This window comes from Phyllostomus hastatus, unplaced genomic scaffold (assembly GCF_019186645.2).
Source record: "Phyllostomus hastatus isolate PE091 unplaced genomic scaffold, TTU_PhHast_1.1 phas_contig_137, whole genome shotgun sequence".
Taxonomy (NCBI): domain Eukaryota; kingdom Metazoa; phylum Chordata; class Mammalia; order Chiroptera; family Phyllostomidae; genus Phyllostomus; species Phyllostomus hastatus.
In genome coordinates this window covers 7,761,611-8,032,891 of record NW_025333583.1, presented here as the reverse complement: position 1 = coordinate 8,032,891, position 271,281 = coordinate 7,761,611, and the positions used below count along the sequence as shown (strand labels likewise).

Here is a 271,281-nt window from a genome sequence, read left to right as displayed (position 1 = left end):
GACAGGATTTTTGGCTTATCTTTGTACCATTGTGCTTTTTGTTGGCTTACTTTTTAAAACTGATTCATTTTTTTTTAATTCAAGTAAAATTATTTTAAAAGGAAGCGTTGCCACTGTAAGTGGAAAATCGTTATCTCTATAGCCACAATAGGCAGCAGCAATTATAAAAATTAAAGAAAATTTTAGAGGGGGGAGAAAGCCGCATCCCTCCCCGGCACCCTACAGTGGGGGGAAGGGCTTGGCGGGGCGGGGGCGGGGGGAGCCCCTGGGGTTCGAGGCAGCGACCCCAGCACCACTGACAGGTAAGGGGACCGACCCTGGGCCCGCCCCAGCTCTCACCAGTCCTGAAACCCTGGGCCGACTGTGGCCGGGAGGTGGCCCCCAAAGAGGGCCAGGCGGTGCAGGCGAAGGGGCACAGGCACCCCCATAGGGCCTGGCTCCCCTCGCCCCCACCCAACACTCTGTGAGCCCCAGCGCCGCGGGACGTCCTGCGCGTTGGTGTCCAAGCCCAACCCCCGCGGAGGAACCGTGGAGGGCAAGGAGAGCGAGCGCGGGGAAGGGTGGGAGCCCTCGGTGTCCTCTGTCCGGTGCTCCCGCGGCCGCCCTCCCATCCGAGGTCGCGTTACCCCAGCGCGTCTCCCCAGGCTGCAGGGGAAGCCCTGGCGCGTGGCTGGGCCCGGTCCTCTTCCCGAGGTCTGGGTGCCCGCAGCCCGGCCCCTCGCGCCTCCTGCCGACTCCTCAGCTCCGGACGTCTCTGTCCTGGCCCTTGGGCGCCTGCTGTTTCTTCCCCAGTCTCGCGGCCTAGTTCCCTTGGCCCACTCGGAGGTCCCCTCCGTTCCCGCTGCGGAGCCCTCTATCTCCCACTACCACCAAGCCCTCTCCTTTTTGTCCCACCCCCATCCTATGATCGTTAACCCCGGTCTCCGAGATGCCCTCGAACTGCCCCCCCCACCGTCCTCCTCCCCAGAGTTCCCGAGCTCTGTGCACCCCTCCTCCCGGGTTTTCCTCCACACCCTGGGGACTAACGGTGTCAACAGCAGGAAGCAAAGAATCCGAGGCATCCCCGCGGGGCCCCGGGGACCCCGGCCCACCGGCCCCTGCCTCGGCCGCTGCTGGTTTCCCCGGACCCCAGCGGCAGCCCTGCCGGCCCCGCCTCCCCCCACCCCCCACCCCGGCAGCACAGCCCCCTTCGCGGCGGGTGGCGACAAGGCCCCCCACCCCGGCTCTTCTCTGTCTTGGCGTCAGTCAGGCCTTTGAGAGCGGGCTGCCCCTGATATAGCTGACCCCCTCTCTAGAATCCGCACAGGACCACCCCCACCCCCACCCCACCCCCACCGCACGCACAGGGGCTTCGCCCGCATCCCAGCTCTGATCTCCAAGGAGTGAAGAACCCAGAGGAGAGGGGTCGAGTTCCCTCCTTGCGCATCGGTAAACGGCACCTGGGTTGCAGTTCTCGGAGAAACAGGGCCCCTACTTGGGCCGCCCCCCCCCCCGCCCCCGCCCTGCTCAGGGTGAGATCGCCTGGGGTCAATCCCCGCACCTGCGCGCAGCTCTTGCGCCCAGTGCCTCATCTCTAATCTCCTGGGAGGACGGTAAGTGTCCAGCTGACGGTGTTCTCAGAAGGACCCTTTCATTTCATACCCAAGAAGCATTTAGAAACAGGACCCGACCGGCCCATCGTAAGCACTCAGTTACGCTTAGCCGCTACTGGGCTCTGACCCTGCCTTCCGCTTAGTGGCGCCCCCTACCCGCCCCAGGCAGATACGGTTTCTTCCCCCACATTTTCTCCTGTGGTTCGTATCTTCTCCGGACCCCAAGCCACCGCCCTGTTCAAACCACCATCACCTTTTACCTGCTACTGGGACTGCGTCTCGCCTGGTTGTTGGGAAGACTGGTAGCCGTGCTCCAGCAGCCTGCAGTGGTGTCTAGCGCGTTGTAGGTGCTCGATAAGTATTTGTTGACTGTTTGTTGTTCCACCCTTGCCTCCCTGTAATCTCTTCACACGCACCGGGGGAACGTCCTAAAATACAGACTGAAGCATGTAACTCCCTTGCTCAACATTCCTCCACAGCTTTCCTCCACACTTGGGAGCCTCTGCCCCCCACTTACAAGTCCAGCAATGACCCAGCCTTGCCTTCCTCTCCAGCCTGGCTTCCTCCTCTTACCTTCCTCTCTGTTGCAGCCCCGCCAGCCTCCTTCCCGTGAGTCCCGCAGGAGACTGCAGCCAGGATGTCAGCCAGGGCTGTCTCCATCTGAAGGCAAACCTCCAGTGTGGCTCACTCAGCCTTCTGACAGTTTGGCGCTGGCTGTTGGCAGGGGCCTCAGTTCCTTGCCAGGTCAGCCTCTCCATATGGTTACTTGAGTGTCCTTACGACACAGAGAAAACAAGGCAGAAGCCACCGTATTTTTGTAACCTAGCCTCGGAACGCACATACCGTCGTTTCCACCACGTTCTATCGGCCACACAGACCAATGCTGCGATGCTGTGAGGCAGGGCTGCACAGAAGCATGAACAACAGGAGGCAAGAACCGCTGGAGGCCATCTTGGAAGATGGGTACCATGTGCAGTGTGCACACGCGGGGTTACGTGTGGGGTAGTGTGTTTGTGCATGTGTGAGGTGGTATGTGCATGGGTGGGCAGTGTGTTTGTGCATGTGTGGAATAGTGTGTGCATGTATGGGATAGTATGGGAGTAGTGTGTGCATGTGTGGGGCAGTGCATGTGTGTACAGGGTAGTGTGTTTGTGCATGTTTGCACACACAGTTTGTGTGCATGTGTGGGTGTGTCTACATACTGTGTGTGGGGGTGAATGTGTTTAAATGTGTGTTATGTTGCATGTACTTATTTGTGTGGGTGTATGTATGCGCCTATGTTATGTATTTGTACATGTGTGTTTGTGTAGGTGCATTGTGTGTGTATGTGAGTATATGCCCGTGCACACATGCGTGTTATGTTTATACATGTTTATGAGGCATGTGGGGGTATATGAATATGAGTGTGTACACACTGTGTTTGTGAGTAAATGTGTGCTGGCACACACATGTAAGCTAAGAAATGTCCCCAGCCATGTGGCGGAACCCAGAATATGTAGCTTCATGGTCCTCTCTGCATTTGGCTGTCCTTTGTCAAGGCTTCCTCCTCCGTTCATTCTGCCTGAACATTTCAGTCTTCCTGAGCTGTGCGTTAAGCAAAAGGCTGACTCTAGCCCCTGGAAGCTGAATTCAGTGGAGAGCAGCGCCCTCTGGGGGAACAAAGGGAGATGAGCCAGGGGAAGGGGATTTTCCTGGAGCGCCCAACTGACCCTCTCATCTATTCTCTGGCCAGGGCCGAACCTGCAGCTCCTGGGTTTACTAGGCAAGAAGTGGGCATTCCCTCACTTCTAATAATCCAACCATCATAGAAGCAACTGCTCTTCCTACTTAGAATGTTTCTGAAGCCAACTTTTATGTTTGGAGGCCTTTATGCTTTTTTCTTTTTTCCTTTTCTAAAAAGTATTTCTACATTGTGATTGTGAAAAGTAGTGCAGATAAACAAGTGGATAACGTGGAAAGGTGAAGCTCAACAGATGATTCCTGTGAACAACTGTGTGATGTGGCCAGGCAGCAGAACGCCGCCAGCACCCCAAACACCGCCAGTACCCCAAACACCGCCTTGCCTCTTCCTGATGACAACCTTCCCTCCCTTCTCCTTCCTCCCAGAGTTGACCCCTCTCCTGACTTTGTGGGCAAAACGTCCTTCCTTGCCTGGTCATCACACGGCAGAAGAAAGTACACATTTGTAAGGAGCAGTGTTTGGAAATGCAATTATACAGATTGTTAGCTTCCTAGGGCTGCCACCACAAATTACCACAAGCTTGGCGGCTTAAGACAGTGGAAGTTGATTCTCAGCTCTGGAGCCAGAGTCTGGAACCAGCGTGTTGGCAGGGCCGAGCTCCTTCCAAAGGTTCTGCAAGGGGTCCTTCTGCACCTCACCCGGCTCCCGGTAGCCCTTGGGTCGGGGCAGCACACTCCAGTCGCTGCCTCCGTCTTCACACGGCCTCCTCCCCTGCATCTCTGTGTGTCCAAGTCTCCTTTCCTTTCTCTTATAAAAAAATGCTAATCATTGGGTCTAGGGTCCACCCTCAACCCAGCATGATTTCATCTCAAGATGCTTAACTAATGACCTCTGTAAGACCCTGTTTCCAAATTAGGGCACAGTCTAAGGTTCCAGGTAGACGTGAATTTTTAGGAGACACTATTTCACTCACTCAATACAATATGTATTATGTTGTGTTTGACTTCTTTTGTTCAACGTTATATTGTTATTGATTAATTTTTAGAGATAGTGGAAGGGAGGGAGGGGTGGAGGGGAGGGGAAGAGAGGGAGAGAGAGAGAGAGATTGAGATTGATTTGTTGCTACACCAATTTATTGGTTGATTCCTGTATTTGCCCTGACCTGGCATCAAACCCACAATCTTGGTGTTTGGGGTTCCAAACAAACTGGGCTACCTGGCAAGGTTCTCAACATTGCATGTAAAAGACTCACCCATACTGTTGAATGTAGCTGTATCGTATTCCTTTTCATGGCCGTGTAGTCTTCCATTGTGTGGTGACATCACAGTGCAGTTCAGACGAGGAGGTACTACTGTGAAGCTGACCTTTAGGTTCAAGGGCTCTCAGACAGACCTCTCCACAGACCTCTTCCAAGGCTCTGGGAGGAGCCCTAGCCCTGGGTGCCCATGGTCAAATTGTTTTCACATGATTTGCAAAAGTAACTGATCACATTTTCTTGTGTCAGTTACATGTTTCCCAGGTCATTGCCCTGGACAGAAGCTCCGGGCGAATGCTAACTGGCAGTGGCCAGAGCAGACGCCCTCGTCCTGTGTCTGAGCCCGGGCGGGGGCTGCCAGTCCTCCATCCTGAGTGTGATGGTGTCTGTGGGTCTCCACGGGGGCCCTGTATCAGGCTGAGGAAGTCCCTTCTACTTCTGGTTGTCCAACCTTTTGATCACAAAACGAGGCTGGACTTTGTCAAATGCTTCTTCTGCATCTATGGAGACAATCACGTGGTTTTTGTCCTTTATTGTATTAATATGGTGTATGGTTTGAGACTCCTAAGTTGAACCAAGATTGAATTCCTGGGATATATCCTCTTTGTCAAGGTGTATATACTTCATTTTACTTGTTGCCGAATTCACTTCGCTCTTTGGCCGACCATTTTTGCATCTATATTCAAGCAGGATGAAGTTCTCTTTTCACGTGATGTCTCTGGTTTGGGCTTCGGGGTAATATTGGTGTTTTCGCCTCTTTTCCTTTTTGGAAGAGTTTGTGAAGAACTGGTGTGAATTCCTCCTTAAATGTTTGTCCTCGTGACAATCCAGTGTTTGCTTTCATAATGAATTTATTTGTAAGTCTGTATTCTTCTACTTAAGGAGGGTCCCCAAACTGTGTATGTTTCAGCGCCCACAAAACTGGGGTCTCCCCATGCCCTTTGTATATTGTTTGTGGGCCCTCGGGCTGTTTCCCTCTTGGGATGCTCAGGAACGATGTTGCTGTGAATGTTCTTGCTCACGTCTGCTGGTTCACATGCGAATCCAACCGTGTGCACCTGGAGCAGAACGGCTGGGTCAGCGAGGATAATACATGCCTCAGCTGTCGCCACTTCACGCTCCTGCTAACGTCGTGTGGGAGTTCCCTCACAGATGTCAGCGTGGGAGTCGGCGGGTCGCTCGCATCCTCACCCACACGCGGTATTGCCCGACTTCAACACGTTTGCTGTTCTAACGTGTGCGGCAGTGTCTGTCCTATCATGATTAATTCGTATTGGGTCAGACCCCGTGAAATCGCCAGTGTGTGGGTACCAATGGTCAAATACAGGCCATCTCACGAGTCAACTGAATATTTCTCTGATGACGAACGAAGTAGAGCAGGTCTTCATGTGGTTAATGACCATTCGGACTGACTTCTAAGCCTGTTCGAGTGTTTTGCCCATAAGAATGTCCCTGGGAGCTTTGGCATCCCAGCCAGACACCGGAGCAGCAGAATGGGTTTTAAAGAGCCGTGGGGTACTCAGAGAAGGGAATATTATTAGTCAGCAGCAAAAAGAGAATGACCTCCACACGCAACAACACAAATAAACCTCAAAAATGCTATATCAATAAAAGGAAAGCCTGACATGTTTGGGGAAAATCTGCCAAAAAAAAAAAAAAAGGAAAAGAAAGAAAAAGAGCGTATGCGCTTCCGTGGATGAAATTTGTGAAATCCAGAGCGTCACATCCATAGCGATGTCTCGTCCACCTCTGCGTCTTCTTGTTTTCGGTGTGTCACTTGGAGATGACGATTTCTATGTGGAGTTTCATAGTCTTTGTGTCTTAACTGAACTATGTAGTTCACTTATTTTTTAAAAATAAGAAGGATCCCCACCTCACGGAGACGGCAGTCTGCTGATTCGGAACGTTGTGTGTGACTGGACGCGTCTGGGTGTAGTCTGCTGGCTCAGTCAGTGCTTTGTATCGCTTCACCTTTTTTCTCATGTCTCCCCTTCTTCTGGACTGAATTTTTAAAATCCCCACACCTTTAGTATGAAAATGTTCAAACATAGAAAAAACGTGTAAGAAGAGCACGATGGACACCCGTCACCTCTCCACCTGGAGGCGATCCTTTCTGACCTAGAACCGACCCATTTCACTGCTACTCACACACACACACACACGTGCATAATATGGTTTTGCAGGACCCTTTGAAGCAAAGTTGCAGAATGGACCCATTATTTTTTATTATCCCATTTTCCCCACTCAATTAGTTCGACGTTGTATTAGTTTCCCAGGGCTACTGTAACAAAGTACCAAAAATTAGGTGATTTAAAACCATACACATTCATTGTCTTAAGAGTTCCGGGAGCTGGAATCTCGGAAGTCAGGTTTTGGCAGGGTCGGGTTTCTCTGAATCCTGTGGGGAACCCTCCCCGCCTCTCCCTAGCTCTTTGCCAGCAAACCTCGGCATCTCTCCAGGCCCCCACGGCCACACAGCGTCCCCGGTGTCCTCATGTCATCTTCTCTGTGCCCACACTTGTCCTTTCTGCGTGGGGACAGTCACGCTGGATCAGGGCCCACCCTGATGACCGTGTCTGGATCATCTGCAAACACCTATTTCCAACTACGATCACATGGGCAGGCACCAGGGTTAGGGTTTTAGCATCTTTTGGGGGGAAGGCAATTCAACCCGTAACAGAAGCAACAGCCTTTTAATATTCTTTGGGTGGTTTTCCTAAAAATCACCATAGGTGTCCTTGACTTCAAAGTGTTGTACGAATCGGTCCCATCGCTTCTCCTCCCGGACGGCTCAAGAACCTGAGTGCACTGGAGCCTGTCGCTCTCCCGCGTCTCATGCCACGGTAGTAATATTCCTCAGTTACAGATATTCTAAACCCTACTAGCATGATTATTGTTTTATGATCATTATTTAAAACAAAATTGGTCGTATTCCTATAGCATTTTTTAAATTGGTATCCAAAGAATTGAAAAAACTTCAGTTAGAACAATTATTCCGATGAAAAGATTTTATAAGAAGTCTGTGACTTTTTCCTATTTTGATTTTTTCAGCGGTAATCATTTTCCCCGGCAATACAGGGTGGGCAAAAGTAGGTTTACAGTTGAAATAGCAAAACATCTTAATAATGCAAGAATAAACTGTTGTCACAAACTCACAACTGTAGACCTACTTTTGCCCACCCTGTGTATCAGCAATCAAGTCCTGCCAGTGGATGCTGGGAAGTGAACTGGGTGATGAGGGGCGATGCTGGAGCCCAGCCTGTGCCCTTTTCCCTGTGGTGCCTGGGAGGTGTCGGGAGGGGTGGTGGAGGGCAGGAAACAGCCTGGGCTGCCCAGGGCGGCTGCTGGGCAGGAGGAGGGGCAGTGAGGGGCCAGTGCTGAGCCCTGAGACCTCAGAGGGCCGAGCTGGGCTTCAGGACAACTCGGGGAAGGGAAGGAAGTGAGGAAGAGCACTGAGGCCGCGTCCTGGGGGCGGGGGGGCGGGGGGGGGGACCGAGGATGGGAGAAATAGCCTTCCCACGGTGGCTCCACCCACCCGCTGCCCACTTCAGGTATGAGCTTAAGGAAAAGAGACTGGAAACCAGGCCTCCACCAGCTCCCGGGAGCGACGCTCTCCCCTCCCTGCACCCCAACCTCCTCGTTGTTCCGGCCCCAGAGGTTTGAGCCAAGCTGAGCCTCCACCCTCCCAGGTGCCCAATAAACACAACAGAAAGTTTGAGTGAAAAACCCACTTTAATAATCTAGCTTCAGCTCAGCTGAGAGAACTTGCCCTCTCAAGGGAAAGAGAAGTTTTTCCAGGAGGCCTCAATCCACCAGGAGGTTTCGGCTCACAGAAGGGTACAGCTCAAAAAAGCCCTAAAACGGGAGGCAAATGGGATCTGGAGTCAGTGGAGGCCAGCAGGGGTGGCCCCCCAGCCACTCGCCTCCCGCCAACAGAGGCCCCAGCAAGAGAAGCGCAGCTGTTTCTCCCATGCGTGACCATGGCCCCAGTCGTCCTGCCCCCGGCCCCTCCTCTGTCCCCGCATTATCCTCTGGGGGTTGATCCGGCCCCTGAGCCTTGAGAAAAATTGGAGACCCTTCTTTTTCTACATGGTAGCACCAAGACGACCGGTCCCATCACTGAGGCCAGCCACTTCATGGTGGTGGTGTTGCCCGGGCAACCAACCCCAGCACCATAGAAGGAGGGAGCCTAGCCCGAGGGTGGTGGGGCGGGGGGAGTCACCTTGAAGAGGGTGATGGTCTGGAGGACTCCGGTGGTGCAGGCCGTCTCCCGGATGGAGTGCATGGCCAGCTGTGGGCTGCCTAAATCCACGACACGCAGCCCCAGCCTGGAGGCTAAGATAGGTCCAATGGTGGTCCCGCAGGGGGAATCATTCCGGACCATGAGATCCTGGGGACAGGCGAAGGGGTTTATGAGCAACAGGCAGTCTGCGCCATTTAAGCCCAAGAAGGGAGTCACCTTACAGCTGCAGGGCTGAAGGGGCCGGGCAGGTGGTCTCCTTCTGCCCCCTCGGAAAGCAGACGCAACCAGCATAGAATCACAAAACCAGCATTAAATGGCAGGCCCAAGCACAGTATATTCTGACCTGGTCCTCTTCTCCCCACCTACACTACCACTACCTTAGCTCCAGCTACCACCACCTTGCTTCCCATACAGAATCCACTTTCGCCCCGGCTGGTGTGGCTCAGGTGGTTGGAGTGTTGCCCCGCAGACGGCAGGGCTGCGGGTTCGATACCTGGGCAGGGCACATGCCTAGGTTGTGGGTTCTATCTCTGGTGGAGGTGTGTGCGAGAAGGCAACCAATCCACGTTACCACCTTACATCAATATCTCCTTCTCTCCCTCCTCTCTCTCTCTAAAAAAGCAATGAAATAAGATGTCCTTGGGTGAGAATGAAAACCAACCAACAACAATAACAAAAAGAAAACCCAACCGCACGGTTTAAAAACCACCGGGAGTGTCCACCCTGCACCCTGCCTTCCTGCCACTCTCCCACACGGGCTACGTTACGCGTTCCTTGCTAGGTGTTTACGTATCTTTTTCCTTTTTATTCAAGTAGAGAGATGGGAAGGGAGGAAGAGAGGGAGGGAAACATCAATGTGTAGTTGTCTCTCACGCGCCCAGCTGGGGACCTGGCCCGCAACCCAGGCAAGTGCCCCGACCGGGAATGAATCAGCGACCTTTGCGTTCGCAGGCCGGCACCCAACCCACCGAGCCACTCCAGCCAGGGCTGGTTGTTTACATGTCATAAAGCATCTGTTGCATTTGACTCGATCCCAAAGCCAGAACCATGCTGGATTCTCAAAATGTTGTCTCCAAACAGTATTTTTCGGGGGGAGATGGCATGTGCAATGATCAGCTAACTTCCTATCTGGCGACCTCATAATGTGGGTCTTGGTTGTCATCGACTCCCAGGACCTGAAGGCCATGGATCACGGGGCCGAGGCGGGGCCCCTGGGGACCGGGGCAACAGGCTGGAGCAGCGGAGGCAGCAAACCACGAGACCCCTGCCTCCACGTGGCACAGCCTCTCAGCTTTGGAGCCGTTACCAGGCCTGGCCACACCCGCCCCCAAAATATTACTCCTATTGCACCTGGTCACCCAAGAGACCTAGCATAGATTACTGTTTTCACTCCTGTTTACAAAACATCCACTCTGGAGCCCATGGATCAGGGAGTACTTTTGACTTTCAAGTCTTATTATTTAAGAAATACATTTTGGCCCTGGCTGTTGTGGTTCAGTGGATTGAGCACTGGCCTGAGAACCAGAGGGTCACCAGTTCAGTCCCAGTCAGGGCACATGCCTGGGTTGCAGGCCGGGTCCCCACTTGGGTGCATGCAAGGGGCAACCACACAATGATATTTCTTTCTCTTTCCTCTCTCTTCTCTCTAAAATAAATAAATAAAATCTTTTTAAATCATTTTTCTTTTTTTTTAAGATTTTATTTATTTGGGGGGGGGGCCCTGGATTGGGAGTAAAAGAGAGAAAATTGTATTTGAACAATGATTAAAATAAAATTTAAAAAAAGATTTTATTTATTATTTATTTTTAGAGAGGGAAGGGAGGGAGCAAGAGAGAGACAGAGACAGAGAGAGAAACATCAATGTGCGGTTGCTGGGGGCCATGGCCTGCAACACAGGCATGTGCCTTGACTGGGAATCGAACCTGCAATGCCTGGTTCGCAGCCTGCGCTCAATCCACTGAGCTATGCCAGCCAGGGCAAAATAAATAAATAAAATCTTAAAAAAAGAAAGAAAAAAAATGGACACTCGGAGCTCCAAGCTCCTCGGTCCTGGAGTTCCCTTATGGAGGTCCCCAGGGTGTGTATGAGAGACACAGAGGAGCCGGGGGTGCTGGCTGGGAAAAGGGCAGGACTAACTCACCACGTGCCTTTCATCATCAGAGAAATCCAGCAGAACAGCCACTGTTATCAGCCCCCCATTTCACAGGTGCACAAACTGATACTCCGAGAAATTAGGAGACTAGTCCAAGGTCACAGGGCTGGCTAGCACCATGTCTGACTCAGTGCCCATCCCAGCTCTGCCTGCAGTCAAAACCCCTGTTCTCCTCACTCCACTGCAACCCCCTCCACTGAAGGTGGTCTACCATGCTCCCCGCTCACTGGGGAGGCCCGCCTGCCTGTGCCCCCAGCACCCATCAGGTGGGACCCGCCCTCACCTGCAGGGGCACCCCGACGTTGTTGGCCACCTTGCGGATCAGGGCCTCTGAGACCGCGTTGGAGGCGTAGCGCTGCTTGCTGTTCACCTTGATCACGGGACCCTGGGGAGAGGGGGCCGGGGATCGAGAGTGAGGCCCAGACGAGGCCTGGACCTGGCCAGGCCAGTGGGTCCCTGGAAAGGCAACGGGAGCACCTCACCTTGTGGAATAAGGGCCGGTGGTTCTCCTCATGCTTGTCCCTGTGGGAGACAGTTTAAGGGCAGGGGATGGCAAATGGGAGCTGGGCCTGTGGCCGCCCACCAGCTCTCCCACCCACGGCAGGCATCACTAGTGGGTCGCAGCGCACTTTCCCACCAGGCCGGCAGGACGCCGCAGCTACGCCAGTGACCCAGGCAGCCTCTAGCAGCAGGTGGAGATGAGTTTGCAGAGAGGGAGCCCGTTCAACACGCCTGGCTTAGGGCTTCAGTGACTTGCTCAAGCTCAGCCCGGGAGCCGTGGAAAGGAAGTCCCCAGCGAACCTCCCAGTGGATGAGGCAGGGGGAGGGGGAGGAGCCCAGGCCCTGGGTCTCCGGCCATGTGAGGATGGTGTGATTGCCGGCCCGGCCCAGCACTCACACGTAGTTGGGGTGCACTGCGTGGGCCATGTCTGCGCTGATCATGTAGGACTTGGGGATGGCTTCCTCGAAGGCCGTCAGGTGCTGGGACGAGGCCGAGATCCGCCGCAGCACCAGCTCCGTCAGCAGGGACTGGGCCCCCTGGGCACTCTCAGACCCCACCTGGCAACGGCAGAGACCTGGCTCCAGGGGTCTGCGCTGAGGGCCTGAGTCAGAGGCCCGGGGGAGGGGCCCGGCGCCCACACTGGCCCAGGACTCCAGTGAGCCAGCAGGGTCCTATCTGCAACCTCCCCAACCCTCTGTCACCAGAACCCTGACGGTGGGCTGGGTCAGACTAAACCTCAGTCCTCTCGGGGGCAGACACCGCACTTCCTGGTGGGGCCCCTTCCTCCTCCCCTGGCGCTTGTGACCAGGGCTCAGCACGCGTGCCCCGCCACCAGGATGAGTCTTCTCTCACGCGTGTGACGGAGACTCCGACCGTCCGTGATACCGCCCATAACACAACACCAAAGCTACCGCTAAGCGCGTGACTCCTAGTAAAGGATGACGCTCCTGGCTCCCCCTGAAGCTGCGTGTGGCCACGCTAAGCTCTGGGCAATCAGGGTAGGCAGTGGTGAGTGCCACCTTTGGGACGGGCCCGTGGGAGGATGGGCATGCACGCCCCACGCGCCCTTTTCTCCCCTGCTACTGACTCAAAACAGACGTGACGGCATGGGCTGGAACAGCCACCCTGGATCCGGACACAGAAGCTCTGTGTCCAGGAGGGCAAAGACCCATCCTGAGCAGCTAACTCTGACCTGTGCGGCCCCATGAGAGAGAGCTAGCCAGCTGTTCCCGTTCTGTTACAGCACCCGGGAGTGCCCCCAACACAAGCAGGCACAACGCGCTGAGCCCTGGGGCTCTGAGGCTGGAAGGGCACCATCCACGTGGCACAGGGAAACGGGAGAGGGATGGTAACACTAGAGGCAGATAAATGCTGAGCCACGGCGGACCGGTGCTGAGCCACAGCAGACCGGTGCTACGGGAGTACAGGCAGTGTCTCGCCGTGGGTGCCTGGCGCAGGCTGGCCGTGCAAGGCCCCCCACCCGGAGCCCCCCACATACCTCTTCATTGTCATAGAGAGCAATCATGCGCACGTGTGGATCCGAGGCCAGGGAGGCAGGGGCTGCGCAGGAGTCGATCAAGGCCTGGTTTGGGGAGGGATCCAGAGCATCGTCCTCACCCCTCATGCTTCCGTAACAGCCCACCAGCACCTCAGAGGGGCCACCCCAACTTTCCTGCTGTCGCCAAGGCCAGCGGGAAGCAGGCATGGGCTTTTATGGGCCTGCCCCTCCGAAGGCGCTACCTGGGGGGGGCAGGTTCCTCTGGGATGAGAAAAGCACCCTTGGGGTGCCCTTCTCCCACATTTCCCCATGCAGAAGACAGGCGGGTGTGTAAGGTGAAGGGGGAGGACTAGGAGTCCCATAAAGTCAAAGAGTCACACAGATCATGCAAATTGAGGGGCCTCAGTGAAAAGATCGGGGTCCAAGAGCATTTGACAGGAGCTCCATCAAGGTGGTATGACTGGCTGGCTGGGGGTAGAAGTGGGTCCAGTTCCCAGGTCTGGCTTTGGTCTCAACTACGGCCCAGAGCCTGTCTCTGAGAACAGGACGGGAAGGGAAGAAGAGGCGTGAAAAGGGCAGGGGGAGGGGTGAGTGAAGGAGGAGAGAAAGTGGGAATGTCAAGGTGGCTGGGAGGAAGAGAGGCCATGCCCTGAGACCCCAAGGCACAGAGAAGGCCGGTGGGCTTAAGTCTGGGGGGTAGGGGTAGGCAGGAGCAGAGGGAGGTGAGTGATACGGCCTGATGGGCTACGGCACAGGTGGCAAACACAAGGCCCGCCGGCCGAATCTGGCCCTCCACCTTGTTTTATCTGGCCCGGCACCTTGTTTCTACCTGGCGGCAGCGCCCAGCTCTCGCTTAACTGTTAAGGAGCAGTTACATTTATACAGCCCTAAAATTACACTCGGCCCTTTGAAGGCAGCTGCGAGGCTGATGTGGCCCCTGTGAAAATGAGTTTGACACCCCTGGGCTAACTTAAAAGGCAGGCAGCAGGAGCAGGGTGAGGACGAGACACTGTGGTGCCTGAAACAAGCTCTCAGCCTTCCCCCCTGCAGCCCCAGTGCCCAGCCCAGTGCAGGGATGGAGCCGAGAGGAGCGGCGCTCAGGCTGCAGCATTCAGGCCCCTGCCCGAGGTCCGCCAGCGCCAGCAGGCTGCAGGGCTGGCCGGCGGCTGTCTCATGGCTCGCTGGGGCTGAAGGCAGTCCCCGCACCCCAACACCCCACCTCTTCTGGTGCTGTGTGCTGCCTGTGGGTGTCCCAGCCCCTCACCTGCAGGGCACAGAAGCAGCTATGCAGGTTGTCCAGGCGAGGGGCAAAGATGAACTCCTCATAGGCACCACCCAAGACCTAGAAAGACAGGATAGTCAGCCTGACCTTTAAACCCTCATCCCAACTTACCAGCTTTCCCCTGCTCTCAAGGGCTGGAGCTGGAGCTGCCTCTTTGGCTCCTTGTGCAACCCCTCCCTGACCTCTGGCTTAGGGCTGCGAAGCTGCTGTGTGGGGCTGAGTGGGGAATGGGGTGGGGCTGCGGCTGAGGGACAGGAGTTGCAGGCCTGTGGTTCCTGACCAGTTCCTACGGGACAGGAAGAGGTTGGGACCGAATGGTCACAACAGTTAAGGACATGAGCAAAGGAGACTAGTACCCAGGCACGGGCACTCAGTGCACGTCCAAACAGGATGGAACGTCCAGAGCCTTAGCCATCTCCTGCGGTCGGGACCTGGGAGGGACGTGAGGGCAGACTCCAGGAACAGGCCACCTCGAGGCCTCTGGCCCTCAGAGGTCAGAGCCAGCGTGAGTCACAGTGGACAGGGCCGCCTGGAGTAGAAGCTTCCAGGGAATCTGTGGAAAACCTGATTCCCAGGCCCCACGCCAGAGTCGGAGGAGGCCGGTCTGGAGCGGGAAGCAGCCCTTTTCTGAGAACCACTGCCCTGCAGGCAGAGGTGGGCGGGGCCTGCTGGGAAGAACAGGAAGGAGCGTATCTGGGGGACTGGCAGAGCTGCTGAGTGCTTCAGGGGACACACTGAGACCCCCGAGGTCTCCCCACAACCGAGTTCCTGGAGCCGACCCTCACCGCAGGCTGGGTGTCGGCCAGGCAGAGCTCCATCTCCAAGATGTCCTCGGGGCTCAGCCCCAGGTGTCCACACAGCAGGGAAATGAGGACTGAGTGGTGCCGGTCATCCTGCAGGGCAGAAGGATGCTGGTGGGAGGGTCTGCTCTCCCCCTCCCCTCCCCTCCCCTCCCCTCCCCAGGGGACAGGTCCCCTCCCCACCTGCTCACCCTTCCCTGTGAGCAGGGGACTGTCTTACTGTAGCACTGAGAGGCCCTGGCTCGGGAGTCCCTTTCTCCAGCTCCTCCTGGATGGCTGTGGCAAGAATGGGGACTCTGTGGGGAGACACAGGAGGAGGGGTTGCGGGGAGGGCTGGAGGGCACCGCAGCGCAGGGCACCCCTGAGCTCAGGCATCCCCTGCTGGGGCCCTTGGACATCAATTGGGTCCCAAGAGGAGCACCTGGCTGTGGCCACCACCAGGCAGCATCCTCCCAGGTGCCACCAGGGCCATCTATCACCTGGTGCCATGCCCGCCCCTCCCGTTCACCACAGCCCGTGCCCAGTCTCACAAGTGCATTTCCATGTTGGGCCCAAAGTTCTCGTTGACATTTCGCTGCAGATGGATGGCCAGGTGCGGGATGCGAAGGATGGGCCGGTCCACGTGCACCAGCCGCTGCTCCAGTCGGCCTGAGGTAGGGCACTGTGGCCAGGCGGGCCTGGTCAGCCCAGGGGGCCTCTCAAGCACAGCTGGTTAAAGCCCCCACCTCACACAAACTAAACCAGGTGGTCCTGGACTGCCCCTCCCCCCGCCTCCCCAGGGCAGGTCTCCACAGGCACCCTGAAGGAAGGTGACAGTCGATCTTCAGGCAGCAGAAACTGAGAACCTCCCAGGTTCAACCTGTTACTACCTTGACAATGACGCGTCCAGCCAAGGTCAGGTCACGGTCAAACCAGGTGCTCCAGATCCCACCGCCATAGGTCTCCACACCAACCTGCTGGAAGCCCACCTGGCTGCGCCGGGACCGCCGTTTCACCTGAGGGTGAAGGTGGGGAATGAGAAGTCAGAGGCCGAGGAGGGACGTGGTTTGGAGATGAGACAGGCTGTTCACAAGCTAAGTAACACAGAACGAACACCAGGGACACAGAAGGGCCCAAAGTATGGAGGAAGAGGGCGAAAAGCCTTAGTCCCTGCTCCTTGGAATGGTGTCCCCAAGATGTACCTCCCGTCACCCCCCGGCCATTACAACACAGCCCAAGTTCCTTACCCGAAGGCAGGGGCTGTCCGTGTGAGCACCAATGAGACTAAAACCATTGCCGGGAACATACTGGCCTCCCACAGCAAAAGCGATGATAGTGGAGGAGTTCCTGGTCAGGAAGTACTGGTCGTGGGGGAAGGGGGAGAGGGTTGTTGAATTGGATTAACCAGCGCACTGGCACACAGGACTTTGAGCCCCAGCCTAGGGACCTGCCTTTTGGTCCCCACCCCACCCCTAGTACCTTGCTCTCCGGCTTGATATCCCAGGTGTCTGTCTCCTTGAGTTCACGGAAGCCAGCCTGGATAAGGCGGCTGCGACACTCGGCCACGACTGTAGGTAAAGAACCCATTTTTAGCGCAATGGAAGCCGGTAGGGGGCATCCTACCCTCCTCTGCTGCCTGGGCCACTTACCATGGAAAGGAGAGGGACTCCGGTTCACAAACTTGAGGAGCTCCCGGGCCGCAGCCTGCACCGCCTCTTTTCGGGCCCTGCCGCTCATGGCCACCTAGGGGAGAAGGGTGCTCAGGGTCTCCGGGGACTTCCACTCAAAGCCCCAAAGTGACCGCTCCAAGGCTCAGACCTCTACTTCCTCCCCTTGCGGGACGGAGACACGCCCCTGCCGAGCGGAGCTTACCACTCTGCGGAAAGCTTCGACCCTCCAGCAGAAGTATCACAGCCCCAGCAGCGATCTCCGCCCACTCCGCCAAGACGCCGCGCCCCCTAGACCTTAGCACCGCCCCCTAAGTCCCAACCCCTAGGGGCCGACCCGCTGAGAAATCCGGGTCGGGTCCCAAACTCGTGAACTCCCAAGCCGGTCCCTAACTCTGAACCCGCCAGCACTACATGCGCGGTCCGTTTTCTAAATCCAAGTCCTGTTCTCCAGGGAATACCCTATCTCCCCTCCACCCCTCTCTCCGGTCCACCAGTCTCTCGCAGTCCCCCGCTTTCCAACCCCAGGAAGGTCAGGCCATCCGGGGCCGAACTTTCGGTTTCGTCTTGGGACCGGCTCGGCCCCCACCCTAGAGCGCTGCTGAGCTTGGGCCCGATCCAGCGCCGGGCTGGATCTGAGTTAGAAATTCGAGCGGGACCGGCGGTGGCCACCTACCTGCATCGGCCCCACTCGTGGGCTGGACTTGACTGGTCCAGGCCCAGTGCTTGGCCAGCCCCACCTCCCGCTACCAGGTCCGTCCCGCCCCGCGCCGGCCTCGCTGTCCGCCCCGCCCCCGCCGTCCGCCCCGCCCCCGCTGCGCACTCCGCGGCGACCGCGGGGGCCCTCTGCCGCACGGGAGGTGGTAGGACAGCCACCAACCATCTCCCAGAGGTCGCAAAGTCAGAAAAAATTCGACCCCGCCTGCTCACCTGGTCGGACGGGCACTGTACAAAGTGCTCTCTCTCGCCACAGGCACCCTGTGATGGTAAAAACACATGGTTAATGGTCGTGGAGCGCTCACCACGACCTTCAGCTTCATGATAAAGCTTCATGTGCCCTATCTTTAATCTTCACACCTGCCCTGTCAACTTTGTACTTTTTACTGCCATCATTTTATACGTGAACAAACCTACGTAGAAAGACCAGTAACCTCTGAAAGGGCAGAGGTGGGGTTTGGATTCAATTTCAGAGGCCTGGGACAACCCATTCTCAGGTCTTTCCTAGGCCTTTCTTTTTCTTGGTAAATCTTATGTTACATGGGAGGCCCCTGAGGGGTAGAGAAGTTAATGACTTGCCCAAGATCACACAGCTGTTTGGAGGCATCTGGGGTTTGACTCTGATGTATGTACTCTTTCCACATCTTACGACAGGAAAAAAACAAGCTCCATATGTCCTCGTAGGCATTTGTAATATTCCTATGTCAAGGTGGGTGAGTAACAATATAAAAAAACTGTTCAGCTGCCTAGCCATGGATTGTGGTCAGGGCTCTTGGTGGTCCCTAGGTCCTGCTGCCAGGGGTGTAATCACCACTGCAGGGGTGACAGGTGGATGGAGCCGCCTCATTTGTGTACTGGGGTGGGAATGTCCAGGGAGTGGGGAGCATTTGGAAAGGTCCTGCGACCCTCACTTCAAAGGAGTAGATACTGCAAGGCAGTGTTCAAGAATATACACAGCAGATGATAGGTTCAGTTCATGGCATTCCCTAGCCATTTACTGAAGTGACATTATGGCCTTGGCTGGCATGGCTCAGGGGATTGAGCACTGGTCTTTGAACCAGAAGGTCACCAGTTCTTCCCAGTCAGGCCATAACATTGCATGCCTGGGTTGTGGGCCTGGTTCCCAGGTGGGGGCGTGTGAGAGCCAACTTATCAATGTTTCCTTCTCTGCCTCCTTTCCTGCAGGTAAAGAATCACAGATCAGCGAATCTATTAGCATGCAATCAGAGTGTATTAGTGATTTGTTCCCATGGAAGAGAACGGGCCTAGTTAAGTGGGGGCAGGGGAGGTATGAAAGGCAAAGGTTCAGGGCAAAGTGGGGTGGCGAAAGTAAGGGTGGCTGAAGGCCATGGTGGCAAGCCCTGGGGTGACCAGAGGCCAGGAGGCCACAGAGCCAAGAGCCAAAAAAACAAGTCCTTTGTTCTGAGGACTTACATAGCTGGCGGGATGGGAGTAAAAGCAACATATTGATTGATGCGTAAATGTGCTGCCAGCTTTCCCAGGGGGAACATGACTACTCAAACTTAGGTATGTGTGGGGGTCTGCTAGCCAGAATCCTTATCTTGCTCCAGACTCCATTTGCTCATCTTGTTATAAGATAGATACATTACAGGAGGCAGTTAATTAAAGTTGGAGCGGTTACCCAAAGTTACTTTATGGACCATTTCTTTGGATACCGTGGACCCTCTCCCACATCCCACGCCCTGGGATGAAAGCAACGTTTCACAAGGTTTTCTTTCCCAGAGAGTGGAAACGCTACTAAGACTTTCAAGGACTTCCCTCCTCCCGCGCTAACATAGTGTCTCTTGTGATGTTGGAACACCTGGCAATATTATGGGACCAGGCTCAGGCCTGCTGAGTTAGCGGGTAAGACCTGTCTCCCCCCCCTCCCTGCCTTGGTTTGCGATGCATCTACCTAAGTGCTAAAAGGCGTTTCCTGGAAACCAGGATGCCAGGCGCTGGCCAGTGACAGCCTTGCAGTCTCCGAGTTCTTCCTGTGCCGTTTCCTGCCTCAGAATGGGTCATGAAGAGAACATTGTTGGGCAAGGGACACGTTCAAGATCAGTGAAAGCAGCTGAACCAGGGGTACAATGTATAAGGGAAGGACACTTAAAGAAAAATCTCTCATGTTCTTCTGATCACAAAAGAAAGAGAGTGCATGTAAATGTGAGAAATTCAAATATCACAGAACACGTCAGTTAGAACATGAAACATAAACTGAACATCCATTCTTGATAAGAACCGAAGCAAAATCTTCTTAAGAAACCAGGAAGAGAAAAGATAAACACATAAACTCAAGAGCATAGATTTACGGTAAGATAGTTAGGGAAGTGGTGATTTTTGAGTATTATTCTTTCTGTTTGTAATATCATTTTTTAACAGATTTTTTATTTTTTAAGATTTTATTTATTTATATTTAGAGAGGGAAGGGAGAGAGAAAGAGAGAGAGAGAGAAACATCCATGTGCGGTTGCTGGGGGCCTTGGCCTGCAACCCAGGCATGTGCCCTGACTGGGAATTGAACCTGTGACACTTTGGTTCGCAGCCCGCACTCAATCCACTGAGCTATGCCAGCCAGGGCTGTTTGTAATATAATTTATTTTAAGTTTATGTAACTTAATTTTCTTAACGCTTGCTGTGTTTAACAACGGGATGGCACATTTCTGGAAACTGGACAGTCAGTTCCTGTGAGCTGGTTCAAGTCTGCCCCAGCACATGGCTCCGCCCACACTCCAGCTACATCTTTGTCCCTCCGATTGTGATTTGTGCCCCTGGGAACATTTTAGAAATGCAGAGCAAGATCCCTAGCTGATTTGTCTGAATACCACGTGTAGTAAAATATGAGGTCAGACTTTATGTATTATAGAAACAATTCCAAGCGTATTGTTGAGTGAAAAAAAGAATTTGCAGAATAATATTTACAGGGCAATTAGGTAAAACTCACACCACGAGCTTATTTCTAGATTTTTCTAAAAATATACATGGCAATGCGTGGAAACACTTGGAAGGAGGGGTCATCTCCGGACAAGGGGATGGTATGGGATATGAAGTGGGAGGAGGGTCAAGCGGGGATCGTAGCCACTCCTAGAGTTTCTGAGAACCATCCGTGCCCTCGGCCTCCTGAGGACACCTCCCCCACCAGGTCCTTAGCGGGCGTTTACCACGCTGCCATGCGTTCATCGTCTGGGGTTAGCGCACACCTGTGTGTTAGCATCTTGGCCGGTGTCACACACTTCATTGTGGGTTGCTGTGGTACGCGTGTCTCTTCCGATCCCTCAGTTTATTTATTTTCTTACAAAGACTGTATTCTTTTTAGAGAGAGGAGAAGGGAGGGAGAAAAACATCGTGGTGAGAGAGAAGCATCAATCGGTTGCCTCTCCTATGTGCCCCGACCGGGGACCAAACCCACAACCCAGGCATGTGCCCTGATGGGGAATCGAACTGGCGATCCTTTGCTTTGTGGGGAGATGCCCACCCAATGGAGCCACATGGGTCAGGCTGATCCACCAGTTTATGAGAGAACTTTCCGAGTAGTAATTTGTCACATCATTGTTCAGGGCGATTGGGATACAGAAGACCAAAGCACCACTGTGAGAAAGAGAAGGCGGGGTGCGTGTGTGCCCTGTCTGCTGCAATGGGTGCAGCGCCGGGGCTGAATCAGGTGATCTTGATTTCCTGATGCCCAGACAGCTCTGGGTATCTCGTTGCAGGGAGATATCTTGGTGGCTTAAATGAATAAATAATTTGCTTTTGGGTGTAAGGCTAGGAACTTGCACAGCACGGTACAATTTGTCCTCTGGCAGTGCTGTGGGAAGGGCACTTTAGTTTCCAACACGTGTCTTCTGCCGAAGGTCTGTTTTCCAAGCAAGACTAAATTGACCAAGAACTACATCTCCCAGGGTGCCTTGAGGTGAGTCGCTCAGGCAAGATGATAATTTCCAACCAATTATGTTCTAGGAGGGAGGTTTACAGAGTAATTTATATAGTTCCGAAGAATGAAGCACCTGTATAGATACTAATAAGGAACAATTTCCAAGATATACTATTAAGTGAAAAAAAACCCAGGTACAGAATAGCAGTTATGAGATGCTGCCATTTGTGTGTGTGAACACACAGACACATATGTGTTCTTATATGTTTAAAATATGTCATAAGAATGGTAACTGACTCTGGGAAGGAGAAATGGAGGGACTGAGGGGCTGGGCAGGAAGAGACACTTTTCTTTCCTATAAACCCTTTTGCACTTTTAATTTTTTTGTACATGTACAAATTACATGTTTTTAATTTTTTGTCATTCTCACACGAGCATGTTTTTATTGATCTTCAGAGAGAGAGGGAAAGGAGGTGCGAGAGAGAAACATTGATGTGACGGAGAAACATCCATCATCGCCTCCTGTACGCGCCTTGACCAGGGGTCGAATTGGAAACCTAGGTATGTGCCTTGATCGAGGATGGAACCCACAACTTTTTAGGGTACAGGACGACACTCCAACCAACTGAGCCATCCAGACAGGGCTGCTTTTAAAATCTAGATAAAGAAAATTTCAAAGTAACAGGTAGAAACCTGATTTTTTAGTGTGTTTTATGACTATGATTTCTGTTTTCTCCTGTCCCCTGATTAGGTTTACTGAGCATGTGTTAGCTAGCCTCTAGCGTTAGGTCCTGGAGTTTAAAATGCCCGTGGAAAGCTGCGTTTCCTTCCGGTGTGGAAAGCGTGTCCGCGAGAGGGAGGGAGAGCGGATGGAACGTTCCTTTCGATGTTGGCATTTTAAAGGAAGCGACCTGGGGACGAGGTGGGGGGACCTCCAGAAAGAGGTGCTGGGCTGCCTTAGTGCTTCAGCGGGACAGGAACTACCAACCCTGCTTGTCCCTGCTCCTCTCTCCTCTGGTCGCCACGCCCCGCCCACCCAGTGTCCATCTCACGCCCCATCATCGTCACCACCCCGTGGCACACCCCCCCAAGGCCCTTGCCCACGCCGGGCTTGCTGACACGTCGGGCGAAAACCCTCGCCCCGACTGCACTCTGCTCCCCGCCCGCGCCATGCCTGCGCCTGGCCCGTGGTCTCTGTACCGTAACTATTTCTTGAATGAATGGAATTTTTAAAAATAAGGGTTCTTTGTGAAAAATGGCCCTTGCAGAATGTTCCTCAGTGATAAAAATGAGCACAAACTGTTGATACCTGCTGTAACAACTTGGATGGATCTCACAGGCATTGTGCCGAGTGAAAAAAAAAATGACCAAATTGCAGTGATAGAAAACAGGCGGGTTGGTTGCCAAGGGTTAGGAAGGGTGGGGGAAGGGGGTGGGTGTGACTCTGAAGGCCAGGTACTTCTGGGTCTGGATGATGGTGGTGGTTGCCCGACCACACATGTGCTAAAGTTAGGGTTGCCAGGTAACATACAGGGCACCCAGTTAAATTTCAGATAAAGGAAGAATAATTTCTCAGTATTAGCATGTCCCAAATATTGCATGGGATATACTTACACACACAAAAAAATCCACACAATATAATTGCGTGTCCTGTATTTGTATTCATTAAACCTGGCAATCCTAGGAAAAAAATGATGTAGAACTAACGATGTGCACACGGATGTCACTTGCCCGGTTGTGAGATTGGACAGTGTTATGTCAAAGGCAGCCGCTGGGGGGACTGGGTGGAGGGCACACAGAGCCTCTCTGTGCTGTTTCCGCAACCGCCTGGGAGTGTGTAATTCTTTCAAAATGAAAAAGGTGTTTTGGATGGCCCACAAAAGAAACCCCAGTGCTCCTGTTGGTGATAAAAAACAAAGAGATATGGGGAAGTGCTGACTCTTCACCTTGGAAGTTTTGTAGAGCATTGTAAAACTGGCATTTCTCAAAGGCCTTCAGGTGTGCCCCTCTTGAATGCCAATGATCTCGCAGAGTTATTGACGGTAAAACGAAGTGGCTAGGTGGTGGGCTCTGGGTCATCAGAGAGACGTGGGTTCAAAGCTTGGCTCCTCTAGTGATGAGCTGTGGGTCCTATTTGCGGTGGCACGCTGGAGCCACCAGGGGCAGCCAGCTGGCGGCTTGGAACCGGCCTGGCAGAGCGTACACGATCGAGACTGGCAAACACAGCAAATCAGCGCTTTTATTTTGTTTTCATCAAGAGAGAGCTAGTTGTTAAGCCATCTTACCACAGACGTGGTAAGTTTTACCACGTCTTACCCTCAGTTTCCTCATCTGTCAAGTGGGGAAAGACAACAGTAATAACCTCATAGTGTTCTGAGGATTAAATGAGATCATGCCTGCAGGGTGCTCATCATGAAGTCTGTGGAATAGCAATAGATGTTGGCCATTACTCTCTCACGTTCGCATCTCTCGTAGTAAACCGTGCGCAACGTGCAGCCAAGTGCATGCCCACCTCATCCCGATTTATCTGTAGTGACCGGCACAGGGCCTGAAACACGGCAGGGGCTAAACCAATGCCCGCTCCATTGATGAACCCGGGGCAAATAATTGTGACTTGAGGTACTCAACCTCCAGGGAATGTTCACTTTATCAGAGGCCTTTTAAGGCACACTGGGATGTTTTGTCATGAGATTTTCAGGCCCCGTGGCAGGCTGCTGGGGAGGTCTGGGAGGGCACTCATGTGGCCCACCCTCAGAGGGAAAGGGAGCCCTTGCAGGCGGGCCCTGGCCCCCCTCCGCGGCACCCTGGGAGCACAGCCCTCGGTGTGGGGGATGGGTCCCCACCTCCCCTTCCTCAGGAAGCCAAGACGGGGCGTTTCTGGCTCTGAGCTTGTCTGACTAGAGGTCATGTAATCCTTGCTGGATTTGTCCTGTTTGTTTTAGTGGACAGGGCTATTTACTTTCAGTTCGTATTTCTCGGGGTGCTTGCTCATTTTGCTTCCCTTTTATTTACTTTTTGCAAGCACTTGGGTTTGAGTAAATATATCTATAAAGTTCCAGGGACTAGTTTATTCTGTGTCTGGGATTTTAATGGCCTTTAAACAGTGTCTGCTCAGGTAAGCATTTTATAGGTGGCTTAAAAATATAGAGGATTCTGTACTCAGTGGCCTCTGCTTCCTTCCAGGCCGACAGCTGGTCACCAGCAGCCTATGAATTGTGGCTTTTCATCCGTCATAAAAACACGAAAAGCTCATTCCCATCCGGACAGAGGAACGGGCCCACTTTGGTCAGCCAGACGTGGCAGTCGGGTACCGTGGGGGGTGTTTCAGCTCTAGGGCAGTGGTTCAGGTGAGGATGACCTAGGGGTGATTTTTAAAATGCACATTCATGAGACCCACACTGGAAAATTCTGATTTGGAAGGTTTGGGCTGAGGCCCAGGGACGTGCATTTTTAACCTGCGCCATGCTGCAAACAATTCTCCTATCCTGAGAAATATTCATCTGCAATCTCAGAGACACCGTTGCGTGGAACAGCGGTGCATGGGTGTCCTGCCCGTGGGCTCACCTGCTATGCTGTGGGGCAGTGTGGAGAGAAGCTCAGGCCCCAGATACGGCTGGGTGGAGGGGCTTCGTCATGCTCCTCTGGAGCTGGCCAAGGGGGTGACAAGTGTTGTTCTGGTAACCCCCTTGCTCAGGGCCTAATCTGTCATAACCGGAGGGCAGGGACCTCAGGTCTTGTCACCCCCCCCCAACACACACAATCCCTAAGACAGTGCCGGCTCACAGGTTGGTGCTCTGCACTGGCGGGGACACTCCCACGGGGACAGCCCTAGACACGGCCCGGTTACCTCAGGGTGGCCCGGGAGCCAGTTGTTGGGGACAGACGTGTCGGAGAGGCTGAGCGCCATGGTCAGCAGCTGCTCGAGTCTTCCGGAGCTGGGCCGGGTTTTCCAGAGGCTGAAGGGACAACACCTGGACCCACGGCATTTCTGTTCTTTTGCCGGCCCCTCCCCTCTGTCCCGACACCTGTGCTCCAACTCGCAGGACCCATTATGACATCATCAATGCAGCTGGATGCAGTAGTGTCCTCGCTGCACCCAGGCCTCAGGTCAGTCCACTGTGGCCAGTGTCCCAGTGATGGCCCCTGAGCTGGCGGGCTACAGATGGAGACTTTCTTCTTTTTTATTTTTATTATATATTTTTATATCTTCTTTTTCAAAAAAACATATTTTTAATCCTCTCCGGAGAATGGAGAGGATATATATATATATATCCATATATATATTTTTTATTATTTATTTATTTATTTATTTATTTTAAGGGTGAGAAAGAGAAACAAAATGAAAGGGAGAAACATCAATCAGCTGCCTCTCGCAGGCACCCATGCACCATGCACCCTGACCGGGAACCAAACCAGCAGCCCCTTGGTGTACAGCACGATGCTCCAACCAAACAAGCCACCCGGCCAGGGTTAGACTTTCTTCTTTACATATATTTTTACTTAGTTTTAGAGAGAGGGGAAGGGAGGGAGGAAGGGAGGGAGAGAAACATCAATCAGTTGCTTCTCCCACGCCCCCTGCTGGGGATCTGGCCCACAACCCAGGCATGTGACCTGATAGGGAATCGAACTAGCAACCCTTTGGTTCACAGGCAGGCACTCAATCCACTGAGCCACACCAGCCAGGGCTAGACTTACTTCTTTGTTTGGAGACCTCCACCCTCAGCCCCTTTGTTCCCTGCCTCAGTCAATGTGCTACTTATTTCACTTGTGTGTTTTCTTGTGCATTGTCTGTTTCCCCACCAGAAGGTGAGCTCCAGGGGGGCACAACCCACAGCTGCCTTGTTCACGGCGGAGTCCCCAGTGCTTGGCGCAGTGCCTGACACGTAGTAAGTGCTCAATAAAGATTTTGGGGGGTGATGCACAAACACATGAATGAGAGGCTTCACTGGCTCCAGCCATCCATTCATTTATTCATTTGACAAGCAGATTTTGCACATCTGTTGTGGGTCAGGCTCTTGTCAACCTGAATAACTCCTTTCCTGCCCCGAGGAGCTCCCAGCCCGGCGGTGGAACGCTGGAGACACATCCTTTGTGTAATGCACCCTGACAAGGGCCATATATCCGAGGTTTAACGGAGATGGGGTTGCAGGGAGGAGCACAGGGTGGCAATGACAGGCTCTTAAACCAGAGAAATGGCATGTGGCCTGGCAGGGTTTCCCGCGCTCGATTCAGGGAGCCTCATCTGCCCCAAGGCCTCTGCCGCTGCTGACAACCACGGCGGCTTGTTTCTGCTAATATCGCAGCAGGGCACTCCTATAGAGGCAATCCATAAAACACCATTTACAGCCATAGCTAAACCGCAGAAATCAATCCCCAGCGCTCGCTCCCGTCAACACATGCGTGCGGGGGTCCTTCTGAGTGTGGTGGACAGTTTAAGGCGCTGGGGGAGATACGGGGCTGAGTGAAGGGAGGACTCTGAGCCAGGGGCTTCTGATCATCCTGGGGAGGCAGGACAGGCCGGGGTGAGACCGTGTGTGCCCAGGCGTGAAGGAAGGCAGGCTAGGATGGTGCCACCGAAGGCAGGAGCCAGCGGCCACATGCGGCTGATGCAGACTGAGAGGGGCCAGACATAGAAACTAACGCACCCAAAATACGTGCAACGTACCTCAGCTGCACAGCATTGATTACATGTTGAGACGACAATATTTTGGGTAAAATGCATTAAATACCTGTCTCTTTTACTTTTTTGGAAATGTGGCTATTAAAACATTTAAAATGGCCTATGTGTACGGTTCTATAATATATCATCCGTATACTGTGTTGCGGGTTCACCACCCCAAGTCAAGTCTCCTTCCGTCACCATTTGTCCCCCCTTTACCCTGACCAATATCATCCCTTTACCCAACCGATGTCACCAAAACAAAACAAAACAAAACACAAACTAGCTAAGACAGTAACACTTCAAGAACTTGCAGTTTGTCATTTTATTTAAAAGTTATTTACACCTTAGGGAAACACGGCTTGCCTCAGCCATATCAAAATTACAACTAACATATGGAACAACCATCACTCAGAATTGTCAGAAATCGAGGTGAACGGAAGTGTGACAATGGAATTCGAGAAACCACATCCCTCCGGAGATGTGGAGCGGGCTGGTCCCACATCCACGTGTGGTGGTGAAAATTCGGGAGGGGTATCTTCTCAGGAGCGAGGAGTCCCAGCTCCACACCAGGGCCCCCAGCCCAGGGTTCCGGTGCCAAGAGGCTAAGTCCCCACAACTTCTGGCTGCAAAAACCAGTGTGGGCTGAGCTGGTGGAAGGAACTGCTGGAGTCCCAAGCAGTTCTCCTTAAAGAACCCACACACGGACTTACACAAACTCACTCCCTCTGAGCTCCACATGGGGTAGCAGCTTGAAAGGCACCAGCGGCACATGCACAGGGAGGAACTGAAGTGTCTGGCATCAAGGTGGGAGCTGGGGGACAGCTTTCTCCCAGACGAAAAGGCAGGCGGAGGCCATTGTCCCTTTTCTGGGCCCTCCCCCCACAGAGCCACAGAGCCAGCAGGTCGGTGCCATACCCGAGACGCCATCAACCTGGCTCACACTGCTTGCCCAGGCCTGGAGACCGCCAGAGACTGTGTCCCACCCACCTCCCGCTGAAGCTGCTTTTCTTAGGAATGGCTGGTCTTGGCTCCTGCTTCACAACTTCCTAAACCCTCTCCAATAAGCCACAGCCAGCCGCAGTGAGCCTCCAGCTCCGGAACCTCTTGTTAAGTGGACTCAGGTGGTCTGATGGTTGCCAGATGACAGGGGGGTGTGGGGGAAAGGGTGAAGAGGTGAGGGGATTAAGAAGTACAAACAGGTAGTTACAGAATAGCCACGGGGATGTGAAGTACAGCACAGGAAATGGAATTGCCAAAGAACTTATACACGTGACCCCTGGACATGAACAGTGGTGTGGGGACTGCCTGAGGGAGTGAGGGGTGCTGGGTGAAGGGGGCAAAGGGTGAAAAATTGGGACAACTGTAATTGCATAATCAATAAAATACAATTAAAAATAAAATTATTTACACCTGAAACTAATATAAAACCCTGAATGTTGACTGTAATTTAAAAATAAAATAAAATAAAAAAATTATGAAAATAAACAAATACATCGTATATACATGAACTGGTGATGTGGCTTCCACTCTATTTCTGTTGGACAGCATCGGTCTGGGAGCTGGGGGACCCGGTGAGGGACCGGTGCCGCTGCAGCTGCACAAAATTCCGAGGGAACCGGGATTAGGAGCAGCCAGGGGCTCCTGAGGAAGAGGTGGACACAATTGAGAAGCTTGGTCCTGAGGGGAAGTGGGGAGGATGGCAGCCAGAGCGGCCACGGAGTCCCAGGGACAATGCACATTTGTAAGACACACACCCAGCTTCTTCCTCCCCCCTCAGGCCATCTTCCGGAAAGTGTCCAGCCGCCCTCCCACCCACAGACTCCAGAGAAGGCTCCTTCTCCTCCACCCTGGACGGTGGGGAGTTGGCCAGTGAGCTGCCAGGTTTGGAGACTAAGTACTGAGGAAGTTAATCCCTGCTCAGGCCATTCATTGCAAGGTGGGTTAACAAACACGCCTGCCCCCTTTGACTCCCACCCCTGTCCCCTGGGCAAAGGGCAGGGGCAGGAAGGCGAGGGGAGACTGGGGAACCCCAGTGCAGGTGGAGCTGGGAGTTTGGTGGATGTTGGAGGTGGGGAACACTTCTCAGAGGAGCAGGGTGGCCCAGGAGGGGAAAGTCAGCCCCCAGACCTGACCAGAGGAAGCTTCCTTCCACTGTGGGCGTGTGTCCTCAGGGGCAAACAGGCACCCTGGGTCTGATGTTCCGGCTTCCGTCCTCCCTCTGAGCCACACAGAGAAGCTGTAAACACTCAAATGCAAGGATTAACTCTGCGTGTGGTGTCTGGGACATTGTTAACAGCCCTTGGCAGCAGTGTCTGTGTCTGTATTAGACTGATCTCTTTAACCCCCAGCACCTAGGACCTGAGGCTTGGGACCTAGCCAGTGTTGCATAAGCCAGATGGAGGAAGGAGGGAAGGGAGGGTGGGAGGGAGGGCGAACAAATGACAAATCTGTTGAAGCCAAGAAGCTGATGCCTGAAATGGGCTACACTTGTTCTACGCTAGATATTTGGGTGTGGGCAGCACGAGGGGCCCCTCGCCGGCCGGACAGCACAGCACCCAGGTCAGAGGAGAACTAATGCCCAGCACCCAGCATTCCACCATCCTTCCGCCCTGCCCTGCTGCAGGCACTCAGCCCACAGCTTTGAGAGACAGTTTATGTTCGGGATGAGTCCTTCCTGGGCTAAAGCTCTGCCCCTCGTCTCTTATCCTATTAAGTACTTTTAAAAGCCCCTTAAGTCTTCTGTAAAAGGAAAGAAAGTGAAGAATTCCAGCTGGGTTAGGTAAGCCTGGCATGGGAGGTGGGGGAGCTGAGTTAGTGTAGTTCCCGGACCAGCAAAGGGACTCCCCAAGCACATTAGGAGGCCTGCAGTTTCCCAGTATGGCCACTGGAGGGCACTTCGAGCATGAAATACCAGATCTTCATCTCCCCCGTGTTTGGAGAGCTGTGATTCAACTCAACAAACATTTTAAAATCATCACAATATTGATAGCTCTCCAGTGTTGAAGACCCAATACAGGCTCAGTGCCTTAAACATATGTTGTTTAAATTCACTACAATTGCCGTGAGCTATCTTGGCTATTGAGAAAAAACTGAGGCTTCAAGAAGCCGAGGAATTTACCTAAGGTGGCTCAGCTAAGTACAATTTGGGAATAAGGACTTGAACCCAAGCCGCTGGGCCCCAGCCTTCAACAATGAATGCACAGAAGCCGAAAAGGGACTGGGTAGAGGAAGGGATGAGTATGCTACACGAAAAATGGTCACTGAACAATTCACACATATGTGAAGCTTACAATTTGTGCATTTCACATGATAATGTTTCTCTTCCCCCTGAAATGGTGTTATTAAATAAATGAAGTGTTTCACAATTCACGCTGTCTTCACTTGGAGCAAATAAAGTCATTGCCATACAAGGCAGGAAAAAAGAATTTTTTGTTTAACTGTTAAAAAGCACTTAGGGCCTCCCTGGCTGGTGTGGCTTGGTGGATTGAAGGCCAGCCTGCATACTGAAAGGTCTCAGGTTCGATTCCCAGCCAGGGCACATGCCTGGGTTGCAGGCCCGCTCCCCAGTGGGGGCATCATTCAAGAGGCAACAGATGAATGTTCCTATCACACCTTGATGTTTCTCTCATCTTTCTTTCTCCCTTCCTCTCTCTCTAAGAAATAAATAAAAATAAAACCTTGGTGTGGGGGGACACTTACTTTGTACCTAGAAGTGTTCCAAGCACTTCACATAAAGTAACTCAATGAACTCTCACAACCACGTCTGACATCCTCCCTGATGGGATCCCCATTACGGGTCAGACACAGAGACCAGGAGAGGGAAGCAACCTGCCTGAGGAACCCAGGCAGTCCGTCTGGTTCCAGACGCCCGCCTCTGGGATGTGGGGGTCCTTGCCTGGAGGAAAACAGGAGGTGAGGAGGCAGGACTGTCTCAGGCCTGGGCTCCGTGAAGCCTGCGCAGCCAGAGACCCCGGGCCTCCCAGGGGTGGGGAGGAGAGGAGGGGTACGGCAGCAGGAGGGCCCAGGCAGGGGAGGGGCCTGTTCCAGTCTAGGGGAGAGTGGAGGCCACCCTGCCCCGCCTCTCTCCGGGGACCGGCAGTTTGGGAAGTGCAGTGTGCGGGAGGAAATGGCCAGATTGGATTACAGGGAAGATTAAAGGAGCTAAATTGGGCCTGGGGCTGGGGGAGGTGTTGGAGCAGGGAGCTGCGGAGGGCCGGCAGCTGGAAGGCCTGGAGAGGCAGCCCGAGCTGAGAGTGGGGGCAGGGACCTCACTGGAGGCCGGAAGCCCTTGTGACCCCTGCAAGGATGGAATGTGGGGTCATCAGGCCAGGGCATCCCCTTAGAAGGAGCTGGGGGTGGGGTGGGGTCAGAGACCGTGACACCAGAGGCGGGTAGTGGTGGGGACTGGCACCACAGGGGAGGTGGAGGCAGAGCTAGAGCTGGAGGTGTCCTGGGGGGAGAGGGGAAGACCCCAGACCTGGAGAGGGAGGGAGGAGGCAGAGACCAGAGAAAGGGGAGAAGCTGGGGCAGAGACGCAGCCCGAGCCCCATCCTAAGAGAGCGTCTGGAACTTCAGGAGTGTCCTGGCTGGGTGGCAGGGACACTGTTGTTTGTAGGGTGTTGGCAGGGAGATGCACAACACAGAGTGGCAGCTGGAAACTTCCCTGGAGTGCCCTCCCTTGGTGCCTCCCCTCTCCTCTCTTCCCAACCCCTCCTGGGGCCTGAGTGGCAGCACCGGCTGTGGCCCCTCCCAGTCCCGGGGGCAGGTGGTCAGTGGTCTATTCTGGTGTGCAGTGTAGCCAGGGAGCCTGGGGAAAGACAGAGGGGGTGAGCCTGGTACATGTCTTTGAGGCTGGATTGGGAGCGGAGTGGGGTGGGGGGTGGTAGGTGGCTCTTTGGAATGGTCGGGGGATAAGATCTGGCTGCCGTGGGTGGAGAGAAAAACCTTCAGCACTCCATTTTCAACCCATTGTTTCTCAAGATCTTTACAACCGGGGAGGAGAGTGTGTCTGGGACGTCCTAAGGGGCTTTGGGGCCTAGGAGCTAGGGCCATGGAAGGCCACAGGAGCTGACTGACAGTGGAGTCCCCAGCTGCTTTTGAACCCTAAGGCTGCAAGAGCAAGCCTGGCCCCCAGCCCCAGTCCTCCAGGCGGCCTCCCTGGGACAGAATTGCTGCCGAGGTCCTCCCAGAGGCCAGCTGAGGGCAGTCTGGGACCAGGGTGCACTGCGGGGAGCCTCTCCAGCCTGCTGGAGAGTCCCAGTGTCTGGCTGGCCTGAGGGCAAAGCGACCCCCGCTGGCCTCTCTATTTCCCACATAGGAGATCTTCAGTGCCCCCCACGTCCTGTGAGAAAGGCCATGCTCCTCCACCAATGGGGCCTAGCAGCGTACCACCCACGCTCTGCAAGCACACGCCCCTCTCTGGAGAGCGGTGGGACTGGGAAGAGGACCGGGGCGGAGCGCTGGGAGGGACTTTCCCACTGCCGGGCACTGGGCCTTGCTCTGGAGATCCCCGATAAGGCCGAGTTTGAGAGGGCAGGACCTGGAGCTGAGCCTGCCAGGCCCACCCGTGGCAAGGCCTGAGAGACCACGAGGGAAACGAGCGGGGCTTCTGCCAGCCACGATCCGAGCAGGGGTGTCCAAGCTGCGGCCCGCGGGCCATGTGCCGCCCAGGAGGACTGTGAGTGTGGCCCAACACAACATCGTCCATTTACTTAAAACACTATGAGATTTTTTGTGTGTGCGATTACATGTCACAGTGTATTTAATGTGTGGCCTGAAACAACTCTGCTTCCAGTGTGGCGCAGAGATGCCAAAAGGTTGGACACCTCCGTAGTCACAAATCCAGACTGCGCATTTACTTGCTGTGCAACCTTAGGGAAGTTACCTAGCCTCTCTGAGCCTAGTATCCATAATTGTAAAGTGAGGATAGTTGTTATTTCCCAATATTGTGAGGATTAGAGATACAGTGATTGTTGTTGTTGTTATTATTTCTGTATTTATTATTTTTAAAATATTTTATTTATTTATTTTTAGAGAGATTGAAGGGAGGGAGAAAAAGAGGGAGAGAAACACCAATGTGAGAGAGAAACATTGATCGGCTGCCTCTCGTACGCACTGTGATCAGGGACTGAACCCACAACCCAGGCACGTGCCCCGACCGGGATTCAAACCGGCAGCTCTGCTTTGCGGGATGATGCGCAAGCAACTGAGCCACACTGGTCAGGGCTGAGATCCAGTCAGTGATTTCTCCATGGCAGGTATCGTGCCATGTATAGAGTAGGCGCTCAATAAGTGCTGTAACTGTTATTTTCAGAGGTAGCATAGCCTGTGATAAAAAGCTCGGGACTGAGAGCTTCGGAGTCAGGCAGCCGTGGCCATGAATCGCGGCCCTGCCCCTGCTGACCTGAAGCAAGGACTCAAGCCGGTCCCCGGACACCCATGAACCGGTTTCTTTCTCAGGCGAAGGAGATGCAGTTTCTGCAACGGCGGCGCTCACTGCCTGCTCACCGTGTGCCAGGCACTGTGCTCGGTGCTTTGCAGACGGTTTCTCGTGCAGTCTTCCCAGGACACCTCTGCTGTTGCTGCCGTTTTACAGACAAGGAGACTGAGGCTCCAAGGGGTAAAGTGACTCACCCCAGAGTGGCAGGTCCGGGATTTAAACCCAGCGAGGGACCCAGCAGCTGCTCCCCAGCTTTCTCGCTTTGCCTGCACCTCTGCGGAGTCAGGCGGGGCTTAGGTCGCTGGCTGGCTATCTGCACAGGTGAGAGAACACAGAGGGGTGGAGGACTGGAGCTATAAAAACTCTGAGGGCCTAAGACGGGGTGTCTTATGGACCCCAAACTCACTTTCGCTGCTCAGAGTGCTGTGATGGACAGTGGCCTGGAGTGGCAGAGAAGGCCCTGGGGTCTGAGTGGACTCAGCTGGTTGGAGGAAGAAGAGGATGATCCCATAAGGCTATATATAGCGGCTGTGCATAGTGACCCTGTGAGGTCATTGTCAGCCTGCTCCGGCCCTGTTTAAAGAACCCCGCAGCCTCGAAGGGATGTAGGAAACCTGGAAGGGGTCCAGGACAGCAGGGAGATGACCAAACTGGAGGGGCTGAAACCAAAAAAGCCTGTGAGGGAAGATGAAAGGAATGAGTGAATCAGGGAGAAGAGAGGCTGGATGACGGCACTAAGGACCTGGCAGAGAATTCCAGGGAAGAGCGGGCTGCTCTGCTCCATCTGGGCTACCGTCCGAGAGAGAGAGAGAGAGAGAGAGAGAGAGAGAGAGAGAGAGAGAGAGAGAGAGAGGGAAGGGGCTCCCAGCGCCGCAGGGGGATCCGAGTTGGGCCTTGAGAGGCCGTCGAGGGTGCCGGTTCGTGCTTGGGTGAAAGAGCCTGTGAAATCTCCCTGACGTGCCATCCTGCACGTCTCAGCTGTTTCTGACTCACCCCGACACCCTTCACCCCAGTTCTCACACACCCCGACCCCCTTCAGCCCAGGTGTCCCTGAGTCAGGTTGGTCAAAGGGCATTTTCTCCCGGTCTCCCTGGGGGTTTCAATGTGGGGGAGGGTGCACTTCTGTGCTGGGAAAAGGGGGCCCCTCTGCCTCTGGCCTCTGTCTCCTCAGGGGATGGATCAGGGCCCGGTGGCGTTTGGAGAAGCTCAGGGGCATCCCCTGCAGACTTCGGGGAATTGTGGGAGGTGAGTGGGTGTGATGAGGGGACAGCTGAGACTCTGAGAGCTGCATTTGTTGCGGTGGGCAGGACCTAGAGCTCACACAGCGAAGGAGAAAACCTAGGGAGAGGATGGGAGGAGGGCCTGGCAGGATCAAGGGACCTGGGAGCAGGGAGAGCATGGTCTGAGGAAGGTGACGCCACTTCTGCTGGCAGGTGTAGCCCCGTCTCATCAACGATTGGTGGATTGGTGGGATTCGGGCTGTTCTGGGGATGTGCCGATGGCCCGGGCCCCACCTGAGGGTGCGTCTCCAGGGAGGCAATACAGTTTGGATTAGAAAAGGGCCTCTCTCACTCCTTTCCTTGGGTTCACAATAGAGAGGGATATTTCACTTTAAGCAAGAGAAACCGAGGCCCAGAGAGGGCCCTTGGCCAGTCCAAGGTCACACAGCTTACCCGGACTCCCAGCCAGATGCTGCTCCCAACACACCAGGATGCCTTCCAGGGGACCTGCCCTGGATGCTGCCCAAGTCCCCTCCCTTTCCCTCACCTGGATCTCTGTCCTCATCCTCCCCATCCCCCCATCTCTTACTGATGCAAATGACACCTGGGACATACAGGATGCTCCGAGTCCATGGGGCACTCTCACCTCTGCCTTTCTCATTAGCGCCTCCCCCTGGAGGCTCAGCTTCAGCACCCACTCCCTTCCCTCCTCCTCCCCCCCCCCCCCCCCACCACCACCACTGCCTCCCCGCAGCCTGCCAGACGGGCCTGTTTGGTAGGAGAGATGGGGGGGGGGCTGGGAAGGAGGTGCCATTAGCTTCAGACTTCTCCTACTTTGGCAGAAAACCCGCAGCGCTCCATGTCTGTAAAAGGAGTGTGGGGAAGGAGGGGGTTGCAGCCCGGAGAAGGAGCTAGGTCAGGGGTGTGGGGGTGATGGGAGGGGGGTGGAGGAAGGGTTTGTGAGAGCTGGAGTGGGGGTGCCAGTGAAAGAGAGGGCCCAGGAGTGGGTCAGGGGTCTGGCGGAGAAAGTGGGGAGAGGCAGGCTATGGCCTGAAGGTCTTACACTAATGAGATGTGGAGGGTGGCAGAGGAGAGCGGGCAGGCCGCAGCCTGAGCCTGGGGAAGGGGGAGGGGGCACCACAGGGAGAGATGAGCTATAGGGAGAGTCCTGCCTCCACCCTCCTCTGGCTGGGCCCCCCAACTCAACCTCCCCCCAGTGATATCAGGAAGAAACAATTGCCTCTGGACATTCCTTCCCTTTTACAGTCACTCCGGCTCCTCAGCAGCCTGCGGAGGTCAAGCAGCCCTACAGCTGAGGAAGGGTGGGCAGAGGGGACAGCACAGGAGGGGGCTGTTCAGGGGAGGGGGCTGTTCAGGGGAGGGGGCTCTGGGAGCACTGAGGCAGGGAGCACTCACTGCCCCATCCGGAGGCTGGGCCCAGAGACTCAGGGTGTCGGATGCTAAAAGGACTTCAGAGATGACCTGGCCTGGGCCCCTTTCACACTTGGACCTGATGGGGGTGGGGGGATAGGACTTGCCCAGGTGGCACAGATAGTGAGTCGGTGAAACCCCAGGGAGAGTGCCTTGTCTTAGCCTCCCTGCCCCCGCCCCCCCCCATCCTCAGGCTTGGGCCTTCTGCCTGCCCACCAGGTGCAAGAGCTGAGGCAAGAGCCGGACTCCCCAAGTTCACACCTGCCACACCGTCCCCAAGGCTCTCATGCAATGGTGGCCTCCGAGCCCCACATGGCCCCGGAAGCATGAGGTCCCTGGCTGGGAAACAGAAAGAAGAGGAGGAGGATAAGCCCCGGAGAAAGGGGCAAAGGGTGTGAGTTGGTGGAGGGAGGCATCAGCGCTGTCTCACACCGGGGATCCTGGGGTGGGCCTGGGGTAGGTCGGGGAGGCGCTCCCAGACGGGGCAGGGTGGAGGAGTCCCCTCTGTGTCTCTCCCTTTGGACCTCCTTCCGTTGTTCTCAATCCAAGTGCTCTGTGCTGTCCTGGTCAGCATCCCCGTCCCAGCCGTCCACTCACACCAGCCACCTGCCCTCTATTCATGCCATACGTGGGATCTGGGAGGTCCTATGGGCGGGCAGGCCCCTTGTCTTCCGGGGAGCCCTCGGTGAGGTTCGGAGATCTGCCTGGGCATCCGTAAGCCCTGAGGACACTGAGCACAGGGGAAGGCAGGGAACAGCCCATGCAAAGAAGCCTGGAGGCCAGAAAGAGCTCAGCTGTGTTGCTCAACAGAACAGGGGACAGTGTGCCCAAGGTGAGGTGAGTACAGAGGAGATTGGCAAGGTGGGCTGGGTCAGTCCTCTGGGGGTTTGGGGGCCACCCTGAGTTTGGGTTTTGCTGGTTCCGTAGCTCCAGGAAGGGGGAGAAACTGGCAGTGGTGAAATAGGGAACCTCCAAAAGGCATGAGTGCTCCCCCAGAAATAACTGAGGGGCAGCGCTGTTGAAAGGGGCGTTCTTGCTCTGTTTGGCTCCCGGGTTAAAATAAGTAGCACAGCAGACACGCATCACCTGGGTTCAAAAATAAGGAAACGTTTTCTAGCGGCAGAGCCGTCCACTGTGCCGCGGCAGAGATGGGCTAGGTACCCAATGCCTCTTTATGGAATGGAATGGGCTGCCTGCGGATGCCAAGTTCCCAGGCAGCGGAGGGATGCAAGCTGGAACCGCAGCAGAGAAGATTTAAGTCTTAACTGAGAAGTGGGGGCCTGGGACTGGTGAACCTCGTGATTCATGCAGTTACCTCCTGCCTGAAGTTTCCAAGACTCTCCAAGGTCAAAGTGACCTGGAAGATGTCAGGCAAGCTCCAGGACTGGCTTTCTTCTCTAACTGACTCAACTAAGTGTACTGAGAGCACCCACTGTACAACCCACCGTCTCACGTGCACAAATGTGCACATTGTCCTCTGAACGTTGAATAAACTGGTGTTTTGATGGATCTTCCCGTTCCTAATATCGATTAGCTTAAGGCAGAGGGGTGACCATAAAACAATGTGACCGGCGAATTTGTGTATTGTAAGTGTGTCCTGAGGATATTCATCGCCGCGTTGTTTATAATAACAAAATACTGAAAGCAATATAAATATCTATCAATAAAAATTGTCCAAATAATCTATGGCGAATTCATATAGTAAAAATACAAATAAGGATATGAAGAAGAATGACTGAAAACCTCCCATCGGAGGAAAAAACTGGACCCGATGGCTTTACCGGTGAATCCTACCAAACATTTCAGAATTTATACCAATTCTCTCAAACTTTCTTTTTTTAAAAAAAGATTTTATTTATTTATTGTTAGAAAGAGGGGAAGGGAGGGAGGAAGAAGGAGAGAAACCTCAATGTGTGGTTGCCTCTTACACGTTCCCCACTGGGGACCCAGCCAGCAGCCCAGGCATGTGCCCTGGGAATCGAACCGGCGACCCTTTGGTTCACAGGCTGGCACTGAATCCACTGAGACACACCAGCCAGAGCTCAAACCCTTTCAATTATTTGAAAAGGAAGGAATTCTTCCTAACTCATTCTGTGAGGCCACCATTACCCTGGTGTCAAAGCCAGACAAAGACACGCAGATGCTAAACCTACCAGCCTCAAGGATATTGATGTAAAACTTCTCAATGAAATGGAGCACACCGGCCCTGGCCCAGTGGCTCGTTCAGCTGGGGCATTGTCTCGTACACCAAAAGGCTGCGAGTTCAGTCCGCAGTCAGGGCACATACCTAGGTTTCCCATCCAACCAGTCCTGCCCCGGTCGGGGCTCCGCTGGGGGCTCCGCTGGGGGCTCCGCTGGGGCATGCTCGGAAGGCAGCCCAGGGGCGTTCCCCTCTCACACCATGTTTCTCTCTCTCTCTCTCTCTCTCTCTCTCTCTCTCTCGCTGTCTCGCTCTCTCCCGCTTCCTCTCTCTCTCTAAAATCAATAAACATACTCTTGAGTGAGGATTAAAAAAGAAATACTAAAAAACTAAATTCAGCAGCATATTTTAAAAAATAAGGCACTTTATTTTAAAATTTTTATTGATTTAATTTTTTTCCAGAAAGAGAGAGGAAGGAAACAGAGACATAAAAACATCAACTTGTTCCACTTATTTTTGCATCCGTCGGTTGTTTCTTGTGTGTGCCCTGGCTGGGGATCAAGCCCCCGACTTTGGTGTATCAGAGCAGTGTTCTCACCAACTGAACTACCCAGCCTGGGCCAGCAGCATTTTAAAAGAATTATATACCATGATCAAGTTGGATTTATTCCTACAATGCAGGGATGGTTTAAGATATGAAAAATCAATGACTATAATACACCACAATAGCAGAATGCAGGAGAACCCCCACATGATCCATTTTATTTACAGCAGCATCAAAAAGAATAAAATACTTTGGAATAAATATAACCAAGGAGGCATTAGACTCACACGCTGTGACTATAAAACGCTGCTGAAACATATTGCAGAAGACAGAAGTACATGGAAAGACACCTGTGTTCATTGATGGACGGATTCAACATTGTTCCGCTGTCAGAACGACGCAGGTGATCTGCAGGGTCAGTGTGATCTCTGTCAAATGCCCACCAATGGTTTTTGAAGACATAGGAAAACCCACCCTAAATCTCATACAGAATTTCAGGGAACCCTGAAGAGCCAAACCATCATGAGAAAGAAGAACAAAGTTGGAGGACTCACACTTCCTGATTCCAACTCACTGGAACTATGCACAGCCATCTAAACAGCATGGTGGTCCTGTCATAAGGACAGATACATAGGCCAGTGGGACAGAATAGAGAGCCCTGAAGTAACTCGTCACATATCGGGCTACATGGTTTTCAACGGGGGGGGGGGGGCCCAGACCCTTCAATGGGGAAAGGACAGGCTCTCCCCAGGCTCTCAGTCCCAAAGAATGAAGTTGGACCCTTCCCTTTACACCACCTACAAAAGTCAACTCAAAATGAATCAAAGACATAAAACTGTAAAACTCTTAGAAGAAAACACTGGGGTGAAGTTCATGACATCGGATTTAGCAATGATTTCTTGCCTATGACACCAAAAGCACAGGCAATAAAAGAAAAAACTAGGTAAATTGGACTTCATCAAAATTAAAAACTTTTCCCTGGCTGGCGTAGCTCAGTGGATTGAGTGTGGGCTGTGAACCAAAGTGTCACAGGTTCGATTCCCAGTCAGGGCACATTGGCTGCAGGCCACGGCCCCCAGCAACCGCACATTGATGTTTCTCTCTCTCTCTCTTTCTCCCTCCCTTCCCTCTCTAAAAATGAATAAAATCTTTTAAAAAAATTTAAAAACTTTTGCTCATCAAAGGGTAGTATCGGCAGAATGAAAAGGCAGCCCACAGAGCAGGACCTCCTGCGTTCTGTGCTGAGTGCAGTGACCACCCAGAGGAACTGTGATTGTCTGTAGAGTGCCCAAGTCTAGGTGGTCTCCCGGGGAGGCCACACTCTTGCTCTGGCGGCGCGGCCGCTGACACAGAGCATGTTTGGGGGTGCTCCGTGCTCACTGTCTTCCATACCTTGGGCTGTTGTTTTGCTGCCCTCCATGGTAGCAAATCCTAAGGGGTGAAAGTGAAGTTTGAAAACAGACCCAAGTGGTTCCGAGCCAAGTCTGCCAGAGATGTGGATTTTGACTAGAGAATAGATGGGTTTGTTTGTTTGTGTGTTTTCTGCCTCATGCTGGTCAGAAGGGTCATTTCCTCTTGGGGGGGGCATGGTGTGTGTGGTGTGCTGTTTGAAAACTCTTTTCTTTTTAAAGGTTTTAATTGTTTATTTTTAGAGAGAGGGGAAGGGAGGGAGAAAGAGAGGGAGAGAAATAGCAGTGTGTAGTTGCCTCTCACGCGCCCCACACTGGGGACTTGGCCCGAAACCAGGCATGTGCCCTGACTGGGAATCGAACCAGCGACCCTTTGGTTCACAGGCTGGTGCTCAATCCACTGAGCCACATCAGCCAGGGCTCTTGATTGTTTTACAAAGTGCCATGCACATGGAAGCAAAGAGCACTATAGAGTGAATCAGAAGGCTGCTGGTAACAAGAGTGGCAAACACCTAAAGCAAAGTATCAGCTTCAGGTTAGGGTGTATCACCTGGCCAATGCCCATGAGGGAAAGCAGGGTTGGAATATTTCCATCAGAGAAATCGGTATCGAAGTCCAAGGCCTTTCAAAGACACGGGGTATCATGTAAGCCCCTTTGGCCCCTTGGGACACATGGGGCCTGTACATCTCTTGGCAGCCAACGAAAACCACTCGTTTTCTCCTTTATCCTTAGCTCCTCCTGAGCCCTTGACCCAACTCTACACTCTCTCATCATCTCCTCACTTACTGGAAAGGCCCAAATGCCTACATGCCTTTCCTGTAAGTCCTCCTGCTGGTCCTCGAGGGAATCGTCTGTCCCCCCAGTCCATTTTTTGGTTGCTTTCTGGGGCACGGAATCTTCAGCTGGGCACTTCTCGGCAGCCCGTGGCCGGCTCCCTGGCTTGGCCTGGGGTTCTGGCTGGCCCTCACCACCTACTTTCCCTTCACCTTCGAACTCGTTCTGCTTTTCTTGTTTCCCCTTATCTGGTAGTCCCTTGCCCCGGTGCTTTTCCTCATGCCCTGTCTTCTCCTCCACTTCTGGCTTTCTTCCTTAACTGACTTTCCTTCATCTTCTCTATCTACTTCATCTTCATCTTCTGGCTTTCCCTCACTTCCCAGCTTTCCTTCATTTTCATTGTAGAGTTTTTCCAGGTTGAGATGTCTCCTCCTTTTCCTGTCCTGCAGGGACTCTGGGAAGGTTCCTCTTCCTTTTCTAGCCTTGCAGGGTGCTTGGGACAGACCTGTGGACCTGGGTGGGGTCGGCTCTCCCCAAGCCTGCAGCTGCTCACCCTGAGCAGCTCAGGGAGCTTGCACCGCATGGGGCAACGGGAGGGAGTGGACAGTGCTGGGAAGAAGGGCCATTTCCTTATGTGGTCTGGAGACTGTTTACAGAGAAGAGTTCCACAAATGTTCTGTTCTGTCCAGCATCATGGAAATAGGTGCAGAGTTTACTACAGCAGATTAGTCAGTATTGTTTTGACTATAAGGGACAGAAACCAACACCAAGTTCCTTAAGCAAAAAATAAAAGGAAAAGTTTATTGACGTCAAAGCCAGGCAGGACACTGAGAAAGCTCACCAAATCAAGGAAGAGCTGCATGCAGAACCAGGGCCCCAGGGGCTGGAATTTAGGATTACCTGCCTGGCATTGTCCCCATCTCCAGGTTTCTCTCCTCCTTGCATGTTGACTGATCTTTCCTCCTACTCCAGAAAGACCTCCCCAGTGGGCAGGAAACCTGGTTGTCACAGGCTCCAGTTCAGAAATCCCAATTTCATCTATAAATCCCAGGGAAGATCTCTGATTGGCCCTGCTCAGATCCAGCCCCACCCCTTGAGCCAATCACTGCAGTGACAGAGATGCAGTTCTAAGAATGACTGGGAGCTAAGTCACCTATCCCCTCCTGGTATGTGTGTGTATGTCATTTGTTACCAAAATAAGGGGATGGAAAGAAAGCTCACGGGCCACTTTTAACTACAACAAGGACAGTGCTGCCTTAGATGAGCTAGGAACCCACATGGTCTCCAAAATTCTCCAGGAGCCTAGAATCTAGTTTGGGAGATGAGACACAAAAATAACCAGAACGCAACAGCTTGCAGTGACTCGAAGCCTGGATATGAATAGCTGGAACTCCCCACCCACCTCATAAGCTTGTCTCTTGGGTAAAAATTAGACACTTAATGTGAAAGGGCTTTGAAAAGGCAGCAGTAACAAAGCCCTTCACAGGTCACCTGGCACACTCACACCCACCCCGGGGGTACAGCAGGGGTGCTGGAGTCAGACCCATTTTGTAGCTTCCTGAGCTACAAAATGGGCCTGATATTAGTCCCTACCTCATAGGGTTCTTGCAGAACTGGGGGACATGGGTGTCGAGTGCTCCATAGAGTGGTATACAATAGGTGCTCAGTACATGTAAGGTGTTATTATTATATCTGTCACCTGAGCCTCTTCAAACAGCTATCGGTTCAACATGGCGAGGCTGACATTCTCACTTTATAAGGAGGACACAGAGAAGTCAAGGAGTCGTCTGCTAGTAATTAGTCCTGCTGGTGACGGAAGAGCTAGGGGAGCACCTGCGCTTTATTTCCCAGGTTGGGCTCCCAAAAGGGCAGGCCTAAGTGAGGCCTGCAGAGGGCTGGGTGGAGGTGGAGGGACAACCAGTGTTCACGGAGAAGTGGGCACGTCCTTTGGGGTCATTGGCCAGGGCCTTGCTCCAAGGAGCAGGGCTGTGGGGGGATGAGCAAGCCCTCTGAGCATTATGGAGGTGGGAAGTGAAGGCAGCTTATCACCCCCAGCCTCCCTCTGACGACTCTCACGCTTGCTCCTCAGGTACGGCCACCACCTCCCCCCCACCCCCCCCAGCGTCTCTCCTGCGTGCTTGTTTACCGGACCCATGCATTCTCCTCTATAAATACCAGCTCTGGTATTTCGGGTTGGCAGCTGTTGTTGCCAGAGTGATGGCTGGGTTGACATGGGGCTCCTGACAAAACACAAGCCCCTGGAGTGTGTAGGTGTGGGGTGTGGGCGTGGGTGGTGTGTGTGGGCGGGGGGTGATTCACAGAGGGGTGGAGTGGACACGGGGCAGAAGCCAGGTGAAGTTGGTGGTGGTGTGGGGGTGAGAGAGTGTTCTCCGTGACTAGAAACTGAAAGAACATTAGGCTCTTGCTGGAAATCACCCTCTTGTTTATAAACTTGAGGCCCTGCCCTCATCAGCAGGAGGGGGGCCGAAAGGGCCTCTACTCGACTAAGGGGAAGTTGAGGCTGGGAGCCAGAACCCAGGTGCCAGTGGACACACCTGAGCAGGCCAGCTCTGGCCAATGTTGCCCTCTGCCCTTAGGGCCTGCCCGCTCATACCATCAGGCCTGCCTGGAGACCCTCCTCCTCCTCTAGGTCTGACTGGTGGACTCCTGTTCTGGGAGCCCTCCCCAACCTCTGCTGCTACCAGAGAATCTTCAGAAGAAAGGTGACTTGGAGGCTTTCTTGGGAGCAGGCCTTGTCTATCAGGAGATGACCCAAAGTCTCACCTTGGAGCGAAAAAGGAGACCCACCAACTAAATGGAAGCTGCAGCCCGGCTCTCCCCGACCACCCCTCGGGAGGGAGCAGGCACCCAAAGGCTGAGGGGGGCCTGCCAGGGGCTCCGGACGTGCTTGCTGCCCTGGTGAAGTTACCGGCAGCCCTGTCCATCTTCTGGACCTCCTAGGTTGGCCGGCCCCTCTCCCACACCTCTCACGAGCCCCCCGCCAGCCTGCGGAGGAGCGCGAAGGCCTCTTGCGGGGGAGCTGGCCTCCCCGCCCCCACGCCAGCGGCCGCCCTTTCCTGGCAGGACAGCCGGATCCTGCAGCTGTCAGGGGAGGGGCCGAGGGGGCTGATGTCAGGAGGGATACAAATAGTGCCGACGGCTGGGGGCCCTGTGTCCCCTGCTGCATCCACTTTCCAGCCGGCCGGCCGCCTGCCCGCCGCCTCCTCTGCGCCGCTCAGCCTCGCCCGCCCCGCCACGATGAGCCAGGCCTACTCTTCCAGCCAGCGCGTGTCCTCCTACCGCCGCACCTTCGGCGGGTCCCCGGCCTTCACGTTCGGCTCCCCGCTGAGCTCGCCGGTGTTCCCTCGCGCTGGCTTCGGCACCAAGGGCTCCTCGAGCTCCATGACGTCCCGCGTGTACCAGGTGTCGCGCACGTCGGGCGGGGCAGGGGGCCTGGGGTCGCTGCGGGCCAGCCGGCTGGGATCAGCCCGCGCGCCCTCCTCCTACGGCGCGGGCGAGCTGCTGGACTTCTCGCTGGCGGACGCCGTGAACCAGGAGTTCCTGACCACACGCACCAACGAGAAGGTGGAGCTGCAGGAGCTCAACGACCGCTTCGCCAACTACATCGAGAAGGTGCGCTTCCTCGAGCAGCAGAACGCGGCGCTTGCCGCCGAGGTGAACCGGCTCAAGGGCCGCGAGCCCACCCGCGTCGCCGAGATCTACGAGGAGGAGCTGCGCGAGCTGCGGCGCCAGGTGGAGGTGCTCACCAACCAGCGCTCCCGCGTCGAGCTCGAGCGCGACAACCTGATAGACGACCTGCAGCGGCTCAAGGCCAAGTGAGAACCTAGTGCTCCCAGAAACCCCTTTCCACGGGCCAAGGGCCCTCTCCTGTCCCTCGCAGGGAGAAGGCCGTCTACCTGTGTCCCCTGAGCCGAGGCGGACTCCAGGTCTCTCTCCTGTGCCCGCCCCCCACCCTCTGCAACAGAGGCGTTTCCTTGGGGACACTATGGGGCGGGAATGGGAGACCTGCGGACAGCCCTCTTTAAAAGCATCTGAAGATGATGGGGTGATGTTGGTGGCTGTCAGGCAGGCAGATGGGTGGAGGAAGGAGGCCCAGGTGCAGTTGAGGGGGACGGCGAGGTGGACAGGAGATGAGGAAACTGGGGCCAGCTTGGAAGGGCAGGGCGTGGGGAACCCAAGCAGTGGCTCTCGGCTCACCTGTGGTGAGACCCTGGGGAGGGGGTAGAGTGGGGGTCTTGGCCCCTGGGCCTGGCTGAGGCTGTGCCGCTCCACAGGGGGACCGACCGTCTTAGAGGAAAAGGGGAGAGAGAGAGGGGGCTGCAGCCCTCGGGAAGCTGAGCGGGCGGAGGGAGGGCTCCACCGGGCCCCCAGTACCAGAGGGCGGCACGTGTAGAGCGGGAGCTCTCGGGCCCTGCTTCGGACCGCCCAAGCGAGCAGGGGCACGGCCCTGCCACCCAGGTCACGAACATGGATTGAGCACCTACACAGGCCAAGCTGGGGCTGGGAACCAGGAACACAGAGGTAGATAAAATGGACAGGGTTCCTAATCCTAGGGAGGTCACAATCTGATGGGGACATAGACTTCCAGGGTGTGGCTCCAGGGCAGAGACGGGGCCACTTCCGGTCCCCTCCCTGGTTGGGCGGGGCCTCCTTTCCCCGTTCTCAGCCCACTCTCTGGGTGGCGCCCCGCCCCCAGGAGTCGGCTCCAGGGCCAGGTTCATCCCCACCAACTGTCTGTCGGTCCTCACCAGGCTGCAAGAGGAGATTCAACTGAAAGAAGAAGCAGAGAACAACCTGGCTGCCTTCCGATCGGTGAGCCCTGTTTGAACCCCCGGCAGCCTTACCCCTTCTGTCCCTTTGTGTGGCCCCTGGTCTCCCTTGGCCCCCCCCAGTGATCAGTCACCCTCTTCCTCTTGCTCGACCATCCCCAGGATGTGGATGCAGCCACTCTAGCTCGAATTGACCTGGAGCGCAGGATCGAATCTCTCAACGAGGAAATCGCCTTCCTTAAGAAAGTGCACGAAGAGGTATGCTCCGGGCCTCCTCCTCCGCGGGGTCCTTGGACGCTGGTGAAAGCCAGCGGAGAGGGAGAAAGGCGGTGCCGGGCTCTAGCTGGGTGCGGGGGTGTGAGGGTGCTTGCTGTGTGGGGCCTGGTCCGAGACTGAAGCGCAGATGCCACCCCACCCTGCAGGAGATCCGAGAGCTCCAGGCCCAGCTCCAGGAGCAGCAGGTCCACGTGGAGATGGACATGACCAAGCCAGACCTCACTGCCGCCCTCAGGGACATCCGGGCCCAGTACGAGTCCATTGCGGCTAAGAACATCTCCGAAGCCGAGGAGTGGTACAAGTCCAAGGTGGGCGGCCTGGCCCCTAGCCCGGTTTGGAAGCGCTCCCAGGGGCTCCGTCCTTGGGGAGGAGGGTGAGCCTGGGTCTCCACGCTTCCTTGCCCACCCCGACCTGCGTCCTGCATCCTCCTTACCTCGGGGCCCCTGTCCGCCCCTAGGTGTCCGACCTGACCCAGGCAGCCAACAAGAACAACGATGCGCTGCGCCAGGCCAAGCAGGAGATGATGGAGTACCGACACCAGATCCAGTCCTACACCTGCGAGATCGACGCCCTCAAGGGCACGGTGAGCCCCTGTCTGCCTCTGCCTCTGCCTCTGCCTCTGCCTCTGCCTCGCCCTGCCCAGCCCTTCCTGCCCGCAGCTCACACCCTCACTCTGTGACCTCGGGCCCAGCGCACGCCCTCTCTGGGCCTCTGTCTCCTCAGGTCCACCACGGGGGTAAAAACAGGTGGGCTGCCAGCTGGGCTCTCAGGACGTCATGAGGCACCCACGTGGGGGCTGAACAGCAGTGCTGGCTTTTATCGGTCCCACTCTCCGAGCCACCACACCACACTTGGTTTGAGGTCAGGGTTCCACAGCTCCCGGACCTACCTGACCATCTGGGCTTGCCCCCAGCCCTGAGGCTGTCTTTCCCCCATCCTGGACCCCCAGTTTCCACCCCCCCCAACTTCCCATAGCCTGACCTTGACCGGTGGGTGTCCCTCCCCTGCAGAACGACTCCCTGATGAGGCAGATGCGGGAGCTGGAGGACCGCTACGCTAGTGAGGCCAGCGGCTACCAGGACAACATCGCTCGCCTAGAGGAGGAGATCCGCCACCTCAAGGATGAGATGGCCCGCCACCTGCGCGAGTACCAGGACCTGCTCAACGTCAAGATGGCCCTGGATGTGGAGATCGCCACCTACCGGAAGCTGCTGGAGGGCGAGGAGAGCCGGTGAGGGCCAAGGCGGGGCTGGCTGGCGGTGGGGTTCTGAGGGGCGCTGGGGGGCCCTCCCGTTCCTACCCTGGGCGGGGGGCACTCAGCATCACCTCAACAAGATCTGGAAACAGTTTTATACAAGAAGTCGCCACTCCACTAATTGCAGGGAATTAACCAAGGCCACCTGGGTAACATTCGTGATTTAATTAATAGCTTTTACAAAAAGAGAAATATAACTATTCCCTCATCTACCTTCAGGATTAAGAAACAGCAGCATAAAACCATGTTCAGCAAACGGTAATAAAACATTACTGCCAGTCGAGGGAGAGATGAGAGCAAAGTGGGAAATGACAAGGCAGGAAAGGGAGGGGCAGACGGAGACAGCGACAGCGGGAGTGACGGAGAGCCTTGGATACAGGCCAAGAGTGAGGGTGCAGGCGTGTGCACCGAGGCCGCACATGCGTGCACACACGCACACACACCGGTGCCGATCACAGAAGTCTCAGAACGACACGCTCAGACATGTCGACTCACCTCCAGACACTGAAAACGGCATGCGACTGGTAGGGGACACGGGGTCACCTGCTGGGGTGGAGGAGCTGCTCTGTGTCCCGATTTGGACTCCTGGTCACACGGGGTAGACAGCGGTCAAACCCCACCGGACTGCACACTGAAGGTCCCTGCACTTCACTGTTTGTGAACTTAACCTCAATTTAAGACGGGTCATGAACTCAAAGTACATGATGCTCGTGGATACTCATACAAACGATAATACCACAGGTTTTCAAAAATCAGCAGACATGTGTGGATGCAGACTTACACACAGAATTCGGGTTTCATAGAATAACACCCATATGGAATGACCTTCGAGGTGATTCAATGGCAGTGCCTGGAACGTGGCCTTGGGTGGGTGGGCCAGGGGCTCCCAGCCCCGCTGGAGGGTGGGTGTCCCCCAGAGCTGCTGTCCACTCTCCTGCGTTGTCAGGAGCGAGAAGGACACCCCAGAGAACTGGAGAGTGCAGCGGGGTTGGGGGTGTGGGGGTCGCATCAGAAGGTGAGAGGTGGAACGGGTGATCCTGCCAGAGGGACAGACCCTGGGACAGCTGAATGTGGCCCCAGACCCCATGTCCTGAGCAATGTGACAGTGAGGGTGCTGGGACCGCTGAGGACAGTGTTTAGGCAGGACCAGGGCCAGTTTCGGTAGGTGGTCACAGGGAGAGATGGGGGTCCTAACCCTGTGGGGATTCGATCTCTCCCCTTGCAGGATCAACCTCCCTATCCAGACCTTCTCTGCCCTCAACTTCCGAGGTGAGTCTGGGGGCAGGGACCTGGCATGGGCACTGCCGGGAGGGGAGGACGGAACTGTGAGGACAGGACTGGGGTCTGGGGAGAGAAGGGGGCTGCTGCGGGGCTGGGGGGAGTTTAGGTAGAGGCGTCTTCTGACAAAGAGGTCGTTTTATTTCATTATCTCATCGTATTGTGGTGACCATGTGCCCCGCACCTTCTGGAAGTGTGGAACATCAGCAAACAGCTTCTGTCTCTCTTTTTAAAATGGATTTGAGAGAGAGAGATCAATTTGCTATTCCACTTATTTATGCATTCGTTGGTTGATTCTCATTGGTGCCCTGAGTGGGGATCGAACCCACAACCTTAGTGTATCAGGACAATGCTCTGACCAACTGACCTACCTGGCCAGGGCCAACTTCTGTTTCTTGATATACCCAAACTCGGAGGGAGCCAGGGGTGTCCTTGGGGGCCTGGCAGCAGAAGCATCTAGAACCATACCCCCTGGGCTATAGAGCACCCACCACCCACTGTCTTTTTTGTAAGTTGCCAAATGCCACCCCACGCCGCTACCCCTACCCCTTGCAGCTGCTTGTGGAACACCTCCCATGTGCTGGAGCGAGCTGCTGGATGCCCCTTTAGAACAATGAAGCCAAACCCTAGTGAAGCCAAACAATTAGGAGAAGGAGCTCCCAGGGCACGCTGCCATTCTGCCATTAGTAACATCGAGGTTGTGTGGCTTTCCAACCCTGGAGAACAGAGAAACACGCTGTAATGATACATTAGGAAAGGAAGTTGCAGTTCTTGGCAGCTTTGCCTTTCCTAGATCGAACCATTTGCATCTTCGATGTTCGTTTCCATCAGGAAAAGAGGAAAAGAACACGTGCTGGCTCCGCGGAGCTTCAGCGCTTGCCACGGGCTGGTGGCGCGCTGGGGAGATCCATGAACAGACACTCTTAACACCAGGGACCTGAGTGTGACCCCTCCTATAAAACCCAGAACCTCTCTTTTTAGTTAGGAGTTTATGCAGGCACCGAGGGTGAGCCTTGCTTTGAAAACTGCTTCAGGCTTTTTTTGAGATCGATGGTCCCATGACCATGACAGGACGAGTATCATTGTCACCATCTCACAGTGAAGAAACGGAGTCACAGCCGGGCATGCCTCTGGCTGCCAGCACACTGAGTCGATTGATGACTCCTGCCCATCTCTCTCTTGCTGAGACATCAAGTTGCTCATCCAGAGTCTTCAAGGGGCTGGGCTCCATGGGGCACTCTAAGACAGGGTCCTGGGACTGGGCTTTGGAGTTCTCACTGTCAGAGTAGGAATTCACGCAGGGCTCTCCTGCAGCCCAGAGGGGGAGGGGGAGCAAGGAGATGTGTGGGGGATGGGAGTGCTGCGTGGCCTGGGCCTTCAGGGTCCTTCCCCCCTGGACCACCCATCCGCTGGTTCCCAGTCCTGTCTCAGCCGTGGGGCTAAGCCTGGGGGCTGCAGGGCCACCCCCTGGGCTCACGGACAGGTGGTAAAGGCCTGCTGAAAAGGCACCCGGTCCATCTGGAGGGGAAGTCTTCCAGGCTCCGCCCTATGGGGGACCAGGGCTGGACTCCCAGCCCCGGGAGCAGCCTGGGCCTGGACTGGTTGGGCTGAGCGTGTGGATGGGTCTGTTCCAGAAACAAGCCCCGAGCAAAGGAGTTCTGAGGTCCACACCAAGAAGACAGTGATGATCAAGACGATTGAGACCCGGGATGGGGAGGTGAGCCGTCTCCCCGGTCCCTTAGGCTTGGCGGGGGCCGTGGGGTGTGTCTGGGGGGCTGTCAGCCAGGTGTTTCCCACCAGCTGTGCTTGTGTGAGTCCGTGTCTGAAGGAGAGGGGGGTCCTGCTGTTCTGGGAGCGGGGGTGGCCGGCTGTGTCTCTGTTCTCCTGCTTGCACTGGATTGCACTGGGTTTCTCTTCCTCCCTAGGTCGTCAGTGAGGCCACGCAGCAGCAGCACGAGGTGCTCTAAAGCCAGAGACCCCCCTGCCACCAGAGACCGTCCTTGCCCCTAGACTCACCGCCCCCTGAAGCCAGCCTCCTCCCACCCCAGCACAGTGCTCCCTCACAGCCTCTGACCCCCGCTCACCAGCCACCGCTCCTGGTCCCCACAGGGCGCATGGCCCATCCCTGCCCCACAGGGAGCCCCCAGCAGTGCGAGTCCTGGATGATGGAAGTGAGCCGGCCTGGCTCTTGGCCAGAGCTAGGGTGAGCTGGGCAGGGCCCGGGTGGAGCCTCGGCAGGGCAGTGACCCTGCCCCTCCACCTCCGTGACCTCAGGCCTCGGCCTCTGGCTTTGGAGAGGGACCCCCATCCCAGCAGGGCGTTGGGACCCACGGGGTGGACCTCCCCACTCCCCAGCCTGGGTCAGAAAACAGAAAGGGCCTCCTCAGCAAGCTGGGTGGGTAACTGGGGGACTAGTCCCCTATGGAGACTAGGGGACATCAGATTCACCCCGTAGTCCCTGTGGAGACTGGGGGCACTACAGTCACCCCAGAGTCCCTTCCACTCCCAAGGTAAGCTTAGAAAGCAGGGGCTGCAAGACGGAACCCCCGAAGGTGCCAGATGTGGGAGCATGCAGTTCAGAAGGAGAGAGGGTGGGCGAGATGCTGAGAGGAGAGGAGAGGAGAGAGGCAAGAGTGGTCTCGGGCAGGTGGCAGGGGCGCCCACCTCCCTGTCCTGCCCCTCCCCCGCTGCGGGGGCTCGGCAGAAACAATAAACAGATAAGCACAAGCCTAGCATGGCCCCCGTTGTGGTGACTGCGGGGTCTCCTCTAGCAGCTCCCTGGGGCCCTGTCAAACCGAGTGATGGACCATGATGGACCGTGTGCTGCCCTCCTGCCCACACAGACTGTCCCTCAGGGCCCGTCACCTCTTCTGTCCCCAGAGCCTCCCAGCCGTGCTGTGTGTGTGTAGCTTATGGGGGAGGGAGCTGGACAAGGGGTGTGTGCTGGGGGACCGCAAATACCTCCTACTGGGCCCCAATTCTGGGACTGCCTCCCCTGGGCCTCCATCCCCTTTGGATCATCAAAGCCCGGGGGCGCCCCCTGCGACTCTTTTTGAAGGTCGCCACCACCGCTCCCTGCAGACGGGCTGTGAAGTAGGGCTCCTCCCGCGTTCCTTCCGCAGAGAAGAAGCATACAGCCTTCCCATTAAACCTGCCCGAGCGCCTTTTGTGCGTGCACAAGGGCCAATTCAGGAAAAACAACCATGTTAAGAAAAATGAAAAGCTTTATCCTGTTCTTGGAGAAGAAGACCCAATACTCTAAAGATATTCATTCATCCTTCATTGATTTATCATTTTGTTTAAAGATTGTATTTATTTGCTTTTAGAGAAGGTCAAGGAGGGAGAAAAGGAGGGAGGGAAACATCAATGTGTGGTTGCCTCTGGTGCGCCACGTACTGGAGACCTGGCCTGCAATGCAGGCATGTGCCCTAAGTGGGAACTGAACTGGTGACCCTTTGGTTCTCAGGCTGGCGTTCAATCCACTGAGCCACACCAGAGAGGGCTAATTTATCATTTTAATGCAATGCTGTCTCAGTTAAAATACTGAAGGGAAACTGGGGGAGAATTGGGGGAGCGGGGAGGGAAACATAGGACAGATGAAAAGAAAATGAGAAGCTGTGGAACAGAACATTCACACCAATATGTCAGGGTTTCTGTGGGAAACCTTCATTATTCAGCACAGAGCCTGGGGCAGGTGGGTAGCTGTGGGGGATGGGATGAAGGCTGTCTCTCTCCACTCCGTCCAGAAGTACATTCCAGGTGGGTCAATGGTTCGGGAAGCTTGATGACTCTGAGGAGGTGTCAGGCTTCCTGCCACGCCCCACAGATTTAGGGACTTCCCTTTAGAGGTGGGAAGAGAGCAGAGATCACAAACAATAAATTCGGACTGTCTGTAAGTGAAATAAATGTAATGGGGTCTTAGATCAAAGTGCTTAGTCTGATGTTCCTAAGTTGCTTTTTAAAAAAGATTTAATTAATTTATTTACTTAGTAGAGAAGGGAAAGGAGGGAGAAATAGAGGAAAATCCCTGTGTGGTTGTGTCATGTGCGCCCCCTACTGGGGGCCTGGCCTGCAACCCAGGCATGTGCCCTCACTGGGAATCAAATCAGCAATCCTTTGATTCACAGACCAGCACTCAATCCACTGAGCCACACCAGCTAGGATTGATGTTCCTAAGTTTTTTCCCCCAAGAAACTTCAAAAAGCCTTGGTGGTATCTGTCTTTCTCCCTTCCTTGGATGCATTCCTCACTCGCAAGTTGCCCCTTCCTCTCTGGGCTATGGAGTCCCTCTCTCTAAGAAGGCCCCCTTCTCCTGGGTATTTCTTCCCCTTTGCCCTGGGAACATCTGGGGCTACACCCCTGGTCCCCGCCCTCAGCCACTGTTGACTCGTGGTCATCAATTCCCCGCAGCGTTCTGATGGGGTGAGCCCTGCAGGCCCCGAACTGCCCTGATCGACCTGGAGCAGGGCTCCAAGTGAAACGAGAAGGGGCATTTATTTCTAGGGTCTTCACGCTGGGGTAGAGGAGGAGGGATGGGTGAGGGGCCCTGTGCCCTTGAACTTGCCGGGGTCCCTGCAATCTGAGCTGGTCTCTAAGGAAAGCACCTGGAGAAGGCGGGGCCCTGGTGGATAAGAGGCGGTATGTGTACCTGTGAGTGATTTCTGGAGCCTCTCCGCTCCTTCTTTCCCCGGAATGAGGTCTGTGCACTCAACTACCCCACAGAGGGCAAAGGGACACGTGGGTCAGGGAAGGTCTGAGAGGCAGCCCCCATCCTCCAAAGAAAAGCTTAGATGCAGACTAGTTGCCGCCAAGGTGGAGGGAGTGTAAGAATCTTACACTCGGAGTCAGAACTCAAAGGCACCGATCCCCACAATGCCAAAGTCCCTTCCCCAGCCTTGCCCCGACACCTTGATGAGCAGTCATCGGGCTCTGCTTGAATGTCTCTGGTGGCAGGGAACTCACTACCTCCAGGGTGGCCCCTTCCAGCTGAGCACTGCTCTGAAAGTCAGAAAGCCCTCCCTTCTCAGCACGCATCTGCGTCCCGTGACGACAAAACACATGTCTTCAGAGGAGAGAGGAGGCCCAGACCCGCCCAGGCCCCATAGGAGGGAAGCATTCTCTGAGCAGGGCCCTCCTGGGCCTCGAAACTCTGGTTCCGAGTCCTCGGCTTTGTCTCTCTCCTTGGGAGCTGGACAGTGACCCAAGGAAGCCAGGGTGGAGGGACAGGTGCAGTGCTCCTAGAGAACAGACAGAAATAACCAGAGACCTGGGTCTCCTGTGGTCACACACACACACACACACACACACACACCCGCATCATCGCCATGGCAAAGCATCTCCTGCTGCAGGGGGCACTTGGCATCTTCTCCTTCAGGGCTCCGAGCGCTGAGAAATGAGAGGGCTCCCAGAGGATCGACAGGCTTCCCACAGGAGCCATGGGGCCAGGTCCAGACCAACCCAGACCCCACCTGAGGGCGCGGAGGACTAGGAAGGGCTGTGGAGGCAAATATGGCCCTACGTCAGGAGCTAAGGCCTCGGTGGGCACTTTCCGACCCTGTCTGTCTGTCTGTCCACCCAGTCTACCTTCCCCCCACTAGCCCCTCGAGACAATACAGGACATCCATGTACCACTTCCTCGTCCTTCTCTCTCCATGAGCTTGCCCAGGACACATATGCAAATACAAATAGATCAGCGACCTTCGGTCCCACACCTAAAATGCCAGCTACCCAAGGGCCAGGTTTTTATTGGTTTTATTCACTCCGGTATTCCTGGTGCCCAGAAGAGTGCCTGGTCCAGAGAAGGTGCTCATTAAATATTTAAATACCTGTTGAATGAATACCCACTGAGTGCTTGTATTTGCTTTTCTCTAAATTAAATATTTATCAGAAAAGTCGATGGCCCCCACTTCATTCACTCATTCAACCAACCTTTACTGAGCTTTTACCATGTTCTGGGCACATGGTGTGACATTGTGAGGAGGAGGAAGCTCTCCACTGCCCAGAGAGGTGGGGAGACCTGCCAAGGTCACACAGCCTGTCTGTGGCAGAGGAGGACTGGGCCCCAGGCTCCTTGGCCTCCGCGGCCCAGATCTCTTTCCATGACACCATAGGCTTGTGATCGCTAGTCAGCGCAGACTGGCAGCACCCGCCCAGCCCGGCGCCAGGCCGCGGGGCACTGTGGGGCCCATTCTGAGGGACAGATGAGCGCCTTGCAGACAGCTGCCCTGGGCGGCAGGCGGGGGCCAGTCGAATAGCTTCCTGCTGTCACATCAGCTGGTGCGGGCTCCTCCAGGAGAGGGCGCCAGTGACTGGAGCAGGTCAGCGCCTTCCCTTCCCAGGCCCACAGGCTGCTGCGTGCCCAGTGAAGAATGCCCTGTCGCAAATACTGGGCGGAAACCCACAAGCCATGTTCCAGGCCCTGGGCCGGGCCCTTTGTAAATAGTTAATATTTATTTTAATATTTAATATAATAATTTAAAGCCATTACAAAAACCCAAGTCAGGTCATGTAATTCCTCGGCTCCAAACCCTCTGCGACTACTCTCGGGGTCACTAGGGTTAGAAGTGCCTCGGTGGACAAGGCCTGCGCGAGGCTAGGCTGCTGACCTCACACCCCTCCACTGTCCCTGCCACTCCGTCTCGCCCTGCTGGCCTCCTGGCTCCGCTTGGCACCCCCTCTGCCTGGAGCAGTCCTGCCCAGACCTCTGCGCCAGTCGTCCCCTCACCCAGTGGGGCTCTAACCACCCTATTCGTAAACGCAACCCCCAGCACATCCCTGTCCCTTACCGCCAGCACCCCCTTTTGTCTTTCCCACAGTGCTCATCTCCTCCTAAATATCGTTTTTGAAAAGATTTTATTTATTTCTTTTTAGAGAGAGGGCAAAGGAGGGAGAAAGAGAGGAAAAGAAGCATCGATTGGTTGCCTCTCATGTGCGCCCCAACGGGAGACTGGACCCACAACCTGGGCATGTGCCCTGACCAGGATTCGAACCAACAAATTTCTGCTTTGCGGGACAAGGCCCAACCAGCTGGGCCACACTCGTCAGGGCCTAAATATCTGCATAATTTCTTTATTTCTTTATACTTGTTTGTCTCCTTCCTCAAATATAAGCAACACAAGGGCAGGAATCCTTGACTGTTTTGTTCACTGCTGTACCTCTAGTGCCTAGAACAGCACCAGGCACATAGTAGGTACTCAGAAACATTTGTGGAATGGCCCTGGCTGGGTGGTTCAGCAGGCTAATGCATCATCCTAATACACTAAAGTTCTGGGCTTGGTCCCCTGCCAGGCCACCTACAAGCAACATTTTTTTAAAATTAAAAAAAAATGTTGTTTAATGAATGAATAAATCTTGAGTTGGGTCACCTCCAATTTATAGATGGGGAAACTGAGGCTTAGAGATGTCAAGATCACACAGGTTTTTGGTTCAACCAACCAACCCGCCAACCCGCCAACATGTACAGACCACCTACTGCATCCTATGCAAATTGTAGGTGGCTCTGGGTTGTTCGTTTTTAAAAACAGTCTCTGGTCCTCTGCTCCTGATGCCCCATCTGCTTGCAATGTCTTGCCCCTACATTTTAACCTATTTTTTTTAGAATTCAATTTATGGTTAAGAATTCAATCCACCATCAGTGGTTGCCTGCAAAGGGGGATGCACAGGCAACTATTTAGGATGATCAGGCTGTTGTGTATGGTCCTGGGGCAGCAGACACACGATACAGGATTCTTTGCATATTTCAAAGCTGGAGAACGAGAACGGCGCAGCACAAAGAGGAAGCTCTGATGTATGCAAACGACAACAAAGGATGCCATTCCACAAGGCTCTACTCCCTGTGGACACAACTCCGTGTGTAAACAGTTTCTTCTCCGCCCTCTCCACGGACACACACAAGCACGTGCCGGCTCCGGTCTCCCAGGATGAAGGCGGGGGTAACAGGTAATGGCCACCTTGAGAGTCCTCATCTCCATCTCCAAGGGACCCAAGGCTCCTCCTGTGGCTCCTGTCTGCCTTCCCAGGCTTTATCTCTCAGGGTTCAAGGTCATACCTGGATCTCTCATCTGGGCTTAAAAAAAAACAAAACAACTTTTCATTTTGAGATAATCGTAGATTCACGTGTGGTTACAATACGGAGATACAGAGAACAATACCCTCTTCACCTGGTTTTCCCCAGTGGTAACATCTTGCATAAATATAATACAATATCAAGCCCTGGCTGCTGTGGCTCAGCGCATTGAGCACTGGCCTGTGAACCAGAGGGTTGCAGGCTCAGTCCCAGTCAGGGCACATGCCTGGGTTGTGGGCCAGGTCCCCAGTTGGGGTGTGCAAGGGGCAACCACACATTGATGTTTCTCTCCCTCTCTCCCTCCTTTCCCCTCTCTCTAAAAGTAAAGAAATAAGATCTTTAAAATATATATATATATATAATACAACATCACAACTAGGAAATTGCCATTGATACAGTTCACCCACTTTCTTCAGACTTTACCAGGTTTATATGCACTCATTTGTGCGTGTGTGTGTGTGTGCGTGCACTCACTTGCACACATGTGCATGCATTTAGTTCTGTGCAGTTTTATCACACGCACATCCATGTGACCACAGCCACAGTCAAGATACAGAACAGTCCCGTCAGGAATTCTCACTAGGACTTCAAAAGTGGTTTTGCCCTGTCTTTATGTTCCTCAATTGCAACCCTTCAACACACCAGCCCCCTGGGACGCTCGTTAGACAGGCAGCCTCCTGGACCTTCCCAACACCCCCGCTGCACCTACATCTCCGGGGGTGAGGCTCGGTGATCTGTATTCTTTACAGGCACCTATGCTGAGATCCACCGCTCTAACTGACCTCCAGCTACCCCATCTGCAACCCACCCTCCACGCTGTGGCTGCCAGAAGGATCCTTCTAAAACACAGCTCTGGCCATGGTGTCCTGCCGCTTAACACTCTGCAGTGGCACCCAACTGTCATCAGGATGCGACTTTAGCAAGAAAAGCTCCCAGGGTCAGGCCCCATTTCCCACCTCCACTCACCCCTCCTCCGCACTGCAGCTCAATCCCTCCAAACTCCTCTGGTTCCTAGAACACATCGCCTGCTTTATCATGTTTCAGTTTCGGTCCTGCTGTTCCTTCTGCCTAGAACGTCCTTCCCCCTCTTCTCTAGGGCAGAGCTGCAACCCTATTCAACTCTGCATTTTTACAGATGACTTGGTTGAGAGAGGCTTGATGTCACCCAGCAAGTACAGGCAGGAGCAGCTGGGAGCCAGAATCCACCTGACTCCTGCTCCTGGTCTTACTGTTTACCACACAGTCATGGAGGCTGCGGGAGGCCGCTGGCCTCTCCTCTCGGGCTGTCTGCTCACCCCCACTGGGCCTTCCTTCCCATCTGTCTCTCAGACATCTCACCCAAGACCTTCTGTCCCTCTCCCTAGCTGAGTGGACCTGGGACTCAGGGGCCTGAGGGGAGGGAGGAAAGGAAATGGGACCGAGCGGGAGGGTAACCCGACTCCTCCACGAGTGGGCTTGGGTGCAGACACACCACGAGGGAGGGGGCCGGGAATCCGTTAAGCTTGAGGGGGTGCAGGGGGGCTCCTGGAGGGAGGGAAGGAGCAGAGTGGAGTCCAAGTCCCCTCCTCTGCCGCCCCCTCCCTCCACAGCTCCCTCGAAACTGGAGCCGGGGGGCCTAAAAATAGCCCCCGAGGAGCAATTGCCAGCAGGCCGCCCTGGTGACCTTCTGGGTAGCACAGGCTGAAGGCGGGCGGGCAGCAGAAAGGCAGGGCGCCGGCCCCCCGGACTCATCTTCCAGGGCACCAGCCCCCGGTGCCGCTGTGGCCGTCCGTTCCAGCGTCCCCCAGCCATGCAGAAATCCCGGGGCACGCGAGCCGAGGAGGCGGGCACGAGGGCGCCCCCCAGCCCCGGGGTGCCCCCGAAGAGGGCCAAGGTGGGGGCCAGCGGAGGGGCCGCGGCGGGGGCGCCCATCTTCCTTCGGCCCCTGAAGGACGCCGCCGTGTTCGTGGGCGGCGACGTGCGGCTGCGGGTGGTGGTGAGCGGGACGCCCCAGCCCAGCCTCAGCTGGTTCCGAGATGGGCAGCTCCTGCCTCCGCCGGCCCCTGAGCCCAGCTGTCTGTGGCTGCGGAGCTGCGGGATGCAGGACGCCGGCACGTACAGCTGCAGGGCCCAGAATGAGCGGGGCCAGGCCTGCTGTGAGGCCGTTCTCACAGTGCTGGAGGTCGGAGGTAATGGGAAGGTGGGGGCTGGGAGGGGTGGTCAGGGGTAGAGAAGGGCTGCCCAGCCCACGAGGATTCATCCAGGCTTCTTCCCAGGAGCTTTGGCTTCTCCGCTGCGCTGACCCAGAAGTGCCCATGGAGAGGAAAGGGCAGGGAAAGGGGTGTCTGGGTAGAGAAGCTCCCCACGGGAAGGTCAGAGGTCAAGGGTCAGCATTGGTTAAGCAAAGCCTGAGCCCCACCTGGATCTCTCTGGGAATTTTACGGTGGACACCCTCCTAGTTTCCCTGTAACAAGAGGCCACCAGTGGAAAATCATCTTTATCAGCTCCAGTAACAGACTTGAAGCTCCTGATCAGCCCCCGACAGGTGTGTGCGTATTGGAAGGACAGAGCCAGCCCCCCGGTCTCACCGCACTGTTGAGGGGATAGGGCAGAGCTCCTCCCACTCTGCTGCTGGGGCAGGCTGGGATGGTCAGCACCAGGCTGGCTGGAAGAGGCCAGTGGGTGGACAAGTATGAATAAACAGGGTTCAGGGCATCAGGATGTAGCCTGGAGCAAGGGCTCCCAGGTGTGTAAGGAGGCGTGTGATTGTTCATGTGTGTGCGTGTGTGTGGGCTGTGGAGGGGTCGGGAGGTATAAGCAGATGAGGGACAGGAGTGGGTGGAGGGGTGTGGAAAGCCCATGGGCCGGCCACCTCTAGCTAAGGTTTGTAGAGTGTGGAAAGGGGATGCTCTGGGGGGATGTGCCTGGGGCCCTGCCTATCTAGGTGTGGAGGGCTAGTCTCCTGTGTGAAGGGAAGGGTCAGGGTCTGAGGCAGAAGGAGAGGGGTCTGAGGCTGGGCGTAGTGCTCAGGGTCTGCGTGTGCCTGGCCAGGCCCTTTCTCCTTGGGTCCACGTTTGGGCTTCCTTTCGGACCTCCTCTGGGCCAAAGGCAGAAGGCCTCAGGCCGACTGAGCCTTGAGAAACATAATTCTGAGGAAATAGGCTACAGTTCAGGGAGACGGTAAAGAGCTTGGGGGTCACTGAGAGTGTCCTGGGCATTTTCAAGAGGGATTTCTCACTCTAGCTGGGTGGTGTCCTGTAGGGATACCTCCTTGGGAGCTGAGGAGGAGACACAGGAATGAAGCACCTCAGTAGCTGGAGGGGAAGGAGGGTGCTAAGGTGCAGCCACAGCAGGAGACGGAGCAGGGGCTCAGCCTCCTTCTGTCCGACCTCTCTCCCTAGCACCACCCTGCCCTCCCTCCTACAGCCTTCGACAACTCGTTCCTGGGAGTTCCTGTGGCCAGGCCTGGGACAGAGGGGAGGGAACAAGGCTGGCTTCTCTTGGTTGGCCTTGCACTTGGCCAGGCACAGGCTTTCCCAGCCTGGAGTGAGAGGGTGGGGCCCATCTGGGAGAGCTCTGAGCTGGGGAAGGATCGGATGGATGCTTTGGAGATCATAGCTCTGGTCTCCTAAGGGGACTGAACACAGAACAGAAATCAAAGGGCACGAGAGACCGAGTGATGCGACTGCGGCTTGGGGGAGAGAGATATCGGGGAAGGGAAAGGAAGTACTGAGGAACATGGGGGTCCCAAGGTTTGCGTAGAGTTGGAAAGGACCTCAGCCAATGAAGCTCCAGATGCTTCCAGATGCTCCAGATGTGACTCTGTGGTCTGCAGCAGAGGAAGATCTGCCCACAGACATACAGCCAGTTATAGCCACCCCAGAACTAAGAACCCTGCCCTCTTGGTTTTGTCTTTGGAAGCTTTCTAACTGTTCACCGAGCTCTGGAGAAGGGAGGGAGGAAGGGTGGGGGAGCTGTCCATTGTATGGAGGACAGCCCAGGCCTGGCCTTTCTGAAGAGCCTCCTAGTCCCCCAAAGTGGGCAGAGTCACAGGGTGCTAGAGCCCCCCTCCCGGGCAGGGCTGTCCCCTCAGCCCCTTTGTCACCTGGGTGGCATGGCCGATGGAGTGAGTGAGCCCTGGCTGGCCTGCCTAGATGGAGGCCTGGGCAATGGTCTCCAGGCTATTTGGCTGGAACAGCATGTGGGAAAGGAGAGGACGCTGGGGGCCGTGGTATTGGAGTTGGGGGCTCGTGACAGTCATGTTGAACAGGTAGAGGTTCAGGCTGCAGCAAGTCACATTTAAGAACATTTTCCTACCTGTGAAATCCTTACCCGAAGAACAGCCTTATAATTATTATTAACTGGTAACAATTCTTGGGAGTAACTTATAATAGCATGACTAGCTACTGTGCAGCGGTGTGGTAGGCAATATGCTGTCATACCCTTTGGCATATCCTTTAAGTCCCACGGCAGCCCTGGGGAAACTGAGGGGCAGAGGGATTAAGTGACACGTCCCGTTGGACAGCTAGGAGGTGACAGAGCAGGGACGGAAGCCTCTGTTTGTTCCATTGCAACGAACCATGTGATTGACTACTACACCCCTCCCACAGGACTGGGGGAAGGAGGGAGGGACTTTGCTGTGGTGATGTTGGGGACTGACTGGGTGAGTCTGGCTTCTTCCTCTTCCTGTTGCTCGCCCCGCCCCCATCAGTTCCTGCCCAATGACAGGTTCTGGTCAGGGGCAGCTGGGCCAGCAGCTCAGCACCACTCAGACTTACTCATAGAAAACTTTCTTGGTCGGGATCACCAGGGAGAGGACTTCAGGGTTCTCGAGGAAGCCCAGCCAGGCCCTGGCTGCAGAGGGAGGGAGGCAGTCTCCTGGCGGGGACTGCCGTCTGGCTCAGCAGGATGGAGTTGACGCTGAGGTTCCTGGCACTCTCGAAGCCTGAGATGTCAGCTCCAGAATGGAGGAATATCGGCATGGCTTGGGGAGGCCGGGCCCTGGGGAAGACAGGTGGGCTGCAAGCTGGAAAGTTTGAAAGATAAGAAGCAGGAGGGTGGGATTTGGGGCGTAGAAATGAGGAAAGAATAGGGACAGTGAAGACGGCAGAAATACAGGAGCCTTAACATGTATAAAGCACCTTATCTCATTTCATTACTTAATTGACTAAGCCCCAGGTTACTGTTATGATATGTGCGTGTATATGTATGTGTGTGTGTGTGTGTGTGTGTGTGTGTGTATATATATATATATATATATATATATATATATATATATATATATGAATGAAAATTAGGGTTCACAGAGGGCATTTACCCAAGGTCACCTGGCTAGTTGGCTAGTGAGGGGGCAGAGCCAGATCTGAAAGCTGGGTCTCTGGGTCTAGGTGCACAATGCCTGTCCTCAGAGAGGAAAATGTGGGAAGTCTGAGGCACAGACCTGTCATCATAAACACCCTTCTTCAACATCCCCAGAGTCATCTTCTGGCCCAGTCTCCGAAATAGGCAGTCATTCTCTTCTTCCCAAACACCAGGCTTCCGCCTGCACAGGCTGAGGAGCCCTGTGCAAACCAAGTGACCAGAGTCAGTGCCGCCCTCAGAGCTCGGGGCACGTGGCTGGAAGGGGAGGCCCGCACTGAAGGACAGGGGGTAAGGAGGAGCTGACGGTGCTCACCGTTTAGCTGGAAGTTTCCTAGCCAGGGTCTGGAAGTATCTGGCGTCAATCAGAAGGGTCAAAGGTCAGCAGATGGTAGGGAACCATGTGGGGGTGGGGGCACTTGAAAGCATGGAAAGGAGAGGTTAGGGGTGGGGGGACAGGGCCAGTTTAGGAGAGGCAGGGAATCCAGGAGAACTGCGCTGAGGTCTAGTCTGCAGGCGTCCTATTCTCACCTGGAGTTGGATGAAAAGCCAGAAGGGAACTGGTATGGCGTTGCGAATGGGTATGGAGAGAGTCCCCATCCATTCCTACCAGGTCCTAATCAGAGGAAGAGGAGGAGGGGCCAGAGAGGGAGCAGTGAGGTGCTCTGGGAGGAAGGACAGTGAGGAGCAGAGAGGCCCTGAAATTGGCCTGAAGCTTTCCTGAAGCAAGGCAGGTCCTCCGGGGCAAATCCGGAGTGGAATGCAAGATGGTGACTTCCCGGGCTGTTTCTTGGAAAAGGTCTGGGTCAGGACAGAGAGGGGAGGAAGGCTGGATGAATGAGCTGCTCCTGAAAGATTGACTATCCCCAGCCCCACAACCCTCGTCCTCTCCACTCCCAGTGCTACCATCCCCCGAGCGTGTTTATCACGTGCCTACTGTGTGTCGGCGGTGCTCTCGGTGCTTGGGACACATAGTGTGTGTGTTGGGGGTGAGGACCAAACTCTCTGTCCTTCTGGAGATCACACACCAGTGGAGGGAGACAGACGACATTCAATGCACAGGATAAATAAGCAAAAATCACATCGCGTGTCAGAAATAGAGAGCTCGTGAAGACTTCACACTCAGGGTGAGTGAAAGGAGGCAAGGCATAAACGGAGCCTCGGCGTGAAAGAGTGCCGGCGAAGAGGGGAGGAGTGGGTGCACCTGGTTCAGAGGAGCGTGTGAGTGGGAGACCAGGCAGGGCACGGCGACCTGGGTTTTCTTTGGAAGGGGAAATGCTGGCCGTGCAGAAATTAGAAGTCTGGGTTTGGGGAAATGACAGGGGGGCCCCCGCAGTTCAGCCAGGGAGGAAGGACGGGCAGTGACCTGCACGCATGCTCAGGTCAGCCTTGCGTGGGCGAGCAGAGCAGGCCCAGAGCGGGAACACTGAATCCCACTGGCCTCTCCCCGGCCCAGCTGTCCCGTCACTCACGCCCGCTGCTCATTGGTTATTTTTGCTGTGGAATGTGCCAGCCCCTCGGATTCTCCTGGAGATCAGGGGCTCAAGTTACCCCCTCTCCTCACTCAGCTCCCCCATCTGTGAGTGGGTGTGTTTGGGGGTGGGCAGGGAAAGCACCTGTGGGTGTTTGGGGTCCTCTGGCTGGAAGTGATATGGACACTCGTGCACCCTCTGCACACACGTCCCCATGCACGTGTCTGTATGTGCAATATTTGTCCCCCGGGAGTCTGGGAAACGGGACCACCTGCATGTATGTAGAACATATAAGACATGACTTTAAACTTGAAAATAAAGGGGCCACAAACTCAAATAACTTCAGGAGCCAAGTAGAAACTGATAATGAGCAAGGTGCTGTTGTCAGTGGCTGAACTTGAGCATGAACTTGACCACCTAAAATATGTGTTGTGCAGGCTGAACAACACTCATCAGTTGGCTCTATATTTATTTTGGACCCATACTTTCGAGAAATAGAGTTAGGGAACCTACTGACCCATCGGCACGTGAGGCTTCATGGCACAGTGGTCACTCACCCGGCCACAGTGCCCGAGTTAGGAGCCTGGCTCTACCGATTGGTGGCTGTGTGACCTTAGACAAGAATCTCTCTGTGCCTCAGTCTCCGTCCTTGTTTCGAGGGTTAAATGAGTTTATTCATGCAAAGCTCTTCCCATGATGCTAGGTGCGTACTAAGCATGCAACAGTGTTAATGATAACGACTCTGTAGTGGCATCTCGGAAACCAGGCTTGGCATTACTTACAGACCCTGGGATGGAAATTTGGATCTGGGGGACACGTGGAGACACACAACTCGTGTGGCTTTAGCTAAGTGATAGGACTTTTCTGAGCTTTCATCTTGTAGGTTAAATGGAGCCAGTTAATGCTCATAAAGGTTTCAGGCTCACGGAGTTGTCATGAATGAGGTAGCATTTATAAAGTTCTTCGCGCTTAGTACATGATTAAGAAACAGCTGCAGTGCTTAGGTGGGAAGTAGAGTTTTCGGCAGGCAAAGTGTGCGTGACGCTGAATGGGAGAACAAAGAAAGTTTAGCGCGTATGCTCACCGGTGAGAAGGTAGATCCTATTTGTGAATAATAGGGGAACCTCTTGGCACCTTAGCTTGTGTGTGTTCGTGCGCATGCGCCAGGGTGCAGGGATAGAGTAACTACTCTCAAGAAACTCAAGAGCCCTCTTTGGCTTTCCTGAGGGGCCTGGGGCCATGTCACAGGTGCCCCCACCAAAAGGAAGCTTGCCTTGTCAATGACCTAGGTGCCCCCACCCGGTGCTGTGGCCTAAGGCGTACTAGGGCCACAGACGAGTTGGGTACCGCCTGGCCCAGGGTCCATGTGAGCATGTTTGTAGTGTGAGCAAGTCGACATGCGCTGACCTTCCAGAGCGGTCCGACGAGAGGCGGAAGGGGGTGGCTTGGAGGTCGCATAGGGCTGCCAATGAGAGAGTGGCCCGATCTTTCATGGGGGCCATTGAACCGCTTTCTGTGCCTCAGTTTCCCCATGCGTCCAGGGCCTAGGGCAGATGCAAGGGTAGGGGTGCAGGGAAGCAAGTGATAGCCGCCCCAGGGAACGCAGGGAAGGGGCGCCAGGTGGGGTACGGGCCGGCGGGGGAGGGGCGGGCTCTGGGCGCGGCCGCCGCCGCCTTCCCTACCCCCACAACCCCGCCAGGGTTCCCGCTGCCCCGAGGCTCCTTCCTCCACCAGCGCTGGCTCGCGTCCGCACCCCCGCTCGCCCCCGGCCCCGCCTCCGACTCCGGCTCCGCCCCGCCCCCGCCCGTCCCCTCCTCGCCCGGCCGCCCGCCTGGCCCCCTCCCCCGCCATGAAGAAGCTGTGGGTGAAGAAGCGTTTCCAGGTGAGGGCTCCGGGGGCGGGCGGCGCCGGGAGGGGGCAGGAAGAGCTGGGCGACCTGGAGGGAGGGCGGGTCACCGCAGCTGGGCCCTGGGGAAGGGGCGCTGGAGTCGCGCCTGCCCCGCCCCGGCCGCCGAGGCTGCCGGCCTGGCGAGGTCCGGGGGGGCTCCTGGCTCTGGGTTCTGAGCACGCAGCCCCCCTCCCCTCCCCTCCCCTCCCGGTGCGGAAGGGCACCCTCCCCATCGCCTGCATTACCCGCGACCACCCGGGGAGGTCTCCGAGCCGCCTTTGGCGTGGAGTGCCCACTGGCCTCTTGGCCACCCTGTCTCCTCTAGCCTCTCGCCAACCTGGGCGCTGGGCCCTGGCCCCTGCCCGGCTTGCCCCAGCCCCCCACTCTGGAGCCTTCCATCTTCCAGAGCTCCTGGAAGCCAGGCACAGGGATCCGCGCTGAGCTCAATAAATTCCCCAAGCCCTGCCCCGTCCTCGCGGACTCGGGCCTCCTTCCTGCATTCATGAGGCCCCGGCCCTCTGGGGAACCTTGCCCTCTGTCCCCCATCACCCTCCCCACCCTCTTGACACCCATCCCAAGGATCTGTCTTCTTATCGGCAGTAATCGGTGTCCTTCTCCCTCCGTCTCCCAGTCATCCAAGCAACCCCCCGCATCTCTTCCCTCATGTTAGTCAGTCCCCTATCCTGTCTCCTGGCCTCTGTCTCCCTGGGGTGGGGGCGGGGGGGGTGTCGCTCAGGTCCCCACTCTTGGGAGTCTCTCCATTTTGAGCCCCAGCATTTGACCTGCAGCCTTGCTGTCCTCTCTCTCTCCTTCCTCCCCTGCTCTTCCCCAGAGCCAAGCTGAGCCCCAGCTGGGAGGGCCGGCAGGCAAGGGAGAGTGGGGACAGTCACCATGGGGGCGGGGGAGGGGGGGAGGGCCACCTTGAGTTTTGGTCCATCCTCCCCCTCACACACACACTCTGGGCCCTGGGATGAATTTCTGTTTGATGTAGATGTCTGGACAGGAGGCATAGGGCTGTCGGGGGCGAGCCTGGCCCTCAACAAGTCATTCTGGCTTTTCTCTTTCAGAAAACCGGCCACTCCCGCCGGGCCTTTAGCCGCCTTACCCATGGTGCGTGGACTGTGGGCTTCCTGCTCTAACCCGTGCCCTGTCCTGCCCTTGGTCCATGTGCCTTCGTGAGGCGTCCAGGCCCTGAAGACAGCTCATGAGATGGGGGACCTCCCAACACACACGCACCCATACTCACCTGCCCACCCAAGAAGGCCCCCGTACCCTGCAGCTGAGAGAGGACCTAGCAAAGCAGGGGTGGGGGGGTCATACACACCCCACCGTGGGTTCACTTTTCTCCATCCATGGGGCCAAGTGGGGAGGAGCTCATAGCCGTGCTATGGCCACCAGCACGTGGCTCCTGCCTCATGGCACTCATAGAGAAACTGAGGCTCAGAAGCTGATCGAGTCTGGCAAAGTTAAATATATGCCCAGGAAACTTTGCTCCTGGCCTACCCACTGGGCATTTGTGAGGACCAATCAGCAGAAGAGAGAGGTGGGGGGGGAGGGCGCCTGTCCTACCATGACGCAGAGCAGAGGAGAGAGGGTGGTTTGGAAGAAGGGGCCAAAGCACAATGCCAATGTACTGGCAGGTGAGCCTGGCCCCTCATGGGGGGTGGCTGGGCTGAGCACAAGCAGGCATGTGTGTGCATATGTGTGCGTGTGTGTGACCAGCGAGTACACCAGTGAAAGTGCTGAGCGTACAGAATAACTGGGGTAGTGGGAATACCCAGGCAGAGCCCACGGGCTCCCAAGCCCTGGACTCCTTGGGAGCTTGCAGGCAGTCGAGGACTAGAGATGCTTTGCCCATCCCAGGGGCCCTCCTCCCCGGCCCCGGCCCCACAGGGCACCTCCGGGCACTGGGTACCCTGGTGCCCTCAGTGCCGCCCGCCCGCTGTGCCCTGCCCCACAAACGCTCTGATAACAGTCTGTCCCTGTCTCTCTTCTGCTGCTCCTATGGAAGCGAAGTTTTCCGCTCCTGCAGAAAGCAAAGTTACGGTAGGAAACTGGCTCCCGCCCTAGCCCTCCACTGCCCCTTCCTCCCCGCCCGACCCGGCCTCTCCTCACCCTGCCTCAGCTGCGCCCCGCCGTGTTCCGGCTGGCTCGGGGTGGAGGACAGGCTGGTCCTGCGGCTGGCCGAGTGCCCTGACAGGACGACTCTGAGGTGACTCCCTTTGCTCCTGGGGTGCAGGAACCCAGGATGCAGAGCCTTGGAACCTAGGGTCTTGTTATTTGGGGGGCTTCGTGGGAACTGAAGCTACCACTGACAGGGGAGGAGGGACAGGGGCTGAGGGTCATTCACGAAGTGGTCGGGAGGGCGGTGGCAGGTAGTTGAGGGCACTACCAGGGAGGCAGGGATGAGCAGCCAGGGGCCCGGAGATGGAGCCAGGGAGTTGGCATGAAGGGGTCACCCTGAGCAGCTCAGGATGGGCAGGGGGTGTGGGCAGCAAAAGAGAGGGGAAGGGAGGCGCCAGAGGCCCCGAGGTGGTGAGACGGAGCCTGCCGTGGGGGCGGCAGGAGCGACATGGGGAAGAGTTGGAGCGAGAGGGAGGAGGGCCCCGCCCACACAGACCCCTGTTTCCCCAGACTCGGAGACAGGTGAGGATGACATCAGCGATGTGCAGGGGACCCAGCGCCTGGAGCTTCGGGATGACAGGACCTTCAGCACCCCCACAGGTGAGCTCTTTGGGTGCTCACAGAGCAGGTGCAGGTGGGTGGGCCTCCCACGGGAGACGCCCGGGCTTCACCATGCTCCTTTCTCTAGGGGGCTCCGATACCCTGGTGGGCACCTCCCTGGACACGCCCCCGACCTCCGTGACAGGCACCTCCGAGGAGCAAGTGAGCTGGTGGGGCAGCGGGCAGACGGTCCTGGAGCAGGAAGTGGGCAGCAGGGGTGGCACCCGCCGCCCCCCGGGCAGCCCAAGGCAAGCACAGGCAGCCGGGGCCGGGCCACGGCACCTGGGGGTGGAGCCGCTGGTACGGGCGTCTCGAGCTAATCTGGTGGGCGCAAGCTGGGGGTCAGAGGATAGCCTTTCAGTGGCCAGTGACCTGTATGACAGCGCGTTCAGTCTGTACAGAGGACGGGCGCTCTCGATCCACGTGTAAGTAACGCTCCCCGTGGGCCTGTACGGTCCTCCCTCACCGTGCTGTCCTGTGCTGTCCCTCACGCTCCGTCAACGCCACCCCCCCCCCCCACCCGCCAGCACCATCCACCCTCCGTGCACTTCTCCACCCCTCATCGCTTCCAGCCCTGGCCACGGCTCTTCACTCCGTCTTCCCACACTGCTCCATCCGTCTCCTGTGCCATCACTACCCACGTCCTCCCACACCTCCTGTTCTGGCTCACCGTGCCACGTCCGTGGTCTCGGACCCCTCTGTGCCTTCCTCGTCTCCTCCAGTATCTCCACCTTCCCAGGGGCCCTCTCCTGCCTCGCCCATTCAGGCTCCAGTTGTCCCCAGGATCCCCCCCCCTCGGGGCCCCCTCCGTGCCTGCTGTCTCAGCAGCTGCTGCCTTTTCATCTCTCTGCACATTCCTGTTCCCATGTGGGCCTTTTTCTGGGAGGAACGGAACCACGGCAGCTCCCGGGAGAGCAGGAGAGAGCCAGGGAGCGAGAGCACAGCCAGGAGAGAGAAGAGAGCGAGGTGGTCAGGGGGCAGATGGGGCCAGGGGCCTGGGACAGCAGGAGGATGTGGGGTGTGGGGGAGGCAGGGGCCGGGGCAGGGAGGGATGGAGACAGGCGGCTGGGGTGGAGGCAGAGGGCTTGGAGTGCTGGAGGGGGGTGCCTGTGATGATGGAGTGGGAGACGCCGGCGGGTGGGGTTGAAGGTTGTTCTGGTAGGGGTGTTGAGGAGCAGAGGTGTTGCAGTGAGGCAGTAGAGCCATTTTTGGAGATTTGGGGATTGCCACGTACAGGAGGGAGTGCTGTGGTAGAAGAGGGGAGTGGCTGATCATGGAGGTTTTGGGGGGCACCTGGGGGGCCGGCAGGGGGCCTGATTTGTGATGGGTGTAAGTGTGTTGTGGGGGAGGTACCATCATGGAGAAGGAAGGGGCCTGGTGTGGAGAAGGTGGTGGGAGTAGCTGCCGGTGGGCAGAGGAGAGGCCTGGGCAGGGGCCAGGGAGGCTCCCTTGCTTTTTCTGATTGGCATTAACCAGGTGCTCCTGTGCCCTGGGCTTGCCTTTTCCTTTCCTGCCTCTCTTTGCCAGGCCCCAGCCGGAGCCTGGAGTTGCTATGGCAACTTCAGAGGAACCCATTTCCTTAGTGATGTCTGTGGTACAGAGGCTGGCCCGGAGCTCGAAACTGCTGGCAAGAGGCTTCCCCTTGCTGTCCCAGTTTCTCTCTATGCCTCACCCAGTTCCCAGAGGCCATTCCTCAGGGACTCTGCTGTCCCTCCCCCAGAGTCCGCTCTGCCTCTCTGCAGGTGGCTGGCTGAGGTCCCTCTCCCTCAGGGTACTGCGGGTCACCGTCCCCACCCTCTCACGCCCCCCACCCTCTCACGCCTGTCAGAGGTGGGCTCTGCAGTGGAGGTGGCTGGCCCAGCCTGAAACAGCCTCACAGTCAGGCACCCTTAGAATTTCTGCGTGTGGCCGGCACCCTATTCCCCCTCCCTTCTGTGCCGCCGGGGTCCCAGACGTTGTGGAGGGAATCAGGGCTCAGGAGTCAGACTCCCTGGGTTTTGGTCCCAGTGCCGACCATTTCCTGGCCCCTCCGCCTTGCTAAGGCCCTTGACCTCTTGAAGCCTCAGTCTCTTCGGCTGTAAATGGACCTACTGACAGTTCCTACCTCCGAGGATTGTAGGGAGGATTAAATGACTCAGTGATTTAAAGCACTTAGCACATGCCCGGCATACAGTAAGTCCTCAGTGAGCCATTTCATAACTTTTTATTAAGCCGTCTCTCGTGCGTCAGGTGTGCTGCTGACATCTCAGGTTCCTTTTCTTGCGAATCTTTGTTTGACGTGCTCCCCACGGTGGCCCAGGTGGGGGTGACTGAGGCCCAGCCCTTGGACCTCAGAGCTCTGTAGGTGAGCGGGCTACTCCGGGCTGACCAGCTCCTTCCGTCTCCGCTTCTCCCGCACTCCCGACTCGGGCCCACGCAGTAGTTATTTCTGAGCTGAGTTATTTCTGAGCATACCCCTTTGGGGAGCTTCTGTGCTTCTCCAGGGAATTCCAAGGACTCAGGTAACTTTCCCAGGGGCAGGACAAAGTTAAAGGCCTGTGCCGGGGGCAGTCTGCTGACCCGGAATGGGAACCGGGGTGTCCTGGTCTCCTACCCTAGGGACCCCAGCTACCACCTGCTGTGTCCTGTGGGTGCTGGACTCAGGTCTGAGCTGGCGTTAGGCCACCCGAGGGATGGGGCGTTGCTCTGGAGGGAAGGCTCAGGTTTGTGCCCGCCCTTCTGCTGTGAAGGGGGTCACGTCCTGCGGAGGACGGGCAGGGGGCAGGGCCCGGGCGGCCGCTGGGGGCAGGAATGAGTGGGAGGCTGCATTCCTGAGGGGGCCCCTCCCCCACCCTGCCCTTCTGCCCGCCATCACCACCTCATCCGTTGGGTCCGAAGCCTCATTCTTTTCTCTCCCACCGCTCCGTTTTGTTTCTGCTGTTTCCCAGCTTCCGGGGCTGGGGAGAGGGGGCTGGTCAGAGCCCCTGGGGCTGAGTCTGTACCTGGACCCAGTTCCTAGACCAGTCTTCTGGTGCCAGAGCCGCCGCCTCTCCCCAGCACAGCACCTGCTCTGGCTGCGGCTTCCTCTTTGGGGGGAGGGGGCGGAGGTCTGGCCCATGTCACCCCCAAGCCTTCCTAGCATGCCCCACTGCCAACTCCTGTCACGAGCTGAGGGTCTAGGAGAGGTGGCCCCCTGAATTCTCTGCCCTTCTTCGTCTCCGTTCCGCAGCAGCGTCCCTCAAAGCGGATTGCACAGGGAGGAGCCCGACCTTCAGCCTCCGCCGGCCAGCGAAGCCCCGCGTCGCCCCGCCCTACCGCCTCCCTCCAAATCCGCGCTGCTGCCCCCACCGTCCCCTCGGGTGGGTAAGCGGCCCCCACCGGGACCCAGCGCCCAGCCCCCGGCTACCCCCACGCCGCCCCGCCGGCGCACTAAGGAGCCGGCGCTGCCCGAAGACACCACCGCCGAAGAGAAGCGAGGGAAGAAGGCCAAGTCGTCGGGGCCCTCGCCAGCGGGCACCGCCGAGTCTCGGCCCCAGACACCTCTGAGCGAGGCGTCGGGCCGCCTGTCGGCGCTGGGCCGCTCGCCGCGGCTGGTGCGCGCCGGGTCCCGAATCCTGGACAAGCTGCAGTTCTTCGAGGAGCGACGGCGCAGCCTGGAGCGCAGCGATTCGCCGCCAGCGCCCCTGCGGCCCTGGGTGCCCCTGCGCAAGGCCCGCTCGCTGGAGCAGCCCAAGTCCCAGGATGGCGCCGCGTGGGGCTCGCCCGGGGCCTCTCAAGAGGAGCTGCGGGCGCCATCGGGCAGCGTGGCCGAACGGCGCCGCCTGTTCCAGCAGAAGGCTGCCTCGCTGGACGAGCGCACGCGGCAGCGCAGCCCGGCCTCCGAACTGGAGCTGCGCTTCGCGCAAGAGCTGGGCCGCATCCGCCGCTCCACGTCACGGGAGGAGCTGGTGCGCTCGCACGAGTCCCTGCTCGCCACGCTGCAGCGCGCCCCGTCCCCTCGAGAGCCCGGCGAGCCCCCGCTTTTCTCCCAGCCCTCCACCCCCAAGACCTCACGGGCAGTGAGCCCCGCCGCCACCCAGCCGACCCCTTCAAGCGCCGCGGGGAGGCCCGGGGACGAGCCGGGGAGGCCCCGGAGCCGCGGGCCGACAGGCAGGACAGAGCTGGGGGAAGGCCCGCAGCAGGAGGTTAGGCGCCGGGACCAGTTCCCACTAACCCGGGGCAGAACCATCCAGGAGAGCCGGAGCCCCGTGCCGCCCGCCGCCCCAGCCGATACCCCCGAAGCCAGGACGAAAGCCCCACCGGGTCGGAAGAGGGAGCCCCCGGCTCAAGCCGTGCGCTTCCTGCCTTGGGCCACGCCGGGCCCGGAGGGCGCTGCTGTGCCCCAGATCTTGGAGAAGAACCGGGCGGGGCCTGAGGCGGAGAAGAGGCTGCGCAGAGGGCCGGAGGAGGATGGTCCCTGGGGGCCCTGGGACCGCCGAGGGACTCGTAGCCAGGGCAGAGGTCGTAGGGCCCGGCCCACCTCGCCTGAGCTCGGTAAGGCCTCCACAAGCACCAGGAAGGTGCTGGGACCTGGGTGGGAGGGCTTTTGGGGAGCGCCAGGCTGCTAGGCAGTTGCAAGGGTGTGGTTTCCCAGGGAAAGCATGGACCCAAGCTCAAGCTGAGTGAAGGGTGATGTGCTAAAACCTGCCTGCTGGTGAGGCAGAGTGTGTGTGTGTGTGTTTTAGGGAGGTGGGGTGGAGCCCGGGAGTGAGCAGAAACCTGGAGCCCAGACGTCTGATGTAGGCAACCCCCACCCCCACCCCGCCACCACCACCATGGGTCCAGCGGCCTGCTGGTTTGCTGGGCCAGGTACCTAATGGTGATGGAAGGCACTGGTGGAAATCAAAGGAGCCCCTCAGTGGGGGAAGAGATGGAAGCCTACCTCACTAAATAATGTGTTAGGTCCCTGTTACAGGCAAGCTTCGGACCAGCCAACTCTCATTTCTGCCCTCGCCATCCTGGTACCCTCCCCTGACCCATCTGTGGCCCCTAAGATCCGACCCAGCCTTCCTTTCTAGCCACCTCGCTCCCATCCTCAAGCCCCTGCATTGCTGAGCTGACCGCGGTCCCAGGCCAGCCTGTGTGTGGTCTCCCAGTCTTCCTGTGGGTACTGGGCACAGCTGGACTGCCCCTGCCTTTAACTCTGCTTGTCCTGAGCACCAGCTTGGGCCCCACTCCTGGCCAGAGGCAGAGGAAGCCATCCGTCTCTCGCTCCCACCCCTTGCTGCTCCCTCAGGCCAGAGGCCCCTACTGGCTGCTCTCCGGAGACCCTGTGCATGCCTTTTTCATTGCACTTACTACCCTGCATTTTTTTTTCAGCAGAATTACTTTATTTTTCGTGTAAGTGTTATAGCCTCAAGGCCCTGCTCTACATTCTACCAGCCACCATCGTTGCATACTCACAGCCCTGTCCGAGGCATTGTGTTAGCTGGGCACTTAGGGCTGTTATTTTAACTGAATCTGTGAGCTCCCTTTGCAAGATACTGGGTATTGTTTATCAGCTCCATCTCACAGATAACGAAACTGAGGTGCAGAGAGGTTATCTCGTTTGCCGAAGTTCACGCGGCTGGAAGACAGCATGACTGAGATTCTCACTGCTCGTTTGGCACTGCGCGTTATCTAGCGTGCAGACGGCCGGAGTTGGAGATACCCAGAGGGGTCTCTTTGTGTGGTCAAGTGTCCTGTAAGCAGGGACCACACCTTATTTCCTGTTGTATCCCTGGTGCCAAACAGAGCTTAGTTTGCAGTCGGGGCAGCATTCTTGTCTGATGAATGGACCAAATCCAAGCTGATTTCCATGAGACCTCACAGGGGCTGGCTGGCGGCCCCACCTGCCACTCCCTCTTGTGAATCGGCGGCGTCACTAGCGTGACACTAGACCACGCGCTGCCCTGTGATTCCACTGTCATTGTTTACGTCTCAGGTTGCTCTCAGCTTGTCTTCTGTGTGGAAGCCTGTCCCCTCTTGTGCCCCCACCATGCCTCGCACGGGCCTGGCCTACCATCCCCGCCTGCTGGGTGGTGTAAAGACCCAGCGCAGCGCCTGCCTTCCTCCAGAAACAACGCTGCGGCTGAGGCTGAAGAGCAGCCAAACTGACGTGGGGTCTCAGCTGCCCTGTCCCGCTTGAGAACCCCCCTTCTGTCTTCCTTTCTGCCCTGTCTCAGCACATTCAGGAGCAAGACCTTTTGCTCCCCACCCCCCACCTTCTAGAAGCCCCTCTTTCTGGGCTTGGATGTCCAAGATTTGGGGCTGCCATCACACACTCTCCCCCGGAGTCCCCCCCCCCCCCCGTAGGGACCATGTCCCTTTACCCTGCCTGCTGTGTCTCTGGCAGAGTCTTCGGATGACTCGTACGTGTCTGCTGGAGAGGAGCCCCTGGAAGCCCCCGTGTTTGAGATCCCCCTGCAGGACGCGGTGGTGGCCCCAGGCGGGGACGTGCTGCTCAAGTGTATCATCACCGCCAACCCCCCTCCCCAAGGTGAGCTCCAGGGTTGGGGCCTGGCTATGAAGGTCGAGACAGGGAGGGGTGGGGGGGGAGAGGGGAGATCCTCCACTGCCCGGGGCTGGCCTGACTCCTGTGCGTGTGTCAGAGCTTTCCCAGAATTCCCTGAGAGCGGGGCGGGCAGGCCTGGGCTCCTGTGAGGGAGGGGAGTCCTCCGAATTCCCCAGGGTGGGGAGAGGAGTGGTTTGGTTTCTGTGTGGGGTGGGGGGAGATCTGTCCCAGCGGGCCCCTGTGGGCCATGGCCACGCGGTCACCCTGCTGCTTTCCCACAGTGTCCTGGCAGAAGGATGGGTCCCCACTGCGCAGTGATGGCCACCTCCTCGTCCGGGCCGAGGGCGAGCGGCACACCCTGCTGCTCCGGGAGGCGCGGACAGCCGATGCCGGGAACTACACGGCGACCGCTACCAACGAGCTGGGCCAGGCCAGCTGTGCGGCCACGCTGGCCGTGAGACCCGGTAGGCAGGCTGCGGGCCCCAGGGCCGGGCGGGGCGCGCAGGGACCCTTCCCTGTGGGGCCAGCCTCCCTTCCCGCTCCCAGCCGGAGCTCGACTTGCAGCCCGTGTGCACAGCCTGTCCTGTCCTGTCCTGGCCGCTGCTGTGGCGGAAGCATTTTAAATGGCCTTGGCTTCAGGGCAAAGGCCAGATTCCTAAGGCATACACCAGGGCGGCCAAGTCCTGAAGTCACTGAAATTTGTCTTCAGACATCATGTCAATGCCGTCCGTTCGGGGCATTTTCCCGAACAGGGTCCTGTGGGGAAAGCAAATTATCTGTGAGCCTCTGAGAAAAAGACTCTCCCAGCTCAAAGGGCTTAGAAGCCATCAGGAACCTCCCGAGGATGTTTTTTATTCTCTAGAACAGTCCCCGTGCCCCCCTTAAAAGAGAAGCTTTTAAGTGCTCCCCTCCCTCCCCTGCTCCTTCTGAGGAACCCAGAGTTCCAAAGAGGGGGCCACTGAGACCACTTCGTGAGAGCTGGTGGTGGCTGAGGCCGCCGTGTTTTCTATTTTTGTGCAAGTCCTCTCTGGGGGTTGGACGACTTCCTTTGGGTTTAAGCCCAGTTTCTTTCAGGTTCAGGGTAGGACTGGACCGGTGTCCACGTACATGGCCAGTTCCACTCATTCAGGTCTCTGGGCCTGACCGTGTGCTGACCCTAGGCCGTGGGGGTGGGGGAAGAGGAGACCGGGGAAGGGGCATGCAAGGAAAAGATGCAGGTCCAACCCCGGAGGAGATTCCCGCTAGTGATGACCCTGGGTCAGAGGGCTGAGGTGGGAGGAAAGTGCAGGGCAGATGAGTCCCGTACCGAGGACAGCCAGACAGCCAGACAGCCAGACGGCTGGTCAGTGTGGTGGGGTGTTGGGCTGGGAGGCACCAGGGCCCCGAAGGAGGCTGGGGCTCGGACCAGCAGTGGGAGGGGCGGGGCACGCCAGGAGTGGGAAGGGCAGACGCTGTCCTGGCCCTTCCTTTCGCCCAGCCCTGCCTGCAGGTGACAAGACAACAGAGCCTGTCCTGCTGTGGTCCCAGGGCCTGAGCACCTTCCCGGCCAGGGAGTTCTGACTGGTGTCTGACCTGAGTCCGGGTCTTGGCTTTAGATCCTTTTGTTTTTACTTGTCTGGCTTTGCAGGAGGGTAGGTCTTAGCTTACAGACCCGCCCCCGCCGGGAGCCCAGGCTCTAGGCTCTCTCCTCCCCCCACCCTCGATGAATCAGACCTGTTCCTCCCGCTGCCCTCCCTCCCTCCTTCCTTCACCTCTGGGATCTGGCTTCTGACTCAGCTCCCGGCACCACTCGGGGGGCCCAGGTTCAGCTCCAGGTCTCCGGTCATTACCTGGCTTGGACTGAGATTTGGCAAGGAGTTGAGGTGGGGGGGGGTGCCCCAGCACTGGCTTGGGGCCATGTGGGAGCCTTTTAAGGTTGGGAAGGTGGCTTGGGGCAAGGCGGCTGTCAGCGCTTGACTGGGAGTTCTGTCTTTGCCCGCTAAACCTCCCTGCATTTCGGTTTCCTCATTTGTAAACCAGAGATAATTATACTGTTCGCAGCAAAGAAAGCAAATGTGTGAACAAGCTTTATGAACTGTAAAGCTGTAGACAAATGTTAGTTGTTAGCATTATTAAGTGGCACTGGTGTGCGCAGGAGCTCAGGTTTCCACGAGGCTCCGGGAAGCTGTCTTTTCCTCTCCTTCCCTTTCTTCAGGCTGTTCGTGCCTTGGGATCGCCTCCCCGCCCTGGCCAGGCCCGCACCCCAGCCCCCTCCTGTTTCCCAGCCTGCCATAGCATCTCTGTGCTGCCTCCACTCTGGGGGAGCCGGGCTTTGCACCCAGAGAGCAGCTCCCGAAAGTGAGGCTGGTCCAGGGCTCCAGGGCCTGAGGGGCAGGCACGTGGGTCCAGACTCAGCTCTTGTGGAGGAAGCAGACTTTCTTACCCTACAAGGCTCTGTCTGGTCCAGAGCTGCTGGGTGGAGGCCAGTGGACTGAGGAGCAGCAAGCGTGGGTGGAACCGATGGGTGGCAAAGACATTTGGCAAAAGCCAGGGTCCCAGGCCTGGAGTCAGTAGGGGGTGAGGGGGTGGGGCGAGGGAAGGGTGTTAGGCGGTGCAGCTCTGGGTGGGATAGGACCCGGTTGAGGGAGGAAGTGTGTAGTGTCTTGTGCGAAGAGGCCTTGTGAAACCACTCCCTTTTCTGGCTCCTCATCGACCCCATTGGTAACCAGGACTGGCTACCCAGTGCCCTCTTGGGGCGCACACAGGACCTGCTTTTGAGGGCCCAGAAATCTCAGTTCCTGGTTGGGAGCCACTCGAACAGGGAATCAGTAACTAGAGCACGTAGTTACCCTGGTGCTATAGTTCGGGGGGAGGGCGGCGGGGATGGTCTGTCCTTACCAGCTCTGACGGCCCCACCCAGCCCTGGACCCCTCCCTGCCTGCCTCGCCCCACCGAGTGACCACCGAGACCACAGCTGAGCTCCCAAAGGGTGTGTGATTGTTGGGGCAGGGGGTTGGAGGGTGTGAGAAGTGCGCTTAACTGAAGCCAAGCATTCCGCAGCTGCCCACGGCCACCACGCAGGCCTTTATTGAGTACCAACGGGGTGCCACCTCTCGGAGCAGGGCCCTGTGTTCGGAGAGCACCATGCACTCCTTCCCGTCCCCTTCACATCTCTCCCCTTCCTTGACCTACCTCACACACCACGGACAGGGGACCCTTGAACGACTCGGGGGTCAGGGTCACTACCGCCGTTGTGGCAGTAGAAAGTCCAGGTTTAGCTTAGTTGGCCCTACACGCAGGCGGGTGCCCAACCGCCAGTTGACCCTCAGACAACGCGGGTTCGAACTGCTTGGATCAATTGGAAAAAATCCATTGCAGTTCAAACCCCAGCTGTTCAGGGTCAGCTGTGTATCTCTCAGAGGGTCATGACAGGTGGTGACATTCCCGATTTATGGACCAGAAGATGGAAACATGGAGTGTGAAGGGACACAGAGCTAGCACAAGGCCAGCACCTTTACTTATTAGCGCTTCTGATCTGCCCAGGAACGCTATAAGCACCGGGGGGGCTGAGATGCCCCCCTGGGGAGCAGACAGACCTAGCGTCATGGCGGGCGGACATGCCAGGGCCGGTTAGCATTTCTGGAGTGCCTCGTATGCCCTGGGGCCTGTGCTGACTGGGTTCTCGCATTTAATCCACCCTGTAAGGTAGGTCCTGGGATTGTGCCCATCCTACAGATCAGGAAACTGAGACCTGGAAGGCTTTAGCAAAGTGTCCTGGAGTAGCACTGACCGACAGAACTCTCTGTGATGATAGAAATATTGTGTATGTGTACGGTCCAGTGTGGCAGCCACTAGCCACATGTGGCTGTCAAGCACTTGAAATGTGGCTAGCGCAGCTAAAGAGCTGACTTTTTCATTTCATTCTATTTCAATTAATGCACATTTGAACAGACTCCAGGGCTATTTAATATACATTGAAATAAACTCAGCTGTAGTAGGAGCTGAGGGCCAGGGGGAAGCCGAGTGATGATTCGGAGCCCTGTCCCTGGACCTCCCAAGTCTACACTCCCAGCCCCTGCACCACGCTGTCCCCCTTTCTCTGCTCTGAAGAGGGAGGGTCAGGGTTCAGGTGGAACTGTGCGCATGAGCTCGTTAGGGCAGGGGTGGAGGCCGAGACTGCGCTGCCTCCTGCGGGTGGGTCAGACCTGGGGTTTTCTTTCCGTCCTCACTTGACCTCTGCCCCCCTCCCCCCGCACCATGGCTGTGGTCCTGCTTTGCTTCCCTGCACGCCCGGCGCGCACACAGTCGGCTCACCCACCCAGGGCTCTGTGGTCAGGAGCGAGGGAGCCGTGGGTGGCTCCCTGTGCCACCCTGCTGCCTTCAGTCCTCCCCCCAAGCACAGGTTTCATGTCTTTGAGCTCCAGGTTCTAGCATTTCCCAGTAGAGACCTTGGCCGCCTCACTTCATCTGGCCACCACTGTGTTGTCCTCTGTGCAGCAGGGATCGTTGTAGCTCCTGGGCTGCGTTCCCGGTAAAATGCGTGACGCCCTGTGGGGCTGAGGATTTAGCTAAGGACACGTGGGTCAGGGGCTAGGGCTCGTCAAGGCTCGTTTTGGTCCCGTCTGTATGATGGCACTGTCACAACAGAAAGGAAGTCGTTGGGGGAGGTCAGGAATGTAAAAGGGAAGGGAGGAATCACAGCTCTGCTACCTGCCCCGGGCTCCTCCTGGCCCCGGCAGGCTCTCGCCTGTGAGGCCCGCGGCTGCCTGTGGAGGGGGTCTTGGAACGCCGCACGGCCCTGTCGTCCCTCCTTGGTGGGGTTTGGGCAGCATCTAGAAAAACAGGTGGTCTCGCTACTAGACTCAGCCCTCCCCCCCCACTCCTGTCCCCCAGAAACAGGTCTGCCTCCCAGCAGGTGTTCCCCCGGGGCTACTGCCTGAGGGTTGGGGGCCATTGCTCACGCCTGTCAGAGGAGTGGAGCCCTGATTTTCTGTGGGTGCCAGTGCTTCCTCTGACAGGGAGCAATCCCAAATAATCCCCTGTAAGGAATTAACCACTTGCGTGCTTCAGTCAGGCTGACCATGTGCATGAAGGGCCGTCTGCTCCTTTGTCCTTTTTTTTTAAGATTTTATTTATTTATTTTTAGAGAGGGAAGGGAGGGAGAGAGAGAGAGAGAGAAACATCAATGTGCGGTTGCTGGGGGTCATGGCCTGCAACCCAGGCATGTACCCTGACTGGGAATCGAACCTGCGACACTTTGGTTCGCAGCCCACGCTCAATCCACTGAGCCACGCCAGCCAGGGCTTCCCTTGTCCATTTTTAAAGCCCAAACGGAAACATTCTCAGCACCACTCTTCTCCTTGTGCCTCGTTTCCACGGTGAGGCGACCGCCGCAGGCATTGAATGCCGCCGCCTGTGGAGGAGCCCGCGGAGACAGTGTGGGTGGACGGGCAGCTGCGCATGGCCAGGCTGAGTACCGGGCTGTTAACCTGCAGCACGTGACGCCCTTCCTCAGACACCCAGAGGAGCTCCCCGAGCCCTCAGAGCGAAGGCCGCACGGCAGAAGCTGGCCTCCTCCGTCTGGACCCGAGGAGGACCTGAGGGCGGCTGCAGGCAGCTGAGGCAGCGGGAGGGACCTGCCCTGACCGTGTCCCGTCCCCTCTCTTTCTTCTTTGCCTACTTCTGTAGCTGGAAGGGTTGAGCTACAGTTCTCTGCACATGCTTTCTGCCCTTGAACATTCGCTCATGTGGTTTCCTCTTCCAGGGTCGCTTTTGTCTGCTTAAACTAAACTCTTAATTTTAACACCACCCCTTCCTTCCGTCTCCCCTTCTTCCCCAAGCCAAAAGGAATGTTCTCCTCCCTGCGCTCCTGTGGCCTTACTGCCTCTCTCTTGCCGCCGTATTCCTGCTTGCTGTTATAGTCGTGCGTATGTGTAGCTGTCATCCCTATCAGCCAGAAGGCTCCTGAGGTTATGGCCATGCTTTGGCTACTCTTAGCCCTTGCGGCCATACCTGGAGGCCCCCCTGGACAGTGTGGGGCTGTGTGTGAGCTGGCAGTGGCGGGGGGGGGGGCGGCGGTAGAGGTTTCCATGACTTTCCAAGCCCCTGGAGCAGCTTGGGTAACACGCAGAGGCTGGGTGAGACACACATCTGCAAAGGGCAGCAAGGCTCTGCCTGAGAGTGGAGGTGGGGACACCGAGGAGGCCATGGAGCATCGGCGTCACCTTGAGAACGCGTTAGAGATGCACATTATCGGGCGCAGCCCAGACCTGCTGAATCAGGGGCTCCGGGCGGGTCCCAGCAACCTGTGTCTGCCCTCTGGGTGGTTCTGGTGAATGGTGAATTTGAGGATCACTGGCATAGAGTTAGGGATCTTGTGCAGGTGGGAGGCAGGTGGCAGAGTTGGAAGCATGTGGGGTGTGGGGGCAGACCTCCCAGGTTCAGAGTCCTGAGCTGAGCTGGGTGGCTACCTCTTCCCCTGCCCTTTAGGAGGGGGGGGTCATATAGGTCCCTAATCTTTCACATATAAGAACCAACTGGATGCTTTTGCAAATGCAGTTTCCTGATTCCCCCCCCCCCCCATTTCTGAAAATCTAACTTTTTAGGTCAGCATAAGGCCCAGGAAGTTATAGTTTAAACAGGCTCTCAGGTGGTCCTGATGTGGGTGGTCCAAGGGCCTTCCTGAGAAGCCCTGATGGAGAGAGCCTTTTGTAACACCTTTCATGCAGGTGGCTGTGACTGTGTCTGTCGCAGGAGCACCTCAGGGGGTGCTGGTCTGGGGAGGGGGCTCCTCCACGTAGGGGCTCGCACTGCCAGCACTTTCACCCAGTGAGTCCGACCCGGGAGCCGTGTGGAAGGCCAGGCGCCTGCGCAGAGCCAGCGTGGTCTGCGGTGGTGGCTGCGTGAGGGCAGCACCTGCGTGGTGGGTGTACGTACATCTCAGGTTGGGGGGATACCTGCTCCCCCCTCCCTGGCTAGTGTAACTGTGTTTCCCGTAGTGAGGCCTGGCCTTGTGGGTGGACTGGGGTTAGGATGTAGGGACCCACTACAAGGGGGGGTCCCATGAAAAGTGGGGTGGCACTAGAGCCCGGTGTGGAACCTGAGAGGATTTGGGACCTGGAGACAGAGCTCCCTGTCAGCCTCCTTGTCCGCAGTTTTGGGGGGTATGTAAGGGTGGGGGCCATAGCCTTGTTTCAGAGAGGCCTAGTTCTGCCCCCTCTGTAGCCAGAGCCTCCTTCCTACCTGGGCTGCTCTCACAGCCCCCTTTCTGAGGGGCTCGAAGGACTGCTTAGCTTGGCTACAGGATGCTCCCAGGGTGCTATTCCCGTAGCCACCACCAGGGGTCTCTGGGGATCCCCGCAAACTTTGCCCATCTGCTTTAATCTTTGCTGTCCCTCCCTGGGCCAGGAGTCAGCGCTGTCCAACCTGGAGGTGGCTCAGGAAGTCACCAGGATCTACGGGGGTTGGGGGGGGTGCCCGCCACCAGGAGTCACGGCTGTGATCTCAGCATCAGCTAGGGGCAATCCCCGAGCAGATGCTCACCAAGTCGCCATTCTGACTTCCTTCCCCACCCCCACCTCAGGACAGCCAGCCTGAATGGTGCTCCCCCCTCTTTCTTCACTGGCGTTGATAGGAAACACAGGTCATAGCTTGGGAATGTGGCCCTGGGCAGGGGTGACAGGAGGAGGGAGGACATGTGACTTCTCAACAGCTCCTCTGCTCCTGCTCTGTGTCCAAGCCCCTTCCTCAGCCCAGTGCAGATGGGTGCTGGTTGTGAGGAGTCACGGGAGGGGGGGGCAGCCCCCGCCTCCTGACTGTCGGCCCCTTACGGGGTGAAGCACAACTGCCAGCGGGTGGTGCCAGCAGGAGCAGCGTTGGGCTCAGGCCCAGGGCGTGCGGTAGCTGCTGCATGCAAGGCAGGGGTGGGGTTCTGGGCCTGCACAGGTAGAGGGGCTGTCTCTGAGAAGCAGGCTGAAGGTCCTGGCTGGTCCCCGATTCTCAGCACCGGTGGCAACGGGGTGTGTGGCCTGGCTCTGTACGTTGGGGGTCTTGGTGGTTCGGTCAGAGCAAGGGGCATCAGAGAGGCTATTTGCCTTTCTTGCCTCCTCTGGTGGACACACGGAGACGAATGGATCAGGGCAAGTGGCTCGGATGCCGCAGTGCAGCGCCACCCCCATTTTTTCCTGGGGACCGAGGCCCTGACGCTTTGAATTGAGGCGCTGCTGAGGGGGCTTTGTGCTTGTCAGGGTCCAGAAGCTGTAAGGAGAGAAAAGGCAGAGCTGCTGCTTGGGAATGAGCAGGGTGGCTAAATACAGCCCGGCTGCCTCCGTCCCTCCCCGCTCCTCCCCCTCCACTCCAGGCCCAGGCTGCTTGTGGTCTCAGCAAGCACCACCTCCTCAGCCAGCTGCCTGCCTGCCACCAGGCCTGTCCCCTCCAGGCCAGCCCCCGCCGCCTCCTTCCCCTCTGTGGGCTCCCTCCCCTCCCCCAGGACCTCCTGCGGTGCCTCAGCAGGGTCAGCCAGTGAGTGGGGCTGGGCAGGCCGTGCTCTTCGCTCCCTAGGGAGCCTGGTGGGGTGGGTAGTGGGCAGGCAGCAGAAGGGCCCGGTGCCAGGGCCGAGCCTTCGGGACAGGCACGGGCTGGGGTTCGTGTGCAGAGTCTCGCGGTGAGTTGGGGTGCAACACTGTGGGGGGCTGGACCACAGGGGCTTGGGGTGGGGGAACTGGGAGGAGGGGCCAGGGGGCTGTGGCAGATTCATGTCTGTATTTGGCAGTCGGCTAGGAGCCAGCTCAGTGAGGCTGGGCCACTGGCCAGTTGCAGGGGAGGGCGTCAGGGCCCTGGGGACACCCCTCCCCCAAAGACACGCTGGTGCCCCCTCCTCTTCCCCAGGCTGAGCTGCCTTTCTCTGTGGATGACTCCAACTCTGCTTTCCCATCCCCCAAGAGTTTTGGGGTCCATGCTTCAGGGCTGGAGCCAACAGGTGCCCTGGGGTATCTGGGGCAGGAAGCTGAGAAGGGAGAGGGGGAAGGGCAGGCTGGACAGTGTTAGCTCATTGGCCCTGGCACTGAGGTCAGGATGGGGCTCGTCTGAGGTGTGTGTTCCTCTGCACCAGACCCAGCTCACCCAAGAGACAGGGGTCCTGGCATCGGGGGTCCTGAGATGTGAACCGCCTGCATTAGGAGCCTGTGATTCTGTGCCAGGAATGTGGGTTCAGGCCCCAGTGGGATTCCAAGTGTCCCACGAGGCCCAGGAGTGGCCCCTCTGCTGCCTGAGTCCTGGGCCCCTCTCTGTGGTTCCCCCAACTCAGGAGGACTGGCAGGCTCAGTGTTGGGAGAGTTGGGGACAGAAACACCGGCAAGGTCACAGAGCAAGCGAGGGGAAGGGAAGTGCAGGGACCGTCTCACCTCTTGGACGCCGCGTTTCAGACCTTCTCAGGTCCTTGACCCTCGGGCCCATCCGTTCAGCTCCCTCAGTCCCCCTGCCCCCTTCCCCTTCTGGCGTCTCTCTGAGTGCCCTGTCTGCCCTCCGTCTCTGTTGCAGGTGGGTCCACATCCCCTTTCAGCAGCCCCATCACCTCTGACGAGGAGTACCTGAGTCCCCCAGAGGAGTTCCCGGAGCCTGGGGAGACCTGGCCCCGGAGCCCCACCATGAAGCTGAGTCCCAGCCAGAACCGCCGCTCCTCAGACACTGGCTCCAAGGCGCCCCCCACCTTCAAGGTCAGACCCCTGAGCCCAGCCTCAGCCCCCTGGCTACCTCCATTCTTCCGTGCGGCCTCTTGTTTTCAGGGCCACACCGGGCTCCAGTACCGCCTGGAGCTCGGCCCCGTTAACCCTGTGTACCCAGAGCCAGCCTCAGCCAGCCTGGGGTGGGAGAGGCCTCTGCCCCAGACCCCCCACCCCCAGGAGCTAAAGCAGAGCCCTGATACTCTGGGGTCCCCTTCAGGTCTCCCTCATGGACCAGTCAGTAAGAGAAGGCCAAGACGTCACGATGAGCATTCGAGTGCAGGGGGAGCCCAAGCCAGTCGTCTCCTGGTGAGTAGCAGCCCCTAACCACCGCCTGCCAGCTGCCCTGACTCCAGCCCGGGTCCTGTGAGACCGGGCTCTGGGTGGAGGGGAGCGGGCCCTTTGCAACCTCCCCATGATCTGCCGGGGGGTGGGCACATCCCAGTGCAGTGGTGTCACTCCCCGCAACCTGCCCCTGCCTCTGCTTGGGGTTCCTCCTTGAGGGAGGGGTCAGGGAACGAATGGTCTCCTGTCTGTCCCCTTGGGGTGAATAGCCCGGAGCCACCTCGCCGCTGAGAAGGCTGCCCCCCACCCCCACCCCTCGACGGCAGGCTGAGCTTCGAGGCCTGCCCTGCGCCCAGCCCTGGGCCCGGCCCAGATGGGAGCATTTGCCTCTGAGCTGCCAGAGCCCGGAGTCGAATGCGGGCCTCCTCTGCCATCGTGGGGGGTGGCCCTGGGACTTCTATTGGTTTGCTTGGGTCTTTTTATTGGATTGGTCTGGTTTCCATTTGTAATTGATTGTCTCGTCCCCAGTGTGATTTCTTCACATTGTAAGTTATTCCACGTCCCTTTTAGAAAGTGGGAAAGCTGCCGTTCATTCTAAGTAAATAAAAATGAAACACGAGGAAACTTCAGAGCCGTCACGAGCCGAGCCACACGGCCCTGCTCTAAGCGCAGTCGGGTTCCTAGAGCGGGGAGACCCCGGTGGGCGGCCGTGGTCTGGAAGTTCCCGGTGAAGGCGGGATGACAGGGTCAGAGTGAAACCCTCGCCTGTAGTTCAGGGGTGCCCGTGGGCAGCGGGACGGACCTGGGGAGGGGACACGTGACTTGCAGGGAGGAGGAGCGGCCTACGTGGGTTGGTCTGTCCCCCACGTCCCCTGGACATGCAGGGAAGGACCCTGGGCCCCGGGGCTGAGTGCTCGCCCCTCTGCCAGGCTGAGAAACCGCCAGCCCGTGCGCCCGGACCAGCGGCGCTTCGCGGAGGAGGCAGAGGGCGGGCTGTGCCGCCTGCGGATCCTGGCCGCGGAGCGGGGCGACGCCGGCTTCTACACCTGCAAAGCCGTGAACGAGTACGGCGCGCGGCAGTGCGAGGCCCGCCTGGAGGTGCGAGGTGAGTGCCTCCCGCTCTCCGTGAACCCCCCAACCCGGCCCGGCCTCGTTCCTGCCCAGCTGCCGGCTTCATGGGGCGAGGGCCTCAGAGATCCCCAGGTTTAGCTGCTTACGTGGTAGCTGAGTCAGCTGAGGTCCAGAGAGGGGAAGTGACTTGCCCAGGCCACACGGCAGATTGCTCAGTGCTCGGCTCACTACGCAGTGCTGCCCTCCCCCACACGCAGTCACGCCTGCCCCTGACGCCAGCCGCCAGCCGGAGACCTGCTTCCCGCACCGGCCACCCTCTCGCTGCACTCCCCTGAGCCTTTGTCGCCCTGCCCTTCCCAGGCCCCCGCCTCACACCCACGCCCCTCTCTCCCACTGCCCCTGGGCCCCCATCTCATCGCTGTGCAGACTCTCTTGTGGTTGGGAGTGGCGGTGGGGAGTGTCTGATAGTTGGACCCGTTCGGAGGGGCCCTTGGGGTGATGGAGCATCTCGGGGACCCCAGGGGTGCCAGGGTGAGCAGAGCTGTGCAGTGTGCAGAGAGGGCTGGGTCCCAGAGCCAGGGATCGGGGCAGGGGACCTTTCGGGCATCCAGAAGGCAGGCCCTAGCCAGGCTGCCCCGGGGGGCTGGTGCTTTTCCTTCCCGGGACTGGCTGCTTACTCCTCCTTTCGCCTCCTCCTTCCCCGTGGGCAGTTCAGGGCTGGGGACCCCTCCTCCGCCACCTTCCCACCCTTGCTGGCAGAGGCCCGCTCTGGGAGCTCCCAGGATTCCCCCAGACCCCCGCTGGAGCCTGGCCCCTAGCAGTCGTGACCGCCTGCGCTGGGCCTCGCCAGCCTCGGTCCCCCGGCCCCAGCCCTGAGCCTCCTGCTCCCAAGGCTGCTGCCTCCTCCTCAGTCTCTGAGTGCGTCCACACCCACCCGACCCTCATCCCCACAGCCCGGCCCCTACTCCCCGGCCTGCTCCTTCCCCTCCAGGGTCTGGTTCTGCCCTGCTTCTCCGTGTTAACCCGTGTTTTGGTGCTTCTCTCTCCTTGGGATTCCTCCCCACGTCTCTCAGGTTTTTGGGGTGCTCCTGACACCTGCGAATGAATGCCTTCCCCCCGCCCCACCGGGTGCCCAGGCCTCTGCCTGCCCAGAAAACCCAGAGACCCGGCCTCTGGCTGGCTGCCCGCCCCGCACCCCAGGGTCGCTCTGTGGGGAGCCAAACGAGCAGTGCCACCCGGCAGTTTGAGAGGCGGCTGTCCGCGGGGCGGGGGAGGGGCTAGCCAGGCCGCGTGCGTGCCCGTGTGTGCGTGTGCCGCACTAACCTGCCGCTTGCTGACTGAGGTTTTTGTCTGTACACAGGCGAGTGAGCTCAGGGGGCCGCCTGCGCTCCCCCCGCTGCCCTCCGAGCCGCACCCCTGTCTCAGGCACCTCTCGGACCTCGCTGTGTTTCACTGCCTCCTGCCTGGACCCTGTTCCAGCCCCCACCCCCCCTCCCCCGTGCAGCGTCCTGGGATAGCCGTGGGCCCCTGTGGACCCCTCCCCCCAAGTGGACACATGGCTGGGCAGGCCGGGAGCCCCCACATGGACTGAGTGCCAGGAAGGGGTGCCCATGAGGAGTATCAGCACCCCCTCCCAGTCTCCCCCCCGCAGGGGAGCACCCAGAGAGCGCATGTGCTGCCACCGCTGCAGGCCCTGTCTGTCCGTCCGTTCGTCTGTCTGTGTGTCTGTGACAGTCAGGGAAGGGTGCCTCCGAGCTGGCGTGGGGTCAGGCAGAGGGGGAGAGACTGGGCACAGCGCCCACAAGATGGAGGGGCCCCGAGGGGCGGGGACTGCTGGCCAGGGGCCCCTGGAAGTCGGGGCGGAGCACTGACCATTCCAGAAACGGGGTTCACGCGGCACAATGCTTCGTTTCACGAGAGACCAAAAGCCAGAGGCCCCCAGCCCTGCGCTGATCAGGAGGCCTGGCCAGGTCCTGGCTGCGGGCAGGGGCAGGGCCATCTGGGGCTCTCTCTTCACCGTCTGGGTCCGAGAGGCTCTGTCTGGGCAGGAGAGGGTTAGCCAGACTCGGCGCAGGAGAAGGGACCTACTGTAGAGGGTGTGGAGATATTCAGAGATACCTGTTTCTTAGTTCAAATAAAGTCCAGTTTGTACCCAGCCTGTGTGCTGTTTTTTTTTTCCCCCGCCGCCGTCTCGATCCCTCCGTGGCCCTCGGTGGCCCCGTCCTTGACTCCTTCGGCTTCCCTTGAGCCCCCTCTCTCCGGCCCAGCTGGGGTGGCCATCCTGGGGCCAGGCCCGGGACCTCCTTGCTGCCCTGGTCGGCCGGGCGGGCGGGCTTTCCCTCCGTCTCCAAAGGAACAAAATGCATCTTTCTCTCTGTGTCTGTCTCTCTGTGCGTGTGTGTCTCCCTCGCCCTGTGTGTGTCTCTGCTCCGTGTGTGCCCCCCACGGCCGCGCCCCCCAGCACACCCCGAGAGCCGGTCCCTGGCCGTGCTGGCCCCCCTGCAGGACGTGGATGTGGGGGCCGGGGAAATGGCGCTGTTTGAGTGCCTGGTGGCCGGTCCTGCCGACGTGGAGGTGGACTGGCTGTGCCGCGGCCGCCTGCTGCAGCCCGCACTGCTCAAATGCAAGATGCATTTCGATGGCCGGAAGTGCAAGCTGCTGCTCACCTCTGTGCACGAGGACGACAGCGGCGTCTACACCTGCAAGCTCAGCACGGCCAAAGGTAACTGCCCGCTTGGGCCCTGGGGCTTCCTCGGGCGCCTGCGAGCTGGAGGGAGGGGGCTGGGCATGAAGGGGCCAGGTGCAGAGTAAGGTGGGCTCCGTCTCCTGGGGCGAGTGGTGGGTGGGCAGTGGTGCAGTGCACTTGCCTCGGTGACGCCAGCACTTGGAGCAGCACCTGGCACAAAGGACCCCCCGTGGGAGCCCCTCTGCTGAGGTACGGCAGACACACCTGGACGTGGGCTCCCGTTCTCACCCTGCCGCATACCGGCCGCACGACTGTGGACGAGTCGCTCCACCTCTCCGAGCTTAGACTATTCATCTGTAAAAAAGGATCATGATAATGTCTAGCTAGGGGATCAGCAGGATTAATGAGATAATGACTGCAGAGAACAAAGCACAGCACCTGGCGAAGGGTGCCACCTAATAAATGTCAGCCGTTATGATTATTAATGCCATCTCTGACCTGGTGCCCATCCTCACTGGAAGAGCAGAGACAATGCCTCACCAGGCTGTGGTAATGAGCACCTGAGGTGACCCTGGAGGGACTCTGGAGGCAGGGAAGACCCTGGTCAGCGTTAGGGGCTGCACCTTCCCCAGGAAGACTGTGGGGCAGCGGGAATGGGGCAGAGGGGTGTATGCTCTGGGCCTGGGGTGGGTGGGAGGGAGTGCGGGCAGCACCCAGGTGCGGAGGAGAATTCCAAGGGGAAGGGAAAGGGATATAGAGGAGGAAAGGGGCTTGGCTTCTGGGCTCCTTCTGTTGCTGAGCTGAGCGTCATCCTGGGTGGGCAGGGTGAGCACAGGAGGGGGAGGGCCAGGCCAGGGCCCTGGACACCCATCGTATCCCCAGCCACCATGGCAGCCTGCTGCCACCCTGGCCGACTTGCAGCCCACCGAGAAGGCCTGGTCTTTGGATCGTGCTCACTGCCTCGCTCCGGCCCCATGCCCAGGGAGCTTGCTGGGCTCTGCCCGAGCTCCAGCTCCTGACCCCGCCCCCTTCCCACCCAGCGTGAGGGCAGCACCTGTGGGTCGGGGTGGCTGGGGTTCCGAGGCCTTTCTTGCCCCAGTGCCGACCCCTCCCCCAGATGAGCTGACCTGCAGCGCCCGGCTGACTGTGCGGCCCTCCCGGGCTCCCCTGTTCACGCGGCTGCTGGAGGACGTGGAGGTGCTGGAAGGCCGCGCAGCCCGCTTCGACTGCAAGATCAGCGGCACCCCGCCCCCTTCCGTGACCTGGACTCATTTTGGTATGGCCCTCCACCCTGCAGATGTTGCGTTGGGGGACCCCCAAGGGCGAGAGGGCAAGACCCCTCCCTGAGCCTGCTGTGCATTTCCAACTCCCTCCCCCCAGGCCGCCCCGTGGAGGAGAGCGAGAACTTGCGCCTGCGGCAGGACGGGGGTCTGCACTCCCTGCACATTGCCCACGTGGGCACCGAGGACGAGGGGCTCTATGCGGTCAGCGCCACCAATGTCCATGGCCAGGCCCACTGCTCAGCCCAGCTCTACGTGGAGGAGCCACGGACAGCCGCCACTGGCCCCAGGTACATCCGGGGGCCTCCGGTGCTGCTGGGGCCGCCTCTGCAATAGGAGGCAGCGCTCTGGGCCTCTGGGCAGCCGTGTGGTTTTTACAGCTCGAAGCTGGAGAAGATGCCGTCCATCCCCGAGGAGCCGGAGCAGGGTGAGCTGGAGCGGCTGTCCATGCCCGACTTCCTGAGGCCCCTACAGGACCTAGAGGTGGGACTGGCCAAGGAGGCCATGCTGGAGTGCCAGGTGACTGGCCTGCCCTACCCCACCATCAGCTGGTTCCACAACGGCCACCGTATCCAGAGCAGTGATGACCGGCGCATGATGCAGTGTATGTGTCCGGGAAGGGACCCTGGGAGTGTGTGTCCCCTCCACCGCCCACTTTGCTTGCAGTGCCCCGCCCCTTTCCTCAGCCTTGGGCTTTCCTTTCTTAGCCTGCTCAGCTGTGGGGTACCTTGGGGAGAGGAGCCCAGAGGGGCCGTGAGGTCCCTGCCTCCTTCCTTGAGCCCATGCAGCACCATCTGCTGGATCACTGTTCTGGGCCTCAGTGGCTCTGTTAGAACTTACAGGACAGGTAGTACATCCCGCTACTGCCCGCGGCCGAGTGATAGACCCTCTGTGCCTCAGCCTCCTCATCTGTAATGGGCTCGTCGTGAGCATTGAATCCGGGAGTACGTGCGAGGCACCTGGAGTGGGCCCGGCGAGCAGCAGGCGGGCAGTCAGTACCTGCTCAGTCTCACGGTCACTGCTGCTGCTGCCGCTGCCATCCTGGCCCTCGTCGGGACGGCAGAGAGAGTGCAGGGAAAAGGCCCGTGTGGGCGGTGTCTGGCACCGAAAGGGTGCTGGACCGTACTGAGCAGCAGGTAAAGAAGGAACTGGAGGAACACGGAGGAAGGTGTTTGGGGCCGTGTCCCTCTCTGCCTGGGGTACTTCTCATGGGAGGATCTCAGCTCCAGTTGTGTGTGTGTGCGTTTAAGATTTTATTTATTCATTTTTAGAGAGGGGGGAAGAGAAGGAGAGAAATAACAGTGTGTGGTTGCCTCTAACACACCCTGCCCTGGGGACCTGGCCTGGGGACCTGGGCCACAACCCAGCATGCACCCTGACGGTGGATTGAACCGGGGACCCTTTGGTTCACAGTCCGCGCTCAATCCGCTGAGCTGCACAGGCCGGGACTCAGCCCCAGGGTTGAAGGACTCTGAGTCTCCCAGGGAAAGGCCCACCTGCCCCTGTCAGACCGCGCCCCCCTGTGCTGCACGGTGACCTCCCCTTACAGCTGCAGCGTGGCCAAGCTCACCTTTGTTAAGTGCTTCCCTGTCTGCCAGGCTCGGAGGGCTAAAGCCCTGCCCTGCCCGGCCTCACTGTCTACCAGGGGCCTGGAGGCAGGGGCCATCACTCCTGTTTACAGGAGATGGGGACACTGAGGCTGACAGAGGGCGAGGACCGTGTGACACTGGGTCCCGCTTGCTAACCGGGATGCCCCCTGTCACCCGGGCCCCGTCTCCAGTGCCTCCACGGTGGCTCCTGCCCTTCCCCCCAGTCCCCTGCCACCGCAGCTCAGCCCGCTCGGCCCCGCAGGCTCCCTCCCTCTGTCTGCTGGAGGCCCCGGGGGTGTCTGACTCGGGATCTGAGCCTGCGTCTCCTCCGTGTGTGTGCGGGGTCAGTGGCAGGCCTTGGTTTCACCGCTTTTATAAATAGTGTCAGGAGAGATAAATGAATGGGTGACCGTTCTGTGCAGAGATAAGCACCAAGGGAAGGGAGGGGTGTTTGGGGGCGGCCCTTACATGAAGGAGGGTCAAGTAGGCCTTGCCCCCTTCCTGTCCCCGATGGGGGTGGCTCCCTTATCATCGTTCTGGGAGCATGGTAGAGAAGGAGCTTCGGATTCGCAGGGACCGAGTTCAAGCCATCGCTCCACCACTTTATTAGCTGTGTGACCTTGGACAAGCCCATGAATGTCTCTGACCTCATTGGTGCGTGAGGATAGCTTTGCAGGGTTGTTGAAAGTATTATGGGAAAACAATACACGTCAAGTAGCTGGCATAGCAGAAAATTCTTACTGGAATGTATAATATATTTGGCACATACTGTGTGCAAGGCAGTGGGCTCTGCTGGGGGTCCTGGGGGGATCAAGGATGGGGGTGCAGTGTGGGGCCCCCCGGATATAGCACAGGAAGCTTCCTGGGCTGGGGCTTACTTGAACTGTGTCTTGAAGGAGAAGAAGGCCTTAATAAGAGAAGGATGTTCCAGAAGGGAGGAATTTTGTGAGCATAGACCTGAAGATGGAACTCCCATGGATTGTTCAGGGTCCGTCCTGCTGGCTTGTCGGGGTCAGATGGTGGAGGGCTAGCAGGAGACATGGCCGGATGGCAGTTTAGTTCAAGGGCTTCGGCTGCTCTCCATATGCAGTAGGTGCCTTTAAAATTTCTAGGTTGAGCCCTGGCTGGTGTAGCTCAGTGGATTGAGTCCCAGCCTGCAAATTGAAACGTCGCTGGTTCGATTCCCGGTCAGGGCACATGCCTGGGTTGCAGGCCAGGTTACCAGTGTGAGAAGCAGCCAATAGGTGTTTCTCTCTCGCACATAGATGTTTCTCTGCCTCTCCGTCTCCCTCCCTTCCCCTGTCTCTAAAAATAATAAGGTTGAGAGGCACTAGTGGAGGACTCGCATGGGTCTGTGCCAACAATGGGAGGGTCCTTAGGATCTTTGACACAGAGGTGTGACCCCCCCACCAGAGGTGCGAAGAAGAGGGGTAGTCAATGCGGGTGAATGGTGTGGGAGGAAGGGCAGAAGTTGCAGGGCCTGAGGTGCAAGGGACAGGGGAGAGGGGACAGGGGAGAGGGGACAGGTGAGAGGGGACAGGTGAGAGGGGCCAGGGCTGCAGGTGTGGACCTGGCAGTCTGGACCTGGGGTTTGCCGCATGGAGGACACACTTCTTGCCTGTCTGCCTGTCCTTCCCCCCTCACCTCCTCCCTGAGTGGGTGGGGTGAAGGGCCAGGTCTGGGGTGACATGGGCCCACCCCTCAGCGTATCCTCCTAGCTCAGGCCCGGTGCCACTGTCCTTCCCACCCCCACCCCCAGACAGGGATGTCCATCGATTGGTGTTCCCTGCTGTGGGACCTCAGCACGCCGGCGTCTACAAGAGTGTCATTGCCAACAAGCTGGGCAAAGCTGCCTGCTATGCCCACCTCTATGTCACAGGTATGGCAGGCACCTTCCTGGCCAGCTGTGTGCATAGCCTGGCCTCCGGCCTACCCGGGGGGCTGGGTGAAAGGCCTTTGCACCAACTCCCTTCCTTTGGACCCCTGGGGAGCCATCTGGCTTTGCCCCTGTCCCTGTGGCTGTGCCCCTGGCCCCCAGCTCACTTCCCTGAGGCTTGGTGACCCTACGGAGCCATTGGGACCTAAAGGACCCAGGAGATGCTTGACCTGTGGCTTTCAGATGTGGTTCCAGGCCCCCCAGATGGTGCCCCACAGGTGGTCGCCGTGACTGGGAGGATGATCACACTCACGTGGAACCCCCCCAGGAGTCTGGACATGGCCATCGGTGGGTCGGGGTCACGCAGGGCTGCGTGATGGGGATCGGGGCATGGACAGGGCAGGCTCAGGCAGGGGTGCCAGGGGGGCAGGAGGGGAGGGCAAGGCCCCGGGAAGCACATGGGGTGGGGAGTGGATGGAGTGTTGGGACCGTGGCCGAGAGCAGCCTTGACTGTGTCCCCTCCAGGGTGGAGGGAGCCCTGACCCTGGGTCAGGGGAGAGGACAGAGAGGGTCACCATGCTCCTTTCTCCTTCTCGGAGGGTTTGGGTACTTGGGCCGTGCTCCAGGGAGCGTGCTCTTCTTCCCCGTCCATGACGTCTCCCTGCTCCGTGCCTCAGTGTCCCCACCTCAGATAGCAACAAGGGGTTGGGATATAAGACAAGCCCCCTCCATGCCTGTACCTGGACCCCAGGCCTGGCACTTCGCTGGCTCTGAGCCTGGCTAGGCCAGGGGTTGGGCAAGAGTAGATGGGGAGCAAGTAGGAGCAACAAGGGAAACTGAGGCAGGTCCTCAGAACAGACAAATGAAGAGTTCCTGGGTTGTGAGGAAATGAGTGTGGGTGGGTGGGGGGGGACGCACCAGCAATGCCCACCTCTAGCAGCTGCCTCCCCATCAGACCCGGACGCCTTGACCTACACTGTGCAGCACCAGGTGCTGGGCTCAGACCAGTGGACAGTGCTGGCCACAGGCCTGCGGAAGCCTGGGTGGTCAGCCACAGGGCTGCGTAAGGGAGCCCAGCACGTTTTCCGGGTCCTCAGTGCCACCGTCAAGAGCAGCAGCAAGCCGTCACCCCCCTCTGAGCCTGTGCAGCTGCTGGAGCGAGGTGAGCCCGGCTGCTCTGAGGGAGCCGGGTGGGGGCTGCTGGGCTGGGGAACTGGGCCCCCATGGTGGAGGCTCACGGGCTGGTCTGGACAGTAGAGCTTCGGCAGGAACAGTGTGGCTGGATGCGACCTTGACCATCAAGGTGCTTCCCTCTGGCTCCTGAAAGCAGCACTCGCAGTGGGCGGGGCTGAGGCTCTGGAGCCAGACACGCTGGGAGGGCAGTCCCAGTCCCCCGGCTCCGGGGCTGTGTGCCCCTCACACATGGCTGAACCTCTCTGAGTTCCAGCTTCACCGTCCGTACGTGTGGAGTTCACAGGGCAGCTGGGAGGGTTCAAGGAGCAGTGGGCATGAAGGATTGGGTGTCACCCCAGCATAGAGCCTGTGCTCTGTTCCCCCCAGGCCCACCCCTGGAGGAGGCGCCTGCTGTGCTGGACAAGCCGGACGTCGTGTATGTGGTGGAGGGACAGCCTGCCAGTGTCACCGTCACCTTCAACCACGTGGAGGCCCAGGTCGTCTGGAGGAGGTGGGGCCCTCCCTGCCTGGCATACCCCACTCCCACAGGGGCAGCCCGGTTCAGCCATCCTAGCCTGGCCTCCCTGTGGCTGGGTCCTGGGTGACCTCCCTGTCCCGTGCTCCTTAGCTGCCGAGGGGCCCTCCTGGAGGCTCGGGCCGGTGTGTATGAGTTGAGCCAGCCGGACGATGACCAGTACGGTCTCCGGATCTGCCGGGTGAGCCGCCGGGACTTGGGGCCTCTCACCTGCACTGCCCGCAACCGCCACGGCACACAGGCCTGCTCGGTCACGCTGGAGCTGGCGGGTAGGTGATAGCGGGCCCCCTTCCCACCCCGCACCCCCCCCCACAGAGGCCCACAGACCTCCCTGCCCAGCCTCAGGTGCACACACCCACCTGCCAGGCCTGGGTCTTCTCTCTCAGGCCTTCCATCTGTGGCCGTAATAGTACTGGGATTACTACTACTAATAGCAATAGTAGTAGTACTAAGAAGCTATCTATTGAGCATCTAGTGTGTGCCAGGCTCTACCAAGCCTAAGTATCTTACATGGATCACCTCATTTAATATTTACTTCAACCTTGTGTGACGGGGTCGATGATTGTCCCCATTTTATTTTATTTTTTTTTAAAGATTTCATTTAAGCCCTGGCTGGCGTAGCACAGTGGATTGAGCACAGGCTGTGAACCAAAGTGTCTCAGGTTTGATTCCCAGTCAGGGTACATGCCTGGGTTGCAGGCCATGACCCCCAGCAACCGCACATAGATGTTTCTCTCTCTCATTCTCCCTCCCTCCCCTCTCTAAAAATAAATAAATAAAAAGATTTTATTTATTTATTTTTAGAGAGCAGGGAAGGGAGGAGGAAGAGGAGAGAAACAACAATGCATGGTTGCCCCCTTGCACCCCCCACTGGGGACCTGCAAACCAGGCATGTGCTCTGACTGGGAATCAAACCGGTGTCCCTTTGGTTCGCAGGCTGGTGCTCAATCCACTGAGCCACACCAGCCAGGGCTAGTATTCCCATTTTACGGGTGGGGAAACTGAGGTTCAGAGAGTGTTCTAAGTAACAGGTTCAAGGTCACACAACCTAGTAAGATGAGATTCAAGCTCTGATACCCACTCCAATGCCAGAGGGTGCTCCTAGCTCTCGGATTAAACACAGCAGGATATAGTACCTCAAGTAACCAGTCTAGGGAGGCCAAGTGGATTTAAAAAATAAAAAAGCCCAAGGGAGCACATCTTGTCATGAGACTCTCAGCTCTTGTGACCCTGGCTGCCCTTTGCTCGATGTGCTGGACGGAGTCTCCCAGCCTTTGCAGTGAGGACCCTTTTTGCAGTGAGAATCTCTCCATCAAAGATGCAGTCTCTCAGTCTCTAGCATGCATTAGGTAGTAATTGCCTTGTTTTCCCGTTTGTTCATTAACTCGAGACATACGTAACTGCCACTCAGAACTCCAGACCAGCGCCATCGAAACAGCGTTACCTGCTGAGTAAATACAGTTCCAGCCAAATGCAAAGGAAGTGACATGTCAGTTAGCACAGGCGAGCTCGCCATGGGTACATGTGCATTTTCTGGTGCTTTAAAAAAGTCATTCAAGTTCAGGTGGACCACCCCAGTCCTTTGACTTTCGCAGAACCCACCCTCCCCCCCGCCACGTCCCCACACAGACTGTAAGCCAGGTTGCTGGAGAGGAGGGAACGCATCTTTAAAGTGGAAGACGTGCAGCAGGAGGGGTGTGAGGAAGAGATGGGAAAGCCCTACTCACCCCCTGGCCGTGGTGGATGGGGTGGGGCTACAGATCCTGGGGGCCCCTGGTCTCCCTTTTATGTGTCTCTCCCTAGCTCAGCTTCCCCCACCCCGTCCCCCATCACTTCCTACTCAATCCTCAGGGCTCACGTTTCCAGATACAGGATGAGGCCTGGCCACCCAGAGCCCTGCAGCCCAGCCTGGCTGGAGCAGTGACAGGAGACTGTGTCCCAGCTGACCAGGGCTGGAACAGGCCTGGGGTGGTTTGGCGCTACACTCCCTCCCACTGTGCCCCCCCCCCCCCCCAGGCAGGATGAGTGGAAGGGCCCCTTTCCTCCACATCCCCCGCCCCCCCATCTTCCCCACTCTCAGGATGCCCTCCCCTCTTATCTGTACAAAACCAGGCAGTGTCCTGGTGATGGTGGTGGCCCCTGCCAGTGGCCTGCTCTTCCCTCAGGGCCTGCTCGCTCCCGCTCTCCTTTAAAGCCGAGATCCTCAGCCATGCCCAGGAGGGCGGCACCAGGAAGTCACAGGCTCCTCTGCAAAGCACATTGGAATATGCATTTAATTCCATCATGAAACTCGGGAGCCACTTTATAAGGAAATAACATGATCATACAATATGTGCAGCAAATAAAATCACAGTCACGTGGGAGAACTAAGCAGAGAGTCAGTGCCAGCTTGTTCATTGTGCCATCTCCAGGGTGGTAGAGCGCCCCTTAAACATTGAAATGAGATTCAGAGAGAAAACTTCAGGACAGAGGCGATGCCATCAGGGACATGATTTAGGGTCACAGGCTGAGCTTCCCGCAGGCCCCAGACAGTCAAGCCCAAGAAGCCCTCAGTGGGACTGTGCAGAAGGGCCATCACCCACAGGGGGCAGCATCGAGCCACTGCGCCCAGCCCACTAACGCAACGGCCAGTCCAGATTTGTCAAGAGCGACAGGAAATCCAGGTTTCTTTGGTGTGTGGAAATCTCCTGATTTCAAAACTGGCACTGAGGGTCAAACAAAGCAAGCCTGCACCCTCCGGCTGAGGTTTTCAGGGATTTGGAGAACACCACATACAGAGTCACAGGGCAGGCGCTTGGTCCAGCCAAGGAGCTCTGGACCTCTCTGGGGCCGGTGTGAGAGCCCCAGTGGGGGAGTGCCGGGGCTCCGGGGGGTGGGCGTGGGTCTGGTGAGCCAGTTGCCAAGGAAGGGCGTGGAGAGGAGCTGAGGAGCCAGGCCCACGTGACCCCAACATTCTGTCCCCCCTCCCTTACCCGCCCCCACCCGCTGTGTTTCAGAGGCCCCCCGGTTTGAGTCCATCATGGAGGACGTGGAGGTGGGGGCAGGGGAGACCGCGCGCTTCGCTGTGGTGGTCGAGGGGAAACCACTGCCAGACATCATGTGGTACAAGGTCAGAGGGTGATGAGGGCCTCCGGGGAGCCCTAGCCCAGGGGCTGCCTGGGAGGGAGGAGGAGGGGCTTCTTCCGAGGGAGGGAGCAGGCAGCTTTAGGAAGACGGGGGCTGGGACAGAGAAGAGCAGAGGTGCAGATGGAAGGAAGTGGGACCCGGGGGTGCTGAGTGACCCTGGTGGGGGTTTAAGGAACCAGGGGACTGATCAGGAGACTCGGGGTTTTGGTGGGAGGCAAAGAGCGGAGCTGATTCTAGGTCCTGGGAGGAAGCAAGGGCCCTGGGTAGGAGGGGTCCTGGCCCTGAGACGGGGGTGAGACCGGGTCCCTGGTGGAGGTGCAGCCAGGCTGGAGGTGACGGCCAGCTCCGCAGGATGAGGCGCTGCTGACCGAGAGCAGCCACGTGAGCTTCGTGTATGAGGAGAACGAGTGCTCCCTAGTGGTGCTCAGCACGGGGGCCCAGGACGGGGGCGTCTACACCTGCATCGCCCGGAACCTGGCCGGAGAAGTCTCCTGCAAAGCAGAGCTGGCTGTGCGTTCAGGTGGGCAGGAGCCCAAGGGGGGAAGGGCGTAGTGCTCACCCCTAGGGATGCGATGGGAGTCACTCACTGGCCAGGAGCGACTCCTCCGGCCCTGCACTCCTTGGCCCCGCCCGCCATCGTCCAGCCCGGCACCCCACCTCGGGCCCTGACCATCCTTGCTCCTCTTCTGTCTCCTCCACCCACCCTGCCAGTCTTGGGCTCTGCCCCCATTCCTCCGTCGTCCTCCACGTCTAACACGAGGCGTCTCTTCCGCAGCTCAGACAGCTATGGAGGTGGAAGGGGGCGGGGAAGACGAAGAACAGCGTGGGAAGAGACTCAGCGACTTCTATGATATCCACCAGGAGATCGGCAGGTGTGGGGCGAGGAAGGGGGGTGCTGTCTGGGGGCCCAGGGAGGCTGGGTCTGAGGCTGAAAGGGTCCAAAGAGGGTCCAGCAATGCCTGCACCCATCCTCTCCCTGTGTCATCACCCAGGGGTGCCTTCTCCTACCTGCGGCGCGTGGTGGAGCGTAACTCTGGCCTGGAGTTTGCAGCCAAGTTCATCCCCAGCCAGGCCAAGCCAAAGGCGTCAGCGTGGCGAGAGGCCCGGCTGCTGGCCCGGCTCCAGCATGACTGTGTCCTCTACTTCCACGAGGCCTTCGAGAGGCGTCGGGGACTGGTCATTGTCACCGAGCTGTATCCTGGAGCAGGCTGGGTGTCTGGGGGATACCTGGCCTGAATGACTGGGCCTTGTAACGGCCAATTAGTAACACGTTTCACACTTAACAAAGTGGGGAGGGGCTGACTGACTTTGCGGAGCTCTGAAGGCACCTTAGTCCTTCACAGAGGGGAGTCTGGAGACCTCTGCGAAAGCCAGCACGTTCAGCCCCGCCCCTTTTCTAAACTTAAATTTACGTAGCACTTCATGTGTGCCTGGCAATGTTCTAAGAGCTTTATCTATTTCATCTTTGTGTATATCTACCTATGTCATGGGATTTTATCATCCTTATTTTACAAATGATGAAGCTGATGTACAGAGAGGTCAAGTAACTAACTCACCAGAAGTCACACAGTTAGCAAAAGGCGTGTGACTTTTATCATGAAATGCAGTACAGTGCACCTGAACATGAGAAGTGTCTGCATTTTGGATAAGCATCAACACTTGGCTCTATAAGTAGGCTGTTTCCATAAAGAGTGGGTTTTAGCTGAGCATGAGAGCTGTTGTTAAAGGCACACTGTGTCAGGATGCCAGGGGGTTGGCCCGTCACCCCTACTAGAAGGGTGACCATGTCCTCATGCCAGGCCCCCCGTCTGCACTGTCAGAACCCCGACCTCGGCAAAATGACCCATTATTATGTGTCCCGGACCTTCTAGGTCATTCCCAGATAGAGTCAAGAAGTTTCATTTACAGTCAACAGAATTCTCTTCTAACTGATCCCTACACACAGCTCCCAGGGGGGCAGGAAGAGATGTTGTCCCATTTTGCTCCTGAGGGAGCTGGGCTCAGAGAGGCTGGGCCTTTCCTGAGGTCCCCCGGCAGGTGAGAGTACGTGCAGGGTTGTCCCGCCTGTGCACCCAGGTGACGGGGGCAGGAGCAGAGACACCATTGCAACCAGAATCAGAGGGGCTTTAAGGGAGCGGAGAATCGGCGCTGAGCTGGGTCTGACTTGAGCTCTGGGGGTGGGGGCACTGCCCGGGGGGAGGGCAGGGCAGGGCAGGGCAGTCAGCTCTGGCCACTGTTCTCCTTGACCGGGGGCCCAGCTGCACGGAGGAGCTGCTGGAGCGCATGGCCAGGAAACCCACCGTGTGTGAGTCTGAGGTGAGGGCCGTGGGTGGCAGGGCAGGCTGGGCAGTGGTGTTCGCCCGCTTGCGCTCTGGGAACCGAGGGGTGGGTCCTGGGCTCGCCCCCTGTGCCCACGAAGAGGCCCGGGGCCGCAGCGGAGCCCCCCTGTGCTGACACTCACCCTGTTCTCTGTGACTCTCGGCAGACCACCATGCCCCTCACTCTGTTGTCCCCCCGTCTTCCTCACACACGGCTCCCATAAGAGCGCCACCCGGACTGTCTTCAGTCCACCGCGGTCCTGCCGTCGAGGCCTGCACTGGCCTCGCGCCGCACGGTCCTGTCTGCTGTCACGCGCGTGGCTCCCTCCTGTAACTGTGGTGTGCCTGGCCCGTGTACACGCAGGCCTGGGGCCTCTGCAGCCCACGCCTGTGTTTCAAGCCCCTCCACCAGCCATCTGAAGGCCACTTAACAGGCCTGGCCCGACCGCCTGCCACAGCCCTGGTGGTGATCACCAGGTAACACCCCACTCTTCCCCCGTGGACTCTGGGTCACCTGTTCCCACAGATCCGGGCCTACATGCTGCAGGTGCTGGAGGGAATATGCTACCTGCACCAGAACCATGTGCTGCACCTGGACGTCAAGGTGAGGGGCAGCGGGGGCGGGGGAGCAGCTGGCCCCCCGTGGAAGCCAGGGGGTGCGGCGCCCTTCCCCCTTCACTCACCCGCACACCTTGCCTCGTGCCCCGCAGCCGGAGAACCTGCTGGTGTGGGACGGTGCGGACAGTGAGGAGCAGGTGCGGATCTGTGACTTCGGGAACGCCCAGGAGCTGACTCCGGGAGAGCCCCAGTACTGCCAGTACGGCACACCCGAGTTCGTGGCGCCCGAGATTGTCAACCAGACCCCTGTGTCTGGAGTCACCGACATCTGGTAATGTCGGCACACCGAGCTGCTGGGGTGGGCCAGGGCAGCTGCCCCCGTGCTGGGGAGGTGCTCCCTGGCAGAGGGGAGCTTTGCTAAGCCCAGACTCCATCTCTGACAGTCGACTGGTGGCACTGCTCACGGGTCCCTTGTCCACCTTACTACCTACCCAGTAGGTACCTACCTACTCAGTCGGGGTGACCCAGCCACTCAAGGGCTCAGGCCTGTCAGTCCTTGGTCCCTGTCTCTCCTGGGTGGTCGGCCACCCCCTCTGCAGCCACCTCGCCTGCCCCCAGTGAGGCAGGCCCAGTCCCTTGACTCCCAGACTCCTCGTGGCTTCCCGGGCTGGCCCTGCCGTGACCTTTGACTCCTCCAGGGACGCCTGGACCTCCGGGTTCAGAGTTTCCCCTGAAGGAGGCGCCCGTGTCCATTTCCCACGACGGTGTTCACAGGGAGGACACTTCTCACTAGATTCTCTGCTCACTTCCGGTGGGAGGTGCGCTGCCCTCTCACCAGCCCGCTCTCCTTTTCCCACAGGCCCGTGGGCGTCATTTCCTTCCTCTGGTAAGAGCCCCTCTGCACTCGGGCCCCCACCCCGACATCTGCAGGGCCTGGGGCTAGAGAGCAGCCCAGCCCTTCTCTTCCACACCCCCTGCTCCTTCCTGCACAGCCAGGGGTCTCGTGTGCATGAATGTGGGCGACCCAGCCTGTGTGTCTAAGTCTCCCACCGTCAGCCCCGCCGTGAGGGGCGGGCACGCAGGCTGGATGGAGAGGGGCCAGTGCGGGCTCAGGGCCACTTAGGCAGGAACTCCAGGGTCCTGACTGTCCAGCAGGGCCTGGAAGGCGTAGGCTCAGGCTCAGGGAGGCACGTCCCCTGAGCACAGACGCCTCACCTCAAGGACAGGCCACAGCGGGAGGAGGGACAGAACAGGTCCTCTCAAGCACGGGCCCAGGGCAGGGACCTGGCTGCCCAGGTCTCAAGGTGGTAGGGCCATCCCGCCTGTCCCCTGGGGTGGCAGGAACAGGACAGGCAAGCGTCCTGAAGGTCTACCCAGCCCGTGTCTGCCCCACAGCCCTGGGGTCCCATGTCCCCACCACTGGCACCCTGTCATCTCTGGCCGAGCCCCAGGGCCCTGCCACCCTCACTCAGCTGTCCCCGCCCCTGCAGCCTGACGGGAATCTCCCCGTTTGTTGGGGAGAACGATCGGACGACGCTGATGAACATCCGCAACTACAACGTGGCGTTCGAGGAGACCAGGTTCCTGAGCCTGAGCCGGGAGGCCCGGGGCTTCCTCATCAAAGTGCTGGTGCAGGACCGGCTGTGAGTACGAGCCCCCGAGGAGCGCCCTCCCCCCCGCCCCCGCAGCCTGCAGGGCCCCCTCATGCCACCCCTACTGCTGCCACGCCGCTGCGCTTCGACACCCAGTCTTCCAGGTCCCTGGAGGCCCCGTTTCCCCCAACACGGACTGGCTGGCTGAACTGATGACTGATGAATCCCCTCTTCCTCCTCCTTCCCTCCCAGGAGGCCCACCGCAGAGGAGACCCTGGACCATCCGTGGTTCAAAGTGAGTCTAGTTCTGCAAAGTCACGGTGGTAGGAGTAGGGGGAGAGAAATGATTAACACCTTCATTTATTGAGAACCTACTGTGTGCAGTTTTAGCATGATAGGCGTTTAGTCCGCTTATGGTCTCCCTGCTTTGAATAGCTCTGAGAGAAAGGTACGCCTCTCACTGTGTTGGTGAGAAAACAGAGGCTCACGCTGGGGCACCGTGGATTCCAAGGTGCGGGTCTGGACCTCCCCACCCCATCCTGGGGGGCCCTCATCAGGGTTTCTTCCGGCTCTTGAGACCAGCCCCGGCCTTCCTCACCCCTGTGTGCCCACCTCCGCGGTGCACTGGTCCCACCCGCCGTGGTTAGTCCGTGGCCTGGCCTCTCGGTTTTGAGCTCTGTGTGGGCAGAGTTCTCACTCATCTCCAAACCCCAGCACGGCAGGGCACAGCGCCAAGCCGGGGGTGAGTTTCAGCACATGACCCAGAAAGAGCCATGGAATAAACCAGCCACTGAGCCTTGCGCTGGGTCAGCGGAAGGCGGAGGTAGTTCTGGTGTCTGTCCTTGGAGGAGAACAGGCCTGGTCTCCCCGATCAGAACCGGCTCCAGCGAGGACAGCCGGAGTGGGCGGCGGAGGGACGCCTCTGTCTGGGTGTGGCCCGCCCAGGCTCCAGTTATCTGGGGCGCAGGCTCCGCGTGGAGACAGGCAGTGAGCTGGGAAGGAGGGCCAGGCCAGGGGCCTACGCACGGCCTCCCGGGGCAGCCCGTGTGCCTGGACGGGGCCTCGAGCCCGGTGTAAGCTCTAAAGCCCGTCCCGGGAGCCGCCGATGGTTGGCCTGTCCACTTAGGTTCAGGGAATCCGTCTACACGTGGGCACCTTGGCTGTGGGAATTGTTGGGACAGATGCACGGAGAAGGGGTCCCCAAGGAGCCCGGACTCGATAATGCTCGGTACACTGTCTCCTCCTGTGGACTTGGTCTCTCCGTTGCCAAACCTTGAGGGTCTCGGTTACCAGAGGACTTTCCCTAAGTCCCGATTTCCCGGGTTCGCAGACACAGGCGACGGGTGCAGAGGTGAGCACGGACCACCTAAAGCTATTCCTCTCCCGACGGCGGTGGCAGGTAAGTTTGCCCCGGCCTCCCGCACCTGCTTCTGTGCCTCCCGCCTTCTCATGTGGCAGCCTTCGCCCTCTGACCCTGCCTTTTCTTTTTTCTTTTTTTTTTTAAGATTTTATTTATTTATTTTTAGAGAGGGGAAGGGAGGGAGAAAGAGAGAGAGAATCAATGTGTGGTTGCCTCTCACATGGCCCCCACTGGGGACCTGGCCTGCAACCCAGGCATGTGCCCTGACTGGGAATCGAAACTGCGATGCTTTGGTTCGCAGCCCGTGTGCTCAATCCACTGAGCTACGCCAGCCAGGGCAGACCCTGCCTTTTCTTCAATCGTGTGCCCTCACTGTTTGCACAGCTATCTTCACCTGCTTTACAGTCTCTCAGTTCCTAGCTTCCCTGCAGCCCCCCGACCCTCTGCCTGCCTTAGGCTTTCTCTCTGGGGCTAAGGGGAGCCCAAGTGGGGCAGTCTGGCCCCAGGGGTCCCCCAGGTCTGACTCTAGCCCTCTGTCTCCAGCGCTCCCAGATCAGCTACAAGTGCCACCTGGTACTGCGCCCCATCCCCGAGCTGCTGCGGGCACCCCCAGAGCGAGTGTGGGTGGCTGTGCCCAGAAGACCCCCGCCCAGTGGGGGGCTCTCGTCCTCCTCTGACTCTGAAGAGGAGGAGCTGGAGGAGCTGCCGTCCGTGCCCCGACCACTGCAGCCCGAGTTCTCGGGCTCCCGGGTGTCCCTCACTGACATTCCCACGGAGGACGAGGCCTTGGGGACCCCAGAAGCTGGGGCCGCTGCCCCCATGGAGTGGCAGGAGCAGGGAAGGGCCACCCCCCAGGACCAGGAGACCCCCAGCCCTCAGGCCCTCCCCTCCCCAGGCCAGGAGCCCCCAGCCGGGTCCAGCCCGCGGCGGGGAGAGCTCCGGAGGGGCAGCTCCGCTGACAGTGCCCTTCCCCGGGCCGGGTCGAGGGAGCCGGGCCGGGGCCTGCACAAGGCGGCGTCTGTGGAGCTCCCGCAGCGCCGGAGCCCCAGCCCGGGGGCCACCCGCCTGACCCGGGGTGTCCTGGGTGAGGGCGAGTACGCCCAGCGGCTGCAGGCCCTGCGCCAGCGGCTGCTGCGGGGAGGCCCTGAGGATGGCAAGGTCAGCGGCCTCCGGGGTCCCCTGCTAGAGAGCCTGGGGGGCCGTGCCCGGGATCCCCGGCTGGCACGGGCTGCCTCCAGTGAGGCAGCACCCCGCCACCAGCCCCCGCCGGAGACTCGGGGCCTGCAGAAGAGCAGCAGCTTCTCCCAGGGTGAGGCAGAGCCCCGGGGGCGGCACCGCCGTGCTGGGGCGCCCCTCGAGATCCCCGTGGCCCGGCTTGGGGCCCGGAGACTCCAGGAGTCTCCCTCCTTGTCTGCCCTCAGCGAGACCCAGCCCCCCAGCCCTGTGAGGCCCAGTGCCCCCAAACCTGTTGCCCACAAACCTGTTGCCCACAAACCCAGTGCCCCCAAGTCTCCAGAACCTCCTGCCACCACGCCCAGTGATGCTCCCCAGCCCTCGGTACCCCAGCCTGCCCAGGAGAAGGCCCCAGAGATCAAGGCAGAACCAAGCCCAGCTCCCAAGCCTACACAGCCCCCTGTGGCAGTGCAAACCCCAGTGGCCCCCCTCACACCCTATGCCCAGATCATGCAGTCGCTGCAGCTGGCAGGCCACACGCAGGGCCCTCCGCAGGGCCCTGCCACACCGCCAACAGAGCCCAAGTCCCACCCTGCGGTGTTTGCCAGGGTGGCCTCCCCACCTCCGGGAGCCTCCAACAAGCGCGTGCCTTCAGCCGCGGCTCCCCCAGGGCCAGCTGAGAAAGCCGGGGTCCCCACGGTGCCCCGCAGGCCCGGCAGCAGTCTCAGCAGCAGCATCGAGAACCTGGAGTCCGAGGCCCTGTTCGAGGCCAAGTTCAAGCGCAGTCGTGAGTCGCCCCTGTCTCGGGGGCTGCGAATGCTGAGCCGCTCGCGCTCGGAGGAACGCGGCCCCTTCCGCAGAGCCGAGGAGGAGGACGGCATGTACCGGCCCAGCCCGGCGGGAACGCCGCTGGAGATGGTGCGACGGCCAGAGCGCTCCCGCTCCGTGCAGGACCTCAGGGCGGTGGGGGAGCCTGGCCTGGTCCGCCGCCTCTCGCTGTCGCTGTCCCAGCGGCTGCGGCGGACTCCGCCCTCGCAGCGGCACCCGGGCTGGGAGGCCCGCGGCGGGGACGGGGAGAGCTCGGAGGGCGGCAGTTCGGCGCGGGGCTCCCCGGTGCTCACCGTGCGCAGGCGGCTCAGCTCCACGCTGGAGCGGCTGTCCAGTCGGCTGCAGCGCAGCGGCAGCAGCGAGGACTCGGGGGGCACGTCTGGCAGGAGCACGCCGCTGTTCGGACGGCTGCGCAGGGCCACGTCCGAGGGGGAGAGCCTGCGGCGCGTCGGCCTCCCGCAGAACCAGCTGGCTGCCCAGACCGGCGCCGCCACGCCTTCCGCGGAGTCCCTGGGCTCTGAGGCCAGCGCCACGTCCGGTGGCTCAGGTGAGGAGGCGCAGGAGCAGAGTGGAGGGCGGATGTGTGAATAAGTATGGGTGGGCCGGGGCGCGGGGCTGGGATGAGGGGTGCAGAGTGCGGAAGAGAGTGGGGTTCGCTGGAGAGAGGCTCTGGGAGGGGGAGAGGCTCTGGGAGGGGGAGAAGGCAGGGCCACCCACCCGAAAGACGCGGAGCAGGCGCTGGAGGCCCTGAGGCCCAGCAGGGGCTGGAGGGGCTGGCAGGGCAGGGGGCAGAGGAGCAGAGGCCGTGTGGGAGCAGGCCAGGGCTGGGCCAGGGTGTCCTGTGCTTCCTTGGGCCCAGGGCTGCAGGGAGGTGGGAGCTGTCTGGCCCTGGCTGCACAGGGGCTCAGGCGCCCGGGTCTTCACAGCTCCCGGGGAAAGCCGAAGCAGGCTGCGCTGGGGCTTCTCTCGACTGAGGAAGGACAAGGGGTCATCACAGCCAAACCTCTCTGCCAGCGTCCAGGAGGATCTGGGTGACCAGTACGTGCGCAGCGAGTCAGGTAAGAGAGGCCTGCTGGGCGAGTAGGCCACCCTGCCCCAGGGGGCAGTCCTAGCGGGGTGGGAGACGGACCACTCTGAGGAGCCCAGGCAGTGAAGGAAGGGACCTACCTGGAATCAGGAAAAGAACAACAATAGTGACAGCCGCAACAGCCATTATTAGCGAAGCCGAGTGCCCAGTAGGCACTTTACAAGGCCCGCCTCACTCACCCCCGCCCCACCCCCACTGCTGAGGAATGTGTGTCCTGTCCATATTTTACAGACGAGGAAACAGAGGCTGAGCCGGGCTAAGCAGCGTGTGGAAGGCACAGAGCTGTAGTAGGTGCAGCAGTCAGACAGCTGGGCTGTGTCACCCTGTGCAGCCAGACCCCAGAAGCGGCTTTGGGACACCAGACTAGTGCCTGTCTCTGGTTAGCCCTCTCCCTCGTGGGAGAGCCTAGGAGGTCCCTGTAACTGCCTGTAGCTCTGAAGGAGGTCAGGGTAGGGCTCCCCGCCCCCAGGGCCCCCCGTGCCCATGTGTGTTTGCTTGAATGTGCACACAAAGACACTCCTTCTCTCCCGGCCTAGAGGCCCGCAGTCTGGACTGTGCCCCCACTGCTCTGTTTCTCTACAGCCCTGAACACCTGCCTGCCCCCACCCCCAGCCCCTGCAGGGCCTCCAGCATCTTCAGCGCCCTCTGGGCTGTCTGCTGTGGGGAGGGGAGCATGGGACATGCCCTGGTCTGTTTCTCTGCCCAAGTGTCCTGGGCTGCAGGGAGGCAGGCATTTCCCACCAGGGGTCACCCCATCCCTCACCCCCAGAAGGGGCATTATCCAGGGACTGCACACAAAGGCTCAGGAGGCCAGGTTCCCAGGCCAGCATGCAGAAAGGAGCAGGCCCACTACGCCAGGCTGTGTGCAGGGTCTTTAGGGATCACTAGTTCTGTTCTTCTCGTTTCCCCATAAAACGCCTCTGGACTGTCCCAGCTGTGCCTCAGCTGGGCTTGAGGTGATGGTGCCCGGCCTTGGCCAGGGGAGTTGGGGCATCCTTCTCGGGGCCGTGGGCCGTGGGGACTGCAGGAGGGAAGAGCAGCGAGGGAGGCCAACTGGTGGGGCAGCAGGGAGAAGGAGAGGGAATGAGACAGAGAGAGAGCCAGAAGCCAGCACAGAGGCCTGGGGACAGCTGATCCCTTCCCACCTGGGGCCTCCCTCCCAGGTCCGTTCTGCTTGTGCAGCTGATTTCCTTCTGAGGCAGTGTCCCCTTACCTCATCCTCCACCCGCCCCCTCGCAGAAGGAGCCTGTCCCATTTGTCTCCCGTGCACTTGACCAACTAGGACTCGCCCCTGGGGGATGGAGGTAGAACTGGCAGAGCCGGGCCAGGGTCACCTTTCACCTCTCCTGCTGGCCTCCCTCTCTGTCTCCGCTACCCGGCACCCTTACTGCTTCTGAAGGCGGCTGGTGACGAAACTATACATCCTCTTTATGTTATTGGAGCCTCAGTGTGGGGCCCCTCCGGGGGGAACGTGGGTGCAGCGGGGAGGGCGGGCAGGCCGCCGTTCTGACCTCGTCCACTCTCGCTGAGCATTCCTCTCCTGCCCGGCTCACCCCACCCCTCCTCCCTCCTGGTCCTTGAGACAGGCAGCAGCTGGGGCTCCCAGGGGCATCTGTCCCTCAGCTTTCTCTGCCCATGTGAAAAAAGTCCACCCCCACCCCCGGTGGCCAGGACCAGATGGGGGTATTTCTAAACACACGTGCCAGGGAGCAGGAATGCAAGTCCTCACGGCACTGAGGGGCCAAGGCCACGGAGACCTTGGCCCGTCTGCATCCTGGCCCTGGCCCGTTCTCCAGTCAGCTGTGAAGCCGGCCTTGCCAAAACGGCCCCTTTCTCTGGGGGTCTAGAGTGCCTGGCTCTGCCCTGGGCATGTTCAGAAGCTAACGATCGTAACAGTGATAGTAGCCAACATTTATGAGCACTTACTATTATGTCTGAGATATACACTAAGCACTTTATTTATTTTTTATTTCTTTAAAGATTTTATTTATTTTTAGAGAGGGAAGGGAGGGAGAAAGAGAGAGAGAGAGAGAGAGAAACATCAAAGTGCGGTTGTTGGGGGCTGTGGCCTGCAACCCAGGCATGTGCCCTGACTGGGAATCGAACCTGCGACACTTTGGTTCGCAGCCCACGCTCAATCCACTGAGCTACGCCAGCCAGGGTGCTAAGCACTTTATATGCTTCTTGTAATTCTCACAGCAGCCCTGTGAGCTTGGTGCTATTCTTTCCCTCAATGTAGACAAGACCTGGTTCGAGGTCATGCAGACACTGGTTCTTGCCCTTCCGGAAGCCCTCACCATTCAGCTGACCTGAAGGAGCAGGAGAAAGCCTGGCACTGTATCCCCAGGCCCCGGGAGGAATAAGGGGTGGGGGAGGCTGACACACTTCCGGGCTCGGCCCCCACTTCGCCTTGACCTCAGACCTCTTGAGACTGCATATTTTGATTGAACTTCACGTTCAACCCCAGGATCCTCGGCTGAGGCCACTGGCCCCTCTCACTTGCCCTGAGGTGCCCCAGAGGGAGTGAATGTTACCAGATCTTAAGCACTGCAGTTTCTCAATAGTTGTTTGTCTTTATTTTATTTAACAAATGCGCACAAAGCACATAAATGCAGCACCAGGCCCTGCTCTAAGCGACTTGCAAACAGATGAGGTCACTACCATGCGTCTTCAATAGTCAGCTCAATAGTCAGTGAAAGGAAAAGATAAGCTGTGCACCCAGTGAGTGCCTGGGGCCGTGATGCTCACCCCAGAGAAAGTTCTCGAAAGTGTGGAGTGGGGTTCCACCGTCCACATCCGGCTGGGAAGAGACAAGCTTGCACTCCACTGCCCGCCTCTCCTGTGCACCCTCCCCACCTCAGCAGCAGGTGAGCTGGAGTCCCCACCACCCTTGGCCGTCTGCTCTCCCCCCAGACTTCCCCCCCGTCTTCCACATCAAACTCAAGGACCAGGTGCTGCTGGAGGGAGAAGCAGCCACCCTGCTCTGCCTGCCGGCAGCCTGCCCTGCACCCCGCATCTCCTGGATGAAAGGTAGGGATCCTTCTCCCTAGAGAGGGTCATAGGCAAGTGGCCCCAGGCTTGGGGATGCTTGGGGGGTGGGGAGCGGCAACCAGAAGGTCCCAGAAGACTCATGTACCACCCCACTCAGCAGCCTCTTCTGCTTCTCTCTGCCCCCAGACAAGCAGTCCCTGCGGTCAGAGCCCTCGGTGGTCATCGTGTCCTGCAAAGATGGACGGCAGCTGCTGAGCATCCCTCGGGCGGGCAAACGGCATGCTGGGCTCTACGAGTGCTCGGCCACCAACGTCCTAGGCAGCGTCACCAGCTCCTGTTCCGTGGCTGTGGCCCGTGAGCCTGGGACGGGGGCCAGGGGCAGCCGTGATGGGGGATGTTGGGTGGGGCTGGATGGGGCTAAGCTGGAGCCTAGGTGTCTGCTGAGACGCCCCTCTTCTTGCCAGGTATTCCAGGGAAGCTAGCCCCTCCCGAGGTACCCCAGACCTACCAGGACACGGCGCTGGTGATCTGGAAGCCAGGGGACAGCCGGGCACCCTGCACGTACACGCTGGAGCGGCGGGTGGACGGTGAGGGACTGCTGCACAGGGGGGTGGGGGAGGGGTGGCAGGTGGCAGGTGGCAGGTGAGGAGCCAGGGAGACAAGTGCCTCCCTGGGCAGACCTCCCTCCCGGGGCTCCTTGCAGACAGCGCTGGGAGCCTGGGCCACCCCTCCGTGGCCTCAGCCCTTCCTCCTCGGTGCTTGCAGGGGAGTCTTCCTGGCACCCAGTGAGCTCAGGCATCTCCGACTGTTACTACAATGTGACCCACCTGCCGATCGGTGTGACCATGAGGTTCCGTGTGGCCTGTGCCAACCGTGCTGGACAGGGGCCTTTCAGCAACCCCTCTGAGAAGGTCCTCGTCAGGGGCGCACAAGGTCAGTGGGATGGGGTGGGGGGTGGCCAGAAAAGGAGGAGGACCCTAAGCCCAGGATCCACCCCCTTCTCAGAGCACCCGGGTGCCGCCTCCACCCAGGTGCCTCCAGAGGCGCCACGGTGGTGTTTTCCTTGTCTCCACTTAGATCCCGCAGCTCCGCTGCCTGCTGCTCACCAAGACACCCCTGTTACCTCAGGGCCGGCCAGGGCCCCGCCTCCGGACTCTCCTACCTCACTGGCCCCGTCCCCGACCCCGACGCCGACCCCCTCTGCCGCTCCTGGTCCCCCGAGCCCCCAGCCAGCTGCTCTCAGCCCCTCGTCGCCCCCAGCGCCCCCCAGCCAGGCCTTGTCCTCACTCAAGGCTACGGGTGCCCCTCCCCAAACCCCCCCACGAAAGCACAAAAGCCTGCAGGCTGCCCAGAAAGCAGAGCCCTCCCTACCCAGTGCCCAGGTTGCCCCCAGTGAACCCGAGTCTTCCGTCCCCGACACTGGGACCCCAACCCCAGCCTCCCCTCCTCAAGAGGTTAAGCCAGCGTCTCCCTCTACTCCCCTGTATATGGTGACCTCCTTTGTGTCCGTACCCCCAGCCCCCGAGCCCCCAGCCCCTGAGCCCCCTCCCGAGTCCACCAAGATAACTGTTCGGACCCTCAGCTCAGCCAAGGAGATGGTCGGCTCCCCTGGGGGTGGCCCCCCCAGCTCTCCGGGGCCGGAAGTCACCACTCTTCGACAGGGCCCCCCTCAGAAACCCTACACCTTCCTGGAGGAGAAGGCCAGGCAAGCAGGGCATGGGAAGGGATGGAGGGCAGAGCGGGGAGTGTAGGGGACACAGGGATTTGGAGAAGAGGCCAGACTGCCCACTGGGCATGGGGGGAGGTGCTGAGATGTGCATCCTCAGTACTACTGAGTTCAGATTTTCTCTGGGCCATGCACGGTGCTAAGCTCTGTCGCCATGTGATCCCACTTAGTCCTCCTAACTTAAGAGAGGAAGCTACTGCACTATCATCATCACCCATTTCTCAGATGGGAAAGCTGAGGTTGGAGAGGTTATGGGGTTTGCCTAACGTACAGAGCCCCTGAGAGACAGAACTGGGACTCAAACCCAGAGTTCTAGGATTCAGCTCCAAGGCCCTCGTTTGGGTCCCTGCTCTCCCCACCGCAGTCCCCTTAGCCTGCACCACGGTGGTGTCCCCTCTCCCCTCTGAGCCTGTGGTGTCCCCCCAACCCACAGGGGCCGATTTGGTGTAGTGCGCATGTGCCGGGAGAACGCCACCGGCCGAACGTTTGTGGCCAAGATCGTGCCCTACGCGAGCGAGGGCAAGCGGCGGGTCCTGCAGGAGTATGAAGTGCTGCGGACGCTGCACCACGAGCGGCTCATGTCCCTGCACGAGGCCTACATCACCCCGCGGTACCTCGTGCTCATCGCCGAGAGCTGCGGCAACCGGGAGCTCCTCTGCGGGCTCAGCGAGAGGTAGCTGGGGCCTTCTGGAGGAGCCGGGGAGTGGGCGAGAGTGGGGGTGCGGGGCTGGAACACCACCTGCCTCCCCTGCGCCCTCCAGGTTCCGATACTCAGAGGACGATGTGGCCACCTACGTGGTGCAGCTGCTACAGGGCCTGGACTACCTCCACGGCCACCACGTGCTACACCTGGACATCAAGCCTGACAACCTGCTGCTGGCCCCTGACAACGCCCTCAAGATTGTGGACTTCGGCAGCGCCCAGCCCTACAACCCCCAGGCCCTGCGGCCCCTTGGCCACCGCACGGGCACCCTGGAGTTCATGGGTGAGGGCGCCACGCCAGCCAGGATGGCAGGGGTGGGGGTCAGTGTACTGCCAAAGGGGCAGCAGCCAGAGCTCCCCTGTCACTTCACCCACACATGTGCCATTTATTGAGCACTTACTGTATGCAAGCAAGGAACAATCCTTTCCACGGGTTTTTTTTCTATTTATCTTCACAGTAGCCCAGGAGATTGGCATAACACTACCCCCATTTTACAGACAAGGAAACAGGCATACTGAGGTTATTGGTTCCATACGAGACAGTTTTAAATGGTCAAGCCAGGATTTGATAAAGCTGGAAAGATAGGAGACTCCATGACTAATTTATATAGAAAGGGAAAACCAGCTACCATTTAGCTACCTGCTAAATACTTTATGTTCATTATCTCTATCCTTTAGAGTTAGTCCGAAAGCCACACTTTACAAAGGAGGTGACGGAGAGCCGGACGGGTTTAGTGCATTGCCCAGGGTCCGGTAGCTTAGCAGGGCAAGCCTGGGGCTGGAGCCAGACAGGCTGATTCCAAAGGCTCCTCATCTCTGTGCCGGCCACGCTCGTTGTGAACGGGCACCCTGGGTCGGAGCCGACCCACGGGGGCCAGCATCCCTGGTTCTCAGCTACTCTGCAGTCCCGGTGACCCCCACCCCTCGGCGCCTGGGCTGATCCCTCAGGTGCCCCACGTCTCCCCTGGAGGCCACCCCTGCCCCCCACCTGGCTGCTGTCCTCCAGGGCCTGCGGCTCTGGTCAGGCCCACGGTCTGGTGACCTGGACACTGTTCTGCTCCTCAAGCCCCCAGGGACCTCCCCAGCCTTTCCCCCGCCTCCCTGCCACCAGGAAACTGCTTCAACTTGTGCTCTGTCTTCTGTCAGCTCCTGAGATGGTGAAGGGAGACCCCATCGGCTCCGCCACAGACATCTGGGGAGCGGGTGTGCTCACTTACATCATGTGAGTGCCCCTAGGACCCACCTTCTGCCTGTGCCCTCTCCCCCCCACTCCGCACCTCCCCAGCACACGCGAGTGTGCACAAGTGTGTGTATGCACACACACGTGTGTGCCCAGGTTCCTTACCCCTGTCCCTGAGTGCTGTGCCCCTGAGAACCCCCATACTGCTGTCCCCATGGACCTGTGAGTCAAGTCTCCATTCACGGGGGCCAACTGAACTGTCTCTACCACAGGCTCAGTGGACGCTCCCCGTTCTATGAGCCAGACCCCCAGGAAACGGAGGCTCGCATTGTGGGGGGCCGCTTTGATGCCTTCCAGTTGTACCCCAACACCTCCCAAAGCGCCACCCTCTTCTTGCGAAAGGTCCTCTCAGTACATCCCTGGTGAGTGGGCCCCACACCTGAAACCCCCCACAGCGTTACCCGTCCCTGGCCTCAGGCTGCTCCGGCCCAGTTCACACCTAAGATCCCCCAACTCTTCCCCTGCCCCCGATACTACACTGTTGCTACTACTGCTGCTAAATGGTTGTACTGCCCACCACTGAAAACCTACAGCAGCCCTCTAACATGAGCAGAATCCCTGTCCCCACTCCAGAGAGTGCCCCCGAGTTGCCCGGAGTCACTCCCTAGGGGTGAATCTGGACTGGGACTGGGATCCGTGGGCGGACAGAGCCCCGCCCCGCCCCGCCCCAGGCTCACCGTCTGGCTGGGCCTGGCAGGAGCCGGCCCTCCCTGCAGGACTGCCTGGCTCACCCATGGCTGCAGGACGCCTACCTGATGAAGCTGCGCCGCCAGACGCTCACCTTCACCACCAACCGGCTCAAGGAGTTCCTGGGTGAGCAGCGGCGACGCAGGGCCGAGGCCGCCACCCGCCACAAGGTGCTGCTCCGCTCCTACCCAGGCGGCCCCTAGTGGCTCGGACCACAGCCCGGCCCGGGCGTCCACTCGGGGCTCCCGCTGAGGCGGCGGGACATTCCACGGCCCACGCTGAGCTGGGCGGGCTCAGGGCTTCGGACACCACCAGCAGCAACATCCAGCCGGGCTATTACCTCACGGACCTGCGGGGACAGAGGCCCAGGGCTTCGGCCAGCGTCACCAGGCCCGAGCCAGAGCTGGAGACTCCTTGGCCAGGCTGGGTGGAGTCGGGAGCAGGAAGAGGGGCAAGAACGGAAATGGGAGAGAGAGGGATGAGTGAGAGAGAGGGATGGGAGACCGTAGGAAGGTTCCGGGGACGGGGGACAGTGCATCTTGGGGAGAGCGAACCGAGGAGGGTGTGAGTGGCTAAGAGGTGGAAGAGGAAGGAGCCCAGGGTGTCAAGGCCATGGGCTGGGATTGTCAGTGAAGCGAGGACAGGACGTGAAGACAGTGTCAGGGTGCCAGAGGCAGCATGTGCGTGAGGGCAGCGAGGTAGGGGAGGGAGAGGAGAGAGGACTCAGGTGGAGGTGGAGCCGGAGTGGGCCCGCTGCCAGCGTCCCAGAGGAAGGAGCGAGGATGGCCGGAGGCAGGAAGCAGCGGTCACTCAAGCCAGCGCTCTCCTGGTGCCCCAGTGGATGCAGCTCTGGGCCCCGTGCCGGCCCGAGGACACCCCCACTGCCCCCGCCGTGGCCTTCGCCCTTCTTCCCGTTCATATTTATTTATTTATTGACTTTTATGAAGTTTCCCTTCGATCCAATCCTAGTTGCTCATGTTGTCCTGACCACCCCCCCAGCCATCCAGCTGTCTGTGCAGCTGTCTGTCTGTCTGTCACAAGAGAAATAAAAACAGCAAGCAGCAGGATCTGCGTGTGGTCTGTGTGGAGGGATGGCTGGGAGTGCAGTGTGCTGGGACGGGGGCAGCTCGGCCTGACCTGGACTGGGGAGAGCCCAGGTGTACATACCAGTAGCGCCTTCAGACCTTCCCCCTCCCTCCCTGACCCTCCTGACCCCTTACCGCTCCCTGATTCCTAAAGGGAGGAGAGACTTCGGTCTGCTTCTCCCTCTGAAGTTTCTAGGGTCCTAGCAGGACCACTGAATCCCCACCACTACCCTCTAACCAGACTCTGGTGGCCCCCACCTCTTCTTCCCTGTCCCATCAACATACCTTGGAGAGTGTGAGACTCTGCGATGGACCAGCCCACACCCCAGTGCTGGCTCAGCCTTCTTTCCCCAGTACTTCCCAGCTCTGGTCCTGGCCCCCAGAGCAGAGGGGTTTAGCACAATGATTGTGAGGGCAGGTGGCATGAAGAGCTGCAGTGGAGACTGGGCCGGGCCCAGGCCCCCCGCTCCCAGTGCTAGGGCACCGGTCAGGGCACCGGCTGCACAGGGCAGATGTGAGCCCTCAGGTCTGTCTGCAGTGATGGTGCCACAGACAAGCATTTTCCTAGGCCCCAGGGACACTCAGCCCGGACCTTCTGATTCCCACAGCAAGCTAAGGGTCTGCTGGGTGGGAAGGCACCTTGACTCCAGCTGCAGTGCCACAGAATGGTCACGGGGCTCCAGGACTGAGCTGCCTTGCCCCGAGGTGGGGAGAGGAGTGAGCTAGTGCTCCTTGGGTCCAAAGGGACTGTCCCCCCCGCCCCCCCATCACCCCTTGAAAACTCTGCTCTTGACAACGTGGTAAGAATAAAGCTTCCACCGTGAGCAGGGAGGGCTGGCGCAGGTGTGTTGCTGATCGAGTTTGAGGGCTCCTTGGCTGGAGCCCAAACAACTCTCCACGCAGCCCAGCCCAGCCCAGCCCAGCCCAGCCTCTCTGGCTTCCCAGGACCTTAGGGAAGAGGCAATCCCCATCATCATAAAGTAACAGGATGTTGCCTTGGGCAGGTAGCTCAGTGGTATAGGCCAAGGTTTGGGGTTTGACCTCTGGTCAGGGCACACACAAAAATCAACCCATGAATGCATAAACAGGTGGGACGACAAATCGATGTTTCTCTTTCTCAAAGCAATAAATAAAATTTTTTTAAATGTTATGAAGTAATAGGATGCTAAAGCAGCTGGAAGGGACCAGACAGATGCCTTGCCTTGCTCAACTGTCATTTTAATGATGAAGATATACAGTTTGCCTGTGAGAATCTGTAATTCCCTACTCACTGCAAGTGTTTTCATATAAAAATGAGGTGCCTGAACTCATATCTTGATAAATGGTAATATCCCTCCCCTGTCCCCCCTCTGAGCTCGAGCTCTGGTCCCATCTCCATTGGAAATGACATGTGAACTGCTCGCTCCGGACCCGGAGGAGCGAAGGTAATTTATGTCAGCAGAGCTGTGTCAAAATTGCTCTGATCAAAAGGTGACGGTGCGCCACGCCTGGGTGTGCGATCACAGTGAACGCCAGCGGTTCTGTCCCTGGCCTGGGCAGGCCGGACTTGAGGCACGTCCCAGAGCAGCTAACCCGACCCCTTCACCCCTGGCGCTCGGATGCCCCGATGCGTCAGCTTTGCCCCCAAGTGGGCTTGGGACGACCTAAAGCCGCGGAGTCAGCGTTAGTGTCCACCTGCAGGGACAGTGCAGCCCAGCCGCACCCTACCGTGCCGGCGGGAGGCGAGTGAGTGGAGATGGAGGTGGTAGGAAGGGACGCGGTTCTCAAAAATCTTTTCCGTCCCCTCTAGGTTTATCTCAGTTTACCGCCAGGGGGCACAGTGCGGGAATGAGAACCGTAGGCTCTGGGGCGGGGCGGGGGTTCAGGCGCTTCCGGATTGGTCCCGACAGACACGTGGCCCTCTCATAATTGGCTGGATGGGCAGTTAAGTCCTCCGACAGTCTGACTTCATTCAGGGACACCCCCGCAAACACTCGCACCCCTTAACCTACTGCGTTTGGGGAAGGGCCCATGGTCCCATTGTCCAGGGACTCACCTGAGTGTCAAGCTGCCCCGGCTGGGAGCTGAATCTCCTGCCGGCTTGGGGCCTCGTCTGGTCCCTTCGGCGGTGGGATGGACACCCCCTGCCTTGGGAGGAGATGGGGCCGCGTCCAGCTGCCCAGCTGTCCAGGCACTGACGCGCAGTGCACCTCAGAGCTGCTCGAGTTTCCTCCCCCCACCCCCCACCCCCGGCCTGTCCCAGCGGCTGAGCCAGCATCCCAGGCATCCTCGGGCTAAATAAGGAGCCTGCTTGGGTCAGGGGGCGGGGGCTGGGGTCCCGGGGGGCTTGGGGCAATCACGCCAAACAAGGCAAGGAGGGGAGCGATGTATAAAACCAGGGCCCAGGGCTGAGCACCTGCCCGCGCCCCTCCTGTGCCATCCGGAAGGGCTCCGTACCGCCTGTTACCCAGTTAGTTGGACTTGAGTCCCGAAGTCGACGCCCCCTACCCCCACGGTGAGTCCCGATCCTCACACCAGCCCGAGACACTTCCATCCCCGGGGTATTTTGAATCCGGAGGCAAAGACTGGAGGTCGCAGTTTCTGGGTCAGCCTAGACCCCCCTGCTTGTTTTCTGCTCCCCAGATGTCCAAAGCAGCTCCCGCCAAAAAACCGGCGGCGACGGCCCCGCCTCCGGGATGTACCCTGGACATCAACGACCCCCAGGTCCAGAAAGCGGCCATTCGCATCCAGGCCTCTTACCGGGGCCACAGGTGAGGGGAGGCCCTGGAGCCCTCCGAAGGAAGGGAACTGGAGCTGCAGGAATCGCACTCCTGCTTTGGGGAGGGGCGGTACCGAGCACAGTGCCACGGACCGCCAGGTCACTGGGCTTAGGGGAGAGCAGTTACTGCGGTGTAGGAGGGTGGCCCACAAGAGTACATCGTTTTTTTAGGGTACGACTCAGGAGCGACCCCCTCCCTCCCCGTCCTCGGTGTTTAAGGGTCTAGTGGGCCAAGGGGGCAAGCAGGGGAAGGCGTGCGGGCAGACAAGGCTGCGGGCGGGTGGGAACAGTGTCGAGGGAGCTCTGGGCCCTGACCCTGCGCGCGGGTAGGTCCCGGAAGGAGCTGCGGGAGAAGGGGCCGCCGCGAGTGCTGGAGCCGCTGAAGGACGTAGTGCTGATCGAGGGCAGCGCGGCCAAGCTGACTTGCCGCATTTCGGCTTTCCCGGACCCATTCATCCGCTGGAGCAAGGATGGCAAGGAGCTGCGCGACGGGCCCAAGTACCGCTACGTCTTCGAGGACCCGGACGTAGTCGCATTGGTGGTGCGCGATGGCGAGCTGGCGGACTTGGGCCAGTACAGCATCAACGTAACCAACCCCTTCGGCCAGTGCTCCGACTCCGCGCGCATCCTCGTGGAAGGTACGCACGCTTCGGGTGCAATGCCACCGCGCAGGGCAGCACAACCCCGCGGGCGTCCGCAGGCGGGTTCATCCGCGCGTTTATCGCTGGGCCTAGTCGAGTCTGTAGGAGGATGTGCCTCCGCTCCACCAGCCCCTGGCACAGCCTGAGGCACAGAGCAGGGTGCAGCGCTGCAGGGGCTGAGCAGTCCTTCCCTACCTCGGGATCCCGCCCCACCCAGGCTAAAAAGTCCGCTATGGGTTTCAATCGCTCACCCAGGCTAAGGAGTCCGCTGTGGATTTCAGTCACTCGACTTCAGGGCCCCAAGGTCACAGCGAGCCAGAGACAGAGCCAGGGTTAGAGAGAGCCCTGGTCTTCCAAAGTAATTTCCACTACCCAAAACTGTCTCCAAGGTACCCCGAGACGTGTGAACATTCCAGAGCTTTCACCCATAGTATCTTTCTCTCTTTGTTTAAAAAAAAAAAAACACAAACAACTGATTGATTTTAAAGACAGCAGGAGAGAGAGATAGAGAGAGAGAGAGAGAGAGAGAGGGAGAGAGACGTTGATTTGTTCCACTTATTAATGCGTTCTTTGGTTGATTCTTGGATGTGCCCTGACCAGAAATCAAACCCACAATCTTGGTGTATCAGGACGTGTTCTAACCAACTGAGCTACCCGGGAAGAGACATACATAGTATCTCTTTTGACTTCCATTCAATCCTAAAAAAGTAGGAGAGGCAGGGATTAGTCTCGTTAACAGTCGAGTAGCTGAAGCCCCTGGGAGGCTGAAGACTTGTTCGAGGTAACGGTGGGAGTTTAAATCCGGCTCCTATTCAGGGCAGGGTATTAGCTGGGACGGTGATGTCCCGCCTGACCTTTAGGTCCCGCACTGGGTCGCACTCCCTTTGCCTTCCTTTAGTCCCGGCGAAAATTCAGAAGGGACCGGATAACACCAAAGCGCGCAAAGGCGCCACGGTGACGCTGACTGCGGAGATCCTGGGTGAGCCTGCGCCCGACGTGGGCTGGACCAAGGACGGCGAGGACATCGAAGAGGATGACAGGCAAGGGCGGGGACCTGCTGCAGAAAGGGCAGGGCCTGGCGCAGGAGCCTGGGCCGGATGTGGCCCAGAAAACCCGCGGGAGAGGGACGAGGGTGGGGCACTGGGAAGCGAAGAGCAGAGCTGGCCAAGCGGCCGGGCCCCGCGAGCACGTAACCTGACCTGCCGCCCCGCCCCGCCCTGCCTCTCCTTCCCGCACAGGGTGTTCTTCGAGATCGGCACCACCACCACCACGCTCACCATCCGCCGGGCCACACCCCAGGACAGTGGCAAGTACGAGGTGTACGTGGAGAACTGCCTGGGTATGGACCAGAGCTTCGCCCGCGTGGACGTGGCCTGAAAGGGACCCTCGGAACTTCCGCTCCGTTTCCAAGCCCAGGGGTGGGTGGCACCAACAACTCCCTGCCACCTTGCTTAATAAAGCTGCTCCCTCGGACCCTTCGCGTCTGTTCTCTTTCTTTGGGGTCGCTGTTTCCACTCCCTGGCACCCGCACACACACTTATTCCAGATCCACACACCAAAGTCACAAAATGCTGGGTCAGCGGGAAGTTTGGAGAGCGCCTAGGCCAGTCCCTTACTTTACAGACAGTGAGACCGAGATAGGCTTCTGCCGCGGTGGGAAGGTCCTTCGGTTCCAGCAGGAGGGGCAGAGGTGTCCATGACTCCGCCTTCTCTCCTTCTGTATACCTCAAGCCTCGCCCTCTCGCGGGGGGTTTGCACTCTGACCACGTCCGTTTCAAGGGTGACTACACCCCCTCCTGTCTCCAGCCTCGTTTCTCCTTGTGACCTAGTCCTCCACTTTGGCTGCTACTCCTGGGCCCATTTCCAGACAGCTCGTGGTCCCAACTCGAGTTCCAGCCTCTGCTTTTTAGGCTCCACCCTTCTTCTCATTTGGACACGCCCCCTTAATCCCATGGCCACGCCCCCACGTTCTCCCACAAATTCCATCTCTCCGTTAGAAAGAGGAAGGAACTTAAGAACTACAATTCCCGGCAGACTTTGCGAAGTTCTCGCGTATTGCGAGAAGACACGTGCGCGGAAGGAGCAAGCAGTAGCTGGCGGCAGAGCTGGAATAGAGGGGACTAGTGGTAAAAGGATTTGATGGAGAGGGGGGCGAAAGGGGTTCAGAGCAGGGACGGCTCCTAGACGGAGGGCGGCTCGGAGGTCCCGGCCGGCTCTCCGCACGTCGGGTGCTGTGCTGGTCCCACACCCTCCGGATACGCATTAGGGTCTATTAGTCAGTTGTGAGGTTCATAGAGTCCGCCGTCAGCCCTCTGAATCCGCAGATTCAGCACTTGACAGTGTTGGGACGCAGGGGATTGGTATGTTGTGTTTAGGATGCCAAGAGAAACTCTTTTGATTCGGGGTTCATCACTTAGAGGTTCATTTTAGGATTTAGGTTCAGCATATTTATCGGGTTTGGATTTATCAAATGCAGATAAAGGTTAGTTTAATACTTGAAGTTCACTCTTAGGACTGTAGTTAAGTATTTGATGCTCACTCAGGATTTGAGGTTCAGTATCAGGGTTCACTGTTGGGATTCAGGGCTTAATATCTAGAATGAGGATGGACCAATTGGGAAATCAGTGGCTTGGGGTTTGGGTTTTTTAAGGTTTGGGGTGTGAGAAGGATGTCTGTTGCTGAGTTTCTGAGCTTGCTGAGTTGGTGGGGAGAGGGGAGTCTGTTAGGGGTCAATGGCAAGGTATGGATTTCAGAATTTGGGAGGGATCACTGTGGGTTTGAAGGCCGACTGGAATGAGTTTGGGATTTGAGATGTGGTGTTGTGCCCAGCGAGGGACTATACTGAATCTTGGATTTACATCCTGGGAGAGAGAGGACTCGGTGTTGCTATTTTGGGTTCAGGGTTTGGTTGGGTATGAGTGGGGTCCCTGGGCTGGGTGTGAGCCTGACTTCTCTGGGATTTGAGGTTTAGGTAGCAGCCGCTGTCATGCTTAAAGCTGTGATCCTGATCGGAGGCCCTCAAAAGGGTGAGGAGCCCGGGAAAGGCGGGGAGGAAGTTGGGCCGGACTGGTTGGTGGGGTGGGGGCAGATGGAGGCAGAAAGCTGAAATGTGCCTCTCTTTCCTCTCTCAGGGACCCGCTTCAGGCCTTTGTCCTTTGAGGTGCCCAAACCCCTATTTCCAGTGGCAGGGGTCCCCATGATCCAGCACCACATCGAGGCCTGTGCCCAGGTAACCCAATAGGCGCCCCTCTTGCACCCCACTTCCCGCTCATCTCCTTCACGCCGTATTTCCCCCTTTTCCAGCCTTGACCTCTTCCCGCCAGGTGTACCTCCAGGGACCACCTTTTACAAATGACACTATGAATGCCCCTCCCCCCAGGCTGTGCACTGCAGCTGTCTTGCTCTCTTCTCCTAATCTAGTCTGTCATCTGGCCCCTCCTTGCTTAGATTTCACTCCTATATTTAAAGCGTGGAATGTGAGATTAGGCAGGAATCTTAGAGACAACTTAGAGCCGTCACGTGGGAAACCTTCATGATAACAAAGCACAGAATCACACTACCCTTGCTCACTGTGGAGTTAATTTCTTTATTGCTGTTGGTGCAGGGACTGGTCAGGTTTTGATTTGAGCCCAGTCTCTGCCTGCTAAAAGGAATTGAGCAAATTTCTCACCCTAGGTTTCCTTATTTGTAAAGTGGGGTGATTAGACCTACTTTGTGGGGTTGTGAAGCTTAGAGATATTTGCAAAGTAAGTAGCACAAGGTAGGCACTTGATAAATGGCATCCTTACCTCATGCTGATCTTAAGCTCAAATTGACAGATAATAATATGAAGGAAATGAATAGATTATCCTTTAATGCAGCTTGGTAGACAAAAATCTCCTAGGGTGAACTTCACTTCAGATGTGGGGGTGGGGGGATGGGTTGGCAAAAAAGTTCATTTGTTTTTTTCCATAAGATAGCTCAAGTATTACTTAGTTGTCTTTAATTTCATTGGAAACAAATTTGTTAGATTGTATTGTGACAGCTGTCATATCAGCGTGCATTTTTTTTTATTTTTAAAAAGATTTTATTTCTTTTGGAGAGGGGGAAGAGAGGGAAAAAAGGAAGAGAAATATCAAAATGTGGTTGCCTCTTGTGCGCCCCCCACTGGGGACGTGGCCCACAACCCAGGCATGTGCCCTGACTGAGAATCGAACTGGTGACCCTTTGGTTTGCAGGCCAGCACTCAATCCACTGAACCATACCAGCCAGGGCCTCAGCATGCATTTAAAAAAACTTATCAAAATTGGGAAAATTTTGTGTAGCCATTTGAATATTGAAGATAGAAGAAAATACACATTTTTGGCATACTATATGTTATTTCAAGAAAGGTTAAAAACAACTGAAACACAAAGACTTGTGCAGTGTATAGAGAAGGTGCTGTGACTGATCAAAAGTGTCAAAAGTGGTTTGCGAAGTTTCGTGCTGGAGATCTCTTGCTGGACACTGCTGCACGGTCAGGTAGACCTGCTGAAGTGGACAGTGATCAGACCAAGGCATTGATTGAGAACAATCAGCATTACACCACACAGGAGATAGCCGACGTACTCAAAATACCCAAATCAATAAAGTTACTGGTGAAGATGGAAAGTGTGTATTTTATTTTATGGGGAAAAAAACTGAACAGACTTTTCAGCCAGCCCAATGGAATAATAAAAGATTCAAAGATCAGTGACTGAGACTTGCTAGCTTCCTCATTTTCCAGAGAAGAAATCAGGCCAGCTTGGAAAATGAGTGCCCAGGGCCACAGCTGAGACTGAAACTGTGGTTTCTGGATTTGGGGCCAGCACCAGGGATTTCTCCCCCTTGTCATTCCTTCCTGTAAGATGTTATTTTCCTCTTAACCTCTTCCCTTGTCCTCAGGTCCCTGGGATGCAGGAGATTCTGCTCATTGGCTTCTACCAACCTGATGAGCCGCTTACCCGGTTCCTAGAAGCTGCCCAGCAGGAGTTTAACCTTCCAGTCAGGTCAGGTGTTTGTGCGCATGTGCTGCATGGGGGTAGGGGAGCCCTAGGCGTCTGAGTCCTCCGTCTGAGTCCTGTGGGATGGGTTGAGTCAGCATTTGCCAGAAGTCACCCTCACACACTAGGAGGTTTCTTATTTGGGCATTCCTGAATCTCTGTATATATTGAGTTTCTCTGTGGGCCTTGGGCAGGTGTTTCCTAGGAATAGGAGGGGCCGGTTCCCAGGCTCAAGGTATCTGTCTCCTATTATCTCACTGAGCTGGCTCTGGGGTCCCTGGGGACAGGTACCTGCAGGAATTTGCCCCTCTGGGCACAGGAGGTGGTCTTTACCATTTCCGGGACCAGATCCTGGCTGGGGGCCCCGAGGCCTTCTTCGTGCTCAACGCTGACGTTTGCTCTGACTTCCCCTTGAACGCCATGTTGGCTGCCCACAGACAGCAGCCTCACCCTTTCTTGCTCCTGGGGACCACGGTGAGGGACCCTGAATGGCTGGAGGGGGTCGAGGGGGTGAACCAGAGAGGTTCCTGGAATGCAGGGTGTTGGGGAGGCAGGGATAGCCCAGGGAGTTGCAGTGGGAATGGGCGTCAGGAGGGAGGGGTGCTAGAAACCCCAGCAGTGGTGGAGGTGGCTGTGGAGAGAGCCCCTGAGCCCTTCGGCTGCTCAGAAGTAGGAGGGGAGGGCAGCTGTCAGGTGTTCTCACCCCGGCTGAAGGCTTGTCAGTGTCGGAGCTGCAGCGCTGCGTGCCAGGTGCCATAGGGGAGGGAAAACAGGAAAGAGAAAACAGACCTTGCTGCCCTGGAGCAGGCTGGTCCCTGTCTCATGTGTCTGTCTTCCAGGCTAACAGGACACAATCCCTCAGCTATGGCTGCATTGTAGAGAACCCACAGACACACGAGGTAAGAGCAGAGAGGAGGCCGGCTGGGTGCCTCTTCTGAGTGTCATCATTCTCCCACTCCTCAGCCTCCAGACAGCACCGGAGCCCTGTGGGGTGGGCCCCAGTCTCGTCAGACAAGCGGGGCATGCCCTCCGTTGTTCCTCCTTGTCCCTTTAAGAAAGATTGGTGCAGAGGTAGCAGCTAAGTGCCACAGCGCAGTGCTCCAATAGACGTACGTGCAGGATGCTATGGCAACACAGAAGGGGGCCCAACCCAGCCTACCTGGGAGAGGGTGGGGAGGGCTCCCTGGAGGAGAGGAGGTGTGAAGCGAGTTAAATTTGTTAACGTGAAGGAGGCAGGTGTTGCAGGCAGAGGGGACGGTATGTGCAAAGGCACGGAGGCAGGGACCAGTGCCTCCAGCATGATGGCGGTGGGAGCGTACTTACTCAGCAGGGCCGGGGGAGCAGCAGGGATCTCTGAAACTCCCTGCCCTGGAGTCTAGGTGACTTTCATACACCCTTCTGGTTTGTTCAAGTTTTAGAATTAAAAATATGTGCGAACACACACACACACGAAGTTTTGTTAGGCACTAGCTAGGTGTGAGAGAAACAGAACCAGAAAGACACAATCCCTGCCCCTCAGGAATCCTCAGTCTGGTGGGAGAGAGTCAGAAACCAACCATTGCAAACAAGGGAAGTGCCAGTGCCGGTCGGTGAGGTGTGGCCGGAGGACAGGAGTGCCCAGAGCTGAGACGCTAACTCCGCAGCCGACAGACAGGGGTGGGCTTAGAGAGGGAGTGACGGTGTCAGCTGGGTTTTCCGAAAGTGAACTTTTCCAGGTGGAGAGCTGGGAAGGGTGTTCCAAGAGGCACCCACATGCAACGGCATGGGGCTGTGTTCTGGGAGCACTGTGTGTGTGTGTGGGGGGGCCCGGAGGGAGAAGGCACGTAGTTTGGACTTCCCTTGAAGGTGAAGTTGAAGGGCAGTGACCAGGGTGTGCTGTGCCGTTCAGGACGACCCCCGTGGCAACAGGGAGGACCCGGAGACGTAGAGGGTCTGTGGGGGATGGTGACCCCAGCCCGCTCCCTCCTCAGGTCCTGCACTACGTGGAGAAGCCCAGCACCTTCGTCAGCGACATCATCAACTGCGGCGTCTACCTCTTTTCCCCGGAGGCCCTGAAGCCCCTTCGGGACGTCTTCCAGCGTCATCAGCAGGATGGGCAACTGTGAGGCAGACCCCATGGCCCCCGTGACCCCACGTACCCCGGGCCACAGAGCCCCCCCTTCCCCCGTCTCTGCGGGCTGCATCTCACCCTGCTCACCTCCCTCCTCCTTTCTCTCTTTCACTTGTCATCTCCAGCTGAGCTTCCCCAGTCCCTCCCCTTCTAACCTCATTCTGTCCCTCTTCCGTATCCATCCCAGTTGCTGCTCTGTCGCCACCTGCCCACTCCCCTTCTGGTCCATTTCTTTCAAGCCCCGAGTGTCCCCGAGATGTCTTCCCGAACAGACGGTAACGCACACACTTGGGCGCACGCATGCACACACACACGCACACAAACACACACATGCTCAGGCTGAGGAAGCTCACCACCAGCCACGGTCCCAGGGAGGTCCCCCTAGGTCTGGGAACCGTCCCTTTCTGTGCCTCCCCTGCCTCCCTCCCCTCTCCCGCCTCCTCCGTCCATGGCCATCTTTTCACTCCCCCCCATGTCTCTGCTTCTCTCTCCATCTCTCCTGGCTTCTCTGTCTCTGCTGAACTGGCATCTCTACCATCCCTCTCTCCCTCTTTCTGTGACTGTCTCTGCCCTCACCAGCTGCCTTCCTCTTGGGTGAGTCTGTCCGTGTTTCATTCCATCCAGTAAGAGGGAGGGACCGGAGGTGGGGTTCACAGGTGGGGGCGGGAGGAGAGTGGGATGACTGGGCGCAGCCAAGTCTGGCCGAGCGCCTCCTAGATGTGGGGCAGGATGGGCAGCAGGTCCATGCCTGGGGCTCCCCTGGGGTAACCAGCCCCCCAGCCGGGACAGGAGGGGGCTGATGTACCTAAGTGGTGGGAGAGCTTCCTGGGATGTGAGCATGTCTTCGGAGAGGATCTGACCAGACCTTTCGAGGTGGTGGGGTTGGTTGGTGCCCTTCGATCCCCATCCCCAAGAGACCATGTTGGCCACCCAGCTGGGTCCTGTTGGGGAACTGATGTCAGCGCCCCACGCCCTCTGCCAGGGAGGACTCTTCAGGCCTGTGGCGGGGGGCGGGCACCATCCGCCTGGAGCAGGACGTGTTCTCCGCCCTGGCTGGGCAGGGCCAGATCTACGTGCACCTCAACGACGGCATCTGGAGTCAGATCAAGTCTGCGGGGTACGGGAGAGGCCCCTGGGGGAGCGGCTGAGGGTTGGGACCTCGGGGTGCCGGGCATAGGCCCTGCCGGGCCCTGAGCCCCTGCACCACGTTGTGGCCCCCAGCTCAGCCCTCTACGCCTCCCGCCTCTACCTGGGCCAGTACCAGCTCACTCACCCAGAACGCCTGGCCAAGCACGCCCCCGGGGGGCCACGCATCCGAGGTACCACCTCCCCACCCTCCCCGCCACCATTCTTAACCGCTGCCCCAACCCCAGCCCCCTCTGCCCTCAGGTGAGAGCCTGGGGCTCCCTGTGACTCCTGACCTCAGGACCCAGAGGTACAATCTCCACCCCTGCCCTCCCTGGACCACGTGTGGTTTGGGGGGTTTGTCCCCAGGTCCTCTCTTCTGCTTCTAGGAAACGTGTACATCCACCCCACGGCTAAGGTGGCCCCCACGGCTGTGGTGAGCCAGGGCGCAGGCGGGGGGGAGGATGGGCCGGGGGTGGGGGGACAGGGTGGGGGGCATGGTGGGGGTTGGATATCCCCTAAGCCCGCAGTACCATCTCTGCTTTGTCACGGCCTTTCATGTGGCCTCAGCAGGTTCCTTCCCCGCTAGGAGGGGGGGTTGGATTTGGGGTCTTCCGAGCCTCCCCAAGGCTTACGGTCCATGTTCCTTTCCACAGCTGGGCCCCAATGTCTCCATCGGGGAGGGCGTGACGGTAGGCGAGGGTGTGCGGCTCCGAGAGAGCATTGTCCTCCACGGAGCCACGCTGCAGGTAGGGGCCTCGGCACGGGCAGCAGGCCCGTGCCTCAGGAGGCGGGGATGGGGGGGGCGGGGGGGGGCCCGGGGCTCTCGTCTGGTCCCTTCTCACCCCCTCAGCTCACACGCTGGTGTTTGGCAGGAGCACACGTGCGTTCTGCACAGCATTGTGGGCTGGGGCAGCACCGTGGGGCGCTGGGCCCGCGTGGAGGGCACCCCCAACGACCCCAATCCCAATGACCCCCGAGCCCACATGGACAGTGAGAGCCTCTTCAAGGACGGGAAGCTGCTGCCGGCCATCACCATCCTGGGTATGGCTTCTCGGGGTTTCGGGCCGTGGAAACCTCCACAGGTGATATAGGTGGGCTCCGGGGGCAGAATTGGCGCGAGCGAGCGGCTGTGTTTTCCTTCAGCAAACATTTACTGAGGGCCTGCTGCGCGCCGGTCCCCGTGTGAGTCCCTGGGGGCAGGAGGCCAGGGCTGGATGGGCAGGGAGGACTCCCTCCTGTCGGCAGCGGTGGCCCCCGGCTCCCTGCCCTGACCTTCTCCCCCCACGGCCTCGTCTCGGTGCCCTCGCCCACACTGCAGGCTGCCGTGTCCGGATCCCGGCTGAGGTGCTCATCCTGAACTCGATTGTTCTGCCGCACAAGGAGCTGAGCCGAAGCTTCACCAACCAGATCATCCTCTGAAGGGGGCCGCCAGAGCCCCCCGCCCCACTCTTACCCCTCCAGCCTCTGTCCAGAATGGACCTGGGGGAGCCAGGCAGAATCGCCACAGGCCGGGAGCAACGTGGGTGGGCCGAGAACTGCTGGCCCCCCTCTCCGCTCCCCAATAAACCCCAGGAACCTTGGAGCCAGCGCGGACTCAGCTTGTGCCTGGACTGGGTTGGGGGTGGAAGGGGGGGCAGCTGAGTCAGGCCCCCCCCACATTAGCATTTAAATTGGAGTCGTTGCTGCGGGCTCATGAATAATGAATCTGGAGCCCTGGTAACTCTCCCCCTCCCGCAGCCTCGGTGCTGCGGCTCCGGCTCCGGAGTGAGGCCCTCAAGGCTCCCAGCCTGGCGGCCCCGCCTTCAACCCTACCCTGCTGCTGCTGCTGCTGCTGCCAGCCCGCCTCCCTGTTCCTCTTCACTGGGCCTGGCTCAGGCCCCGGAGTGGAGGGCCTTCTGAGGGAATGACGAAGGCTTGCAGTTGGGCAGCGGGGCGCGGGCGGCAGGCACAGGGACTAGGAGCCACGGGCTGAGATTGGATCACCCGTGCATCCCGTCTCCGGCCCTGGCCAAACCCCAGCCCGGGCCTGTGTCCTGCTCCGCCAGCTATGTCTGCTCCTAGCCCGGCTTTCGGCAGGGTGGGGGCTTCTCCCTCGCCCACCCGAGGCCTGGTGTCTTCTCTTCTCCTCCCCTGGCAGGCAGGGTGGGCCTAGCTGGTGCCTTCCCCCTGCAATCACAGGAGGCAACGCTGGTCTGGGATGGGAGGCTCCCCGGCACTGCAGTGGAGTACAGGAGGTCCCAGCGTCCCACTCCACATTCCTGAAACCCCAGAGGAACCCAGTTCCGCTCATGTTTGCCCATGACCCCCACTTGCCCCTCCTGGTACCCCCCTTTCCCCAGCTGTGGGTGCGGTGCTTAGTTGCCAGATGAGCTGGTAATGATCGTAATCTGCTAATTGAGAGGAATCTAATTACCCGGAGAGAATGGGGGGGCAGGGGTGGGTGGGAGGGAGGAGGGAGGGGGTCCTGGCAGCAGGCAGGGGTGGCAGGCAGCAGGGTGCTGGGCCTCGTCATCAGCACCAGGGGCTGGGACAGAGCCCAGGATTTCAGAGCCTCATAGCCAAGCGGTTCAGAAGATGAGCTTTTTGGGGAGCTGGGCTGAGGGTGATGGGGGGACTGGGCTAGAGGCCACCTCCAGGCCCTCAGGCCCTGCCCGCTGTGGGAGAGCACCTGTGAGGTGACCCAGGGTTGTAGCAGCCCTGACCCCCAGGCTGCTGTGACTCGTGACTCGGCCCCTTCCTGTCTCCTCAGATCCCCGCCTCCAGGCCGGGGCTCCCGTCCCGTCCGCCGGGGTTGGGAGAAGGCTGCAGATGCCTACCCTGGGCCCGGGGTCAACTCCCTGAGGCAGGGGCTGGCAGAGGGGTGGGCAAGGGTCTGGGTCCCTTCCCTCTCCTCTCCCCCCCGTCCTGACCCTTCTGTTCTGAGTGGTTGGCAGAGGCCATGGCAGCTCCATCATAAATATGATAATTTAATTATTTTCTCAGCAAAACACCGTGAAATCCAATAAGTCTGTGTCAGGCCCAGGCCCTCTGGGACCCCCTCCGAGGCCCAGTGGGGGTGGGAAGCGGCACTGGGAGGGGAAGGGGTCAGTGTTCCAAGCGGGAGGGGCCAGTGACGCCGAGGTCTGGGTAACATGCCCCCCAGGCTGACAGTGTTTGCGTGTATACGCTTGGGCGGATGGGGTGACTGAGAAAGAAGTTGTAGTTCCCCGCGGCCCTCCTGTGCAGCCTTATCTGCCCTGGGAGGGACCTAGACGCCCCCCTCCCATCCCTGAGGATACTGCCAGGCCTAGAGTGTGGGAAGCCCCTTCCCACATGATGTCTGGGACCTCGTCCTTGTAGGCTTGGGAGGGTGCTGGCCCCCTGGGGAGGCTGAGAAGGGAAAACTGAGGGAACCGGGGTGGGAAGTGGGGGAGGGATGCGGGGGAGGGGTTTGCTCCTGCCATTAGTGCTTTTCTCGGTTTCCATAAAAAGATTATTCTGTAAAATCAGCGAGGGGGAGCGAGCTGGGGGCCAGGGAGGGGGTAGGTCCCTGGCACGGAGCTGGATGGGGTGACAGGGGAGGAGAGCTGGGCATGGGGGCCGAGCGGAAAGGTCTGGATGGGCTCCGGGAGCCATCCAGGGGGAGGGGCCAGGCTGAGAACACAGATTGCCAGGAGTGGGGCAGCGACAGGGCCTTCATCTTCTTCCTGCCCCTTTGGTGGGGTTGCCCTGGGCCCTAGCCCCAGCCCCCTCTCCATCCTCCCGGCGCCCCCCCACCCCCCACCCCCACCCAGCATTTAGCAGCCATTACCGGGGGAGCAGATTGCAGCCCCCTCCCCCTCTCTGGGAAGCAGGCACAGCTGGGGCCCCGCCACATCTGCCGCATCAGCACGGAGCACAGCTGGGTGTGCCCAGAGCCACGGTCCCCACAGCACAAAGGGGGGCGGGGGCCAAAGAGAGCCGGAGCCCTGAGACAGACACACTGACACCTCTGCCAGCAGACACACAGCCCTGGAGGTGAAGCTACGCCCACCACCACACACGCTCCCTCGCCTGCGTGCAGAACGAACTGACAAACATGCAATTACTCGGCCCCACCCGCCGCCCCCGCTCCCCTCCCCCCGCCCCCTCCTACTCCTCCTTTTCCTTCCCTCCAGGTTCCCCTCCGTCACCACAGCCACCTCTGAGCTGCCCCAGGTTCTCGTCTGGAACGAGCCGGGGCCTCACTCTCCCCAAGCGCATCCTTCTGGGAGCCTTGGAGGACAGGAAGGCTGGGGATGATGGTAAGGGGGCTTTCAATTCAAGGCGTGAGCCTGGAGAAGCCTCCCTCCATGTCCATACCCCTCCCCGCAAACAAACTCCCTCTGAAATGCTGGTCATTGCCACCTGGGCGTGATGAGATCTCCATCCCAGGACGGGCTGGCTGGGGACTCTCTTCCCATTGACCCTGGGTTTCGTTGGCCACCTCAAGGAGGCGCTGTGGGCCCTCCCCCTACTGCCAGGAGCTCAGCGGTTCCCAGCGTTGGCCTCTGCCCCTTGCTCCCACCCAATGATCTATCAGTTCCCTACCCTCAGCAATGCACCCATCTGCTTAGCTCTGCTGCCCCTGGCATGGGTGGGGGGGTGTGGCTCGCCAATGATGGAAAAGACCCCCCCCCCCCGCCCCGCAGAAGAGATGAGTCGAGGTCCCTTCCCTCCTCCCTCTTTCCTAGGCGATCACCTCTTGGCTCCCGATTAAATCCTGCCCCTTTGCCTTTGGCAGCCCCTCCTCTCCCCCACTCATCTCCTCGGGCCTGATGTCTTGCCCTCAGCGCTCTCCGGCCTACCTCCCCACCCCCCTTCCGGGTCCCACGCCTCGCCCCCGCCCCCACCCCTCAGAGCCTTAATCCCTGCTGCTGCTGTGCTGCCTTATCTGTTCCCAGCAGCTTTCACTGCTGCAAAGCCCTCTCCCCCTCCTCTTCTGGATCTTCTCCCCCCTCCTTCCCGGCTCTTTCTTCTCTCTGACCAGCACCGCACCCCCCCCCCCCCCCCCACCCTGCCTCTGCCTTTCAGGACCCGTGACGGCTCCTGGCTGACACCAGATCTGCACCCCAATGCCCTCTCTCCAGCCTCAACTCCGAGGTTGCCAGCTACCCACCCACTGCTCCGCTGGCCTCTCCCCCACCCCTCCCCTGCAGGCCCCACAGACTTGGTCAGTTTCTGTCCAGCCAAGATTTTTCATCTCCTTCCCCTGTGCTCCCCTTTTCCTGGCCCCCTCAGTCTCGGACCTGGTCTCCTCCAGTCCCCGGTGACCCACTGTCTCCCAGTGGGCATCCAAAAAGGGGGTGCCATAGGAGAGGGGGTCACGGCTGGGGCGGCCCTAGAACGGGGGGTCTGGGGTGCAGAATGCTGGTGGGCCGTGGGGGCAGGGCCTGGTGGTGGGGCGCTAACCCTCCTGAGTTGCCTCAGATCACGTCCGGGCCTCCCCACCCCCCTTCCTTCTCTGGGACTCTCATTAACCGCTTCTCCTGCCTCGTCCGCAGCATAAATAACCCAGATAAATCAGCCGCGGTCCGCCCCCCGCCTCTCGGCCCCCGCACACAGCCCGTTTGTCACCGCCGCTGGCTCGCCATCCAGGGCTGGCCCAGTCCCGGCCTCCGCCCCCACCCCTGCTCCTCCCCACCCACGTCTGCCCCACACTGGCTCGTCCCTCGGTCCGCACCGGAGCAGGGTCTGGGACAGGCGTGCGAGTGTCGGGGGTGGCACCAGGAGGAGGCTGGGGACTCTCCCTAGGAGAACGCTTTCTAGGAGTTTGGGGGTCATGTCACTTGTGACTGGGGACACCCAGGGGAAGAGTTGGGCCCACAGGTGGCGGGAAGGGGCAAATGCAGCTCAGCCCGAGGGTCTCCCTGTGCCAGGAGAAGAGGCAGAGCCCCAGGGGCCCTGAGCTAGAAGGGCCTGGAGGTGCCCTTGGAGCACCCCGAGCTGCATCCTGGGGGGGTCTCCGGGTTCACCTTGGGGCCACTGTGCTCAAATGAAACCTTTTGCCCCCTCCCGGGTGCTCCGAGTCAGAATGCTTCTGCTCTCCCTGTCACCCCCCTCATGCTTCTGTCCGCACCCCATGCCCTGTACGGATGCCACTCTAATGTCACCTCTGAGTCCATCCACCGTCCTCACTGTCAGGAAGCCTAGTTCATCCCCTGGGGGGTAGGAGGGTGGAGGATTGGGCTGGGAACAAGTCCAGGGAATGGGGGCAACTGGAGGACACAGGATGCCTGGCTGAGGCTGCACAGCCTGACCCTGCAGTCACGCCCTGCCCCCACCCCTGTGGCCCCCTGCACCAGGCACCCACACTCCCAACTAGGGTCCCCAACAGCCCTTCCCACTTCCGTCACACCCAGTGCAGGTTCTGGCCGGCAACACTGGCCCTGGTGCTCGCTGCAGGGTGCAGCTGGTCCCCTGGGAGTGGGTGGGGGGAGCAGGGAGGCGATGGGAGAGCTTGGGCGCTGGGCTGGGGGTGGGGGTGGGGAAGAAGCTGGGCCGGGCCCCAGGGACCAGCTGGGCAATGAGCCGGGGAAGCAGCCAGGAGGCTAAATGAGGGAGATTATCACCCAACTGCAGCCGGGCAGAGAGGGAGGCAGGCAGGGAAGCGGGGAGAGGGAGGGGAGAAGGGCCGGGGGCCAGAGAGAAAGAGGGTGTGGGGGCCAGGAAGAAAGCAGGAGACACCGGGCGGGAGGGGGTTGACCAAAGGATGGGCCGAAAGGCTGTGGGGGACTCCCACTAAACACAGCCGGGATTCCTGGGCACCTGGGAGGCTAGTGATGGGGACCTGGGGACAACTGCAGACAGCTGCCTGGGGGGCAACGGTGGGGGGCACGTGCTGTTCCGTTTCCCGAGGCCTGGAGCTGCCCGCCCTCCCCCCACACCAGGTCAGCTCCCCACTTCACTCCCGCCAGAGGTCGAAGGCTCCCTGCCGGGCTCTCAGGAGGAGAGAGGGTGTGCTTGGGGCTCTTGGCAGAGGCCAGTGTGGGGTGGGGGGAGCGTGACCCTGTGATCTCGATGGGCAGCGAGGCAAGTTAGGGATGGGCCTGGGGTCCAGGGCTGCCCCAGGCACTGGAGAAAGCTTGGGGGGGGGCAGCTCCCCACTTTTCTGGCTGAGCCCCGGACTGAAATAACCTTAAAAAAAAGCAATTAAATCACCTTTTTAAAAAACTCGGTAAAGAAAAATCAATACTAGGAGAAAGGGGAAGAAGAGAGCGGCGCAGGGAGGACACGGCGGTGGGAGAGGAAGCGCGGGAAGGGTCCAGAGGGGAAGCACAGCGGGGAGGGGCCGCGCGGGAGGGGCTGCCTGAGCAGGGGGCAGGGTGCCCACTCAGCGGCTGCTTCCAGTGCCAGCCCCGCTCCCCGGTTAGGGACCCCACCAGGTACAGCCCCTGGCCCCAGGGGTCTCATCTTCCCAGCTTGGAGAAGCTGGCTGGTGGGGAAGTCCAGCTGTTGGGAGCCCCGAGGAAGCTACTTGGATGAGGTCAGGGACAACCCAGCAGGGGGCCGCACATGGCCCGGAGGGAGGGGGCGTGCGACACCTGTGCTGGGGTGACCTGTGGTGACTGAAGGGGCTGACCTGCTCCTGCAGCCAAGGGTGGCCGGAGTGGCTCCCCGCCCGCCGGCCGCCCCCACCCCCCGTCCCTCCCGTCCTCCAAGGCTAGGCAGGGGCTGCGACCTGAAGGGCAGGCCTGCCGCCTGACACAGGGGAGGGGTGGCCACCGGGCAGTGGGTGGACCTCGGGCTCTAATCCCCAGCAGCTGCAGTTTCCCTCAGATCGATTCCCTTCTCACTTTTTTTTCAGCTGCTGGTTCCGCGGCTCAGATCGATGGAGCCGCCTCCCCCGCCCTCCTGAGCTTCCTCTCCCTGCTGCTCATTAGTGCCCCGATTAATCAGCCCCCCATTTCCTCTAGGGGACAAGTGCTTCCTCCCCCATGGGGACTCACGCTTTCATGAGGACCCCCAGCCCACAAGCTGCTCACTGTGACCACCCCCACCCCGGCGGCACCCAGGTCCCTCCCCCTGTCCTGCCAACGGGGTGTCCTGCCTGTGACAGCAGCCCCACATGCCTGCCTTTCCCCCCTGAAGGACAGCCACCACCCAGGCCTCCCCTGCCCCACCCTGCCGGGGGACCCCGCCTGGGGCTGCCCCTTTAGGGCTGCACCCCCTGCCGTGCAAGCCCTGCACGTGTCCAATCCCTTCCATACCCGCATTGGGCCTCCCTGCTCCCTGGCCCATTCACTCAACAGCATCTCCCCACCCCCCACCCCCTGCCCCAGCCTGGCTGTGGCTAGAAATTTGGGAAACATTTGAGAAGGCAAAGTGGCCATAGATGTGCAGTTCAGCCCGGGTGCCCTCTGTCCCAGATAGTCAAGTGAATGAGTCTGGGGGTTGGGGCAGCCGGTGGCCCAGAAGGGGCAGGGTATGGACGTGTAAAAGTCAGGAGTAAAGCCCCGAGGAAGCCAAGGATCTTGGTGGCCTCCCTGTTATTCCCTTGTCTGTCTATCCTGCCCTCCTCTGCCCCCCATTCAAACAAGTGGCTCTCCCAAGGAGTTTCTGGAAGCCGCTGTGAGTGGGGCAATGGGGGTCAGGTGGTGGCTGGGTGCTGGCATCAGGAGTCAGGGAGGCAGGCAGCTGGGAGCTGGAGTTGGCTGTGACTCCTTCTGAGGTGTGGTCCAGAACAAGTGGCAGGATGAGCTGAGGACTCTGGGTGCAGCCCTCTTCCCTGGGTGGCCTGGGAGTGGGGCCATCAGAGCACCCCATGAGTGGTTAAGGTCTAGCCAGACTTCGGGGATCAGATCAGCTAGGTCTCAGGCAGGGACCAGGGATCCCCGTCCTAGGCTGGGGGCCGCCCCCTCCCCTGGCCTGGCTCCTGCCGCCCGTGCCGCCGGTGAAACGCTGTTGACATGTCCTGAATTATTAAGCACGGGGTGGGCTCCGGAGCACATGCTGAGCGGAGTGGCTGGGGCTGCGCGGCGTGGCGGAGCAGCTCACTCGCTCGCTCGCAGGGACACACGCAGGGGCTGACAGCTGTGCTGGTGCTGATAAGGGAAGCCACAAGGAGACGATCGAGGAGAGAGACAAGCGGCGGCAGAGGCAGCGGCGGCAGAGGCAGCACCAGGGCTGCGGAGCTGCTCGGAGTGGGAGTGACTCCCCCACCCCAGGCCCCCACCCTGTCCCCATCCTCCTCCAGCTTGCCCTGAGTTTAGAAGAGCAGCCGCTGCCACCACCGACACTCCGGAGGGCACCAGGGGCTGCTGGCCAGGGAGGGACAGGGGCAAGGAGGCTCTGGCCAGTCCAGTCCCAGCAGCCGGGGACAGATGCCGATCGAGATTGTGTGCAAAATCAAATTTGCAGAGGAGGATGCGAAACCCAAGGAGAAGGAGGCAGGGGATGAGCAGAGCCTCCTGGGGGCTGCGCGGGGGGCAGCAGCGCCCCGGGACCTGGCCACCTTTGCCAGCACGAGCACTCTGCACGGGCTGGGCCGGGCCTGTGGCCCAGGCCCCCACGGACTTCGTAGAACCCTGTGGGCACTGGCTCTACTCACCTCGCTGGCTGCCTTCCTGTACCAGGCGGCGGGCCTGGCCCGGGGCTACCTAACCTGGCCTCACCTGGTGGCAATGGACCCCGCTGCCCCTGCCCCAGTGGCGGGCTTCCCAGCTGTCACCCTCTGCAACATCAACCGCTTCCGGCATTCGGCACTTAGCGACGCTGACATCTTCCACCTGGCCAATCTGACAGGGCTGCCCCCCAAAGACCGGGATGGGCACCGTGCCGCTGGCTTGCGCTACCCGGAGCCCGACATGGTAGACATCCTCAACCGCACTGGCCACCAGCTGGCCGACATGCTCAAGAGCTGCAACTTCAGTGGGCATCACTGCTCCGCCAGCAACTTCTCCGTGGTGAGTCCTGCCAGCTGGCCCGCCTGGCCTGGGGTGGCCGGAGGCCGGTGGGGGGTGGCGCGCGGGGGCATCCTCAACCGGGTTTCCCTTCCTTCCGCCACCAGAGGCTGGCCTCGCGTCTCCCCCAAGCTTGGTGTTTCCCTCTGGCTCCACAGCCACGGAGCCGGGGACACTCAGAGGCTTACCCTGGCGCTGCTGCTGCTCCTCTTCTTGGCTCTGCTGCTGCTGCTGCTGCTGCAGCGCCCGGGGCTGGGGCCGGGGGCCTGGAGTGGGCCCAGGGGCCCCGCAGCTGGTCAGCTGGCAGGGAAGGCGTGTACCACGCCAAGGCTGGACCCACTGACCCCACGTTTCTTCTGTGACTTCTGCATTCTTCTCCTCACCTAATGAGGGTGATGGGGAGAGGGTGTCTGGGGGAGGCTCCAGCCGGGGAAGGACTCAGACTGCCTTCTGGGGAGCCGGCCCGGCCGGCAGGCTGGATAGAGGCGATCTTCGCGTACACTGGGCACCAGTGTCCCTTCTGTGTCTGTGTCTCCCACACCCCCCCCCCTTCACAGGCTCCCTCACACATCCCTCTTTCATGCGGCCCCTCTGGCTTCTCCCACTCTCCAGTCCCTCCCTCCGTCCCCTGGCTCCTGCTGCTCCCTTGCCCGGCCCTGGCTCTGACACCGAGAATCACTCATTCACTCCATTCACTCCTCGGAGCTCGGCTCGCCCTCGCCGCTGCTGGGCGCGCACACACACCCCCCGCTACGGCTCCGGGCCACAGCTTCCTGCACACTCCGTGTCACACACTCTCAGTGTCCCTGCCGCTACACTCACGTGCACACCTACACACCCACACACCCATCTGGGGAGCTACTTATCTCTGTGCTCACATCCCACCTCTTGCTTAGCTGCCAGGGACACGGTCATGCTGGGGGTGCCGTGCCTTCTCATGGCAACCCCCCCATCTATCTGAACCCCTGTTCCCCAGGTGGGGGCTGCCGCCGCCACCCCTCACGACGCGTGTGAGTGTGGGGGTGTGTCTTGTACACTGTCTGTCGGCGCCCCGCTCACCCAGTCACGGGGTATCTATTATTCCTGGCGCTTGAGATGACTGCCCTCACTCCAGTTGACTCCCAGAACGTGTGTGTCTGCACGCATGTTACCACTGCCCAGACGCAAATGCACACACATGTTGTCAACATGGTGCCCACTCCAGCGCAGCCTCCAGGGCCAGCGCAAGAGATGGGAGACTTTCCCTCCTCACGGCCCGGCCACCCCCCACCAACCCGGGTCCTCACTCGCTCACTCGCTCACTGCCTCAGTCTCACCAGGAAACACGCTCCCACCAAGTGCCTGGCTCCCACCGCGCCTGCGTCCTGGGGTCCGGTGTCAAAGGGACGGAGGAGCGGGGCAGACATGGAGGAAGGGACCGAGGGAGAGGACTGTGCTGGGAGAAGAGTCAGGGGCACTGACCTGTTGTCCAGCTACAAACCCCCTCTTCTAGGTAGAAGTTGCCTCTCCCAAAGCCAGGCTGGGAGAGTCCCCCAAAAGAGCTGGGGTGTGGGGTGTGAATGTGGACTTTCAGGCCCTCGGGGCTCCTCTGTACCATATCCTCACCCCGAGCTGGGGGGACAGAGCCCAGTCTGAGCAGGTGTTGCTGGGGCGGGAATCAATGGGGGCTTTGTGCTCCTGAGTGGGAGTGTGCGTCCCAGGCCCTGGCGGGGGGTGGAAAGGAAGGAGAAGAGGGGTGAAACCTCAGCGGGAGGGAAGGAGCGGAAGGGACGGAGGGGCGAGGAAGCAAGGTGAGGCAGGCAGGGGTTTCCTGCTTCCCCACCAGAAAAGGAGCCGGTGCCAGGGGGTGTGGGAAGAGGGAGTCCCCTGATCAAGGCTGGCGAGTCTCTCTGAATCCTGGGGACACCCTAGTGGGGATAAAGGTGGGTCCTGCCCAGGCCCTGGGGCTGGAGGGTGGAGGGTAATACAAGTCGTGGGTCTCAGCTCTGGGGCTATGACAGGACAGTGAGGGGGCAGAGGGGACAAGCAGCCACTGAGGAGCAGGAATTTCCCTTTGGGTCCTGCTCCCCTGCCCCCCAGCCAGCCTGGACCCCACACCTTCCTGCCCGCACCCCACCCCTATCTGCTGAGTGTAACTCTCCGTTGGACTTGACATTCTAGGGCTGAGCCTGCTGCATATTCCCAGGGTCTGGGCTTAGGGGTTGGCAGGGGGGCCCATGATCTATGGCAATGGGGGAGATGGGGTGCGCTGTTTCAGCACGATGGGATAAGGTGTGTGGAGTCGAAGACAGGGGGTCTCTGATGAGGACGTGAGGCCCACTACGCACTGTGGTGAGAGCGTGGAGCCACGACAGGGGGCTGTGGTGGGGAGACGGGCACACAGCGGCCAGTGGGTGGAGAGCCTGCCGGGGCGCGAGTGGTGAGATGCTCAGTGACGGGGACAGGCTTTGGGGAAGGGGCTGTTGTGTGTTTTCTGTTGCTTCCCTCGCTTCCTCCTTTCCACTCCCCACTCTGCCGTGACCTTTCCTCCGGAATCCAAGTTAATAAATGTCACATTTTCCAGCCTATTTTTATTCCGGGTAATTCACCCTCCCCCAGTCCCCTAAGCTGCTGCTCTTGCTTCTGTTACTACTGCGATCGCTCTCCCCACCACCCCACGTTCCCTGATCTCCCCTTGCTGACTCCCAACCACTCCCTCACTCCATCCATCAACGTGGTGTTCCCAGCACTGCCCAGGCTCCCTGCCAGCTGCTGTGGGCGAGAACAAAGAAGGGAAGCCCTCGTCCCCGGTCCCTGTCCTCAAGCAGCCTCTAGTCTTGTGGTGGAAGGGGGACGGAGCCACTCCAAAGCTTAACCAACCATGTGAGAGTTACCCAGCCGTGCAAGCCAAACAGTGTCACGAGGTGCCAGGATGAGTGGCCAAACTAGGTACATGGAGAGTAAGAGCCCGACTTCAGAGGGGAGACCACTCTGGGCTGAAGGAAATCGAGGTTTACGAAATGAGCCAGGCTGGGCCGGGGGAGGTTTGGAGAGAGAGGAGAGAGAGGAGAGAGAGGACGGGGAGGGAGAAGAGATGGCCCCTGGGTGAGGATGCTCTCGCCTCTCGCCCCAGGCCCCCCTCCACCTACCGCGCCCCCCCCCCCAGCTCGTCTCCTCTTTCCCTTTCCCCTACTTCATCACGCTCATACCAACCCACGCCCAGCCCACCTCTGCCTCCACATGTCACTGCCACCTTCATGTTCGCCCTTTCCTCCCCGATTCCTCCCGCCATCTGCTCCCTTGCTCCAGCGCTCCGAGGCCCATCCAGACTTTCCCCACCGCGGCTCGCTCTCGGCCTGCCCGCTTACTAGAAGGCAGACATCACTCTTCCTTCCCGGGCATCATTTCTTTAGCTGTAAAATGCAAGGATGACTCTAACATCCAGCATCTCCTCTCAGCTGGGGACGGTACGCGATGGCAGTCAAGTGTGCGGGCTCTGGAGCCAGGCCACGTGGATTCGAACCTTGGCTCTCCCCTCTAAGCTGTGCGCCCTTGGAGGAGTCAGAAGAGCTTCCACAAGCGTCAGCTTTTGTAGTCATTAAATAGAATATTAGAACCTAAAAAATGTGGGTCGTTGCGGGGATTAGAGCGAGAGCTTATTTAGCACAGGACCTGGCACGCACAAAGTGTCAGCTGTCAGAATGCCACCGCCCCAACTCCTGGCTCTCTCTCGCCTGACCGTGCCCAGTGCCACCTGCCATTTTCTGACCCGTCCACCGGCACCTTCGCTGCTCTCCATCACCTCGCCCTCCCCCTTTCCAGACCCTTAAGCCCCCGCTCCCTCCCTCCCCTCTCAGAGCATTCCCCTGCTAAGCAACCCTCCCAAATATTCACGTGCATACGTGTAGGTGCGTAGGTGCGTAGGTGCGGGACCGTGAGCACGCACTGGAGGTCACTGCTACCCCACAGGACATCCTGTGATGACAGAAATGTCCTGTCTCTGCGCTGCCCCACATGGTAGTCACTAGCCACCCCAGCTATTGAGCGCCTGAAACGTGATTAGTGTGACAGAGAAAATGAATGTTCCCTTCAAGTAGCCGCATGTGGCTGGTGGCTGCCGTATTGGACAGGGCAGCCCTGGTCCTAGGAACGAGGCTCCGGCTGCCAGACTGGGCGGGGCTAGGAACTCCAACTGGTATCAAAGAATATAAGGCGACAGCTGCGCGCAGTGATTGGAATCCTGGCATCTAATCGCTGGGCTGAGGGCCCAGGTTGAGCCGAGGATAGGGCCTGTGTCTGGGCACATCGAGGTATTTGGAAACACCGCGTGAGCAGCAGTACACCTTTCTTCCTGGGTGCGGGACATGACCTTGGTCTTCTCCCTTCTATTGTCTGGAAAGTCGAGGCGCAGGGGACATGGGGAATGAAGCCTTGAGGAGACAGGGGTATAAACCTGTCCTTCTCCGTGGAGGGGCAGGTGACCAAGGACCTGTGGGCACTCCACTGTCTCCATCCCCCCCCCCACCGCCCGCCCCGGGCTCTGACTTCCCTCCCCCTCCCAGCCCTCCCTCTGCACATGCTGGTGACTGCCGAGACTATTAATCACTCGCCCTGTTCTCTTCCTCTCTACTAATCAGGCACAATTAGACAAGGCCTCTTCCAGCTGGGCAGTCCCCTCCCTGTCCTCCTCCCTCCTCTCCCAGGTCCACCCCAGCTGCCACCAGGACAGCGCGGAGGCAAGGGGAGCAAGGTGCAAGCTCCCCATCACTCTCTGACTCCCCTGACCCCTTACCAAGGCCCCACGGCAAACCCCTGCCTTCTGTGCAAGCTTCCTCCTATGCCTGTTCCCTTCCCCGGTGCGGTCAGGCCCATCCTGACAGCCCTCTGCTCCCTGTCTGTGGCCATGGGAGGGGCTTCTTCATGCATCCCCCCTCCATGCCTTTGCCACTGTGGCCAGAGACCTGAGGGCCTTTGCCTTCTTGACTCTGGAAGGGAGGGGGTATCCGCTGAGGTTAGTCCAGGGCTCTCACTACCAAATGAGCTTCCCTCTCTGATCCCCACCCCTGGTCCAGCCCTCTGTCCCCTCTGGTCCCGTTTTTTTCCCCTGAGGCATGAAACTTGAGAACATTTAATTCAACAGCTAGTTCAGGGTTGGTCCTGCTTTCAGGAGCCAGGCAGGTCCAGCCTGGGAGGGCACACACATAGGGAAGGGTGGGCCCTGGGGAGGCCTAAAAACCTCTTATCCTTGAATGGAGCCGCCCCAGCTAACTTGCCCTATGGTTAGGGACGCCCGGTATTGGTGGGGGTTGGTGCAGGTCGGTGGGGGTTGGGGAAGCCTTCCAAGTTGTCCAGAGAAGCCCTGAACCTTGACTGTTTCAATAAAAGTTTTCCTGATTAAAAAACGAAGACTCTGAGGACTACCTACAACTCAATTACAGGAATCCAGCGTACTAGCCCTCACCGGCCGCCCTGCCACTGGCTGCTGGCCCTGAAGGGGGCGCTCTCAGACGCGCTCACACTCATTGGCCAGTGGCGTTGGCAGAGGGGGATTTGAGTGGTGGTGGCAGAGACGCTAAGGGCAGGGGCTGTTATTGTTCCGGAGGGCTGGTCCGCAAGGGCAGCGGGAGGGCCATGAGGGACGTGCCCCCACCCAGCCCCACTTAGCGGCCCAGTGGCCTCTTCATTAATCAGGAATCAGCCCCGAGCTGGGCTCATTATCAGCTCAGCTTCTCAAGGCACCGCCGGAAGATGCTGATTAGCATTTGAAGAAATGGCCCCCACGTGCCCCTCCCATCCCCCCTCCCTCGATCTCCCCTACCCGTGCTCCTTTCGGGACTCCCACCCCTGCCCTTCTGCTTCCCGGGGGAAGCTGCTCCCTCTCGTGGCTGGCGGCAGGGTTGCCTCTGCTCTGCCCAGGCAGAGGGCAGGAAGGATCAGGAATGGGGGGCAGGGGGGCGGGAGCACCCTAGGGAGCACAAGAGCCTCAGGGTTGCTCGGGTTGAGACCCCTGGGTGGAGGGGAGAGAGTGAATGCGGCCTGCAGACTAAGGTGGTCAGGTGGAGATGGGCAGTCAGTCACCCTGCAGGAGGGGAGGAGAGGGCAGCCTCAGGCTGGGGGTTACCGTGCTTCCCTGCCCTTCCAGGCCCTCCCGGCAATGCCCCCTCCTTAAAGCAGCTGCAGTGGGGACAGCCAGAGCCGTGGACCAAAGGCCCGAGGGTGGTTTCTTGGGTTATATTATTGTTTTTGCAAATCATGGTGCAGGCTTAGGGTCTTGGAACCATCCCAGATGAATGGGGGTGCGAGGCAGGGGGAGGACAGACACCCAGAGGGTGAGGGTTCGCAGTGCCGTGTTTTCCCGAAGGGGTAGAGGGTGCCTACACGTCTTACCCCGGCTCCCAGGCCAGAGGATGGCAGCGCTGGAAACCTGCCCCCCACCCCTCAATGTTCACCATGCCCTTGGGACACCCGGTTTGGGTTGGAGGGAGAGCCGTTCCAGGGAGACAGGCAAGGGCTGCAGCAGCCGAGGCAGCAGCGAGAGTTCAGAGAGGAGCCACGGGATGATTAAGGGGAAATGGAGGATTGATTTAGGAGGAAAGATTAAAGGAGCTAAATCCGTGGCGCTTGGCTCAGCGGTGACTAAGCGTGGACAGGATAATAGCTTACAAATGTGTGAAAGGTGTAAATACCAAACGGGGGAGGGGAGGCGGCTAGGCGGGCCCGAGAAGTGGGGCGGGGGCGGGGGCGGGGGCGGGGCAGCCTCGGGGGTGGGGCGGGCTGGGGACCCCTGGCGACTGCCCCACACGCCTGGCCCTTCTCGAGTGGGAGTGCGGAGGGAGGAAAACGAGTTGACGGGGAACCCCAAGTTCCAAACAGGGGTTCCGTTTCTGAGGCGCAGCTTCGCCGGCCAGGTGATTGGCCCCCCCAGTCACACTCCCACCCCGCTGGGGACCTGAGGTCGAGGGTTCAAATCCCACCCGAGTCCCTCTGCGCCCCCCCCTCCCCCGGCACCAGGCCTTTCCCACCTCTCCCAGGCCCGCTAGGCGCACCCAGCTCTGCAGGCCTCTCTCCCGGCCCCCGCCTCGCCGTCCAGCCTCTCGCCCCCTCTCCCCTCCCCGGCCGGGCGGGCGGCGGTGGCTCCCTCCGCGGTGGAAGCCTCTGGCGCCGCTGTGTGCGGAGGTCACTTTGCCGAGGAGCCGGGAGCCGAGGGAATGCAAATGAGGCAAACCCAGGGAGGAGAGCGGAGGAGCCCAGAGGAGACGGGAGGGAGGGCGCTCGGGCGCTTTGATGGATGCCTGCCCCGCGGGAGAGAGGAAGGCGGAAAGGAGCGCGCGGCGCTGGGTGCAGTCCCCTGGGTGTGGCCCTCTGGGTGCGGGTGGGCCGGGCCTGTAAGCTAGGGTACCTGTGCGGGGGTGGAGATGTGGGGGCGGGGGTGGGATCTGGAGCGGCGCCCACGCACCCATCCACCGCCGTCACCACCTGCACCACCTCCACCACCACCACCACCACTTCCACTGCCGTCTTCCCAGGCTCGGCTCCTGAGCTCCCGCCGCGCCGTGGGTTTGTGCTCCACTGTGTAAGCAAAACTCTTGGACGCCCAACTTTGCATCGAGGGGCGGGAATATCAGGGAAGGACTTAGTTGCAAATTAAAAATATTCCCGCCTGGAAAATTGACTTTCTAGGGTTTGAGGCCTAGGCAGCCGCTACCTGGCAATAGGTTTGGCTGTGTACCTGCGTCTTGGAGCCCCGAGCTCTCCTCTCCGGCGGAAAGGCGGTGCTCGCCTGGAATCGCGGTGTTCTGCCCCGCGCGGCCCCAAGGGGTCCCCGGCCGCCAGCGCGGCCTCAGCCTGGAGTCCCACGACCTAGCCCCGGTCCCTACTTTTCTCCCACCACCCCTCCCACATTTGCATTTGAACAAATCCTGCGCCCATTTCCTCCTAGGCCCTACAGCACTTCTACCTCGGGGAGGAAGTCACCCTGAACAGCACTTGAGTGGCTGCAGGGGTGAGGGGTGGGCCACTGTGTTGGCCCCGTGGTAAGGGAGGGGGTCGGGCCTGCTTGGGGAGGGATGTTCTCCCTCCGTCTGACAGTGGCATCGTTGATGCCCTTCCCCAGCCGGTGATTGGGCCTGCTCTGGGGGGCTTCACTCTCCAGCCCAATCGAACCCCTGTTCCACTGTGGGAGGACTGGCCCAGCCCCCCATCACAGCACCAAGCACAAGTAGCAACGATCTGACTGTAGCCGTGCGCTTTGTGTTCTGGTGCCCACCGCTTGGCACCTGGCTCGGAGTGTAAGAGCTCAACAAACACTTTGTGCGTGAACAAATGCCTCTGCAGCCAGACAGAAAACTCCTTCGGGCTGAGACTGTTTGGTTCTCTGAATCATCCCCGGCACCAGGCGCCGCACCTGACACACTGCACAGGCTCAAGGAACAGTGTTGGGCAAATGAGCGCTGTTGGAGCACACACCGCTTCTTGAGCGCCTACTGTTTGCCGGCGCGATGCCGGGCACATGGCATCCCACGGTGGCTGTGAGTGCAGACCAGCACCAGACCGCCTGCTCCCCCCACCCCCGCCCTGCTCTGCCACGCCACGTGGCCCCGGCAGGCTCCTTACCTCTCTGGGCCTCCTTTCTTGTCTACAAAATGGAGATGATAAGAGACCTCCAGTTTGGGGTTTCCGTGAGGATTAAGGAGTTAATGAAGCACTTAGGACCACACTTGGCACGGTGTAAGCACTAAATAAACATTAGCTGCCTCTCTCTCATCACAGTAGCCTGAAGGGTGCCTGTTATTATTCCCATTTTACAGGTGAGAAATGGAGGATCCAAGAGGTTACATGACGGAGTCCAAATCCCACAGATGATAAGGGCAGGGCCCACGGGGGTTTGAACCCACTGGTGGTGAGCCACACTGGGCTTCTGGCCTGGGCCCCGGGTGCGGCTTCCCATCTGGTGGGAGAGGCCCATCTCAGAGCCTGGGCGTTTCGCTCTGGTAGAGCTCCATCCTCCACGAAGCACTGTCTCTCCCAAATCGCTGTACCTGAGAGAGAGCCTGTACCAAGGTGCGGGAGGCCCTGTGAGGACGGGCCCGGTACGAATCCAAGACCAAAATGGCCGCACCATCTTGGCAGGAAGCTCCGTTCCCCGAATAAGCTTCCACTTTTCTTGAGCTGATCTCTAATCCTCATGACTAATGTTAGGAGAAGGAATCCTCATTCCTCTTCTACAGATGAGCAGCCCGAGGCTCAGACAGGTTAAATCATGCACCCAAGGTTGTTCGTCCAAGGTTGGTGGCGAAGCCAGGATTTGAACCCCGTTTTGGCAGGCTGCGAAATATATGTGCCCCTTCCCCCACACATTATGAGCTTATGTGGCCCTGTCTCTGGCGCCACATGCAGTGGTGCTCTCTGCCCCAGCGTGGTTCTTCCTGGTCTCTACAGCACTCTTATTACTAACACTGAGACATCAGTGTTGCAAATGGCTTTCATATATTTTGTCTCTTTTGAGACAACCACCCTATGAAATTAATCAAGCAGGAATGTCTATCTTCACTGAACAGATGAGGAAACTGAGGCCCCGAGAAGTCAATCAATCACTTTACTAACCAGGTTTATATAGGTTGTCAGTGGGGGAGCCCGAGCTGGGACCGGGGTCTCCTGACTCCCTGGGAGAGACTGAGGCTAGTGGAGAATGCTGGGGCCACTAGGTGGGGGGACTAGGCTCTCATTCTGAATTTGCCCCCCTTTTTGGTGCACCCTCGGACATGCACCTTGCCATCTCCAGACTCCTGCTTTGGCCTTTGTACAGTGAGGGTTTGGACTGAGTGACTTCCAATTTCCTCCAGCTCAGACACCCCAGGCTTTTTGAGTGGGTGCCATCTTCCTGCCTCTGCCCCTCCTGAGGACAGAGAAGGAGGACACTTCGAACCTGGATGCTTCTGCCACCCCTGAGTAAAACTGGGCCTGGAGCGCTCCAACCTTGGGTGTACGAGGATGCACCCCCTTCCACTGGACCCCGGGGGAATGCAGGGCTCCGGAGCAATGATCCCGGGGCCCAAGTGAGAGGCTCGGGGCTGGACTGCAGCAGCGGAGGAGAGCTGATGGAATTGGAAGCGGGGAGGATGAAGCTGCCATGGAAAAGGGGGGGTGCCAGGGCCTTGGCAGAGGCAGGGTGCCCGAAGCACAGTGGAGATAAAGCCCAGGCTGCAGATTAGCTCCGGGATTAGCCCAGCCTCCACTGCTCCTGGCGGCTCCTTATCTCCTGGAGGCTGGGCCCTCTCTCTCACAGCTTTGAGCCCTGGACCTGCTAATTGCCTGTTAACCCCATGGGCTCTGTGGCTACAGGGAGGAGGAGGGGGTGGGGAAGGGTGGGAGACAACGCAGGCAAGCCAGCCAGAGGAAATGGAGGCTGTGGGTAGATGAGACTCAAAGGACAGAAAAGCCACAAGTTTGGGTCCCTCTCGACCCCCCTGGTCGTTATCTGGGGCAGACCTGGAGGAATGGCAGGGTGGAGGAGGGGAGGGCACCAGGGGAGGGTGTCTAGCTCGGACAGGGGGAGCAGCGTCAGGGCCAGGGAAGAATCTAAGAGGAAGACGAGAGATAGAGACCAGACAGCTGGACTGAGGGACGGAGAGGAGAGCAAACAAGATGGGGGTGCAGAGAGCAGAGGAACATGGGGTGGGGTGGGAGCCAGGACAACAGAGGCCGGGGGGATGGACAGGCTGACCAAAAGCAAGAGGCAGAGAAACAGAGACCAGAGGGATAATTGATTGGATGCTGAGGACAGACAGGCCCGGAGGAGGGACTTGAGAGAGAGACCGAGATCAGGGGACAGAGGCTGGGAGACAGACCGACCCAGAGCAGGTCCAGGCTAACCCTAAAGGGGGGCCAGTCCGGGAGGGACAGGCAGAGGCTGGCCGGAAGGAAGGCGGTGGAGAGGCCCCAGGGTCTTCACGAAGCGCAGACAGATTCTCGTCAAGCAGCTGTCCAGCGTAGGTTCAGAAGGGGTCTGGGAGGCCCTGTGCCTCAGCCTGGAACCAGGGGGGTGGGCTTGGAAACCGAGGCAGAGAGCAAGGAAGGGCACGGAAGAGGGAGGGCCAGGCTGAAGGAGGAGGCGGGGCCTGAGGTGTGGACAGGGTCTGGGGCTGAGGGCTGGTGGTGGGTGGTCTGGAGACAGCCCCTCAACCCATCAGTGCACATCCTGGCCCGGAACCTGCCCCTTTGCGTGGCCGAGCCTCGGACTCTCACCTCCTGTGCACACACCCTCCTTTCGGGCCAGTCCGTGGGGACAGAGCAGTGGCCAGCCAGTGGGACCCTCTGGCTGAGCGGTCGTGCCGTCTCCATGGAAGAAGCTGTGGGCTGTGCTGCCACAAATATTCTGCCACTTAGGAGCTGGCGGCTCCACCTGCCACTGCCTGCCTGGCCCGGGGACCGTCTCCAGAGCAACGTTCTGCTCTGCCCAGCAGTTGGGCCTGACCCGGGCTGTGCAGGTGGCCTGGCCCCGCCAGTTTGGCCTGTCCATTTCCTGACAACTACACCCATTGGACCCAAAGTCCTCCCACCCATCCTCCTTTGTCACAGCCGCCTCTAGGCTGGGGTGCCACATACCCGCTCTCCTCCAAAGCCGTGAGAGCTAAAGCCGTCCCCATTGGCCTGGCCCTGCCCAGCGCTGGGCTCCGTGCCGTGCAGTGTGCGTCTGCGTGTACCTGTTGGGGACCTCAGGCAGGGAGGCTGCCCCAAACCCACGGCGGGTGAGGAATCCACCCGAGCCGCTCATTCCGGGAACACTGCCAGATGACTGGGAAGCACCGTTTCGGCATCGGGCTCTATTCTGTTTGAGTCTCATTCACTGGCCGTGTGTCCTTAGCCAAGCCACTTTGCATCTCTAAGGTTCTTCATCATCGGATGGAGGCCATGCTACTTGCTTAGCTCACGTGGTCGTCTTAGAGGCCCGCAGGGGAAAACAGACCACAGGCCCGTAACACGGGACCTGGTACGAAGCTGGGGCATTTGGCAGCGCTCACTTTGCACTCCTTCCCTCTGCCTCAGGCCTCCTTCTGCGAACTGCACTGGGCTCTGGGGGTGCCGAGATGGCAACATGGGGCTCCTGGCCTCAGGCGGTCCACCGTCCTGTGGATGAGATCGAGCTGTGAAAACACCAGGAGTTGCCGACAGGCAGGGCTCTGCTGCCGTGATCCAGCACGCTGGGGCACACGAGTGAGCAGCTCACCACCCTGGTCCCCCCTGCAGCTCATGCCTTGCTTAACCTCTCAACTGGAGCATTCACGCAAAACGGGCTGCATCAGCGAAAGCAGATTCCAACATCTTGGCTGGGAATAGGAAGAGGGTGGGTGCTTTGAAAATTGAGGCAAATACTTACATATTCCCTTCTGCCTTTCCTGCACCACTGGAGACACAGAAATCTTGCACCCAGTGTCAGGGTCCCCCTCTCTCCAGGGAGAACACGGGTCTAGCTGGACTCTCCCCACTCCATCTAGGGCCTTTCCACTCAAAGTGCAACCTGCAGGTGGTTGGAAATGCGGACTCTGAGTCCTGCCCCTGCCCCCAGTGCATTTAACACACCCAGACTCTGCATTAACAAGATCCCCAGGTGCTTTGTGCGCACATCAGCACACCAAAGTCTGCAGAGCACGGACCTTGGAGACCTGGGCAGATCAGCTTACCTCCCTGAGTCTCAGTTCCTCCTCAGTCAGAGGTAGGGTGGTTGTGAGGGTGCAACTGGAGCGAGTATGTTAAGCATTTAGCGCAGTGCCTGGGCCAGAGAGAGTGTGCTGGGCTGTCCATGGTGCCTACTGCTGACCCACACTCACACACACACACACACAGCAGGGAGCTGGCCACGGGTGAAACGGAGTTAAGAACCGGAAGCCAGAAGGGGGTGAGGATGCCGAAGCAGGAAGGGAGGGACAGGAGGGGAGGTGAGGGATCGAGAGCAGCAGACATGGAGAAGAAAGAGTGAGGAAGGTGTGGAGAGGAGTGGAGCGGACAGGAAGGAGGGACAGGAGACGAGGGGGTGGTGGTCGTGGGTCACATCACAGCTGAGTGGGGCTGGAGCAGGAGCTGGGGCTTGGGCGGATGGGGGGGCACCTCCCCAGAACAGGTAGAGTCTTGGGTCTAGATGAATCACGTCTCTCCCACTGACTAGTGGTGTGGCCCTTGGGTAATAATCCGGTTAACTCCACCTACCCAACACCAGGGTTGCCGAGGGGATGAAACGGGGCAGCGGTAGATGTTGCCGTGTTCTGTAAACCGCAGGGTGCGTGTTTGTTTTAGGAACCCGAGGCAGGGTGTCAGGGTGTTAGAAGAACCATGTGAGAGGGGAGGCTCAGCAGGGTTGTTAACCCAGTGAGGATGGGGGACCTAACCTCACCCTACAACGTGGGTGCCCCCAGCCCCCCAGTTCTTAGAACTGCTCACTCCCACTGCCCTCAACCCAGCCCCTTTGCCTTCTACACTGCTCCTCTGAAGCTAGGCATTTAGGGTAGCTTTTCCCTAACATGCCTCAAGCCTTTCCTCCCAGTTTTTGCCAGTGTAAATATGTTCCCAAGGAAAGGGGAGGGGGAGGGGGAGCGAGAGAGAGTGATTGAGTGCACTGACCCCTGGCCCCCAGGGATGGTGCTGCCTGTGATGGCTTTGACACGGGGGCTTGTCTCTGTGGGGCGAGCCTGGCAGGGGACACTGGCGTCTGCCTCTCCCTCAACCTCCTCCCACCCAGCTGCTGCCACAAATCCCCACCTCAGCTGCGCCCCGCCGGCCTCGGCCTCCATCCCCGAGGCGCCAGCGCCCTCTTGTGTCTGTGCCGGGGAGCTCTCCGCCGGGTCGAAGACCGGCTTCGTTCTGCGCTGCAGAAACAGCAACTGCTGATTTGGTCCTTTGCGTTCCGGGTGTGCTGGGCTGGGTGCTGGGGACACCAGACAGGGTCACTGGTCCTGTGCAGCACAAACTCTGTTGGCGGGGGAAAGAGGAACATTGAACTACTAGGAGACAGACAGATAAACAATGTCGATTCAGGTCTTTTTATTTTTAAAAGATTGTATTTATTTTTTGGAGAGAGGGGAAGGGAGGGAGAAAAAGAGAGGGAGAGAAACACTGATGTGTGAGAGAAACATGGTTGGCTGCCTCTCACATGCCCCCAACCAGGGACCCGGCCTGCAACCCGAGCATGTGCCCTGACTGGGAATTGAACCTGTGGCCTTTGGGTTTGCAGGCTGGTGCTCAACCCACTGAGCCACACCAGCCAGGGCTGCTTTTGGGCCTTGACCAGCACTTAAAGCTAGCCAACAAACAGGCTGATTGCCGGCTGGGGGGTGAAACTGGGAACGTGTGTGGTGTATGAGTGTGCATATGAGGAAAGAAAACCTCAGCTGAGGTTTGAGAGACGAACAGTGAGCGAACCTCACCAAAACGGGAGGGGAGGCATTCCAGAAGAGGGGCCTGCCTGAGCCAAGGTCCGAGGAAGGAAGGCACACGAGTTTCAATTTGTCAGAGATTTGTCTGGGGGTCGAGTGGCAGGAGAGATTGGCAAGGGTCGCCTTCCATGGTGACTTTCAGGCTAGGGAAGGAGTCTGGCTTTATTCTGCAGGAAATGGAAAGCCGTTGTCGCCGTTTTGGGGGCTTTAAGCCACTTGGTCGCTTGGTTGGAAGGAGCTCCGGCTGCTGTGTGAATGGCCTGGAGGCAGAGCTGAGGATGGAGGGAGGGAAACTGGCTAGGAGCGAACTGCCGTGGCCAGGTGGGAGGGAGATGACGGCAGAAAGGGGGATGCAATGTGGAAGGAAAGTGGGTAAATTCTAAATAGATTGCAGAAGAGAATTGCCCAAGAAGCTGCTGGTGAGGGAGAGGAGGTTTCAGGGATTCTGGCCTGAGCGATTTCGTAGACAGCAGAGGCCCTGATGCAGAGGAGGAGAAGAGTGTGTGTGCGGGGCCGGGATTGGGGACGATGTCCAGAGTCTGCTGTTGATTTGTTAAGCTGCAGATGCCTTTTGATCATCTAAGGGAGGATGTCAGCAGAAGAGGTGGAGCTCAGGTGAGAGGCTGGGCTGTAGATTGATTGCTGGAATATGGGACAGGGCTGCCCAGGCAGGTCTGGTGACCCTGGCAGGGGGTGGGGAGACAGGGAACCCTAAGCATAAGGAGTTGTCTTAGCCTCTCCTTCCCTCTCCCCTTCTCTTCTCTCTCCCTCCCTCCCCTCCCCTGCCAGGTCTATACTCGCTATGGGAAGTGTTACACTTTCAACGCGGACCCACAAAGCTCCCTTCCCAGCCGGGCGGGGGGCATGGGCAGTGGCCTGGAGATCATGCTGGACATCCAGCAGGAGGAGTACCTGCCCATCTGGAGAGAGACAAGTACGTAGGTGGGGCAGGGACAGGGCCAACCTGGGGGCTCTGGCCTGGACCACCTGCCGGGGATGGCTTTTGAGAGCTCCCTGTCTCCGCCGTGCAGATGAGACGTCGTTTGAGGCTGGCATCCGAGTGCAGATCCACAGCCAGGAGGAGCCACCCTACATCCACCAGCTGGGCTTCGGCGTGTCCCCAGGCTTCCAGACCTTCGTGTCCTGCCAGGAACAGCGGGTGAACACCTCCAGCTGGGCGTTGGGTTGGGCACGGGGCAGAGCCTTTGGGCTTAGCGGGGATGCTGACCAGACCTTCTTCCCAAAGCTCACAGCCCATCAGTCTGCCCATGGACTTTGCTTGGGGCTGTGGGCACTGGAGGTCTGGGTGGGACTCCTGGGCATGACCCACCCCGTCATGCCCACCTCTGCAGCTGACCTACCTGCCTCAGCCCTGGGGCAACTGCCGGGCGGAGAGTGGGCTCAGGGAGCCTGAGCTTCAGGGCTACTCAGCCTACAGTGTGTCTGCTTGCCGGCTGCGCTGTGAGAAGGAGGCCGTGCTTCAGCGCTGCCACTGCCGAATGGTGCACATGCCAGGTGGGCACCCCACCTCCCCACTGACCTGCTGGACCACCCTGCCAGGCTCCGGAACCTCCAGGAGCAGAGCATTGCTCATGTGCATGGGCAGGCGCATGTGTGCAACATGTGTGCACGTTTGCATCCATATGCGTGGGATTTTATGCATGTTTTAACATGTGCATGTGGGATGCACACATGCATAGTAATATGCATTTATGCATACACATGCTCATGTACTTCTGTACCTGTGTGCTTGTGGGGGTTGCGTGCATGTGCTTGAACACGTGCATATGCATATGTTTGCAGGTGTACACTTTTGTGTTTATATCCATGAGCATGTATACAGCCATGCCTGCATGTGTATGTGCAAACATGCCTATTTTGGGTATGTGTGTGTGCGAGCACGAGTGTGCCCACATTGGGAATGTGGTGGAGACTGGGGATGGAACCCTCGCCTCCAGGAATAATCTTCTCTCCTTTTAGGCAACGAGACCATCTGCCCACCAAATATCTACATTGAGTGTGCCGACCACACCCTGGGTCCGTGCTGCCTGCTCCCCTTCCGCCTCTCCACCACCCTCCTCCTCACCTCTCTGTCTGCCCTCCTCCTAACTGCCTGGGCTCTCCTCCCCCCAGCCTTTCCCCGGGGGGCTCTTCCTGGGGGTTGAGACTTATCCCATACCTCCAGGGGTCTGAAGACCTTGGCGGGTGTGGACATTTGGGTAAGTGGAGGCAGCAGGGGGTGAGGGGTTGCAGAGAATCCAGGCTTCCTGTCTTGGGTCAGCAAATGAGCTTGCCTTTCTGGGGAAGTGAAACGACTGCTCTCTTGGTGTGAGGAAAAATGCATCGCTGGCTCTCAGTGTGGGGAAGGCAGACGCCATCTGTCCACAGGTCCTGTCTGACCTGCAGTTCATTTACTCATTCATTCATTCATCCATCCATCCATCCATTCTCCAGGCGCTCACAGCCCGTGTGGGTGCAGGAGGTGAGAGGGGGAACAAGAGCTCTGGTCCTGTGGAGCTCACTGCTGGGCATGGCCGTGGATAGGCGTGACAACACACTGTGTTAGTTCTCACACAGGGGAAACTCAGGGGTCCTGCAAGGCCCCGCGGTGGGGACCTGGCTTGGCAGGGAGGATTCCTAGAAGGGACAGAGTCACCCAGGTGAAACGGGGGTGTGTTCTAGACAGTGAGAACAGCGCATGCTAAAGACCCTGTGGCCAGGGAGTGTGTGTCTAGCACACTGCAAGATCAGAGTGCCGAGGGCAGAGAACACAGGAGGGGGAGCAGAAGCCTGCGGGTGGCGGGGGGAGGGGAAAGAGTAGAGGAGGCTCTGGGAAGCCAACAGTGGCTCAAGGCATGGCAAGAGCACTCTCTGATGTTAGGAGGGTGACTCTGATTAGAGGTGGAGGATGGACAGGTGGGGAGCGAGGCCAGAAGCAGGGTGGCTGGTAAGAAGAGCAGTGCAATGATCCAGATGATGGAGCCGTGGGAGGAGGTGCCGGGGCCATGGACTCACATGGGGACCTTCTGTTCTGTGCACCAGCTGTGCCAATCCAAGAGGCGATCGCAGAGTGCCTAGTGAAGGAACAGATGTGCGAGCACGGACCAGTGAACCACAAGGGGTGGCGAGGCTCCTCAGAACCAGCAACATTGGGGGGCTTTACTCCCCCAGGCCTGGGTGGGGGCAGGAAGGAACCCACGTTGGAGCCCAGAGAGAGCACTGGTTGTCCGAGAGGGCCAACGGACAGGAGCTGTGGGCACGGGAGGAGGGATGAAGCCTCTGCCAGCTGCGGCCTGGCAGTAAGGAAGCCAGGAAAAAGAAACACCCTGGCATCTCTCCCCTCCTTGCCTTCTGACCCTGCTGGGAGCTCCCACTGGCCAAACCCAGCCCCAAGGTGGAAGACGAGGGGGGTCTAGGTGATATATTTGGCCGAGCTCAGCCTCCTGGCCACAGAGAAAGGTGGAGGAGAACGGAGGGTGGATCTGAAGGGCTCAACAGAGAAAACCCAGCATACTGAGCATACAAATCCTATCCATCCACTTGTTCTTTTGTCTGTCTGTCTGTCCCTCTGTCCATCCAACCACTCACCTATCCACCCATTCATCCTGGCCTTCACTCCAGGTCCCTCGGTGTGTCTGAGGCCTCATGTGTTTGATCAGCTCTGGTGGATGGGCCAGGCCCTCCCTCTGAGCCATGAGGACCTCCTGCACCAGGGAGCTGGGGGACAGAGGGACAAGCCTGTGGGAGGGTGCCTGGGAGCCTCACCTGCTGTCTTGGATAGTCTGGAGCTGGTCCAGGATGGGACCCCCATCCCGTGTCCTCTGGGCAGTGCCAGGCCCAGAGGACAGCCAAGGCCCTCAGCGCGGACGTGGCTGCCTCAGGACAGCCTCTGCAGCTGGTGGGCCTCTGGGCCACCCAGGCCTCTGCCCGCCCCCACTGCAGCTGGTGCCTCTGTGTTGCAGACTCCCTGGGTGGGGGCTCCGAGGGCCCGTGTTTCTGTCCTACTCCTTGCAACCTGACCCGCTACGGGAAAGAGATCTCCATGGTCAGGATCCCCAACAGGGGCTCAGCCCGGTACCTGGCCAGGAAGTACAACCGCAATGAAACCTACATACGGTATGTGTGCGCATGTAAGCGTGTGCGCGTGTGTGGGGCGGAGGCCACCCTCAACAGGCCTGGTGCATGGTGGAGACGGGGAGCAGGGGGCAGCTTTGTTAATAAGGAATCTCCTGCCAGGAATGCTTTTCACAGTCCTTTTCTTCCGATTGATCCCTACCCATCCTCCAAGTCACATCCATTGTCTCCACCTCCACTGAAGCCCCTGGTCCAAATGCCTTTCATTTGAGGTCCCAAGCACCCTGTACCTGTCGCTGCCATTGCACGTACCTATTGTTTTAGAGCCCTCTGTTATGTGTCTTTCTGCCCCAGCAACCTGGGCTGTTGAAGGCATGTTGAGTGAATGCCATGGTGAGGGAGAGAAACGGAGGGCTGGGAGAGGAGTGGGGTGGCCTGTGGGAGGGGCCACCGCGAGCGCTGAGTCTGGTACCTTGCAGCCAGTCTACAAATGCTGGGCATCTTCTGAGCGCCAGGCCCAGTGCTGGGTCCTGTCTGTTGGGACAGAGGTGATTACGACACAAAACCCATGGCACAGTTTGTGGATGAAACCATGTGTGGCTGTGGCTGTGGCTGTGTGGTGCTGCTCCTCGGGCCCCAGGAGAGATGAATGTGCATGGGGGAGGGGAAGCTGGGGAGGTGTGGGCTGGGCCTCTGAGGACCCCGGGTCTGTGAGGGGAAGAGAACAGAGGAGAGAGGGGAGGCATCCCAGTTAGAGAGCTGTGGGATGATGTGGAGACTGGCCTGAGTGGGGGGAGGGGGTGCGGGGGGTTGAGATGCGGATAAGAAGGCAGCTTGGATAGGAAGGCACAGACAATGCAACAGATCATGGGTGGCCTTGGAAGTCTGGGAGAAGAATTTTGGAGTGGACTCTTGGCCATAGGGAGCCATTGAAAGTTCTAGAGAGGTACAGGGGTGAGGAACATGAACACTATTTGCTGCTTTAGGGAAGGCAGGCGGGAAACTGCAGGCTCAGGCTTTTTTTTTTTTTCTCTCTCCCAGGCCCTTTGCTAACCTTCAGAGTGTGATGCTAATGCACACCTGGGACCAACTCCCCTCACAGCCTTTGGGAGTCGCAGGGGAGCCACCCGCTTCCCTGCACAGGGGGTCTCGGATAGGCACTTCTGGCCCTGGGGTGTGCCTGCCAGCCACCCCCTTGGGAAGGTGGTCTCACGTGGACATCCCGCTTCCTTTCTCCGCAGGGAGAACTTCCTCGTCCTGGATGTCTTTTTTGAAGCCCTGACCTCCGAGGCCATGGAGCAGCGAGCAGCCTATGGCTTGTCAGCCCTGCTGGGTGAGACCTGGCCCAGGTTCCGTGGGTGTGGGCCCGCTGGGCCTGCTCCCTCTGACCCTGCTCTCATGCGCCCCAGGAGACCTCGGGGGACAGATGGGCCTATTCATCGGGGCCAGCATCCTCACACTGTTGGAAATCCTGGACTACATCTATGAGGCAAGGAAGGGGTCTGTTTGGAGCCCCCCACACAGCGAGGAGGGGGAGGGGCTCTGAGAAAAGCAGAGGGGCAGTGCAGGCTTCCTGGTGGAGCCGGTCTAGCTGGGAAGTCCGGCTCTGGGTCCTTTGCCCGAGTCCCCTGGCTGACCGGGAGGTCTGAGGGCTCTGGGAGGTCAGGAGAAAGGGATGGGTGGAGAGGACCAGGGGTCCCAGCGGGGCTTGGCTGGGCAGCAAGCCCTATAACGTGAGTCTGGTGAGTCTGCCCCTCCCCTCTGCCAAGTCTCCTGAGCCCACAGCTGTGCCCTGACCCTGAACCCCAAGGTGTCCTGGGACCGACTGAAGCGGGTGTGGCGTCGTCCCAAGACCCCCCTGAGGACCTCCACGGGGGGCATCTCCACCTTGGGACTGCAGGAGCTGAAAGAGCAGGTGAGGGTGAGCCTGCAGGGCGAGCAGCCAGCTCCTTCTCCCAGGACTGAGCGCCCTGGTGATTTCTGGACTGGCCCACGAGACGGGGTCCCTGGCCCCCTTGGAGCCTCTGCCCCAGGGACACGGGAAGGCTGGCTGTACAAGCCTTGGGGGTGTGGTTTGAAGTCTCCCGCTTCACCTTGCAGAGTCCCTGTCCAGGCCGGGGTCAGGCTGAAGGTGGGGGAGCCGGCAACCTGCTCCCCAACCATCACCACCCGCACGGCCCCCCAGGAGGCCTCTTTGAAGACTTCGCTTGCTAGGATGATGCTGTATCTGAAAGGACCCAGGAGTCTGGGACTCCTCCCTGGATCTTCCTGCTCCTGGGACAGAAGGCCCCGGGGGCAGCCCAAGGCTGTGGCGGGGGGAGGGCAGTGGTGCTCACTAGAACAGAGACTCAGTCCCTCTCCTCACCAACCGTGGCACCAGCTGCTTTGCACAAGGGTCCTTCTTGTCCCTACTCCCCTCCTGAGGCTGGTGCCCAGGGAGGCTGGAGAGCAGGCCATGGGCCCCCAGGGAGGGGAAAGGGGAGAAGAGAGGGAGGTGGAGAAGCCCCAGAAGGGGTGGAACCCTGTGTACATTTGTATATATTTAGGGAGGACAGGGTGGGGGTGGGGGTACAGATATAGAAGGTGGGTGGGACCATGGGGTGGGTGATTCAGGGACGGCCAGGGTCCCAGCCCTAGAGTGTCAGCAGGGGAGGGCGGGCTCCCAGGAGTCGGGACTGCTGGGCTTCTCCTACTCCCTGCCCCTCTCCAGGCCCAGCTCCTCATCTGGCAGGGGGAGCGGGTGGCCCAGCAGGCCTGGCCCAGCTCGGGTTCCCCTGCCCGATCCCCGCCCCCCAAGCCCCCTCCACAGGGAGCAGGCGGGCCTTTCAGACCCTGGCTGAGCTTGGGAGTGGGAAAGTCTTCTCAGGCCTCTGTCTCCAGTCTGGCTTTATAAAGTGCTGATGAAACTAGGAATAAAGAGGCATAAGGAATTCTCTGCGTGTGTGTGTGTGTGTGTGTGTGTGTGTGTGTGTGACCAAGCTGGGGCAGGGCTGGGTGTATGCACGATGTGCTCCCTGGGAAAAGGAAATCCAGGCCCAGGGAGGACAGGGAGCCTCCATCCTCACTGCCAGCCCTCCCTGCTCCCTGCCTAGCTTTCAAAAACTCAGAATCACCAGTCCACACTCAGCCAGTTTATTCAAGGCAGAGAGCTCCATCAGGGGTCCAGAAGGGAGAAGCTGGGAGACACCCGCACTCCTCTCTTAGCTCCCTCCTTCCCCAACAAGTCATCTACAGCCCAGCCCCCAGGACTCGGAGGCAGGCCTGGCGTCAGACAGACTGCACTACATAAATACTGAGGCCACAGCTTGAATCAGCAGCGTCAGGGGCCGGGATCCGGGGCGGGAAGGGGTGGCTCCCAGGGCACCTCCCACAGGGCTTGTGCTGAGCCTGAGGACCCACAAAGCCAGAGAGAGGGGGCCAGCGGGCTGTTCTGGAGTCTGAGGCTGTCCAGGGAGGCTGGCAGGTGGCCCTGGGTGGCTGGGGGAAAAGCACCGACAGGCCAAGGTTTTGGGGTGCAGGGTGGCGTCAGGTGCTGTTGCCCTGCTCCTGCTCGAAGAGCAGCATGGCGAGCTGGGTGCGGGAGCCCAGGCCCTCCAGCATGCTCTGGCGACAGCGATGGTAGAGGTCCTCGCTGAGCCGAGCGCTGCACGTCTGGGCCCGGTAGCGCTGCAGCAGCGCCGGCTCCACCGCCCGCAGCACGTGTAGGCTGGAGAAGCGCAGGAACAGCTCGTACACATCCATGCTTTCCAGGAGCTCCTCCTCCTGCTCCGCGGCCGCTGCCAGCCGCCCTCGGGCTGCCACATAGTCAGAGTTATAGAAGCAGGCCTCACTGGCTGCCTGGCGGTCAAAGCGGCCCGTGTCCCGGCCCAGCTCTGGGGGCCCTGGGCCCTGCGGTGGGGCCACCGCCGGGTGGAAGGCCTGGAAGTGCATGGGAAAGAAGGTCTGCCAGCCAGAGATGGCGTGCATGCGGCAGCGGTTCAGAAAGTCAGGCGTGAGCACCGTGTCCGGCCCGGCCAGCAAGAACAGTGTGTCCAGCGGGTGCTTCTTGGAGAGCAGATCCATGAGGCGCAGTGGTGAGGGGGCGGCTGTCTGCACGCTGAGCCAGGGGACCCGGGCACCGGGGAAACGCTGCTCTAGCTCTGCCACGTGGGCCTTGACAGGGGCGAAGACGTCTGCGTGGGCAGCCCGCTGGGCCTGCCGTGGCTCATACAGCAGCAGCAGGGTCAGGGCTGCCGCGGTATCGCCAGGCTCCAGAGCTGCAGTGGCGAAGGCCTCCAGGAAGGCAGGGGCCAGGTCACGCTCGGCCGCAGCCAGAGGCAGTAACACGGTGAGGCGTGAGGCCTCGGTGACGTAGGGCACCGGCAGGATCTCCACTCGGCTCAGCGGCCGCAGCAGCTGCACTCGGTGAATGAGGGGCCGGCGGCCGCCCTGGGGGGTCAGCGCCTCCAGCTGCAGATCCAGTGTGTACTCCATACCCCGGGCGGGATCGAAGCGTCGGTAGCCGTTAACCAAGTGCTGCTTCTGGAGCCGCAGGGCTGGGTGGTAGCGGCGGTTGAGCTCCTCCAAGGCCGCCCCCAAAACGTCGGCCACATCAGCCCGGTCAGCCCCACGCAGAGGGCAGCGGGGTGAGCCATCAGCACAGGAGAAAGCATGCTGCTCAGTGAAATAGTCCCAGCGCAGCACCTCGAAGCGGGAGGCTGGGCGGGATGGTGCTGGAATGCCCACAGGCCAGGCGGCTGCCCGCTCCCCATCAGCTGCCAGACGGCTGGTGTTCTGGATCTCCCACTGGGTTGGAGAAACAGACCGTGAGCAAGGTACAGACCCCAGGGGCCAGCACACAGCCTGGGGATGGGGCAAGTGGCAGGTGCCACTCAGGATGGGTCCCGTCCCCTGCCAACCTCTGCCTTCTCAGAGCCTCTACTTATCCCTTCCCCAGATGCAGGCAGCCTGAGAGTTAACACGGGGGTTTATGGCGGGGCTTCTCAGGATAGGCAGGAACAAACAGGGACAGGAGGCAGGTGTGTTCTAACTCTAGTACTCAGAGTTTACTCGCCTGGGATCTCTAAGACTTCACGGGACTTGCCTCCCCACCCCAGCCCAGACCATACCTGCAACTCCTGGATCTCCTGGTACGTGCGTTCCAGTTCAGCTCGGGCAAAAGCCTTGTGCAGCTGGTACATGTGCACAGGGTCACGCACAGGGTGGGCGGTCAGGGCGCTGCGGAAGCGAGGGTCCCCCTCCTGCACGGGCTCCCCAGAGCTCAGCTCCAGGTAGCTATAATGGACTCCCTAGGGAGAGGAAGGGAAAGGGTCCACAATGGGAAGAACGATGGAACAGCCTCTACCCTCGCCTCAGAGCATGTGTCTCACCTACCCCTCCTAGGACCTGTTGTGGACGCGCAGTCAGAATTCTGTGGGTTTAAGGACCTTAACCAGTCATGAGCTTGTATGACCTCGGGGAAGCCTTTGCTAACTAGCCCATCCTGTAAAATGGGCATGCATTCGGTCTCAGAGCTGTCCAGGGGCTCAAATAAAATAGTAATAGCCAAACACTGAACACCCATTATGTGCAAGGCTCCCTCATTTTTTCTAATCCTTGTAATGACCCTAAGCAATAATTATTTCCATTGGCATGAAGATACTGACACTCAGGAGATTCAGTAATTTACCCAAGGTCACAGGGATGGAAAAGGATAGAGCTGGCATGGAAACCCAAGCCCCTATCTCCAACCACCCCTTTGTTTCTCGGGGGACATGCACAAGCTCAGATAGGAGGCACCCGTGGGGCGGCTTATCTTTTCACTTCTCACCTCGTGGTCGCCAGTGCAGCCCACCCCGGTGGCATCAAGGATGCAGCGTCCCAGCCACTCATCTGGACTTGCACTGACGATGTCATTGCGGCAGCCTTCCAGGTGGGGGCGCAGCTGCTGCAGCAGAGTACGCGACAACAGTACCCCAAAGCCGCCATGGCAGTAGCGGCCTGGGGCGGGATCTCCACCGATAAAGTCCTGGGGACGGCCCAGATACAGATGGGCAGCAGCTGCCAGGCTGAGGTGGCCAACGAGGCGCGCCAGTCCGTGCGCCTCCGTGTAGGTGGTATCATGCACTAGGAAGAACCAGTCAAAGTCGTCCCCGTGCTGGTCCAGCAGGTGGCGCAGTGCCAGGTGCAGGTGGCCGATGGGTCTCTCCTCGCCCAGTGTCACCACAGCCATGCCCGGTGGTGCCCGACGGCCTCGAGAGCCTGTCAGGAACACCACACGCTCTAGCCGGTGCCCCAGCGTACGGTTCACGGCCACGCCCAGAGTGGACAGTGTGGCCTGTGAGGTCAGCACTGCCACCAGCAGCCTCTGCCTGATGCCCAGCTCGGTGCTGATGTAGCGGGTTCTGGGGAGGAGACAGCATGAGATGATCAAAAAGATAATCAGGGTGGGCAGGACTAGGATAAGAATAACAATTCCCTCCCAGGGGTCATGCGGAATTAAGTGAAAGATCAGTGTTTTGGGGGAGATGGCAATATTCATGCAGATATGAAAGACATATTGTGTGTCTGATTCCCTGTTTCACGACTTAGTTGTGTCCTTGAGCAAGCTATGTAACCTATCTGTGCCTCAGGAGCCACAACTGAAAAATGGGGTTGATTATATTTACTTAAAACACTTAGGCAAATGCTTGGCTCACAGGTATTCTACACACCACGCATACAGGGCTTATTTCTGTGTAAATATGCCATTACACCACAAATACATTACCTAGATGATGTAATGGAATACATGACATAGGGGGTGTATTGAGTGTGTTTGGGGGAGGGGCACACTGGAGCTCAGGAGTTCCAGTAACTTCTCGACCACAACACAGAAGGTAAATTGCAGAACTGGAATTTGAACTCAGTGTTACTTAGGAGAAATTCTTTTAACTAGACAGTGGCATTAGTGGGGTGGCTCTGTCACTCCTCTCCCACACACTCATCACGAGGTGTCCCACCCAGGAACGACAGATACAGGTAAGCCTCAGTTCTCTCTTTTTTCTTTCCCTCTCTCTTTAAACCCGTTTTATATACCAATATTTTATCTAAACCCGGCAGCTTAGTCAGGAAGCTAAGAGGATCTTTGGGGGATCATGGAGTCGAGCTGGTTTAGCACAGAGGCGGACAAGTTCGGCCCAGGCCAGACGGGACCCAGACAGGGCCTCAGATGGACTCCGCAGCTCCCCGGGAAGCAAGGCCATCGGAAGTTATCTGGGCCCAAAGACTTCCTGGCCGCCTAGTCTCTTCCTTCCGGAGCTTGACCCGGCCCCCGGCGGCTTCCCCAGAGCGCCCGTCCCCGCTGGTGCCCACGGGGTGGAGCTGGCGGGACTGATCCTTACCTGACGGCCTTTTTGGCGGCCTGGCCAGGCTGTGCAGGGTGGTAGGGCAAGACACGCGGCTCCCAGTTCTCCGCCGCGGCTGCGCCAGCTCCGGGTCTCTCGCGCTCCGCTCCGTGCTGCACTGAGTTGGGCCGGCGCGCAGCATTGGTGTTGCCTCGCGGCGGCAGCTCAGAATCTCCGGGTTGGGGTGGCCCTGGGCCGCATGGCTCCTCCACCCAGGTGACGCTGAGCAGGCTCAGCGTGAAGCCCAGGGAGATGCCCACGGCCACGGGCCCTGCGGGCCGCAGCACCGACAGCAACAGCGATGCCCGCATGGCGCCGGGACCGCGGGCCCCCGGCCCTGGAGCAGCCCCGGAGCAGCCAGAGGAGGCTCCGAGGGGGCGGGACCGGGGAGGGGGCGTATCCGGAGGGCCCGGGCCAAGCGGGCGGGCCCGCTCCCGCCCCGCTGAGCAGAGCCCGCGGCCCGAGCCGAATTCCCTGCTCCGCGCTCCAAACCCCCTCCGGCCGCCGCTCTGTATCGCCCAGGGTCCTGCTTTGGGTGCGGGAGCCTCCGCCGCTGCAGCCGCTGTCCGACGTGTCACTGCGAGGGCCCCGCCCCCGGGGTGGGGTCTTGGACTCCAGCTACCGGAGAGGGAGGAGTAGGGGGAGGTTAAAGGGGAAGGACCCCCGGAAGTGCCCCCTCCACAGCGAGTGAGAGAGAGACGCCGGGGCGGAGTCCCCTACCTCCCCCCGGCGTGGTTGGTGCGTCCCGGGTGACGTCAGAAGCAGCCCGCCCCTGCCTGGCTAGTGCGCCTGAGTGACGTCAGGAGCAGAGGCCGGAGCTGTCCATCAGCACCAAAGGCCGCGGGCGGGCTCAGGGCATGGGGCCGCGGCTCTGGGGCAGCCCGAGCCCCTGCTCTCGCTCCTTTCCCTTCCCCAGGCCCAGCGCGAGTCCCCGGACGCCGTGGGACTGGAGTGCCAGTCGGTGTGGGAGGCGGGGCGGCGCCACCGCCGCACAGAGACTGGTCCCTTCGGCCCAGCAGCCGCCTTCCCCGCACGACGGACTTTGCCCGGACCCCAGGCATCTGGGGCCTCTGGAGCCCCTCAGCCCCGGACCCTACGGCCTCTGCACAGCCTCTTTCACTCAAAAGCTCAGGTCGCCTCCAGCCCAGGTAGATTTTGGACAATCCCGGATTTAGCCGCCCACAGACGAGTCTCCTGGCTGCCTCCTCACTGGCAGCACACTGCCCTCATCTCCCCCCAAGCCAGTTCCCCTTTTAACTTCTTCATCCTGGCCCCCTCTAGCCAGGTACTTTTGTTCCCTTTGTCTTTTGTCCTCCACTTTAGGGATGCCTGCTGTGGGCACCACTCCTTTGTCCGGTGTGTCCTTGCTTAGCTCTCCCACTCCCATTCTTGCCCCATTCTGGTGGAGGCCCAGGGCTCCTCCTTGACTCCAGCTTCCTCTCTGTCAGGCTGACCTGGGAGGGTGAGTCCCTTTCGTTCCTAGCACTATGCCAGGCACTGTGGCGACACTACGGTTCCAGCTGCTGCCCCCTGAGCCAGATGATGCCTTTTGGGGTGCACCCTGTGAACAGCCCCTGGAGCGCAGGTACGAGGCACTGCCGGCTCTCGTCTGCATCATGTGCTGTCTGTTTGGAGTCGTCTACTGCTTCTTCGGTGAGACCCCCAACTCATTCCTCACCTGAGTTCCCCATTGTTTCCCTGAGTTGCTTTTCTGAGGCACCCCAAACCTCCAGAACTTCACCACCACCACCACCACCACCACCACCACTACCACCATCACCTCCACCACCACAACCATCACCTCCACCACCACCACTACTGCTAGCACGAATAACTATCTTTTCTTACTTTCTTTCATCCTACATGTTTGTAGATCATCTTAGACACTAGATCCCAGAGAACCAGGCTTTTGAATTAGGCATGCTTCAATCTGAACCTGGCTTTGACCTTACTAATCGTGATGTCTTGGGCACATTAACCTGCCTGAGCCTCAGTCTGTTCATCTGAACAGTGGGAACAACGATATTTACCTCCCATAATGTTGTTGTGAGAAGTAGTAGGGACTCAATAAATAATAGCTATTGTGGTGAAGACGTGTTTGGGTTGCAGTGCTAGCTAGAAAATGAAAACATTTAGCAGGGCAATTAGATATGCTAAGTATAGATGGGGGAGAGACTGCTGGAATGTTCACGCCTGTGATACATGTTATAGCTGACCTTTGAATAACATAAGGGCTGGGGTGCAGTAAAAAATCCATGTATAACTTAAGCTGGTCCTCAGCACCTGCAGATTCCCAACCATGGACCCCCCACACTGTTTTCAGCCTGCAGTCAGTTGAATTCGTGCATTAAAACCTGGGCATATGGAGGGCTGACTGTATATTTACTGAAAATATCCATGCATGAGTGGCCCCGTGAAGTTCAAACTTGTGTTGTGCAAGGGTCAGCTGTAGAGTAGTCAGCTAGATGGTAGTCACACACATGAAGGTCGCCCACAAGGGAGGCTCCAGTAATCAGGGCTGCCGTGAACTGTCGTACAGGGCGGCTACTATACAAGGGAGTTCAGTTGAATGGGCAAGTGGGTCTGACATCCAGCCGAACTCTAGGCCTTGGCACTGGGCTGTTTTGCTTAGAGGATGGCACATTTTTTTCTAATTTGCACAAAGGTGCCAGGTGGACTAGTGGAGTAAGTGCCCAGGGACTCTACAGCAAGAGTTATAGAGCTTCAGAGAGGAGAGCAAGCTCCATCGGCTGGGGGTCCAAGGAAAGCCTCCAGAGGTACATTGTAAGTGGCTGGGAGAGGTGCAGAGGAAGTGTGCAGGTCTAGGTTGCAGGCTGGGCAGAGGTGGGGCAAGACTTTTGCTCTGCTGCCTCTACACCCCGCCCTAGAGTGGCTTGGTAGTAGGCAGGAATGGGAGCCAGATGGTCCTTTTCTTTCCACCCCCAAACGCTTGGCGGAACAACTGCAGAGTGGGCAGAAGAAAGTGCCCCTCTAAGGGCTCAGGATGCATTCTGGGCCTCCACAGAGGCTGTGTCACCTCCCTCCCTCCCCTGTCCGTACCCACGCCCTCTGCAGTTGCTCATCGCATCCTGACATTCCCTCTCCTGTGCTTCCTTGTCACCTCGACCCTCTTGAACGCTCCCGCTCCCTGGCCCTTGGACTCTGAGCCCTGGTGCATGCCCTTCTCCTCTTTCTGACCCCAGAACTTCCTGGATGCTGAGGCTTCCCCTCATTCCTAGAGCTGAGTCTCCCCTTTGACCTTTCTCTTTGGCTCTCCCTGACCCGTTGCCCCCATCCTCCCAACTGCTTAGGATCTACAAGCCCCTCACTCTCCCAGGTACCCTTAAAGGGCCCAGTGGCCCTGTAACTTCATTTTCCTGGAACTCCACCACCACTATTTCACCCTATAATCCTCTTTGACCCCCTATGGGGGACGGTGACCCCTTGTAAGCCCTAGTGACCCCCGGCCCAGTTATCTCATCAACTTTTATTCTTCTGACTCCATTTCTCCTAACTCTCTGATTCCTAGGATCTCATTGCCTGATTGGCCCTCCCCCCACTGTGATCTCAGGGATCCCATTTATCTGGTCTCAATACCACCCTCTCTCTGAAACTCTTTCATGCTCTCAGTGACTCCAGCCTGCCAGTCCCCCTGACCGGCAAAGACCTCATCTCTTGGAGCCAGTCCCTAATGACCCTGATTCCCTGTTGTCTTTGTAACCTTTTCATGATGTCATGTCTCTGAAGCCTTGTGACCCCTCCAAGACCTTGTCTTTCTGAACCCCTGTGACCCTCATCTCTCAAATTCTTTCTGACTTCCAAATAGCTCCTCTCTCTGAACAGTCCCTCCCCACAGACCCCAATGACCCCACTGCGGCTCCCCTTCTGACCCTGTGACCTATTCGTCTGACTCCTAGGACTCCAAAGACCCCAGTGACCCACCACTGATTCACTCTTGACTCTAGTGACCTATCTCTGACTCCTCTAACCCTCAAAGACCCGACATGCATTTCCGTGACTGTCTCTCCGTTTTCCAAATGATTCCTGCTGACCCATCTCTCTGGCCTCCCTTGACCCCAGCAGCCCCATCACTGGTGCCCTCAGGACCCCAGTGGCCCCCGATTCTCTTATCTTAGTGCCCTGCCTCTGGTTCCTCTGTGATTCCGTGTTCCTGACCCCTCAGACTCCTTGCCTCCCTCCCGGTGACCTCATGTTGGCCCCTCACTAGCCCCTGTTCCCCTCTAGGTTACCGCTGCTTCAAGGCAGTGCTCTTCCTCACTGGGTTGCTGTTTGGCTCAGTGGTCATCTTCCTGCTGTGCTACCGAGAGCGGGTGCTGGAGACACAGCTGAGTGCCGGGGCGAGCGCCGGCATCGCGCTGGGCATCGGGCTGCTGTGCGGGCTGGTGGCCATGCTGGTGCGCAGCGTGGGCCTCTTCCTGGTGGGGCTGCTGCTCGGCCTGCTGCTCGCCGCTGCCGCCCTGCTGGGCTCCGCGCCCTACTACCAGCCCGGCTCCGTGTGGGGCCCCCTGGGGCTGCTGCTGGGGGGCGGCCTGCTCTGCGCCCTGCTCACGCTGCGCTGGCCCCGCCCTCTCACCACTCTGGCCACGGCTGTGACTGGGGCCGCACTCATCGCCACCGCCGCGGACTACTTTGCTGAGCTGCTGCTGCTGGGGCGCTACGCCGTGGAGCGGCTGCGGGCCGCCCCTGTGCCTCCCCTCTGCTGGCGGAGCTGGGCCCTGCTGGCGCTTTGGCCCCTGCTCAGCCTGATGGGTGTTCTGGTGCAGTGGAGGGTGACGGCCGAGGGGGACTCCCACACGGAAGGTGAGAGGGCACTGACCCGGGTGGGCATGAGAGAAATGAGGGTGGGGGTGGTGGCAGCGGTGAGCAGTTCGGGAGTGGGAGAAGAAGCCGTGCACACTAGCAGCGGAAGGCCGCAGTGGGATTAGAGAGGTGACTGGCTCGTGGTCTGGGAAGATAGGACCTCGGCGGTGCCACGCATTCCACAACACCATATGGAGCAGCAGCCGTTCCAGAGCTGGACAGACCGCAGAGACAAAACAGGAAAAGTCTCTGGCCCTTACGGGGTTAGGTTTGCCGGGGGGCACGGGCAGACAGGTAATAGACATCCAAACAGACAAGATCATTCCAGTTGTGCAGAGTGATACGCAAGAGATACTCTGGGTAATACGAGTTTCCTTCCGAGGCTGTCACAGACAGGGTGCTCAAGGAAGGCACGTCCAAGAGGTGACATTTAGGTAGAGTCCTGGAGGGTAAAGGACCAGCCATGCAAAGAGCTAGAGAAAGGGGAATAGCAGGGGGCAGGGCGAGAAGAAGAGGGCGTGTCTTGCAGAGGAAGTGGGGCTGTCAGCAGGGATGTGATCTAGTCTAGCGTTTGGGATGCTCATCCTGGCTGCTGAGTGTAAAAGGCACTGGGGAAGGCGAGCGTGGCAGGGAACCCGGTGAGGAGGCAGCGGCGGTTGTCCAATTGAGAGATGGCGATGTCCGGGAGGGGACGGCAGCTCGGGGGCTAGGGGGACTACCTACAGCTCTAGGAATCTTCCTTAAAGACCTTCAGAGGCGAATATCAGTGGAAGTCCCATCTGGGAGGTGAAGACCAGGAGCAAAAAGTGGGGAGGTCACACACAGGGGGAATCTGGACGCTTGGAACCCCGGGCTGGGAAGGGTGGGGATGGTGCCCGTGGGCCTCTGAGACCCTTCCCTGCCCGCCCCTTCGCAGTGGTCATCAGCCGGCAGCGACGCCGGGTGCAGCTGATGCGGATAAGGCAGCAGGAAGAGCGCAAGGAGAAGCGGCGCAAGAAGAGACCCCCGAGGGCTCCCTCCAGAGGCCCCCGGGCCCCTCCAAGGCCCGGACCTCCTGACCCTGCGTATCGGCGCAGGCCAGTGCCCATCAAACGCTTCAATGGAGATGTCCTCTCCCCGGTGAGCACTCCGAGCCCCTCCAGTCCGAACGGGGGACCAGGGAGTGCTGTAAGCTCTGTCCAAGCAGGACTGGGCTTTCCCCAGCGGCTCGTCAGTGTTTAGAAGGCTTAGCGTTTGTCCACCCATCAGAACCCCTCTACCAGGAGGCTGATGGGCCCCGCTGCGGGATGGGGGAGAGGTGTCTGAGTAAGGATTTTAATGAGGTGTATGGTACGGGGTAGGGCCTCGGGCTGTGGACTGTGAGCGTGAGGAGGTCTGGGCCTACAGCTGCCTGGGGGGAGTCACGGGCTTGTGGGTTGCAGGGAGAGGATTCTGCCTGAGGTGGCCCCCAGGGCAGGGGCCTGCGGCTGCACTCACACCTGCGTTTCCTCTCACACCTGCGTTTCCTCTCCCACAGAGCTACATCCAGAGCTTCCGGGACCGGCAGACAGGGAGCTCGCTGAGCTCCTTCATGGCCTCACCCACGGACACGGACTATGAATACGGGTCCCGGGGACCACTGACTGCCTGTGTAGGGCCCCCCGTGCGGGTATAGCAGTACAGCTGCTCCTGCCCGCCAGGACTCTGTGCTCACCAGCTCTGTTAGCTTGGGGTGGCCTGCTGGTCCACCACCCGGCCCTCCCGGCCCTGTGGCCCGTGGCTGTCCCTCTCCCCTCCCTGGAGAAGACTGGCCTGGCTGCTGGAAGGGAGGACCTGTCTCAGGCCAGGCCTGGCCCGAGGGAAAGGCCCCTCCCAAGCTCCCAAGGGGCTCCTGGGGGACTCGGGGTGTGAGCCCCTTTGGGGTGTGCTCAGGGTTGTGAGTGTGTCACCTGTGTGTGCGTGTGCATGGAAGGGTGGGCTTGGAGGGGACACTGGGACACTTGCCTTAGATTTCTGATTGGTAGGGCTTCTGCAAGGTTGGCCCCACCTCCTCTCCCACTGCTGGGGTCCCACGAGCCGCTCTCCCGCATGTCTAAGTGGAGGAGGTCTGCCTTCTCCCATTGCTCTGCCTCCTAACGAGATTCATCCGAGGCTTCTTGTCCTCGTCCACTGCAGCAGCCCTTACCCTGGTCCCCTGTCCTCTGTAAAGCCACTAGCCCGAGGGCAGTGGCAGGGGATGGGGGTGGGGGGTGCTGCTTTGGGCTGGGCTGCGGAGGGGACCTCGGGGGAGGGGGCTTCAATGCACGATGCATGTCTGGTGTCTGTCATGCCACCCTGGACACCTCATGCTTCTGTCTCCCTCTGCCCCACCCTGTTTTACATCTTTTATAAATGTGCCAAACTGTGCGGCTTCTACCAGGAGTGGTGGTCTCTGGTGGCTGGCACGTCCATGGGCCAAACTAGAAGCACCAAAGTTCTCGCTTCCCTGCGTCACTCACTGCACAGGGCCCCCAGGCCAGTTCTGCCCTCCTCCGCCACACAGAGAGCCAGGGACAGGGGCTGCATCACTTTTATTGTCTCCCATCACCTCTGGTTCCCCTGCCTCCCCACCCCTGCCCGGCATAAGGGCATGCGCCTTCCAAGCTGTCCGAGGGCACCCGCCTGGCCTGGTTCGGTCCTTCTAGCTACCTGCAGAGGAATGACTCCGCGTGGGGCTGGGGAGAGAGTGGGTACCACCTTCCTCCCTGGCAGAGGCTGGGCACCCACACGGGAAGAGTGGGGCCCTCACCCTCTGCCCCACCCGTGCTGGGCCTGTGTCGAGGCTGTCTTTGGGGCAGGGAAGTGGGGGCTGGTTAGGGTATGCAGGGATCAGGGTGGAGGGCGGGGCATCTCCTACGTGGGAAAGAAAGGAAACGGGACTAGCTCAGAAGCCTTCCGCCCAGGCTGACGCTGAACTCCCTGAGGTGGGCAGAGGCCGGCAGAGAGCAGGAGGGGGGTGAGGGACAGGTGGCGGGCACGAAGCAGAAGCATCGGGAAGGATAGGAACTTGGGTACAGATGGGGTGCTCAGGTAACACGAACGTGGTCCAGGGACGGGAGGGAGAGAGGGGAACTCTGGACAGGAAGGGGTGTAGAAAGGTGGGAACAGCTGCCCTGCCTGAACCAAGTGGTTCTGGCTGAGACCAGAGCTCCCTCCTCTCTTCGCCTGGGTGAGATCTCTGGCCTCCCCCCCTCCTACCTTCAAGACACTCCAGAACCATCTTGCTATCCCAAGTCCTGAGAAACCTGGGTGGGTGTGTCTCGGACCACTCCTGCTTGGCCAGCCCGCCTGCCCTAGTCGGCTCCACTCACCCTCGACCAGCAGCCGCGTGTGGGCGCTGTCTTCGCCGGCCTGGCAGCAATAGGTGCCCTGGTCCTCGGGTCGCACGTCATGGATGACCAGGCTGTGGGTGGGGCCATGGCTGCGCAGCTCGTACTTGTCTCCCGGACACAGCTCCATCCCCTCCCGCAACCAGCACACGTGGCCCCCTGAGCGGGACACCGTCACCTCCAGCACCGCCCGGCGGCCCGCTAGCACCGTCTTCTCTCGAGGCGGGCGGCGGCACATCTGGAGAGGCAGTGCTGGGGGTGGAGGCCGAGGTCTTAAGTTAATTGGAAGAGAAGACGCAGGACCCCCACCCGCCCGAAGGAAAAACGCATCTTCCCTCCCCCTGCGTCCTCAACTCCTGGTTGCAGATCTCTGTGCTACAGGCCCATTACTCTGTAGCCTCAACCCAGGGTCCCCTCCTCCCCAGGAAACGCACTGCCCTCTGTGACCCGCCCCAAGAGAGCTCCTCGAGGAAGGAGCTTTCCCAGGACCAGCCACCAACCTGCCGGCCCCACGGAAAGTGACGCCCACTCCAGGCAGCGCTCGCCGCAGTTGCTTACCCTCCACCTCCAGCTCAGCTGCGGAATGGGCGGGTCCCGCCTGGAAGCGGACCTCACCCGCATCCTCCGGGCGCAGCTCACTCAGCACCAGAATGTGTTTCTTCCCTGAGGATGAGGGGGGCGCTGGCGAGGCTGGAGCCGCCTCTGGGGCGGGATCGGAGATGCGGGTGGGGCCGGAGTAGGTCCCCACCTCCCCGGTTGATTGGGACGCGATAACTATGCGCTAGGGCAGGGGGGCGGAATTGGATGGGCGGAATTGGGATGCCGAGGGGGAAGCGGAGCCGGCCAGGACAGAGGGCTCAGAGCTGGGGCCAGTGGAGAGACAGTGAGACTGCTCTTTGGCTCGGGGGCCGGGCCCATTCGGACTGAGGGTGGGACTTGTCGTAGTGGGGCGTGGCCTGTGGGAACCCCGGACGCGGCAGCACGGGGCCAGAACCAGTGGAAAGTCGGCCAGACCTTCTTGTCGGATGCGGACGCGGCCTCCGGGCTTCAGGGGGCGGCCTCCGAGCTTCCAGCTCCCGGTGGTCTCGACCTCCGACACAGTGCACTCGAACGTGGCGCCGTCGCCTTCGCGGGCTCTCACCGACTGGAGCTCGGAGACCACGGAGACCACCCGCTCTGGGGCGGAGCCGTGGGCGTGAGGCGGGACGGGGGCCGAGGGGGGACTCCCGTCCCGCCCCTCTCCCAAGAAACAGCTGAGTCCGCCCCAGGGAAGGGCCGATCTGCAGCCCACAAGCCCACAGTAGTGTCCGGCCCCAGAAGCACCCAGTACCCACCGTGCACGGTCAGGCGGACAGGGCCGGCGCGAGCCGTCCCCACCGTGCAGCTGTAGGTCCCGGCGTCCGAGGGGCCGCAGCGCCGCAGCTGGAGAAGGCGCCGCGTACCGAGGGCCTGGAGCCTGAGCCGAGGGCTTGGGAGGAGCGGGCGCCCGTCCTAGGGGTGGGAGTGGCAGAGGGTCGTGGTGAGCCGGCGGCCGCAGACCTAGGAGGCGGTGGCGCCCTCTGTTGATGCCAAGAGGTTTCGGGGGGGACGTTTAAACTTGTCTGTGTCCCCCAGGCTGGGATGGAGCCGTTCTGCGCCTGAGTACTGAGCTAAATGCCTCACTGGGAAGGTGTCACCTTTTGAGCCCGATAGGGCTGAGAAGGGTTTTCACAGGCGCGGGAAGCCCAGGGTCATGTACCAACCACACTGGCCAGGTGCGTGGATTCTGGAATTTATTAGGTAAATCTGGACTCAAATATGGGCTCTGCCCCTTTTGTCTTCCCCTGGGCAATACTTCACCCTACAGAGCCCCAGCCTCCTTGTAGGTAACATGACAATAAGGAGACCTACCTCAAAGGGTTGTTGTAAAGTTTAAAGGATTGAATGTAGAGCAAATCTGAGCTCAGGGCCAGGCATGCCCACTCGGTATTCTAGTGTGTTTGGGGCGCTATCCCTGTTGTTAGGATGCTGAGGTGGGCTGGGCTGGGCTCTGACCTTCTCCCAGATAGCGTCAGCCAAGGCCTGGGAAAGCTCGCACTCGAATGTAGCTGTGTCACCCTCAGTCACCTCTAGGTCGTGTGGCGCCTGCACAATGGTCACTGGGGCTTCTGGGAGAGAGGAAGACAGTGCAGAGGGAGCAGGGGTGAGGGCAGGATGGGGACCTGGCCCCTGGGGACGAGAACACGCATGGGCACAAGGGTCAGTGGTAGACACACTTAGGCCAGGCCATCAGTGTGGAGGTCACTGGTGAGTGGGGGATGTGCTGGGACAAATGGTCCAGGGGGATGCTGGTCAGTGGTCAGTGAGGCAGGAGTGGCCAGCTGGCAGTAACACTTGAAGGTGGCCAGTGTGGGACATGCTGTTGCTAGATGGGAGCAGCGGGGGAGGGGGGCGGCCAGAGCAGAGATACCAGCGGAATCCCCCATAGACAGGCATGGCCAGTGGGGGCCACATTTGGCTGGAGGGACAGGAGACCTTGGACCATGGGGGACACAATGGCTTCAGAGGAGCAAGGGGGACCTTAGAACAGGTGTGGCCAGTGGGGAGCACACCGGGCTGGAAGCAGCGATGGGGACACCCAGCAGAGCTGCTAGTGGATTCATCCTTGGGCACAGACAGTGTACCACTGGGACTTGAGTGGTCAGAAGGCCACGCTCAGGCAGGCAACAGGGGTGCAGCAGGCAGGTGTGGTCAGCAGGGTCACATTCAGAGCAGTCAGTGGGGCCATGGTCAGGCAGGCAGGCAGGAGGAGGGCCCACACTGGCGCGGGCGTGCTCACAGTGGCACAGTCAGTGGTTCGCAGGGATGGGAGGCTCAGTGGAGCCACGCTGCATCATGCTGGTGAGGAGCCACACTCAGGTGGGGCAATCACTGGGGCCACTCAGGGCCCAAGGGTCAGGGAAGTCACACTCGGAGAGGTCGGTGAGAGGCACACTGGAACAGGCATGGTCAGTGGGGGCCACACGGGGAGGGGGGTCAGTGGGGTCACACCCAGGAGGTCAGCAGGCAGGTGGTGTGGCCCCGAGGCCGCACCTCTCACAGTGAGTCTGGCCGCACAGCGCAGGGAGTCCGCGGTGAAGGAGATGCAGCCCGAGTCGGCCAGGCCCAAGCCACCGAGCACCAGGCGGTGAGTGTGGCCCTCTGCGTGGATGTGGCACTGGGGGCCCGGGTGCAGCCGGACTCCCCCCCGGGCCCATTCCCCGGTCACACCCTCCTGGGACAGCTCCAGCTGGAAGGTAGCACTGCCCCCCTCAACGATGGCCATGTCCTCCAGAGGCCTCAGCACCCTTAGCTGCCTCGCTGGTGGGGGGAGACAGGGAGAGAGGGAGGATGAGAGCTCTGGCTCTGGGCATGGATTTAGGGGGGCTCACACACCCCTTGGCTCTACCTGCCCCACCCCTGGCACCCAACCTAGTGAGGGCCTATCTCGTGAAACTCAGAACCAGGGTGCGGGAGAAGGGAGCACGGCCCACCAGAGGTGGCGGGGGGCGGGGGGAACGAGCTTATTGGGGCCAGGAGAGGGGACACACAAAGGAGGTGGGGTGTGGTTAGAAGGGTGAGGAGTCTGGGGGAGGGGTGCTGTGACCCTCACCCAGAAAGAACACAGAACTGGGAGTCAGACATGCCAACATAGGACCCTAGCTCTGCCGCGGGGTTTGTGTGCTGTGAGGCCTTTGACAAATTGCTTAACCTCTCTGAGCCTTGGTTTCCCCACTTACACAAGGCAAAGAGCAGTGCGACATGGGTTTACTGTGACTAAATGAATGAAATAAGAAGAGCAAATATCACCAGCGAGACCCATCTACCAAGCTCTGTGTGGACACTTTTCATGTTATCTCATGTAATGTCTTCAACGACCCTTGAAGTAGGGGCCAGCCACATTTTTAAGAAGACCTGGCCCAGACAGGTTCAGTAGTTTACAGGAGGCCTCAGGGGAACAGAAGGCTCCAGCCTGGGGGGCGGGGGTGCTACTTGCCAGGCTTCCCTGCTCCTGAAATGGGACATCAGACTAACAGAGAAACGCCACGAGTCTTTCTAGAAGGTAGTATTTATGTTTATAGCAAAGCCACTGTGGACATTTGAAATGGGAGGCACCATCCACATGGGCTTCTAAGGTGAGCAGAAAACATTAGAGAAAAAGTAAAGTTTGGCTCTGGGAAGGCCACTTCGGGTCACGTTCCTGGAGGTCAGCCAGGGCTGACTTGCCTCGGCGGCAAGGGGCACTTCGGTGGGGGTCTGAGGGCCCGGGGCCACCGGGAAAGGCTGTGCCACGGGCGGACTGCGTGCTAGGAGAGGACCGGACACTCACGCCTCACGCTGAGCCTGGCCAGGGTGCGGTCGTGGTGGCTCTCGCAGCCGTAGGTGCCCTGATCGGCCAGCACGACCCCACAGATGAGGAGGCGGTGCACGTGGCCCTCCTGGGCCACGGACAGGCGGGCGTCGTGGGGCAGGGGCTCCCCGCCTCGAACCCAGCGCACGGCCCCCGCTGTGCCCACGCGGCCTGTCTCCACTTCCAGGCACACGTCCTGGCCTTCCTCCACCCGCACGTCCTGCAGCCGCCGAAGGAACAGCAGCTCCGTTTCTGGGGAGGAACGGGAGGGCGGGGGCCATGGAGCCTGGAGGGGCCTGGAGGCTGGCCCCCTGCTCCACCTCACCAGTTTGCCCCTGGGCACCAGGGCGAGGCTGGGAGGGACTGGGCTGGGAGGACAGGTACAGGGAACGACACCACGGCACCCCCACGGGGATCAAACCTCGAACGTGGAGCCGGGCGCTTGTGGCTGTGCCCCCTGCTTGGGCGGTCACAGTCCCCGCGTCCTTGAGCTGGCACCCTCGCACGGTCAGGGTACGGCTCGACCCGTTCCGGGCCACCTCCAGCCCGGGCCCGGGAGCGACCACAGCCCCGTTGCGCAGCCAGGTGACGTCGGCATCCGGAGGGAAGACTTCACAGCGGAACGTGGCATCGTCACCCTCGTGCACGGTGAGTGGCATCAGCTCCGAGACCAGCTTCGCTGGCGGTGGCTCTGGTGGGGGGAGGTCGGGCACTGAGGTGGCCTGGGTCTCTGCCCCTCCCTCCTTTCCACCCCCGTCAGCAGGTAGAGGACTCACTCCCAGTTATTTAACAGGCCTTTCCCGAGCCTGCTGTGGGCCAGCTACGGGGGAGTCCCCGAGGACGAGGTGCCAACTCCCTGCCTCCCCCGGCCCACTCCTCTCCACCCTGGCCCGGCGCCCCACCTGACTCCCTAACGACAATGAATCACTTACCATGGACCCCCTCAAACTGTCACAACAGCCCTGATAAAACTAGCCCTGTCCTCCCCACCTCGGAGCTGTTCGAAGACTCAAGAGAAGTTAGGTAACTTGCTGGGGTCACACAACTTGCTGGATTCTGGGATGCAGAATTCAGACCAGAACCTGGGGGGTCACCCCAGAGCCCCTGCTTTTAACCACTGGGCGATACCTCTTCCTATTTGAGGGTTTCTGGACAAGGGGCCCCCCAGGCCCCTATCCAAGCAACGGCTGTGCATGAACTGGGTGTAGCTAGAGGCAGCGAGGCGGGGGTGAGGGACGAAGGGGTCCCAGAATGGTGGGGGCGTGTGGACTTTGGGGGCCCAGGGCCCACGGGGTGTGAGGGGTGCACTGTTACCTTCCACATGGACGAGGAAGATGCGGCTGTCCTGGGGGGCGTCGCACAGGTACTCCCCAGCGTCTCCGCGCTGTGCCCCCCGCACCCGCAGCGCCTGCCTTGCCCCGGCCTGCTCCAGCTGCACCCGCCCCTGGCTGGCCAGTCGCTCCCCGTCCTTGTACCAGCGCACAGCGCCCCCGGGCCCAGAGAGGTGCACCACCAGCTCTAGGTCCCCGCCTGGGGTACCACGGACCCTCGTCTGGGCCGCCTCGGGGGCCACCACCCTCACGGGGGGCTCTGTGGGGACAGAGCTGTGGGTCACGGGGAGGGAGTGGCTCGAGGGCTGTGTGGAGGGCAGTGGAAGGCAAGATGGGGAAAGGCTCTGGGGGGGGTGGGGTGAGGAGTGACTGAGGCATGCTAGTGAGGCAGGGGAGCTCAGAGAGCAGCCCTCAGGCTTCCCGCCCAGGCTGCACTCACCTGCCACCTGGACGGTGAAGCTGAGGCTGGGGGCTCCTGGGGCCTCCCCGGACTGACAGGTGTAGAGGCCTGCGTGGGCCGGCTCTGCAGCCTGGATGCAGAGGATGCGGCGGGGGCCCTCAGCGCGGAGCTCCAGGCCCTCACCCTCCCGCACCGGCCTCCCGTTGTGGCTCCAGGAGACAAGGGCGCCCGCCCGGGACAGCTCACAGCTCAGCATCACCAGCTCTCCGGGCGCCACACAGAGTGGGGCGGGGGCTGCCTCTGGGGCGAGGAACTGGACTGGGGGCTCTGGAGACAGAGAGAGGGAGAGAGAGGAGGGCATCAGCTTGGGCTTGCTTCCCCCTCCCCAACCTGGGCTGGCCGGGAGCACCCACCAGCCAGGCTGACGTTGAAGGTGACAGCTTCATCGCGGGTCTCGCACACATACTCCCCAGCATCCTCAGGCTGGGCGTGGGGCAGGGTCAGGGTGCGGGCGGGCCCCTCAGCACCCAGCTGCAGGGCGTCTGATGCTTCCACCTCCAGCCCATCCTTGTACCAGCGCACCTGGGACCCAGCAGGGGCCACCTCGCAGCGCAGCTCCACGCGCCCTGGAGCCCCAAACTGCAGGTCCAGGGAGCGGGCCGCGGGGCGCACGATCCTCTCTGGCGGGGCTGGTGGGTGAACAGAGAGGGGTGCAGGCAGGCTCAGCCTCACCGGCTAGCTCCTCAGCCCTCTCCCTTCACTGTGCAGCTCCTGGGAAAGGTGCCAGCTACGATCCATGGCAACTACTGTGTGCCTGGGGCTGTGCTAAACACACAGTGCCCCTCCCTCCACCGCTCCTGACACTCCCCAGAGGGGTACGGCTGCGGGTTCCACTGCACAGAGGACCTGAGGCCTCTTTGGAGGGCGGTGACTCGTCCACGCTCACATGGACAGACAGAGGTGGACCGGATCTGTCTGACCCCAGCAGACACCCTCCTGCCTCTCCCCTACTTCCTATTCCCTTTCCCTGCTTGGCCTCTGGTGCACTTATACCACCTCAAAAACCATCTGTTTTATTTACTTGCTGTCTGTCCACTCTCATTCGAATGCTCGTTCCATGAAAACAGAAGGTTTTCTCTTGCTGGTTCATTACTATCCCCCTCAGCACCTGGAACGGTGCGGAGCACGGAGTGGTTGCTCAGTACATACTGGTGGACTAGATGAATGGATGAGTACACCTGATTGCCACGCTCTCTTTACCGGGCCCCTGGCCCCTGTCCTGAGCTGATCTGGAACCTCCAGCTCTCTGGTGGCTGAGAACAAGGACACTGGAGGAGGACAGGAGGGTGGAGAGGGGGAGCACTGTGTGGGCAGGAGGGGAGCCCTCAAGATGCAGAAAGGTGGAGATTTGGGTGCATGTCCCTCAACCCCCTGCTTTTCCAGCTCTGCAGGGTGCCCCAGGGGCTGCTCGCCTGTGACGGTGACGGTGAAGAAGGCGGAGTCGTCCCCAGCGTCGCACACGAACTCGCCCCCGTCGGAGGGCTGGGCCGCGGGCAGCACCAGGCGGCGGCGGGGCCCGTCACTCTCCAGCACCAGGGACTCGCTCTCCTCCACCTCGAGCCCGTCCTTGTACCAGCGCACTGGTGCATCCTCCCGCGACAGCTCACACACGAGTGCCACACACTCCAGGCTCACGGCGATCAAGGTCACCTCGTCCCGGGGGTAGATGATGCGTACGGGGGGCTCTGCAGAGCGGGGGCAACCACAGGCTGTTACGAGCGGACGGCCAGCCTCCCCGGAGCCATTCGGCAGCACCAAGCCCCTGTCACCCGCGCTAAGAAGAGTGATGAGGATAATAACGAGGGACCGTAGGCCCACAAACTGTCCTCTCCAGTCTCTGCAGCCAGAGGGGTGACGGAACCCAGCATGCTTCAGATCGGTGCACTTGCCATGTCGCATAACCGCCCCCGCCGCGCCCACTGGGGCACCTGCGTCATCCATCACGGTAGCATTTCCTCAGGGTAACACAGAGGAGCACTCACTCCGCGCAGAGCCATTAGGGAGTACAAATAGCCTCACTGTGCCTGAGCTCAGGTTTTACTGAAATGATGTCGGATACCTAACTTACAAAACGCCTTTTGGTTTTGAGAGATTTCTCTACTTTGGAATTGTGGATGAGGGATTGCGGATCCGTAACAGCAGATGCTTGTATACCCCTTTCTCGGGTTCCAGGAACAGCCCTCAGCACTGCACACATTCAGCCCCCACAGCAGCCCCTGGGGTAGGCTTTGTTTATCCCCAATTTCCAGATGAGGACACTGAGGCGAGGAGGGATCCAGCAACTTCCTGAAGGTCACAGCTGGCCCCGGCTACTCTAGGGCGGGAGGAAGAACCGCCACCTGTTAAAGGGAGGCGCAGGCTCTGCGAGCAGTGGCGGGGATTCTGAGCCAGGCGCAGCTCACAGGTCAGCAGCACACAGGAACGCTGCATCTGCATGAGTTACCAGCACCTGTCTGAGAGCTCCCCAGGGACACTGATTGCTGATTCTGGGAGCTCATCTCCAGCTGCTCACTGGCAGTTACTCCTGCGCAGGAAGAAACCTGTCACCATGGGAAGGGACAGTGCACTGAACCAGGGCTTGCCCTCATTCCCGGGGTACTCTGGGGGTCTTCCAGAACCTTGTCTGAGACATTCTGGCGCTCCTTTAACATTCGGCCCCCTTGTGGCTGGGATGGGGAACTGCTAGCTTCCTTCAGTTTGTGCAGGGTTCCCAGCGTGGGCAGAGCAGCCCACCAGCACACTCAGCCCTCTGCCTCTGCCTCTGCCAACCACCGTCCTAACTGGGCTTGTTCTGAGTCCAGGGGATGCAGGCTGGTTCTCTGGGACCCATCAAGGCGGGCTGACTGCGGTGTGACTGCCTGTGGGGTGGGGTGACGGGGCTGGGGTGCCTGCACAGCCTCGGGACCTTGGCTTGGCATCAGACTCGATTCTCCTTGGTCCACAGCTGGGGTGGTGGTGTGTGAGCTTCCCTGTGAAGAATCTGATTGCTCGTGTGCAGGCCCAACGTGGGCTGGCACAGGTGTGGCCGAGGCCACTGTATCTGGCCAGGGCGGGTGCTGGAGAGCTGGAAGGGACTCACTACAGGACAGATGCACAGAAAGGCTTCTTAGCTTTGTGGGCGTGCCTGTGCCAAGCTGCACTGTTTGGGGCCAGGGCGTGGGGGGCCCTAGGCAGCCCAGCCCAGGATGAGGCATTATTCCTAGGACAGGGCAGGGGAGGGGCAACAAGACCGGCAGCAGCAGCAGCAGCACGGTCCCTGCAGTGCAGCGGCCAGCGGCGCCTAGGCCCTAGCACCCCCAGCACCTCCACGCCCCCACACCGGGACTGGCTGTGGCCCCAATGCTCCCGGCACCGAACTACCACCGCTTCCACAGTCGTCCTGTGCTTTCTCCCCCAGCTCCAGCCCAAACCCCACCGATTCCCACTGAGCGAACTCGGCCCTGCTCCAAGTATCCGTTTTGAAGGCGCTTCCTACCGCCGACCTGGTTAGCAGACCCCGGCCTTGGGCTCTCACTACTCCCTGTGGTGACCTTCGACAACCCACACTCTAAGACTCTCTACAGGGTCTGGCTTTCCCGCCAGCCTCCGAGCTCCTGGAGGGGAGCGGGCGTGTCTGCGTTTCAGCGACTGAGTATCTGGGGCCCAGCCCGGGGAAGCGTGGCGACTTTCTCCCTGGCTCTCTCGCTCTTATCTCGTGAGCCCCCTTGCCCTCGTCCTCCGCAGCACTTGTCCCGAGGTGTCACTGCCCATTTATTTCCGTGTTCATTGACTTAACACAGGGGTCGCCAGCTCAAACGCCCACAGGGGCCAGGTATTTAAGGCCAGTGGCTGAAGTCATCTGGGTTTGAGAAGCAGGCGGGTGGGGCAGGCACATGGGCCCCGTATGGGGGCAGCTGCTACTCAGCGCCAGCTGTTCGACGCCATGGGGGAAAGCGGGACCAGAGCTGCCGGGTCTTCCGCTTTTTCAAGAGGACGCGTCACTCTGGATTGTTATTTGAACCGTCCTGAGTTTGGTAAGACTCTGCAGGCCAAACAAAACACATGTGTGGGCTGCAGGGGGCCCTAGGGACCACCCACTTGCGACCCCTGGTTAACAGGTGCCGCCCCAGCTAGACCGGCAGCGCTCTGAGAACAGGGGATGGTTCTGCTCTGCGCACCAGTCACCCACACACCTGGCCCCACCTGGCACGAAGAAAGTTCTCCATAAATGAGACTGTGGACCTTAGCTACTCCTGGCCTCGGGCGCCTGCTCACGCAGGCGGGGAGGCCCGATACAGGCATCTGTAACCATGCCCTCGCCCCCCGCAGTGTGCCAGTTAGGGGCCATGTGACCCACTCCTCCAAGGGCTCAAGTCTGTCCTCTGGCGACCCCGGGCAGCTGGGGGAGGCGCACACCTGTGACGGTGACGGTGAAGGAAGCTGACTCATCATCGATTTCACACAAGTACTCGCCGGAGTCCTCCAGCTGGACGGCAGGCAGCACCAGGCGGCGGACGGTGTCCTCCTTCTGCAGGAGCAGCGCTGGGCTCTCCACCACCCCTTCCCCGTCCTTGGTCCAGCGCACCTCGGCCCAGGGCCGGCACAGCTCACAGGTCAGCACCACACGCTCCAGGCGCACGGCGGCCACGTACACCTTGCCGCTGGGGGACACAATCCACGCGGTGACGTCTGGAGGACGGGGACCGCACGGCCGGGCATCAGGGGCTAGGGCGACGGGCCCTGCCACCCCGCCTGACCCGTGCCTGGTCCCCACTCCTGGAATGTGCGCCATGCGAGGAACCGGGCCCTCCCTCAGAGAGCGCCTCATGTCTCAGCCGCTCAGACAGCTGCAGACAAAACCACTCCCCAAGCACATCAAGGTCACGGCCACAGCCCCAGCCATAGAACATTCCACATTCTCAGGTTGGGACAGGGACGTATGAAGGGTGGGACCGAGGAAGAGGAGGGTTGGGTGCCCAGATGGAGCTGGGGTTTCCCAAAGGCCTCAGATCTCTGACCCCTCTAGCACCGGCTAGAGGGGTCAGAGCCCTGAACTCTGCCCTTCGGCACCACAGCCTTAGCAGGGCTTTCAGCCGAACGGAGAGGGCGGAGCTTCCCTGGGACCAGCGTGTTTCTGACCACGCACTTCCTGCAATGACTGACCCTCGGGGTCCAGGCCATGAGCAGGCGTGTGGTCGGCAGGAAGAGGGAGGCCGGGGCAAGGAGCACCCCCCCGCCCGGTCCCGCAGGCCCCCACCTGTGATGGTAACGGTGAAGCAGGCGTGCTCCTCTCCGGCGAAGCACTGGAACTCGCCGCTGTCGGAGGGCTGGGCTGCAGGCAGCACCAGGCGGCGGTGGGGTCCTTCCTTCTCCAGCACCGTGGTGTCGCTCTCCTCCACTTCCTGCCCGTCCTTATACCACCGCACGGGGGCGCCCTCTTGGTCCACCTCGCAGGCCAGCACGACGCACTCGGAGGTGACGGCGTGCACAAACACGTGCTCTCGGGGGTGCAGTATGCGCACGGGGGGCTCTGGGGGAGCAGAGTTGGGGTCACACAGGCCCCCCCCCAACACGGGAGATGTGAGTCCATGACGGAGAACACTGGGAAGGTGGAAGCCATGCCGTGCTGGGGACGCTGGGGTAATGACGTGAGGCATAGCAGATTACCCGACAGAAGGATGCTTTGGGAGCCCACGGAGGGTCGGAGGCCACAGGGTGGGGACGTGGAAGGAGGGAGGCACAGAGAACCTCCGTCTGGGCTGAGAGGAGGTCAGTGCCACGGGCTGTGGCAGGGCCAGGAGGTGGGAATGACCTAGCGGTGCCACAGTGGGACAGCTGCTCCCCACGGGCAGTGAGCTTCCTGTCACTGGGTGCCTCTAGGCAAGGGCTAGAGGACCTCCTGGCAATGGAGTTGAAACCAGGTTTCCACTTAGAGTGAGGTGAGCTGGCTGAGCGGTTCCCGAGCCACCCTCCCGGAGTGGTTCTGCAGGCTCTGCCCTGTGTGTTCTGGCCCTGGCAGTCGGGGGGGCCTGGGCATTCGCCGCGCTTATAACAGGCCCCGCAGCAGCTCTGAGGCAGCCAGGACATGAACCAGCATCTGAGAACCACTGGACCAGTGCACTTAACACTCCCCTTTGACCCTGCCGCCTGCAACAGCAGGGTAGGCAGTCCTGCGTGTAAGCCCAGCTCTGGTGTTTGCTAGCTGTGTGATAATGGGCACATTGCACAACCTCTCTGAGCCTCACTGTCTTCATCTGCCAATGGGTGATATGCTGCCTTTCATCCGCTTGTGCAGATTAAACCGCAGGGTGTACGTGAAGAACCTGGCAGAGCAGCTGGCTAGTAGACGTCCAGTACAAGTTCGCCCCCACTCGGCCTAGTGGGACACGGTTCCCCACACCCTCACGCAGCAGAGGGCGCACGGCGGGCCAGTGCGCTTGCTCACCGGGGGATTAAGAAGTGAGTACCCAGTGATCTGAAACACATCCCCCCACCCACCCGGACCTCCCTGGAAGGGACCCCACCCCCAGACGGGCCGCCTTGGTGGGAGGGACCCAGGCCGCCATGGTTCCTGACCTTGAACGGTGACACTGAAGAAGGCCGAGACCCCTTCTGTTCTGCACTCAAACTCGCCGCTGTCCCGGACGTGGGCCGTGGGCAGGACCAGGCAGTGCTTGTGTCCATCCACCTTCACCACCAGCGACTCACTCTCCTCCACCTCCTGCCCATCCTTGTACCAGCAGGCCGGGAAGTCCATCCGGGAGAGCTCACACGTCAGCACGGCCCGCTCCAAGGCCGTGAAGGTCAAGGACACCTTGCCCTGGGGGCTCAGGATGTGCACCGGGCTCTCTGTGAGGAGAAAGTCAAGTCGCTTGCACGCAGGCCTTGTCGTGTGCACCGCCCCCACCTCTCTGCACGTGCTCACTCCAGGGTGTGGGGCCAACAGGCCAGACAACAGCTGTTCACACATTTGGAGTTTTAAAAAGACAAGTTTGGGCTTACACACCAGTTCTTAAGAGCAGTGGTTTCAGTGTGCACCAGGATTCCTAGGGAGCCCGTTCAAATGCAGACTCCTAGTTACTCTGTCCCCCGTCGTACAGGGACCGGGGAGGCTGCGTGATGACCCAGCTCTCCAGGTGACTCTGGTGGGGGCGATCCCGGGCTGCGTTTGGGACATGCTGCTCTGGCTGCCAGCTAATCCTTACTTTGCCCTTTTCCCGGGACGCTGGCAACTGCCCACCATGTGGGTGCTGAGGAATTCTCGACTGGCCTTACAATCTCTGGCAGTGGTGAGACAGCAAATGCCAGCGCACTCCCTGAGCTTTCAGACCCCCACCAGCTGTGGTCCTAGGGTGCCTCGGTCCCTCTCCTTCCCCGTCTCCATAGGCGGCAGAGCACAGCCCTGGAGCCAGACTGCCTGGGTTCGAAGTCCAGATCCACTGCTCATTAGCTTTGTGAGTTTCTTTGGCCTAGCCACTCGACCTCTCTGTGCCTCGGTTTCCTCATCTGCAGAACGGGTTGACAAAAGAGTCTACCTCCTAGGGCTGTTGAAAGCCTCGTGTTCATACATGTGAAGTGATGAGGACCGTGCCTGGCACATAGGAAGTAGCTATGTCAGCGTCAGTGATCCCGGGATAGGGCAGGAAGCTCGGGGCCTAGGGGCCAGGGCCTGTGTCTCTGAGATGACAAACGTGACAGAATTCCGTAAACCACGAAGCACCCCAGAGAACCTGGATATGATGCTGATGAACCAGCAAGGGGTCCCCTGTACGGGGCACGTGGTCTGCAGCCTGCCTGCTGGCCCGGGGTCCTGCAGCTCAGCCCACCGCGGGCGAGCCTGACTCTTGTGGCCCAGGTGTGAGAAGTGGGAGCAGCATTGGCTCCACTGTGCCAACGGGACTCGTGTCCCGGCCCTGTCTGCCTACCCCGGTGCCCACCAGCACCAACCTTGGATGGTGAGGGCAGCCGAGTCCTGCACGCCCGGGCAGCTGAAGCCAACGAGGGCCCCGCCGTCCTGGTGCGTGACGGCGTGCAGGACGAGCAGGTGCTGCAGGCCGTTGTGCTCCACGCGGTACCGCAGAGCCCCGGGCTCCACCTGGCCTTCCGACTCAGCGCTGCGGAGTTCCACCCCGTTGAGGAACCAGGTGCCCCGGATGACGGTGGAGAGAATAAGGGAGAAGACGGCATCCTCCCCGTCGTATACCTGCACGTCCCTCAGACCTGCCACCACGCGAGCTGTGGGCACTGAGAAGGGGAGAGAGTGCAGCCGTGGGAACCAGAGGGGCAACCGATGGAGGGCAGCCGCTCGCAGGGGAAGGACAGTTAAGGAGCCAGGGGCCAGGAGCTGCAGGGTGTGACTGGGGAGGCACAGGGCCCACTCACCGAGGCGAGCAGACCCGTGGAACACGACGTGGGGGCTGCGGCCGTGCTCGCTGACGGTGCAGATGCGGAAGCGGTAGTCACCCTCGGAGGGCACGCAGTCTCCCGACACCTCCACGGCCCCCGCGTTCTCCATGCTGAAGCACTGGACCCAGTCTTCCGAGCCTGCCTTCTGCCGCTCCAGCCGGTAGACGAAGGGGGTCTCGGGAACCGGCTCGGGAGGCTTCCAGGTCAGCAAGACCATGTTCTTTCGGCTCTTGAACATCTCCGCCAACACCGGGGGTCCTGGGGGTTTGTGCTTGATGCCTGAGACAAAGGCAGGGTTTGTCCTGGGGCCCCGCTCTGGCCACCCACCACCCGCCCGCCCACCGCAGGTCCACTCTGCCAACTCAGACACTGGCCTCTGGCCTCCCCTCCAGCTCTGGCCCGCCTGCCCGGCCCTTCGGGAGCCCGACCAAAGGCTCCTGCGCCCTCACATTTGACTCTGAGAAGAGTGGTGGTGTGGGAGCTGCCCAGGCTGAAGGTGACTTCGCCGGCGTCTTCTCGAGTGACGCCCGGGAGGACCAGGGCGTGCATGTGGCCGGAGCTGCTCTGGCAGGTGGCCGGCAGGTCCTCCCCATCGCGGCTCCAGCGCCCCGAGACCCCGGCCTCCCGAGTCTCTACCAGCAGCACCGCGTTCTCGCCCTCCAGGACGTCAAGCTTGCGGGGCAGCCGCTTCAGGATGGGCCCTGGGATGCGGACAGAGCCCATTAATCAGCCCGGGGTCAGGGCGCCATCCCCTCAGCCTCAAGCCTCGGCCTCCTCCCGCTGGCCGGCCGACCTTTGACTGTCACACTGGCCACAGTGCGCACGCGGCCCCGCATCTCGCACAGGTAGACGCCGTCGTCGTCCGCCTTTAGCCTGTGGATGACGAGGCGCCTGATGGTGCCCTCCTCGATCTGCTCGTATTTGTGGCAGGGCAGCAGCCGCTGGTCCTCGCGGAACCAGGCCGTGGGGATGCGGGAGTTGGGCACTCTGCACTCCAGCACGGCAATCCCCTGCTCGTGGCCCTCCACGTCCTGCAGGGGCCTGGAAAAGCGGAGGCGGGGCTCTGTGGAGAGGAGGGAGACCAGAGAAGGCTCTGCAGAGGGCCCGACCAGGAGAGGGACTCCTCCTGGCATCGTCCACAGCCAAACCCCGCATGAGCCACGCTGTTCGCTTTTTCCCCAGAGCTGGCGGGCACTGTGGACGCACAAGGAAAAGCTTCAGAAGGGAAGTCGGATGGCCTAAATCCTCATCTGACCCCGACACTGGCCCGTCACCTTGAGCAAGGCCATGTTAGGGATCCTGGGCCTCAGTTTCCTTACCTGTGAAGTGGGAAAGAGGACAAAGGGCTTGGACCACATCAGTGATTTTCAAACTGTCACTTGGGGCCTCTCAGGGGCACGACACAGACTCTGCTGGGGTCTGAGTTGAGTTTCCTTTTTAAAGGACTTTAAGCATTTTCAAAACTGCATTTTGCAAAAAGAAAGCGTGATGCTGGACACCAGCCGGTGGGTTCACCTGGGTGAGGATGCTGGAGAAGCGCTTATGTCCTACAGCTCTGGGAAGCTCTGCCTTCCTGCTGGGCGTTTGGTATTCATAGAGTTGAGCACCCCCTGGCCAGTGTGTGGCGGCGTAGCCACGAGGTCACCGCTGTGGCATAGGTGTTACAATGCGTGCCAGGCCAGGCTCAGAGATTTGCCAATTTTTTTCTTCTGCGGGGGGAGTTGGGAAATAACCAGTAAAGGTGAAATCCTGCAAGTTGTGATGAATTCCTTGCATGGAGAGCTTTAACTTCCAGTGTGAGACAAGGGTGTTCCCCTGTTTTCTGAGCATTTACTAGACATTGTTGGCGACTCGACTTTGCAATACAAACTTCCTCTCCTTCACCTCCCTCCTCTTGCAGACCTGGGGAGAGCTGTCCAATGAAAGGATGCTCAAAAATCGCAGGGCAGTTTTTCTCCCACATTTGCTTCCGTGTGAGCTGAGAGTTTCCCAGGGGGAGGGCTGCCACCCGTCTTCACCACAGGGCTCACAGACCAGACCCTTGGACGAATGCAGCCTCCACTTAAAATGTGTGTATTCAGCTGCCCTGGCTGGCATAGCTCAGTGGATTGAGCTCGGGCTGCGAACCAAAGTGTCGCAGGTTCGATTCCCAGTCAGGGCACATGCCTGGGTTGCAGGCCATGGCCCCCAGCAACCGCACATTGATGTTTCTCTCACTCCTCTCACTCCTCTCTCTCTCTCTCTCTCTCTCTCTCTCTCTCTCTCTCTCTCTCTCCCCCCTTCCCTCTCCAAAAATAAATAAATAAAATCTTTTAAAAAAATGTGTGTATTCAATAAAAGAGCCCGCTCGTTCTCACTGATTGGCTTTCTCAGCACATGTTACAAATCTGGACCTAAACATTGACAGCCATAGATAGCCCTGGCAGGGTAGCTCAGCCGGCCAGAGGACAGTCTGAGTGTGCCGACAAGGCGGGCTCCATCTCCGGTCAGGGCACAGACAAGAGTCAACCAATGAATGTGCAAGTGGAACAAATCCATGATTCTCTCTCTCTCAAATCAAGAAATTAAAAATAAATTAAACAATTTCTAGCCATCAAATGATCCTTTTCTCTCTAATATGTTGGAGCTTTAAATGGGATTTCCATGGTGGGGGCGGGGGAGGAGTAAAATAACGGAGGTTGAAAAGCCAGTGGACTAGAAGAAAAATTCTAGGCGCCTCTCAGTTTGCACATGAAAGGGAGGTGTTTTCACCATCTGCTTCAGAATCACCTGAGTTTGCTAGTAAGTTCCCGGGTACCATGGAGACCTACTGAATTCGATCCCCTGGGGGATGGCAGGCCGTCAGGAAACAGGATTTCAATGCTTGGCGCCTCCCCTCCACCTCCGCAGGGCGGCGCGGGGCACGAAGGGGTGGTCGGAGGTAGGAGGGTCTGGGAGGGGCGCCGCCATACCTTTGACGTGCAGCTGCACGGCGCTGAGCGTCTGGCCCGCCGAGTTGCGCGCGGCGCACACGTAGAGCCCGCGGTCCTTGGCCTGGCAGTAGAGCACTTTGAGCACGAAGCCGCCGTCGCGGTCGCGGTACATGAGGCGGCGACGGTCCGGGAGCAGCGGGCGGCCCTCCCAGTGCCATTCGATCTCAGGCTCGGGCTTGCCCATCACGTAGCAGCGGAACTTGGCGTGCTTGCCCTCGTTCACCCAGAAGGTCTTGGGCGCGCACTTGAGTGGCTCCACCACGGGCTTGGGGGCCTCGTCGGAGTCCTCCGGCGGGCTCTCTGGGGGCTGGTGCACCTGGAGCAGCGCGCCGGCCTGCGCGTGGCCGTGCGCGTTGCGGGCGTGGCATACATAGACGCCCGAATCGGGCAGCCTCGCCGCCCGGATGCGCAGCGCCAGGCTCGCGCCCCCGGTCCCTTCCGCGCGTCCAGGCTCCAGCACGAAGTGACTGCTGTCCCACACTTCGTCCAGGGCCATCCCGTCCTTCTCCCAGTAGAGCGTGGGCGCGGGGAGGCCCCCCACCTGGCATGTCAGCACTACCTCTGTCCCCCGAAGCACCCATTGCGACCGGGGCCCCGTTAGGAACACCGGGGCTCCCTCCCCGGTCCCGGGCGGCAGCAGCGAGGGCTCGGTGGACTGGGGGTCGGGCTCGGGGGCCGGCGGCTCCAGCACGGTGATCGCGGCCGCCGCGTAGGCCTCCCCCGCCGCGTTGCGGGCGCGACACACATAGACCCCCGCGTCGGTGGGCAGCGCGCCAGTCAGCAGCAGGCCGTGCTCAGCACCGTCGGTGGGGAAGCTGAAGCGCTCCGAGGCCGCCAGCTGCTGCCCGCCCTTCTCCCATACGACACTGGGTGGCGGCTCCCCCAGGACCACACACTTGAGCTCGGCCTCGGCGCCACTTACCACCCGCACGGGCCGCGGGAAGCGCAGAAAGCACGGGGGGCTCCCCTGATCGCCCGCGCTCGCCTTCATCGCGGCGGCCGCAGACGACCTGCAGCGCTCGAAGGAAGGGTGGGCGGTGGACGCTTAGAGGCCCGGAGCTGCGGAGGGAACCTGGGAGGCGGGGTGCGTCTGGGGGTCCCGCGCGGGGGTTGTGGAGCTCTCCCCCGAGCCGCCCGCTCCTGCCTGCCTCCTTACCCTCGGCCCGGACCTGCAGCTCTGAGGTGGCGGCGATTCCCGGGACGGGAGCCCAGAGATCTGGGGGCAGTCCTTCCTGTTTGCCTTCACAGCGAGGGGCCCGGCAGCCTCCCCAGCCAGCGGCCTGGCTTCCTGCTCCAGAAAGCCTCTCTTCCCAGCCCCCTCCCACAGCCTGGGCCTCTTCCCCTCCTCCCTCCCACCTCCAGCCGCCAGGTCCCCAAGCACCCGCCAGGCTTGGGCCTGAGTGGCAGAGGCGCCTGCAGCTGCCAATCCCAAAAATATTCTCTGATGACACAGCTGGAGGATAAGAGCCCAGACCGGCTCCTCGAGGCTAAGTTTAGAGCAGGCGGGACCACCTGCCCCCCCCACCAGCCCCAGTTCAAGCTCCAGCCTCAGCCTGTCCTCCCGTGACTGGCCGGCAGCTGCTTGTTTGAAAGGGGCTCCAGAGGGTCTCAGGGGCTGGTGCATTGTCTCCCTGACAAATAACACTTTTAGGAGCTGGCAGAGCCCCCCTCCCAGCCTCCTGTCCTACCTGATGTCACCTCTGTGTTGGGTCTGGGATGCGAGTCACGGTGTGTGTGTGTGTGTGTGTGTGTGTGTGTGTGTGTGTATGCCAGGGGTGGGGGGAAGGGGTTGTAGGCATGGGTCAGGTCACTTGGGGTGAAAACCCTCCCCAGCACCCTCCCCAGCACCCTCCCCGCATTCCTAGCGGGAGTGGGAGATAAGGCTCAGGGCCACAGACATCTGCGTCAGAGATGAGGTCTCAATGCCATAGGCAGGGGCAGCTCAGACTGCAGGGCGGGGGAAGGCCTGGGGAAGTCTGGGGTGAGAGGGGCAGAAGAGGGCGGGTGGTGGGATGGGGAGGAGACAGAGGGGAGGCCCGGGGCAGACCCTGACAAAGGAGCACAGGGCAGGGTGTGGGCTTTCCTCTGGCGGGGACAGGTGAGCTATGTTGCCCCAGCTGCCACTGCTGCTCCTCGTGCTGGTGGCCGCACAAGGGGGCCATGGCTGCCATGGGCCGGAGCTGGACAGGGAACTTGTCCTGGCCAAGGTGAGGGCCCTGTTCCTGGATACCTTGGGGTCCCCGGCAGTGACCGGTGAAGGCGGGGACCCTGGAGTCAGGCGCCTGCCCCGAAGACATGCTGCGGGGGGCATCATGCAGAGGGGCTCTGAGGCTGAGGAGGAGGATGTCTCGCAGGCCATCCTTTTCCCAGCTCCAGGTAATGAGGGTGGGGAACAGCGACTCCGAGAAGCAGTGTGGTCCGTAGCCTGGGATCGGAAGGCAGGCAGGTCTCAGTTCGAATCCCAGACCTGCCACTCAACTGCTGGCTTTGCAACAGTGGGCCAGTTACTAAACCTCCCTGAGTCTCTGTCTCCTCGTCCACAAAATGGGCGATAATACCTGCCTCTCAGGATTCAGGGAGGTGGTGTGTCAGAGGGCACGGCTCCTTCGGAGGCATTAGGGGGATTTTTGCCTGGGAGGCCAGGGTCTCTAGAGACAGAGATTCGTGGGTATGGACCCCTTTCTGCTGCTTTTTCTCCTTTCTCTGTCTTTGCCCCACGTTCCACCTTGTTTCTTTAGCCCTAAGTAGCTGAGACTTGGGCAGACGTCAGGCATGCAGGAGAAGGATTGGCTGGGAAACTCTTCTGAGATACTCAGTTCACCATCTCTTGAGTTCCCTTCTCGCCTCCCCATGTTCCTCTAACTCAATGCGTAAGGGTCTCCTCTAGGTGGGCTTTCTGGTAGTCCGGCCCACCTTTCTTCTAGAGAGGACCCCACGCAGCACAGCGAGTAGAAGTATGGCTTTGGGATCAGGCAGAATCCTAGCCTGGCCACTTAGTGGCTACAAACTACTTTACCTTTCTCATCTTCAGTTTCTTGATCTGCAAAATGGGTCAACTGTGAGGTTTATAATGTGAGAATCCACTTTCTCAGCCAGTCCTGGTTCATGCTTGTCTAGGGTAGCCTGTGTACCTGTCAGGGTAAGGATGCCAACTGCACTTTCTTAGAAAGCACTGTCTTTTTTTTCTTAGCTATATCCTTTCTCCTCTTCCTGCTCTTCCTCTCCCTCCTTTTTGGTGTTAACTTGCCTTTATAAAGTGGACTTATTTTATTTTTTATTTTTTTCCAATAGGGATTTATGGTTACTTTTTTAAAAAAGATTTTATTTATTTATTTTTAGAGAGAGGGGAAGGGAGGAAGAAACAGAAGAGAGAAACAGCAATGTGTGGTTGCCTCTCATGTGGCCCCCACTGGGGACCTAGCCTGCAACCCAGGCATGTGCCCTGACTGGGAATCGAACCGGCGATCATTTGGTTTGCAGCCCAAGCTCAATCCACTGAGCTACACTAGCTGAGGCTGAAGTGGACTTATTTTAAAGAATTTATCCTGCAATATTTCTGACATGTAAAAAGACATAAAGAGTAATATAACAAATGCTTGTGTACACACCATTCAACTGCCCTCTTACACCATCAGATGAACAAAAATTTAAGTCTAAGTGACAGTTCCAAGGGTTGTTTTGGGAAAAGGGGCAGGGACCCTTGCACATTGCTGATGGGAATATTAATTAAATGGTAAAGTGACTGGAGAGAGAAGTTGGCAATATCTTGTGTTTTTACAATCCTTTAATGATGAAATAACAAATGCGGAGCCTCTGTCTGTTCTCCCAAGACTGCGGACCGTCCCGAGTCTGGCAGAGCATTCAGTGGCGAGCTTGGCAGGCTCCTGAATGGCAGCCCCTTCCCTCCTGTCGAGGAGGAGGGGTCCCAGGTTCTCAGTCAGGGCTGCCCTCTTCCTACCCTCTGTCCGCTGCAGGTTCCAGCTGTGAGAGCCAGCCGGCTGCCAGAGCACGTCCGGTGGCCGAGGAGGGTCTCTTCACGTATCTGTTCCGGCCGTCCCAGCACACACGCAGCCGCCAGGTGACTTCGGCCCAGTTGTGGTTCCACACAGGCCTGGATAGGCAGGGCGCAGCAGCCTCCAATAGTTCTGGGCCCCTGCTAAGCCTGCTGGCCCTGTCGTCTGGAGGTCCCATGACTGTGCCCGTGTCCTTGGGCGAGGCACCCCCTCGCTGGGCTGTGCTGCGCCTGGCCGCCTCCGCACTCCCCCTGCTGACCCACCCCATCCTCGGGCTCCTGCTGCGCTGTCCTCTCTGTTCCTTCTCAGCACGGCCTGAGACCACGCCCTTCTTGGTGGTTCACACGCGGGCCAAGCCACCAAGTGGAGGGGAAAGAGCCCGACGTTCGACTCCCCCGCTGCCTTGGCCTTGGTCTCCCGCTGCCCTGCGCCTGCTGCAGAGGCAGCCGGAGGAACCCACTGCGCATGCGCACTGCCACAGAGCGGCCCTCAACATCTCCTTCCAGGAGCTGGGCTGGGATCGGTGGATCGTACACCCTCCCAGTTTCATCTTCTACTATTGCCACGGTGGCTGCGGGCTGCCCACCCAGCCAGACCTGTCTCTGCCGGTCCCTGGACCTCCCCCGACCCCTGTTCAGCCTCCTTCTCTGGTGCCAGGGGCCCAGCCCTGCTGTGCCGCTCTCCCTGGGACCATGAGGTCCCTGCATGTCCGCACCACCTCTGATGGGGGCTACTCGTTCAAGTATGAAACAGTGCCCAACCTGCTCACGCAGCACTGCGTCTGTGTCTGAGGGTGTCCTGCTGGCGGCGGAGCCCCCGCCGTCACCTGGTGGGGGGAATGGCAGAATTTGGGAAAATAGGTGTTTTCCATTTCCCTCCTCCCTCCACTTCTCTGCCTGAGGGCTCCCCTCCCCCTCCTCCCCTGCCCCGTGGTAACGTGGCAATAAACAACCCGGTGCATATGACTTGGCATTGCATTCTCGGGCTTCTATGATGCGGTCGGGGTGCGGAGGGGAGATCTGAGCCCTGGCAGAATGGGGTTGTGAGATCTCAGGTCACTTAGCCTCACCTGACCTTGGAGGTCTGGGGTTCTGGAGCTGGATTTGGATGCATGTCTGGCGAGAAGCTACCACATCTGGGGGTGACAAAAAGGTGGCTGAAGCTCCTGACAGCCACTCTGGAGGCAGAACTGGCCCTCGTGTCAGCTGGACCTGATACATTGGTCAGGTTGTCTGCGCCGCCACACCTAGAAGCAGCCGAGGCTTGCAGAGCACCTGCATCTGAGAGAGCCAGAGGCCCTTCCCCTGCCATTCTCTGCCCGAGCGAATGGGCACCTAGCTGGAGGTCAGGTGATTGAAAGACCGGTCAGAGATTGTGCCTTGGGGCCCCACTAAGGCAGAGGTTCAGAGCTGGTAAGATCTTGGATTTCTCAGGAGTTTGGGTGGGATGTAAAGCAGTGTCCAAAAGTTGACCAGGATGGAGAGGAGGTGGAAGAACGAAGACCTGATGATTTTAATTTGCTGAGGGCCCTGGAACTCCCTCGAATCTGTCACTGGCTCATGACGTAGCCCTTCGTGAACCTAGTTGTGCTGGGACCCAGGTTCTTAAAACATTCAGCCCCCTGATGCACCCTGTGTACCTTTCCGTTACCCCACTCAGTCCTTAATGTTGGATGCAAGGAAAGCCAGATCCTATGCTGGAAAAACGTGTGCTCTTATGTGAGCCTTTGTACACACTTTGTGTACATGCTGAGTCCAGAGCACGGTGCAAAGAGCCCCTTTCTTTTCCCATTGGGTTCATTCTGCCTGCGGTAATCAGCCATTGGGAACCCCCGCCACCCTTTCCTCCCTGCTTTGTTCACTCTCCTCCTCCGGGTCTTGCTATACTCCTGCCCCACCCCGGCTCTGGCTCTCAACCAGCTGGTTCCACCCCGTCTCCCTTTAACGCAGCTGTGGGTGGAGGGGAGGGTTGGGGATGCTCAGGTCCCTGGGACTGAAATTCCAGAGCACTGTCTAATATTGCACAACTGCGGAGTGTGTTTCTGCTCACAGACTGACTCATCAGAGACTCCCTCCTCCTAACCCAGCTGGATGGGGTGAGCTGGGGAGCATGCCCAGGAAGGGGATGTGGAGGGGAGAGAACCCCACCCGGCACCCTTGGGCTAACACCTCCCCTACCTGAGCTGAGCTGAATGAAACATGGTTTCTCCAAGCACAGGAGCCCACCAGAACAGCCCTTGGCAGTGGTCCCGCCGTAGCCTCAGTAGACACTGAATCCAAGAGAAGGCTGCTGCTGCTCTGGAGAGGAGATCTGCCTGTGGTAGCTCTGAGTCTCTCCCAGCACCTTCACCTACACCCAGCGTAGCAGCAAGGCCGTGCTCAGGGTTGTGGGGATTGCTACTCGGGCAGTGGACCGTGGAGACGACCAGATGGGCTCCGCGGGGCCGTGCAGGGCGGGGGATGGGAGATTGGCTTCATGCCAGCCTGAACATCACTCTCTCCCCCGGACTCTCCTCGCCAGATCCTCCCTGCCTGCGTGGGGCCTTTCCCTGGGATCTTCAATCCTCCTAGCGGGCTCAGGATTCTCCTTTTTCCCACGAGGACCACCTACAACCCTGCGTTGTGCAGACTTTCCCTGTCCCCGGAACGTGAATGGGATCTGAGGGCTGAGGACATTACTCAGGGGCGCAGCGTTCTGCACCAGGTCGCTTAGCAGGGTGGTGTTGCTGGAGAAAAGTTTTCATGTGTCAGAGACAAAGGGAGGAAAGTGAGTACAATGTAGTATTTTTCAACCAAACCAGAGGTATTCATTTTCAAGGGCTATCTCTTCTTCTCAAGTTACCATTTCTCTGTGTGTGTGGAGAACTGTTGTTTCTTTTATGGTATTGAGGTGATGGGAGAAGGTAGTGGTTTTTTGTCTGTCTGTTTGTTTGTTTGTTTGTTTTAAGGTTTTTATAAATGACAAAATTAAAACTTGGAAGTTCTTATTTGGACCCTAAGATTTTTCTTTGTAATTTTGCTGATGGAATTTCCATATCTGTGAAATCCGTGAAATCCTAAAGTCTGGAAGTCACTGGTCTGGGCCATCCCTTCCAGGGTCTTGAGGCCTTAGATTCTGCTAACTGAGCAGACCGGGGAGGTGCAGCTGCCCCTCCCTAAGAGAGGCAGACGTGACTAAAGCCGTCTTTCGTCTTCAGTGCTGGCCAGGAGACTAAGAGCTGCACACTTCAGTGATCCTCCCTGATCCCAGGGCTAATCCTCAGGAACCCTGTGCATACTTTTCACTCAGAGTTAGTCTGAATAGCAAACCCAACTCAAACAAGCTTAGATTAAAAAAAAAAATCACTGGTGGGGGTGAGGGACAGGACTGGGAAGAGCATCGGGGGGAAACTGGGACCATTGTAATAAAACAACAATAAAAAAATCTAAAAAAGCCCTGGCTGGTGTAGCTCAGTGGATCAAGCACCGGCCTGGGAACCAAAGGGTCCCTGGTTCCATTTCCAGTCAGGGCACAGGCCTGGGTTGTGGACCAGGTCTCCAGTTTGGGGGCACGTGAGGGGCAATCACACATTGATGTTTTTCTTCCTCTCTTTCTCCTTCCCTTCCCCTCTTTCTAAAAAAGTAAACAAATAAAATCTTTTTTTAAAAATTAAAAAAAAAAAACCACGGGCTTATATCAAGTCCAGGAGCACAGCTGGCTGAGGCAAGGCTGATGCTGGGATGCAAAGATACTGCAGGGATCCAGCTACAGGGTCAACATCCCCTCCTGGGTCAGCTCCATCTGTGCCTGGCCTGAGCTGCCTTCGTCACACTGCTTGGCCCAGCACGAGGGAGTTTGCGTGCAGAAGACCCAGAACGAATCTTGATGGCCTGACTGTCCTGATTAAGGTCACGGGCTTCTCCAGGAAGGGTGCCCGAGGGAACAGAATGAGTTAGTAACTTACATTATGTGTCCCAGCCCTGCAGCCCAGAGCCTAAAGCACAAGGGCTAGAGGTGAAAAAAGGTGACATCCCCAAAGCAGGGTACAGTTACCCCACAAAGACGGGCAGAGGCTAGAGAAAAGCACTGTTGTTTCCTCCTCCTAATTGTCTCTCACATTAAACCCTTTCTCTCTCCCTACATAGACACTATTTTGACCTTTAGGCAGCAATTCATTTTTTTTTTAATTTCATGTATTTATTTTTAGAGAGAGGGGCAGGAGGGAGAAAGACAGGGAGAGAGAAACATCGATCAATTGTCTTACCAGAACCAAACCCACACCCCAGGCATGTGCCCTCATCAGGAATCGAACCAGTGACCTTTCACGTTGCAGGACGATGCCCAACCAACTGGGCCACACCAGTCAGGGCTAGGGAGCAATTCCTGGTTGGGCAATTCAGCAGCCTCCTTCACCAGTCTCTAAGCAGTCATTCCCTCTCCTTCCAGGGCATGCTCACCTGGCCACCGTGAAGCAGTCACAAAAGCTCCAGAGGGGGTCTCTTTTGAAATCTTCTCCCAGCAGTAATGCCACTTTAAAGACTTTCTGTTATTATATGCCACTGAATTTTGGAAGCACGCATGCAAGGACAGTCACCCTTCTCTCAACAGACTCTCGGAATTAAGTATTCATGGGGTTACTGCGAGGTCTCAATTATCCATCATCTAAATGGGAACTGTTGCTTGGGGTGGTGAACACGCAAAACTCTCCAGATGATGCGTTGTGGGATTGAGCACCTGAAACCTGTATAATTTTGTTAACCAGTGTCATCCCAATAAAGTCCAGAAAAAGGAAAAAACAAATGGAAATCGTTGCTCTACAGCTTAAGCAAAATCTGAATGAACATCTTGCAGGTGATTTCTCCGTAGATGTATTCAAACTGAGTATGAAAGGAATGGCCCGATCTGTATTGTTACCTGCAAATGACTCAGATTTGTCATCACTTGAACGTCTTGAGGCTTTGTTCACAGGGACTGTCCCATATTCCTTTGCCTCTTTGAAGTGTTTATTCACAATTTTCCCCATAGAAAGTCAAATTATATGTGGTCCACTGTATTCATGTTCCCTTGAATAGCACCTTACAGTGGAGGGGCGCGGTGGTCAGTCCCTCAACCGAGGGGGCATATCCCCCGTAGTGGGAAACCTTTGAGGTGGCTGGTGTTCACGAAGTTTTAAAGACTGTGACTTCAGGTCTACCGGATGTGGAAGATTTTCATTTCACTTCGTCTTCCTATAATTCTGCCAAGGCCAATTTATTTCTTGTCATGCCACCACTGTGGTTGTTTTGAGGTTTCTTTGCGAGGTCTTCACTTTCTTATTAAATTCTGCAAATCCAGTGCTTTGGGGGGCCACAGCCCTGACGGCCTCTCCTGCTCCGTGGGGTGGTGCCGCCCTTGCCACCTTCTGCCAGCTCCCTGGGCTTATCCCTTGAGTGTTTCTTCTTTCCTCCTTTTTTGGAGGGTGGGCGGGGGGACATTCTGTTCCACCCTGTAGTTTGAACACATTTACTATCTTTGCTTACCATCATTTTTGTCTCTCACATCTTCCTCTTAGATTCATTTTTCTTAGTGTTGGCCTATCCTCTTTTATTATTGATCTCAGAGTAAGTCTGTAGGTGATAGACTTTCCGAACCCCTCTTCCAGCTGAAAGTTTTGAATGATAGTTGGGCTGTTTATGTGGTTCTAGATTCAAAGATGTTTTTCTTCCGAGTTTTGAGAGTCTCCTCCTTTTCTTCTTGCATCCTGTTTTTCAGTGAGAGACTTAATGGCAACATGATTCTCATACCTTTGTAGTTCATCTGTTTTGTTTTTCCCTCATTGGAAGTTTTCAAGATTTCTTCCTTACCACGACGTTTGAAATTCCATTACAGTAGATCTACACGTTAGTTTTGAAACTAACCTTTGATGTCAAAGAGATCCTTGGCATTTGGTGGACACTTTTGAACTGAATATACATAGTTTTCTTCAATTCTGAGACATTTTCTTCTTTTATTTATTTGAATATAACTTCCTCTCACATTCTTTCTGATTTCTACCATGAACTTTTCATCTAATATATATATTGAAAATTTTCATCTGACATATATGTATTTCATCTAATATATATATTTATAGATTGAAAATTTTAGATCCTCTGTATATTTTAGCTTTTCCTTTTAATAAATACTTTTTATATTTTGTCTTGTACGATGTGATAGAAAAACATTATTTGCTCAGTCCTTCAGGTCAGTTGGTACCCATTACTGTGCGTATTCTGATCATTCTTTTGAAGGGATTTTTGTTGTTTCATAATCATCTTTCGTTTTTTAGTTGATTAAAAAAGACAAATGTGAAATCCTTTTGCATCCAAGAATGTTATAATTATTCTAACACCCTGCTCTTGTTTTATATAAGCTATTTCACAGGATGAAAGTTTTAGTTGATTTAATATCTCTTTCAAGATGCTGACTTGCTGACAATGTTTGGTAATTATTGCTTGGAAGCCCATCTTTGTCTGAGATTCCCTGTAGACTGTTTGCCCTCTCTGACTGTGTACTCTTTAGCAAAAGGGGTATAAAATAGTGCGGCCTAGAAAAAGATTCTTTCCCTCCCACTTTCTAAGTTCTTCCGGCTTGGCGAATAGCCAAATTAGCAGAGACAGAATAACAGGAGAAAAATGAAAGTTTAATGCATGAACCTAGGGAATTTACACAGGCACAATAAATTCCATGAAAATTCCCACCGCAGCAAAATGACATTGGGCATACAAGACATTTGAACAAAGGGAAAAGGGGAGGGGAACGGGGTATTGAATTCCAGAAGTGAGAATGGGCGATTTGCAGGTAGTTGAGTGAGAGGGAGCACACAGGGGAAGAGAACCCTCGCCAGGTGACTCAGAAACAACCGAACAGAGCAGGCATCCAGCTAACAGGCACCTGCCTGAAGCCCTTCTGTTTATCATACCGAATTCAGATTGGGTGGAGGGTAGCATCCTAAAATCTCCTCCCTGAAGTAGGTTTCTCTGCCTGAATCTCTTGGGCAGCAAAGTGGGGGAGGATCAAAGATTCTGAGTATTAAAATTAATAACTGAATATTAAAATCAATATCGCCCAAAGCAGCTTCAAGGTGGCAGAATTTTGGTCCCTTCAGGATAATGTCAGGGTGTATGTCAACATTTATTATAACTGTCCAGTAGGCGCTATTTGGGCAGCTTGTCTTCTGCAAGTTTTGGTGCCTTTCTTTCCTCCTAGGTACTGAAAAAGAAGGGAGCAAAACTGGCTACACCTAATTAGGTCAACAGCTCCAGCGTCAGGCACTCCAGGGGAGTTGAATCCCTGACAAGAGGATTAACACCCTTGCATTGTCCCCTATTTAGGGAACCAGTTTTCTAATCTTCCCAGGGTACAACCAGTCCATTTACCTGAACCATTGGGGGTAGGAATAAACAATAAAGGGGGAAAATTCCTCTTCTGGGCGCATGAGCACTCGAAGCCAAGATGGCACAGAGGGAGGTCCTTCTACCCTGCGGCTTGCACAGTAGGAGCCTAGATGGCAACCATAAAGGGAAGCGGATTGGATTGGATAAGGGACAGAGAACCCCTGAAAATCTAGGAAATGGATTGTTTTGGGGGAGGGTCCAGCACAAGCCCACAAAGGATTGGGAAAGAGACTGGTCACTGCGAAAGCCTCAGGTGCTATAATCAAAGCTTAACAAAGGCCTCTCTCAGCACACGTGCGTTCTCTGTAGCAGCCACGTGGGCCTAGAAGCTGCGGGAGTGGGCTCCAAGCGTGAACTGGGGTGCAGCATTGCAGCACTGGCCGGAGTGCAGCAGGGAGCAGAGACTAAGCTAGCCAGATGGGGGCAGAGACTGAACTGGACTAACCTTTGGCATGGACTGAACTAATGGCACAGAATTTCTGGACCCTGGCCTTTCTACTAGGCTCCATGAAGACAAGGCTGGACTCCTGCCACAGCAGGAGAGCTGAACCACCTGATGGCGTATGAGGCACAGACTGTGGGAACCTGGGGGCAGTCTTTTTTTTGTGTGTGTGTGTGGTCCAGCTTCAGTAAATCTTACCACTACACCTCATCCTCCTATGCGTGGTCCCCCAAATGCTTTTCTCATGACACTTCAAGAACCCCATTTCCACTGGCAACACTTGGACAAGAATCACCTTTCATAGCACTGTCTCCATCATCACATGCATTATGTCTGTCTTAGGCAGAATAACGGTCCCCCTCCCCAAAGATGTCTGCATCCTAACCCCCAGAACCTGTGAAAATGTCATATTACATCACAAGGGAGAACTAAGATTGTGGATGGAATTAAGGTTGCTGACCTGAGGACCTTAAAATAGGGAGACTATCATGGATTATCTGGGTGGGCCCCATGTAACCACAAGTGTCCTTAAATGTGGGAGAGGGAGGCGGAAGAGCTACTGTCAGGGGGTGTAATGTGAAAAAGGCTGGTCAGCTGATGGTGGTTGATGCCAATTCAATGCCAATAGGATTCCCCAATTTAGGATGTGGTTAAAAAAAAAAAGGAAACTTTATCTAGTGCAAATTATCTCAGTTGTAATACAGCACAGCTATAACAACAGCATGGCTGTGGAACAGCCCAGCTGTGGTGCAGCATGGCTGTGAAAACAGCAGGGCTGTGAGGCAGCCCTGAGGTCAGGCCCCTCTCCAGCTAGACAGCTGTGCTCTGCCCCAGGCAGGTAGCTCTGGCATTTCACCTCAGCCAGGGAGACACTGTCTTTCCCTGGAAAGAAGGGTGTTCTCACAGTCAGAGGGAAACTGGCCTATATAGACATAAATCCCCACCCCAGTCCTTGATTGACCTGTCCTCATGCAAATGAAGGCTCTAAATCATCTCAGTTTGATTGGTCCAAAAGGTACTGCCCTGATTGGTCAGAATAGGGCTGCTCTGATTGGTCAGAGTAGTGTAGTTTTGATTGGGTGGGGAAAGCCTCAGTCCTATTGGTTAAAATAAAATTCCAGGAACTTCTTCATAAGGGCTGGCTCAGGCGGGCAGTTCAGTGCAGGTTTCTTCCTGAAGTGCAGTTTGTATGAGAGGTTCCTAGTGTGTAAATGACTGCTAGGCTTTGTTTTTAAAATTTGAGCCTAGTAAGCCCTGCACAGTAGGTGTCTTTTCCAGGGTTCGCATAATCAGTTGGCCATTGTTGGTTGTAGAGATGGAAGGGTGCCACAAGTCAGGGGAGTGGGCAGACTCTCAGCTGGGAAAGACAAGAACAGATTCTATCCTGGAGCCTCCAGAAAAGAACGTGACCTTGCTGACACCTTAGTTTTAGCCTAGTGAGATACATGTTGGACTCCTGGCCTTGAGAACTATGAGATAATAAATGTGTTTTTTTTTAAACAGCTAAATTTAATGCAAATTCTTGCAGCAGCAATAGAAAACAAATACAATGTTGAAATGTGATGGCTGGTGTCTGTCTCTTCCACCAAACTGCCAGCTTCTGGAGAACAAGAGCTGTTGGGAGGTCTAAGTCTTGTGCTTAGAAGGGTCCAGGTGCACATTTAGGTGGGGTGTTATTCTTGGGGAATAAAACTCAGAGTGTTTGTATGTTAAGGGCATGCTATCATAGCAATTCTCTGAGAAACACAATTTCATTCATGGTAATATGAAATTATGCAGCAGCAGGCCATACACAATACATTACTTTCTAAGGACACATTTAAAAAAAGATATTATTTATTCATTTTCAGAGAGCAGGGAAGGGAGGGAGAATGAGAAGGAGAAGGAGAGAAACATTGATGTGTGAAACATTAATTGGTTGCCTCTCGAATACCCCCAACTGGAGTCCTGGCCTACAACCCAGTGTGTGCCTTACTAGGGAATGGGACCAGTGACCTTTTGGTTCACAGGCTGGCACTCAGTCCATTGAGTTGCACCAGCTAGAGCAAGGACAAATTTTTTTAAAAAATTATTGATTGATTTATAGAGGGGGGGGAGGGAGTGAGAGAGAAACATTATTTTGTTGTTCCACTTATTTAAGCATTCATTGGTTGCTTTTTTATGTGCCCCAACCCAGGATCAAACCCACAAACTTGGCATATCAGGACAATGCTCTAAGCAACTGAGCTACCTGGGTAGGGCAACATTGCATGCCTTTTAAATAGAGATCATTTTTTTTTTTAGATTTTATTTATTTATTTATTTTTAGAGAGGGAAGGGAGGGAGAAAGAGAGAGAAACATCAATGTGCGGTTGCTGGGGGCCATGGCCTGCAACCCAGGCATGTACCTTGACTGGGAATGAACCTGCGACACTTTGGTTCTCAGCCCCCACTCAGTCCACTGAGCTATGCCAGCCAGGGCTGAGATCATTCTTTATGAAGTAAATTTGAACCTCAAAGTTTAAGGAATCCTTAGGTTTAATTTTAAAACAATGGTTACCTCTTTAATCCTTCTGGAATTTAATGTGCATGGTATGAGAGATAGAACTTAGTTTTTTTAGATGGAAAGCTATTTGTACCAAAACTTCTGAAGTACTCATTATTTATACCATTAAAATAAATGTTATTGTATATAGTAAGAAATCCCAAGTAATCATGGCTTCTTCTGTGTTTTTATCAATATTTGTCTGTCTTTGTGTCAGTATCATGCTGCTTTGGTTACTGCAGCTTACTAGGACACTTCGTTGTCTGGTAGGGCAAGGCCCCCGTTAGTGCTTCTTGTTCTTTTCTTCAACATTTCTTGGCAGTGCTCAAGTGTTTAGTCTTTCAGAGGAATTTTAGAATCAAGTTGCAAAATCTACCTTTTGGAATCGTAATGAAAATTGCCTTAAATTGACATCGTTATAATATCGAATTAAATTGAATAATCTTCTCATCAGGATCATGTTATCTTTTCATTTACTTAAGTCATTTTTAATGTCCTTCAAGTTCTCTGGTTGTTTTCTCATAGATCTGGCACTCTTCTCAAAATGTTCTAGGCATATACTTTTTTTTTCTTGTTATGGTGAAGGAGATAATTGTTTTCATTTTAGACTTCAATTTTTTGAAAAGATTTTGTCTCAGTCAAGGTTCGTATGGTAGCAATTTACAGAAATATTCCTAAACTTTGGCAGAAAAAGAAAAGGGAGGATTCTTTGGAAGATGGCCAAGGCCTTCGGTGCAGGTCAAGGGCAGAAAGAGGAGCGGGCCTCATGGACGGGGGTGGGGATGGGGGGGGTGGGGGGGTGGTGGTGGGGGGGGGGTGCTGGGCAAAAGCACGGTCTTCTGCTGCTGCTTCTCTCAGGAGCTGTTTTCCTCTCTCTGTAGTTCCACTTTCCTTGCTGCTCTTTGTCCCACGTTCACTCTTCTGGGCGGGAAGGGGGTATAGAACAAATTTGACTGCAGGGGTTACCCATATGAATGGAGAGATTCTCAGAAAAATTCTGTGGGCTGGGGAGGCACCCCTGAAACTGGTTTCAGGACATTGAAATGTCAGGAACTTGAAAAGAATAGGTCTCTTCTTGCCTAAGGGGGTTAGTGTTGGCAGTTACAGTTTGGGTCAACCCTCTCTCCTTAGTTCCAGGTGATGGAATAAACAGGGACTGACAATCATCACCAAGTATGGGATTAATAATGCAACAAAAATATACCAAGCCCCTATTTTTACCTTAGATTTGTATCCTGCTTTGCTGTTTTGCCTTCGATACTGATGTGCTTCTACTTACTCCATTTAACCACCTTTTAGGCTTTTGAGTCAGGTCACACATAGTAAGCCATAAATGCTAAATTCCATGGTTTAGGAGCATAAATTACCGTTTTAAATATTTTCTTTAAGAAAAAGCCTCTTTAAAATTTTGCATCTTGGTACAAAGATGATTATGAACGTATTGCTACTCTCAACTAGCTTATGATTTATTTTGAAAATGAATCTGAAATGGGGCACTTCATTAAAAAACAAATAAAACCGAAACAAAACCCAAACAACTCCCGCTCCCCCTGAACACCAGAAATTCTCTTAAGACTTTTATTTTATTTTTTTAACTGTAGTTAGGTAGTGTCTGACTCGGAGCCAAGTGAAAGCTGCAGTAGTATCTTGGAATGAAGAAACTTGGGCAGTCTTGGCGCAATCAGTTACTAATTGAGCGACCTTCTTCACAAGTAGCCTAGCCTGTGTGAAGCAGTTTTTAGAGGCAGGTGTTATGAGGCGAAGCACAGTAAAAACAAAGGACTCGGTACCCATGGAGAGTCACCAATCGCTAATGAGAGCCTGATAGTGTTAAAAGGAAAAAACAAAAACAAAAACCGAGTTTGGAGGGAGATTTAGGAAAAGGTGCCAAAGGAACCCCAGAAACGGCACCTCCGCCAGCCCCAGCTCTTTCACACATATCAAAGAACTCCTTGCTATGGAGAACACACTCTCCTTTAACTGGAAAACTATTGTTCGTTATGTACGAATCCTTTACTAACAGCACTTCCATTTCTCCAAACTTTGCTTCGCCGCCCTGTCTGCAAACAACCAATCAAGTTTTCCTCACTGGCTCCGAGGGGCTGAGGGTAGCCCAGCGGGGGTCCCAGGCTGTGAGGGGCCCACAGCGGGGAAGCGATGAGGGGTACAAACTCTGGGATGGGGTCTGGGGTTCCGACTGAAGGACAGCCTCCACCAAACCAGCGGGCAGCGCCCCCCACCGACGTGTTTGCACGATTTAGGGCGTGGCTTCCGGCAGAAGAGGCGTGTTTACAGATTTTCTCTTCTGTTCGCTTTCTTCCGGGGTGGGACTTCCTGTTTATTCTTGAAAAGAGCCGGCCAGCAGAGCTGATGAGCGAATCTCACAGGAGGGTGAGTCTGGCTGATTAGGCTTTATGCTCCTCAGAGGGCACCACGGAGGATTCACTTCCTCTCTCCCTTGCTTTTTTAGTCCCCGCAAGGTCTCGGTTTGCACGGACACCCTGGCCTTTTGGCACTACCACCCACCTGAGGCTCTTCCGTTTCCTCTTTCCACAGGCTCCGCCCCCAGCGCCCTGTGGCCATGACGACCGCCCCGCGGGACTCCCTGTTGTGGAAGCTCGCGGGGCTGCTGCGGGAGTCCGGTGAGTGGACTTCCGGTTTAGCTGGCGCAGGGTAGAGGTGGGGTGTTTTCTGCTTTCCAGAGGCACGCCCCCTTAAGAGTCACGCAGTTACTGCTGTTCAGGGTCACGAGGGTGTGAGTGTCATTTCATTTCTTTATTCCTCCGGTGGTTTGTTCTCGCTGATGCCATTGCCTACAGTGTCCTTTGACAGTGTAAACTTGACCTATCCTTTGAGGCCAAACTTCACTGCCGCTTCCTCCATGCGTTCTCTGATACTCTCACCGGAAAGTGATTGTAACTTGGCTATATGCCCCTCGAGACCAGGGGCTGGTCATAATCGCGGGGTAGCAAGGACCTAAAATCCAGCATAAGTTAAAAGCACGAGATTTGAAGTCAGACCCCACCTGAGCTGGAATCCTAACTCTCGCTCATACTTGGCCAAATTTTCAAAGTTGTTTTTTTTTAGCCAGTTTTTCTTACCAGCAAAATGGCATAATGATTGTACTTAAGTTTGTTGTGGAGATTAATTCTCATTCACACGAAGCATTGTAACTTCTCTCAGTGCATGGGCACGTGGAGCCACAGTAGCTGTTCAGTATGCGGTTGGCATTGGTTGTGTTAGACAAGCCTTGGTTTTGAGATCACGCAGAAGTAGCAACTTGCTACCAGCTATGTGATCTCAATCAAGATTCTCAACTTCTCTGAGCCCCAGTTTCTGTATCTGTCAGAGGTGGTTAATAGTGTTCGTTAGGAGACTCTGCTGCAGTTTAAATGAAATAAGAGTTGTCTGGGACATATTACCCAGTTAACGTCAGGTGCCTTCCATCACTGCATTCCCATCGGTGGTATCTGAAATCTCTATAGCATTTGAAAGTGGCGTGTGCTATGAATGGGCTTACCTCCTCTTCTAGACTGGGAGGCTCTTTCAGGGTGGGAGGAGTCCTTGAACCATGCCTGTGTCTATCCTCAGTGTATGGTACATAGAAAATCCTTCACGCAAGGTTAGGGGATTTGTTAATTTTTTCAGCAAAAATCTGACTTGGCTCCAGAGGTTAGGGATGATGGTATTTGTGTGGGCGGGTGGCTGAAGAGGTAGCAAGAGGGAGATCTTTGTGGTAATGGAATAGTTTGGTATCTTGATTGTGGTGTTGGTTTTGGGAATCTACGCGTATGACAGAATGGCACAGGACTATAAATATACATTGCACCAATGCCAACTTCCTGGTTTTGATATTGTACTGTATATGAAATGTAACCATTGGGGGAAACTGGGTGAAGGGTATAGAAGGACCTCTTTGAACTGTTGCTACAACATCCTGTGATTTTATCCTTGTTTTTTCAAAAACGTTACAAAATTCTCCATGCCTGCCTTGTAGTTGCACTTTTTTTTTGGTCCAGTGGTGAATACCAAAGGGCACCCTGAAGTGTGACAGTCGCATTGGAGAGAGCACTTTTAACGTAGAGAGCAATGCCTTAGTGCGATCCTGAGTGGTCATTCTATGACATGCATTTTAGTATTGTTTGAGAGTTTCTGTAGGTGCGCTTGATGCTTTTGCAACCTGAAAAAAACAAGAGATAAAACATCCAGTCAACTTTTACGTAAAATGAGGGATTACGGTGAAAAACTGAGCAGTGTCATCGTGTATTGAGGAAGCGTCTGGAACTGTCAAGCTGGGCAGAGTGGAAGGGGCTGTGTCGGAAAGTGAGGCAGCTGAGAACAAAGTTGACCCGATTTCCAGCAGTGTGAGTAGACCAGGCTCTTTTGAGCAGAAAGGAAAAGGAAATTTAGAAAAGTGGGAGGCACGTAGTAAAGCAGTCCATATGCCAGACTGAAGAGTTAGGACGCTTTTTGAAGACAGAGGAGCTGCTGAAGGCTGTAAAGTAAGGAGAAGATACAGAGGTTGACCTGCAGTGCAGGATGTGCGGTAGAGATCCGTGCGGGTGTATCCTGGGATCGCAAAGTCTCAGAGTAAAGGCAAAGAGCCCTTCCTGATGCCCTCCTTCCTGTCCGCCCCTCTCCCTGCAGGGGATGTGGTCCTGTCTGGCTGCAGCACACTGAGCCTGCTGACCGCCACGCTGCAGCAGCTGAACCACGTGTTTGAGCTGTACCTGGGGCCATGGGGCCCTGGCCAGAATGGCTTCGTGGCTCTGCCCTCCCACCCCACCGACTCCCCTGTCATCCTCCAGCTTCAGTTCCTCTTTGATGTGCTGCAGAAAACGCTCTCACTCAAGGTTCTGGGGTGGGAGTGGGGTAGGCTGTTGGGGAAGCCCGGGAGAACAGTCGGGGGGCGGGGCTGGGGCTGTAGCATGGGTGCAGGAAGTCTGCACGGCTCAGGTCCAGAAGCTGTGAGAGCTACGGGTGGCCGTGCTGAGAAAGAGATGCCGGGAAAAGGTGTGCTCCGCCTCACTGACCCGAATGTCTTTTCTTTTAGCTCATCCATGTCCCTGGTCCCGGCCTTCCAGGGCCCATCAAGATGTTTCCCTTCAAGTCCCTCCGGCAGCTGGAGGTATGGTACATTGGGGCACGTTGCTGCACAAAACCCAGCTCGAGGAGCCTTTTGAGTGTGAAAAAAAGAGGTGGCCTCTTTTGGGGGCCTCCATTGCTCTGCAGTAATGTGGCATCTGCTCTCTTTTCCATTTGACGCTTCCCGGAAGCACAGGTGGCTTCGTCATCTTCCCCCTTCTCCCCTTCCTTTGCCGCAGCTCCGAGGTGTCCCCGTCCACCGCCTTCATGGCCTCCGTGGCATCTATTCCCAGCTGGAGACCCTGGTTTGCAGCAGGAGCATCCGGACGTTAGAGGTGAGGAGGATGGGCAGTGAGGACCCAGATGCGTTGTCCTGAGGGACATGGGGGACCAAACTGGGACACTTGCCCTTCCCTGTGGCCTTCCCTGCCTCCCGGCTCCCTCTGCTGTGTCCCCACAACACCCTGTACCTGTCCATGTTTTATACCACACCTGCTGCATTGTATTAAGTAGTCTCTTTATCACCTGGCTTTGGGGATAGGGCCCTCAGCTCTCTGTAGGTCCATATTCAGACTGAGCTCAGCATATAAGGAGCGAGTGAATGGCCGGGCCATGGAGCGAGGCCTTGGTGTGGGGAGGAGGGGAGAGTGGAGCTGACCCAGCACCTCGTCTCAGGAGCTCCTCTCGGCCTGTGGTGGCGACCTCTGCTCTGCCCTGCCCTGGCTGGCTCTGCTCTCTGCCGACTTCAGCTGCAATGCACTGACTGCCTTAGACAGCTCCCTGGTGAGTGCCTCGGAGGGAATGGGGCCTGGGGAAGGACAGGCGTGGGCCCGAGGGAGGGGGGCCAGCTGGCTGTCTGGGGGTGTCCGATCCTCTGTTTCCTCCTCCCATCCCTGCACAGCGTCTCCTGTCCGCTCTGCGCTTCTTGAACCTGAGCCGCAATCAACTCCAGGACTGCAAGGGCTTCCTGATGGTGAGTGCGAGCGTCTTGCTTGGGGCTGGCGCCCCTCGGGCCTCTGATCGTTCTGCTCTGACCCCCTCTCTGGACCCGGTTTTGCTCCCGGGTGCTCTCGCCCACAGGGCGGAGCCATGTCCCCGCAGGCAGTGCTGTTTGGGGGCTCGGGCTCAGCATGAGACAAACCAGTTTTCAAACCTCAGCTGCTGACCCCTGTGTGACTTGGGACAAATTAGTTAGCCTCTTGGTTTCTTCACCAGTAGAGTGGGAATAATAGGAGCACTCACTGTCACAGTATTAAGGTGATTACGAGGAGTATCTGACGCTGCTTAGCCCAGTGCCTCGCCCAGAGAAGGGCAGCTCTTACGATGCAGGGGAAGCACCCTTCGCCCGTGTCTCCCTGTCAGAGATGAACAAAGCTGGACACTAGTTAAAGTGGGAGAACAGATTTCAATAATGGACTATTGTAGCTTATTGAGTAATAAACTGTGTGATGTTTAATCAGTGAAACTGTTAAAAAATTTATTCATATTTAGAGAGATGGGGGAGGAAGGGAGAGAGAGAAAAACATCGATTTGTTGTTCCACTGATTTATGCATTCCATTGATGGATGCTTGCATCCGCCCCAGCGGGGGATCGAACCACAACCTTGGTGTATTGGGTTGACGCTCTAATCAGCTGAACTGCTTGGCCAGGGCCAGTAGGGAAACTGTTTCATTCAGTAATGACCCATTCAGCGTGAGCTGAACCGAGCTCACGGTCATTTTGTACAGAGGTAACTGGACGTGTGGAAGTCAGAGTGAGGGAGTGGGGAGGGGACCGGCCGGGGCTCGAGCAGCTTTTCCGCCTGACCAGGCTGTCGTCAGGGTCCCCTGCCGTCAGGGAAGTGGGGATGTACAGAAAGCAGGGAGGGGACACTGGTCTGCGTGAAACCCACCTGTCTGGGTTTGCTGAGCGGCTCTTGCCGGAGTGAGGCTCCACCCTCCCAGGGGCGCCTGGGGGCAGGGGCCCTGTCTCTAGGTGTTGGCCGGAACGAACTCAGTTCTTCTGGCAGCCTTGCGTCTTTCTAGGCAGGAGCGTAAGGGGGCTGGAGTTGTCATCCTATGGGTGTGGGCTTGAGCCATCAGAAACTATGCGAGTTCAAGTCTTTTAATGCGGGGGAGTGGGGGGTAGATTCAGTCCTTTGTGCGGAGAGGCTGCAGTTCTGCAGACCGAGGATGAGGCCCAGTGGAGAGGGGGCTCCGAGGAGCCTGGCAAAGTTTGTCAAGGACAGAATCTTGGGCACCTCCCTCTTCCTCCCAGGACTTGTCTGAGCTCTGCCATCTGGACATCTCCTACAACCACCTGTGTTCCGTGCCGAGAATGGGACCCTCCGGGGCTGCTCTGGGGACCCTGATACTGCGAGGCAATGAGCTCCAGGGCCTGCATGGTGAGTGGGGGAGTGCGGGGAGGGGGAGGGCCAGAAGGAGGGGCCGGGCGGGGTGAGACTCAGGGTGGTGAGGGGCCTGGGAACCACGTGCCTCCAGAGCCTCACGCGTGTGCACAGGAGGGTCTGAGGGCCCAGGATTGCCTTCTCACGGCACCCTCCCCCGGCATGCTCTCACCCTTCCACCCTCTCCTCACTCACCTGCCTTTCCTCTTTTCTCACCTCTGCCCCAGGCTTGGAGCAGCTGAGGAAGCTGCAGCACCTAGACGTGGCGTACAACCTGTTGGAAGAACACAGGGCGCTGTCGCCGCTGTGGCTGCTGGCTGAGCTCCGCAAGGTGGGACTGGGGTGCTCCAGAGCCCTGGGAGCCAGCTCTGCCCCCCATCCCCGCCCCCATGTGGATGTGGTCAGTGCCTGTGTTCCCCCAGGGAGGCTCAAGGCCCACTCTCGTTTCCTTCTTGCCCCTCAGCTCTACCTGGAGGGAAACCCCTTGTGGTTCCACCCTGCGCACCGCGTGGCCACCGCCCAGTACTTGTCCCCCCGAGCCAGGGATGCTGCTTCTGGCGTGAGTGACTCCCCACATTCGCTCTCCTTTGCCTTTCCCTCCCAGTCCCACGCCCACTGCTGCACCTCTTGCCTTTTCTCATCCACTAGACGCAGGGCCCAGGCCCTGGCCCCCTTGCTTATTCTTGCTTATTATGTTGGTACCTCCTGCTGAGCCCGGAGGTCCTTACAGGTCTCGGAGGGCTCGCAGCCTGGCTCGGAGTCCCCGGGGTGTGTGCCCCGCCACCAACACTGCCCCCTCCTCTCTTGTCTCTGTTCAGTTCCTTCTGGATGGAAAGGTCTTGTCGCTGACTGATTTTCAGGTTGGTGTGGCGGGAGTGCCGGGACAGGGCAGCGAGGACTGGTGTGGGAGGACGGGAAGGGAGGACGCTCGCTGAGGGAAACTGGGTTCCCGGGGCTTGGCTCTGCCTGCCTGGTTGGCTGGTGGGGAGGTCCCGGCTCTCGGCGAGCTTGGGGGGGGCGGGGGTGCTCCTCTGGAGGTGCCAACCTCTCTCTCCTCCCTGTTGTCACTCGCCAGACCTCCACATCCTCAGAGGCCCTGCCTCCGTCCTGGCCACTGGGGAGTACCACGGAAACCTCAGGTGGCGCTGACTTGAGTGACAGCCTCTCCTCCGGGGGCGTTGTGGCCCCACCCCCAGTTCGGAAGTTTAAGGTAAACAGTGTCCTAGGCTGCCTTGGACCTGGGGTCGGGTCCCTGTACCCGGGCTCTGGGCTGTCGAGGGGCCAGGAATAGTAAGGCTTTGCCCTTGTTTGTGGGTGGGATGCCTTCGGCAGGTTGGACGGGAGGCCTAGCTGCGTGGAATATCATCCCTCTGCCCACACGCAGAGCCGAGTTCGGGTGAGGCGGGCCAGCATCTCGGAGCCCAGCGATACGGACCCAGAGCCCCGGACCCAGGACCCCTCCCCGGCCGGTAAGCCCTGCCCCCAGCCTCCCGTGCTCGCCCCCCAGCCCTCTAGTGAGGAGGGGCTTTAGTCACGGTGGAGCGGAGCACTGTGGAGGGCCTCCTTGTCGTTCCTCTCCCCGTCCGTCTGGAGGGAGCAGGAGAGACTGCTCCTGGGCAGCGCTCCCCAAAGGGTTTTTTTTTTTACAAGGAACCTTAGTTTTGTGGGGTGTCAAAAGGAAGGGATTCCGTGGCCAGACAGGGTTGGGAGATGCGAGGTTAAACAAGCAGCTGCCCCCCACCCCCCCGCCCCAGGACGCCACTGGACCTTAACTGGGCTGCTGCATGCTGCAAGGCTCCCAGAGCGGCGCACCACGCACAGTTGTGAGCTGCGTGAGCCCGGAGTGTGTGTGGAACACACTCTGAGGTGGGGGGGGGGCTGCTGAGGGAAGCCTTGAGCCTGTCTCTGACCCCGCCCCCACCTCTGCCCCACTGCACAGACTTCCACCTTGCCCCGAGGGGCGGGGCGTTCACAGGCCCTGCTGGGACGGTTGGGGCCGGGGGTGGGGACGCGGGCTGGCCGAGCTCTGTAACACTGCCCCCCCATCCCATACACACCTGTGTAGGACGGTTCGTGCAGCAGCACCGGGAACTTGAACTTATGAACAGCTTCCGGGAGCAGTTTGGCTGTGACTGGCTACAGTATAGGAATCACCTGGAGACCTCTGGGATCCCTGTCCTGGCTTCCTCCAAGACCCCTGCCCTCAGCACCCTGCACCCGGACACCCTGAGCCCCGAGACTGTGCCCAGCCCGCCGCCCCCAGAGAAGGAGTCCCCACAGGAAGTGACAGAGGAGGTCACCGTGGGGCTGGAGCCACGGGAGGAAGAGGAGACAGAGGAGCAGGGAGAAGAGGAGGAAGAGGAGCAGGAGCAGGAGCAGGATGAAGTAGAAGGTGAGCTCCTGGTGGCTGTGATGGTGGGGGTGTGTCGGGAGAGGGAGGAAAACCTGGGTGTGGGGGAAGGGCCAGCACATCGGAGGGCGGAGTCTTGGTACTTGTCCCCGCTCACAGGGTCGCTCTCTTGCTTTCTCCTCAGCGGAGCTCTATCGCCCCTTGTTGGTGTGTCCCCTGGAGGGGCCTCAGGGTGTGCGGGGCAAGGAGCGCTTTCTCCGGGTGACCTCAGGCCACCTGTGGGAGGTGGAACTCCAAGCAGCTCAGACCCTGGAGCGGCTGGAGCTCCAGAGTCTGGAGGCAGCCGAAGTCGAGTTTGAGGCCCCGGCCCAGAGGGAACTGCTGCCCGAGGTGAGTGTGGCTTCTGGACGAGGTGCGGGGCGCTTTTCAGCAGCCGGCTCTGACACGGGGGTTCTGACCCTGACACGGGGGGTTCTGACCCGGGATCTCAGGTGCCCAGTCCCGGGCTCTGGGTCCTCGTGGTCTCTCACTGGCGCCGAGGAGGGGGCTGGGGGAGCACTGGCGACCCCAGGCGGCTTGGGAGGCGGGCCCAGGGGTAGAGCTTCTGGGTCAGCGTGGGGGTGGTAGCAACAGCGTTTTAATGGGGTCCAGAGCTCTCGTCCCCCTCCGTGCTCTCAGTATAACCCCAATCCCTCTGCTGTTTTTTCCTGATCCCCTTTCCCCGTGCAGGGCTCAGAACCGCCACCCTCGGCCCCTGTCCTCGTTCTGCGCTTCTCCTACATTTGTCCGAACCGGCACCTGCGTCGCTACGTGGTGCTGGAGCCCGATGCCCACGCCACTGTCCAGGTGATGGGTGGGGTTCCGGCGGCTGCCGGGAGAGCGGAAGGCGGGGGTAGGGGGCCGGGGTCCCCCTGTTCACAGCCGCCTCCGGCCCGCCCTGTTTTAGGAGCTGCTTGCTGTGTTGACCCCAGCGGCCACCAAGGCTCAGCACCAGTGTGGGGAAGTGAGGGACCAGCTAGGGGGCAGGCTCCAGTGTCTGCGCTGTGGCCACGATTTCGAGCCAGGGGAGACCAGGTCGGGCCTGGACGGCGTGGAAGGCGGGAGGCCTCTGTTCCAGAGTACAGGTACAAGCCCTGCCCTTGACCTCCTGGCCCATGGACCTCCTGCCCGTTCAGGGGAAATGGCTTTGAGGGTGGGAGTGTGGAGGGGGACCCACGGGGAAGAAAGGGGTGGGGGCCCGCTTTCTGCCTGGAGGAGAAGTGAAACCGTCTGCCTGCTACGCGTATAAAAAAAAAGTAAAAGCAGAAAGTAGATCCTTTTCCCCCCTCTAAAAGTCCAGAAACACAATCTCTGTAACTGTTTAAACACACTCATTATTTTTTCATAACTCGCAGGCCATCCCCCCTTTTCGGGCTCATGTTCCAGAAACCACGTAAAACCTGATGCGCCCTCAGCGCCCACCGTCGGGGTGCAGCAGGGCCGCCCACGTGCTGCGGCTGTTGGGCCGGACGCTCGGGGCGGGGGGCGGGGGGGCGGCTCCGACTGTCCTTCCGCCTGACCTCGGAGCCTCTGGGTGTTGAGTCGTGCCTGGTGGCGTCTCTCCACGTCCTGTTCTTTAAGACCAAAAAAGTTTCCCTTGCAGACCAGTCCTAAAGATGGATATTGGTAACTCCTGGGTTGAAATGCATGATCTTTATAACTTGCCTCTTTTCGGCAGCAGCTAGAGCAGGGGTTTACACTTTGTTCAGAAAGTGGACCCCTGTCCAGCACGCTCCCCGAGCCCGCCCAGGAGGTGGCGGGCCCCAGGGGCCCGGCAGGGCCGTGCGTGTAGCAGAAAGAGCCCCAGCTCCTCCCAGACTCTGTCCATGCTCCATGGTGGGGGTGGGGGGGTTGTTCGTGTGGCCCCCGGGGCCCCTTCCGTGGAGGCGTCGGTAATGAACCTGCCTGTGTGAGTCTTAGTCACCTCGCCCAAATGGAGAGGAGAATGAACTTGCCCCGGCGTGCGGGTAGGAGGTCTGCATGGGGCAGAGAGGCAACAAGCACGGGGCTGGGCTCCAAACCGAGGACTTCGGCCAGTGCTCGCTGGGGCCCTTCGCTTTCCCCGTTGGCCAGTGGGAGGGGGAGAGTCCCGATGCTCTGGTCAGAGGCTGTGGCGCGAGCCCGGCCGTTGGAGCTGCTCAAGGAATGTTTCTCCTCTCGTGGCTGGGCCCCGTCCTGGCTCCTTTGCCCGATTACGTTCACTCGTCCCGACAACCCTGTAAGATTGGACTGGCGTCATCCCTCTGACAGACGAGGCACCAGGCACCGGGAGCTCAGATGACTTGTCCTCATTGCTGAGATGATAGCCTTCAAGTGCTGGAGCCTGGAATCAGACCCCTGTCTGGCACCTTGCCTTCCCGCTCTGTCAAGCTGGGGCTTTAGACATTGCTGGTAGAGCCTCGAAGTGCGTGATCAGACCCAGGCGGTGCAAAGGGAACTGCACAGGGCCTGGTGGAGCCTGGCTCTTTCTGAGAAGGCCCGGAGGGAGGCGGTGGGGTGTATTTTGAGGCGCTGTGGGCCCCGGGTCCAGGAGCGATCAGTCAGCAGCTGGGCCTGTGGAGGGAGGCGGGTGGCCGGGGAAAGGTGGGGAGTGTGTGCGGCTGGAGGTGTGGGCCGAGGCGGGTCTGAGAGTGGGCGGGGAGCCCGTGAGCAGGGCTGGGGGTTGTGGTGCTGTGTGTGGGGGGTCACAGGGATGCGCCCCTCCCTCTCTCCAGAGCCTCCCGCTGTGTGTCCCAACTGTGGCAGTGACCATGTGGTGCTCCTGGCTCTGTCCGTGGGGTCCCCCAGCGGGGAGCGGAGGCCGGAAGAGCAGCTGCCAGCTTCCTCGCAGTCTCCCAGCACCGTCCGTGACCCTCCCGGCGACGGGGACCACGGCGCCAGGGCCGACAGCACCCCATCTCAGGCACTGGCCTCCCACGACCGCCACGGGTGGAGCCTCAGTCCCCGTGAGTGTGGGCCAGATGAGGCGGGGCTGGTGTCTGGGGGCGGGAAGGGGCGCCGATGGGGGCAGGGGGCGTGGGACTGGGCGGCCAGGGCAGGCTGATGGCCCACCGCCTGTCCCCAGCCCCTGAGCGCCGTGGCCTCCGCTCCGTGGACCACCGCCTCCGGCTCTTCCTGGATGTCGAGGTGTTCGCCGACGCCCAGGAGGAGTTCCAGTGCTGCATCAAGGTCCGTGCCCCTAACTGACGGGGCGCCTGCCTGTGTCCACCACGGCCGATTGTGTCAGAGCTGGTGCTCCCAACCGCCGGGCCTGGCCTCGCCTCGCCTCCAGTGTCAGCTCCAGCAGCTGTTACTCGCTGGGTGCCCTGACGTGTGAGCCTCCGTCGTTGGTCCTCCGTGAGGGGAGTCCCACTTCCCCTCCGAGTGCGGCAGCGTCAGTGAGAGCTCGTGCCTGCAAACTGCGGGGCGCAGCCCTGGCCTCAGTGGCACCTCCTGTCGTTACTGTAAACGCAGGGTGTTGAGTGCCTGGCACGTGCTGGACACTAAGCAGCTGGACCAAGCCAGTCCTGCTCTCTGTCTTACACTCTGGTGTGAGAGGTGGACAACGATCCTGTGATGTGGAAGGGCTGCAGTCAGGCTAGGGCCCTGGAGGGGCATCTGACCCAGCCCGAGTGGGCCAGGGAGGCCACCCCCCCCTTCCTGGGGAGGCGACGGCCCAGCCAGACCCTGCAGGATGAGGTACAGAGCGGGAGGGAAAGGGTGTTCCCGGGGAGTGAAGCCGCGTATGTGTGTGTGTGTGTGTGTGTGGAGGCATCAGAGGGTGGCTAGTGGGGAGACCGGCCGTGAGGGGGGCAGCCAGAATGTTGGGGGGAGTGTCCCGAGAGGAGTCAGAGCGGGCAGGCAGGGGCCGGTTCAGGGGACACCTCGTGTGTCTGCCAAGGGGTCTGGGCTGGATCCCAAGGGCCACAGGAGCCACCGAAGGGCTGGAAGCAGGGGAGTGGCGACCAGTTTTGTGTTTTAGAACAGTCCGGCTGGCGGAGTGCGGGGGGTGCACTGGGGGGACGAGGTGGCGGGCAGGGAGGCCTGCAAAGAACTGCTGCGGTCAGAGTGCGGGCAGGGGGCGTGGGGTGGAGAGCAGGCGGGTGGGGACTGTGGCAGGTGGGGAGCTGGGGTGGATGCATGGGGGGCGGGGGGGGGGCGTAGGCAGAAGGTGCTGTCGCAGTAACTCGGCCCTCAGTCTGGCCGCCGCCTCCCTAGTCCTCCGTGTTCCTCATCCACTTCCTCTTCCCCTCAGGTGCCAGTGGTGTTGGCAGGCCACCCTGGGGAGTGTCTTGGTCTTGTGGTTGTGTCCGACCACAGGCTTTACGTGTTGGAGGTGACAGGGGAGATCTGGTGAGTGAGCGGGACCATGGCCCGGGAAGTTTCACTCGACTCTTCTTCTTCTCTCCCACCACTCTGGCCCTCCTCTCTCCACAGCGGGCCTCCGGCAGGCTGGCTGCAGCCGGCCCTGGCCATTCCCCTGCAGGATCTGAGTCGCCTACAGCTGGGCCTGGCGGGACAGAGCCTGCGGCTGGAGTGGGCCGCTGGGGCGGGCCGCTGTGTCCTGCTGCCCCGAGATGCCAGGCGCTCCCGAGCCTTCCTAGAGGAGCTCACTGGTGAGAGAGGAAAGGGGGAGACAGGGAGGGCAGGTCTCGGGGGGATGTGGCCATGGATTCCAGGTCTGGTGCCCACAACTGAAGCAGACAGGTAATGAAACTCAGTCCTCAGAAAAGTTCCTGAAGTCTAGAAGAAACTTGGAGAACAGGCAGGTGCTGAGAGGCAGGGAGGTTGGGGTAGACGAGGTGGAGTCTCAAGGGCCCCCCATCTCTGGTTGGCTCTGTCCAGATGTCCTGCAGGCTCTGCCCCCAGCCTGGCGGGGCGGCATCAGTGCCACGGAGGAGGAGGTGACCCCGGAGCACCGGCTGTGGTGAGTCGGTGGGAGGGTGAGGCCAGGGCTGCAGCCCAGGTCCTCGGTCCACAAGCCCCCGGTCCCCGTCCTCAGGCCCACGGGCTTGGTCCTTCCTCCCCGCTCTGCCCCGTCCTGGTGCTGCCCACGCCTGGCTGACCACTCCCTCCTGGGGCTGCTGTCTTTCCCCCAGGCCTCTGCTGGAAGGAGCCTCTTCCCTGGAGCCTCCCCGGTTCTTCTACCTGCAGGTGTTCCTGGTTGAAGGTGAGGCCTCTGTGCCCTGTCTGTCCTCGGTTCTCAGTTCTGGGGATCTGCACTTCCTGTCGCTCATGGGCACACCCGCACGACTGCCTCAGTGTTCCTGGTCTCTCTGGGTAGGGCCGGGAGGCCCCTTGCTTTCGGGCCTGGGCTTTCTGGGAGGGGAGCAGGGCAGCTGGGTCTGCTCTGCCTCGGCCTTTTGGAGAAGGCGAGAGTGGACCCTCCTTTCTGAGTCGGTGAGGTGGCGGGGCAGGCTTCCTTTGTCTCAGAGGTCTCGGGGGCTAGAGGTCCCTGGAGCTGGGGGCCCCAGCCCTGGAGGCCCGGCCACTTTGTGGCCATCTCAGCGAGGTCCGCTTCCCTCCTCCCGAGCGGCTGGGGCTCTGCCTTGGGGCCCGGGCTTCTCCGCGGCCTCCACCCTGCGGCTCACCCTGCCTCTTTTCCTCCAGGCCCCGCCGCGTGTCCCGTGTCCGTGTTGCTGACTCTGTCCACCTTGTACCTGTTAGAGGAGGACCTTTTGGGGTCCCGGGCAGAGCCCCCTCTTGCAGCGGCATCTGCTGAAGGCTCTGAGAAGGCTCCGCTCTCGGGGGGGCCAGGCCCTTCCTTCCGTGTCAGGGAGCAGCAGCCACTCAGCAGCCTGAGCTCGGTGGTGCTCTACCGCACGGCGCCGGAGGACCTGCGGCTGGTGTTCTACGATGAGGTGTGTGCGTGTACACGTGTGCACATGAGCGTGAGAGAGGCAGGCAGAGACGGGGGCAGAGGTGGCTCGTAGATGGGAAATGGGTCTAGAAGGCTAGGAACGCTGGGCGTGTGCCATGGACAGTCGCAGCAGAGGGGACAGAGAAGTCAGGTGCAAGGACCTGGGAGGCTCACTGGTTTGGGCAGGAGCAAGCGGGGGGCAGTGGAAACACCCTGAACTTGAAGCCCAGTCTTGCTTTAGCTGGGTGACCTTGAGTGAAGCTCCCTGCTGTTGCTGCTCCCGCTTTGGGTTCGCATTTGCTGGCCCCTCCGCCAGCCCTTGGCTCTGTCCAGCCGCACGTGAGGAGGCGCTGTCATTAGTCCTGCTGCAGGCAAGGAAGCGGAGGTTTGCTCCCTTAACCAACCTGCCCGGGTCGCAGGTGGTAGAGCCAGGAGCTGAACCCCAAGCAGTTCCTTGGCGTTGACTCCAGAACGAACAGGAAAGACTAGAGACACAAGACAGTAACTGTGAAAGCCCTTCGGGGGCCTTCCGTAGGTGTCAGTGCGGTTCTGTTTAAAAAGTCGGGATCTTCTGTGGGGACTGACAGGCTGGCGGAAGGGAAGAGGCTGCACGCAAGGAGGGGCAGCGGGTCTCCCTCCACCCCCCGAGACCTCCCCTCCCCGTCTCCCAGGGGGCCCTCCGGGAGCTCACCTGGCCACTCTCGGTCTGCCAGGTGTCCCGGCTTGAGAGTTTCTGGGCCGTGCGTGCTGTGTGCTCCGAGCAGCTGACGGCCCTGCTGGCCTGGATCCAGGAGCCCTGGGAGCAGCTGTTTTCCATTGGACTCCGGACCGTGACCCAGGAGGCTCTAGACCTTGACCGGTGAAGCCTCCCTGTGCAGCCTCCCTGCTGACGCCGCCCCGGCCTCGGGGGTCGTGGCCGCAGACCTTCTGTCTCCAGACCCTGGCTGTGGACTCTCCAGCCTTCGGGTGCTGGCCAGTGAGGCCCCAAGTGACCCACGGCCCAAGGGAAGGGCGAGAGGCGGTCAGGCCTCTGGGTGATCTGGCCCGAGGGGACAGGCTCAGTGGTCAGCGGGAATGTTTCCCTGCACTTTTTCTCAGGTATCAATAAAGCTGTTTCTATTCCACATGTCACGGGTGTATTTAAACTTGTCACTCGTGGGGCCTGTGGTCCTTCTGGCTCTTCTAACAGGAGCTGCCCTGCCCCGTGAGGAGCCCAAGCAGCCTTGTGTGTACCGTGAGACCCTGTCTCCCGGCCTCCTTCGCCCCCACTGACGGGATCCAGGAGGACTCCTGACCCGTGGGCACCAGACCTCAGCCAGCAGCGCCCGCCACATGGCGCAGCACAGACGGAACTCACCGCCTCGAGAATAGCAGGGCCCATTAGATTCTCACCCTTGACTGTGAATTGGGAACTAACGAGGACCTGAGGCCGTTGGTGGGGGGCTGACTATGAGGGGTGACTGGGCAGAGAGGCGGAGTTGAGGCTGGCATTGGGTGGTTTCTGTTCCTGCCTTCTCAGCACAGCCTTGCTCGGGGTGGGGGGGGCTGCTGGTGTTGCCCCCACTCCTTCACCTCCGTCTCCCTGGCCAGGGTGACAGGTGCAGGGAGGCTCATGCAGCCAGCACCCAGACCTGGCCTTGTGCTGGAGCAGTTAGGAAGGAAGGCAGTTTCCCCCACGAGGGTCGCTGAGAGGGTGGGCCTGCAGCGGCTGGCCCGGAACCGGAACCTGCGGAGAGAAGAAGGCAGAGCTCGGAGGCCGAGGGAGCAGAGACAGGTCCGGGGGGTGTCTCTGCAGTCCCTGGTCCCATCGTGCCCGCAGACAGTTACCTCTGGACTTCTAGGTGATGTGAGCCAAGGGAGACCCCTCCTTCTTTCTCTTGTGGTTTAGGCTAATTTGAGCCACCTGTGAGCCCCTGCCAGCTTCTCAATACACGGACCCTATTCTGACTTGAGCCAGTCTCAGCAGGGATCCGAGTCTTGTGGTCCAGAGTGACCACAGTGCAGTAGGGGCACCCGCGTATGTGTGTAGGCTGGCCCTGCCCTGGGAGGGGGCTTGGGGGGGAGTGCTGAGGAGTCAGGTCAAGCTGCCCTTGAGCCCCAAACCGAGCATGACTGAGTGTGTGTGTGTGCGGTCTGGAGTACTGACAGATGGTTCTCATTCATGGAGCATTTACTTCCCAGGTGCTGAGCTTAGTTCCTGACAACGGGGTCCTGGGAGGTGGGTGGCGTCTTGTTACCGGTGAGGACCCTGAAGCTAGGAGGAGTTAAGTGACTTGCTCAAGATCACACCGGTGAATGGAGGCGAACTGCCGAGTCCAGGCTTGAGTGACTCCCAAGTCTGGGCTGTCTGCACGCCAGCAGGCGACACCGCCCCCACCCTTTCTGCAGCGGACAGGCCTGCGTGCCCAGCTCCACTCCGAGAGGGACCGCTGCCCGCCCTGCCCTGGGCAGGGTGTCCCCTGAGTAGTCCTTGACTTGTCCTGGGTAGGCAGACCCAGACGGACCGGGCTTGAAGTTTCTCTTTCCCCCAGGGTACGGCGAGATGTGAGTTGAAGTATCAATTCCTGGGTGAGTCTCTCCTCGCCACGCTGACTGGAGATGGAAAGATCGAAGGTGCCAGATCTCCAGGTTGTAAGTGAAAGAGCTGAGCCGTGAGAAGAGCCTGGAGAGGGGGCGTGACTAGAAAGGAGCTCCGGAGTGGGGGGAGCCAGGGTTTTCGGAGAAGAGCATTGGAAGTGGTGGAGGAGCTGCCCCTTTCGCGCTGGGCGGCTCTGAGGGTGAGGGGCCCTGGGCCTCGCTCCCCGCTTGGCGTTAGGGAGGATGGTGACCTGTTAGATGCTCCTCAGGCCACCAAGGCGGATGGAGGTGGCAGTTTGGGAGGGCCTGGCGGGGGGGCGCTGGCGACAGCTGCCCAGATTTCTTTTGCCCGGAGAAGGGAGGTGTCTCAGGGAATCCCGTGGGTCCCGGATGTCTGCTGAGAGCGTGCTGGAGGGTGTGTGCCCGGGTCCCTGCAGGAGGACCAGTAGGCCCCACCCCCAAATGGGGATGCGACCCGGTTGGTTGTGAACTGACTGAGTTTGCAGCAGCGGCCTGAGTTCACCTGAATATCTTTCATGTTAGTATGAAAAGGGGGCTCGTTAGAGGGATGAAGTTGAGTCACAGAGTAGAGTTTATGTTTTTGCGTGTCTGCTTTTGGGGGCCTGCTGCATTTCTGGAGTTCAGGGTTGAGAAGGTGGGGACCTAGGGGGCAAGTGGGGTGGCTCCTTTGTAGTGGTCTTGCCGCTACTTTTTTTTAAAATATTGGGGTTCATGCTGCAATTTTTAAAAAAGATTTTATTTATTTATTTTTAGAGAGGGAAAGGAGGGAGAAAGAGAGAGAAACATCAGTGTGCAGTTGCTGGGGGCCGTGGCCTGCAACCCAGGCATGTGCCCTGACTGGGAATCGAACCTGTGACACTTTGGTTCACAGCCCGAGCTCAATCCATTGAGCTACACCAGCCAGGGCTTTGCCGCCACTTTTTATTTCCCCCTCAGCGGGCCCTCAGCTGAAGGTTCCCAGGGGGAGGCACGTGTTCTGTTAGCTCGGTCAGACCTCACTGCAAACTTTGTTTTGGGGAAGTCCAAGTTGGGGCCTCCCAGCGTGGGAGCGGGGAGGAGAGGGGGGTTGCAGTAGGCCAGAGAAGACCTAAACCCCCCTGGGGCCCGGTTCCACCCTTGACCCAGCCCGCCCTCCTCAAACCCTGGAGCCCTGGAGGATGGAGTCCTGTGGGAAGGAGGCGGCGTCCTGCGGGCCAGTCGCTCAGACTCGGGCCTGGCTCACGAAGGACTGGAAGTCCCTGGGTTCCCAGGGAAACGGCTGCTGGGCCCCAGGTGGGAGACGGCTGCCAGGGTGGTTGGGCCCACTCTGGCCAGTTCTGCCTCTTCTGACCCGCGGTGTGGGCCAGCATTGTCCCTGTTAAAATTAAATTAAATTAAATTTTAATTTTAAATTCCTGCAAATTAAAACTGCCTGTAACGTGGGCATTCCATAGTCTTTTGTAGGTGCCCCGAATGGGTGAATTTCTTTGTACTGTCTCTGGACAGAGACCAGTAGGACATGGGTCATGCCGCAGGACCCATTAAAGTGTGTGTCGGAACAGGAGGGGCTCCCCAGTGGCTCATAGACCACCTCTCCGACAGCAGCTGCCTTCCCTGGGCCACGACGGCCAGGAGGGCGGCTGGGGGCCAGATGGAAAGCTCCCTTCAAAGATGGAGAGGAACACCTGCAAATAACGGCGATGGTCACAGCCGAACAGCTAGGGCTCAGGGAGCCCTTACTACGCATCTCGCATTGTTTAAAGCAGCTGATCTTCCCCAGCGTTTCTCACTCTCCTTTGATCACGAGATGCAGAGCCTGTGTTCTCAAGAAAACGGCCGTCCGTGGATGGATGTGACCCAGACCAGGAAGGCAGTGCAGAGGCCCCCGACACAGGGTTTCTGCTGTCCTGTGGAGCCCACTGGTCCTCCCTCCCTCCCTCCCTCCCCCTCCCCTGCAGGGCCCTGGTCTGGTCTGGCGGGAGCGTGGGGAGGAAGTGGTGTGACCCCCAGACCAGCCAGGTGGGAGGTGCCGGCTGGGGTGCAGGTCCCTCCGAGACTGACCTGCAGACTGGCACCCAGAAAAGGCACTGCACAGGTTCAGAAAAGAAGTTCACCTACTTCTGTGTTGCTCAGGGCTGGCCTGGATTTTTAATTGAAGCAAATTAAGACTTCCCAAAAATACTAGTCCACTTTCCTGGTAGCATGCACAGCCCCCTTCCCCGTCCGAGGTTTTGCACCTCTGCGGACGAGAGCCCGCTCTCTCGGGTCCTGAGGAAGGCCTCGCCCCACCTCGGGCCGCGGCGGCCTTTCGTGAAGGCAGGGCCCCTTTACAAGCACTTTCCCAGAAGCCCCTTCAGGTCAGGGTCCAGATGGGGCCGCATGATCTCCCGCCATTTTCGGGCTATTTGCAAAGCAGTGTGAGGCTGGGGCAGTTGAAAGAGAAGCTGCTGCTTTCATTTCTTTGTGCTGAAGGTCTCCGAGACTGTTTTTGTTCTAACCATTCAACGGTGTCCTCTGCATCCTTTGTCCTACGGGTGCTGTTTTGTTGGTGACCCAGAAGACAGAGGTGCTGGTGGTGTGCGCGACCTTGAACCCTGCACCTCTCTAGGACAAGTGCCAGGATGCACTTTCTCAGACCCTGCCGCGCTCTGAGCAGACGGGACAGCTCCGCCCCCGACACGTGTGAACAGGTGCCGGTCAGCAGGACTTGCCTCACACACCCTGGGCTGTCCCTCGAGACCGATTTGTCCGTCCGGGCCGGCTTTCCCCTCCAACAGGTGCTCATTGGTTGCCTGCCTCTGGCCTTGGGCTTGCTGGCAGTGGCTGTGGAGGAAAACGATTTGCTCCCCAAAACTGTGCGTAACAACGCGACGCTGTATTTTCCGTGGAAAAAAGGTGGGAGGGGATAAAATACATACTCACGCTTGCTTCTGTTTGTGTAAATTCTAGAGCGATGGACAGAAAGGGGGGGTGGGGGTGACAATGAAAACAAGGCAGGCGGGAATAGGGTGATTTGGAGTTGTTTTTAGATTTTATCTAAAAGGTGTTAAAACTCACTGTATTATGATTCAAAATTATATTTAAAAATATTTGTCAGAGCCCCTAGGGGGTCAGTAGTAGTTAATATCAACTTGAGTGGCATTGACACTGATTCCTAAGATTTGGGGGGCAGGGCGCAAGCAGGTCAGCCTGAAGGACCCATCTCTGTGTCTCAGTGGGAGAGGGTTCATCTTTGCTGATGAGTCATTCATTTCACGTGGAGTGAGAGTGAGGTCCTGCCTCCTCCTTCGTCCAGATGCTGCAGTAGCTTCAGAGAACGCCCTGCCCAGACTGTTTGCTGCAGCTTGAAATTCAGCATGGCTCTATGTGTGTGACGCTCTGCTGGCTCCAGGTGCGTGCGGTGTTTGCATCTTCCCCCTGGAATCCAGTGGGGCGTGATGGCCATTCAGGAGAACCACAGTGAATTTAGATGCAGAAGATTCAGGATTATGCCTTCGTTTTACAGCTCACTGTTTGACCACGAGTGAGTAACCTCGTGGTGCCTGCATCCACCATGAGGGCCCGAGGCTGGCTAATCAATAACCTGCCCAGTTCACAGAATGGTTGAGGGCAGTGACGTACGTGGAAATGCTGTGTGGACCTTGAAGCATTAAATAAATGCTGGCTTAAAAACATGCCTGTTGCCTTGGCTGGTGGGGGTCAGTGGGTTGAGCACCAGCCTGCGAACTGAAAGGTCACCGGTTTGATTCTCAGTCGAGAGACATGCTTGGGTTGTGGGCCAGGTCCCCAGCTGGGGGCGTGCGTGAGCCAGCTGATTGATGTTTCTCTCCTTCCCTTCCCCGCTTTCTAAAAATAAATAAAATCTTAAAAAGCCTTGCCTGCTAGTTCCTACAACCTGCTCTGTTGCCTAGAAGTGCCCTTTGCCCCCTGAAGAGGGAAAAGCTGCATCTTGCCGCCCGCGTGTCGACGAGCCGCGGTTTCTCCACTGCGCCTCACACACTGCCGGGAACGCGAGCAGGCCGTGGCGTGCTTTTCCTTGGCTCATCCTGTCATTTGATCATCTTGGACCGAGCGACTTCTCTGTCCTCCACAGAAACATTCTTCAGTTTATTAGTTACTATAATTACTTGTGCACTTGCCTTCCATTCCACAGATGCTCGTTGAGCTCTTAAAGTGTGCCAGGCTCAGTGTGAGAGGAATGGGGTGGGGGGTGGTGTGCAAGGACAAATCAGACAGACGTGCTCCTGCTTTCATGGAGCTTACGGTCCCTTTGAGGGAGAGGAGCGAGTCACCTTGGGGCTGGGCCGTGAAGGGCGCGGAAGATTACAGTGGGCAGATCTCATGATGACAGCCGTTCTGGAGCACCGGCTCCGTGCTGGTCTTCGTACTAGTCATTGTACTGACATGATCGCGTCCAATACAACCCTGGAGGAGAAGTGTGATCTCTGTTTCACAGGGGAGGAAGCTGAACCCGGGCTTAAGAAAGGTGATTCTGCCCTGGCTGGCATAGCTCAGTGGATTGAGCGTGGGGTGCGAACCAAAGTGTCGCAGGTTCGATTCCCAGTCAGGGCACACGCCTGGGTTGCAGGCCATGACCCCCAGCAACTGCACATTGATGTCTCTCTCTCTTTTTCCCTCCTTTCCCTCTCTAAAAATAAATAAGTAAAATCTTAAAAAAAAAAGAAAGAAAGGTGATTCTCACCTAGGGGATGCGGCGTCTCTAACTCGGGCCCTTTCTGGTTTTCCCTGAAACTGGACTTAGTCGTCTGGTCCACATTGGTTGGCCCTCTAGTCCTTTTCGGTCTGTCTCCCTGTGGTGCCAGGTTTCAGGGTTACCCTGGTTGACCAGGAAAACCGTCCAGATCCTCAGTGCCCAAGGATCCTTGCAGATCTGTTCTCCTCCGTCATGGGGCCCTTCCCAGGCCCTTCCTTCTGCCCGGAATGCCCGCCTCTCCCACGCGGCCCGAGCCCGCCCCACATCGCACAGCGATTCTTAGTGTGTCCGTGACGGTGCCGCCCGCATGTTCTCTGTGACTGGGATTTCCCGCCACGGCACTTGCCGCATTCTGTAATTTGCTTGCTTGTCTGCAAGCTGCCCAAGGGCCGGGACCGGGTCAGGCTTTCTCACGGATGCGTGTGCACCCGATGCCTGGTGTGCGGTGCACAAGCAGGTTTCTGTTCACACTCTTGGGCGTGCATGAAATACTACGTCGCAACATTTTCAAAACAACCTTTTATTTGAACCCCTCATCCCGGGGGGTTGTTGGCAGGACTCCCCCCACTCACTCCCTCTCTGATCCCCCCTTCTTGGGGGAACCTCCTTTTGCTTTGCTCACGGGGGATGGCAAAGGCTTGCTCCTTTGACCACCACATCCACTCTTGCTAATGCTTTCCTTTTCCTCCTCTGCAAACCTCCCTCCACACTCCCCAGAACAACACAATTCAAAGCAGGCTACTTGCTCGGGTGGGGTTGGGGGAGGAGAGAGAAAGGACATAGCTTCATATATGTCAACATGTCATCCTAGCGCAGATAGATCTGTGCCTCTGGAGCTAAAAGGCGGGCTCTGCAGGGTGAGAGCCTCCGGGGACAGGTGGCGCTGACTTGAGATGGGTCCAAGGATACCGAGGGACACAAGGATTACGACAGGATTGACCACAGCAGAGTAACGACAACAGTAAATCATAAGAATGGCATTTATTGAGCGCTCAGTGCGTGCCAAGCATCGAACTGGTATTTCATGTAGAGCGTCTCCAACTCCAGAGCCCGGGCTCCTCCCCAACACCGCATTACCTCTTGTAAAGATAAAGCCTCGCCATGAGGCCAGTCAACAGCGAACGACACCGGGCCCTTGCTCTCTGGAGAGGGGGGAGGAGGTGTTCTTGACACGAGGGCGTTCCAGGTCAGTCTAAGTGGCAGGCTGGGGCTACTGGAACCCACGTCTCACTCTCGTGCAGGAGCTCTCTGGCCTGCTACATCAGGGCTGCAAAGGTGCAGACTGGCCCGTCGGCCAAGGAGCGTCAGACTCCAGCCTGGGGGAGGTAAACGTGGTTCTGACCTTTCTGCCTTCTTCTGTGTCAACTGTGGCTTTGCATGGGCGGCATCTGGAGGACTCAGCACCCTTGTAAGTGCAAGTCAGCTCCCACTTCTTTCCTGCGTGTGTATTCATTGTGTTCCACATTGCCAGGTACCCGAGGGCTTCCCAGCCCTGTACTTGCGGATCTTTGATTTGTAGTAGTGAAGCTAGCCAGCACTGACTGAGCACTTGCTATGTGTCAGGCACTGTCCTGGTGCTTTTTACAGGGTGGAACGTACTTCACTCTCTCCACAACCCCGTTGTCACCCCCTCACGCAGATGGGGAAGGTGAGGCCCAGAAAGTTCATGCGGTCGTCGAGTGGCAGAGCCGGGCTGTGCACTCAGACGGCTTGGCTCAGGGCGTCACGCTTAAATCCCCTCCCTGTGTGGCTCCTGGTAGCAAAGGTGTCATCTCTTTAAGAAACTCATCTGGGAAGCTTGTAGTGAGGATGTTCAAGTCGGACTGGGCAGTGGAGGGGGTGCGACAGGGATGCTCTGTGCTTCTGCCTTTGCTGTCACCTTTCCTGTCACTGCTGAATATCTCCAGGCTCTGAGCTGGCAGCTGACAGGGCAGCCACTCGCCCACACTCTCTCTCTCTCTCTCTCACACACACACACACACACATGCACACACGCACACAGTGGCCATCCTTTGTGCACACAAGGAGCATTCTCGTCTCAGGGACGAAGACCCCACTGGGACCAGCAGTGCTGACACTGCAAACACTGATGTCTCATCGGAGGAGCGGGTCTGACAACCTGGTGGCTGGCGGCACCCCCCATCCTGAAGGACAGATGAACTTGGGGGCCTAAGTTCATAGGATCTTTTCACGGAAGATTGCACGTCACCATCCCACGGGCTAGGAGATGCAGGAAAGGGCTTGCAAGGCGAGAGGCTGAAGCTGCTGACCACGGGAGGCCTGGGGGAGTCCCCAGCTGGGAGGAACATGGGGGGAGTCTGAGGGTCTCAGGAAGAGCGGGGACCTGCGGCAGGGCCTCAGAGGACCAGCCGAGTGGTGTCCATGGGCAGTGGGGTCCTGGGCCCAGTTCATGAGGCCCCAGGCTGGCAAGACCCACCTCAGGCTGTCCTGGTGTTCAAGTTGCTGCTGTCTGAATTGATTGGGTGGGAGACGGACTGGGGCCATGTCCAGGCATAGGAGGTAGACTGAAGACCAGAGCAAGTGGAGGCTCCACCCAAACAACCCTCAGGGTGGAGACTTGGAACCGAATTGCCTGGGGGAGGGAGAAAGGGTCAGGGTGACACATGGGAGTGCAGAGCCGCCACCACAAGGCTAGGGAGGGACCTGTTCCAGGCCTCCAGCTTCTGGTAGTGCTTGGCTCGGGGAAGCATAACGGCAGTTATCACACGGCGTTCTCCCTGAGTGCGTCTGTGTCCGAATTCTCCTTTTTATAAGGACACCAGTCACACTGGCCAAGGAGCCACCCTGTCCCAGCCTGCCCTTGTTTTAACGTCTGTCAACTATGCTATTTCCAAATACGGTCACGTTCGGAGGTACTGGGGATAAAAGGGCTTCAACATACGAATTTTGGGGGATCGCACTTCAACGGATAACAGATGGGTCTCACATCCTGAGATCCGGGGCACCGTTCACGTGCTCTGCTCGCGCCCAGCTGACTCCCGCACTGCTGTCTTGTTTCACCCTCTTAAGACCCTGTGACACGAGGTGGTCAAGCACCCTGTCAGCGCAGGGGGGTTGTGGCTCAGGCAGTCACCTATACACCAGTGATGCCCTGGTGGCCACCTGCTTCCCGGCTGTGCCCACGGCTGGTTAACAAGCCTCCCCGGGCCTCGGCTGCGGGAAGGCTGAGATGAGCCCGAGAGGGCCTGGCACCCCGCCGCTGCACAGAGCAGAAGTGGGTGCTGGACAGACTCTTGCTGTCTGTCTGCTCTGCCCCTTGTGTGGCTCTGAATAGAGAACAATCTTCCTTTGGGCTGGGCTGGGAACCACATGAAGGCCGGGGTTGGAGACGGCAAATTACATGTTCAAGGCCACAGGGTTGAACTTGACCCCTCATGGAGCTCCATTTGTGCTAGCACCCTTCCCGCTCCTCCCAGGAGCTGGTTTCCTCTCCTGGGCCTGGCCAGTTCCACCTTCCCCTGCCCATCAGCTCCATCTCCCGCTCTCCCCTGACCTCCTTTTATGTCCTCCTAAGGACTCAGGGGTGTCTTCACACATGTGGTTGTGGGGTTAATGCACATGGCCTTGTGCTCCGTTTCAGTGAGACCCCCCAAAGGGTCAAACCCATTAGTTTGGTCCGAAGACCTTTGCCCTTGGAAAAGGAGATGTAACCTCAGGGAGTGGGGGACCAGGGAGGGAGGAATGGAAACAGCCACAGAATCTCAGAGCCCCCTGAAACTTTGAAACACTCCTATTCCTGGCCCTGTTGGCTACAGGTGGGGAAACAGAGGCCAAGGTCAAATACTGGGTGGTGCGGTGGTGACAAGCCCAGCATTTGGGGCTATATTGGGACTGAAGGGAGAGGTGGCGGGTGCTTCCCCATGCTGTGAGCTCAGGTCGGAGGGGCTTATGTTTGCAGAGGGGTCGCCCCCGCGCCTCTTGAGGGGAGGGAGGCTAAAAGCAAGAAGAGGGAGGTCTCTGCTCCAGCGAAGTGTGGGACGTCCAGAGAAAGGGCTGGTGGGGTGCTGCGGAGGCCGCGCGTGGGGGCCGCGCGTGGGGCCGGGTGGGCCGGGGCGAGGTGAGTCACCGCACGCCCGCTCCCATTGTGCTGCCCGGCGGCGGCGGCGGCGGTGGTGGCGGCGGCGGCGCGGAGCTGCGGAGTGGAGCGCGAGGAGGTGGAGCCGCGAGCTGCGGACTCCGGCGCCTGCGTCCGCCAGGCCGGCTCGGCTGCCCTCCGCCGCGGGCGCCCCCCAGCTGCTCGGCCCTACGCGGCGACAGGCTTCTGAGCGAGAGTCGGAGGGAGATGGGGCACAGAGGCCGGCCCGGGCGCCGCAAGTCCCGGAGCCCCGAGGTACCGCAGGGCAGGGTGGGGCGGGGCTCGGCGGGCCGGGGCCGGGCCCCAGGGCGCCCGGGTGTGGCCGGGCCTTGGTTGGGAGCTAGGGCGGGCGGGGGATAGGGCTCCAGAGAGGGGAGCGGAGGGCTGTGCGAGGATCCAGACCCTCCCTTCCTCCCCCAGTACCCCCCACTAGGTCCCCGCAGCGCCCCCTTCGTCTCGCCCGGGTCACGGGTCCCTCAGTGAGCGAGAACCTCCCAAGCCGCCTCCCCGGCCATGGCCAACGGAGTGATCCCGCCGCCCGGGGGCGCCTCCCCCTTACCCCAGGTGACTGACGAGTGGGGATGGGGAATGAGGAGGGGGGGAGATCCCAAACAGGATTGGGGTGTCCTCTGGCTGACCCTGGGACCCCCAAGCTCCAAGATGGAGCTGGGCTAGGCGGTATGGAGAAAGAGGGGTCTTGTGGTATTTTTCAGATCCGTTGTCCCGTCTTCCCAAGCCTGGGGAGCTGACCCCAGCCTGAGGCCCTGGAAGAACGGGGGTTGTGGAAGATGGAGCCCGCTGGTCTCCCCTGCTTCCTCCCAGGGCTTGGCGTTGGGTGGGTGTGGGGCGTTCAAGGGTCCTTAGGAGAGCTGTCTGAGCCTGCAGGTCCGGGTGCCCTTGGAGGAGCCCCCTCTGAGCCCCGACGTGGAGGAGGAGGACGATGACTTGGGCAAGACCTTGGCTGTGAGCAGGTTTGGGGACCTCATCAGCAAGCCCCCGGCCTGGGACCCCGAGAAGCCCAGCCGCAACTACAGCGAGCGGGACTTCGAGTGTGGGTAGTCTGGGGACCCCTGGCGCGGCCACCCTCACCACCATCACCTTCATTGCCACCATCACCGCGCTCACCACTGGCTGGGTCACCCAGTGTCATCTTGTGCTGGACGCTGTGCTGGATGTTGCGTGGGGCCACCATGCCATGTTAAGTCATCCTGCCTCCCTCGCCCATCGCAGGGGGAACGTAGGGACCTGGGCCCCAGGCCTCCCTCTGTGCGTGACCTTCACCTTCCCCACGGCTGCCGAGCCCCTGGCCCACCTCTCTCTGCCTCCTCGTCTCCCCTCCTGAGCTCTCTGGCCCGACTTTGCTGCGTCATGTCCTCCCATTCCCACCACCCCTCTTTCATGAACCCCCTTTGCATCATTCCCGTCCCCCCACTCTGCCAGGCCACGTACACAGGTGTTAGGGGGAACCTGGCTCTGGAGGAAGGGCTAGGGTGCCCTTGTTGGAGGCCTTGAGCCAGAATAAGGTGTGTGTCCCTAGGGTGGTGAGGGGTCCCCATCTGCTGTGGGGGCCCCAACTGACCCTCCTGTACCCCCAGTTCACCGGCACACATCCCACCACACTCACCATCCGCTCTCGGTGCGCCTGCCTCCACCCCACAAGCTGCGGCGACTGCCCCCTGCCTCTGCCCGGCAGACCAGGAGGAAGAAGAAGGAGAGGACCTCTGTGGCCCCCTCCGAGGGGACCCCTCCCATCCAGGAGGAGGGGGGAATGGGGATGGAGGAGGAAGAGGAGGAGGAGGAGGAAGAGGAAGAGGCAGGGGAATCTGAGGCCGAGCCTGTGGAGCCCCCACCCTCAGGGTCCCCCCAGAAAGCCAAGGTAGGTGTCTGCACCCCCCTCTCCCCGAGGGCAGGCTGGCTGTTCAGTGAGGGCGGGGTGGCTGGGTTGGGGCAGGGGCCCAGGACACATCTGGTCTGTCTGCAGTTCTCCATTGGAAGTGACGAGGATGACAGTCCCAGCTCCTCTGGAAGGGCTGCCTTCACCAAGCCCCTGTCTTCAGGGGCTCCTCGCTCCGACAAGAGTCCCCAGCACTCGGTCAGGTACTGGCCTCCAGCCCAGCTCAGAGGAGGTCCCGGGCTCCTGCCTGATCCCGGAGAATGTGTCCTCCTCTGACCCCAGAGAAGGGGAGAGGAGAGGCGAGGCGAGGGGGCAGAGGAGGTGGGGAGCGGCGGCCCTCCCTGTCCACATGATTGGCAAGGGGGAATCCGAGGGCCAAGAGGGGAAGACTCCTCCAGGAGAGAGGGCGTCGGAGTGAAGAGGAGGGTGGAGATGGAGAGGAAGGGGGTCCAGTGTGACGGGGGCAGGAGGGCGGCGGTGCGCTTTCTCCTCGGCCCGGGAGGGAGGGGCCTGGCCCTGCGCTGGAGGCAGAGGAGCTCCCTAACCTGGTCCATCTCCACTGTGGCTTCCTGTCAAGTCCAAGGCTGTCTGTTGCCTCCTCAGCTCCCTCAGCTCCCTCAGCCCCCGGGCTTGGACCTCCCGAGTCGCTGGGGAGAAGAGCCGGCCTTGGAGCCCATCGGCCAGCTATGACCTTCGGGAGCGGCTCTGCCCAGGCAGTGCCCTGGGCAGCCTGGGAGGCCCGGAGCAGCAGGTGCCCACTGACGAGGCGGAGGCCCAGATGTTGGGCTCCGCGGACCTGGATGACATGAAAAGTGAGTGATACCCTAGAGCAGCCCCCATGGCCCACTCCCGGGAGCACCGAGCCCGTGAGGGACCTTGGAGAGGCTCCGTGTTCTCCCCAGCCCAGGGCTGAGCCACCCTCTGCAGTACCCCTGCCTGCTAGAATGTGGCTGGTGATGGGGAGCTCACTACCTCTCAGCTCTGGTTTCCAGAGCTGAGATTTTCCTTCATGACATCTCTGCCCTTCTGTCCTGATTCTGTCCCCTGATCCACCTCTGGAATAAGGGAGCCCCCCTTCCACCTGGTGTTTGGAGATACCATTATATATATCTCCATCGTCTTCTTGGGGCAGACTCTTTTCAAACTAGCCCCTTGAGTCGGGGCCACCGTGCCGGGCCCTGCCTCTCCCTGTGTCGGCGGAGCCTGCCCCCTCCCCCCTGACCCACCACCCTGGGCTGGCCCTGGCTGTGATCTCGGCACATTCTTTCTATCTTATCAGGCCCTGGTTTCTGTGCCACCTGTCATCGCCCGTGGGGCTCTGTGCCCAGGCCAGAGGCATCACTGACCCCGCCTCCCTCCCCCCCCAGAACCAGTGTGTGGGCGGGGGTGGGAAGGAGGGCTTGAGCTCAATACGTCATGGAAAGTTGCCAGGGCCTGAGGACAGGGACAGGAACAATCCGATGGCGGCAGCAGTGGTGGTGGCAGGATGGGGGGGGGTCGGGGGAGGGTGTGTTTACAGATCCCGGGTGAGGGCTGGCAGCAGCCGGGAGCCATCCTGGGGACGCGGGGAGTCGGGGTTGAGAGGCCCAGCCACCCCCAGCTCTGGCTGGACAAGGGCCCCTTCCCCGTCCAGGCTGCCATCTCTTAGGAGAGCCGGGGCTCTGGGAGGGGGCAGGGCTGGGGCCCCGGCCGCCATCTGGGAATGACGAGCCCGCCGGAGGAGGTCACCATGGCCGATGGGGCCCTGAGCCCTGGGCCCCCCCCGGATGCTGAGGGCCAGGGCCCGGGGAGGGCTCCAGCTCTCGGTCCTCGAGACTCACTGGCCTCAGAGGACTTAGAGATGTTTGTGCTGGCCCTTGAACACTGTGACCTGTGGGAGTCCGCCAGGGACCCGCTGAGCCCCATGGCAGGGGAACCAGCGGGTGAGTAAAGGGGCTGATGGCCTTTCCCCAGCTGCTGGCCGAGAAGAGGCAGGCAGGGAGGCAGGCAGGGAGGAGCTGCCTGCATTAGCCTGTACCTGTGGGGTTGGACATGGGTGCTGAGAGAGGGCTCAGGGAAAGTGCCGGGGGCCTGGGGCTTGGCGACTCGCCGTGGGTCATGACACTCCAGAGTGAGAGGCAGTGGCTGTGGCCGTGGCAGGGGCTGTGGGCCGAGTTGGGGTCTGCCTTTTCACTGTGGCTTGGCTAGTGGTTCCCTGTGTGACTGTGAGCTAGTCCTTCCCTCCTCCCTGGGCCTCAGTTTCCTTATCTGTGAAACAGCCACATCGGAGGATGTAGTCCGTTGGTGTAGCCCCTGGGTCACTGTGGACTGGCTGGGCAGAGCAGGGTGCTGGAGGGCCTGGCCATGACCTGGAGACCCTGAGATAGACCCCCGGGACTGCCAAGCCCACCTCCTCTGCAGGTCACCGGCTGGAGGACAACCCTGGCATGAGGCGGCACTTAGTGAAGAAGCCGTCTCGAACGCAGGCTGTGAGGGGCAGCCCCAGAGGCCTGGCCCCCATCCTGCGCAAGAAGAAGAAGAAGAAGCAGTTGGACCGGAGGCCTCATGAGGTGCAGGCCCTGGGATGGGGGTGGTGGCTCCTCTCGCCTCTGCTCCCCAGAGCCTCCCTTTCCCTTCCTTTCCGCCTTGCCCGGTCTCCACGGCCCACCTGGCCCTCCCCCTTGGTGCCCACCCCAGGTGTTCGTGGAGCTGAATGAGTTGATGCTGGACCGTGGCGGCCAGGAGCCCCACTGGCGGGAGACGGCGCGCTGGATCAAGTTCGAGGAGGACGTGGAGGAAGAGACGGAGCGCTGGGGGAAGCCGCACGTGGCCTCGCTCTCCTTCCGCAGCCTCCTGGAGCTCCGGAGGACCATCGCCCACGGTAGGGGCCCTGCGGGCCTGGCCCTGGGGCTGCGCACCCTCTGCCCAGGCCGCCGAGCCCGTGCCAGGCTGCCCGGCTCCCGGGGACTTACTCCCTGGAGTCCTGGGGCCCAGACGAGGTCTGGCTGCTGCTTGGGGCACCTGGAATCCGGCTGCCTGCGCAGCAGTGAGCCCTGAGGGGCAGGGCCTTGCCCTGGGACCTGGCCCTGAACCCAGGGCACAGTAGACGGCAGGCAGTCTGTGTGGCTGAAACCAACAGATGCCTCCTTCCTGGGGTGGAGAGGGGCCACACCCTCGTTCCCTGCTGCGCTTTTCACAACCTGGCTGGGCTGGGGCCATGTGGGGTTGCGTGTCTGCCTGGGTGCAAGTTTGTCTGCCTGGGCGAGCACGGCAGCTGGGGGCTGGCTTTTTTCCTATCTGATGGGACCGTGTCCCCTCCTCTGACTGTGCCCCTAGGAGCTGCCCTCCTGGACCTGGAGCAGACCACTCTGCCAGGCATTGCACACCTCGTGGTGGAGACCATGATTGTGTCCGACCAGATCCGGCCGGAGGACAGGGCCAGCGTCCTGCGCACCCTCCTGCTGAAGCACAGGTGCCCGGGAGGGGTGCCCAGTGTGTGGGGGGGTGTCTCCCGGTTCAGCTGTCCCTCCAGGAGTACAGACTCTCCTGTGTGACTTTGCAGCCTCTGCTTGAGTACCCCGAGGGACGGGGAGCTCATTCCTGACTCCCCTTTGGACCGCACCAACCATTAGAAAGTTCTTTCTTCCACTGAGGCCGAGGGGTAGAGGCCCTGACCCTCCGTGTCTCACTTCCTCACGACCTCAGTCCACCGCGGGCCTCTCCCCCTAACCTGCCTCTCCACCTTTGCCCTTTCCCCAGCCACCCCAACGATGACAAGGACGGTGGCTTCTTTCCCCGAAACATGTCCAGCTCCAGCGTGAACTCGGTCCTGGGGAATCACCACCCCACTCCCAGTCACGGCCCCGACGGGGCAGTGCCTACCATGGCCGATAGCCTGGGGGAGCCGGCCGTACTCTGGTCTCACGACCCCGATGCCAAGGAGGTCAGTCGCCTTTTTCTGACCTGAGGTGAGGTGGGGGTGGGGTGGGAGGGCTTCCAGTTTCAGCGGAGGCCACTGATGCTTCCTGGAGGGGGTCGGGAAGGTGGGAGGCCCGGCCCCGTACTAGGCCTGTGGGGGCATCTTCAGGGGATGTGCAAGGGGCCCCCCGAGTCTGGAGCAACAGGGGGGCTAAGTGGGAGGAGGTAGCAGGCCCAGGGGAGCCATTGAAACAAGATAAGTCCGAGGTGGTTGTGGGGGGGCTCGGAGAAGGGGCTCCCTCCTGACGTGGGGCCCATCACCAGCAGTCCCTGCCTTGGCGGGGGTGGGGGAAAGCAGGGCCCAGGCCCAGGGGTGGGAGGGCAGAGTCCAGGGCTGGGGCAAGGGAAGGGAGGGCCTGCCACGGCCTCCGGTCTGGGTCCCAGCCCTATTCCAGTTCTGCGTCCTCAGAAGCCCCTCCACCTGTCCGGGGGAGACGGCTACCGGGGGAAAAGCCTGAAGCTGCTGGAGAAGATCCCCGAAGATGCGGAGGCTACCGTGGTGCTCGTGGGTAAGGACGGTGGGCGCCGGGGGGCAGGGGCACGGGGGTCTCCGCAGCCTCCGCTGGGGTCTGCTGGTCTTGAGCTTGGGCCTGCAGGCTGCCTCTTCCTCCCCGCCCCCCTTGAACCCCCCAACCTGTCTGGGCTCCAGCCCTTTCTTCCCCTGTCCTCTGCCTGCTTCCCTGCCCGCTGTGGGCTCTCTGGGGCGGCTGCTAACCCATGTAGTGCCCTTGTGAGAATCAGAAACCAGCACCCCCCACCCGACGACCCTTCACTTCCATCTGTTGATCGTTGTGGTAGGCACACGAACGTATAAACGGGGAGAACAAGTCTCCTTTCGGATGGGGTTTCTTTGCGCGGAGCACGCCCTGCCCCGCTGTTTGTATGTGCTGGCTAAGACTTCCCCTCCTCCCCCCCCCACTCCCCCCCACCCCGGGCCGCTCCCCTGCGCCCAGCACCCTGTGCCTTGCTCTCCCCCAGGCTGTGTGCCTTTCTTGGAGCAGCCAGCGGCGGCCTTCGTGCGGCTGCACGAGGCCGTGCTCCTGGAATCCGTGCTCGAGGTCCCCGTGCCGGTTCGCTTCCTTTTCGTGATGCTGGGGCCCAGCCACACCACCACCGACTACCACGAGCTCGGACGCTCCATCGCCACCCTCATGTCTGATAAGGTTGGTCCTGCAGCCCCTGGGCCGGGCGCTCGAGGCCTGTCGCCCCCCCCACCCCCACCCCGGGGTCCCCCTTGCTCCCTGTCTCTCTCCCTGTGCCCAGGGTGCCCATGGGTGCCAGGCTGCTGGAGGCCCTCCTGGGTGGAGGCAGTGCTTTGGGGTGCGGGGAGGCTGGGGCTGTGGGGGAGGGAGGTGGCAGCAGAGGAGACGCAGCCCGGACCTCCAGGGTGTGGGTGTGACGTGAGACTCGAACCAGCTGATGTGCGGGTCTTTGCTGCGGCTTCTCCTGGGCTCGGACAGGAGTGTGCCGTTTGGAACACGGGTCCTGGCACAGACAACGCCCCTGGTTTATTATGCAATCATAAGCCAGTAATTCTGTAACGTAACACTATCCCACTCAGGCACAGCACATGACATTTTAGGTGAGATGTTCAAATGAAAACCTTAAAATGATTACACCCACAGTGTTACCCCACCAACCACACTCAAGCAGGCGTTACTTCTGCCGGACCCTGTGCTCGCCAGCCAGCAGGAGGTGGCTGCTCTCCATTCCGCGAGGCCCTGGAGGCCTCTGCGCGGCCGGCTGGGGCTGAGCCCTGCCGTGATGGTGTTGTGGGAAAGTCTGGGGGCTCCCGGGGGAATAGAGGGCAGACACTCAGAGGGGCAGTGCTCAGGCTGTAGCTGCCAGCCCACAAGGAGGGCCCCTGAGTCAGAATTTTGACATTGGACTTGACCTGTGTGTGTGTGGCTGAAGGTCCTCACACCCCCTGCCCGGAAGCCCCCCCTCTCCGGGGCTCCCTGAGTGGGCTCAGCCCCTGCTTCCCCGCCCCCAGCTGTTTCATGAGGCGGCCTACCAGGCCGATGACCGGCAGGACCTCCTGAGCGCCATCAGCGAGTTCCTGGACGGCAGCATCGTGATCCCGCCGTCGGAGGTGGAGGGCCGCGACCTGCTGCGCTCCGTGGCTGCCTACCAGCGCGAGCTGCTGAGGAAGCGGATGAGCTCCCTGGGAGGCTATGTGGCCCCTGGGAAAGGTTAGACCCTTTGGGGCCCAGAGCCACGCCCCCGCCCGGCTCCCGGACACAGCTCCTGAGGCCATGACTTCAGCCCCATAGGGGCTCCCAGAGTCCTGTGTCCGGTCCCTGACCCCAGGTCCCTGCCCCCAGACCCCTGCCCCCTGGGCCTGGCTGGGAAGGATCAGGGCCTCCAAGTGGGAGAAGGTGGTCTGTGTCGCAGCAGCCCCTTGTTTCCCAGAGTTGTCGGTGGAACTGGGGGGCCCCGAGGTGACCCCTGAAGACGACCCCCTGCGACGGACTGGCTTGGTGTTTGGGGGGCTCATCCGGGACGTGAAGCGCCGGTACCCGCACTACCCCAGCGACCTGCGGGATGCCCTGCACTCCCAGTGCGTGGCTGCTGTGCTCTTTATCTACTTCGCTGCCCTCAGCCCCGCCATCACCTTCGGGGGGCTGCTAGGTGAGGGGAGGGGCCGAGAGGTCAGGGGCTCGGTGTCACCTGCAGGCTCCTGTGTCCGGGTGTCCCCGAGCTCGCTTTATGGGCTTATGGGTGCGCGGGGATATAGTGTCCAGTGTGGCCGCCCTGAGCTGCCGGGGCAGGGGAGTCCGGGGTCACTTTTGGGGGCTATCGAGCGAGAAGCGGTGGAGGATGCCATGGTCACCTTGGTGGGGGCGGGGGTGAGGGGCCCTGTCCAGAGCATGGACGCATTGCTCCGGGGGACTGCTCCCTTCTGGGTCCCCGGGTTAGGGTAGGCTAGATGAGGAAGAGAGGCCAGGTGGCAGCCAGGCCAGGGCCCTGCCGCTTGCTGACCCTGGCCTTCCCCAGGGGAGAAGACTGAAGGGCTGATGGGCGTGTCCGAGCTGATCGTGTCCACGGCTGTGCTGGGCGTCCTCTTCTCTCTGCTGGGGGCCCAGCCGCTGCTGGTGGTTGGCTTCTCAGGGCCACTGCTGGTCTTTGAGGAAGCCTTCTTCAAGGTGACAGCCCTGCCCTGCTCCTCCCCAGGGACCACCCGCCCCTCCCTGCGTCTCCCTCCTTTCCCAGCCCAGGTCCCTGCTGTCTCCTGCACTCCCCCTTGGAGTTGACCTTCCCCGCCCCCCCCACCCCCACGGGGCCCCCGATGTCCAGGGCAGACTGCTGTGGGTGACCGCCCCGCCCTCCTGGCTGCCAGTTCTGCCAGTCCCAGGACCTGGAGTACCTCACCGGCCGGGTGTGGGTCGGCCTCTGGCTGGTGGTCTTCGTCATTGCTCTGGTGGCCGCGGAGGGCAGCTTCCTGGTCCGCTACATCTCGCCTTTCACCCAGGAGATCTTCGCCTTCCTCATCTCTCTCATTTTCATCTACGAGACCTTCCACAAGATCTACAAGGTGGAGGTCCAGAGAGGTCTTGGGGGCAGGGCAGGTGTAGATGCGGGTGGGCAGCACCCTGGAGAGAAGAGCATGGGAGGGGGCAGCACGGACGGAGCCTTGGAGGCGGAGGGCCCAAAGAGGGGGGCTCTGCTGGGTATGGGGTGGGGGGCGGGGACAGCTGGGTTAGGTGTGAGCTGCAGGGGGAGGAGTCAGACCCGCAGGTGTTGGTCAGAACTCCAAGGTTCACCTGCATAAGGACGTGAAGACGTGATCACTGTCAGCACCGTGGGGCTGGGGGCCTCGGTCCCCTTTTGTAGAGGGGGATGTGTGTCAGAGCTGGGTGTCCTCTGCGTTACTGTTGCCTGGTCAGTCGGTGAGGGGCCAGCCTTCTCTCTCTTGCAGGTGTCCTGATGGTGACGAAACCAGGCTCACCTGCTCAGGTGAGCACTAAGACACCCCTGTAACCCACCCAGGTGTTCATGGAGCACCCACTGCTGCCATTCTACCCCCCTGAGGAGGTGCTGGAGGCGGAGCTGGACCTGAACGGGAGTGCTCTGCCGCCCACCGAGGGGCCGCCAGGCCCGAGGAACCAGCCCAACACAGCCCTGCTGTCGCTCATCCTCATGCTCGGGACCTTCCTCATCGCCTTCTTCCTACGCAAGTTCAGGAACAGCCGCTTCCTGGGAGGCAAGGTGTGTGGCTGGCAGGAGTGTGGGACTTCCTCAGTTCCCACTGTGACTGCCGGGCTCCGCTCCAGAGAGGGGCCGCCCCTTCTCCCGGCCGACACATGGACCTCAAAGCAGTCTGAGCAGCCCCATCCCCGTCAGAAGCCTGGAGAAGTCTAATCCGAAGAGGAATGCCCGCCTGGGCTGGCTGGCATCCATGGGGTTCGAAGGGACAGGTTGGGGAACTTCCCGAACCAGCTCAGGCCCAAGAGAACTCGGGGGTAATGAGTCCCTGTTGGTCTCCTGACCCTCGCCCCCGCCTCTGCTCCCCTTCTCCTAAGGCCCGCCGCATCATCGGGGACTTCGGCATCCCCATCTCCATCCTGGTCATGGTCCTGGTGAACTATTCCATCACAGACACCTACACGCAGGTGAGCGAGCCCCGGCCCCCTCTGCTGGCTGGTTCTCGCCCCGCGGCCTCGAGAGGCAGGCTGTGACCCGCCCCCACTGCAGCCCCAGCAGCCGAGATCGGGGCTGGAGCCCAGCTTTCCTAGTGGAGTGGCAGCGACCTCCTGGGGCTGCGCTGGGATGGACGGGCTGGGGGTTTCAGAAGCAGGCGTGTGGTCCCGCCGAGGAGGCCACCCAGGGGGTCTGAGGCTGTGTGTGACCCTTTAGGCAAGAGTCCTGGAGGAGCGGGTACGGGGCTGGGGGCAGCACGGCAGGTGCCCCCACAGCGGGTTTCCTGGCAGTTCTGGGGATCTGGGAGAAGGTGTGTCGCATCTCTGCCCTACACCACACCCTTAAAGGGACAGCAGCTTAAAGGGAGGCTGCAGAACTGATCCCCCCCCGCCCCAAACCTGTTCACATCCCAATTCCCTGGAGCCCTGGTACTGGGGACACACAGCTTAGTGGCAGCAGCTGCTGCACGGGCTCCTAGCATGGGGGGGCGGGGTCTTTGAACCCTGCCTTCTTTCCGGCCACGCAGAAGCTGACAGTGCCCACGGGGCTCTCGGTGACCTCCCCGCACAAGCGCACATGGTTCATCCCGCCAATGGGCAGTGCCCAACCGTTCCCGCCCTGGATGATGGTGGCAGCTGCTGTGCCCGCCCTCCTGGTCCTCATCCTGATCTTCATGGAGACCCAGATCACCGCGTGAGAGGGCTGGGGGACCCCGGGCAGCGAGCGGAGAGGGGCGGGGCTGGCGGCAAGGGGGACAGTCTCCCCGGGGTGCTTTGACATGGGTCACGGGCAGGGTGGGTGGCACTCGGCAGTCCTCAGAACACTCGGGCGGTTCGTCCCCTCACCCAGCGATGCTCACATTCTCTCGTTTTGGTTGAACCACGATAATGTGGTTCAACCAAAGACCCGGCATCTGGCTGTTGTGGCGTTTCCGACATCCACAGTGTAGGAATTTGGCTCAAATTCGCTTACACGTGAGAACTTTAATTTGGGAACTTGAGAGAGGAAGCTGGCAGGTCCCGGGCAGAGCTCTCCTCCGCCTGTGCTCCCCGCCGGCCCTGTGCATGCTGTGCGTGCCAGGCAGGCTGCCGGGCCCCACGCCCGCGCCCCCACCCCGTGCTCCCTCTCCCCGTAGGCTCATTGTCAGCCAGAAGGCGCGGAAGCTGCGCAAAGGCTCCGGCTTCCACCTGGACCTGCTTCTGATCGGCTCCCTGGGGGGGCTCTGCGGGCTGTTTGGGTTGCCCTGGCTCAGCGCTACCACCGTCCGCTCGGTCACCCATGTCAATGCCCTGACCGTCATGCGCACCGCCATCGCGCCCGGAGACAAGCCCCAGATCCAGGAGGTGCGGGAGCAGAGGGTCACCGGCGTGCTCATCTCCGGCCTCGTGGGTGAGCGCGTCCACCTTGCAGGGCCCTGGCCCCCACCCCACGGACTCGCCTTCTGGGACCCCCAAGGCAACCCCTAAAAATCAACTTTCTGTTCCAGGCTTGGCCCAGGTCCCTCTGAACCTCCACGTGGGGCCCGTCTGGCCCCTGCCCTGTCCGCCAGCCCTGCTCCTCCAGCCTCCACGAGCTCCCTTTTCCCAGATCCTCCCCCGGCTCTCTGTCCTGTCCTGCTCCATCTGCTCTTGTCACTGGTGATGAGGCCCGCCCGGCTCATCAGTTAGCTGGTCCACGCCCCCTCCCCACCGGGCCTGTCTGTCCGCACAGGACTGTCCGAGGCTCGGTCAGGTAGGTCTGTGCCATCTCCCGCAGGCCTGTCCATCGTCATGGGGGCCGTGCTGCGCCAGATCCCGTTAGCCGTGCTCTTCGGGATCTTCCTGTACATGGGAGTCACGTCGCTGTCCGGCATCCAGCTGTCCCAGCGTCTGTTGCTCATCCTCATGCCAGCAAAACACCATCCTGAGGAGCCCTATGTGACCAAGGTATGGCCTGGAAGCGTGGAGGTGGGGAGATGGGCGGCGGGCAGAGGGTCCGAGGCGTCCCCGGGCCAGCCCCGGACAGGGTGACGATGAAGATAAGTTGGGACTCGGGGAGCCAAGTCCCCAGAGGTGTGAGTGGCGGCGTGGTGAGACCTGATGCCTGTTCCCAGGTGAAGACGTGGCGGATGCACCTGTTCACCTGCATCCAGCTGGGATGCATCGCACTGCTCTGGGTGGTCAAGTCCACAGCGGCTTCGCTCGCCTTTCCCTTCCTGTTGCTGCTCACGGTGCCTCTGAGGCGTTGCCTTCTGCCCCGGCTTTTCCAGAACAGAGAGCTGCAGGCGGTACGGGGTTGAGCTAGGGGCAGTGTCAGGGTGGTCGGGGCCTGGAGTCAGGGAGCCCTGGGTTCCGGCCTCTGCTGCGCCGCCTGCTGGTTGTCTGACGGTGCACATGTTACCTGACCTTCTGAAATCTTACTTGCTCTGTGTAGTGGGGCTAGTGGGGTTGCTGTGAGACTCAGACACTAATCCAGGTAGAGCCCTGAGTGTGACGGGTCTGGTGTGAGTGAGCAGAGGCTGCTGCAGACGTCGGTGCAGGCTGCGTGTCGAGCAGAAGCGCACAGCTGAGGGACAGGTGTGGTGGGGTGGTGCTGAAACCCATGTGAGCTGTATCGTTGTCATCTGGAGGAAGGGACGTCTCTTGGCAAATCACCCACCCAAACGTGGTCTGCAGAGGTTTCCACAAGATCTAGGAGTGGCCCCAAGAAAGCACTTCTCATGTGGTATCATTAGTCTTGTTGCGAGGCGCTGCCACTGCAGGTGGTGGGGAGGGTGAGGTTTTGGCCCAAGGGAAGTGCTTCGGTCTGGGGTGGCAGTGCCTTCAGACAGCGAGGCCTGAGAAGGTCTGGGAGCCTGGAGGGCTGCCGGCCAGGGGAGGAGCTGGGGAACGGCGGGGCTGCGTCGGCGTCCCTGCCCCTGCTGACCTTGTGCTCCTCCCGCAGCTGGACTCGGAAGACGCCGAACCAAACTTCGACGAGGACGGCCGGGACGAGTACAATGAGCTGCACATGCCTGTGTGATCCTCGGGCACGGTGCCCCTCGGAGGCCTCGGCCCCTTAGTGACTGACGCCCGGGCCTGTCGGAGCCCAGCTCCGGGCCAGTGGGACCCTGGCGACCCAAAGGCGTGCCTGGGACCACGATGATGCCGCGGCCCTCAGGCCCTCGGGCCCTCGGACTGTGTCCGAGGCTCTGACCCTGTCTCATCCAGGTCCTTTCTCAGACCAGACCGGCACAGGCTTTGAGCTCATTATAACCACACCCCTTGTCTTGTGTCTGCCTCACTTGCTTGGTTCCTTGTCTGGTTTCTTAGGTCGTGTTTATCTATCTGGAATTGCAAGAATTCTACTTTCAGGGTCATCAGAACCCGAGGAGAGGGTTGAGGCAAGGACAGAACTCTTGGGGGGAAAGGGAGAGTCAAGACCACAGAAGGTCAGAGCTAGGCCTTATCACCCCCTAGAGCCCCTCAAGTGCAGCAGAGGAGCTGGGCGCTCAAGGACCGACTCAAGGTCTGGCTCAAGGTCACATGCCTTTAACCCAGCCCTTGTTTAGAAGGGTGAGTGGGGGAGGGGAGAAGGAGGTGGTTGCTCACTTTAGCCTCCAGGGAAATCCCTGCTTGCCCAGTGGCTGTGGAACTATGCCCAGTGGCTATGGAACTGCAGAGGGGAATGTAAAACGTTCATTTTCTCTTCCTGATTCTTGGCCTTCAGAAGAGCAGGGAAGGTAGCCCAATCTCCTAGACGCCAGGGTGGTGCTGGATTTAGGATCCCTGGACCGTTTTGGATTCTCCAGGTTTAAAAGACAGGCAGTTCTGGGATTCCTGAGGCCACTCCCTGTGCCACAGTCTGTTACTCTAGAAATAACCTGGGGGCCTTGAGGGTGTGAACTCAGAGCCCTTTGCGTCACAGTTGCTCGGCAACCGGCAGCGTGGTGGAGTCGCTTGTCTCTGCGTCGCCATCTGGTGGCCGCTCTCTCACACTGCAGACTGCTCCGTCAGGCAGGAGTTGCCCTGTTACCTGGTGGACCTGTAGTGGTCCAAGATCCCAGACGAGCGAGCACCTTCAGTTCCTCCTTGGGAGACGAGGGGGCGGGGGCAGAGACGTTCGTGGGGTTCCTCAGCCCGAGGCCGGGATCCTGCATCCCCATCAGCCGGTTCCGCTGAAGCCGGCCCTGCTTCTTCCTCATCCTCCTCCCAGCTTCCTTCCAGGCGTTCAGGCCGACAGCGGGCGTCCTGAAGCTGGTCAGGAGAGAAGGGACAGACTGCTGGGAGGCTGTTTGTTGTCTTCGTGAGGGAACGCTGTGCCCTTCCAGCGGTCTGGGATTGTCACTCAGGCTTAAGCGTTTCATTCTAGTCGCCCTGGCTGCCTTGGTCCCTGGCCCTGTGACGGCTTCTAACTAAGAGCATCTGGCCTCTGATAGGCTCCCCTCGCTGAGGGGCCTAAGGGCAAAATCCCTTTTCCCTGAGATCGGCCAGGACCAGGTGGGGTTTCAGAGGAACTTTGCTAAGGAGCAAAGCAAAGGCAAACACAAAAAGCCTACAACACAGATGGGTACAGAGCAGGACCCAAACACCGGTGGCAGGGGCCACGCTCAGAGGCACAGCTGAGGGGCTTTGCAGGCGGGGCTCCGTTCCTTTCTCCAGCCCTACCTTAGGCTGCCTGGTTCCCCTGGGGGCCTCAGTGGGCCCCGGGCTCCCCTGTTCGCTCTGGGGAATGCCAAGACCCCCCCACCCCCACCCCCAGGAAGGAGGCACTTCTTCCTGTGCCTCTGAGACCAAGAGACTTGCACCAGGAAGGCTTGGCTCTTTATTGGACACCGGTTGTGTCAGTCATCTCTGCTTGGCAAACAGCTGAGAACTGCGGGCGTTCCTCAACAGGAAAATAAGAAATTAGAAGGTGGAGGCTTTTGAAAGAGAGCATGAGCCTCCGTCAGGGTGGCCTCTATTATAACGAGGCCCTGAGGCCTCAGAACCATACGTGAAACATTTTCTGTGAAGGGAGGAACCAGGCGTAACCTGTCTTGTGAACATCTCCCCAGTATGAAGTACATGGATAAGGCCTGGGAGTCTGGAGCCTTGAAGGTCACCGCCATTCCCACTTGCGGGGACCCCCCCCGCCCCCCCAACTGCAAGGGGAGGCAGCTGCAGCGTAGTTAAGTACCTGAGGCCAGATTTGGCAGAAACACATCCTGTGTTGCTTGGGGGGCCTGCTTGGGGGATGCTTCCTCCCCCAGGGTGGGGGCCTGGGGAGGCCCTCTGAGCACTCAGGAAGCTGCAGCAACCCCAAAGCTTACCAGGGATGGGTGGGTACCTTGAGGTGTGTGTGTAGGGGAGGGTGTCAGCGGGGCCAGGTTGGGCATCTGAGGGAGAAAGACAAGGGGTAATGGGACTGTGACTGACCCACAGACAGGTGACCGGCTGGCCTGGCCTGGGGCCTGAGCAGTGAGAGGTCATTTTATTTGGGGACATTCAGAGTTTGTCCTAGAGTCATTGTAGCCCCTGTGCTTCCTCTGACTTTCTCTTCACTCACCTTCCAGCCCTCTCCTCCAGAGGGGCTGGTCGTCTTATTCCAGACGTAGAAGGGGATCATCAGAGAGAAACCTCGTCTGGCCCTGGGGTACCAGGCGGTGGGTTAGAGGCCAGGGGGGTTTTGGCTGTCAGGCCCCACGGCAGTCTCCTTTAGACCGGGGGCATGTGCAAGGTGGCACGGCACCCTTCCAGTGAGGAAGACAGCGGGTCCATTGCCACCTTACCCCTCCCCTTGAGGCTTTCTGAGTGGGGTCAAGGCCACATCTTGGGCTGCTGCCCAAAGCTTTCATTATCCTTGGGCAAGTTCAAGCCCATTCCAGGCCCCAAGAGGTGCTAATTCTTTCTTCTACTTTGAGCGGAGAGGGCGGCTGGCATCCCTTGTTCCACGCTGAGCATTTAGCTCACCTGAGACGTCCGGTGCCCTCCTGAGAGCTGCTGGTGGTCACGCTCACAGACCATCTGCCTGGGTTGCCCTGGGCCCCTCCGTTAGGGCACAGACCCTGGCAGCGATGTGTCCTGCTGGGCAGCCTGTGTGACATCGCTTCTTGTATGGTATCAGGTGACTCCAATAACGATCATGCCTGTTGACACCTAGTGCTCTCAGAGGGAATTCGGAGCAGCAGCAGCAGCAGCAGCAGCAGCAGCAGGGCAAGGGAACTCAAGGGCACTCGCACCAAGCGCTGCTCTTGCAGCTGGCACTGCAGCTGATCTGAAAACAGCAATAACACGGGTTCTGGGCAAACACCGAACAGGGAACTGAATCCAGTGTGGCAAGTGGGAGACCCGGGGGGAGGCGCCTGGTTCCCAGATCAATTATCTGACTGAGAGAGAGGCTGAGGGCTCCTGTGACTCCGCCCTGCACAGAGCGCAGATGCTAACGCAGTGTTGGTAGGATTTCTGTTCCAGAAGGAAGATTTGATCTTTGAGACTTCTGATGGGATGATTTTTTCCTTTCGTAGGAAATACTTCTTTTCGTTGAACAACTTCTTTATCAAGTGCTGACTGAACACGCGGCTGTCAGGGTGTCCTCTGGGGGGTGGGTGAGGCCGGCTTGGAGCTTGGCACCTGGAGGGGGAGCAGGGAGCTCCTGTGGCAGGCCCGCCAGGACCTCCGGAGCTGAGGGACAAGAGGGGGTGGGCAGGTTTGCACAGGGGCTGGAGCTGCTGGGAGGACAGGGTTGGGTGGGGGAGAGGGCATCGAGGAACATGCAAGGCAAGACTTGGGTTTGAGGATCCTTCAGCGACCTTGCCTGGGCCCCTCTGGCCCCACACTCCCATGACTTGTGCGTGTTCGCCCTCCTTCTAGGCCGTAGGATGGGCAGAGACCCAGCCTGAGCCTCTTTTGTATCCCTAACCCAAACCACCAGGGCCTGGCCAGAGCAGGGCACGGAGGGCATAGGGGTGAGCCGGTGGCAGAGAAGGAAGGGCCGATAGGTCCAGGATGCTGCCCCATTTAGGACCCAGCCACAGCCAAGGGTGACCCCAGTAGGACTTTTACAGAATTCTGGAAATGTTTTGATGGTCATGTTTGGTAGTTTCTATTACAACTGCCCCCCTCCCCATGTCTGTTAGTAAAAACACCCCCAAACCCAAACGGGCATTGTGTGTTTCCTTCTGGGCCAGCTGGGGCGAGCGGTGTCAGCGATCCTGTGTACTGGGCTGCTGGGTGGACCGTGGCAGGTGGGGAAGATGAGGTGCCGTCAGAGGTCTCGGGAGCCGCAGGAGGCGAGATGGGGATCCACGGGAGCCCGAGAGAGGGCGCTGGGACGAGAACCAGCAGGGAGCCTCGTGCTGCATCGTGGCCGTCCATCCCGTTCCACCAGTGTTCTTCCCCGTGCTGGTGACGGAGGGACCAGAGCAGCTTCTTCCTCCTGGCTTTTAGAGGGCCCGGTGTGTGCAGGGCTTTGTTGGTAAGAACTTTCCCCCAAGACAGGACTCCTGAGGCCTCCCTTCGTCCCCATTTTCTCTCCTCCAGCCTCTGATGTTTGGGACCCAGCCCTGCTCCCCCCATTCCCACTATAGCTGACAGTTATTTATCACGATCACTCCTCCTGAGCATGGAAATACAAACACAGGGTATGTATATTTATTTTAGAAAGGCCAGGACCTAGGCCTGTTTCCGTTCTGTTTACCAAGCAACTGAAGGGCTGTCCACAGCCTACTCTGCTGTGCGGACTGGTTGGTTGGGGCTGTGACAGGTGAGCTGCTTTCTGGCTCTGCTGATTGGTCCCTCATTGAGGGATGTGTCAGAACACAGCCTGGGAGTTGGAGTCCTGGGTTCTAGCTCTAGCTGGTGACCTTGGCTACGACTCCTCCTCCTCTGGGAGATTAGGGGTTCGGCTCCAGTGCCTCTTACCTGGAACCTGCCCTTCCAACAGACCTCACCACGGCAGCAGCTGCCCCTGAAAGGGCGGGAAGCAGGAAGCCGTGGTGCCAAACGCTCCCTGGGGGCAGTTACTAGGCTTTAGAGCTTCTTCCTTAGCCTCCCAGGTAGAAGGGTGCATAGACCTTAGGGGAGGCTACTCTGCCTTTCCCAGGAGAATTGGGGGCTCAGGGACTACCGCGTGTGAAGCAGGGTGAGGGGGTGGAGCTGGGCAGTGACCTTGGAGAATGACTCGGGGAGGCTTTGACTGAATAGTCAGACAAAGCTCTGAGAGATCACCAGAACTCAATTAGATAGAAGTTTAGTGTCCATGAGAACTGTGCAGCCCCAAGAAATAAGGAGCATATAAAAAGAATGCAAGATTCTTCAGAATTAGGTGGAAAAATATGTAATTATATAGCTTAAGGGTCAAGTAAATGCAAAATCGTGGTTGGGTCCTGGGTAGGAGTTATGGACTCCTGATTGGAAAACTAGTCATCAATGACTAGTAATCAATCTCCTTGGCCACCTCCACCTTTACGTTAGGATGTTGGAGATAAGAGCGAGGCTGGCTGGTCCACAAAGTCACAAATGAGGATCTAGTCGACCCCCCATGAAATTTCTCATTGATTAGCAGCCTCAGTTAGAGAGAAAAACATTATCTCCCTTATGGGTAGACATTTTAGTGGCCCAGGGAAAATTTAAAATTGAGCATACGGATATTTAAGGGAATCCTAACTTTAGCTTTTTCTTTTTTTTCCTAAAGATTTTATTTATTTATTTTTTAGACAGGGAAGGGAGGAAGAAAGAGAGAGAGAGAGAGAGAGAGAGAGAAACATTAATGTGCGGTTGCTGGGGGTCATAGCCTGCAACCCAGGCATGTACTCTGACTGGGAATCAAACCTGCGACACTTTGGTTCGCAGCCCGCGCTCAATCCACTGAGCTACACCAGCTAGGGCTAGCTTTTTTCAATCACAAATGTTTTATGGTGAACCGACAGTCCCCAACTTACTGTAGTTCAACTTCAAGTTTCTTGACTTTACGATGGTACAAAAGTGATACGCATTCAGTGGAAACTATACCTCAGATTTTGATCTTTTCCTGGGCTAGTGGGTGTGCGGTATGATCCTCTGGCAATGCTGGGTGGTGGCAGGGAGCCGCAGCCCCCAGTCAGGCAGGCAGTCACAAGGGCAAACAACTGGGCATCTACAGTGTAGCATCCAATGCACTTTGACTTGCAACATTTTCAACTTGCATCGGGTTTATAGGGATTTGACCCTGTGGTAAGTCGAGGGGCATCTGCATTTTCAAGTTAAAAGAATCTGTGCACATACTATTGTCTTAGCCTGTTCGGGCTGCTGTGACAAAATACCATAGACTGGGTGCCTTAGAAGCAACAGAAGATTGATTCTCAAAGTTCCTGAGGCTGAGAAGTCCAGGATCGAAGTGCTGCAGGTTCGGTGTCTGCTGAGGACCCGTGTCCTCGTTCTTAGACAGCCATCTGTCTACTCACCGTGTCCTCATGGTGAGAGGGACAAGGGAGCTCTCTGGGGCCTCTTTCGTAAGGGCACTAATCGTATCCATGGGGCTTCCACCCTCATGACCTAATTATCTTCCAAAGGCTCCAGCTCTTAATTACCATTGCATTGGGGGTTACAGTTTCAACATGAGTCTTTGTGTGTGTGTGTGTGTGTGTGTGTGTGTGTGTGTGTGCGTGTGGGTAGAGACAAGTATTTAGTACGTGCCAATGATGCATTATATATACATGTACTATTAAACAGAATTCAGCTATTAGAATAATAGACCACTCTTAACACCATACTTTTATGTTTGTACTTGAATAATTGATTGAGATTTGTGATTTTTAAGTTGAAATCTTTCTAAGTTTGCATACAGATTGGAAATTGAACAGAATTTAAGCTTCGCTATTTTTTTTTTCTGTGTGGTTAATTTTTTTAAATCTACAAGAGTCACTTTACGACTTGGGAAAGTTTCTTAGTTAGATGAAGTACTTCCAAAGGAATTGAATATATTAAATTTATAAATGCTGCTTAAAATGTTGAAAAGGTTTAATTAACTAAGTGTTTAAATGAGACTGAACATTAATCAAAAGCCCTCTCAAAGTGATTGTTAATATTTTCTAGGCCTGTACGTAGGATAATAAGACTCCTAAGCTGATTTTAAGAGCTTAAGGAAGAGCCATGAATTTCTGAAACTCTACATTTAGTAAATCAAATACTAATTTTCAAGACCCAAATAAAGCCACGAGTGGTCTCTTCTGCACACAAAAGCCACCCTTGAGGACATGAAAACTTTTCCTCCAATCAGCGAGTGGGTCTCCAGTGGTGCAGGAGGGAGGAGGGTCGGGGGATGGGAAACTGATAGGGGAAAAGAAGATTTCAGTGTCATTGGGATTGTCTCCTTCCCAGTGTCAGGCCAGTAGTGTATTCTGCCCAGTGCAAAATTGCTCATGTCATGGGGAGAGACTGTAATTAAGCCTGTGCTCACAGGGTGGGGGTGGGGTGGTTCAGAATAACTGATTAGGGCATTTGGCAACTGAGATAGCAGGTTGCGCTGTGATGGTTTCGGGCTTCCTCTTAGCAAGCCCTTCTTAGGAAGCCCTTCTAGTTGGAATTCCACTATTCTGTCTTCTGTAAGTTATTCCTCATATCATGTCACTTGGGCAAAAATAAGGACGTTCTGTGGTACATACAGCCTGAGGTTTTTGTCTCCCTGAGGGATCCGAGTGTCAGACTTCTTACTTGCATCCAGCAGAAGGCAGCTCTGGCCAATTTAAGCAGAAACAGCTGTTGAAGAGCCACTCACAGAACCAGTGGGGAAATCCAGCTCAGAAGTGATACTGGGCAGAAGCACAGTCAAAGTCATGGCATAGAAAACGTCTGGAGAGAACGCTGCTCCCATCCAGAGCATGAGGTGACACAGTTTGGTCCCCTGGTGGTGGGTGCCCTCATGAGTGGTGCTGCTATGCTGCCCCTGAGATGGCCACCAGAAAGGCTCTCCACTATCCTGCTTCTCAGCATTGCCAGCACCTGGTCCAGACCTCAGACGCATGTGCCTGATGGGGTAGCTCTTGCACCTGTGCCCAAGGTGCAGGCAAGGCTGGGAGAGAGTATGCGGCATTTAAGCTTCTGTGATGGGAGCTGGGCTTTGACTCACTTTGAGACTCATAGCAACGGTGTATTGGAGCCAGCTTATGAGAGCCTGTTGTTAAAATTTCAGAGACTTGAGCCAACCATTATTAAACTGCAACTTATAGTAGGCGTACTTTCCCCTGCACCTCCTACAAAGTACAACCGAAAGCCCTGGACATTACATAAGAGAGAAACACAAGAAGACTCTGAAATGGGGAGAGAAGAAGGCAGACCAGCTAGGGACCTTGGGACCGGAAGAACAATGTGTCATGAGTTCTTTGAGATTTCTTTCTTTCTTTAAAAAAAATTGTTTATTTATTTATTTTTTAAAAAGATTTTGTTTATTTATTTTTAGAGAGGGAGGGAGAGAGAGAGAGAGAGAGAAACATCAATGTGCGGTTGCTGGGGGCCGTGGCCTGCAACCCAGGCATGTGCCCTGACTAGGAATCCAACCTGTGATGCTTTGGTTCGCAGCCCGCACTCAATCCACTGAGCTACGCCAGCCAGGGCAATTTTTTATTTTTTAATTATAGTTGACATACAGTATCACATTTATTTCAGGTATACAACCCTATGATTAGACATTTATATAACTTATGTATAAAGTGGTCACTCTGATAAATCTAGTACCCGTTTGACACCAACCGTAGTTATTACAATATTATTAACTATACTCCTTATGTTGTACTTTACATCCCTGTGACTATTCTGTAACTACCAATTTGTACTTTTGTATCCCTTCACCTTTTTCGCTCCTCCTTTCCATCTGGCAACCATCAAAATGTTCTTGTATCTATGAGTCTGTTTCTGTTTTACTTGTACATTTATTTTGTTTTTTAGATTTCACATGTAAGTGAAAGCATATAGCATTTGTTTTTCTGTCTGACTTATTTCACTCAGCACAACACCCTCTAGGTCCATCCATGTGGTTACAGATGGTAAGATTTCTTCCTTTTTTTAATGGCTGAGACATATTCCATTGTATATATGCACCATTTCTTCTTCACCCACTCATCTATTGATGGACACTTAAGTTGCTTCCACATCTTGGCTGTTGTAAATAATGCTGCAGTGAACATATGGGTGAATATGTCTTTTCAAATTAGTGTTTTGGGTTTCTTCGGATAAATACCCAGGAGTGGAATTGCTGGGTCCGTCTTTGTCTCTTGTTATACAGCCTTTGTTTTAAAGTCTATTTTGTCTAGTATAAGTATTGTTACCCTAGCTTTTATTTTCCTGTTTTCCTGACATATCTTTTTCCATTCCTTTACTTTCAGTTGGTGTATTTCAATCTGAAGTGAGTCTCGTGCAAACAGCATATATAAGGGATTTGTTTTCTTATGCATTCAGCTACCCTATGTCTTTTGATTGGAACATTTAATCCATTTGAATTTAGAGTAATTGTCAATAGATATATATTTATTGCCATTTTGTTAGTCATATTTTGATCTTTTTTCCTTCTTCTTTTTAAAGATTCTTTAATACTTTTTGTAATACTGGTTTGGTGTTAATGAACTCCTTCAGCTTTTTCTTGTTTGGGAAGCTCTTTATCCTTCAGTTCTAAATGATAGCTTTGTTAGGTAGAATAATCTTTGTTGTAGGTTCTTGCTTTTTATCACTTTGAATATTTATTGTCAATTCCTTCTGGTCTGCAAAATTTTTGTTGAGAAATCAACTGACAGTCTTATGAGAGCTCCATTGTAGGTAACTAATTGCTTTTCTTTTGCTGCTTTTAAGATTCTCTCTTTGTCTTTAACCTTGGCCATCTCTGTTCTTCCTGGGCTTGCATATCTTTTTCTTTTCACCAGGTTAGGGAAATTTACAGTTATTATTTCTTCAGATATGTTCTCAATCCTTTACTCTCTCTCCTCCTTCTGGTACTTCAGTGATAAGAATGTTGTTACACTTGATGTCCCAGAGGTCCCTTCAACTATCCTCATTTTAAAATTCCTTTTCTCTTCTTGCTGCTCTGCTTGGGTGTTTTCTGCTACCTTGTCTTACAAATTGCCAATCTGATCTTCTGCTTCATCTAATCTGCTATTGATTCCTTCTAGTATGTTCTTCATTTCAGTTATTGTATTATTTATTCCTGATTGGCTACTTTTTATGGTTTCTATGTCATTGTTTACACTGTTCAAGTTCTCACTAAGTTCCTTTAGTACCCTTATAACCATTGTTCTGAACTCTATCTGGAAATGGCTTGGGTAGGCCCTCGAGTTGGGTGGGACAGGGTCTCAGGGAATCGCCAGGGCAGGTTAAACAGGGTTAGGCAGGTTGATGGAGACTCAGATGAGGCACCTGCCTGTGCCTGCAGGTGGGGGCTCAGTGAAGGAACAATGGCTTCTGCTAGAATTTCTCTGAGAGAAAGCTTCCCCTCCAGCCCTTGTGCCAAAGGCAGACAATTCAGTGGCTAAGTCTAAGTTAGACTGCTAACCTTGAGAGACTATGATGAGGTACCTCAACATCTGGGTGGCAGAAGTGTCACAGAAGACCAAGCAGGAGGCCTGGACTTCCACATTCATGTAGCAGTGATGAGGCAGCCCTCCCCCTCCCTCCTGCATGGTCTCAGAGGAGGCCTAGTGCAAAGTTTAAACTTTCACCATTGCCCAGCAATCGGAGACAGAGAGGGATATTATATAATGTTAAAAGAGTTAATTAACCAAGAAGACTTAGGAATCCTAAATGTGTACATACCAAATGACAGGGCAGTGAAACAGGCCAAGCAAAGATTGAACTGAAAGGAGAAACCCACAAATCACAATTACAGCTGGGGACATCAATATCCCTCTCTCCACAACTGATAGCACAATTGAGAGAAAGTCAGCAAGGATATAGAAGAACTCAACATCATCATTAACCAATAGGATCAAATAGCCATTTATAAAAGAATAACTTAATGTCAGAATACACATTCTTGTCTATTGCTCATGGAACATATACCAAGATAGACCATATTCTGGGCAATACATTGAAATTTTTTAAAATTAAATTTATACAGTTTGTTTTCTGACCACAATGGAATCAAGCTGGAATATCAATACCAGGAAAACCTCCAAACATTCAGAAACTAAATAATACACTTTTATATAATCCATGAATCAAAAAGGTAGTCTTAAGGGTAATGAACAAAATTATTGAATTGAGTAAAATTAAAATACAGTATCAAAATTTGAGGGACACAGTTAAAGCAGTGCAGAGAGGGAAACTGATAGTACTACATGCATACACTAGGAAAGAGGGGACGTCTCAAATCAATGAGCTTAGCTCCTACCTCAAGTATCTAGAGTTAAGCTGGGCAAACTCAACCCAAAGCAAGTGGAAGGAAGGAAGTAGGAAAGAGCAGAAACCAGGAGCTGAACATGGACAAATGGTATGGCAAATCAATGAAACAAAGAGCTGGTTCTTGAAAAAGTCAACACAACGGACAAACTCCTAGTAAGACTGACAAAAGAAAAAGAGAGAGAAGACACAAATTACCACCATTAGGAATGAAGTGTGATATCACTGCCTACCCTGCAGACACCAACAGACTAAGAAGGGACTAGTATCAGCGAGTCTGTGCATATAAACTTGTCAACTTAGATGAAATGGATCATTCCTCAAAAAACACAAACTACCCCAATTCAATAGAAAAGAGCTATTTTGAATAGCCCTGTGACAATTAAGGAAATAGAATTCTTAATTTTAAAATTTTCATAAAAGAAATCTCCAGGGCCAGATAGTTTTACTGGAAAATTCTAATAAATATTAAAACAACCAATTATACTATTTTTACACAATCTCTTCTAGAAAACAGAAGAGGATAAAACATTTAAAAATTCCTCTTATGAAGCTAGTATTACCCTGATACCAAGACCAGGAAGAGATAGTATGAAAAAGGAAATCTGAAGATCAGTATCTCTCATGAATAGAGATGCTAGAAATCTTTTTTATTAGCAAATATAACTCAGCAATATATAAAAAAGAAGTATATATCATGACCTGTGGGGTGTTTATTCCAGAGATGCGCATTTGTTTCAATATTCAAAAATCAGTCAATGAAATCACCATGTTAACACTGTATCTCATATCAATGGATACAGAAAAAAGCATTTGAGCACTGACTGGTGTGGCTAAGCGGGTTGGGTGTCATCCTGCAAACTGAAATGTCACTGGTTCGATCCCTGGTGAGGGCACACGCCTGGGTTGTGGGCCGGGTCCCCAGTTGGGGGTGTGCGAGAAGCAACTGATTGATGTTTTTCTCTCCCTTCCCCTCTCTCTAAAAATAAATAAGTAAAATCTTAAAAAAAAGAATAAAAAGAAAAAAGCATTTGACTATATCAACGTCCATTCATGATCAAAACTCTCATAAAAAGAGAAACAGAGGGGAATTTCCTCAATGCAATAAAGGGCACCTACAAAAAAACCTACAGCCAACATTATACTCACCAGGGAGAGACTGAGTGGGCTCCCACTGAGATCCGGAACAAGGGAAGGATGTCCTCTCTCACCGTTCTTATTCAACACAGTGATGGGGGTCTAGCTGGTGCAGTGGGCAAGAAGAAAGAAATAAAAGGCATGAAAGCAGAAAGGAAGAAATGTAATTGTCCCCTTTGCAGATGACATGGTTGTCTACACAGAAAACCTTAAGGAATCTACAGAAACAAAACAAAACAAAACTAGAAATAATAAGTGAGTCTGACAAGGCCACAGGGTACAAGGTAAACAGACAGAAATCAATTGCATTTGTATATACTAGCAATAAATAAGTGGACACCAAAATAAAAAATACAATAAATACCATCATAAGTACCAAAAAGAGAGAGAAATACTTAGATATAAATTGAACAAAAATGTAGAGGGTCTGTATACTGAAATCTGCGTACAGCTGATGAATGAAATCAAGGAAGATCCACGTAAATGGAAAGACATACTGTATTCATGCACTGGAAAACTCAACATCATAAATATATCGATTCCTCCTAAAATGATATATGACTTTAATGCAATTTTAATTAAAATCTGAGCAAGGATTTTTTGGTAAATACAGGCAAGGTTATCTTTCTAAAATTTATATGGAAAGGCCTAGTAGCTAATAGCTAAAAGAACTTTGGAAAAGAAGAATAAAGTGGCATAAATTAATTTACCTGATTTAAAGACTTACAATACAGCTATAGTAATAAAGACTATGTGATATTGGTGGAGAAGAGATGCATGGGTTAACGGAACAAAATAGAGACCTCAGATACAGATCCACACAAATATGCCTGATGGATTTTTGACAAAAAGTGCAAATCAATACAAATGCAAAAAATAAATCAATGGAGGAAAGATAGTCTTTCCAACAAATGGTGCTGGAGTAATTGGACATTCATAGGTAAAGAGATGAACCCAGACTTAAATCTTATATACAAATTAACTCAAAATAGATCACAGATTTAAATGTGAAACTAAATACTATAAAACTTTTAGAAAAAAGTAGGAGAAAATCATTGGACTCTAAGGCTAGGTGGAGTTCTTAGACTTGAAAACAAAAGCATGACCCATAATGGGAAAAACTGATAAGTTAGACTTCATCAAAATTAAAAAATTTTGCTCTGCAAAAGACCTGTCAAAAGGATAAAAATAAGTTACAGGGGAGGTGAAAATATTAGCAAACCACATATCTAACAAAGAACTAGCATCCAGTCTATATAAAGAATTCCCAAAACTTAAGAGCAAAAAATACGGTCCAGTTACAAAAATAGGCAAAACACTCGAAGAAACATTTCACTGGAGAGGATAGGCAGAAGGCCATAAGCACAGGAAAAGCTGTTCAACCTTGTTAGCCATTAGGGAAATGCACATTTAAATTGGAAATAGACATCATTACAGTCTTATCAGAATGGCTAAATGAAAAAATAGAGACAACACCGAAGGCTGAGGAGGGAATGGAGAAACGGGATCACTCACACCTTTCTGGTGGGAAGTAAAATGGGATAGCCACTCTGGAAGACAGTTTGGCAGCTTCTTAAAAACCTAAACATGCACCCTGGCTGGTGTAGTTCAGTAGATTGAGTGTGGGCTGCGACCCAAAGTGTCACAGGTTCGATTCCCAGTCAGGGCACATGCCTGGGTTGCAGGCCATGACCCCCAGCAACCGCACGTTGATGTTTCTCTCTCTCTCTCTCTCTTTCTCCCTCCCTTCCCTCTCTATAAATAAATAAATAAAATATTTTAAAAAGTTATAAACAAAAGAAAACAAAACAAAAAAACCTAAACATGCAAGTGCGATATGACCCGGCAGTTGCTCTCCTGGGCATTTCTTCCAGAGAAACGAAGACTTGTGATCCCACAAAAACGTGTACACAAATGCGTACAGCAGCTTTCTTCACAATGGCCCCAAGCTGGAAACAACCCAGATGTCCTTCAGTGGGTGAATGAATAAACAAGCTGGAATATCAGCCATGAAAAGGAATGGACTTTTGGTACACGCAACAAGCTGGGTGGATCTCCAGAAAATAATGCGGAGCGAGAAAAGCCAGTTCCCAAAGGTCACACACCATGTGAGTCCATTTATATAACGTTTTTAAAGTGGCAAATTGTAGAACTAGAGAACAGGTTGGTCGTTTCCGGGAGTTAAGGAGGGGACGTGGGCAGGAGGGACGTGGTGGCCCCGGAAGAGTGGCACGAAGGGTCAGTGATGTGATGCCAATGCTGTGTGTCTCGGCTGGGTCAAGGTCAACACCCTTGTTGTGATATTGATCTCAGAAGAGAAAGCTTAATTTAAAGAAGTAAGTTATATAAACTCAGTTAAATATAGTCTATTAAAAACAACAGTGTTCCATACTCAAAATGTATCATTTCCTATTATTTTAATACTTTTACTATTATCTGTGCTCTTCAAGTTATTTATGCCAGCTCTCTCTGTACGGTGGAGATGTTCTAGAATGACGGGCTACTGTGCCTCTCTCCCCAACAACACATTTAGTGGCATCAAGCTGATAGCTGGAAACCGGCCACCGTGGACGGAAATGAGCAAACACTGCAAATGATGTCTGCCTTCCCTTCACAGCAGGTTAAACCTTCACCAGGACACGCCTGCTCATGAGATAAGGGATTTCCCAAACGTAGGAAGTAGGTTTAGAAGTAGGTCCTCCCACCCAACCAAATAACAAGTGTCCATCAAAAAGCAGATAGTGATGCAGATCAGTTCTGAGAAGAGGGAGAGGCTGGGCTCTTCTTCAGGCTGTTTCCGCTTTACTTGATCACTGTTCTAATCTTACACCTGGCCACTGTGCACTGTGGGTCAAGTGGATGCTGGGAAAAGGAATCCTGGCTGCTGATAATCTCGGTTTTTGAATATTCAGCAGACAAATGGCAGAATGGTGGCACTACAAGAAATAGGGCCTCATGAATGCTCAGGTTTCTGTGTATTTCCCCCCCGGGCCATGTCCTCTCTACTCTCTCTCCGTTCAATTCTGGTGCTTGCTTCAGCACCCTGGTGTAAGAACCATTGGCTTTGCTTCTCCAGCAACTTTTCCTTCCATGCTTCTCTGTTTGGCCATAGTGGGGATGGGAGTGGGGCGAGCTGGGCAGGGGTCTGGTCAACCATCCTATCCCATATAGCAGCTATGGAGATTGGTCCACTGGTGTGCACAGACAGTGGGTATAAGGAGTTCTCTTCATTATGCTAAATTGGCACGGGTAGCATCCACGTTCCCTCCCACAAAGAGAAGACCTCTGTGCAGCCAGAATGTGGCCAACACAGACCTGGGCAGGGATGAGAGAAACCGGCAGACAGATACGAGTCTCGCCTGGGCCGAGTCCTTGGGAACCCCTGAGGCCCTGTTCCCTGTAGCTTGTCCTTCCCAGCAAAATTCCATTTTTGGCTTAAGCACATTCTAGCTGTTTTTTTTTTTGGCACATGTAGCAAAAAAATTTCCAGATAAACACACATCCCGTATAGAGTCTTCCGTGGTCTCCACGGCTTGCTTCTCTTCCATCCTCTGGTGCTCGCTCGATCCTTTGCCCCTGTATTTGGAATTTACATGTGCTGTCTAAAACTGCCCGCCACAGCCTAAACCCAAGAGAACCCCCTTCCAGCCCGCAGATCTGGTTAACTGACAGATCCTCTTCAGAGGTCCCCTGAGCAGGCTGCTTCTGCCCTCGGAGTTCTTTGGATGCTGCAGCCAGCCGTGGCGTTGAGGCAGAGGCGGGAGGGCTGCGTGCTTCTGCTGTGTGATGGCCTGAAAGACACATTTGGGCAGGAATGCACTTCTTTTTTCAATATAGAAGAAACCTCCCCAGATGAAGCCAAATGTTTCTGAGAAACATTTTATGGTCGAAGCTGACTGGGTGCCAAGACACACCTCTGTCTCTGGCCCCCGCACTCCCTGATTTATTTGGGCACCGGCTCGGCCGTAGCACCACTGTCTGGACACGTGTCCACGCAAGTGTATAAGCCGCATATGGTTGATTTCAATGAGCTTAGCTGTTTTTGCTATTTAATAGCTAATTGTCTTAATTAGCTTCCGAAGCACAACAATGCCAACAATGGTAATGACTGCATCTTATCCATATGGTTACAGGAGACCGATGACTCAATCTCCCGTCCTCAGGCTGTGGGAGTCTCTGGAGGAGAACCGGGCGGAGGCGAGAGGAGGAAGATGGAAGTCCTCCAGGGACCTGACCTGGCCTTGAGTGCCAAACCTGAATATTAAGAATAAATGAGGAGGTGATGGACAGGGGAATAAAATAGGAGAATGAAGGATTTATGTAGGACTTGAGTCATCGATTCTCTTAATGTACATACCATTGAGTGGTGCGGGGTGAATAATAACAACACATTTCACGGTGCCAGCAGGCTGTGTGGGCTCTGATCTGGAGACGCGGTGTTCAAAGTTCACACTGTGGGGCACGGGGCGTGAGAAATGCCCCGCAGTGCTATCTGTCTCAGGGAAAGCTGGGAGCGGTCAGAGCCTGGCTGACATTTCTTTGGCAAATCTGGCTCAGATGGAGTTCAGAGCCAGTGCCTGGCATATATTAGAAGCTTAATATATGTTTTAATCAGCACCTGTCAGGAAATCCTTTGGGCTCCGTCTTCAGGATATATCTAGATCCTGACACTTAGCACCTTTTTGAGCGCCACGGTCCTGCTCTGATCCGCCACCATCTTTGACCTCCCTGCTTCCAGCAGCCTCCCTCCCCAGGTGTCTGTCTCCCTGCCATTTGTTCTCGGCAAAGCAGCCAGAGGAGTCTTTTAAAACATGATTTATAATCATATCTCTGCTCTTCTCAGAACCCTTGATGGCTTTCCTCTCGGTTGGAATAAAGCTGGAGTCGCCGTGCTGACCGGCAAGGTCCTGCTCGATCCTGCCCTACCTTTCTGAGCTCACCTGCTCCTGCTTGCCCCACCCCTTCCACTGCACGGGCACTCCACACATTTACGCTTGCAGGCTGCGCTGCTGGTTCCGCTCCCAGCGGCCCAGGCGGTCAGTGACTGTCGTATTGGATAGGGCACATAGAGAACATTCCCGTCATCATCGAGAGTTCTCCTGGGCAGTGCTGCTTTCGGGGCTTGACACAGGCTGGAAAGCTCTGTCCACACGTAGCCACATGGCAAACTCTCAAACCCCAAGTCTTGACTCAAATGTCACCTTCTCCAAGAAGCCCAACCTGATTTAAAAATCTCAGCTTATAACTCAGCTCCCCCTCTGGTTGGTCCTGCTCCCCTCGGTCTTTTCTACTTTCTATAGCACTTAACAGCTTATAGGTTATTAAGTTAGTTATTTATTTTGCTCATTGATTATAGACAGTTTCCCTCCCGGGACAGTACACTCCAAGGACAGGAGTTTTGGCTAGTGTTGTCCGCTGTTGTATCCCTAGCATTTAGAACAGTGTTTGGCACAGAGCTAGGACTCAGGAACTATTTGTCAAAGGAATCAGTTGATGGATTGACGTGTTTGCAGAGCACCTGCTGTGTTCCAGGCTCTGTGCTAGGCACTGGGGTGACGCAGAACAATCAAATAGACACTGTTCCTGCAGCCCCAGAGTCTCTGTTCTAGTGAGAGAGACAAGCAAACCGATGCTAACGCAAATTCTGGAAGTTCTACGAAAGAGACAAATAAGGAGCAGAAACGGAGAATATCACGTGTGTCTGTCTGTGTGTTGGGGCGGGGACGTTTTTCCATGAGGACATGCCAGCTATGTGAGGAAGGGTGGAGGGAGAGAGGGGTTGCAGGGCAGGGTTGAAGAGTATGTCAGAGGGAAGAGCGTGTGCAGGGGCCCTGACGCGGGCAGGGATGCAAACACGCGTGAGTGCGTAGTGCCCGGGAGATGAGCGTGAGTTATGAACCAGCACAGATTGGCTGCTGAGTGAGGGCTGCCTCTCTGGGCGTGCTACTCAAAGTGTGGTCTTACACTGACAAGTTAGAAATGCAAATGCATGGGGTCAACCCCAGACTTGGGAATTTGTGTTTTAACAAGTTTTTCAGGCGATACTGACGCTCACTGTTCTGCAACACTGTGCCCTCTGTAGAATCTAAGCACAGGCGGGTACCTGATAAGCGTCATCTGAATGAATGCAAGAATGAATGAATGAATGAATGAGTGAGTGAATGAATGGGGCAATAGGTGTAACAATTACCACTGTGCCTGTTCTCCCTCTTTGACAGAAGCTCGGATGGTGATTAGCATGGAACATACAGTGAGGCTTCCTTACTTACTGAGCCAGAGGGTAATCATTAAGGGGAAGAATGAAAGAGAGGAAAATACCTGAGTCATAGGAATTCAGAGACTTAGACTGAGGGAGTTGGGTGAAAGGCATTCTCGAGGGGGCACGGTGGAAAGCGGGGGTTGGAGGTGGAGAGGAGCAAGGCTTGATCATGGCAGAGAGTGGGGGCCCCCAGCCGAAGGAGCAGATTGTATTCGAGGAGGCAGAGACAACGCTGGAAGCAGGGACAGGTCTCTCCAGCTGGTGTAGAAAGGGAAGCTGGTCTCTGGGTGTTTTTAGGAAGGCCGTGTTGCCATTTGCAAAGTGATTAGAGTGACAGAATGTGCAGTGGCACTGGGCTGACTTGCAGAATTCCTGAGCTATACATTGAACGCTTCGAAGAGCTGGAAGGTACCGTCACCATCTAGCGTTTTCCACGTGCCACACACTGTTCTCAGCATTGTACAGGCCTAGGCCCCTTCGATCCTCCCAGTTCAAGGAGGCAGCCACTCGTATCATTCAACCAACGAGGAGGCTGGGATGTAGAGAAGTCGAGTCACGTGCCCCAGATCACCCAGCCAGTAAGAGGCGGAGCCTGTTACTGAACCACACCATTCTGGTTCCACCACACCGTCTTGCCTTGACTATCTCTGGAGTCCAAAGGAACGTGGGGGCACCTTCTCTGCCCTGCTGCTCACCGGTCCTCTTGGAGGCCCTCTTACGGGGAGGGCAAGCTCTTCGGATGTCCCTCCTTCCTGGCTCCTTTCTCCTCCCCCCACCCCCAGCCCTGTCCTGTCCCTGGGTCCCAGTCTTTCCTCCTCCAGGCTCCGGTTTCCGTGGCCCATGTGCCAGTGCATTAGCTTCACGTTCTGCAAGAAGAAGGCAGAAGCCGTGGGCATGTCCCCAGATCTGCGTAGGAGTGGAATTGGACTTTATGAGGCTTGAAGTTTATAGTATTTGGGGGGCCTTCTTTTTGAAAAGAGATAATGCAAAAATGTTTGCCTTTTACAAATTTCACAAAACCATTGACCTTGTTTGTCCGTGGCCAGCCCTCGCCTCCCACGTGGCCTCAGACGCGGCCGGATCAGCTTCTCAGAAGACTTGCCTCTGGGTCCAGGACCGGCTCTGAGGCACCCCCCTGCCCCAGAGTGGAAGGTCTACAAGACGAGCACCTTTCTCTTGCTAATACTGAACTGCTTTTAGAGCAAAGTCAAGTGCATGAACATGCTCCAGGAATCTTTTTTTCTCACCTTCCCGAAGTCTTGGGGCAACGCTTTATCATCCCAGCTGAGGAGAGAGCAAGACAACTCCACTCCGATTAGGAGTTTAGGGGCTTATTTAGGAGAACAGGGGCTTATTACAGCATAAGGCAGCAGGTAGAGGGTTCTGCAGTGAAGTCAGGACCCCACTACTGTAAACTTGTACCTGTGGACTGCTTGCCAGAAAAGGAGCTGTAAGGCCTGGCGAGGCTCCCTGGCACAGGCCGCCATGGATGCAGCAAATGACCCCGAACCCTTCCTTTCTGCTGGCTTCGCTCTTAGTTTAGCCTATTTCCGCATGCGTTTTGTAAATTCAGTCTAGGCAGGCTGTAGCGTCAGCAAGCCCCTAGATACGACTTATATTTAAGTAATAGAGTGGGTAGCAAAGCTAGATTTGCAGCTTCTATAAAAAACTCTTTTTCCGGGCCCTATTTGGGCAGGAAAGGCCATGCCAGAAACCGGTTCTGGCCTGTCCTTAAAACAGGGACATGACCGTGGTGGCTTTAGGAGTGCTGATTGAGAGATCTGAACAGGTTTCAAGACAGGAGAGGCAGAGAGAAGCTGGGGCTGGGGAAAGGGCCGGGAGGCGAGGGATGAGGGACGAGGCGGGGGAGCTGTGCGTTGGGAGCAGGGATTGAGCTCGTGTGTTTTCCGTAATCGTGACCCGCTAGGTTCAAAAGAACAAACGTGCCGCTCCAAAGGGGGTGACGTGTGCTCTCAGCGTGTGCCCCGCCGACTGCACTGCGGTTCTCCGGGGACTAATCTAGGCCGCGGGAAGCACCCACTTGATGTTCAAACGTTCTCTCTTTTCATTTTCTTCTCTGTCTGAGGAAACCGGCTGTCAGTGGCAACTCCGCAGACAGCCCTGAGCTGCGAATTAGAGCTAAGCCAGCAGTCCTGGGATTTACAATCGTAACCTCTCGGAACTGCACTATTAACTAATCCACACACGAGTTTATTAAGTTGCCAGCCGTGGCGTTAGCCATTACCAAAGGCACCGGTCAGTCACTCATTCTAAAATCGCTGGCATTGCTGCCGCCCCTTTAATCAGGTTCCAAGCTGGGGAGGCTGAGTGTCTCCCTTTTTTCTGCCTCCTTCACGTTGCCCCTGAAAGGACTGTAGGAGCCTGGGTGGGGTTCTTTTCCCTCCAGGAATCGTGTGTTAAAGGTCAAAGCCTGCAGATGGTGAAACTGAGAATCACGTGCTAAATGTCTGAGCATCTTGAAACGTGCCATTCCGTTCAGGGGCTATGTTATCTGAGCAAGAAGCAGAGCAACAGGCAGGTTCACCTGGAAAGCAAGCGGTTGAGTGTGTTGCAACCGAAACCCTTGCTGAAGGTAACAAGTAAATAAGGCAGGTTGACCTTGAAAGCAGGATGTGTTTTTATCAAGGTCACCACGTAGTGAAGACTAATACTGACTCTAAATGTATGAACTTGGGCTGGCATGTTCCTCGTTCTGCTTCCAGCTGGTCTTGATCCGTGGTCGCTCCAGGGTGGGGATTTCAGGTGGTGCGTGTGCAACATTAACAACCTCAGAGAGAGGGATGCTGCTTAGAGCCACACCTTGACTTTACCATTCACTAGGTGAACGACCTCGGGCAAGTTACTTAAGCTCTCTGCCTCAGTTTTCACATTTCTCCAGGAGTAAGGCGGATGCCTGCCTTTTGGGGCTGCCAGGAGAACTGTGCCCGGCACAGAATGCTGTGGAAGGGTTCACTGCTGTGATGATGAATTAGTTCCCAATACCTCTGATTAGGTCCGGAAGGTCTCAGTGTGGTGCTGACAGGTCTTTCACAGCTGCTCTCGGCACTTGCTAATCTCCCTGCAGCAGAGCAGGGCTCAGGTTCAGGCTTAGCCTGGGTAGAATCACACTGTTTTTCATATTCTTATGGTTGCCGCATTTTTCATGGTAAGTGAAACCGATTTTCTCTTTATAACAGTGGCATACATTTTTAAAAGAGTAACTTGCTTTACAACAAATGCAAGTTGATGTAAACAAAACATGTTTAGAAAATAGTCGATGCAAGACGAAAATGAAGAAGACAAAAGCAATAAGGGCGGGCCATGACCGCAAGGAGCAGTCGACCGGGCAATCCTGTCTGAAAGAATTCTAGCACGAAAACGTCGATATCGATGACACATTTGGGCATTTTTATATTTAGGCGAGGGTGCTTCAGCAGGAAGCTTCCTCTGGCTTCCTCCTGGCTTCCTTCCCACTTCCTTTTCCCCTTCCGTTTGTGAACGGTGACAGAGACGAGTCACTGGGCCAGTCCAGGGACTGCCCCATCCTGTGCCCACTCACTCCCCAGAGTTCTGCCCCCTCTGGCCACGGGGAGGGAGGCTCCCAGGGAAAATGGGCAGACTGGTCATCAGTGCAGGGCACGCTGTCTGTGCACATGTGCAACTACATTGGGGAGTGGAATTTGGTCATTACGACCAATTGTGAACAACTGACATGGTTTGGTTAAGCCTGGGCCCACGGCTTCCCTTTCCAGACATCAGACTCCTTACTCCTAAATGAGGAAGGGCAGCGTGTCCAGGTCTCGGGAAAGGAAAGAAAAAGAGCAGTGACCTACAGCTGTTACCACTGGAGGAGGAGACCGGGCAAAAATGGGTCAAGGCAGCAAGAACTAAAGAACATGTGTTTTTAGACAAAACTAGGTTAAAAAAGATGGCAACACAAAATTCAGGAAATGACATCACCTAACTGAGTCATTACAGACAGGCAGATCTGGCGATCATATAAAGAAAATCTGGGTAACTTATGTCATAATTAATAGATGATAGGGGTGGTTGAAATAAAGGCCTTTAATGAAAATTCCCACTGTGAGAATTTCTGTTTCCGTAACTCTGTGCCTTGGACTTCCAGAATCCTCCCCTTGGGCCTGCCTTGGGGACCCACCCTAAGGCAGCGTGTGCCTGCCCTGGACCTGTCCTGCATGAGCAGAGGTCGGGTACCTGTTCCACTAGAATGTCCTGCTATTGCTGTAAGCTAAATTCTTCTTGTCTTCTTTCCTCCAGATCTCCTGTTTGCCTCCATGGTATTCCTATTGTATAGGGCCCAACGTTTGAAACCTCTGTGGTCATAGTTCAATTTCCCTTCTTGTTCATTTCTCTGTCTAGCTAGTCATTAGCTCCTCAAACTTTTCCAAGCAATTACTACAAGCCCAGTGTCTTTCTGTTCATTCTTCCTGTCCACACTGCCGTCTTCTTCAGCTGATTCTTTTTTTTTACTGAAGACTTTAAAAAAAAGATTTTACTTATTTATTTTTTTAGAGAGAAGAGAAGGGAAGGAGAAAGAGAGGGAGAGAAACATCAATGTGTGGTTGCCTCTCATGCATCCCCTGTTGGGGACCTGGCCTGCAACCCAGGCATGTGCCCTGACTGGGAATTGAACCTGCGATCCTTTGGTTCATAGCCTGCGCTCAATCCACTGAGCTACAGCAGCCAGGCTGATTCTTGATTTAATAAATACCGAGTGTGCTGGAATATAACCTGTGTCATCTTATGCCTGACTCCTTGATCACAGTGTCTGGCACATGATTGGGGCTCAAGAGTTACTTTGAGTTGATCTAAGAATGTCTCGGTCTTTTCTCTCCTGCTGGGGATGTTTCTGTTGCATTCTGCTGTGGGGAGAGAAAACTCCCATGAGACCCTGGGCCAGTCTGAATCCTTAAGATGTCTCTGAAGCTGACATTCTCCTGTTACTGGGTGGGGTCTGCCTTGAGCCCACCAGTGATGTGTGTGTGTTCTTGACTTTGTGTAGGAAGGATTTCACAGCACAAGTCCAGGTGACTTGGAGAGCACACTTATGAAGGCTGGGGGCGGAGAAACAAAGAAAGAACTTAGGGTTGAAGAAGAGAGACCCACAGGAGAGACCCTTGGCTGTGCCTTACTCTGGCCCCCTGGAAACGTTACAGGAAAAAAGTGAGCCGAGGTGGGGCTGCTGTCAGCGTCCTGGGAAGCGATGGTCACAGTGAGAGGAGTGAGCCAAAGCGGGCTGCTTTTGGCTGGCTCACTGGGAAGTCAGAGGTAGAGGGGGCCTTGGAGACAGGGTTGTGGGGGGGAAGCCGGGAGAGCTGCTGCTGCCTGCTGGTCCTCTGGCTGCAGGTCCTGTGGGGACCCTTAGAGTTTAGGAGGAAGTAAAGAGTTTATGCCCCGAGAAGGGGCCTGGGCGAGCTCACACCCAGTCTTTGTCCTGAGGGTTTTTCTCTCCCTTCTGCGGGTGGGAATCTTCAGGGAGGGTCTCAGCAGATATTCATTAGCTTTCCAGGTGTGTTTTTGATGTGCCGATGCATCAAAATGAGCGTGTGGGGGTGGTTTGGGATGACCCTTTGGTCTTCTCTACTGTTTGACTTCTCTACTGTTTGGCTCTCATGAGGTTTCTGTTATTCGTTCCTCTGACTTCTTCTGTCCCTTGGGTTTGGCTGGCACTAATGGCATTAATTAGGTCCCTAGTTTCTATATTTTCCCAGGCCAGGGTGATTTAAGCTATGTATTCTCTGGCAAAGGAGGAGAGGTATAAACCATTTGCTCTTAAGTGTCCTTGGTTAGGGTTGATAAGGTCTTGAAATTCACTAGCTGGCTATAAGTTGTTCAGATTGTCTGGCCTTGTTTAATTTTCTTGTCTCAGTTTCCCTGTTCCCCTGGCCCGAGAATTGCCCTAGCTTCTCAGTATTCCTGCCACACTCCCAGCGATCAGGTCTGGGGATCCTGCACTTCTGTGTACCCCTACCAAAGCCTAACCCGGGAGTATGGGAAGACGGCTGGACACCACGGAGTCTAATTCACTGGGTGCCCAGACAGTCCACTAAATGAATGTGCAGGCAGCCGAGGGCCACTATAGCCATGCGGGACGTCACCAGACGTGCTCTGCCTTAGGTCCTTGATCTTTCAGTTAAGCTACCCCCTGCTTTCATCCTTTACTCAGTTTCAGAGAATCCTTTTTCACTGGAGGAACCTAGTTACTATTTTTATTACTAAGGGTAATTGACAGACGGCATAGAAATAATATGTAGTCAAACTCAAGCCCAGTGTGGAGAAACAGCTTGTTGATGTAAGGGGGTGCTTTATTATACACAGATAAATCTGTCTCTTGCTCACTGAATACATAATCAGACCTTAATACCGAAGGTGCCCATTAGCGTTTAGAGAAAGACAGCCCTTACCTTTCCACGACACGCTTTTCAATAGAATTCTCTCATGGTGCACATTTGTTATTCCAGAATAATATGCCATAGTGTTTATAGAAAAGATTCTTATTCACCAGTAAAAATGGTCGTGTTATTTTGATTATATTCTGAGTCCCTGGTAATTGTCTCATTTTCCCTTGTAAAAGGAATTCAGACACCTAGCACAATTGTTCCTTGACACCAATTCAGATAGTCAGGAAGAATTTTGCTGAGAGAATTCAGTGGGTTGTGAATACCTTCTCTGCCCACCTTCGGTTCCCTCCCATTGCCTGTGATTCACAGGTGGCAGAGATGTTCCCAGCCGCTGGAAAATGAAGCTTGACGTTCATGCTGATAAGGAGAAAAATATCTCATTGTGTGACCTAAATCAATTTCAACTTGAGAAAATGGGGTCAACTCTCTGTCCCCCAGAAGAACCATCCCGGTGATTAAAAAATAAATCTTGAAGAATTAAATTATGTTGCTGTTCAGGTTTCATAGACACACTTAGGGGGAAAAAAAAACCCAGCGCATCAAAGGCTGTTGAAATAACTCAATTTAGTGGCGGTGGCAAAGCATTGTGCTAAAGGCTCTCTAGGCAGCGAGCTTTGCTCGAGGGAAGTACAGCACACTTCAATTGGTATCCGAGAGAAAAGGAGAAGTCTTTCAAATGAATAATTTTATGACTTTCAACCACACACATACTACTTGAATATCAAATTATTTTAAACGAGAACTTCAAAAAGATCTACCTATTAAATGAGTAAAATGCCTGAAACAGCTGCCTAACAGAACAAAGAGATTTAGATTAAAAAGCCACACAGAGACGAAGCTGGGGTGGGGGGACACTGTCGGTCGGCCAGGATTCCCAAGACATGGGCAGAGTTGACTTTGTGATGAAAATGTGGCCTTGACCTCGGGATTTTAGAACCGAATCCAGCCCACCTTGTTTTGACGGGCGAAAACACGGAGGCCAGAGCACAGGTGTCCTGCCAGATGCTGTCCCCACCCAGTTCAGTGTGTGGTCCAGCCACACCCCAAGGTGTGCTCTTTGAAGGGCATGGACAAAAGTTAGTGGCTGATGAACTGCTCTGGGCTGGGGGATTAATGAAAGGGAGTTGCTTTTGTGTCAACTGTCCTAGATAGTATGTGCATTTGAAAAGAGAGCTTTAATGCCTTTAACCCTTAGCTCATTGCTAAGGCAGGGGTTTTCAGGCAACTGGATGAGGATGGGAGGGGGTTCCTTGTACCCTCTCCCCATCTTTTCTGTCAACAAGTAGATGTGTATCTGTGAAGTTGTCTATTGCATGCTGTAGAGGAAACATTAACTGCCTGGGTCTGGTGGTTGGGAGATCCAAATTCTTGTCCCAAATCTGCCACTACAGAGCCATGGGTGACCCTTGGGTAGCTGGCTTATCCAAGCTGAGCTTCAGGAAGCAGTGAAGAAGATACGGGCTCATAAAAGTGAAAATACTCTGCAGACTTGGAGACGTGGAGTGGAAGGTGCACTTATGGTGTCTTCTAATTCTGTACTTTTGATGCTTTGAAACCTTGGGGACTTGTTGACCCTGGAGACACTGCCCCTTCCAGGCTTAGCTAGTCCCTGTGGACAGCAAACAACTTGCCTGCAAACCCACCAATCCAGAGTCCATACCCGCTCCCCACCTCCTCTGTCAAATTGTTATACCCTGGACCACTGTTCTTCTGCCCTAACCACTCCAGGGCCTGGGACCAGACTACTGGGGACAGGCCCTGTGTCCCGTAGGCCCAGTGAAATTATTCAGGTTAGCTAATACTAAACCTGACTCTGCCTCACCTGTTTCTTCATGCAGAAACCACAGTGAAGGCTCTTGTTCCCATTCTCCCCTCGCTCCCTCTGCCTCCTGGCTGACCCGGTGCTTCCCTGCATGGCCCTCAGTGGCATGCCATGCCCCCTTCTTTTGGGACCTGTTAGTATCACAAGCTAGCTTTTAAAAATTAATGAACTAATTAATTAATCATATTTAAAAATTAAGGCTTTTAAAAAGAGGAGTTTAAAGTCCACAGCAAAACAGAGGGGAAGGTACAGAGATTTCCTGTGCCCCTCTTTTCCCCGACATTCATAGCCCCCCTCATTGTCAACAAGCCCCCCAGAGAGGTAAACATTTTCCAGTTGATGAACCTACACGGACACATCATGATCATTCCAAGTTTACCATTCACGTCACTGTTCACTCTTGGTGTTGTGCATTCTATGGGTTTGGACAAATGTATCCAGTATTATGGTATTGTACAGAGTGTTTTCACTAAAAATGCCCTGTTCTCAGTCTGTGCACTCACCCCCAACTCTTGGTAACCATGGTCTTTTTGTTGTCCTAGTAGTTTTGCCTTTTCCAGAGTGTCATAGGGTTGAAATCATATAGTACGTAGCCTTTTCAGACTGGCTCCTTTCGCTTGGTGATATGCATTAAAGGTTCTTTCCTATCTTTTCGTGGCTTGATTTATCAATTCTTTTTAGTACAAAATAATACTCCATTGTCTAGATGCAGTCCAGTGTATTTCTCCATTCACCTACTGAATGAACATCTCTGAATGAACATCTTGGTCACTTCCAAGTTTTGGCAATCTCAAGTAAAGCTACTATAGAAATCCATGTGCAGGTTTTTGTGTGGACATAAGTTTTCAACTCCTTTGGGTAAATGCCAAGGACAGTGATTGCTGGATCGTACAGTAAAAGTATGTTTAGTTTTGTCAGAAACACCAAACTACCTTCTAAAGTTGCTGTGTCCTTTTGCATTCCCAAGAGCAGTGAATGAGAGTTTTAGTTGCTCCACATCCTCGTCAACTTTTGGTGTTGTCAGTGTTCTGGGTTTTGGTCATTCTAATTGGTGTGTAGTAGTATCTCATTGTTTTAGTTTACATTTCCCTGATGACATGATGTGGAGCAACTTTTCATGTGCTTATTTGCATATACCTCCTTTGGGGAGGTGTCTGTTAAGTTCTTTGGCCCATTTTTTAAAAATTAGGGCTATTTACTTTCTTATC

At 57.7% G+C, this 271,281-nt stretch overlaps 12 protein-coding genes and 2 pseudogenes across 33 annotated transcripts; 9 read left to right on the top strand and 5 right to left on the bottom strand.

Annotated features, from left to right (window-relative positions):
- Positions 1-8,241: 8,241 nt before the first annotated feature.
- Positions 8,242-17,602, bottom strand: LOC123828456 (aspartyl aminopeptidase). Of its 4 annotated transcripts, none has more exons than XM_045853460.1 (15): positions 17,582-17,602; positions 16,634-16,727; positions 16,464-16,552; positions 16,232-16,345; positions 15,875-16,000; positions 15,536-15,666; positions 15,226-15,301; positions 14,991-15,098; positions 14,188-14,265; positions 12,924-13,007; positions 11,822-11,982; positions 11,406-11,445; positions 11,207-11,308; positions 8,751-8,918; positions 8,242-8,383 (listed from the first exon to the last, which is right to left on the bottom strand). In XM_045853460.1, the coding sequence occupies exons 2-15, from the start codon at positions 16,719-16,721 to the stop codon at positions 8,333-8,335; spliced, it is 1,416 nt and encodes a 471-aa protein (XP_045709416.1). In that variant the 5' UTR covers positions 16,722-16,727; positions 17,582-17,602; the 3' UTR covers positions 8,242-8,332. The 4 variants fall into 4 exon arrangements, with proteins under 4 accessions (XP_045709416.1, XP_045709424.1, XP_045709433.1 ...); XM_045853468.1 differs by lacking the exon at positions 17,582-17,602 and adding an exon at positions 17,328-17,433; XM_045853477.1 differs by lacking the exon at positions 17,582-17,602 and adding an exon at positions 16,857-16,997.
- A 23,106-nt stretch (positions 17,603-40,708) lies between these two features.
- On the bottom strand, positions 40,709-41,803 carry LOC123827810 (annotated as a pseudogene).
- Positions 41,804-44,012: 2,209 nt separating this feature from the next.
- On the top strand, positions 44,013-51,189 carry DES (desmin). Its single transcript, XM_045853102.1, has 9 exons — positions 44,013-44,694; positions 45,631-45,691; positions 45,811-45,906; positions 46,071-46,232; positions 46,382-46,507; positions 46,935-47,155; positions 48,405-48,448; positions 50,092-50,174; positions 50,383-51,189. Exons 1-9 carry the CDS (start codon positions 44,117-44,119, stop codon positions 50,422-50,424), a joined length of 1,413 nt encoding a protein of 470 aa, XP_045709058.1. The 5' UTR covers positions 44,013-44,116; the 3' UTR covers positions 50,425-51,189.
- Positions 51,190-58,194: 7,005 nt separating this feature from the next.
- Positions 58,195-115,102, top strand: SPEG (striated muscle enriched protein kinase). 6 transcript variants are annotated; one of them, XM_045851881.1, is made up of 43 exons: positions 65,154-65,213; positions 66,287-66,329; positions 67,236-67,265; positions 67,854-67,943; positions 68,032-68,368; positions 71,152-72,455; positions 74,296-74,439; positions 74,736-74,918; positions 83,971-84,146; positions 84,373-84,461; positions 85,367-85,542; positions 87,970-88,230; positions 89,312-89,470; positions 89,575-89,764; positions 89,855-90,078; positions 92,823-92,942; positions 93,183-93,287; positions 93,895-94,101; positions 94,500-94,623; positions 94,741-94,916; positions 97,644-97,756; positions 98,125-98,293; positions 98,549-98,645; positions 98,766-98,966; positions 100,032-100,089; positions 100,618-100,695; positions 100,802-100,980; positions 101,509-101,535; positions 102,140-102,292; positions 102,494-102,536; positions 103,572-103,640; positions 104,145-106,149; positions 106,529-106,660; positions 109,603-109,719; positions 109,867-110,034; positions 110,145-110,267; positions 110,446-110,613; positions 110,758-111,385; positions 111,840-112,079; positions 112,168-112,391; positions 113,255-113,330; positions 113,561-113,710; positions 114,046-115,102. In XM_045851881.1, the coding sequence occupies exons 1-43, from the start codon at positions 65,181-65,183 to the stop codon at positions 114,236-114,238; spliced, it is 9,582 nt and encodes a 3,193-aa protein (XP_045707837.1). In that variant the 5' UTR covers positions 65,154-65,180; the 3' UTR covers positions 114,239-115,102. The 6 variants fall into 6 exon arrangements, with proteins under 6 accessions (XP_045707843.1, XP_045707834.1, XP_045707831.1 ...); XM_045851887.1 differs by lacking the exons at positions 65,154-65,213; positions 66,287-66,329 and adding an exon at positions 58,195-58,690; XM_045851878.1 differs by lacking the exons at positions 65,154-65,213; positions 66,287-66,329; positions 67,236-67,265 and adding an exon at positions 58,195-58,690 and having other exon boundaries at positions 68,032-68,191; positions 93,880-94,101.
- A 2,330-nt stretch (positions 115,103-117,432) lies between these two features.
- On the top strand, positions 117,433-120,238 carry SPEGNB (SPEG neighbor). The gene is made up of 5 exons (XM_045854983.1): positions 117,433-117,614; positions 117,743-117,870; positions 118,209-118,516; positions 119,418-119,559; positions 119,758-120,238. Exons 2-5 carry the CDS (start codon positions 117,743-117,745, stop codon positions 119,894-119,896), a joined length of 717 nt encoding a protein of 238 aa, XP_045710939.1. The 5' UTR covers positions 117,433-117,614; the 3' UTR covers positions 119,897-120,238.
- A 325-nt stretch (positions 120,239-120,563) lies between these two features.
- On the top strand, positions 120,564-128,343 carry GMPPA (GDP-mannose pyrophosphorylase A). Of its 7 annotated transcripts, none has more exons than XM_045855533.1 (14): positions 120,564-120,645; positions 121,485-121,545; positions 121,651-121,748; positions 123,422-123,525; positions 123,807-123,993; positions 124,359-124,418; positions 125,490-125,620; positions 126,209-126,223; positions 126,612-126,746; positions 126,851-126,948; positions 127,144-127,190; positions 127,411-127,503; positions 127,630-127,798; positions 128,076-128,343. In XM_045855533.1, the coding sequence occupies exons 2-14, from the start codon at positions 121,506-121,508 to the stop codon at positions 128,174-128,176; spliced, it is 1,278 nt and encodes a 425-aa protein (XP_045711489.1). In that variant the 5' UTR covers positions 120,564-120,645; positions 121,485-121,505; the 3' UTR covers positions 128,177-128,343. The 7 variants fall into 7 exon arrangements, with proteins under 7 accessions (XP_045711489.1, XP_045711517.1, XP_045711499.1 ...); XM_045855561.1 differs by having other exon boundaries at positions 120,579-120,645; positions 121,491-121,545; XM_045855543.1 differs by having other exon boundaries at positions 120,590-120,879; positions 121,491-121,545.
- A 7,651-nt stretch (positions 128,344-135,994) lies between these two features.
- Positions 135,995-157,650, top strand: ASIC4 (acid sensing ion channel subunit family member 4). Its single transcript, XM_045854632.1, has 10 exons — positions 135,995-136,659; positions 151,851-151,995; positions 152,093-152,220; positions 152,414-152,576; positions 153,042-153,098; positions 155,024-155,177; positions 156,377-156,468; positions 156,545-156,624; positions 156,946-157,050; positions 157,236-157,650. Exons 1-10 carry the CDS (start codon positions 136,078-136,080, stop codon positions 157,347-157,349), a joined length of 1,620 nt encoding a protein of 539 aa, XP_045710588.1. The 5' UTR covers positions 135,995-136,077; the 3' UTR covers positions 157,350-157,650.
- A 601-nt stretch (positions 157,651-158,251) lies between these two features.
- On the bottom strand, positions 158,252-163,061 carry CHPF (chondroitin polymerizing factor). The gene is made up of 4 exons (XM_045855328.1): positions 162,497-163,061; positions 160,945-161,518; positions 160,244-160,423; positions 158,252-159,920 (listed from the first exon to the last, which is right to left on the bottom strand). Exons 1-4 carry the CDS (start codon positions 162,808-162,810, stop codon positions 158,661-158,663), a joined length of 2,328 nt encoding a protein of 775 aa, XP_045711284.1. The 5' UTR covers positions 162,811-163,061; the 3' UTR covers positions 158,252-158,660.
- A 222-nt stretch (positions 163,062-163,283) lies between these two features.
- On the top strand, positions 163,284-169,691 carry TMEM198 (transmembrane protein 198). 3 transcript variants are annotated; one of them, XM_045855341.1, is made up of 5 exons: positions 163,284-163,647; positions 164,020-164,152; positions 166,745-167,320; positions 168,237-168,439; positions 168,837-169,691. In XM_045855341.1, the coding sequence occupies exons 1-5, from the start codon at positions 163,357-163,359 to the stop codon at positions 168,972-168,974; spliced, it is 1,341 nt and encodes a 446-aa protein (XP_045711297.1). In that variant the 5' UTR covers positions 163,284-163,356; the 3' UTR covers positions 168,975-169,691. The 3 variants fall into 3 exon arrangements, with proteins under 3 accessions (XP_045711297.1, XP_045711313.1, XP_045711305.1); XM_045855349.1 differs by having other exon boundaries at positions 163,518-163,647; positions 163,948-164,152; XM_045855357.1 differs by having other exon boundaries at positions 163,504-164,084.
- A 161-nt stretch (positions 169,692-169,852) lies between these two features.
- Positions 169,853-189,527, bottom strand: OBSL1 (obscurin like cytoskeletal adaptor 1). Of its 4 annotated transcripts, none has more exons than XM_045855313.1 (21): positions 188,164-189,527; positions 186,006-186,275; positions 185,662-185,913; positions 185,189-185,491; positions 184,754-185,050; positions 183,383-183,655; positions 182,064-182,336; positions 181,223-181,495; positions 178,240-178,512; positions 177,181-177,456; positions 176,807-177,094; positions 176,351-176,626; positions 175,458-175,727; positions 175,016-175,288; positions 173,740-174,006; positions 172,702-172,814; positions 172,002-172,158; positions 171,682-171,843; positions 171,226-171,330; positions 170,650-170,919; positions 169,853-169,987 (listed from the first exon to the last, which is right to left on the bottom strand). In XM_045855313.1, exons 1-21 carry the CDS (start codon positions 189,173-189,175, stop codon positions 169,980-169,982), a joined length of 5,691 nt encoding a protein of 1,896 aa, XP_045711269.1. In that variant the 5' UTR covers positions 189,176-189,527; the 3' UTR covers positions 169,853-169,979. The 4 variants fall into 4 exon arrangements, with proteins under 4 accessions (XP_045711269.1, XP_045711260.1, XP_045711249.1 ...); XM_045855293.1 differs by lacking the exon at positions 169,853-169,987 and having other exon boundaries at positions 170,006-170,919; positions 188,164-189,256; positions 189,341-189,527; XM_045855287.1 differs by lacking the exon at positions 169,853-169,987 and having other exon boundaries at positions 170,006-170,919.
- Positions 189,528-190,230: 703 nt separating this feature from the next.
- INHA (inhibin subunit alpha) lies at positions 190,231-193,146 on the top strand. Its single transcript, XM_045854873.1, has 2 exons — positions 190,231-190,560; positions 192,159-193,146. The coding sequence occupies exons 1-2, from the start codon at positions 190,290-190,292 to the stop codon at positions 192,986-192,988; spliced, it is 1,101 nt and encodes a 366-aa protein (XP_045710829.1). The 5' UTR covers positions 190,231-190,289; the 3' UTR covers positions 192,989-193,146.
- Positions 193,147-196,725: 3,579 nt separating this feature from the next.
- Positions 196,726-197,440, bottom strand: LOC123827801 (annotated as a pseudogene).
- Positions 197,441-204,868: 7,428 nt separating this feature from the next.
- LOC123829385 (serine/threonine kinase 11 interacting protein) lies at positions 204,869-219,383 on the top strand. The gene is made up of 25 exons (XM_045855049.1): positions 204,869-204,948; positions 205,114-205,199; positions 207,205-207,410; positions 207,611-207,685; positions 207,882-207,977; positions 208,318-208,425; positions 208,544-208,615; positions 209,900-210,026; positions 210,257-210,360; positions 210,493-210,588; positions 210,848-210,889; positions 211,105-211,239; positions 211,414-211,498; positions 212,095-212,421; positions 212,564-212,769; positions 213,109-213,225; positions 213,326-213,503; positions 215,133-215,363; positions 215,483-215,586; positions 216,653-216,750; positions 216,835-217,013; positions 217,243-217,324; positions 217,497-217,567; positions 218,008-218,258; positions 218,971-219,383. The coding sequence occupies exons 2-25, from the start codon at positions 205,139-205,141 to the stop codon at positions 219,118-219,120; spliced, it is 3,201 nt and encodes a 1,066-aa protein (XP_045711005.1). The 5' UTR covers positions 204,869-204,948; positions 205,114-205,138; the 3' UTR covers positions 219,121-219,383.
- A 10,344-nt stretch (positions 219,384-229,727) lies between these two features.
- On the top strand, positions 229,728-243,386 carry SLC4A3 (solute carrier family 4 member 3). Of its 3 annotated transcripts, XM_045854603.1 has the most exons (23): positions 229,728-229,899; positions 230,065-230,208; positions 230,530-230,695; positions 231,240-231,520; positions 231,626-231,741; positions 232,142-232,350; positions 233,939-234,087; positions 234,215-234,398; positions 234,854-234,989; positions 235,277-235,460; positions 235,905-236,004; positions 236,474-236,658; positions 237,489-237,687; positions 237,908-238,126; positions 238,493-238,641; positions 238,836-239,030; positions 239,486-239,704; positions 240,019-240,108; positions 240,663-240,829; positions 241,272-241,525; positions 241,892-242,061; positions 242,229-242,402; positions 243,059-243,386. In XM_045854603.1, the coding sequence occupies exons 2-23, from the start codon at positions 230,158-230,160 to the stop codon at positions 243,134-243,136; spliced, it is 3,675 nt and encodes a 1,224-aa protein (XP_045710559.1). In that variant the 5' UTR covers positions 229,728-229,899; positions 230,065-230,157; the 3' UTR covers positions 243,137-243,386. The 3 variants fall into 3 exon arrangements, with proteins under 3 accessions (XP_045710559.1, XP_045710569.1, XP_045710579.1); XM_045854613.1 differs by lacking the exon at positions 229,728-229,899 and having other exon boundaries at positions 230,071-230,208; positions 230,358-231,520; XM_045854623.1 differs by lacking the exons at positions 229,728-229,899; positions 230,065-230,208; positions 230,530-230,695; ... (1 more) ...; positions 231,626-231,741; positions 232,142-232,350 and adding an exon at positions 233,078-233,460.
- Positions 243,387-271,281: the final 27,895 nt, after the last annotated feature.

Bases quoted from the DNA above. Each gene is read 5' to 3' on its own strand.
- LOC123828456 (XM_045853468.1), bottom strand. The intron at 16,553-16,633 runs GTAAGTGGCCCA...CTTTACCTACAG, and splicing joins GAGTCCCTCTCCTTTCCATG to TCGTGGCCGAGTGTCGCAGC. The intron at 16,001-16,231 runs GTAAGGAACTTG...CTTCACCCTCAG, and splicing joins CGGACAGCCCCTGCCTTCGG to GTGAAACGGCGGTCCCGGCG.
- DES (XM_045853102.1), top strand. From the start codon at position 44,117: ATGAGCCAGGCCTACTCTTCCAGCCAGCGCGTGTCCTCCTACCGCCGC. The intron at 46,508-46,934 runs GTGAGCCCCTGT...CCTCCCCTGCAG, and splicing joins TCGACGCCCTCAAGGGCACG to AACGACTCCCTGATGAGGCA. The intron at 50,175-50,382 runs GTGAGCCGTCTC...CTTCCTCCCTAG, and splicing joins TTGAGACCCGGGATGGGGAG to GTCGTCAGTGAGGCCACGCA.
- SPEG (XM_045851887.1), top strand. From the start codon at position 58,312: ATGCAGAAATCCCGGGGCACGCGAGCCGAGGAGGCGGGCACGAGGGCG. The intron at 89,765-89,854 runs GTACATCCGGGG...TGGTTTTTACAG, and splicing joins ACAGCCGCCACTGGCCCCAG to CTCGAAGCTGGAGAAGATGC. The intron at 106,150-106,528 runs GTGAGGAGGCGC...GGGTCTTCACAG, and splicing joins CGCCACGTCCGGTGGCTCAG to CTCCCGGGGAAAGCCGAAGC.
- SPEGNB (XM_045854983.1), top strand. From the start codon at position 117,743: ATGTCCAAAGCAGCTCCCGCCAAAAAACCGGCGGCGACGGCCCCGCCT. The intron at 117,871-118,208 runs GTGAGGGGAGGC...GCGCGCGGGTAG, and splicing joins GCCTCTTACCGGGGCCACAG to GTCCCGGAAGGAGCTGCGGG. The intron at 118,517-119,417 runs GTACGCACGCTT...GCCTTCCTTTAG, and splicing joins CGCGCGCATCCTCGTGGAAG to TCCCGGCGAAAATTCAGAAG.
- GMPPA (XM_045855507.1), top strand. The intron at 121,546-121,650 runs GTGAGGAGCCCG...TTCCTCTCTCAG, and splicing joins GATCGGAGGCCCTCAAAAGG to GGACCCGCTTCAGGCCTTTG. The intron at 127,504-127,629 runs GTAGGGGCCTCG...GGTGTTTGGCAG, and splicing joins TCCACGGAGCCACGCTGCAG to GAGCACACGTGCGTTCTGCA.
- ASIC4 (XM_045854632.1), top strand. From the start codon at position 136,078: ATGCCGATCGAGATTGTGTGCAAAATCAAATTTGCAGAGGAGGATGCG. The intron at 152,221-152,413 runs GTGAACACCTCC...CCACCTCTGCAG, and splicing joins TGTCCTGCCAGGAACAGCGG to CTGACCTACCTGCCTCAGCC. The intron at 156,625-156,945 runs GCAAGGAAGGGG...CTGAACCCCAAG, and splicing joins TCCTGGACTACATCTATGAG to GTGTCCTGGGACCGACTGAA.
- CHPF (XM_045855328.1), bottom strand. From the start codon at position 162,810: ATGCGGGCATCGCTGTTGCTGTCGGTGCTGCGGCCCGCAGGGCCCGTG. The intron at 161,519-162,496 runs GTAAGGATCAGT...TCTCCTCCCCAG, and splicing joins GCCGCCAAAAAGGCCGTCAG to AACCCGCTACATCAGCACCG. The intron at 159,921-160,243 runs GTATGGTCTGGG...TCTCCAACCCAG, and splicing joins AGGAGATCCAGGAGTTGCAG to TGGGAGATCCAGAACACCAG.
- TMEM198 (XM_045855341.1), top strand. From the start codon at position 163,357: ATGGGGCCGCGGCTCTGGGGCAGCCCGAGCCCCTGCTCTCGCTCCTTT. The intron at 163,648-164,019 runs GTAGATTTTGGA...CTACGGTTCCAG, and splicing joins TCAGGTCGCCTCCAGCCCAG to CTGCTGCCCCCTGAGCCAGA. The intron at 168,440-168,836 runs GTGAGCACTCCG...CCTCTCCCACAG, and splicing joins ATGGAGATGTCCTCTCCCCG to AGCTACATCCAGAGCTTCCG.
- OBSL1 (XM_045855287.1), bottom strand. From the start codon at position 189,175: ATGAAGGCGAGCGCGGGCGATCAGGGGAGCCCCCCGTGCTTTCTGCGC. The intron at 186,276-188,163 runs GTATGGCGGCGC...TCCTCTCCACAG, and splicing joins CGTGCAGCTGCACGTCAAAG to AGCCCCGCCTCCGCTTTTCC. The intron at 172,159-172,701 runs GTCAGAGCCCAG...TCCCACCCCTAG, and splicing joins CTGACGCTATCTGGGAGAAG to GACGGGCGCCCGCTCCTCCC.
- INHA (XM_045854873.1), top strand. From the start codon at position 190,290: ATGTTGCCCCAGCTGCCACTGCTGCTCCTCGTGCTGGTGGCCGCACAA. The intron at 190,561-192,158 runs GTAATGAGGGTG...TGTCCGCTGCAG, and splicing joins CATCCTTTTCCCAGCTCCAG to GTTCCAGCTGTGAGAGCCAG.
- LOC123829385 (XM_045855049.1), top strand. From the start codon at position 205,139: ATGACGACCGCCCCGCGGGACTCCCTGTTGTGGAAGCTCGCGGGGCTG. The intron at 211,240-211,413 runs GTAAACAGTGTC...GCCCACACGCAG, and splicing joins CCCCAGTTCGGAAGTTTAAG to AGCCGAGTTCGGGTGAGGCG. The intron at 213,504-215,132 runs GTACAAGCCCTG...CCCTCTCTCCAG, and splicing joins GCCTCTGTTCCAGAGTACAG to AGCCTCCCGCTGTGTGTCCC.
- SLC4A3 (XM_045854603.1), top strand. From the start codon at position 230,158: ATGGCCAACGGAGTGATCCCGCCGCCCGGGGGCGCCTCCCCCTTACCC. The intron at 234,399-234,853 runs GTAGGGGCCCTG...CTGTGCCCCTAG, and splicing joins CCGGAGGACCATCGCCCACG to GAGCTGCCCTCCTGGACCTG. The intron at 236,659-237,488 runs GTTGGTCCTGCA...CCCCGCCCCCAG, and splicing joins CCACCCTCATGTCTGATAAG to CTGTTTCATGAGGCGGCCTA.